Source organism: Macaca nemestrina, chromosome 12 (genome assembly GCF_043159975.1).
Source record: "Macaca nemestrina isolate mMacNem1 chromosome 12, mMacNem.hap1, whole genome shotgun sequence".
In the NCBI taxonomy this organism is placed as follows: Eukaryota; Metazoa; Chordata; class Mammalia; order Primates; family Cercopithecidae; genus Macaca; species Macaca nemestrina.
In genome coordinates, this window is record NC_092136.1 from 22,095,656 (window position 1) to 22,373,178 (window position 277,523).

General features: G+C 40.5%; 2 protein-coding genes, 1 long non-coding RNA gene and 2 pseudogenes across 8 annotated transcripts; all 5 read right to left on the bottom strand.

The window, feature by feature from the left end:
* Window positions 1-21,925: 21,925 nt before the first annotated feature.
* LOC105471606 (C-terminal-binding protein 2 pseudogene) lies at window positions 21,926-23,878 on the bottom strand (annotated as a pseudogene).
* Window positions 23,879-49,705: 25,827 nt separating this feature from the next.
* Window positions 49,706-189,106, bottom strand: LOC105471604 (tetratricopeptide repeat domain 17). Of its 5 annotated transcripts, XM_011724148.2 has the most exons (25): window positions 188,948-189,106; window positions 163,073-163,162; window positions 152,566-152,735; window positions 151,142-151,253; window positions 150,762-150,893; window positions 146,185-146,294; window positions 145,525-145,669; window positions 144,942-145,081; window positions 143,019-143,179; window positions 141,510-141,622; window positions 138,661-138,807; window positions 137,161-137,276; window positions 136,839-137,004; window positions 135,547-135,624; window positions 135,185-135,409; window positions 128,106-128,292; window positions 106,300-106,470; window positions 98,361-98,620; window positions 97,743-97,896; window positions 93,873-93,993; window positions 91,790-91,949; window positions 90,775-90,858; window positions 54,270-54,389; window positions 52,454-52,597; window positions 49,706-50,866 (listed from the first exon to the last, which is right to left on the bottom strand). In XM_011724148.2, the coding sequence occupies exons 1-25, from the start codon at window positions 189,104-189,106 to the stop codon at window positions 50,735-50,737; spliced, it is 3,597 nt and encodes a 1,198-aa protein (XP_011722450.1). In that variant the 3' UTR covers window positions 49,706-50,734. The 5 variants fall into 5 exon arrangements, with proteins under 5 accessions (XP_011722450.1, XP_011722451.1, XP_011722452.1 ...); XM_011724149.3 differs by lacking the exon at window positions 163,073-163,162; XM_011724150.3 differs by lacking the exon at window positions 106,300-106,470.
* Window positions 76,531-90,768, bottom strand: LOC139357468 (peptidyl-prolyl cis-trans isomerase A pseudogene; annotated as a pseudogene).
* An 8,179-nt stretch (window positions 189,107-197,285) lies between the features above and the next one.
* LOC105471605 (apoptosis inhibitor 5) lies at window positions 197,286-229,381 on the bottom strand. 2 transcript variants are annotated; one of them, XM_011724152.2, is made up of 14 exons: window positions 229,152-229,381; window positions 222,638-222,799; window positions 220,959-221,052; window positions 220,401-220,466; window positions 219,741-219,892; window positions 217,959-218,165; window positions 214,994-215,098; window positions 213,734-213,823; window positions 212,739-212,920; window positions 211,573-211,666; window positions 211,064-211,120; window positions 206,427-206,503; window positions 205,830-205,966; window positions 197,286-199,397 (listed from the first exon to the last, which is right to left on the bottom strand). In XM_011724152.2, the coding sequence occupies exons 1-14, from the start codon at window positions 229,218-229,220 to the stop codon at window positions 199,315-199,317; spliced, it is 1,575 nt and encodes a 524-aa protein (XP_011722454.1). In that variant the 5' UTR covers window positions 229,221-229,381; the 3' UTR covers window positions 197,286-199,314. The 2 variants fall into 2 exon arrangements, with proteins under 2 accessions (XP_011722454.1, XP_011722455.1); XM_011724153.2 differs by having other exon boundaries at window positions 197,286-199,392; window positions 229,152-229,380.
* A 32,250-nt stretch (window positions 229,382-261,631) lies between these two features.
* On the bottom strand, window positions 261,632-262,468 carry LOC139357320 (uncharacterized). Its single transcript, XR_011610291.1, has 3 exons — window positions 262,317-262,468; window positions 262,150-262,212; window positions 261,632-261,770 (listed from the first exon to the last, which is right to left on the bottom strand). It is a non-coding gene; the product is annotated as an uncharacterized lncRNA (long non-coding RNA).
* Between the last annotated feature and the right edge of the window lie 15,055 nt (window positions 262,469-277,523).

The window sequence follows — 277,523 nt, forward strand, 5'->3', positions numbered from 1 at the left end:
CTCCTCTGACAGAGGGACTGTGTGAGAGGCGCTTCGTCCCTCCTCCAGCCTGGGGTTGGGAGACAGACCTGTGGCCCTCTTCCAGGCAGCAGTCGCCTGGGCTGAGGTCTCACCAGGAGAGAGGCTGCAGGGCTGGACTTCTAAGCTCTGTGCTGAGAACTCTAGGCTCCGGCAGTACACGCTATGTAGGTGCATGACCTGGGGAGTCTTCAAAACTGCCTTGCAGACAAGATCCATCCGCCTCCAAGGAGAAGTCTGGGCAGATAGCTCAGTTCCCCAGGTCCTTCCTAATGGATATGTTGAATCTGGTTGCCTGCAACATTAGAAATTTCAGGACATCCTTCAGAAAGCCATGTAGTACCCTCCATGCCACACTGTCATCTCAGAATTCGTGTTAGGATAGCTGTTTCATACAGGTTAGCAACTTGTTTTTTGACTTGAGTTGATTTTGTCACCTAATGTCACCTTGAAGACAGGGATTTATGTGCAAAGAGCCTCAGGAGAGGGCTACACTCCTTGGGGAGGAAAGGACAGGGCAGAGTGTTAGGATTCTCTGGCCATTTATTCATTCCCGTTTTTGAGGGCCTCCTGTGTTCCATGCCTTGTGCAAAGCACTGGTGGAACGTAGCAGAGGTGACATGGACTCTGATGTGGGGGAGAAAACAGTAAATGATTATATCACAGTGAGGTAATTGGTATAACTGGATTGCACATGAGGTGCAATGAGAACGTAAGGGAAGAAGCTGCTGAAATCCACCCAGGTTAGTCTGTCAGTCAGCGTGGGCTACAGGGTGCTGCAGTAACAAACGACTCTAACATCTCAGTGGCTAAAAACCAATAAAACTTTGATCTTTCTCACATTCATGTCCACCAGAGGTCTCCTGAGGTTCCGCCTTAAACTCTCTTCATTCTGGAACTGAGGGGAAAGGTGTAGTTCCTCCATGGTCTCTCCACAGAGGGAAAATGAAAATGGCAGAGCCAAGCAATGGCTTCTGCTACAAAGTGGCATATGTCACTCCTCTCAGGTTTCATTGGCCAAGCAAGTCATGTGATTAGGTCTGCTGTAAATGGAGCAGGAAGTATAATCCTTCCACAGGGTCAGGCCAGTGGGGAGGGGTGGCTAATATCTTGGCCCATAATACAGCCCGCCACAGCATCCCAGAGGAAGTGATGCTTGGACTGTTTGCAAAAGCGGATTAGAACTGGAGCAGAAAAGCAGACGAAGCAGGGAGGATATTCCTGCAGAGGGAACCTTTACATTCAAGACAAGCCAGTCATCCCCCGTAAGTCCATATAGTGTAGGGAAACGTTCTTTATCCACCCTCCCCTGCCATGTTTGAATCCCTTTTTAAGAACTTGCCCTTGGTCCTGTTTCGAGGGTTGTCACAGGGAGAGGATGCTGGTGGTTGTACTTCTTCCCAGAGAAAATGGACCCAAGTTACCCCAAAAGGCTTGTCCTCCATGAATACTGGAATATCTGTGGTGAAGATAATTTTTTAAAGGACAAAATAATTAACAGGTTTCCTTGATATTCTAATCCTTGAGGCCTTAGAGACTTGCCAGTGTTGGGTTTGGAGGGCTACGTATGGGGACTGGGGAATATGGGAGTGACTGCAGCAGGTGTCAAGTGTTCTAAGATGTCAACCCATCTTCATGGAGATCTTTGAGGGGATATCTCCAGACGGTTCTGATGGCTGCCTGGGTCTGAGCAACCCAACCTGTCTTTCCCGGTGAGCCTTGTCAAGAAAGACCTAATTCCTACCCTTTTCCTTCACTTTTTGTCCTGCTTTAGGTATCAAAAGAGGGGCACCTCTTGGCCAAGATGTAGTATTAGTCCATTCTCACGCTGCTATGAAGAAATACCCAAGACTGGGTAATTTATAAAGAAAAGAGGTTAATTTGACTCACAGTTCTGCAGGGCCAGGGAGGATTCAAGAAGTTTACAACCATGGCTGAAGGGGAAGTAAGCATGTCCTTCTTCACATGGCAGCAACAAGAAGCTCAGAGCAAAGGCGGTGAAAGCCCCTTATAAAGCCATCAGATCTCGTGAGAACTCACTCACAATCATGAGAACAGCCTGGAGGTAATCACCCCCTTGATTCAATTACCTCTCACTGAGTCCCTCCCAAGACCATGGGGATTATGGGAACTACAATTCAAGATGAGATTTGGGTGGGGACGCAGCCAAACCATATCAGAAACCATGGTGGCAGACCATCCCCTCAAGTGCTGCTAAGTGAGAACAAATACGTGTTATTGATTCCTGGACTGTTAGTTAAGCCTTTTTATAGTTGTTAGGCTTTTCCTTTATTATATTTTAAGGGCCAGGCTCTGTATACCCTGGTTCTCTGAGTACCATAGTTGCCCCAGAAAGATTTCTTAATGGGTTGGTTAGTTGAAAGGCAAGCATTTTAAGAAAGTCGGGGATCTTTCAGCCTCAGGTGACTAAAAGTCCAGTCTAACTGGCTTAAGTTAAGGTAAATTTTTTTTTCTTCAGGTCACACAACTGTGAAATTCATCGGGCAGAGTTAGCTTCAGGCATGGCTTCATATAGGGACTTAAAATAGGCACCTGGTTTTTCTCTTTCTCTCTATATCTAGGTTCTGCTTTCTTCTTGGCAGGCTCCCTTCCCAGGTAGATGCTTTCTGTCTGGTTGTAAGATAGTTGCAGAACTTCCAATCTTACACCCTCCTGGATTCAAGTCCACTAGGAGAGTCTATGCCTCTTCCAGCATCCCTGGCAACAATTTTGTGGGACATGGGTCTCTCCTGAACCAGCTGTGTTGGTCAGGGGACTGTGGTGCTCCATAAACTTAGTTCTAAGGCCCTGAGCCTGGGGTGAAGCCCTACCCAAAGTAAGGGACTGAGGGATTGAGAGGAGGTTGTTTCCAGAGGGCATCCAGGGGTGGCGAAGAGAGGAAAGGTGCATGGAAGATGAGGGACAAAAACAGCAGATGTCCAATTCATGGACAAGTCTGTGCTAGTCAGCTGTTGCTACAGTAACGCTACATAACAAATTGCCCCAAGGCTCCGTGGCTTACAATAATAAGCATCAATTATTTTCTCACTCATGTGTTTGTGGGGGTGGTTTGGGCATCTCTGCTTCAGGAGGCATGTTAGCTAAACTTGGTCCCAGGATGTGGGCTGGGTTCAGGTCTAGTCCATTTTCTCTCATCCTCTTTAAAAATGAGGCCACCTGGGGATGGCATGAATGGCAAGAGAACACAGGAGGGAGCAGAAACACACCAGATGTCTGAAAGCGTAGACTCAGAACTGTTACAGGGTTAGCTCTGGCCACATTCCTTTGGCCCAAACAAGTTACATGGGCAAGCCCAACACCCGTGGGGCTGAGAAGTATACTGAAAAATAATCCAGTTTATCACAGGGTCACTAAAAGTGAGATCAGCAAATGATTGGAATGGGCTGATACGAATTTCTCAAACTCCATCTGCCTTTGGCTTTATTCACAATTGTCCATGTAGACATGCATAAAAAGGCTCTGCTGAGTAAATCGCATATCAAGTTCTTTTGTCCGCCCTAATTTCCCCCTACACTGACCCCAGCCTTCAGGCTTCCTCCCTGCACCAGCTCTCTGTGATTCACTTCTCTTTGAAGCTGTGCAGGCTGGTTCAAGAGCTATGGTTGGTGGGTGTTGATAAGAAGTGAACATCTACCTGTCTAGAAAGTATTGGAAGGCATTCTTCCTGTATATGGGAGACTGGATAAGATGAGATTACTTCTTGAGCTCCTTCCCACTCTAAGATACTCTATGTCAAATTCTGACCATATGTAGGGTTTTTTTGTTGTTGTTTGTTTGTTTGTTTTTGATATGGAGTATTTCTTTGTCACCCAGACTGCAGTGCAATGGCATGATCACAGCTCACTGCAGCCTTCAACTCCTGGCCTCAAGCAATCCTCCCGCCTTGGTCTCCCAAAGTGCTGGGATTACAGACATGAGCCGGCATGCCCAGCCAATATGTAGTTATGTTTTAGAATACAGGGTTTTACCTGTGAATCTGGTCTCTTTGCCCCCAATTACCTTGATCTGCGATACAACACATCATGAGACTAACAAGTCATATGCTCAGAAGACCACTGTTCTAGGCTCCCTGGGGGAATCCATGAGGAGTAGGAATTAGAAGGCCAGCTTCTCAGCAGTCGCATTGCTTTCTTTTTCTTTTTTTCTTGGAGACAGGGTCTTGCTCTGTCACCGAGGCTGGAATGCAGTGATGTGATCATAGCTTATTGTAGCCGTGAACTCCTGGGCTAAAGCCATCCTCCCACCTCAGCCTTCTGAGTAGCTAGGCCTACAGGCATGTGCCACCACAGTTGGCTAATTTTTAATTTCTTTTTTTTGTAGAGACAGGGGTCTTGCTATGTTGCTTAGGCTGTTTTTGAACTTCTGGCCTCAAGTGATTTTCCTGTTTCCGCCATCCTAAGCTCTGGGATTACAAGTGGGAGCCACCATGCCTGGCCCCACATTTCTTTGTAATGCGTGCCTCTGGACAGCTTCAGGTAAATGGATCTCCAAAGCAAGAAAGAACAACTTTATGTTCTCCATTCCAGTGGCTCAAAGCCGTCAACATCAGAACGCTCTCCTTAGTGTCTAACTTGATGCTTCATGACTACTGTTAAAAGCCATCCTTTCTCCTTTCTCATTTTTACATGTTTTCATATGGTGGAATCCATCTCTAATGTTGGTGTTGTGAAAACCTGTTCGTTTTGTGGTTCCAGAAGAAAGAACTGGTATTGTTTCCCTTAATTTTACATCAACAGACAATGATTGAATGAGTGTGACAGTCCCCATAAGTACCACAGTGTTATGAGCATCACCTTTGAGCCAGAGTGTCTGTGTTCCAATTCTGGCTCTGCTGCTTACTAGGTGTGTGACCTTGAACAACCTATTTAGCATCTCTTGTCCATTGTCCTCTTGTCGATGAAATAGGTTGTAATAGGACCTCTCTCATAGGGCTCTCATAAGGGGTAAATGAGTTAATGCTTGTAAAGTGCTTAGAATAGTGTCTGGCACATAGGTGCTCAATAAATGTTGGCTATTATTATCCTTACTTTGAGATGAAAGACTAACCACTGTCCTCAAATAACTCAGACTCCAGGGAGGAAAATGGCACTTACCACACAGAGATGTAACTGCTGTCTTGTTTAGGATGACAGGAGGATGTTGGGGGGGGGGTATAGGAACACAGCGAGAGGAAGTTGCAAGAAGGTAGTTTTTTATTTATGACAAGATCTTCCTAAAAATTAATGTTTATTGGCCAGGTGTGGTGGCTAATGCCTGTAATCTCAGCCCTTTGGGAAGCCGAAGCTGGCAGATCGTTTGAGCTCAGGAGTTTGAGACCAGCGTGGGCAACATGGTGAAACCTTGTCTCTACACAAAAATTAGCTGGGTGTGGTGTCACCTGCCTGTGGTCCCAGCTGTTTGGGAGGCTGAGGTGAGAGGATCGCTTGAGCCCAGCAGGAGGTCAAGGCTGCAGTGAGCTGTGATCACACCCCTGCACTCCAGCCTGGGTGACAGAGTAAGACCCTATAAGACCCTGTCTCAAAAAAGAAAAAAAAGAAGAATTAGCATTTATCAAAATATTAGTAATGAGCTCCTCTGTCATCAGAAGCATTTAGGCAAACCCTGGACATTCATACTATCTAGAAGAACAGAGTTTATAAAGAGGTAGTCTATAGGTTGGTTCTCACCTGCAAAGGTGTTTGGTTTGGACTACTATATATATATATATATTTTTTTTTTTTTTTTTTTTGAGACGGAGTCTTGCTCTGTTGCCCAGGCTGGAGTGCAGTGGCCCGATCTTGACTCACTGCAACCTCCACCTCCAGGTTCACATGATTCTCCTGCTTCAGCCTCCTGAGTAGCTGGGACTACAGGCACGTGCAACCACGCCCGGCTATTTTTTTTTTTTTTTTTGTATTTTTAGTAGAGATGGGGTTTCACCATGTTAGCCAGAATGGTCTCGATCTCCTGACCTCGTGATCTGCTCGCCTCGGCGTCCCAAAGTGCTGGGATTACAGGAGTGAGCCGCTGCACCCGGCTGGTTGGACTGCAATGTATTTTTAAAAAGATTTTAATGATTCGCCAACAGATTAGATTTTTTGCTTTAAAATTCTAGATTTTGGACTTGTTTGTTTTTGCAGAATTTGAAGAGCTGGCCACACTGAACCTACATTATATCAATAATGGAGCTGAGCTGTGGCCACTCTTTGAAGATAGAACTCATTTTTCATGTAGCTGTGTCTTATGCCCTCTTCTAGGGTCTCTTCCCTCTCTTATAGGACTCTCCTGGCACCTCCGTGTTTTTAAATTTGTAGCACTGCCTAAGATTTGAACAGTGGCTGGGAGGCTTGATCAAATGACATCATTTCTAGGGTAATCTGATCCAATCTGATCCTTCCTTATTCTGAGAGCCTGGACTTGTGTTCTGGGATAGAGATCTGACCTCTGGCACAGAGCCATTCACTAAACAGTCCCTGTACACCTACTCCTTGCTAAGCCTTGTTATTCATACTAGAAACTCTAGAATACTAAGCTGGGCTTTAAGTGGTTATATATATGTATAGATGCATGCACATAAATACAATGCATGTGTAAAATATACATAACAATATCATTTTAAAATGTACAATCCAGTGGTATTAAGCACATTCACAATATTGTACAGCTATCACCACTATCATTTCCAGAGTCTTCATCCCAAACAAACTCTACCCATTAAACAATAACTCTCCGTTTCCCCTTCCCCTCTGCTCCTGGTAACGCCCATTCTGTTTTTTGTTTCTATGAATTTGCCTGTTCTAGGAACCTCATCTAAGAAGAATCATACAATATTTGTCCTTTCATGTCTGACTTATTTTATTTAGCATGATTTCTTCAAGATTCATCCATGTCCTAGTATATGTCAGAATTTCCTTCCTGTTTAATGCTGACTAATATTTCATTGAATGGATATACCATATTTTAGCTTCTCCATCCATTTCTCCATGAACACTTGAGTTGTTTCCACCGTTTAGCTATTGTGAAAAATGCTGCTATGAACATGAGTGTACAAGTATTTATTTGAGTCCTGCCTTCAATTATTTGGGGGTGTATATCTCTTGTTATATTTTAATTCAAATTAAACAATAAATTTCCATCTTTTTTTTCTTCTCAAAGCTCTAAAAGGCAATAAAGAGCACCTGTCACTTCCATTTTATAGATGTAGAAACTGAGTAGCAGCTCTGTGAAGGAAACCAGAGCTGGAAGCTAGGTCCTTGGTGCCTGGTCTTTCATACCGGGCTGTAACATCCCTAAGGACAAGGGTTGTGTCTGTTGCTGTCATTGATGCATCTCCAAGAACAAGTGACTAGAATGCAGTTGATATGTTTTGAAAGCATAATGAATGTTTTTTGTGCTTTATGTTCTAACAGAGCCTTCTGAAGAAACTACTGGTGTCTGTATTCCTCTCCTTTTCCACATCTCCTTTCTCTATTTATGAGACACCCCCACCCATGGGACTTGGGCAGACAAGCTGATCCTGAACCATGTCTTCAGTGATAACAACTTCAGGCCTGAGAAAAGTCTCCTTTCAAAGTGCTTCTGTTCACAGTCCCAGGAGTAACGTCTTATTCCCCATCTAGTGTACTGTTTCATTCAGGCTTCACTCCAGAATTCACAGCAATTCAGGGATCACCTGGCTCCTGGCTGGTGTAAGAGATCTATTGGGGGTGCCTCTGGCATGGAGGAGATTGGAGTGTCTTTAGCCAGATTTTGTCCAGAAATGTCTAGTGTACTGCTTGATTGCTGCCCCCCTTATCCCACAGTGCCGTGGTGTAGGGGATTGGGAGCCTCAACCCAAATTCCCTTTTGTTTCAAAATGGAGACAAATGAAATTTTAATGGAGTGGTGAAAAAAATGCTGCCCTTGGTAAGCTGCACTCCTACCTTAGCATCTGGTTTAGAAAATGGGGGCTCTAAAAGGAGTCCCTGTCCTCTTTCCCTTGGAGGAGCCTCGCTTCGGCTCTCAGAGGAGGTAAGGGGTGTGGCTTACATCATCTGGGGTCCTTTATCCACTGCTTTGTGTCTACATAACAACAAAAGCTGTCAATAATGGCACAAAGATGGAACGCAGAAGACACTGCGACTGTCTCATGGGGAGAGTCTGTGTAAGAAAGAAGGCAAGTGGTGGTGAGAAACACACCCAAGGCATCCATCTCATTCTGCCCCCAGAGCAGTCTGGCTTGTGGTTCAGCTTCACCAGGAAAATGTCTTTGACTCTGGTTTAGGAAGGAAGCGCTGAGACAAAAGGTTTGAGGGTGGTGAGGTGGGGTGGAGGTGAGTGTATGCAGGTCTGGCAAAAATAGAGAACTAAATCCATCTATCTATAGCCCGATTGAAGGCAAACAACCACCCCTCTCTCCTCTGAAAGTGAGCAGGGGAAGAGGACGAGAGAGAGGCAGAGCGCAGGAGGTGGCTTCCCGCGGGCAGCAGAGGGTTAACCCCTCAGGCACCCAAGGACGTCAGAGCTGGTTCTTGTCTGTGGCTTGGATTGAGAGCTTTTATCCCTTGTTATTTTTCCTGATGTCTTTGCTTTTTATTGTGTTTGGATTTCAGGATTTGGCTTGTTCTTTTTAATGTTTAATATATTTAGAGGGGAGAAAAAAAATCCATCCTAGTGAAAGCACAGGAAACCAAGCAGGCCTGAAGGTGGGGTGTTGGGAAGGGGCCCTGAGCATCCCTTGTTCAGCTGAAGAGCAGGGCAGCCACCCTTACCTGGCCCCCTCCCATCCTACATTCTCCTGAGCCCTGAACACTGCAGCCTGGGCAATGGGACTTCCTGCTTTGGAGACCTGTTCTCACCCACTAGTCTGTGATGGGGACCATCACCCATGGGTGCTCCTCTAAGATACACAGTTCTCCTGTACAGTAGTCTGAGCATCTGCTGGGCAGGGAGGCAAGGAGATCCCAGTCCCTGCACCCCTCCCTCCACTGCTGACCCACTGGGGAAGGGTATGAAGGAGGAGGACACAGTCTCTCTGAAAGTGAGAAAAAGGACGTGGAGCTGCTGCTGAGGAAGGCAGAGGAGATCGAGTTTGAGAAATGAGGGAAGAAATAATATGGGGTATTCAGCAACAATTTAGAACTTCTTAGCTGTGTATAAGATATTTATAACAGGAAATTATATATATTAGAACTTGGAGAGAGAGGGCACATTCAATCTATGGCCATATGGGTCAGAATGTTCCATAGCCAGTAGGCTCTGCATCAGAGTGGTTGGTTTGAAGCAAAAAGCACTGAGCACTAAGGTCATGTGAGAGAAAGGTGAGGCGGTGCCTGCATATGGTATCAGGGGGCCAGGTAAATGAGATGGAGATGAGGAGACAGAGCTAGTTGAACCCCAGAATTCCAGAGATGGAGAAATGCATGAGGGTATCTATTCCTGCATGAGGGGGCCTGCTCCTCAGAGCAAGAGCAAGAATTGTGTGGGCCTACTTCCCTGAGAGGCAGGATCCCGTGGGATTGCATAGTTTGGGCCCTAGGGAGATGCCTGGGGAATGGAGAGTATTTACCTCCCAATGGAACCTTGTAACTAGGAAGCCCTGGGAAACTGCAGGAATTGCAGGGGGTGAGTTGGGGCTCAAAGGCAAGACCAAATAGCATTCACTTCCTACTCTTGTATGGAGTAACTATGACAGAGAAAGCAAACCACTGGGAATGGTCAGCTAGTGTTAAAGGTCAGAGCCAGTACACTTAGAAAAACCTGAAGACTCACCAAAAAATTGTTAGAACAAATAAATTCAGTAAAGTTACAAGATACAAATCAACCTACAAAAATCAGTGGCATTTCTATATGCCAACAGTGAACAATCTGAAAAAGATATAAGGTAATTCCATTTACAACAGCTACAAATAAAATAAAATATCTAGGAATAAACTTAACCAGAGAAGTGAAAGATCTCTACAATGAAAACTATAAAACATTGATGAAATAAATTGAATAGGACACACAAAAAACAAAAGATATTCCATATTCATGAACTGGAAGAATCAATATTGTTAAAATATCTATATTACCCAAAGCAACCTAAAGATTCATTGCAATCCTATCAAAATATCAATGACATTCTTAAAATAAATAGAAAAAATAATCCTAAAATGTGTATGGAACAACAAAAGACCTGGAATAGCCAAAGCCATCTTGAGCAAAAAGAACAAAACTGGAGGAATCATGTTACCTGACTTCAAATTATACTACAAAGCTAAAGTAATCAAAACAGCATGGTACTGGCATTAAAACAGGCACATAGGGCTGGATGTGGTAGCGCACACCTGTAATCCCAGCACTTTGGGAGGCCAATGCAGGCAGATCACTGGCAGCCAGAATTTCAAGACCAGCCTGGCCAACATGGTGGAACTCTGTCTGTACTAAAAATCCAAAAAAAATTACCTGGATGTGGTGGTGCATGCCTGTAATCCCAGTTACTTGGGAGGTTGAGGCAGGAGAATGGCTTGAACCTGGGAGGGGGAGGCTGCAGTGATCCGAGATTGTGCCACTGCACTCCAGCCTGAGCAACAGAGCAAGACTCTGTCTCAACAAAACAAAACAAAAACAACCATACACATGGAACAATGGAACAGAATAGATAACCCAAAAATAATTCTATACATTTACTATCAACTCATTTTTGACAAAGGTACCAAGAACATACATTGAGGGAAAGACAATCTCTTTAATAAATAGTGCTGGGAAAACTGGAGATCCACATTCAGAAGAAAGAAACTAGACCCCTAGCTTCCACTATAACATTCACATCAAAATGGATTAAAGACTTAAATATAAGACCTGAAACTGTGAAAGTACTAGAAGAAAACATTGGGGAAACACTCCAGAACATTGGTCTTGGCAAAGATTTCTTGAGTAAGAAAGCACAGGTAAGTGAAACAAAGATGGACAAATGAGATCACATCAAGCTAAAAAGCTTCTACACAGCAATGGAAACAATCAACGGCAACAATCAACAATCAGCAAAGGAGACAAACCACAGAATGGGAGAAAATATTTGCAAAATACCCATCTGACAAGGGATTAGTAACCAGAATATATAAGGAGCTCAAACAACTCAGTAGGAAAAAAACAAATAATCCAATTTTAAAAATAGACAAAAGTTTTGAATCGATATTTCTCAAAAAAAGACATACAGATGGCCAACAGATATATGAAAACAATGCTCAAAATCACTAATCATTAGGGAATTACAAACCAAAACTACAATGAGATATATATCATTTCACCCCAGTTAAAATGGCTTTTAACCAAAAGACAGGCAATAATGAATGTTGGTGAGGATGTAGAGGAAGGGAAATCCTTGTACACTGTTGGTTGGAATGTAAATTAGTACAGCCACTATGGAGAACAGTATGGAGTTTCCTCAAAAAGCTAAAAATAGAGCTACCATATGAATCAGCAATTCAATTGCTGGGCACATATCCAAAAGATAGGAAATCAGTATATGGAAGAGATATCTGCATTCCTGTGTTTATTGCAGCCACTATTCACAATAGCTATTGTGACATGGAAGCAACCTAAGTGTCCATCAACAGATGAATGGATAAAGAAAATGGGGAACATATAAACATTGAAAGAGTACTCAGCCATAAAAGGAATGAAATCCTGTCATTTGCAACAACGGGGATGGAACTGGAACACGTTAAGTGAGAAGCCAGGCACAGAAAAACAAATATCACATGTTCTCACTCATATGTGGGAGATAAAAAAAAAAAAAAAATTGAACTCATGGAGATGGAGAGTGGAATGATGGCTGCCCAGAGGCTGCGAAGGGTAGTAGGGAATAGATGATAAAGTGGAGATGGCTTATGGGTACAAAAATACAGTTAGATAGAATGAATACAATCTAGTATTTGGAAGCACCATAGGATAATTAAAGTCAACAATAATTTATTATGTTTTAAAAATTATCTAACAGAGTGGAATTGGAATGTTCCTAACACAAAGAAGTAATAAGGGCTTGGGGTGATGAATACCCCATTTACCCTAATTTCATCATTAAATGTTGTATGCCTGTATCACGTGCACCCCATAAATATATACAACTATTTTGTACTCACAATAATTTTTAAAAAATCAGAGCTGGGTCTTCTGAACAAAGACTTCCATGATAACAAATGAACTTTCTACCAGGAAAAGAGTACATCCTGAGGGGGAAGTAGGGATAGTTCATGGTTACCAAAAAAACTAGAAAGAATGAATAAGACCTACTATTTGATAGCACAATAGGGTGACTGCAGTCAATAATAACTTAATTGTATATTTTTAAATAAAGAATGTAATTGGATTGTTTGTAACTCAAAGGAAAAATGTTTGAGGGGATGGATACCCCATTCTCCACGATGTGCTTATTTCACATTATATCCCTGTATCAAAACATCTCATGAACCCTATTAATAAATACACCTAGTATGTAACCAGAAAATAAAAATAAAAAGAATAATAATAATAAATATTTTTAAAAAGAGTACATCTGAAGGGGAACATGACAATGATGTTTGGAAGGAAAATCTTTCACCTGATCAATGTAACTAAAAACTGAAATTTGAGAGAAAGCGGGAAGGATGAATACTTATCTTCTGTGATAATTGGATATTGTTGAAAACAAGCCTGGCATCCCAGAAAATTAGAAACAGCAACGTTCCCAATTAATAACAATATTTCTGCGGTCTTAGTGTGGGGCTGGACACCTTTACTTTCTCCTCTGGATCTCTGGGCCATCTACTCACTGGGTCTGCCCCAGACCCTGGAGGCTGATTTTTATGGATCCATCAAAGGGCTCTCAGGCCTTCTGGCTTCAGTGAGGTTCAACCAATCAGAGTCAACCAGCAGGAGACTGGAAAGTGGGAGGAGAGTGAAGTCAGAATATTTATTTTCTGGCTCCCTCCCAGCTGGGTCTCCTTATGCTGGCTGCATCCCTCTTCTGAGACCACAGCTCCTGTCGTGCTGGGCTCTGCTGTGGCAACTCTTCTCAGTCTGGTGTCTACCCCTCTTCTTCCACCTTCGGTGTCGGCATAGTAACAGATACCACTGTTGCTAGCTCCATCCCTTGCTGGTTTCCCTTAACCCTGACCACACAACTTAACCAGTTCCTTTATTAAACTTTCTGCAATTACCCATCTGAGAGTGCTGTCTGCTTCCCCCGGACCCTGACCGATACAATAATCTAATAAATGATATAAAGTTGAAATTGTAACATGAGGCTGGTAGGAGTGCAAAGTCTTCACCAAGACTTGGTTGGATGAGACTTTTGACAAGAATTCTATGGTGGTAGGAATTCCCTTCATGCAAATAAATTGGTGTCATTGCAGTGGGCCAAAAAGTAAAACTCAGTTCATTCATTTATTTAAATAAATATTTATTGAGTCTCTGCTATATGCCACGCACACTACAGTAGGGGCTGGGGAATCACTGGGGGGCAAAACGGAAAAGGCTTCAACCCTTATGGTATTTTCAGTCTGGTGAGAGAGAAAAGCATTAATCACATGATCATGAATATAAATATATATGTAGAAACTATGACAAATCCTTGGTGAGATAACAAGTTTCTCTGAGAGCATCTAATAAGAGGCTAACAAAGGGTCAGAGAAAGCTGCTTTGACAAACTGTCAGTTGAGCTTAGCCAGGCAGAGGGCAGGGGAGGCAGAGCAAAGATCTTGTAAGCAGAGGGATGAGCACATCCAAATTCTGAGGCTGGGAGGGTCTTACAGCATCCAGTGAATCTAAGAGAGGCTTCTACAAGTTGAAATTTGGTTTTAAGTGCAATAGGGAGGCATTGCTGAGTTTTGAGCAGGAGAATAGCATGATTTAATGTAACGAAAGTTGGTGGAGGCACCATGGGGCATACTGGTGGGGAAGAAAAGAGAAACAAGGGATGTTGCTCTGGGAGGTCCCAACTCCTGGCCTGGCTTCCAGTGTTGTGCTGCTGTCCTTTCCAGAAAATCTTGAATCTAGCTGAGGGACAAGAGGCCACCTGGGCTCATTGGCACAGCCATTGGGTGCCCTGTTCTGTCATAAACATTGTAGTGGATTTAATTATTGGCCTGATATGCTTTTTCAGAAAGACGAGAAAGCAGGAGGGGACCTGTTACTTGGGACCCAACTCTGATGAACAAGGGAGAAACTGGTGAAGTGGAAGTATCTGGAAGAAAAGGGGAAGTTCTAGGGAGAAAGGGACTTATGAGCTTGTGGTGCATTTGCGCATGCGTGTTTGTGCATGTGTGCATGTGGTGTGTGTGTGTAAGAGAGAGAGAAAGAGAAGTAGAAAGAGACAGATGCAGAGAGAGAAACAGAGAGATATGCTAGAAAAGCAAAGCTTGCAGAGTTCAGAAAGAAAATAGGAGTTACTAATTTCTGGCTAGTGATTCAAAGAAAGAAAGTGACTTCCAGGCACAGGAATCATTACTGTATGAGTTTGCTAGGGCTGTCATAACAAGGTGCCAAAAACTGGGTGTCTTAAACAATATACAGTTATTGACTCACAGTTCTGGAACCTGCAAGTCTGAAATCAAGCTGTAGGCAGGGTTGGCTCTTTCTGAGGGCTAGCAGGGCAGGGTCTGTTGAACTCATCTCTCCTTGGTGTATAGGTGGCTGCCTTCTTGCCTTCTCGCTGCCTTCTCGCTGTGTCTCCCTGTTGTCTTGCCTCTATGCATGGGCTTGTGGGCACATGCATGTCTGTCTCTGTGTCTACATTTTCCTTTTTTTTTGAAAACTAAGGACACTAATCATATTGGATTAGGGCCCATCCTAATGGTTTCACTTTAACTTGATTACCTCTGCAAAAATCCTAGGTCCAAATAAGATCACATTCTGAGTGAGGTCCTGGGGGCTAGGACTTGAACTTATCTGTTTTTAGGAGGTACAATCTCACCCATAACAGCTAGCAAATGAAATCCAAGTAGAACTTAACCTATTCCTCCATCAAACACGCACCAAGTGCCTATTCTGTACCAGGCACACTGTAAGTGTGGTTTTGGCCCTGAAGGAACACTGGACTTGTGGTAGAATACTGATATGCAAAAGCACGTAATGCAGGTTAACAAGTGCTATGATAAGTCTTTCTACCTCTATGACACAGTAATATATGAAAGCTTAATGTAAAATTAGAGCTAAGTTCAAGTATACAAAACAGTGGTGGCACAAAGAAAGGGTGGTCAGCTCTACTCAAGGGAGTCATGTACTGAATCTCCAAGATGACAAAGGAGCAACCCAGGCAAAGAAATGGAAGAGAGTTCCATCAGGAGGAAAATCCATGGAGTGGGCGAATGTGTCATGTTCTTGTGGGTAAAGGTAGAACTTCAGGGTCAGTGCAGAGAGATGAGGTAAGAGAAGCCAGATCACGAAGCACCTTGTGTTTGGGACTAGGAATGTGAACTTTATCCTGGAAGCCTTGCCAGATGTGTATGGGGGTGGGTAGTGTAGATCATCTAGGTAGCAGGATTGAAGGAAGGGAGTGATGTGATCAGATTTGACTTCTGTGTGGAGAATGGATTGAGGGGGTTGCGAAGGGACTTAGAGAAGCTAGTGAGTGGGCAGAAGCAGAGTACAGAGAGAGAACAGAGGGTTGGACCAGGACAGTAGGGACAGAGAATAGAGAAACTATTGGAGAGTATTAGTGATATAACTGAAATCTGTTAGTGACAATGTAGTTATGAAGGACAAGGAAACGGGAAACTTAGGATGACTCCTGGCTATCTGGTTTGAGGGCCTGTGTGGACAGTGGTGCCATTCACAAGAAAAGTGCTTACGGAGGAAGAGTAGATATTGGCGGAAGAGGAATTCTGATGTGGACATGTTGAGATTGAGATGTCTGTGGGAGATCTAGGTAGAAACACATGTCAAAAGTTATTAGGCTTAGAGAGTTGTTAGATATACAGTCTGGAAGTCAGGGCAGAGATGTGTACCTGGGAGTTGTCAGTAGTTGAAGTCATGGAGTTGGATGAGGTTGCCTAGGGTGAACCATTAGAGTGGAAAAACCATGTAGGGCTCAGGAAGAAAGCCTTGAGGAAAAGTGCATTCCTTGAGGAAAAGTTCAAGTGGGATAAGGAGCCTCCAAAGGATATAGAGTAGGGTGTCCCATCTTTTGACTTTGTGGGCCATATTGGAAGAAGAATAATCGTCTCAGTTCACACATAAAATACACTAACACTAGTGACAGCTGATGACCTAAAAAAAAAAAAAAACCCAAAATCTCATAATGTTTTAAGAAATGTTCTGGGACGCATTCAAAGCCGTCCTGGGCTGCATGCAGCCCATAGGCTATGGCTTGGACAGAGACCAACCAGATGATTCTGGAGAATGGCTTGGGGAATGTGTTGTCATGATGGTTTTGGAGGAGAGAGGCAATGCTGTCCAGCGATCCAGAGAGATCAGGTAAGGAAAGAGATGAAAAGAATCTTTTGGATTTGGCCATAAGGTGGTCATTGGTTACTTCACTGAGGTCAATTTCAGTGGAAGGAGGGCAACAAAGATTAAATTGCAAGGACAGAGGAGTGAATGGACAGGGAGGAAGTGGAGATGGATAGTATAGATGATTCTCGTAGAAAGGTTGGCAGTGACCCTAGCTAGAGGGAAGCAAAAGATTTAGGGTTTTTTTTGCTTTCGTTTTTGTTTTTCATGAGAAAGGCTTGGTGGTGTTCTATAAATGGATGAACAGAATAACTAGAGTGAGAAGTTCAAGAAACGGGAAAAGGGGAAGATTTGTGGAGATGGAAAAAGATGGGATCCACAGCAGAGATGGATGAGTTACTCTTGTAAGAAACAGTTGAATGGGTTACTCTTGTAGGAAAGATATAGAAGAGGAGGTGGGGGTGAGTCCAGAGACCTTACATGGATAGGCAGAAAGTTGAGAAGTTTCTAAATAATCTTGTCTATGTTTTGCCCATAAAATGCAAGTAGTGAGTTCATCTCTGGGAAGTAAGATGAGAAATGGTTGGATAGTAGAGAAGAAAATTGATGGGGAGGAAAAAAACTTGAAAGGGAGATATATTAGAGTTCAGTTGCAAATAAGAGTCCATTCTAGCTATTATATGCAGAAGAGGACTTAATACAGTGAATTGGGTGCTTACAAAATCATTAGAAGAGCTAGAGGGCCAAACTCTAAACTGAGACTCTAGGAATGAATCCAGAACATCTCATCCCTGATCCCCCAGAGGAGTTGCTGCCTCTACGACAGTCAAGACACTGAAGAGTCTGGAAGTCACTACTGCAACTGTTGAATCTGGGAACATTCTCATGAGCTGTGTTATGGGAATCAGGAAGCTGTGACTGCAACTTTTGGATACAGAGGGAGGGTTTCAAATTCAAGTCTCTCCAGGTGTTTCTCATTGGCAGACCTAAGTAACAATTTAAACTCTATCTGCAAAGAACTCTGGGAAGTTTTTAGATTTTTTGAATCTCTGCAGTATAAGAATACACAGTTTTATTTCCATACTTAAATTCTAATAAAGCAACAACACCAGTAGCAACATGCTCCTACTTAATGTAACTATCCTTTGTTACAAACATCCTCCCTTCCATGCAAGCATGTGTTCATCCATTCATTAATAGTAGGTGCCAGAAGGGGTGTTTATATGGATAGTAAATAGACAAGATCTGGAATAGCAGCAACCATTGAAATTACCATCGAATTATTCTTACATAATCTTCCATCATTCTCCAAGTTCAAGATACATCTGCACAAGCCAAAGAGGTAAGTTAAATAAGAATATGATAGGTATCACTAGGGATTTTCTGGTAAACTGGCTCTTAGAAAAGGAAAAAAAATATACCCTGACGTGTAGTACTGTTTGCCAATTGCCATGGTATAAATACTCCCACCATGGCTGATGCCGCACTACCAACATGACATCACTGAAAATGAAGTTGTGAGGCAGTGTTAAAAATCTCGTGGTAACTATTCTCATGAATAAGCGATAACAACGACAAAAATTCTCATGAGCCTGTACTAGCTGATTCCAGCCTACTGATGGGTCACCAACCTTGCATTTTTCAAGTCTTCTGTAGTGGCACTAATCTCTGTTATTCTCCTAGAAATGTGACATTGGTTTTGATTTACTGCTTTGTTGGGAAGAAGATTCACTAGGAGTTTTCGCTTGGTCCTTCCTATCTTGACAGTCTTTAATCAATAGGTCAGGAAGTCAGTATGGAGAACCTGCCTATTGCTGAGTATATATATTCCAACTCTACATTCAGGACCTGGAGAGATAACTACAGATGGGTATGAATCTATTTGGCCCACTGTGAAATGGTTTGGGCCAAAATGCCATTTGTTTCCTGACTCCCATTAATTCCCACTCATCCCATGAGCAGGGACTAGCATCAGCTCAAAGCCAGTAATAAGCCCTGAAAAGTGTGGTATTTCTCTTTTCTCAGTGCAAAGTCACTCTCCTAAATGACCACAGTTCCCTTGGGGGAAAATTGGGAGGAAGATTTACAATATAAATTTGCACTGTCATATGCTACAGAGTACACAGTATTTCTAGTCACCTGATTTTAGTGTGGGAATTTAGTGAAAAGTTATGACCCCCTGATTCTACAATCAAATAGGACCTTAATGCCTACCCTGTATATTTTAGTCCTTGGTCTCCACGGTCAATTAGCCACCAGCACAGTTCTCTGTGTGTCAGTCTATTCTGACTACTGCTCTGGCCCTGCTGCCTTGAATGTCCACTTCACTTGTGGTCTCTGCATGTTACTACGCAGTCAATGCCGGGATCTCATTATCCCCACTAAGCTTCAGGAACACATGCAATGGCAGTATTTCCATCATCCCCAGCATATATGCTATTTTGCAACTTAGCACCTTTGAAGGAGGCTGGTACTCTCCTCATCAAAGTATTTGTCTCTGTCTAGATAAAGGGGGAGTCCTCTGGTCTCTCCCAGGAAATATACAGATGTAACTTGTTTTGTTGTGCTTTGCTTTATTTCACTTTGCAGACACTGTGCTTCTACAAATGGAATGTTTGTGTCAACCCTGTGTCGAGTAAGTCTGTCAGCAACATTTTTCCAACAGCGTGTGCTCACTTCATGTCTCTGTGAGACATTTTGGTAATTCTCCCAATATTTCAAACTTTTCATTATTATTATGTCTGTTATGGTGATCTGTGATCAGTGAGCTTTCATAGTACTGTTGTAATTGTTTTGGGGCACCATGAACTGTGCCCATATAAGATGAAGAACTTATTCAATAAGTGTTGTGTGTGTTCTGATTGCTTCATCAATTGGCCATATCTCTCCCTCTCTTCTGGTCTCCCTATTCCCTATTCCCTGAGACACAACACAATTGAAATTTGGCCAGGTAATAAACCTACAATGGCCTCTAAGTATTCAAGTGAAGAACACTTGCATATCTCTTCCTTTAAATCAAAAGCTAGAAATAATTAAGCTTAGTGAGGAAGGCATGTTGAAGCCAAGATAGGCCAAAAGCCAGGCTTCTTGTACCAGTTAGCTGAGTTGTGAATGTAAAGGAAAAGCTTTTGAAGGAAATTTAAAGTTCTACTCCAGTTAACACACAAACGATGGGAAAGTGAAACAGCCTTATTGCTGACATGGAGAAAGTTCTAGTGGCCTGCATAGACAATCAACCCAGCCACACAATTCCCTTAAGGCAAAACCTAATCCAGAGCAAGGCTCTCACTCTCTTCAACTGTCTGAAGGCAGAGAGAGGTGAGGAAGTTGCAGAAGAAATGTTGGAAGCTAGCAGTGGTTGGTTCATGAGGTTTAAGGAAAAAAGCTGTCTTCATAACATAAAAGTGAAGGGTTCGACAGCGAGTGATGATGCCAAACTGCAGAAGCTCTGAAGCTCTGAAGCCAGGCATTGACTCCTTCTCTCTAGCTGTGAAACCCTGACATGGTTTGGATTTGTGTCCCTGCCCAAATCTCATGTCAAATTTTAATCCCCATTGTTGGAGGAGGGACCTGGTGGAAGGTGATTGGATCATGGGGATGGTTTAGAAACTGCAGCAGGCTATCCAGAAGATCTAGCTAAGATCATGCATGAAAGTGGCTACATTAAAAAACAGATTTTCAATGGGGATGAAGCAGCCTTCTAATAGAAGAAGATGCTATCTAGAGGCTTGTGTTAATCCATTCTGGCACTGCTATAAAGACATATCTAAAACTGGATAATTTGTGAAGAAAATAAATTTGACTCATCGTCCCACAGACTGTGCAGGAAGCATGACTGAGGAAGCTTCAGGAAACTTAAAATCATGGCGGAAGGCAAAGAGGAAGCAGGCAAAACTTAAATGGTGGGAGCAAGACGAAGAGAGAAAAGGGGGAGGTGCTACACACTCTAGACAAGCAGATCTCTGGAGAATTCTGTCATGAGACAGCACTAGGGGGACAGTGCTAAACCATCAGAAACCATCCTGGACTATTATGGAGTCCAGGTTTCAGTTTATCTACTAAAGTAACAATAGAACTTGTATTACATTATTGAGTGTGTACGTCAGCTCCAGCATCTCTGGTAAGCAAACCATACTGATAAATTTAGCCAGAATTAAAATTATGCTCTTCTCTCCCTACCCAAGCATGGTTAGGACATATTCCTATGCCTATTCTCCAGGTTTTTAATTGGGATATAAATTTGCATGTTTTGTCATGTAAGCATTGCCTGGGTACAACTTTACAATTGGCTCCCTGTGCACAGAGATTGTTTCTAGTCATGGGTCTGGAGGATGTGTGAAGCAGTGGGGGTGGAGAATAGTCATAGAGTCTTCCACCAGGAAGCAGGACCATCCTCATCAGGTAAGATAAGAGGAATTGTTTCTACTGGTAAGAGAGCTTGGTAGAGTTAAGGGTTAAGGGTCTTCAAAATTAACTGAGTTCCCCTAAATGTCACCATTCTAATCTTTTGGAATGGTCTTTCCTAATCATTGCCCTAATTTTCACATATGAAATCTGGTGAGACTATGAATTCAATCTATGTTGTAAATCGGCAACCTATAAGATAAGAATCTGTGTCTAATTTTCAGCTACATCAATTTAATAGCTCTAAGAGATATTTTTTGGGGACAACCATAAAATGTTCTTTTAGGACAATTATAGGAAACTCCTGCATCTCTGGCTGTATTTTGAGCCATGAATTTAGAACCCTGAGCTTTTTATTATATTACTTTAGACTCTCCTGGATGGTTAGAAGCAGCTACGCTACCTCATAGACCTCATATTCTTCATGACTATTGAACTCTGCTATGGCCTTTGCCATTTGATCTGCCAAAGCCATTTCTCTCTTTTTTAAAATTTAATTACTTTTTATTGAAAACTGCACTGAACACTAAATGTCTGCCTTTACAATAAAGAAATACAGTAATGGTAACTCACACTAAAACAAAACATACTCCTGTTAGCCATTATTTTTCTGTTTGGGACAATTTTAAAGTTTTTCTTTTGTCACAAAAACAGAATTGTACCTGCAGAAAGGCTCCAAATAGGCCATCTTTTTAAACAGGCAATGATTCACAAAAGATTATGAATAGAACATGTAACTAGTTGAAACAAATCTCATAGGATTTGTTAAAATAAGTCACATCTAATACATCTGAAGTGTTCTCGTATAACATATCACATGAAGAAAAGAATACTTTATCAAAGTTGAAAAAAGTGGGTTTGTTCATTATTCTTCTTGAACTCTTTTAGTTCAAGACTTTCCACTCAATAAAATAGCAGAGGATCTGAAACTGAGAAAACACATTTGAGTACAAATAGCTTGTGAAACTTAATATTTGTTTTTCATCATCAGAGGGTTTTACTAAACTTACGACCAACTTGCCTGCTCAGTATGCAGTTCAGATGTGAGAGCTTTTTCTCTCTACAGGAGCCTGTACTGTCTTCAGTCCTACGCATGCAGGAGCGTACCACAGGCAAAGAGCTTTCTCCCCACTTTGTAGTAATGTGATCTTCCTATTAGCAAGAAGAGGTAACCAGCCCCTGTAGAATGAAAGAACTAGAGTCACAGGATGAGGATTTCCTCTTAATATTTTTATTTTGATGTTTGAACTCCTGATGCAACATTCTAGAGCAGGGTGTTCAGGACCTGCTCTACCCAAGGGACTGATAAAGGAAAACGCTCTACTTATTCTTTGTGATTTGATGCATAGATGAAAAATTTAACACACAATAACAGAAGTTGATCGTTAATAAATCACATCCTCATCTTTCAGCGCTTCTGTAATCAGAAGACATCTTCAGCTTTCCAGCTCTTGCAGTTTTAACACTGCAACATCAACGATGCATATGTCCAGAATCAGTTAAAAAGACCATCAGATTCTTTTTCTCTTAGTTCATCTATGTTTCACTGTCTCTTGGTCCCATATGCATCTGAATGATTACTTTTCAGCATTGTCTGCTATTCCTCCTTGGGGTGCTCTCGATTGTCCCCGTGTTTTGTGGGCTGGTTGGGAGAGGGCGCTTGGGAAGGATGTGCCACTGTTGGGAGGTTGTGAATCACTGGGATGCCTCCAGGGATGATCCCTTCCATGGCTGCAGGAAGTCCGCCTAGAGCCACACTCAGGATGCCTGGCGGATATCTGTATGTGGCACCATTTAGCTCAGGATGAATTGTTTGCCGGTCTACTGACCAAGGAGCTGATGTGACAAAGAATTCCTTGTTGACACAGTTTCTTAAGCTTTCTGGGATGCGAACTTTGATGGCTTGGTGGATCTCAGTGGCAGCCGCCTCCCTCATCTCCAGCGACGCCTGCTCGTTATACCAGGCAGTGTGAGGAACGCAGATGAGATTTGGGGCACCTTTCAATGGACCCTGAACAAAGTTGTCCCTCCTATCCTGCCCTCCTTGAGGGTCTGTGCTAAGGCTTTCTCGCCCACCAGGCCACCACGGGCTGCGTTCACAAGGAATGCTCCCTGCCTCATCTGCTTTATAGTAAAGTCGTTGATGAGGTGGTGGTTCTGTTCATTGAGATTGTAGTGCAAGGAGACGCAGTCACTCTGACACAGCAATTCCTGCAGGGTGTAGACCCTCTGAATGCCCAGGGACCATTCTATCTCATCCTGCAAGTGGGGGTCATACAATATGACTCTGAATCCAAAGGCCTTGGCTTGAACTGCTACCGCCTGCCCCGTGCAACCAAAGCTCATGAGACCCACAGCGTCTAACCACGGATGCGGACTGCTCCTGAGGCCACGTCGTGGATCTGCTCCATGCTTTGAACTCACGTGCCTTCCCGCAGTGCCTGGCACACCCACGTGTTCCTCCGGTACAGATTGAGGATGTGGCAGACGGTGGAGTCGGCCTTCTCTTCCACGGCTCTGGACGAGATGTTGCACACAGCAATTCCAAGCTCGGCGCAGTCTTGATGTCCACATTGTCTTTGCCACTGCCTATCTGCACAATGACTCTCAGGGCCTTGAACTTTTCCAGTCCTCCCTGGTGAGGGTGATGGTGTGGTACATCATGGTGCCCACAGCTTCATTTAAATCTGTCTCGTGGATTTCCTGTGAGGGCTGCGCGTCACAGAAGGCCATGGTGGCCAGGTTCTTAGGCCGCGGTGCAATCTCCGCCGCGCAGCAGCACCACCAGGGGTGGGAGTGCCGGGGTCCATTCATGATACCTTCACAAATTCTGTCCAATCGCTGTCTCTTGACTTTGTGCTTATCCACAAGTGCCATTCTTTATGGAACTTTGCAATTATTAGATCAAAAGGCAAAGCAGTCCTCTGAGAACTTATGGGAACTCGCAGGAGTCTGAGTGCATGATACCACTATGAATCCATTCGCTTGCAACGCAGTCTGCATCGCGCAGTCAGTCAACGAACCTCACCACTACCCCAGGTCTGGAGTGCCGTAGTCCACAATACCAGGGGGTAGAGGCAGCTCCGGCCCGGGGGAGCCAGGTTCCTGCCCCTGCTCTGAGCCTGGGAAGCAAGCTGGGGGCCCACCCAGGGGGTCCGTGTGGTCTTGAGGCTCCTCCCCTGCTGGGGGCCCCACGGACCGGAGAGGTGCTGGGCACCCGCTGGCGTGAAGCGGCATCTGGCTGGACCTGCCACTCCAGTCCGAGCTGGCCCGCTCAGCCCATTTCTTTAAAAATACTACTCTATTCTATGTGACCACAGATGATACATTAGGACAAAAACTGCTCTATGAAGAGAGAATAAGAAAAGAACTCTAAGAAGAAGTATGGTAGCAAAGGAAATCAGATAACTAGATGGCATAATTAACAAAGGACTTTGATATGGTTTGGCTGTGTCCCCACCTAAATCTCAACTTGAACTGTAGTTCCCATAATCCCCACGTGTGGTAGGAGGGACCCAGTGGGAGGTAATTTAATCATGGGGGTGGTTACCCTCCATGCTGTTCCCCCTGATAGGAGTCCTCATGAGATCGGAGGGTTTTACTGTGGGGCTTTGACGCGTTTTGCTCAGCACTTCTCCCTCCTGCTGCCATGTGAAGAAGAACATGTTTGCTACCCCTTCCACCATGATTGTAAGTTTCCTGAGGCCTCTCCAGCCATGCTGAACTGTGAGTCAACTAAATCTCTTTTCTTTATGAGTTACCTAGTCTTGCATATTTCCTCATAGCAGTGTGAGAATGGACTAATACAGATTTTTATAATAGAGATCTTTGTATGCTAAGAAGGCAGTCTAGTGGAATGGAAGAGCTAGGAGTTGCGAAGATGACTACTAATGAGACAGGAGGAGCAAATTCTTAGAGGGGCTCTAACTTCAAACAGGAAGAAGGGTTCAAATGCAGTAATGATGCTGGGGAATGATCTGGGGACTGGATGGAAAAATATCATGAAATCAGAGAATGAGCTCCAATGACTGGATAGATGGGGAAATGAAAGCTGGGTCACTGTATAGGATATTGGAATATCAGGAGTCTGAGATCTCAGGGTCAGAGCAGCCCTGAAGGATGACAAGGTCCAGGTGTGGCCTCACCTCTGGCTGGCTGAAGTGCTGAGGTGATCTGAGAACTGTAAGCTGATAAGATATCAGCCTGGATGTGGAAAGGTGAGAGCAAGGCAAAGTGTGGGGATGGACCTCATGAGTGATCTGATGTGCACAGTCTGGAGGAAGGTTGGGGTTGGAAGGAATCCTGTGGGCTGACAGACAACACAGAGGAATGAGGGTGGGTGGATGGGACATCAGAGGATGAACTGGTTTTATGAGGAGGACATGCTGGTAGAGGGACCTGGAAGTAGCTATAGGAAGCCAAGTAGTACCCCAATCTTTCTAACCTTCTGCAATGGGGCAAAGGGTGACCTCTGTTAGTGAGCTTTGTGTGCAAATGAACTCAATGAGGAGCTAAACGAAAAACACTTAGTGCAGTGCCAGTCACATAGTTGGCACTCAGTGAATGTCAGCTCGGATGGTTGTTAAAGAAAGGGATCAGTGGATGGACTAAAAGATGGACTGATGGGGTGACAGAGAGAGGGGCAGGGCTGCAGGTGATGAGGGGACAGGAAGGAGCAGCACCAGAAGTAGCGTCTTCCATCACAGGACTGATGAAGGCCTCTCTCCTCCCTTCCCTCCCCTCCCCTTCCTTCCCCTTCCCTTCCTACGAGCTTTATCAAGACATAACGCACATACCATATAATTCACCCATTGAAACTGTACAACTCAATGGTTTTTAGTGTATTAACACAATTGTGCAACCATCACTACAATTGATTATAAAACATCATCACCTCAAAAAAACCCCATCCCAACAATCCTCCTGTATCCTTCAGCCATCCCCCCTAATCCTGGGAAACCACAAACCTACTTTCTGTCTCTTTATTTTGGACATTTCACATAAATGGAATCCAAATGCACGATAAGCAAAATCTTTCTCCCTTTCTTTCTTTCTTTCTTTCTTTCTTTCTTTCTTTCTTTCTTTCTTTCTTTCTTTCTTTCTCTTTCTTTCTTTCTTTCTTTCTCTTTCTTTCTTTCTTTCTTTCTTTCTTTCTTTCTTTCTTTCTTTCTTTCTTTCTTTCTCTCTCTCTCTCTCTCTCTCTCTTTCTTTCTTTCTTTCTTTCTTTCTTTCTCTCTCTCTTTCTCTCTCTCTCTCTCTTTCTTTCTTTCTTCTTTTTTTTTGAGTCTCGCTTTGTCACCCAAGCTGGAGTGCAGTGGCGCCATCTCAGCTCACTGCAAACTCCACCTCCCAGGTTCACGCCATTCTCCTGCCTTAGTCTCCCAAGTAGCTGGAAGTACAGGCGCCTGCCACTAGGTCTGGCTAATTTTTTGTATTTTTAGTAGAGATGGAGTTTCACCATGTTAGCCAGGATTGTCTTGATCTCCTGACCTCGTGATCTGCCCGCCTCGGCTTCCCAAAGTGCTGGGATTACAGGCGTGAGCCACGGCGCCTGGCCTCTTCTTCTTTTTTTTTTTTTTTTTTTCTGAGACAGAGTTCACTCTTGTTGCCCAGGCTGGAGTGCAATGGTGCAATCTCGGCTCACCGCAACTTCCACCTCCTGGGTTCAAGCGATTCTCCTGCCTCAGCCTCCCAAGAAGCTGGGATTACAGACATGCACCACCATGCCTGGCTAATTTTGTATTTTTAGTAGACACAGGGCTTCTCCATGTTGGTCAGGCTGGTCTCGAACTCCCGACCTCAGGTGATCCGCCTGTCTCAGCCTCCCAAAGTGCTGGGATTACAGGCGTGAGCAACCACGCCTGGCGCAAATTTTCTCTTAAATCACTTTTTAACTGGAAAACTACTTCAATGCAAAGGAATGAAGCACTAATGGTGCACTCTCAGGCACTAGCAACAGGGATGTACATTGGGAATGGCAAGAAGGGGACAGGATTTGGAGACTCAAATGTTGCTTCCTCTCTGCATAAGCTATCCTGCTTGTTTTTCCTCTTGAAATGTGCTTAGAAGGGAAAATGTCAAAAGTCAACCAGCCACAGAATCCAGGAGAAGGCCAGTGAGTCACTGCAGTGGCTGAGGCCTTGCTGAGCATTGCACAAAGGCAAGGCTGGGGAATCTCTGCCCTTGGGGCTTCCCTCTTGAGGGGGAGACCACTATGTGAAGGCATGTGGGTGGGGGAAGAGACCCAACAGTGCTGATGGGAAGCTGGCAGCTGGGGTGGAGAGATCGTGATGGTGGAGCCACAGCACCTTATTATTATTAAGGGAAAGGATCAGTGGGAGGGACAGAAAACTATGCAAGGGACTGCACAGAGGTCATCCCGAGGCCCTGACCTGTCCTTTAGTCTCCCCAGCCCCTCCATGGGACAAAGTAACCTGTCCAGGGAGGGCTCAGGGCCCACCTGTGTTTCTCAAAGAGTGGGCGTAGAACGAGCAGCTCCTGAGATGACGTTGGGTGACTCACCCCATGACAGCCCCTAAATAACATTAAATCACCCACTAAAAATAGTTCCTTTCTTTTAAATTCTCTTTCAGACTTTTCAAATAAAAGAGAAATGATCAACTCGGTGCCTGTTTCTAATATCTCACTAACATTTGCTCATTTATTTTTTATTTTTGTTTCTGGAACAGGGTCTCACTTGTCATCCAGGCTGGAGTGCAGTGGCGTAGTCTTGGCTCGCTGCAGTCACAACCTCCTGGGCTCAAGCCATCCTCCCACCTCAGCCTCCCAAGTAGACGGGACCACAGGACTGCACCACCATGCCTAGCTAATGTTTTGTAGAGATGGGATTTCACCATGTTGCCCTGGTTGATCTCGAACTCATGGGTTCAAGCAACTGGCCCGCCTTTGCCTCCCAAAGTGCTAGGACTACAGGTGTGAGCTACCATGACTGGATCATTTCTTTTTTAAATGAAGAGAGTGGGTCTTGGAATCAAGGTCAGCCGCAGCAATGCTATTGCCCTAGAATTTAATAACACTGTTTTGTGAGTGTATTTTATGTGTGAAGTGAGTGTATTTTATACATAAGTTGGTCTTCCATCACTGGTAGTGATATAAAGTTTCCATCTTACGTACATTTTTTTACACCTTAATCAGTGAGTCAGTGTAAAGGGAAATATGAGTTACATAACAGTGGATAGGATGTATATATGGCAAAAATAGGGATGGTGGTCCATAAAAATGACCAAGGCAGGTGCAAACTGAACTAGAAGAATGGTCTGGTCTATGTCAGCTCAGCTGGTCTGTGACCCAGTGCTTCAGAATATGAGAAACGCCATTGCGGTCAGCCTGAGAGTCTTCTGACTTTGAGTCAGCCATGGACCCCAGGTTGAGGGATGGCTTCCCCAGCGTCTGGACTTCCCTCCTTGTTGCTGTCACCTCACTGCACTGTAATGGGCAATTTACTTGTCTGTCTCTCTCACCAGACATGGAACCAGATAGCTGCCTTGTTTTTTGTTTTCTTATGTCCCCAGCACCCAGCATGGTGCCTGGCACAGAGAATCCTCGGTAATTATTTACAGAGAGTAACAAATGAATGAACGAGTGTCTTCCAGGTTATTGCCCCTAATACACTGCATAGTTACCCTGAATATGCTTATTCATTCACTGCAATGCTTACTAAGCAGCTACTTTGTGCAAGATGACCTGCCCTTAATGGCTTTATTTTCAGTCAACAATCCAATTATTTTGCACAGGGATAGTCAAGATAATGTCAGTGGTGGGGAGACCTGAGGTTGGATCCTGCCTCTGACACTCAATATCTGGGGTGCCTTGGACCATTCACCTTCTTGAGTAAGAGTGTCCTCATGTGTAAAATGATTTTATAATATTAACTTGTAGGATGGGTCCTGAGTCACTTCGGTGAATGCTGTTGCATGAATCAGAGAGTCAAAGTGAGTGAATGAATGAAAGAATGAATGACAGACAATGGCCCAGATCAGGTGGGGCACAGCGTTGCTCCTCTCTCATGGCCAGGAAATCCAGGACAGGTACAAGAAATCCTAAGCCTTGAGCTTTGTTTAACCAGGCAAAAATGGAGCAAACTGGTGAAAAAAGAGAAAGCTAGGAAAATTCTCTCCTACAGTGGACCCTGAGGCTGTGGCTGGACCCGAGCAGGGGCTTTTGAGCAGGTGAGCCACGAAACAGACTAGCTGCTCCCTAGACTACTGAACGTCCCACTGCTGTGAGTACCCCTCCTCCTCAGAGATGTGGACTATGTGATGTTGGCATGGTGACCAGTTAGCCAGTCCCCCCACCCCCGTCCTCTACATCCTGAGGTGACAAAGAGGCCCTGAGGAGTAGAATGAGCCCCTGACGGTTCCCCAGGCTCACGAATGGTAGGGAGAGCCGGGTCCAAGAATGGAGGGGCCCTGGCATTAGTCATGTGAACAATGGAGCCGTTGCCCTGGCAACCAAGCAGGCCTCTCCCTGGGCCTCAAGGCTGAGTCTGGGAAGAGGTGTCCTAAGAAAGGGAGGTGGGAACGGAGGGGGTGTGCCAGTTCTCAGGACTGTCTGCCCAGCATGCAAGGGCTGCAGGAGGCCCCTTTCTTGGGGAAGACGACCAGAGTCTCTGTTGGCCCATTCTCCAGAGCCACTGGGGGAGACCCGGGTGTGGACACCTCACTGCATCATCTGATGAGGACTTCCCCTCATGCCTACCCTTCCTCCCTGGCCTCCTGAGGGCTGGTTCAGGGGCGGGGGCTGTGACATGAGGACATGGGGACTGACGGCAGGCATGACAGGTCTAACCTTGGGATTGTCCCGGAAACTCTGCAATGTGTGTGGATCCTGTAGATGCAGGTGGGACGTGTAGAGCTGGGGGTGGCCAGAGTAGGGCTGCATTCTCCGAGCCTGAGAGCAGAGCCTTGCCCTGAGAGGCCCCAGGGGTTTTGTTAAAGTGCCAGCTTCTGGAGCAAGACAGTCCCGGCCTCAGCTCTTGACTCCATCACTCTGGCTGCATGACCCGGGGGAAGTCATTTCATTCCTCAAGGTCTCAGTTTCCTTGGCTGTAAAGGAGGAATAATACCAGTCATAGTATGGTGGCTTTGAATGAAGAGGACAGCCCCTGTCAACACAGTGTTGGGTAGGGTAGCTCAGTGTGCATTCACTTCCTCTCCTCACCCTCCCCAGATCTCTCGTTTCTCCCTCTAGGCACCTGTGGCTCATAACCCTGGAGGGATCGCCCTGGCCCCAGTTTGCATACAAACTGCCCAGATGCCCCATCAACGCAAATTCCCTTCATTCTCCCTGACAGTCTCCCCTGTTGCTTGTTAGCCTCCTGAGGAAGATGGCCTGTGAGGGCACCGGGCGGGACGTGAAGGCACCGGGCGGGACATCCCCAGATGGTGGTGCTGGGGTTTGTCTTTGAGAAGTGGTGGTTCCAGGTGTCCTTTGTCTGTCAGAATTTTCTCATTTTCCCCTTTGAACTTGGGTTGCTTTTGCCATAAACAAAAACAAACAAACAAAAAACCCCCCCCCAAAAAAAAAAAAGAAAGAAAGAAAGGCAAAGAAACAGTTAAGAGGGGTTGCAGTACACCTTGAAAAAGGCCTGGGCGCTCAGAGGCATTGGGGTTGACCGTTCAGGGCCTCAAGGGTGTCCTGGTCTTATGCCTGGATAGAAGCAGGTGGCTAGAGTAGAACCTGACTCAGCTGGTGGCCACCTGAGCCCTGCACCCCCATGCCTTGCCTCCTCCACAGTCAGCGCTCAACACCCTGGTCAGGGAGCCTGCGTGGGCATTAGGGGTATGAAGGCAGGGGACACCATCACAGCCAGACTCCTGGTCCTTTAGAACAAATGGGTCCCTCTTGTGGCTGCTCTCAGAGCAGACAGGCTGGCGGGGAGGGGTACATGGTGCCTGAAGGGAGAGGCACCAAGGACTCTGAAGCTGCTCTGGCCTGGCCCTTGTATGCCGAAAGGAAAGATCATTCCTGGTCTGACCCCCCGAGTCAAATTGGAACCGCAAGACTCTTTCCTGCTTCTTCCCAACTGCAAGAACCTTGTTGAGGTTGAAATGCAGCCATTCTGAGAAGCCACGCTACGTGCAGGCTGCACTGCTGAGCTGAGAAGGGGCCCCTGGGGAGAAGCTGGCCGCAGGGATCTCGCCCACAAAGTAATAATCTCAGAGAGAAGAAGATCATACACGTAGTTCACATACTATTTCTGGAGAATCTGTCAGGTCACAGCCCTGGACTGGGCTCATTGTAGGGGTGTGTGGGCAGGAACTAAGAAAACCACACTTGTTGTTCTCGAGTGCCTTAAATCTAGTTTGTGTGCTCATTCCAAACAGAGATTCTTACCTTGGATCCTTGGATTGGCTTCACGGGGTTCACGGGCTTCCTCAAATTATATGCAAAATGTGAGCTCATAAGCATTTTTCTGGGAAGCGGGACAGTGCTTTCATCAGATTATTAAAGGATTCAAAAGAATAAGAACCATAGCTAAAGTAAATGAGATCAGAATGTTCTCATCCAATGGCACATGGGCCCTTACAAAACAGTCACCTTGGGAGGGGGTAGACGTGCTCACCAAACATCATCTTTCCTTCCATCAGGGGCTCCTGTAGGCTGTCCTTGGGGAAAGCTTTAAAACTATGAAAGAATTTCAGGCTTACTTCTTCCCGATCACATTTCATTTTGTCCCCAGAATGACCGAGCTTGATCACCCACCTTAGTTACCAGCTTTGGATCCAAATGACTGTTAGCTGTTTCCAAAAATTCCATCTACCTTAACAAGGCAAAGATTTGTCACCCTCAAGAGTATTCAAACAAACATGATGGCATTACTGCAGGATTTCCCGAAACTGCCTTCGGAACACAGAGTGGGAAGAGAGTATATCCAAGCATGTGTACTCTATGTAGTCTTTTGAGAATGACTAGAGTCTGATAGGTCAGTAAAAAGATGGCCAGGCGCAGTGGCTCACGCCTGTAATCCCAGCGCTTTGGGAGACCAAGGCAGGTGGATCGCACGATCAGGAGTTCGAGACCAGCCTGACCTACATGGTGAAACTCCATCTCTACTGAAAATACAAAAAATTAGTCAGGCATGGTGGCAGGTGCCTGTAATCTTGGCAACTCGGGAGGCTGAGGCAGGAGAATCGCTTGAACCCTGGGGTCGGAAGTTACAGTGAGCTGAGACCACACCACAGCACTCCAGTCTGGCCAACAGAGCGAGACTATGCCTCAAAAAAAAAAAAAAAAAAAAGGCCACCAGGTAGCTTTATAAGTGATGAATTGTAAACATAGCAAATTAACTAGCATACCCAGAAAATGAGATGAAGGGTCAAAAGAATGTATAGAGGAAGACAGAGAACAGACAGGGCATGGAGGCCAGGAATGTGCTGTCGTTTATGCAGCATTCAAGAGATGTTTATTGATATCCACTTAGGACTGAAACAGGAGCTTCCAGTAGAATAGAGGAGACAGACACACAAATAACCAGCTATAGAACCATGCAGAATATGTTATAACGGAGGGAGGTGCAAGGCGCTAAGTTCACTGAGGAAGTGACACCCCAAAAGTTTACTCATTTGGCACAAAATTCACCCCAAAGTGACAAATCCTTGAAGAGTTGTAGAGTGAACGGAGAGCACAAAACAAATGTTCTCTTTATCTGGCCCACTGAAGGCAAAACTTGGAAGAAGTCTGTGGTAGGTTGTGTGAATGGTCCCAGTTCTTTTCTCCTCCATGTAGCCTTGTCCATTGCCAGGTAACTTTGCAATGCTCTCTCACCCTGGGCAGGTTGGAATTCCCTGCTCCCGGGAAATGGGATATTAGCAGACATGTGAGACAAGCAGGATCTTTAAAAGGAGCTCACGTGATTCAGCCTGTTCTCTAGTACCCCTGCCATTGCCGTAAGAAGAATATTCTGGCGACTCAGGAGGCCAAGGCTTGAATCAGGAGTTTGAGAATGGTCTGGACAACATAGCAATACCTTTTTCTAAAAAAAAAAAAATTAACTAAAAACGAATATTGAGGGCTACTTCATTGATCATAGGAAGAGAATGAGAGATACGCAGAGCAGAGCTGTCCCAACCGAGGTGTCCTAGCCAAGCCCAGCCTAGAGAAGAACCTCCAAACAACCTCGAGATGCAGGAGTGACCCCAATAAAATCAGCAGAACCCCTTACCCTCATTCAAGTCCAGCCTTGATCGGCATACTCCTTGTCAACCCAAAGAAAGGCAAAACATAATAATAAAAAACTGTTGTTTTAAGTCACTGAGTTTTGGGGGTAGTTTGTTACACAGTGAAAGCTAACTGATACAAAGATCCCTTTAACAGAGTTTTCAGTAAATTTCCCACTGTTGAGTTATCTAAAAGACAAGGCACTTTGTGAATTTCATAAAACAGATTCTTTCATTATTCAGTGATTATTCCTGAGAATCTGCATCTATCATGCTGAAGGTGCTATGGCAATTAAAATGGCCACAGAACCTTGAAGTCCAATTAGGGAGATGATATAGGATATAAATACGGAGAAGGTAGAATGTGATTCAGGTGTTACAAAAGAGATAAGAGGAGGGACTAAGAGAGTTGAAACGATTTCTTTCAAGAGAGGAGGTGATCAGGAAAGCCAGGATTTTAATAGACAGTGGAGAAAAGAATGGCTATTTCCCATTCTTTGAAAAGCCAGGACACAGGGATTGGGTCTTATTTCTTAGGCAGGTCACTCTCACTTGGCTGGCTAGACAGCTTCTTCCAGAAGCAGTATACTCCCAGGCAGAAGAGTCTCCTTCCAAAAGGACGTGAAATATAGATTACATCACAAGCCTCAGAGAAAATGATCCATCAGTTATTCACTCACGCCACAAACCTTTACTGAACACCGTGCCAGGCACCGTGGACTCAATGATGTCTAGAAGCCAGCCCTGGCCTTGGAGGTACTGGGAGCTGAGGGAGAGGGATAGAAACACACAAGCACATAGTTATAGCCATGTGACAGGTGCTACAGCCTAAGTGAAAGCAAGGCATTGTGGGAACCCACAGAAGAGAGTGCTCCACCCTGCTCCATGAAGGCAAAAAGGGCTTCCTAGAGAAGGTGATAGAAAAGCTGAGGCTGTGAGTCTTGGTGAATGAGGAAACATTTCCCAGGCAGACACAGGGAGAGGGATCGGGGGAGAAGATACTGGTATTTTCTAGGGTTCCATCCTTGGCCATGTTTCTTTTCACCCTATGCAATCTTGTTCCACTATCTTCTTAGTCCCGCGGTCTCAAATGTCTTCTAGATGTGGATGACTCCTCAAGCTATGTCTCCTCAGAGGTTCAGAGCTACATCATCCCAGACATCGCTGCATGGGAGTCCCACAGCACCCCAAATTCAGCCGTCTGGAACGGAGGTCCTCATAGTTCACCCCCAAACATGAATCTTCCTTTGAAATGATTTTCTCGGTGAATGACTCCATCTCCCGCCCGGTCACTCAAGCCAGTGGGTCAAAAGTTCTCTTAGTTCTTTCTCTCTTTCCCTCTCTCTCTTTCTTTGATAGCAGTAAAATACAGATAACATAAAATGTACTATCTTGACCATTTATCAGTGGACAATTCAGTGGCATTAAGTGCGTTTACACTGTTGAGCAACCAACCCCACCATCTGTCTTCAGAACTTTTTCATCATCCCATACTGAAGCTAAGCACCAATTAAACAATAACTCCCCATTTCCCTCTTTCCCCAGCCCCTGGTCATCTCTATTCTACCTTCTGTCTCCATGATTTAGAATATTCTAGGTACCTCGTATAAGAGGAATCATACAAATCTGTTCTTTTGTGTCTGGCTTATTTTACTCAGCATAATATCTTCAAGACTCATCCATGTTGTAGCACGTCTCAGAATTTCATTCCCTTTCAAGGTTAAATAATATTTGATTGTATGAATATACTGCATCTGTTCAACCATTTATCTGTCAGTGGACACTTAGCTTGTTTCTACTTTTTGGCTATGGTGAATAATGGTGTCATGTACATGGTGTACAAATAGCTATTCAAGCCCCTGCTTTTAATTCTTTTGGAAACATAATTCTAGAAGTGGAATTGCTTTGGATGGTAATTTTATGTTTAATTTTTTGAGGACTTGCTAAATTGTTTTCCATAATGGCTCCACCATTTTTTATTCCGCCAGCCATGTATGGGGGCTCCAATTTCTCCATGTGCTTACCCAACACTTACTGTTTTCTGTTAGGATTCTGTTGTTGTTGTTTTTATTTTATTTATTTATTTTTGAGATGGAGTCTTACTCTGTCGCCCAGGCTGGAGTGCAGTGGTGCAATCTTGGCTCACTGCAACCTCTGCCTCCTGAATTCAAGCAATTCTCCTGCCTCAGCCTCCCAAGTAGCTGGGATTACAGTAGACAGCCACTACGCCTGGCTAATTTTTGTATTTTTAGTAGAGGCGGGGTTTCATCGTGTTGGCCAGGCTGGTCTCAAACTCCTGATGTCAGGTGATCTGCCGGCCTCAGTCTCCCAAAGCACTGGGATTATAGGCATGAGCCCCCTTGCCTGGCCTGTTGTTTTTATAATAGCCATCCTAATGGGTGTGAAGTGGTATCTCGTTGTGGTTTCGGTTACCATTCCTCTGGTAGTTAGTTGATATGGAGCAATATTTTCATGTGTTTATGGGCCATTTGTATGTTTTCTTGGAGAAATATCTATTTATGCTCTTTGACAATTTATTAATCGGCCTGGTTTTTTGTTGTTGTTGAGTTTCAGGAGTTCCTTATATATTCTGGGTATTAATCTCTTATGAGATGCGTGATTTGCAAATATTTTCTCCCATTTTGTGTATTGTCTTTTTACTCTCCTGGTAGTGTCCTTTGATGTATGAAAGTTTTAAATTTTGATGAAGTCTGATTGTGTCCATTTTTTTTCTTTTTATTTATTTATTTTGCTGTCTATACCTCAGTTCTTCTTAATAAACCTCCATCTCATTGTCATTACCACCTTAGTTTACAACCTTAGTCCAGGCTCTTACCTCCACATCTCCAAGCTCAACGTTTTTTAAAAAAAAGAAAAAGAAAAAGCATCAGTTAGCCACTCTCAAAGACAAATGTAATGATTTCACATCTTCACTTATTTATCTGGCTACATTTACAGAGCACCAGGCACTCTACTAGGTGAGGAAGATGGGATTGTAAATAAGATAGGCCCCAGCCCTCAGGAAGTTTCTGTTCTAGTGATGCAGACAGACAATTAGCAGATAAATGCGAGCCAAGAAAATGATTTTGAAGTATTTCTAATGGGCCAGGCGCAGTGGCTCACACCTGTAATCCCAGCACTTTGGGAGGCCGTGGTGGGCAGATCACCTGAGGTCAGGAGTTTGAGACCAGCCTGGCCAACATGGTGAAACCCCATCTCTACTAGAAATACAAAAATTTGCCAGGCACAGTGGCATGTGCCTGTAATCCCAGCTACTTGGGAAGCTGAGGCTGGAGAATCACTTGAACCCAGGAGGCAGAGGTTGCAGTGAGTCGAGATCTCGCCACTGCACTCCAGCCTGGGCGACAGAGTGAGACTTCGTCTCAAACAAAACAGAACAAAACAAAATTCTGATGTGTCTTCCTTCTCAATTATTTGCCTCTCCCCACCCTCTTTCCTTCTGCAGTATTCCACCATTAAGGCTGAACCATGAAGACGACATCGCAGGGGAGGAGAGAGAGACACTGCCCAGAACCAAGAAGTTCATTGCGAAAGGAAGATGTGCTATTTGGGGGATCCATCCAGACAGGAGGAGGAAAGAGAAAGCACTTCAGGGAGAAGGAAGAGGCCAGGAGTCTGGACAAAGGCCTCTTTGCCAAAGGCAGTGGCAAAGTGCACTGTTGTCAGCAGCAGCAGCAGCAGTGATCTTCCTGGCGCAGCCAGACCCTCCTCGCTGTAGATGAGGCCAGCGAAGACTGAAGGGTGGCATTGAGAAACTCCCCTCCGGCCCCTTCTTCCTCTCCAGTTCCACTCCCAATCACTCAAATGTGTGTGCTTTGCCCTTGGGTCCAGATGCCAGTTGAAAAGAAAGTCAAGAACAGCAGCATGGAGAAGAAAATCCTGAAAAACTGACTATTTTTCTTAAAGCGACCACAGTCTGAAATGAACAGTGAATGAGATAATATTTAACTTGAGCTGAAAAGACTCCTATTAAATTGAACCCAGTATCCTGGCCTAGGAAAGAGTCAGAATAGGGCCTGGAGAACAAAGTTGAATTCAGTTACAGTTCAGTTATGGGAACTGAAACATAATGACTTTTTACCTTCGCCACAGAAACAATTAAGATCATTATCGCTAGGGGCTAGTGCTGTCTATAGCAAGGAGATGGACGGGCTGCTGTGACAGGCAGGACCGAGGAAGCCTATTTCAATTCAGGTCATGGCCAGGGAGGGCCCCTTGGAGGAGGTGACCTTTGGCTGAGCCTCAAAGGATAAGAAGTAACCCAGAGGAGAGCCAAGGCGAGAGAGTTCCAGGAAGGGGAATTGTGGAATTGTGGACCTAACAGCAGGGGTTGGGAGATTGCACCACACGTGTGAGAAACAGGAAATGACAGTGCCAATAAGATGCAATGATCCAGGAGAGGGCATTAGAACCTTTAGAATCTTCCAACATGATTATAACCCTCCACTGCTCCACATTTTTAAATGATTCCTCATATGTTCTAAAATAAAGTTCAGATTCATCAGCTCCGAACCGAGGACCCTTCTCTCCTGGCTTCCTGGGCCTCACTTGCACCACTGGGCCTCATTCTCCATCCATCAGTTCTCCCCAACAGGCCCCTGCAGATACCTCGTTCTTCCCTCCACTCTGCCTTTCCTTTACCTGGGACGCTGGGCTCCCACTTCCCGACCTGCCTAATCCCCTCCCCTTCCTGTGTTTAAAGACCCAGCTCCTGCCATTTCCTCCAAGAAGCTTCTCTGACCTTCCCAGGTTGAGGGGACCACCCCCTCCTTTGTGCCCCCACCGTTCTTCCTGGGTACAGCCACCATTCCCTCTGCTGTGACTGTTTGCCTATCTTTCTCCCCATGTGACTGCATGCTTCTTGGGGGCAGGGACTGAGTCTTACTCATTTTGGCACACTCCGTGTTTTTCTGGTAGGTGGTTGTATATACACTGACATCTCCAAAACCTTTTCTGCCTCCCAGTTCTCTCTTGAGCTTTAGACCCATACGTCTTCCTGCCCCCCAGATACATTCGTGCAACTGGCCTAGAGCAGTGGTTCTGGCACAGGTGTGCATCGCAATCACCTGGAGGCCGTTCATGCTGCTGCTGCAGGAGACAGTGTGTGTACCTCTTCCCAATTCCCCGTTTAGTGATGCACGTTTAGTGATGTCAGAGGTAGCTTGAAATCAGTCATGATGGGATTGGCACCCCAGGAACTGGAAAACACCACCCATCAGGGCTTCTCCCTGTCCCTGGAGGGCCTGTTGCTAAGCATTTGGCAGGATGCCTCTAGCTGGAGGACTAGACAGTTTATTAAAACCCAGATTGCTGGGCCCACCCACAGAGCTCCTGATTCGGCAGGGCCTGAGAATGTGCATTTCTAACAAGTTCCCGGTGATGCTGATGCTGTTGGTCTGGGGACCACAGTTTGAGAACCGTTGGCCTACAGGCACCTCAAAACCATGTCCAGACTTAAAGCCATCATCTTTCCCTCACACCCACTCCTCCTCCTGTGTTTTATGTTGCAGGGAATGGCAGCACCATCTACCCTGCTTCTGAAGTCAGAAACCTGGGAATCCACTTGAAGCCTTGCCTCTCTCAGCCTCTGTGGCTCAGTGATCATCAGGTCCTGGCAACTGTCCTGCAGCAACCCTCCTCTCATCTTTCATCTTCTGCCCAGCCCCAGTGCCTGGGCCTTACCTAGTTGTGCTTTATCTCTCTCCTTATCAGCAGTCCTGCACCAGTCTCCTTGGTGAACACTGAGCTTTCATCCTTGCCCCCCACGGTCCCTTCTCTGCATCACTGCCAGGACGGTGTTTGTGAAGTAGCTGTCCAATCATGTTATACCCAGGCTGAACGATGTCAGCGGCTCCCTATTCATTTTCCTTAGGAGTGCTGTCCAGAGCTCCTATTCCTCCCTCAATCATCAACACTGGCTTCACTGTCCCCCTCCTAGAAACTGTTCTTTTTTTTTTTTTTTCTTTTCCGAGATGGAGTCTGGCTCTGTGGCCCAGGCTGGAGTGCAGTGGTGCGATCTTGGCTCACTGCGATGTCTGCCTCCCGAGTTCAAGTGATTCTCCTGCCTCAGTCACCTGAGTAGCTGGGACTACTTATCACCACGCCTGGCTATTTTTTGTATTATTATTATTATTGTTGTTATTATTTTTTTAGTAGAGACAGGGTTTCACCATGTTGACCAGGCTGGTCTTGAACTCCTGACCTTGTGATCCACCCGCCTCGGCCTCTCAAAATGCTAGGATTACAGGCGTGAGCCACTGCACCAGGCCCATTAGTTCTTTTTAAATCTCTTTTTTTTTTTTTTTTTGTCTATAAATTTGTTCTGACCATGAGGCACCGCTGGAGTCTCTCTGAATCTGCTGTGATTCTGGGGCCCGCCTGATTCGCGAATCGTTCATTGCTCCATTAAACTCCTTTAAATGTAATTTGGCCAAAATTTTTGCTTTAACACCACCAACACCCATCTGTTGGTGACTAAGGGGTGCTTCTGGGGGCACCAACTCTCCAGTACTGCCCACCTGTGCAAAGGCCATTTGCACAACCAGAACCAAGCCCTCAGTCCCTGTCTGCATGGCCTGCAGTCTTGGGCTCATAGAAGTGGATGCGGAGGGATGTGGGCAGGCACCGCTGGCTCTGGCACGGCTCTCCCTGTTTGATAAGTAGATCTGAAGGAAAGGGCGTGCTGGGCCGAGCTGTTAGCACATTCCAAAGCCCTGAGGCTGGAAGGAGAAGCCTCGGGGGGCAGTAATTAGTTCTCAAAACAGCGGCGATGAGAGGTCTTCTTTGTGGCCTCCTGGATGGGCATGTTCCACGGATGAGTCTGGGTGGTGGAGCTCATGGTTCAGAGTCACGCTATCCCATGGGACTTTCTGATGATGGAAATGTTTCATATCTGCACTGGCTAAAACAGGAGCCACTGTGGCTGCTAAGTGCTTGAAATGTAGCAAGTGCAAGTGAGGAAATGAATTTTACATTTTATTCAATGTTAATGAATTTAAGTGTAAATGTCCATAGGTAGATGTGGTTAGGGGCAGATACGGTTACTGTACTGGACAGGGCAGGGCTAGAGGCTCCATCCATCTCTCCTTTCGCTTCTCTGTCCTCTGCCACTAGAGCAATTATGAGCTCCCGAGACTGGGCATTACGGTGCCCAAAAACACATCACCTGGAATGCCACAGGGTCCTCCCCTTAGTGGCTGAGTTTGGTCCTCAGAGCCTTAGCCTTGTGTCCAGCTGCCACCTGCAGGATTTGGAGAGCAATGTGCACAAGGTGTATTGATCCCTCGTCCCTGAGCTAGAGATGGCTGGTGCCTGGCAGCAGCCGAGCCCCCTCATCCTCACTGCCCATGCTCTGTGGAAACCCCTCTCTACAGCATCTGGCTGTATAGAGGATGAGTGGGGAGCACAACTCGCGACACATTCTCAAAACTCTTGGAGAGGGCTCAGTGGGGAACCCCCGGGCTCCCGGTAGCCATTTGTATGAAGTTAGCTTGTGGTAAGGGCCTTCATTTCAACAGGGGTTTGTGTCTCTGATGGTTAATTTGATGTGTCAACTTGACTGGGGCATGAGGTGCCCAGATATCTGGTTTGACATTATTTCTGGGTGTGCCTATGAGGATGTTTCTGGGGGATATTGGCTTTGAGTCAGTACAGTGTGTAAAGCAAGTGGCCCTCCTCATGAGAGTAGGCATCATCTCATCCACTGAGGGCCTGCGGAGAACAGAAAGGAGGAGGAAGGTTCTCTTTAGCCCATGGCTTGATCTGGAACACTGATCGTCCTCTGCCCTCTTCACTCCTGATTCTCAAGCTTTCAGACTTGGACTTTTTTGTTTTTAGATGGAGTCTCGCTCTGTTGCCCAGGCTAGAGTGCAGTGGCCCCGTCTCGGCTCACTGCAACCTCCAACTCCTGGGTTCAAGCGATTCTCCTGCCTCAACCTCCTGAGTAGCTGGGATTACAGGCGCCCACCACCACGCCAGGCTAATTTTTATATTTTTAGCACAGACAGGGTTTCACCATGTCGGTCAGGCTGGTCTCAAACTCCTGACCACGTGATCCACCTGCCTTGGCCTCCCGAAGTGCCAGGATTACAGGCGTGAACCACCACACCCAGCCCAGACATGGAGTTTAATCTCTACTATCAGCCTCCTGGCTCTCAGGCCTTCAAAAGACACCACTATTTTTCCCAGGTCTCCAGCTTGCAGACAGCAGATCCTGGGACTTCTAAACCTCCATAATTGTATGAGCCAATTCCTTACAATAAATCATGTATGTTTATATAGACATATATGTATTATAATGATACACACACACACACACACACACACACACACACACACACACACACACACCCTATTGGTTCTGCTTCTCTGGAGAACTCTCACTAATACAGGGCCCATTTTTAAATAATAAAAGGCAATTTCCCAAAGGAGCTAGACATTTTCAGAGATGCTAGGCTTTCTGCAATAGGCCTCTACAGAAATTTTGGGATTGGAGGGCATGGCCTAACTCCAGACTCTAGGCCTAACTCATGGCCATGGAAGGACAGAAATTAAGCCTCATGGACAACTGAGAGATGGAACTAGGCTCTAGGTGTGGCCAGGCACCAAAGGCAAGTCACAGACCAGAAAGCCCCTTTCCACCAGAGGCTTTATTAGGACGCTGAGCCTCCCACCTATGGGAAAATGGAGTCCTAATTCATGTTCTCCATGCTGTGTAGAAACCCCAAGCTGAGAAACTAACATAAAAACATGTTTGGCTGGGTGCGGTGTCTCACGTCTGTAATCCTGGCACTTTGGGAGGCTGAGGCAGGAGGATCACCTGAGGTCAGGAGTTTGAGACCAGCCTGGCCAACATGGTGAAACCCTGTCTCTACTAAACAGAACAAAACAAAAATATTAGCCGGGCATGGTGGTACACGCCTGTAGTCCCAGCTACTCTACTTGGGAGGCTGAGGCAGGAGAGTTGCTTGAACCTGAGAGGCAGCGATTGCAGCGAGCTGAGATAGTGCCACTGCACTCCAGCCTGGACGAAGGAGTGAGACTTTGTCTCAAAAAAAAAAAAGTTCGACTTCGTAGGGGATGCAGCAAAGACAACCTCAGAAACTTCTCTGTGAGGAAGTGTCCTTGACCCCACATAATGTATGAAAATACTTCAAGCATTAACTGCTGCTGAATAAGGACAAAAAAATATATATATATGAGGAAGTTCAGCACTACTCATATATGGATTCATTCATTCATTCAGCAGTTTTTTTCTGGACACCTACTATGTACCCGGGGCTAGGGATATATCAGGGTACAAAACAGGTCCAAATCTTGCATTCTTATAGCTTATGTTCCAGTTGGGGGTGGCAGACAATATATAAGTCACGTACAGAGCAGACTTGATAATGATAAGAGCTACGAAGAGAAGTCAAGCACAAAAGGGGATTAGGAAATTGTGGAGGAGGATGTCACAATGTAAAATATCATGATTAGGGAAACCTCACAGAGAAGGTGGTGAGAAGGTGAGCAAAGTGGGTGTCTGGGGAAAGAGTATTTCAAGCTAAGGGAATGGCAAATGAAGATGACCTGAGGCAGAAGCATGACTAGAAGTTTCAAAACACAGTCAGGAGGTCAGTGCGACTGGAGGAGTGAACAAGAGGCAGATTAAAAGAGATGAAGCTAGAGAGGTGAGCCACATTGTGAACTTTTTTTTATTTTTTAGGGTTTTATATGTTATTGCAAGCCAATAGTTTTAAGCAGAGGAATGACATGATCTGACTCATGTTTTAATAGGAGTCAATAGTTACTCTGGGTTTTTTTTTTTTTTTTTTTTTTGAGACAGTCTCGCTCTGTCGCCCAGGCTGGAGTGCGGTCGCGTGATCTCAGCTCACTGCAACCTCTATCTCCCAGGTTCAAGAGATTCTCCTGCCTTAGCCTCCTGAGTAGGTTGGACTACAGGCATGTGCCACCATGCCTGGCTAATTTTTGTACTTTTTTTTTTTTTTTTTTTAGTAGAGATAGGGTTTCACTATGTTGGCCAGGCTATTCTCAAACTCCTGACTTCAAGTGATCTGCCTGCCTTGGTCTCCCAAAGTGCTGGGATTACAGGCGTGACCCACAGTGCCCGGCCTAGGATTTTTTTTTTCCTTTTTTTTTTTTTTTGACTTGAATAACTAGATGGAGGGAATTGCTATTAACTCATATGGGAAGACCAAAGTTAGATAATAATTTTGTGAGAAGATACGGAATTCTGTTTTGTACAGTTCATGTGAAGATACTGTGTAGAAAGTTGGATAAATGAAATGAATTTAGAGCGGATAGAGGACATCTATGCTGGACATATAATTTGGAAGGTCACAAGCATGGAGACAGTATGATAGTATGATATCACTAAGAACTTGAGAGAATATATTAGGCTGGTGCAAAAGTAATTGCGGTTTTTAGAGTAGTGATCCAAAGACTGAGAACTCAGAGGGTTACAAGGCTATAGGGTCAGACAGTCCAAATAGCCAACAAACAGGATAACTTATTCCTAATGAACAAAAAAATAGACTAATTTGAAAAGTAAGTATGCTGGAGGTGTTCAAGTAGTTAAAAGAGTAGCATCCATAACACACACAAAAAGATTATGAAACATGAGCAGATAGATATGATGAAAAAGAACCAGACAGAAATCATGCAAGTGAAAAATGTCATTACTGAAGTAAAAATCTCAATGGATGAGTTGGACAGCAGGCTAGACACAGCTGAAGAGAAAGCCAATGAATCAGAAGACAGAATGGAAGAAATCCATCAAACTGAAAAAAAGGAAGATAAAAATTTCCTCAATTTTTAGGAAATAGGTGTTCGTATTTAGTGCTGTCTTTGGGTGAAAGCCCCCCTTCTTAAAAGCTAGGGGTCACTGTCCTAACCAGTCAAGCTTTTGAGTCCGAATCCAGAAATGGAACAAAATCCATTTATTTTTGTTTTTGTTTTGAGACAAGGTCCCAATCCAAGGTTGGAGTTCTGTGGCATAATCAAAACTTAATGTAACCTTGAATTCCTGGGCTCAAGCAATTCAACCATCTCAGCCTCCCGAGCAGGTAGGATTACAAGTGTGTGCCACCACATTTGGCTTTTTCTTTTTCTTGTTCTTTTCTAACAGACAGGGTCCTGCTGTGTCACCCAGGATGATCTTGAGCTCCTGGTCTCAAGCTATCCTCCCACCTCAGCCCCCCACAGTGTTGGGATTACAGGCATGAGCCACTCTGTCTAGCCTGGAACAACATTCTTAGCAGAAAGGAAAAGGTAATTTATTTCTAGAATTAAGGAGTCACTGGCAGGATTGAAGTCCTCTGCTAATAAGAAGAGCTAACATTTATTGACTGCCTAGTGTGTGCCTGTCCCTGTTCAAAATACTTTACATGGGTCAGTAGCAGTTGGTGGCTCGGGGATGGGCTGAGGGAACAGGCAGTAGCTCTGTAGATTAAGTGGAGCAGCTTTTCTCCATATCTGCTGGAGTTCTCCCTGATTTCGTCTTCCCTCTCGGTTTCAATAGCTCCTATTTCCAATCTCTTGTCTTCAATGTTGCTGTAGTTTCTCTAGGGTATTGTTGGGTCAGTTAACCGTCAATTCGATAGTCAAATAACTGTTTTTTTTTTAATTAAGCAATTTCATTGTGCCAGGTTTTTATATTGTAAAAGTAAGGGACATAGACATTGATTAGACATGGAGCTAAGTATCTGATGGGGAACCAGATACATAGCTCATTTCAATACCATGTGATGAGTGTCACCATGGGGATTATGGCAGGTGCCTTAGAAGCATGGCATCTTGAGAACAATGCCTCAGAAAACCAGTAGACCTAAATAAATGGAAAAAAAAAAAGGCGGGGGGGGGGAAGATTGCAAGGATTTGGCATTCCAGGTAATGGGAATAGCGTGATCACAGGGATGGGAATGTAGTAGAATTTTGATGCATGTGGGAAATCCTAAATTGTAGCCTGAAGTGCAATCTGGGGAATGGCTCTCCATTTCACTGAGGACAAAGTCCAAACTCCTCAGCCATGTGTATGATGTCTTTTGTGATCTGGCCCTAGCTTCATTTCTTAGCACCTGTCCCACCCACCCTCTATTCTTGCACCATATTGAACTACCTGCAGTGACCAACTCAGTGCCTGGCACATAGTAGTTTCTTCAATACATGTTCATTGAATGAATAAATGAGTGGCAGAAGACAAGCATGGAAAGGCAGGCAGTGGCCGAGCCATGGAGGACTCGCTTGGAGTGTCGAAACCGAGATGGTTTATGCACCTAGGCAAGGTTGACTGTCTCAGAGGACCCTGTGTATTCATCAGAGAATTCAGTTTCTGGGTCTTCAATATTCAGGCTTCTGCTGGAGTGGACTTTGTGTCCTCGAATTCTCTATCTTGTCTCTCCAACTAGATTGTGACTCTTTGAGGGCAGAGACCATGTCCAATGTCTCATCCAGTGTTGGACATCAGTACATGTTGAACTAAATCTGTTTGTAGAAAGAGCTGGAATTGCCTGTTTACATCTCCACAGAAAGGGGAAACATGAGATTTGATCTAGGGATGCCTGTCTGAGCATTAGAATAATCACAAAAGCTGAATTTAGAAGCCAGTCCCCCCTGCTGCTGGCTCAACCATGACAGCAGGGTGGATCCCCTGAAGCTGGCCACACCACAGTGGTCGCGTCTTCTCCCAGCAAGTGGTGCAAAGCTGTTGGGCAGTGAAGGGCAGAATAGGCCTTGTGAGGTTCATGGGCAGCGAGGCACTTTCCTCTACTAGCCAGACTGAGAGCAGTGAGCCTGAGGCAGAAGGATGGAGAGAGCTTTTTTCTTCTTCAAGTTCCATGGCAGAGAAAGCAAGATACTTCACTTCCCTAAGATTGGTTCCCTAAAAGATTGTGAGATGTGGGTGGAAAGCCCTTAGAATGCCAAAAGCAGGAAGCAGAGGAACATATCAGTTGCATTGCTTGTTAACCACTAGCATTGACTATTTACACCTGAAAGCAAATAGGAAACAGCTCAGAATGAAGAACTTCCTGGAAATAAGCACTACATAGAGGCAGAATAGTAGAGGAGTAAGAACACCAAGTTGGTGTTAGGCAAATCCAAGCTTGGTTTGAATCTGAACTCTACCACATACTGTGGGATTATGAGCTGGTTACTTTACCTTTGAGCCTTGGTTTTCTCATCTGTAAAACAGAGATAATGTTGCCAACCTATTTTGTAGTTGTGAAGACTCCATGAGATAATGGGTGTATAGCATGGTGGTTAGGAGCGTGGCCTCTAGAATTAGACTCCCTGGGTCCAGACCTTGACTCCCATCACTTCCTAGCTGTGGTCTTGGACAAGTTACTTAAATCTCAGGCTCCAGTTTCCCATTCTCACAGTCAGGATAACAACAGTATCTACACCATTGGTTTGACGTGAGGCTTAAATGAATTTTATTTCATGTAAAGCTCTTAAAATAATCTTGGAACATAGTAAGAGCTCAACAAATCTTAGATGTTTCTGACTACACACAGCTTCCTGTCTGGCTCAATGAATTGAAGCCGTTATAAGAATCAGAGAAGATGTAGATCAATCAGTGTCATCACGAAAGCTTGGGTAAAAGAGGCCTAGAAGGGGGACAGAAACCAGAGAGAAGAGGGGACATTTGTTGGGGAATGGATTAAGCAAAAGCTTTGGAAATCAGAACAGCGAGGCTGGCCTGACCAGAAGATGTGCCAGGGTGGAGTTGAACGGCTGGGTCTTGTTTAAAATTAACTTAAGTAAATTTCTTTAAAATATCCAGTTTCTATAACGTGGTGTAAATAACAACAGCTACCCCTTCCTGGGTGTTTGCATCGTGCTGAATGCTTCATATTTTAAAAATCTCCTTTACTTCTCACAGCTATCCCCTGCGAAGAATAGTAGCTCTTATCATTCTCAGATTATTTTATTTCAGTGAGAAATTCAGCTCAGAGCTAAACACTTGTTCAAGATCTCCTTGCTAGTGAGAGGCGGGACTGAGATTTGAACCCAGATTTGTTGAACCCATTCTGAGGTTCTCTGAGGCAGGAACAGTCCTACCACAGAGGAGTTGCTACAGAGCCAAAGTTCTCATGACGCCAAAGTTCTGGGGGAATCTGCCTTGGAAGCTCTCAGACCCTCGCTGTATGTGGAACAGAAAGGCCACTAACAGCCACCCCTTGTGCTGGGGAGTTGGGCTCCAAGTTTCATTCCCAGCTAGTTGGTGCCAGTGTCTAAGTCTAGTGCGAGTCAGAGCTTTGACCTATCTAGTGAATAAGCCCCATAGAGTTCCAGGATGGCAGCCACAGGGCAGGGCAGCTCCCTGCCAGTGCATGATCACTAGGCCCTCGCGTCGCCAGCCCTGCAGGAGATACACATTCATGGTCTGTCAGCCGTCCCGCAGTACAGCTTCCCACCACACTTGATTTGAAGCAGCATCTGAAATGAGGCTGGGAACAATGCTGTGGAGGCAATTCCAAGTCATTTCAAAGAAAGGTCAAGCTCTTTCCTCTTCCTTTCAGATAAGCAGATTTGTAGCTGTCCCTACCCCGTACTCCTTCTGTATAAAACCGACTTGAAGCTGCCTCCATTCAGTGTTGGCTGACCATTCCTGCTTTTAAGAGATCGAGGCCATCCTGGCCAACATGGTGAAACCCCATCCCTACTAAAAATACAAAACTTAGCTGGGCGTGGTGGCGTGCACCTGTAGTCCCACTGCTTGGGAGGCTGAGGCAGAAGAATTGTTTGAAACCAGGAGGCGGAGTTTGCAGTGGGCGGAGATTGCACCACTGCACTCCAGCCTGGCAACAGAGCGAGACTCCGTCTCAAAAAAAAAAAGAGAAAAAAAACAGTCCAGAGTAGAAAAATACTTGCTGAATTATCAATGCAATAGAAACGAAAACCTATGTGCACACAAAAACCTATATGCTTTTTTTTTTTTTTTTTTTTTTTTTTTTAAGACAGAGTCTCTCAGGCTGGAGTGCAGTGGTGCGATCTCAGCTCACTGCAACCTCTGCCTCCCGGGGTCAAGTGATTGTCGTGCCTCAGCCTCCTGAGTAGCTGGGATTACAGGCGCCCACCACCACGCCTGTTAATTTTTTTTGTATTTTTAGAAGAGACAGGGTTTCACTATGTTGGTCAGGCTGGTTTCGAACTCCTGACCTCAAGTGGTCCGCCCGCCTCGGCCTCCCAAAGTGCTGGGATTACAGGCGTAAGCCACGGTGCCCAGCCAAACCTACATGCAAATGCTTATTGCAGCTTTATTCACAATCTCCAGAAGCTGGAAGCATCCCAGTGTCCTCCAACAGGCCAACAATGGAACACTACTCAGCAACAAAGTATCGAATCACTGATCCACACAACATGGGCAAACCCCAAGTGCATTCATTATGTTGAGGGAAAGAAGCCGGACTCAAAAGGCCATACCCGAATTCCATTTATATGACATTATGGAAAAGGAAAAGCGATGGGGTGGGAGAGCAGACTCGTGGTTGCCCAGGGTTAAGGGTTGGGGAGGTTCAACTACAAAGGGACAGCACGAGGGGAGTCTTTTGGGGATGATGAAAGTTTTGTATCTCAATTGTTGTGGTGGTTGCATGATAGAACTGTATACCAGAGTGAATTTCATAGTATGTTAATTTTAAAAAGTCAAGCAACTGGGCTGGGCGTGGTAGCTCAAGCCTGTAATCCCAGCACTTTGGGAGGCCGAGGTGGGTGGATCACCTGAAACCAGCCTGGCCAACATGGTGAAACCCTGTCTCTACTAAAAATACAAAAAATTAGCCAGGCGTGGTGGCACATGCCTGTAATCCCAGCTACTTGGGAGGCTGAGGCAGGAGAACTGCTTGAACCTGGGACGCAGAGGTTGCAGTGAGCTGAGATCGTGCCATTGCACTCCAGCCTGGGCAACAAGAGTGAAACTCTGTCTTAAAAAAAAAAAAAAAAGAGTCAAGCAACTGTTGAAAGTTTCAGGAAAAAACTGTAGTGAGGTGGGGAAGCAGGGAACTACATTTAGATACAAGTTAATTTTGATGGATCCCCGAGAGAATAAAGGCTCACTGTATTCAGTAACAAACAAGCTTGCTGTTCTCAAAATATATCTGATAAAACTGGGGTTTGTTGGACTTCAGCTGCGTAAACAACAGAGAAGTCACAGGTATGTCTGGTGTAAGAAATCAGACTTTGCTTCTAAGAAATTACACAGTCTGTGCTAGAACTAAACCCTTCAAGTTCCACGAGCCATTATCTGAGATGATCAGTGTCTGATTGCATCCTAGGAAAGTCCACAGAAATGCTGTCTTCAGTGGAATCCTGTCCCAAGGGGCATGCCCAACCTACACGATGCACCCCAACGCTGTCTGTGAAACTTACTTGGATGAATGTTAAGATCAGTGCTTACCTGAGGACCATGACTTTGTGGCTTAGATGGTTCTTCCTTTGCCAGGAAGGTCAATTATATACTAAACTCTGAACATGTGCTGACTGTATGTCTTTCCTCATTAAATGCATTGTTCTAATAAGTTCATCAAGTATAAAACCTAGTGATGATGGATTGTTTTTTTCTCCCCTCACCTTGCTGCTGGAAGAAAGATAAAGCCAATGTAGGACTTGGGACGATCAGATCGAGTTAAAGTCAGGCTTCACAGCTGCCCAAATTAGCCAGGTTCTAAAGAAAAATCACATGACCGACCTATTTTGATCATAAACAATTTTATTTTATTTTCTCAGTATGTGCCCTTGAAGATTTCAAAATGTTGGAGTTTCTGATTCTCCTGGGACCAAAGGTAAAAGCATTGTATGGAAACACTCAACCTTGGCTCATTACTCTCCTGAGGAGCGAAGTCGGGAGGCCTCAGAGAGAGGGAGCTGACACTCACACCTTATTCCAAGATGGGTAACACAGTGAACAAAGAATTAGTAAAACATAGACTCAGTCTGTAGAGGGCTTCAAATATACATATTCTATATATATAAACCTGTTATATAGGATTTCAACTTATTGGTTTCCTTGTGATTGGTAATTAAAGTACAAATGAGAAAGATGTTGCACACTGCTGATTTCCCCTTCTCAGCCCCCCTCCCTCCCCAACATAAATAACATTACAAAGGTCAGCTGATCCTAAGAATTTTTGTTGTTGCAAATATTTTGTTTTAAAATTCATATTCCCCTTCCTCCCCTGCAAACTACCTCTGAGAGTTTGTAACATAGCAGCACGGAACGTACAAGACTGGGGACAGCATGGAGGTCTAACGGAGAGAGCGCAGAACGTGGCTTCTCACCGACGGGCACCAGATGAGCTTCTGCATTTCCACTGACAACAGAGGCTACGACAGGAAGCAGAGAATGAGCAATGCGGCTTCATCCTCCTCCAAAGAGGAGGCTAGCTGGACCACTGAGAAAAGCCCTAAAGGCAGTGAGGTTTTTGGAGACAGAGCACAGCTCCAGAAATGTCTTGGCTCAGTATTTACACAATATCTTGAAGCTGCACTTTCCTTTTAAGAAATGTGTGTTTCTGAAGGTGCCTCTTCTGAGGCTGGTTGGGGGAAAGGAGAAACTTAAAAACAAACCAATTCCCGCATATGTAAAAGTCCTGTTATAAGTCTTAGTTATTTTCACACACATCATTAATAGTAGATACTGACAATGATTGGTTTCTTTTTTCTTTTCTTTTTTTTTTTTGAGAGCATGAGTAAAGAGAAAGAGAGAAAGAAGAAGTGCACTAAGGAGAGCGCCGTCCCTTCTTCAGCATTAAGTGACACTGGATGGTCTGGATTCGGTTCTTGGCCGGGACAAACTCGGGCTGAAGCTTCAGTGTGGATTCATACCACACCAGTGCTTTTTCAAATTCTTCCTGTGAGGGCCAAGGAGACAAACGTGAGGGGATGGCATCACCAGGCTAAATATATACTGTGCCCTCTTTTTTTCTCAAGAAGCACCTCTGTGCTAGGGACAACCCTGCAGCGTTTGCTCAATGGATCTAAGTCTCTGTGGAAAAGTCTGAGGTTCCTCTGGGAGGAAACAGCTGCCTTCATCCCCGAGGTGTAACATCACAAAGGAAACTATGGCAGAGCCCAAGAACAAAAGGAAAAGGGGTAGAGCAGCTTTTACAAACCCAACAACAGTCGTAATTGTGGTAATAATAAGACCTAACAGTCCTGAGTGCCTGAAATGTGTCAGACACTGTGCTAGGTGCTTCATGAAATCCTTCCATTTAATCCTCACAGAAACCTCTAGAACCATGCCTGACAAACGCCCATTATGCATCTGCCTAAATTTTCTAATGTAGCTAGAAAGACGGAAACTAAGTCAGGTATCTCAATTGGACTCGAACATTTTGAAGAGTTTTGAAATTCACTTTAACATTTAAAAACTCCAACAAAGATTGGGAAATGATCCCTGCCATACTGAAGGTTAATCTTTTACTTAGAGTTACACTCTTAAAGAAGAGCCCAAATCAACTGGTTCAATGACTTCTAGCCAAATGAGAGACACAAGCCCTCGCTCATAGTAGCAAACTTCACGTTTACTGGGGGCAACAACAGATTCTTCAATTTAAGAAGCAGAGGGAAATCTGCATATTCGGCAATACCTCCCTGGCAAAATACTTCTCACCTCTGAAGTCAAGGAAGCTGGCAGCCCAGGGCTGCTCACTCCATAAGTCATTACTGAGAGCATCTTGGGAACAGCCCTATGTGTGATGCCACATTTTAGATGAAAGTGAACGGCATGATTCTCATGCTAAACTGGGTTATGACAGCTTTTAGGGGGTCCCCCTGGGATTTTCAGTTCTGAAATCAGTTCTTGTTTCTGATCAGAATGAGGGATCTGGATGACTTTGCCATTTTCTCTCTAAATGGTATTCCATGAAACTAGTGGAATTTCATCATTCATTAACTACTTGGTGAGCACCTACCACGTGCCAAAAACACTGTGAGGCACCGGAACAGGGAGGTGAAGAGGAGTCTTGTCCCCAACGAGCCCATAGGCTAGAGGGAAAGACAAATCCTTAAACAAAAAATTATAAAACAAGGTGAAAATCCAGCAAGAAAAATATGCACAGGGTGTCATGAGTGCGATGACAGGTACCTTAGCCCAACCTGGAAGCAACAGAGCATGTTCTACATGGCATGTCAGGAGAGGTTCTCTGGAACAGGTAGTGTCTCCAGGAAATTGTAGGTAAATCTGACTCTGCTGTTGGTGTTCAACTCATGCTGAGGAACTACGTAGTTGCAAATACTTAGAAGAATTTCATGTATTTTTTTTTTTAAACACCTCTCAAACCCTTATCCACAAAATATAACATTTTTTTTTGGAGCTAGCAATTTTAGACAAGTTTACAGGAGACTGATGGGCAATGACATATTCAAAGAGGTTTTGAAATCAAAGAGGTGCTGCTGTTTGGCAGAGTTGGTACATTCTGCTCACACCCCCATCTCACCATTGCCACGTAGACATTGCCCAGAGTGAAGTGGTTCACAGCAAAGTGTGGTGCGATCTCTACTGCCATGGTGGCCACTATGACGGCGTCATTCCAGAGCTTGGCATTGTGCAAGATGTTGGCCAGGCTAATCAGGGGCACATCCTGGGAGAAGAAGGAGAATGGTGAGAAGGGAAAACTGGGTTTTGAGCTTTCATTCTTGTTTTTGGTGATCATAAAGAATATAGTCGGTGCTTCCTGGTGAATGATGAGAATAGTGCCACTCAAAGCGCTTTTCTGCTGTTTGCTACTAGTCTGTGATAGATAAGGTGCTTGTACCAGAATATCAATCAATTCCTTCTTTCATTGGCAGAGTCTTGCTTCAAAAACCAAACACAACAAAATGTCAGCTGAAGTCAACAATCCGCTGAATGATGTAGTTGGTTTCTTCTGGTGAAGCTCCTCGTCTCATTGCAGACTGCTAATAAAAAGTCTGCACTGTCCACAGACCACGCTTGGAGTCATGCTGCCAGAAAGTCAAAATAATTTCTGCAAGAACCATCATCTCATTAGGGCTTGGCAAACTGAGGTCTAACCTAGTCTGCTGCCTATTTTTTAAAAAGTTTTATTGGGACACAATCATTCCCAGTCCTGTACGTATTTCTGTGGCACTTTTCATACTACAATGCTAGAATTAAGTAGGTGCACCAGAGGCTGGCTGGCCTCGAGAGTCTAAGTGTTTTATTCTCTTGCCCTTTTCAGGAAGTTTGCTGACTCTTAGAGGTGGAGCCTCAGCCCTTCCCTATTGCCTAACAGTAGAGAGTACAAAATGATGGATGGAACAAGTAGCAATATTGTTGCAATACTGTTATCATCACAAATATCATTCCCTTTAAGTGCCTTACCTGAGCAATGCTACCTGTATCACGCCATATTGGGTTCTATAGCAGACACAGAAGAAACAGAAAAAAAGGACCCATCTTTGTGACAGCCATAGAATGCATGACCCTAGATGAGCTCATTGAAGTTCAATAAGGTACCCAAATTCACAAAGCTAGTAAGAGGTAGAGCTGTGTTTAAAACTCAGCAATGCCTGGCAGTGAATCCTGTGTTCCTTCCATCATTCCATACACTGCCTTGATGAGCAAAGAAGACACCAGCCACGTCTTTAAAAAGTATAAGATCTGGATTAATGCAGAACTCAGAACACATGGGTACAAATGTGCTGATAAAAACCGTACTTTCTCACCCATCATAACAACAACTGGTCTTCCAGAAAAGTTTGGTGTCACACAGGGTTAGCTGGTTTGGTTTTTGTTTTGTTTTGTTTTGTTTTTGTGGAAACAGTACAAGTCAGACAACGATCAGGGACTGATCAACGCATGTGAAGAAATGGAAATTCGCTTCTATCTCTGTGCTTGGAAGCAAGCTCAAGCCAAGAGGATAAGCAAAACAAGTCTAAGAGGTCACCAGGCCCCCGAGGACAAGCTAAACTCAGATTGACTTCTATGTGTCAGCCCACTTTGGCCAGTGCATTTGCTGTATGTTGGGTGGCTCTGAACACAACAGAAAGGGGACTCAATGCAGTAACGTCTTACAGTGATCTGGAAGGCCTTCCCCACGTTCCAAGCTGCTGAGGCTGGGGAGGCACGCAGCAGGGATAGTTCACAGGCTTGCTGGGGCACATGCCCAGTCAGAAGGTCTCCTGCCCCATTCTCTCCTTGTAACATGTCCTCACTGGCTGAGCATGAGGGAGGCTGGTTGAAAGGGCAGAATAAACCATGGGGAATGGAAAGGACCAAGGGGCAGAAATTCCCACCTTCTGAGTCCCACTCACCTTCATCTGGTGTGGTGCATAGTGCAGAGCCTGGCGGAGGCAGTCGATTGCCTTCTTTCCTTGGCCTTTCACCCTCCAGTAGAGGGCTGCCATGCTGGAGAGGACCCAGGATGTCTGGTTCTGCAAAGGAATGTTAGCTAAGGCTGGTGTCCTTTCAAGAACATACTCATTTATTACCAAGATTAAGTTCAGTTACACAAGTCACGACCATTCAACTGAGTATTTACTAAGTGCTGGCACTCTGCTTAGCACTTTCTGTTCCTCCTGTCCTTCATTAACCCTTAGAACAATCCTGTGAGCTTGATACTACTATTACAGCCCTTCTATAAATGAGAAAACTATGACTCAGAGAGGTTAAGTGTCTTGCCCAAGTTCACTCAACTACTGAATAGCAGAACTATATCTCATATCTATGTTCTATTTTATTTAACTTTCTGAATAGGTAACATATTCACATGTTTTAAAAACCACAAAGTATACAAAGTTATACCGTGAAGTCTACCTCCCATCCTTGTCTCTACGGTAGACAAGGAAACGCTATTTTTAGTTTCTTACGTTTCCTTCTAGAATGTCCTCCCCTCCCCTCCCCCCCTTCCCCCCTCCTTCTTCCCCTTGCCCCCTCCTCTCCTTTCCTTTCTCTCTCTCTCTCTCTCTCTTTTTTTTTTTTTTTTCCCTGAGACTGAGTCTCTCTGTCGCCCAGGCTGGAGTGCAGTGGCATGATCTCAGCTCACTGCAACCTTCATGTCCCGGGTTCAAGCGATTCTTCTGTCTCAGCCTCCCGAGTAGCTGGGGTTACAGGTGTGCACCATCACGCCTAATTTTTGTATTTTTAGTAGAGACAGGGTTTTGCCATGTTGGCCAGGCTGGTCTTGAACTCACGACCTCAGGTGATCCACATGCTTCGGCCTCCCAAAGTGCTGGGATTACATGAGCCACAACGCCTGGCTGGATTATAACAATTTAATCTCCGGCCAGAAATATGTAAGTATCACCACTTCCTTATAGCCCCATCACAGAGTTTGTTACTATACTCTTAGGCCTCTGCCAATCTGATGGGTGAGAAATGTGGTTTTAATCTGCATTTCCCTTCTTATGGGTGGAGCTGACCATTCTTTCATATTTGTTAGCCTTTTGTACGTCTTTTCTGTAAACTATCTGCTTTTATATTTTAATTCTTCTGTGAGGCTTTTGTCTTGTCTGTTGGTAAAAAGTTCTCTATATTTTAGGGAGATCATCCTTGCCTATGATTTACAGATAGGTTTCCTGAGTTTGAAGTCTGTCTTTCGACTTATGGTACTTTGTGTGATGCAGATTTTGATTGCTACAGAATTTGTTTTTTTCATGATCTTCAATGACTTCTGGATTTTCCAGTTGTAGTTAGGAAGCCCTATCTCATTCCAAGGATATCAAGAAATTTTACTGGGCCAGGCTTGATGGTTCACAGCTGTAATCTTAGTGCCTTGGGAGGCCAAGGCAAGAGGAGATCAGCCTGGGCACCACAGCAAGATCCTGTCTCTACAAAAAATAAAAACTTTAGCTGGGCATGATGCTGTGCATCTGTAGTCTCAACTACTCAGGAGGCTGAGGCAGGAGGATCACTTGAGCCCAGGAGTTTGAGGTTACAGTGAGCTATGATCACAGCACTCAATGCACTTTAGCCTGGGGGAGACAGACTGAGACTCTGTCTCTTAAAAAAGCAAAATAAATAAATATTTTACCATTTCCCCTATAGAATTTTTATAATTTCATTTTTTACATTTAAATATTTGATCCATTTGAAATTTAATCTGCTATAAGGTAAAAGATATGGCTCCAACTTAATTTTTCTCCAGATAGCTACTAATTTGTCTCAAAATTTAATTAATAATTCACCTCTCTCCCCAGTGAGATACTACCTTTACTATAGATAAAACTACAGTATTTAATTTAGGCTGAATTTTGAATTTAGGTCTAACTTTGGATTTTTAAAATCTATTTCATTTGCAACTTTTGGTTGATCTCTGACTCCCAGCCATTACAGAAGAGGCACTCAGAAGACATAACTGCTTGTCTGATTTCGGTTTTCAATAACATTTTTGTTAATTTTAGAATTCTACATTGTCAGGGAGTATAGTATTTACCTTCTGATCTATCACCCTATGCCTCACCTTTGTTTTAGTATTGGTTTTACAGCTGAATATAATCAGTGATCACTGACATTACCTTTGTTTGTTTTTCCCAATCATCTCCTGGTTGGCTAAAGCTCATCTTCTAATAGTTTCCTCAAGAAGGGCTCATGGGAACAATATTCTTTGAGATCACTGCTATGGGTTGAACTATGTTCCCCCAAATTTCATATTTTTAAGTCCCAATCCCCTGTACCTCAGAATGTAACTGTATTTGGAGGCCTTCAATGCAGTGATTAAGTTACAATAAGGCTATTAGAGTGGGGTCCTAACTCTAAATGACTGGATTTGTATGAAGGAGTTAGAAGAGGAGAGACACACCAGGGTCCTATGTGCACAGAGGGACAACCATGTGAAGAGGCAGCATGAGGCCAACTGCAAGCCAAAGAGAGAGGTCTCAGGGGAAACCAACCCTGCCAGCACTTTGATCTCAGGCTTCCAGCCTCCAGACCCGTGAAATAAATTTCTGCTGTTGAAGCCACCCTGTCTGTGGTATTTTATTCTAGTGGCCCTAGCAAACCAATACACTCATATATGTTGAAAACTTTCTGTCTGGTGCTTTCAGAGCTAAAAGACAGCTTGGTTGGATTTAAAACCACAGCTTAGTCTTTCCTCAAATAATGTATTGGCATTTCTGTATTGCCTCTTGGTGTGGAATGCTGCTGAGAGAAATCTGAAGCTAGCCCGACTTGTTTCTCTTTGTTAAGTGACTTGTTCCTCCTTGTTAAGTGACTTGCTCTTTTTGACTGGTATTCTAAAAGGATTTTAAATAAAATGATCTTAGGCCGGGTGTGGTGGCTCACACCTGTAATCTCAGCACTTCGGGAGGCTGAGGCAGGTGGATCACTTGAGGTCAGGAGCTCGAAACCAGCCTGGCCAATGTGGTGAAAACCCATCTCTACTCAAAACACAAAAATTAGCCAGGCGTGGTGGCAGCTGCCTATAATCCCAGCTACTCAGGAAGCTGAGGCAGGAGAATCACTTGAACCTGGGAGGAGGAGGTTGCAGTGAACCAAGATTGCACCACCATACTCCAGCCTGGGTGACAAAGTGAGATTCTATCTCAAAAAAAAAAAAAAAAAAAATTTATTTAATGCTAATATTTGACACACAAAAGAATATAAATCATTAAATACATGTATAATATATAATTTCTTCTTTTTTCTGAGGCAGCTCTTGCTCTGTCCCCCAGGCTGGAGTGCAGTGGTGTGATCATAGCTCACTGCAGCCTTGAACTCCTGGGTTCAAATGATCTTCCTGTTTCAGCCTCCCACCTCAGCCTCCTGAGCAGCTGGGACTACAGGCATGCACCACCATGCTTGGCTAATTTTTAAATTTTTTGTAGAGATGTGATCTTGCCATGTTGTCCAGGCTGGTCTTGAACTCCTGGGCTAAAGTGATCCTCCTGCCTCAGTCTCCCAAAGTGTTAGGATTATCAGAATGCGCCACCATGCCAAGTAAATATAAAATTATATAACATAGTTAAATAGTAAGTATATAACTATGCAAAACATATTCACGTTGTAAAACATACAATAATGAATATTCCAGAAATGACCACCTTACTGAAAAATGAACTTGTATTTACCGATGTGTTCTTACACCATTCCATCCTCACCCACTATTCTAAATGTTATCTTTAGTATTCCATTTCACCTTTTAAACATAGTTCTATCTCTGACATACATGTATACTTGATTCAACAATATAGTTTACTTCTTCCTGCACTTTATGAAAATGGTACAGTGGTTCCTCCTACTTGAAGGGGATACATTCCAAGACTCACAGTGGATGCCTGAAACCATGGATAGCATCCAGTTTTATATCTACTATGTTTTTTTCAATCTGATAACTGAGAGGCAGGGAGCATCTACAGTGTGGATACACTAGGTAAAGGGATGATTCACATCCCGTGTGGACCGAGCCCAAGAGCAGGTGGTTTCATCATGCTACTCAGAATGGTGGGCAACTTAAAAACTTATAAATTATTTTTTTTTGAATTTTCCATTTAATATTTTTGGACCATGATCGACTGTGGATAACTGAAACCATGGAAAACGAAGCTGCAAATAAGGGGGGGGGGGGACTATGGCATACTATATGTAGACCTGTCGAACTTGGGGCTTTTTATTCAACATTATATTTCTAAGATTCATTCATGTTGTATTTATTCAATTCCCTGCTACACAATTAAATGCTCATTAAGTTGAATACACTACATGGTATTTATCCATTTTCTGTAGATGGGCATTTAGATTGCTTCCTGTTTGTCTCCTGTTATAGTCTAGACTAGATACTGAAGAGTAGAATTTCTGGGCCACAGGATATGCATATGTTCCAAAAAAAAAAAAACTCCAGAGATTGCCAAATTGTTTCCCAAAGGCCATATGCCAACTTACAGCCCCATTAGCATTGTTTAAAAGGACCTCTTGATCCATATCCTTCTTAACCCTAGGTATTATTGGTGAGGGGAAAATGGCATCTTCCTGTGGTATTACTTTGCATTTCCTGATTACTAGTGAGATTGAGAATTGTTTCTCATGTTTATTCATCACACAGATCACTTCTGTGAAATGCCTGTTAATATCTTTAATGCATTTTTCTATTTTATTATGTTTCATCAATTTATATGTTTCATGTATTAATCTTTTGTAGATTAAATGTGTTACACATGTTTTCTCTCTGGCCTGCCTCTCTTTAATTAAACAAATTAAACTTTAATATACTTGAAGTCATTAACATTTTCTTTTATAGTTATTTTGTGTCTTCTTCAAGAAGAAAACTTTCCTTACTCCATAGCCAGAAAGGTCATCTCCTATATTTTACTCTAATTTTTAACATTTTGTTTTTGACACTTGAGTCCTTAATTCATATGGAATTGAATTTTTGTGTCAGATATGAAGATTGAAATTAACTTAAGCAATTGCCCCAGTACTATTTCTTGAACAGTCCCTTCTCTTCCCACCAATTTTCAATATTACTTTTTAAATATATCACAGTTCTGATGTCAGAGCAGAGGTCCCTAACTTTTTTGGCACCAGGGACTGGTTTCATGGAAGACAAATTTTCCGTGGATGGGGCAGGGGGTGGTTTCTGGATGATTTGAGTACATTACATTGATCGTGCCCTTTATTTCTATTATTATTACATTGTGAAATAATTATACAACTCACCATAATGTAGAATCAGTGGGAGCCCTGAGCTTGTTTTCCTTCAACTAGATGGTCCCATCTGGGAGTGATGGGAGACAGTGACAGATCATCAGGCATTAGATTTTCATAAGGAACTTGTGTGCAACCTAGATCCCTCGCATGTGCAGTTCACAATAGGGTTTGCATTCCTATGAGAATCTAATGTAGAGGAGGCGGAGCTCAGGCAGTAATGCGAACAATGGGGAGTGGCTGTAAATACAGACGAAGTTCACCTGCCACACACCTCCTGCTGTGTAGCCCTATTGCTAAGAGGCCACAGACCAGTACCCATCTGTGGGGAGCTGGACCCCTGTATTAGAGTCTATCTCTGGGCTTTCTATTTAGTCTTCCTAGCCATTTTTATTTATGCTTGAGCAAATAGCATAATGTCTTGTTTTATTAAAAAAGTAAGGCAACTCTCACTTTATTTTTCTTTTCAAGAGTGTCAGGTCTATTCTTCATGCTTTACCTTTCCATATAAAGACCTGCTTTTCAAGTGCCATAAAAAAACCCTGCTGAGGCCGGGCGCGGTGGCTCAAGCCTGTAATCCCAGCACTTTGGGAGGCCGAGACGGGCGGATCACGAGGTCAGGAGATCGAGACCATCCTGGCTAACACGGTGAAACCCCGTCTCTACTAAAAAATACAAAAAACTAGCCAGGCGCGGTGGCGGGCGCCTGTAGTCCCAACTACTCGGGAGGCTGAGGCAGGAGAATGGCGTGAACCCGGGAGGCGGAGCTTGCAGTGAGCTGAGATCCGGCCACTGCACTCCAGCCTGGGCGGCAGAGCGAGACACCGTCTCAAAAAAAAAAAAAAAAAAAAAAAAAAAAACCCTGCTGATACTTTGATTATAATAGCATTGACTCTATAAATCAAATTGGGGAAAACTGACATGTTTACAACATGTGTCTTCTTATCCATGAACATTATATATGTTTATTTTGGTTGTTTAAAATGCTTTTTGATAAAGTTATATCTCTTGCTGCATACAAGTCTTGATAATTTTTGTAAGATTTATTGACAACTTTATATTTTTATAATGAAGTATATTTTTAAAAATTACACTTTTAAGTTTTGTGCTGCTGTACAGAAATGCAACTTTTTATTTATTGAGTTTACAGGAAGCCACTTTGAGAAATATATTATTTCTAAAAACTATCTGTGGAGTCTTTGGGGTTTACTATACAGATAATCATATCATCTCCGAATGATATTTTGTTTCGTCTTCTTTATACTTATGCCATTTCTTTCTTTCTTTTTTTGAGATGGAATCTTGCTCTGTTGACCAGGCCGGGGTACAATGACGCAATCTCGGCTCACTGCAACCTCTGCCTCCCGGGTTCAAGTGATTCTTCCGCCTCAGCCTCCTGAATAGCTGGGATTACAGGCCTGCGCCACCACGCTGGCTAATTTTTGCACTTTTAGTAGGGAGGGGGTTTCACCATGTTGACCAGGCTGGTCTCGAACTCAAGTGATCTGCCCACTTCGGCCTCCCAAAATGCTGGGATTACAGGCGTGAGCCACTGCGCCCAGCCTAATTTATTTTTATTGATTTACTATACTTGCTAGGAGTTTCAGTACAAGGTTGAAAAGAAATGGTGATTCTTTTTCCTGATTTCACGGAATTATTTTTCATATTTCCTCATTAAGAATCATCTTTGAAGTAGATGTATTGTTGATTATTTTCACCACATTAAGGAAGTTACTAAGTTTTACACCATAAATAGGTATTAATTATATCAAATGCAATCTACTGAAATGATTTCACGGTTTTTTTCCTTTAATGTGGTGACTCATATTTTGTTTTCCTGGAGTTAGACCATTTTCAGTATTTCTGGGATAAACCCAACTTGGTCAAGGTATATCTTTTTTTAAAGAAATGTGCTGCTGGATTCAGTCTGTGAACATTTTGCTTATGATTTTGATACCTAAGTTCACGAGTAAGATTAGTGCTAACTTAGAAATTATATATGACAACATATATAAATATATATAATTTTTCTTTCTCATAATGTCTGATTTTGTTGTAAAGGTTACACCTGCCTCAAGGAATTAACTGGTACTTCATCCCTTATTCTAATGTCTGGAAATCTGTTTATATTAGGATGAGGTATTTCTCAAAAGTTTGTAGAATTCACACTTGCAAAATCAACAGATCTTGTTGTATTCTTTGTGAGATTTTTAAAAAACTTACTACTTAAATTTATTTGAAAATTATAAGATCCTTCAGGTTTTCTTTTTGTTCTCGAATCAGTTTAAGTCCATTACATTTTTCTAAGAAACCATCTACTTTTTTTCAAATTTATTGCCATAAAGTTGCAATTATATGCTTTTCTTATCTCTTAATTTGATATAAACGTATTTTTTTTTTTTTTTTTTTTTTTTTTTTTTTTGAGACGGAGTCTCGCTCTGTCGCCCAGGCTGGAGTGCAGTGGCCGGATCTCAGCTCACTGCAAGCTCCGCCTCCCGGGTTTACGCCATTCTCCTGCCTCAGCCTCCGGAGTAGCTGGGGCTACAGGCGCCCGCCACCTCACCCGGCTAGTTTTTTGTATTTTTTAGTAGAGACGAGGTTTCACCGGATTAGCCAAGATGGTCTCGATCTCCTGACCTCGTGATCCGCCCGTCTCGGCCTTCCAAAGTGCTGGGATTACAGGCTTGAGCCACCGCGCCCGGCCATAAACATAGTTTTGTTTCACCCTTTTCCTTGACATTGAGTATTTGTACTTTCCTTTTATCTTAATTTTGCCAAAAGTTTATTTTACTACTTGTTTCAAAGAAACAACGTTTGGATTGTTCATCTTCTCTATTGTATCTTTGTTTTCTATTTCATTGATTTCTACATCTAGTAACAGAACTTAGGAATACACAAATCGAAAGCTTACAGCACTAAAATAAGATATAAGCAAATTCATAATTATTAATATAGTTGAATATTTTAGCCTCTCAATAACTTATAGAAGACCAAAAAAATCATTGAAACATAAACAATACTATCATGAACTTAACCTAATTGATACTTCTAAAATGCTCTACCTAACAAAAGCAGAAGACAATATTCCTTTCTAGTGCACATGAAACATTAACCAAGATAGGCCATATTCTGGCCCATAAAACAAGCTTGAATTAAGCTGAAAAGAATTCAAATCATACGAAGTATGTTCATTTACTACAATAGAATTAAATTAGCTATCAATTAAAGAAAGATATCTAGCAAACACCCAAACAGTTGGAAACGAAATATCATACTCCTAAATAACTCATGGGTCAAAAAAATCACAAGGAAAATTATAAAGTACTTTGAATTGAATGAAAATGAAAATATGACAATTAAATTTGTCATAAGCTTACAGGAAACTTTTAGCACTGAACATCTACATTAGAAAAGAAGACAGGGATTGACTTAATAATACAAGCTTACATTAAAACCCTAAAAAAAAAAAAACTGTTAAAAACCTAAAAAATGCAAAGCAAATTAAGTCGTAAGCAAGCAGAAGACAAGGAAATTACAAAGATAAGAGCAGACATAAATGAAAGAGAAAACAAAAAGATAGTGAAAAGTCAGTGGATCCTCAAACTGATTATTTAAGATCAGTAAAACTGGCCAAGCATGGTGGCTGTAATCCCAGCACTTTGGGAGGTCACAGTGGGCGGATTGCTGGAGCTCAGGAGTTTTGAGACCAGCCTGGGCAACATCGTGAAATCTCGTCTCTACTAAAACTACAATAAATTAGCCAGGCGTGGGGGTACATGCCTGTAATCCCAGCTACTCAGAAGGCCGAGGCATGAGAATCGCTTGAATCCAGGAGGCAGAGGCTGCACTGAGCTGAGATCACACCACTGCACTCCAGCCTGGGCGACAGAGTGAGACTCTGTCCCCCCATCCCCCAACAAAAAAAAGTCAATAAAATTCATAAACTTCTAGTGAGTCTGATCAGAAAAAAAAGAGAAAAGATACAAAGTACCAACATCAGGATTAAGAGAGGGTCTATTACCACAGATCCTACAGATAGTAAAAGGATAAGAAAATAATATGAAGAACTTTATGTCAATAAACAATTTAAATGAAATGAACAAGTCCCTTGAAAGACACAATTGCCAAAGATCACCAGAGAAGAAAGAGGTAATTTGAATAGCCCTATATCTATTAAATATATTACAGCTATAATTAAAAACCTCCCACAAAGAGAACTCTAGGACCAGATGGCTTCACTGGCAAATTCTACCAAATATTTAAGGAATTCTCTACAGACTTTTTCAGAAAACTAAAGTGAAGGAAACACCTCCAACTCATTAAACAAGGTCATTATTATCCTGATACCAAAACTTCACAAAAACATTGTAATAAAAAAAACCACAGACCAATATCCCTCATGAACATAAACACAGGTACAAACTGACTGACTTATCCATAATGGAGGGTGTTTATATCGACAGATTTGTAATTTCTAACTGTAGATCTATCTTTCGTTTGCTTTACATATTTTGAGGGTATTTTATTGAATATGTATAAGTTTAGAATTGGTATATCTTTCTGGTGAATTAAACATTTTATCATTATGTAGTCATTCTCTCTACTCCTAATAATTTTTGTTTTGAAATATATCTCGTTCAGGTAATTAATATAACTATGCCTACCTCCTTTTTATTAGTTTGTACCTGGTATTTCTTTTCCAACTTGTTAACATTTCTATTATGTTTTAGGTGTAGTCATAAAAATATGTAGTTCCTTTAAAAGTTTTCCAATTTGACATTATTGTCAATGCTATATTATAGATCATTTTTTATTTGTCCAGATTCTTGAATTTTTTTTTTTTGCATTTTCTTGTATTGATTTTTTTTTGGCTCATCCTCTTCTTACTTCATTATTTTATCCTCATAGGTTTTACATTTGTGCATTCTTTTAATGATACCCTTACATTTTACTGTAAAAATTCAACAAAGTCTAAACAAACTATTTGCTATTTTGTAGTTCTACTATAATGTATGTAGGTATGGATTTCTTTTTATTTTTCCAGCTTGGAATACATGGTACTTCCTAAGTCTGTTGATTCATTTGTCTGCTTGTCTCTATAATATTCCATGTAAATTTTTTATGAAGCTTGCAATTCACTATTTAATTATGTCTAATTCATGTAACCCATCAACTGAATATCTGACTTACACAATTTATTTTAGTTTAAGATGTGCTAATTTGCCTTTTAAATTTACCTACTCATTTCTGATGCTATTTGTTTTCTCATCTTTGTAATCACATCATTTAAATGTTTTATAATGAAACATTTCAAGTATATACAAAAATAAAGGAACTTTTTTTTTTTTTTTTTTTTTTTGAGGTGGAGTCTCGCTCTGTCACCTAGGCTAGAGTGTAGTGGTACAATCTTGGCTCATTGTAACCTCTGCCTCCTGGGTTCAAGCTATTCTCCTGCCTCAGCCTCCAGAGTAGCTGGGATCACAGGCCTGAGCCATCACACCTTGCTAATTTTTTGTATTCTTAGTAGAGACGGGGCTTCACAATGTTGACCAGGCTAGTCTCCAACTCCTGACCTTGTGATCCGCCCACTTCAGCCTCCCAAAGCCCTGGTATTACAGGCATGAGCCACCACGCCAGGCCACCGCGCCAGGCCTGGAACTACTCTTTTTAAAGTTGCACTTCTGGCTGGGTGCAGTGGCTCACACCTGTAATCTCAGTAATTTGGGAAGCCAAGGTGGGAGGACTGCTTGAGGCCAGGACTTTGAGACCAGTCTGGGCAACATAGCGAAACTACATGTTTACGAAAAAAGTTTAAAAATTGGCTTGGTATGGTCCATGCTTGTCATCCTAACTACTTGGGGGGTTGGAGGATGGGGCGGGGAGGATGTGGCAGGAGAATCACTTGAGCACAGGAGTTTGAGGCTGCAGGGAGCTATGACTGTGTCACTGTACTCTCGCCTGGGTGACAGATGGAGACCCTGTCTCTTTAAATTACATACATAAATAAACAAAACAATATAATGAACCCTCACGTGCTCATCATTCAGCTTCAACACTTATCAACTCATGGCCAGTGTTGTTTCATCTATACCCTCGTCCATGTTAATGTGAAGCAAATTCTAGATTTCATATAATTTCACCAGTAAATTCTTTAGTGTGTGCCTCTAAAAGATAAAAACTCACGTTTAGAACATAAGCTTATCTACATTATCTACAAGTGAGAATGATTCTTTAATATCATCAAGTATTCAGTTGGTGTTCCTATGTCCCCCAAGTGTCTTACAAAAGCTTCGTTTTGCTTTTACAATTTGAATCACAATCTAAATGAGCTCCGTACATTGTAATTGGCTGCTTTCTCCTTAAATCTGTTGTGATCTCTGGAGTCCATCTCCATTAGTGTTTTTCTTTTTTTTTTTTTTTTTTTTTTTTGAGACGGAGTCTCGCTCTGTCGCCCAGCCCAGGCTGGAGTGCAGTGGCGCGATCTCGGCTCACTGCAAGCTCCGCCTCCCGGGTTCACGCCATTCTCCTGCCTCAGCCTCCCGAGTAGCTGGGACTACAGGCGCCCACAACCGCGCCCGGCTAATTTTTTGTAATTTTTAGTAGAGACGGGGTTTCACCGTGGTCTCGATCTCCTGACCTTGTGATCCGCCCGCCTCGGCCTCCCAAAGTGCTGGGATTACAGGCGTGAGCCACCGCGCCCGGCCAGTGTTTTTCTTTACAAATTTATTTTTGTAGAAGAAATAGGGTTATCTGTCCTGTAGGTTTCCAGCATTAGACTCTGCTACTGCATCCTTATGGTACCATTTAATGTGCTCCTTTGTTCCCTGTTATTTCTTGTAAATTGTAATTAGAGAAGTGACTGGTTTAGATTTAACTTTTGGGGGAAGAGTAGGGACAAAACTACTTTATAGGTAGGGATGTGTACTTCTAATGATACGTACTTACTATCTGGGTGTCTCTATTTGAGATGTTAGCAGCCAGTGATGATCACTGCCGAAATTCATTAAGGGTTACAAAACTGTAATATTCTAATGTTACCACTTTCAGTTTATTAATTGGAATATTCCTAGAGAGACTTTTCCTCATCAGTTACTTACCCCCTCAAAAAAGTTAATTTAGAAAAGGAAGGATACATGCTTTTTACTTTTAATTATATCTACATTGAAAAAAAAAAAACTATTCCCATTTGTTATGGTTTGGCTGTGTCCCCACCCACATCTCAACTTGAATTGTATTTCCCAGAATTCCCATGTGTCGTAGGAAGGATCCAGAAGGAAGCAACTGAATCATAGGGGCTGGTCTTTCCCATGCTATTCTCGTGATAGTGAATAAGTCTCATGAGATCTGATGGGTTTTTCAGGGGTTTCCGCTTTTGCTTCTTCCTCATTTTTCTCTTGCCACCGCCTTGTAAGAAGTGTCTTTTGCCTCCTGCATGATTCTGAGGCCTCCCCAGCCATGTGGAACTGTAAGACCAATTAAACCTCTTTTTGTCCCCGGTTTCGGGTCTGTCTTTATCAGTAGCATGAAAACAAGATAATACAGTAAATTGGTACCAGCAGAGTGGGGCACTGCTGAAAAGATATCTGAAAATGTGGAAGCGACTTTCAAACTGGGTAACAGGCAGAGATTAGAACAGTTTGAAGGGCTCAGAAGAAGACAGGAAAATGTGGGAAAGTTTGGAACTTCCTAGAGACTTGTGGTGTAGCTTTGCCAAAAATGCTGATAGCAATAAGGACAATAAAATTCAGGCTGAGGTGGTCTCAGATGCAGATGAGGAACTTGTTGGGAACTGGAGCAAAGGTGACTCTTATGTTTTAGAAAAGAGACTAGTGGCATTTAACCCTGCCTAGAGATTTGTGGAACTTTGAACTTGAGAGAGGTGATTTAGGATATCCGGTGGAAGAAATTTCTAAGCAGCAAAGCATTCAAGAGGTGACTTGGGTGCTGTTAAACACATTCAGTTTTATAAGGGAAACAGAACATAAAAGTTTAGAAAATTTGCAGCCTGACTATGTGATAGAAAAGAAAAACCCATTTTCTGGGGAGAAATTCAAGCCAGCTGCAGAAATCTGCATAAGTAGCAAGTAGCCTAATGTTAATCCCTGAGACCATGGGGAAGATGTCTCCAGGCCATGTCAGGGAACTTCACGGCAGCCCCTCCCATCACAGGCCCAGAGGCCCAGGAGGAAAAAGTGGTTTTGTGGTCTGGGTCCAGGGTCCCCGTGCTGTGTGCAGCCTAGGGACTTGGTGCCTTCTGTCCCAGCCACACCAGCCGTGGCTGAAAGGGGGCTGACATATAGCTTGGGCTGTGGCTTCAGAGGGTGGAAGCCCCAAGCCTTGGCAGCTTCCATGTGGTGTTGAGCCTGCAGGTGCACAGAAGTCAAGAATTGAAGTTTGGGAACCCCCACCTAGATTTCAGAAGATGTATGGAAAGTCCAATTAAACCTCTTTTTGCTCCCAGTTTCAGGTATGTCTTTATCAGCAGCAAGAAAATGAATTAATACACCATGCATTCTCCAAGGTACAATTATCACTGCAAATTCAGTAGTTTAATTGTACGTGATGCATTTCATTCACTGCAGTTATTATCCTCCTGTTGCTCAAACTGTCTAATGTCTGGCCAACGGGAGCCTATTCAAGTTCACTCCAAATTCTTTTGATACAACCTTTGTTGTCATTGCCAGCTTCCTTGCTTTCCCAGACTTGGTAGAAGCTTTTTCTCCAAAGAATACTGGCTCAAATACATGGTAGAAGCTATTTCTCCAAGGAATACTGGTTCACCTAGATTGTGACCTTTAGGTACCATTTTCCACTAAAATGGAAGCTCAAGTCCACAATCTAGAGACTAAAGGTGCTTATTAATACTGGACCTGTCACTACCTCTAGTTTTTTCAGCAAATAAAGCTAGGACGTTTGTATTTTAAAAATGATAAAACACATCAGAATTTGTACCAATATTCCCAATTCAGGACCACAGGTGTTAACATCATCATTCTCACATCTGTATCTCCTTTCATCTCTACCGAAAATTCCAGTTCTCAACACCAAAAAAGAACTCATTCATTTCACAATACATACACTTAGAATCTCAGAAGAATACCATCAATATCATTAACAACATTATTGAAAATAGTACAGGTTGAGTATACATAATCTGAAAATCCCAAATTTGATATGCTCCAAAATCTGAAACTTTTTGAGCACCAATGTGATAACCGAAATGCTCATTGAACATTTTGGACTTTCACATTTGGAATGCTCAAGCAGAATAATGCAAATATTCAAACATCCAAAAATATCTGAAATTGAGGCCGGGTGTGATGGCTCACACCTGTAATCCCAGCACTTTTGGAAGCAGAGGTAGGTGGACTGCTTGAGTCCAGGAGCCTGGGCAACATAGGAAAGACCCTGTCTCTATTAAAAAAAATTTAAAAATTAGCCGGGCATAGTGGCGCATACCTATAGTCCCAGCTGCTTGGGAGGCTGAGGAGGAAGAACTGCTTGAACCTGGGAGATCGTGGCTGTAGTGAGTGGTGATCACTCACACCTTTAGCCTGGGTGACTGCTTTCCTTATAAAACGGAATGCCTTTAACAGCACCCATGACACCTCTTGAATGCTTTGCTGCTTAGAAATTTCTTCCACCAGATACCCTAAATCATCTCTCTTAAGTTAAAAAAAAAATCTGAAATTCAAAACACTTCTGGTCCCAAGCATCTTGGATAAAGGATAATCAATCTGTAGAAGGTTTTCTTTGGTTCTTAGGGTAAATCTCATTAGGGATGTATTGTCAAATACAGTTGACCCTTGAACAACACAGGTTTGAACTGTGCAAGTTCACTTATACGTGGATTTTTTTCAAAAAAAGTTAGACCAAGCGTGCTTGCCTCTCTTGCCTCCCCTTCCGTCTTCTTCACATCTTGTGCCTCTAATACCCCAGAAATAGCAAGACCAACCCCATCTCTTCCCTTCCTACTCCTCAGCCTACTTAACATGAAGATGGTGAGAATGAAGACCTTCAAGATGATCCACTTCCACTTAATGAATAGTAAATATATTTTCTCTTCCTTATGATTTTCTTAATTTTATTTTCTATAGATTATAACACAAAATACATATATAAAATATGTATTAAACGACTGTTTATGTTATCATAAGGCTGTCAGTCAATAGTGGGCTATTAAGTTTTTGAGGAGTCAAAAGTTATATGTGGATTTTAAACTGTGTAGGGAGTTGGCACCCATAACTTCCATGTTGTTCAAGGGTCAACTGTTATTGTGTTTTAAAGTCACTTGGAATAATTTCTCTTGAAAATTCCCCCTTGGTATGGTTATACTACCAGCTGAATACATGGGCTCATTTAATTTTAAGTAGAAACTGCCTTATTAAAAATTTTGTGTAATTGTGCAAAATATTTACTTAGTTTCAAAGTCAAATTGAAAAAAATAATGTAGATTCAAGGAACCTAGCTTCATTCCTTGTCCTCTCTACCCTATTTTCTTTCCTCTATGGAAAACCATTTGAAAATATTTTTAAGATTTAGTCTTCCATTTTAAAATATATTTTTCTCTACATATATTCACTCTTCCCTTGCCATTTTTTAAAAAAGCTAAATAGTATCCTAAGATATTATTTTTTCCCACGTTTTCTCCTCCACTTGATATCCTGGAGATTTTATTTCATTGAAATGGTCCTTGTTCTTTCTGACAGCTGCAGAAGCCTCCACTGTGTGGAAGCTTCCACTGTGTGGATGTTCACACGTAATGTATATCCACGGGGAACTTTTCATTTAATCACTCCACTACTGCTGGGCATTTGGGTTGTTCCAATTTGCTACAGTTCAGGTTACAATAAACAGCCTCATTCATAAGTAGTTTTGTTTTAATGTTTTTGCCAATGTATTTTTGGGAACAGTTACTAAAAGCAGAATTGCTGGCTAAAATGGTAAATGAATGTATAATTTTGCTAGATATAATCAATTTCTTCCCTGTAAGATCATCTATTTCACTTTTTTTTTTTTCTTTTTTGAGACAAGAGTCTCACTCTGTTGCCCAGGCTGTGCAGTGGTGCAATATTGGCTCACTGAAACCTCCGCCTCCTGGTTCAAGTGATTCTCCTGCCTCAGCCTCTCAAGTAGCTGGGATTACAGGTGCCCACCACTACATCCGGCTAATTTTTTTTTTTTTTTGATTTTTAGTGAAGACAGGGTTTCACCATATTAGCCAGGCTGGTTTTGAACTCCTGACCTCAAGTAATCAGCCTGCCTCAGCCTCCCAAAGTGCTAAGATTATAGGCGTGAGCCACCGCCCCTGGCCCATTTCACATTTTTATTAGCAATGTATGGCAGTGTTTCCCCATAGTCTAAGAGGTTTTGTCTTATCAAACTTCTGATTTTTTTCCAGTGTAATGGGTGAAAAATATCTCAATGTAGTGTGGTTTTGATTTGTTCTTTTTCCAGCTTTTTGAGATAGAAGCATAGATCACTGACTTTCATCTCTTCTCCTCTTTCTGTTTTAAACTAATGTATCAATTTAGGATATAAACTTCCCTCAAGTATTGCTCTAACTGCATCCCACATGTGCTGATATACCATATCTTTTATACTGTATCATACATTTCAAAATATTTTCTAATTCCCTTTGTGTTTTTACTGACCCATGGATTATTTAGAGGTGTACTGCTTAATGTTACCAAAATAGCTAAAGATTTTTTTTTTCTTTTGTTTTTTTTTTAGATGGAGTCTCACTCTGTCACTCAGGCTGGAGTGCAGCGGAGCGATCACAGCGCACTGCAACCTCTGCTTCCCAGGTTCAAGCGATTCTCCTGCCTCAGCCTCTCAAATAGCTGCGATTACAGGCAAACACCACTACGCCTAGCTAATTTTTGTAATTTTAGTAGAGAAGGGGTTTCACCATGTTGGTCAGGCTGGTCTTGATCTCCTGACCTCAGGTGATCCACAGGCCTTGGCCTCCCAAAGTGCTGGGATTACAGGCTTGAGCCACTGCGCCCAGCCTGGAGATTTTCTATCTATTCTTTTGTTTCTGATCTTTTTTTTTTTTTTAGCTTAATTCCACTATGGTCAGAAAACATACTGCAAATGTTTTAAATGTGTTAAAATTTAACTGAGGCTTAATTTATGACTCAGGTTATGATCAAGATGGCAAATGTTCCATACGCCTTTTTAAAAATGAGTAGTTTGTCATAGTTGAAATCAACTTATAGAAATGTCAGGTCAAGTTTGTTTTTTAGTAAGATGATTTATATTTTTACTGATTTTTTTGTCTGCTTAATTCTATTACCTATTGAGAGGTATGTTAAATTCACTAAGACTGCAGATTCATGTTTAATACTTGTTATATAACTTAAAATTATGCTATTAGTTACATATAAATTTATAATTTTCTATATCCCTAGTGGACTAATCATTTTATCATTATGAAATGTCTGTCTTTAACCGTAGTAATGCTTCTTACCTTAAATTCCATATTGTCTGATATTAGTATAGCTACACCAACTTTGTTTTTACTAGTATTTGCATGATATATCTTTTTTCTTTTCTGAGGTCACCCAGGCTGGAGGGAAATGGTACAATCATAGCTCACTGCAGCCTCAAACTCCTAGGCTCAGGATTCTCCTGCCTCAGCCTCTGGAGTAGTTGATACTATGCTTGGCTAGGTTGGTTGGTTTGCTTTTTTAAGTAGAGATGGTCTCACTATGTTGTTCAGGCCGGTCCCAAACTCCTGGTCTCAAGCAAGCCTCCTGTCTTGGCTTCCCAAAATGCTGGGATTATAGGCATGATCCACTGTGCCTGGCTGATATATCTTTTTAAAATTTGTTTAATTTCAACTGTTGCATATTTATATTAAAAGCACATAATTTGGTTCATATCTGAAAGCCCAGTTGATAATGTCAGTACTCTACCTGGAGTACTTAGTCCTTTTATATTTATTCTAATCACTGATATATTAGGTTTATCTGTCATTTTACTATTTGCCTTCTATTTCACACATTCCTTTTGTCCTCCTTTGTCTCTTTTTAAAAATTAATCAAATGTTTATTCCTTTTCCTTTAATTATACACGTTTTGCTATTCTTTAAATGGTTAGCCTAGAGATTGCAACTTGCATCTTCAACCTATTACACGCTAAAAATATGTATTATTACTTTAATTTCATTACTTCCTTGATAATGCTAAAACCTAGCACTTTATCCATGAATACTCATGGGAAGTTGATCTCATGTTAACCTTTTGGCTGTGTTCCCTGGGAAATCTTCCCCTTGTGGAAAGGGATGAAAGCTGGAGAGAAACTTATGCTGAGAAGTGGTCCACTCCTCTCCACTGTCCATAAAATAGACTTGACCAGAAACCAAGCTGCAGCTGGGCTGGTTGGCAAAAATAATTTTGCCTTGGTGCAGCTGATGCATTAGGCCAAACTAAGCATTGATGACTGGCTGGGGGAGGGAAGGAGACAAGCACAGGACTTGAGAGTTTATGTCTGTGACTGAGTCTGTGATAGGACAAAGGGGGTGGAGCAGCCGGCTGGCTCTGACCAAGCTGAGTTGCCTGCTCATCCAATGAGCACGGAGTAATGTCTATGAGCCTCTACCTGAGGCAGCGGGGGACAAAAGTAAAGGAATTACTCTGCAGCAGCCCACATAATTACATAGGACTATGTGGTAACCTGGCATACAAGCTGGCGCAGTGGCAATGGCAGCAGCTTGGTGCAAGTCTAGGGCCACTGGTGGAGCCCTCTGAGCTGCAGCCTGAGTCACGTCCTGAAGGTTCTGATAGCGTAGGTGGATCAGATGGATTTAACCCTAAAATAGAGTCTGGTCAATGCCATCTGCTGACAGTTAGTGACAATTAATGTCAATGTGAACTCAAAAACTCCCTAAAGAGACAATTAAGAGATGGGCTTTTGAAGCAATAATAAATAATGACTAGTATTTTAAAGGTTGAAGCTAAGAGAACATACCTTTTGCAAACAGTAAACAGGAAAGGGGCACTTTTACTGTGTTATCACTGCCATTGAATAAGGCATTGGTTTCAACTGTGGTCCATGGGTCAGCAGTATCACCTGGGAATTTATCAGATATGTAAATTCTCAAGCCTCGCCCTAGAGCTACTGAGCTAGGAAGTAAGTCATAGGGCACCAACAATCTGTGTTTTAACAAGGCCTCCAGGTAATTCTTATCTACCTTAAAGTTTTAACTCAAGGTCCTGGAAGTTAGTCCATGAGCCTAAAATGGAAAACAATGTTGGATTAAACTTCTAGCTTTATTTCACTAAATATCTAATATCTGTTACAGGTAACATATGGTAAAAAATAACACTGGCTGGTAAACCTATCTGGACTGAGACGATTGTGAATAAACTACAAATACCTGAAGAAAAGCCACAGCTTTGAGCTTCTGAGTGTCAGGGTTCTTGTAGCCAAGCCATGTCCCTCTCCAGGACTCTCTGCTCAAGGGGCTATTATAAAAGATGTTGATTCTTTTTTTGGAACTTAGGGTATCTAAGCTAGGGTAGTTCTCACAATTAATACTTTGATTTGTTCCCTTCTACCTGAACTGACGCTTGGCAGAAAATGTGGGTGGGCAGAGAATGGCCCCTGGACTAAGGTGCGAGCTATGTGAGGGCTCACTCGGGGGTGTACCTGAGGCTGCTGCAGCGGCATGAATGTGAAATGTCTAACTGGTCCTAGGACTATCTAATGTGGTCTGTACGGTTCCCTTCTGCCTTTTATTGTTTTATTATTATTGTTATTTCATTTTTATTTCAGTTCCCATCTGCCTTTTATTGTTTTATTATTGTTGTTACACATTTTTACTTTAGAAGATGTTACTGTCCTCATTTTGTAAAGCCATTCTCATTTCTGTCTCCTCGAACATTTACCCATTCTGTGGCTTTGTGCTCTTTCCTATACTTCTGAGCCTCCATGTGGGATAGTTTTCCTTCTGCCTGAAAAAACCCTTTAGTGATTTTTTAGTACAATCTGTTGGTAACACACATCTTCCAGCTTTTAGTGGTCTAAAATCTTTATTTAACTTTCATTTTTTAAAAGTGAGGTCTAACTTACATAAACAAATGCTCAGATCCTAAGTGTAACATTCCCCTTTGACAATTAAGAAACAGTCAAAGACATAGAAATATCCGACACTCCAGAAAGTTCTTTCATGCTGTATCCCAGTCAACACCTTCCCCCATTAAGTAATTACTGATCTGATGTCTATCCCTATGTTATTTTCCCCTATTCTAGAATTTCATGTAGTTAGAATCATTATGCATTTTTTTGTGACCAACTTCTTTTGTGAGAATAATATGAGATTCATCAATGTTGTGGATGTTGGTTCTTTTTTGCTGAATAGCATCCACTGTCTCAATAGAGCACTCTTTACCTATTCTTCTATTGATGGGCACCTCACTGTTACCAGTTTTCTTGGCTGCTGTAAATATTTTTTTCCAAGTATTTTGTGGACACACGTTTTATACGTTTTCATGCCTCTTTGATAAATTTCTAGCAACAAAATTACTGGGTCATGTATATATAACTCTTTAATAAACCGACAAACTGTTTTCCAAAATAATCATATTATGTTCTATTCCCACTAGCAATATATGAAGGTTCCAGTTGCTCCACATCCTCTACAACATTTGTCATTGTCTGTCTTTTTCACTGTAGCCCTTCTAGAAGGTATGAAGTGGTATTTCACTGGGATTTTACTTTTCATTTCTAGATGACTAATACATTGGGTACTTTAAAAATATAATTACTACACATATATCGTGTTTTGTGAAATGCCTATTCACAAAACTCACCTTTAAAAAACTGCATTGTCTTTTTAAAAATTACTAAATTGTAGTTCTTTATATATTTTGAACTCAAGTCCATCAGATATATGTATTGTGAATTTTTTAAGTCTGTGTCTATTTTCTTAAGTGTCTGTTGAAGATAAATTTTATTTAAAAAATTTTTTTTTAAGCTGGAGTGCAGTGACACAATCATGGCTCATTATATCCTCAAAGTCCTGGGCTCAAGCAATCCTCCCACCTCAGCCTCCTCTGTAGCTAGGACTACAGGCATTGCTGGCTAATTTTTAAATTTTTTGTAGAGACGGGGTCTTGCTATGTTGCTCTGGTTGGTCTTGAACTCCTGGCTTCAAGTAATCCTTCTGTCTTGGCCTCCCAAAGTGCTGGGATTGGAGGTGTGAGCCACCATGCCCAGCTGAGAAACTGTAATGAAGTCCAACTTATCAATTTTTTTTTTCTTGTATAGTTCATGCTTTCTAAGCGGTCTCTGCCTACACCAAGAACTTAAAGAGAATATCTTATGTTTTGCTCTGGTAGCTTTATTGCTTTAGCTTTACTTTTATGTCTATAATTTATCTCAAGTTGATTTTTGTGGATGATGTGAGGTATGGGTTAGGTTTTTTCTTCTATATGCATATCCATGAGTTCCAGACATATTTATTAAAGAGATTTTATTTCCTTCATTCAAATGCTCTAGTGCCCTTTGAGGAAATCATTTGACCACATTTGAGAAAATCATTTGACCTTGTATGTAAGGGTGTATTCTTGGCCTCTCTCTTCTGTTCCACTGTTCTGTTGGTCTATCATTTTGCCAATAACACACATAATGATTACTTTATTTGCTTCATTTTTAAAGGATATTTGCAGGTCTAGGTTGGTGCTGTTTTCTTCCAGCAATTGAAATGTCACTCTGTTGTCTTCTGGTTCCACTGCTCCTGCTGAGAAGTCAGCTGTCGGTCTTGGACATTTCAAAGTGAGTTCTTTTCTCTATCTTTTAAGATTCTATTCTGTCTTTTGTTTTCGGCAATTTGTTATGATGTTGTAGTAAGGCTTCTTTGTATTTATATCTGTGGATCACACACTTTCTTGATTCTGTGAAATAATGTCTTTCTAGGAAAGAAATTTTTAGGAAATTCTGAGCCATTACCTCTTCAAACATTGCTCCTGCCTTGTTCTCTCTCCTCTTCTCCTGGGATTCTGTATGTTGGATTTTTTTTTGGATGTGACCCACATGTCCTTTATTCCCTTATCTCCCCTCTGCCTCCACAAATTCCTTTATGTCTTTATAAATCAGTCTGGATATTTTCTAATAACCTGTTTTGACCTATCTTTCATCTTTTCTGCTGTGACTAATCATCTGGTTTACTGTTCTACTTGTTATTGTAGTGAAAACTCATAAAATTTATCTTAACCATTCTAAGTATATGGTTCAGTAGTGTTTAGTATGTTCACATCAGGTAACCAACCTTCAGAACTTCTCCATCTGGGAAAACTGAAGCTCAATATCCTTAAACAACTTTTCACAGCCCCTTCCTCCCAGTTGCTGGCAACAATCATTCTACTTTCTGTCTCTATGAATATGACTACTCTAGATACCTCACATAAGTGGAATCATTCAGTATTTGCCTTTTTGTGACTGGCTTATTTCACTTACCGTAATTCCTCAAGATTCCTCCATGTTGTAGCATCCGTTGGAATTTCCTTCCTTTTTAAGGCTGTATTCATAGTATGTATATCCCATATTTTGTTTATCCATTCATCTGTGGATGGGCACACAGATGGCTTCCACCCCTTGGCTACTGTGAATAGTATGGCTATGAACATGGATGTGCAAATATTTCTTTGGAATCCTGCTTTCAGTTCTTTCGGATATATATCCAGGAGTGGAACTGCTGAATCATATGGTAATTCAATGTTTAATTGAGAAACTGTGATACTGTTTTCCATAGTGGCTGCATCATTTTTTTTTGTTAGTTTTTATTTCATAATCATAAACTTAACTCTGCAATCCAGCTATATGTGGAGGGATATAATGAAAATGTAGAACTCAAAGAACTGCAGTGAGAATACAAATACTATAGGATACTGTGAGCAAATGGGGTGGAATGGTGCTCTCCTGAGCTACAAAAGGAAAGGTCTGGTGGTTAAGATAAAACAGAAGTGAAATTTATTAGAGTTGTCTGCAGTTGGCAATGGTGATCTTCTTGCTTGTCTTGCCATTCCTGGACCCAAAGCATTCCATGGCTTCCACAATATGCATGCCCTCTTTCACCTTGCCAAAGATCACATGCTTGCCATCCAACCACTTGGCCATGGCAGTGCAGATGAAAAACTGGGAACCATTTGTTTTGGGTCCAGCATTTGCCATGGACAAGATGCCAAGACCTGTATGCTTCACAATAAAGTTCTTATCAAATTTATCCCCATAGATGGACTTGCCCTCAATGCCATTATGGTGTGTGAAGTCATCACCCTGGCATATAAACTCTGGAATAATTCTGTGAAAGCAGGAATCTTAATAACCAAATCCTTTGTCTTTATTGTTCAGAGTGTGAAAGTTTTCTCCTGTCTTCGGAAATGTGTCTGCAAATAGCTGAAAGGAGATGTCTCCCAAGGGCTTGCTGTTGATGATGTTGAAGGGCATAGTGGGGATGACCATGGCCTAGTGACAGGGGCTGTTGGGGGGCAGCAGTGTCTGCAAAGCCAGCTGCATCATTTTATATTCCCACCAACAATGCATAGGCGTTCCAATTTCTACATCCTTGCCAATGCTTATTAATTTTATTTTTTTTAATAGTGGCCATCCTAATTGGTGTGATGTGGTATCTCGTTGTGGTTTGATTTGCATTTTCCTGATGATTTGTGGTATTGAGCATATTTGCATATGCTTGTTGGCTGTTTGCATATCATCTTTGGAGAAATGAGTATTCAAGTCCTTTGTATATTTTTTAATTGGGTTATTTTGTTTTTAAGTTGTACAAGTTGTTTATATAATTTGGATATTAACCCTTTATTAGATGTGTGACTTGCAAATATTTTCTCATAGTCTGTAGGCTGTCTTTTCACTCTAATAATTGTGTCCTCTGATGCCCAGAAGTTTTAAATTTTAATATAGTCCAATTTGTCTATTTTTACATTTGTTGCCTATGCTTTTGTTGTCATATCCAAGAAATACATACAATGTCTTAATGCTTTTTTCCTATGTTTTCTTCCAAGAGTTGTACAGTTTTAGGTCCTACACTTAGGTCTTTGGACCATTTTGACTTAACTTTTGCATATGATATAAAGTAAGGGTCCAACTTCATTCTTTTGCATATGAATATACAGTTTTCCTAACACCACTTGTTGAAGAGACCATCTTTTCCCCATTGAATGGTCTTGGCATCCTTGTGGAGAATCATTTGACTATATATATGAGGGTTTATTTTTGGGCTCGCCATTGTCTAATTTGATTTTATACCCATTGATTGAGTTCTTAATTTCAGTTATTGCAATTCTCAGCTCTAGAATATCCATTTGATTCTTTTTATCTCCCACAAGTTCCAATTATCTGGGGGGAAATTTCCCTTTTACTTATTTTCTCCTTGTCTTCTATTTTCTTGAACACATTATCATTGTTATTTCAAGTCCTGGTCTTAACTCCACAGCCTGAATCATCTGTGGGCATATTTCTATTGTGTGCTCTTTCTCTTGGTTTTCAGTCTCATTTCTTGAATGTCTAGTATAATTTTACTAAAGGCTTGACATTGTGTCTAAGAAGGTGTCGAGGCTCCATATGATGTTATCTTCTAAAGAGAGCATTCATACATTCTTTAGCTTGGCAAGTAGACAATAAACTTAATTCAATAGCTGACTGAATTTGGGCTGCTATGCCATTGTGTAAAGGCTACAGTTGGCAATGGTGATCTTCTTGCTGGTCTTGCCATTCCTAGACCCAAATTTCACTTACCCTTAGTTTTGTCCCTTCATAAAAGGCACAAATCTCCAGACTTTCCAAATGAAATCCCGGGATAGTCATCAAAAGCCTCTTGTCCTCAATGCTGGGTCTTGAACTCTAGTACTAGCCTCCTAAAAACGGTTTTTCACAGCTTTCTACTTGGCTTTCTGGTCTCCTGTGTTTTGTAGCTTCAGAATTTGCCAATGTATTGTGAAGAGTACTAGGCTCACATCTGTCTTTCCCTTCTCAGCAGGATCTTAGCCCTTCTAGTATTCAATCTTATTTCTCTAGCCCTGCATGACTTCTAAAGGCTGTTTTTTTTCTCTGCCTACATCAGCCTCCTGTATTGTAGCAGATCATTCTCTCTTTTTTAAAAAAGCTTGCATTTCCATCTTTTTCCTCTTTATAATTCCGTTTGGCTATTTTCCATAATTTTCTGCTTTCATTTTCTCTTCTGCTGCACCTAGTCCATTTTTCTAAGATTGTTGACCTTCTTCCTTCCTTGTAAAAAACTCCTTAGAAATTAGGTTTAAAATCCCTTTATCTGTAATATAATTTGAAAATACTGTTCCCGGCTTTTCATTTTGTCCATTGTGTTTATTTGAAATGCAAGTTTTTTTAAAAAAATTAAGTTATTCATCTTTTTCCTTAGTGTATATGAATTTTGAGTCAACTAGGAATTTTTCCCTACATCCAAGTTACAGAGAAATTCCCATGCATTCTATTTGTCCTTGTATGAAGTCATTTTGTTACACTTATTTTAATCTCTGATCCATTTAAAATTTATCTTGGTGTGTAGTGAAGGAATGGATGTAATTTTTTTTTTTTTTTTGAGATGGAGTCTCACTCTATTGCCCAGGCTGGAGTGCAGCAGCACGATCTCGGCTCACTGCAACCTCCGCCTCCCGGGTTCAAGTGATTCGTCTGCCCCACCCTCCTGAGTAACTGGGATTACAGGTGTGCACCAGCTAATTTTTTTGTATTTTTAGTACAGACAGAGTTTCAACATGTTGGCCAGGCTGGTCTCGAACTCCTGACCTCAGGTGATCCACCTGCCTCCGCCTCCCAAAGTGCTGGGATTATAGGCATGAGCCACCACACCTGGTGGAATGGATACAATTTTATCTTTTCCTCTATTTAGCATTAAAACACACATTTCCTTTCACTGATGAGATGCTGCCTTTACAGTATTCAAAATTGCCATATGCAATTAGTTTTCTATTCTTTCCTATTGGTTTGTGCATTCATGCAGCAATATCAAACTACATTAATTAAAGGCTTCATGTACATTTAATGTCTTCTAGGTTAAATCCTCCTCTTCTCCCACTGTTCTTTTTTTCAGTTTCTCTAATTATTCTTGATTGTTTCTTCTTTGAGATGAACTTAAACAATTATTAATAGCTTGCCTGGCACCAGAAAAAAACATGGCATTTTTGTTATTGCATTAAAATGACAAATTAACTTAAGAGAACTGACATTATATGATGCTGAGACTTCACATGCAAGAACATGGTTAAGTCTTTCCATTTGTTCAAGCCTAGTTTGCATTTTTCAGAAGAGTTTTAAATTTTGGAGATTTTAGAAAAACTTGCCCGAGGTATTATCTTTTAAAATTCTCTTACAACTTCTGTTTTTTTTTTTTTTTAATTGTATATATGAAAAGTATTTATTTTTGTATGATAACTGTACTGATTTCTGGCTTAATCTGTTTTGGTCAATATCCATTTCCATGCTAAGTACTTTAAATCTTTGGAAATTTGTTGAGTCCTTTTTTATGGCTAAGTCATATGTTAAGTGTTCACATATGATAAACGTTCCTTCCTTGTGCATGTAAAAGATAAATTTTGGGCTGAGCATGGTGGCTCACACCTGTAATCCCAGCACTTTGGGAGGCCGAGGTGGGAGGATCATGAGGTCAGGAGTTCGAGATCAGCCTGGCCAATATGGTGAAATCCCGTCTCTACTAAAACATACAAAAATTAGCTGGGCATGGTGGTGCACACCTGTAGTTCCAGCTACTCGGGAGGCTGAGGCAGGAGAATCACTTGAACCAGGGAGGTGGAGGTTGCAGTGAGCCAAGATAGCACCACTGCACTCCAGCCTGGGCAATAGAGCGAGACTCTGCCTCAAAAAAAAAAAAAAAAAAAGAAGAAGAATTTTGTCACTGCTGAATGCAGTGCTTATATGTCAACTAGGTCCAGTTTGTAATTGTGGTTTTTTTCGTCTGCTATAATAATAACTGCTATCAGTTATTATAATTTTATTCAAAACTACTTCAATTAGGAATATGTCTATTTCTTCTGCCAGTTATGTCACCAATGCTTACCGTATATATTTTAGACTATATTCTTAGGTTCATACTGTTTACAGAACATACCTACCTGTGAATTAAATCTATATTACTTTCCTATAGCTACTGTGACAAATTAACACATACTTCGTGGTTTAAAACAACAAAAATGTATTCTTTCACAGCTGTTAAGGCAGGAGGTCCAAAATCAGTATCATTGGGTCAAAGTCAATGTGTCAGCAGGGTTGTGCTCCCTTCAGAGGATGAAGAGAATCTGTTACTTCCCTCTTCTGGTTTCTTGTAGCTGCTGGCATTCCTTTGCTTGTGGCTGCGTAACTCTGCCTCTATTGTCACACAACCTTCTCTTCTGGATTAAGTCTCTCTCTGTCTCCCTCTTTATAAGAATACATGTGATTGGCTTTAGGACCTGGATAATCCAGGATAAACTGGATAATCCAGGATAATTGGTCCATCTCCAGATCCTCAATTTTATCTGCAAAGTCCTCTTCTTTCCATACTGTGTATGTACATAGTTTTCACAGGTTCCAGGGATTAGAACATGGATACCTTTGTGGGGGACACTATTCAGCCTGCCACAGATCCCTTTATTGTTATAAAATATTCCACTTTAACTCTAGTAATGATTCTTATTATAAAGTTTACTTTCTCTGACAAGGGTATAGTTATATAGCTGTTATTTTTTTATTTTATTTTATTTTATTTTAAATCTAGCCCACATTTAATTCTTAAGTTACACAGTCTTTCTCCATTTAACTACTGATGTACTTGGGTCTATATTTGCCATTGTACTATTTGTGCTCTACTTTTATGTACCTTTATCTTCCTTGACTTCCTTTGGATTAATCAAATGTTCTACATGATTCCATTTTCCTTCTATTAAGTTACATTTTAAAATAATTTTTAGTTGTTAGCCTAGAGCTTAAAACATGCTTTTTTACTTATTAAAGCCAATGCAAATTATTACTTTTACTACTTGGCTGATACCAATTAAGCCTTAGGACTTTTAAACTCCATTTGCTTCCCTCTCATCATTAATGTTATTGTTACCATGAATTTCAGATATACAGTACATAAAATTGAAACTCCTCAGGGTGTACAATTATTATTTTGTACAGTTACTATTCATTTACATATGTTTCCCAGTGTTCTTCATTCTTTCTTCCAAGTCCATATTTCTATCTGGGATTATTTTCCTGATGAACTTCCTTTAATTTTTCAATGCAGGCCTACTGGTACCAAATTCTCTCTGTTTTTGTTTGTTTGAACACATATTTATCTTGCCTTAATCTTTTAAGATGATTTTGGCTGGTTTAGAATTCTAAGCTTGCAGTTTTCTTATTCTTGCACTTTAAACATGTTGTTACAACGGCTTCTAGTTTCTATCATTTCTGTTCAGAAGCTAACAGTCTCATTGTTGCAACTGTGAAGGCAACTGGCGAATTAAAGATGGGCTACATATTCTTTGTCACTACCATCAGGTAGAGGATATTTTCCCTGTCTGTAATTTTGAGCAGGCCCCAGGACTTGCTTTGAAAGGCAGCATGGATGAAGTAGTGCTGCTTCAGTTTTATGCACAAGCTCTGAGAGGCCTGGCCCGGATGCTTCTGCTTTCACCCTCTTGGAGCCCTCAGCCATCATGTGAAATGGCCCAGGACCCTGCTGGAGAGGGAACTGCAGCTGTGCCCCAGCTAATGCAGCCACCCCAGTTGAGGCACCAGACATTTGAGTAAAGCCATCTTTGGTGGCCAGCCCCAGGGGAGTCCCCACATGTCTGCAGTTGTGTAAATGACTCCAGGTGAGACCAGAAGAAATGCCCAGCTGAGTCCAGTTCAGACTGTAGAATCTTAAGCAAAGAATAGTTTTGTTTTAAGGTAGTAAATTTTGGGGTGATTTGTTAGGCAGAAAAAGATAACTGAAATAGTATTTCGTATTTAAATAGAGCATTGCCATGGTAGAAACTTAAGACATGTAGCACTAGTTTGGGGACTGGGTTATAGACACTTGGTGGAAAAGCAGCAAAGAGACTACTAATGGAAGCCGGAAAACCACTGAGGAAATAGGTATTTCAGGCTGGACAGAAGCCATGTAATCTACTGACAAAATAAGTGAGACTGTATCTTGGAAGATACAAAAAGTACCTAGTGAAGTTATATATCTGGCTAAGGTTTCCAGGAAGAATGCTGAAAGTGATAAGCAATTTTTCAAAAAACACCTGTAAAAGGTATTAAAAGAGAGAAGAACTAAACAAGGAACTGCTCAGTTTCAAGCAGAATTTAGAGGAACATACTTTCAACCTGGGACTTGCAGGGTTACAAAATAAAACTTTCTCGTTACCAGTTTCTCCAGCAAAAGGTTCTGAAGTTAAAAAAAAAAAAAAAAAAAAAAAATTCCAGAGCGTTAACAGTAGGACTATGGTCTCAGGGTCAAGATAAAATAAAGGACATGCAATACAACCTTGTTACTACTACAGATGCTCCCTGACTTACAGTGGGGTTATGTCTTAATAAACCCATCGTAAGCTGAAAATATTAAGTTGAAATGCATTCAGTACACCTAACCTACCATACATCATAGCTTAACCTGTCATTGCTTAAATGTGCTCAGAACACTTACATTATGCTATAGTTGAACAAAATCATCTAACACAAAGCCTATTTTATAATGAAGTGATGAATATCTCATGATTTACTGAATAGTGTACTGAATATAAAAAATAGAATGGTTGTATGGGTAGTTGAAGTATGGTTGCTACTGAATGCATATTGCTTTCATACCATCCTAAAGTAAAAGAATTCTAAGTTGAACCATCATAAGTTGACGACCACCTGTACTTCAGAAAGATTTATGCCAGTGCCTAGCGGATGCTCTTAGTTAGACAAAAGGCATCTAAGACTCTAAAGGGTATCATCCCTGATTCACATTCAAAGTATATAGAGGACTTCTTGAAGAAATTTGTGGGTGTGGCTTCTCTCTGGTGGGGTGAGTGATTTATAATTTGAAAGTCCACAAAGTTTTTTAAAGAAGTTGTGCCAGTGTGGATAACTGTGCCAGTTGGGACAGAGCCTAGAAGCAGGCTGAGAAAGCTATTCAGCTACAAAAACAGGACATTTCTCATGGACAAGGAAAGACAGCTCAAAGAAAAAGTCAAGAACTGAGAAACAGAAAAGGGAAAAACTTCAGAGAACCAAAATAGACTAATCAAACGTTCCCTACCCCTGGAATTGGGGGAATTGGTGACATACAGCCAGACGGAGTTCACAACTGCCACGGGATTGCTATATGCCTTCAATTTCCTCTCTTGTAAATTTAGTCAATTGATGTGACATCATATCCTTGCCATAACGATGTAGGTTGTATGTGCAGGGGTGGATTACGATCAGTAACTTTTTGTTTAAATTCATAGGTTTACAGGTGAAGAGAAGCTGTATCTGAGGAGTCTCTTCCATACACAGGAATCCTCTCTTACCTGGGGGGAATATGTTCCAAGACCCCCAGTGTATGCCTGAAACTGTGGATAGTACCGAACCTTATACACACTATTATTTTTTCCTATATACATACCTATGATAAAGTTTAATTTATAAAGTAGATATAGTACGAGATTAATAACAATAAAACAGTAATTAAAATAATATACTGTAATAGAAGTTGTGTGGATGTGGTCTGCATCTTTCTCTACCTCAAAATGTCTTATTTTACTGTACTCATCTATTTTTGAGCCTCAGTTGACTGTGGGTAACTGAAAACCATGTAAAGCGAAACCACAGTTGAGGAGGAACTACTGTACACAAGTAGACTCTGAGCCTGATGCCATACTTGGATGGGACTGTGGGGTTCTTGGGGTGGGTGTCATTTTGCACGTAGGAGGAATTTAAACAATTTGAGCCAGTAGGAAGACTCGGGCAAATGAGAGATGCCCTAAAATTCTATTTGCCCTCCTCTTCACCCATGTCTTATCAAGAAGTGAAGTCCTATCTGTTTCCTTGAATCTCAGCTGGTTTTGTGATGACTGGCTCTGACCAACAAGAATGCAGTTGAAATGATGCTGTATCAGTTTCTAGGCTTTGGGAAGCTGGGCAGATTCTGTTTTTTACCCTTCTGAAGCCCTGACCCATCACGTGATTATTACTGTGCCAGAGAGACCATGTGGAGCTGGAGAGACCAGATGGACTTGGAGGGATCACATGGTACTTAAGAGACCATGTAGAGATGGAGCCTGGACAGCTCCCACTCTTCCAGGCTTCCCCAGAGGCACCAAACATGAGAGTCAAGAGCTCTTGGGTGTGCAGCCCCAGCAACGTAAGTGACTTCAGGTGAGATCAGCAGAAATGCCAGGCTGAGCCCAGCCCAGACAGCAGAATTACAAAGAAATAAATGGCTGCTAAGTTCTGTAATTGTAAACAGCCATTTGTTTGTTTGTAATGGTAGGTAACTGATACAGAAATAGTATTTTTCCTCCTGCCTCTTAAGCTTTTAATTTTCCTAGGTGTGCTTTTCATTGTACCTATTCTGCTTGGGGTCTGCTGAGCTTCTAGAATCTGTAGGCTACCTTTCATCCATTTTGGAACATTTCTAGCCCATTTCTTCAAATATCACTTCTGCCCGATTCTGTTACTTCTCTATCTCCCAGACCCTAATTATATGTATGTTAGATCTTTGGAGTTTTTCCATCGTTTCTTATGCTCTTATCAATCCCCACACTCCCTTATTTTCTCTGTGGTTCTGTCTGCATATTTTTCTAGTTTACCAATTCTGGGCTGTGCTCTGTTCAATCTGTTATTAAACCCATTCAATGAGTTTTCATTACTCTATTTTTAAATTCTAGAATGCTTTCTGATTTTTAAAATAGTTTCTAGTTCTCTGGTGAAAAGTTACTTCTTTTCATCTACTTTCTTCATCTTTTCCCTTATTTTTGTGAATATATTAATTGTAGTTATCTTAAAGTCCTTGTCTACTGAGTACAATATCTCTATTATCTGTAAATCTGCTCCTGTTGTCTACACTTTGCCTTGTTATCAACCATACCTTCTTGCTTCTTTGCATATCTAGTATTTCTTTCTAAAAATTGTATTCTGGTCTTTCTGTATAAAAGAACCACAGCAGCTCCAGATACTAAAATATTTCATCAGGGCAGTTTTTCCCTTCATTCTATTAGGCAAAGAAGTTGTAAGACTCATCAACTCATTCCTGCCCGATAATGAGTTAGGTTGGGGCATACAGTTTGGCAAGACTCAGTCTGTCTGGGTCATTCCTGTTCCTTAGTTGTGGCACACCAGGGATTCTGATTATTAACTAAGCTAGACCTAATTAGACCTAATGCTAGATTAGAAACTAATTTAGACCTAATCAGAATCCCCAGAGTGCCACAACTGAGGAACAGGAATGACCTCAGGTGTCTGAGTAGGTAGGTTAGGTGTCTGTCTCCTCAGCCCTAAAGACTTCTTCCTGTTAGAGGTCCCCAGCTCACTTCAGTCTCGCATCCAAGTAGTATCTAGATGAAAATCCTGAGGGGAAAAAGCCATATGATTATGGCTGGCTCTGTCATTCGGCATCTCCTTATTTCCTAAGCAGTGAGAGATGGAGATATTTCACTCCACCTTTCCTAAGTTTTGGGCCTAATCCCCCAGACTCCTGTGTGGCCTTAGCTCTAATCAAAATGCTCCTTGGAAAACAACTGGTCATGTGTTTGATTTCCAATCTGTTAATTCCACCTTGAACAACTGCTAAAAGCTTTACTACTTTGTCTTTTTTCTCAGTAATGGCTTTCTCCCTACGCTAAGGCCAGTTCTTAGCTCATACCCTGAATCAACAAGCGCTGGCGGCATAGGCAGGAAGACACAGCTGGCAATCACCACTCACTTTGGAAAGGTTCTTCTGTCACTAGTAATTTAGTTCTTTCATATCTTGTTGCTTGCCTAGTTCTATGATAGCTTTAAAAACATGATTTTAGAAGTTTATCTGGTTCATTCAAGTTATTGTAAGGCAGTGACCTGCCCTGACCTACTACATCCTAACTGGAATATTACTTTTACATGTGTATTAACTTTTAATGTTATTTGACTAAATTCTTATATTCTTTGTAGTTAGTTTTCCATGGATTCTTTTGGGTTTTCCAGACATATGATTTTAGCAGATACAGTAGGCAGTCTGAATGCCTTTGTCTATATTAATACATTCAAACTCATGTTGAGTAGTAGTAGATAGAGGGGACATTCTTGTCTGGTTCTTGACTTCAGTGGAAAAGCATTTAGAAGGCACCTAGTAAGGTCCTGGCTTTTCTGCTAAGAGTGTGTGTGTGTGTGTGTGTGTGTGTGTGTGATTGTGCTAAGAAAAGTATCAGTTCTTAGAGTTCTTAACCTAAGTTGGTATTGAATATATCCAATGTTTGCACAAGTCTGGATATGATTATATGATTTTCCCCCTCTATCAATATGAAGGATGATATTAATGGTTTCCAAATAGTAAATCAATTCTGTATTCCTAGAGCAGCCTTTTAGTCATGAAGTGTTTTTCAAAATATGCTGTTAGATTGTTTGCTACTATTTTATCACTTTTGAATTGATAACAAGTGAAATAGGTTAGTCGTTTTTTTTTTAATGCCAATTTTTTCAGATTCGGGGAACAATGATACGTTTTCTTTGTAAAATACATTTTCTTTTTTTGATACTCTGAAATATAGCAGCACTGGAAATTTTTGGTCTTTAAAGGTTTGTAAAAGTCCTCTGTGAAGTCATCTGGGCCTAGTGTGCTTTTTGGTTGGAGTTAATGATTTTTTTCCATTTCTTCTATGGCAGTCTTTCTGATTTAGATGCTGTTTCTACTGAGGTCATTTTTTCTGCATTGTAGGTTTCTAAAAAATATTATTTCACCTAGGTTTTCAAACATATTTGAATAAATTATATGTTTTGGTCAAACTAGTGTGATTCTCTAAACGTCCTATTTTTATGGTCATGTCCCCCTATCTTTTGAATTTTACTTTGGCAATCTCATTTTCCTTTATTAGGTTAGCTAATGATGTATCTATTTTATTGATACATACCTCAAACTCAACTTTTGGATTCATTATTTCTTCTGATTTTCTGTATAACTAATGCATCTTTTTTCTTTCTTAATTCTTTTGCTTTTAGTTTGGTTTATCTTTTCATCCCAGTTTTGGGTGTTTAATTCATATCTTATTTTTCATTTTTACTGCTACAGGTACTTAACGCTATGAAAATTTCTCTGAAAACTGTTTTAGTCTGTTCTATAGACTGTTATTTTGTTTTCATTTATCTTCAAGAAATTCTAAATTTTTTAGTTTCCCTTTGACTCAGGGGCTGTTTAATGACATGTTTTAGAATTTCCAAGTAGGAGGGCTTTTATATTGTTATTTATTATTATTATTATTATTTTGCATTGTGGCCAGAAAATGCTACTTTTATTTTTTTCCTTGGAATTTGTTCACTGCTCTGATACAATTTTCACGAATGAATATTCTATGTTTAAATGAGACAGGGTCTCACTCTGTTACCCAGGCTGGAGTACAGTGGCATGATCATGGCTTACTGCAACCTCAACTTCCTGGGCTTAAGCAATCCTCCCATCTCAATCTGTCAAGTAGCTGAGACTACAGGTGTGTGCAAACATTTTAATTTTTTTGTAGAGACAGGGTCTCGCCATGTTGCCCAGGCTGGCCCAAACTCCTGGGCTCCAATGATCCTCCTGCTTTGTCCACCAAAGTGCTGGGATTACAGGCATGAGCCACTCTGCCTGGCCTAATATTTTAATTCATGGAGAAAAGTTTAGTCTGAATTATAATGTGTTCCATGACAATAGTTTCCTGCTGTGTGTTCTTTGGTAAGTTTTGCTGCTTTTTCCTATGGTATTCATTCATTCATTCATTCATTCATTCATTCTTCATTGAGACGGAGTCTCACTCTGTCACCCAGGCTGGAGTGTAGTGGCGTGATCTCGGCTCACTGCAACCTCCGCCTCCTGGGCTAGCACTGATTCTCCTGCCTCAGCCTCCCAAGTAGCTGGGATTACAGGCACGTGCCACCACACCCGGCTGATTTTTGTATTTTTAGTAGAGATGAGGTTTCACCATGTTGGCCAGGCTGGTCTTGAACTCCTGACCTCAAGTGATCTACCTGCCTCGGCCTTCCAAAGTGCTGGGATTACAGGTGTGAGCCACTGGGCCCAGCCGGTTTTCTTTTATTTTTGTATCAGTGCTGTGTCTGCTCTGTTTTTATTACTCAGGATTTTCCTGGTTGGGCTACTTGTAGAAAGTTCCTTCAGGTAGTAGAATTTTGCTGATGTTTTCTGAAATTGCTAACCCTGCCTGACTTCTGCTACAATTCATCTTGTATGGTTTTGTGGATCATAACCACTTTTGGCAATCCTTACATTTTTTTGAAGTCTGGGGATCATGTGCTTGCCCTAGTTTCATTATAATTGGGGTCTGCTGATGATTTTTCCATGTGCGATATCCGGAAGATGAAGGAAGTTGCTATCTCACTATCTCACAATGTCACATTCATATTTTAAGTTGGGTTAATTCTTTAAATGACTACGCTAAATTAGCTATTTAATATTATACAGTAGTAGAGAGATTCTTAGTCATAAAGTAATAAAATTAAATTTAAAAACCCCTCCTCTTTACACAAATATCACACAGAAGAAGTGGTGTCTTAGAATCTCTCAATGATATTTTCTGTAGGCTCTATGAAAATGCAATTTGGTAAATATTTTGTTTCATGATTTCAAGAGAAAAGACATTTCAAAGTGTGTTTCCCATCCATCATCCAAAATGCCAAATATTCTTCACCATCAGAAGAATATCTGACTTATTTCATATACCTAGATTCCATGGTTTCCAATACTAACACCTCTATACACACATACTGGGGTAAAGAAGAGAAAACTGACTAGGTAAGTTTCACCACAGAAGGTAGGCAAAGAGACAGAAAAGAATATTAAAAAAGTGACTGAAACATTCTGAGGGGAGTTATTTCACATTATCCTTTGAGCCACCAAGTGCTAAGTAACTAACAGAAGAGGTTAGAGACACTTAGGAGCAAATAACCTAGAAAAGAAGTTAGAAGGAGGGCAATTGTTTCCAGCTTTTCTGTGGGGAGACTTACCTTTTCCAAAACTTTGGCAATTCGGGTGCCAATTTGTTCAAGCGACTGTTGTGGATATTGGTCTTTGCCGAGATTTTGTAATACCTGGAAGGAAGGAAGATGGCAGATTAGTAGAATGAAAACGACGCAGGATCTAGATGATACTGCTAATGCTGAGTTGGGCACCATACCACAGAGGCAAACTGTTTTTCTGGGATACATGCTGTGGTCCTATTGGTAAGGTAATCTATGGAAGATACATTTAAGGCTGTTTTAGCATCCCCTCAGCTCTCCCACATTTAACAAAAATTACAGAATATAAAACACATTCATTATAGCGACATTAGACCACAGAGTAAATGAAATAAACTATGTGTAATCTTGTCATTCAGACATGTAAAGACATATAGAGAGGTATCAACCACTTTTAACACCTTTATATGTCTTTCAGATATTTTTCTATGTATGTTTTCTCACAAAATATTGAATTATACTATATACTGTTACCTATGTTTTCACATTATATACTGTGAAAATTTATTCACGTCAATAAGAATATTTCTATATATTTTCTAATGGTGCCACTGTATACTATCTTACTTCTATACCAAAATTTATTTAACCAATGCTCTACTGTTGGATACTTGTGACATGTTTTTCCAATTCTTCTAGGTAGATGCTTTGCTAGGTATATATTGGGTCTGCCTTCCTTACCTTCCTTCTTAAAAATGTCAACAGGAGAATTAACTGCCCCAAACATTTTTCTCAAGAGTCTGTATTTGATGGCAAGGCAGAACTACTCCCCTTGAGGGGTAAATCAGGATTAAAATTCCATGGTCATAAATAAAAAAAGACTAATAAGCTCAGTCCAAGGGCCTGAAAGAAATCAGGCTTGGCCCAAATCCACCTAGGTGATGCCTAACTGAAAAAAAGCCCCTATTTTTTTTTTAAAGGCCTGGTCACCTGTGCTTTCCACTATCAATGTGCATCCTAATTGTGAGGCTAAAAACCAGCCTGAACAAAATTGAGCACTCACCTCTGTTAGCTGACTCTCCCCTGTGTAGTGCAGGCTGGCTCGGTTGGAAACCCCATGCAAGTGGTCCAGGGTATGCATACTCGTAGGGAGATTGCCATTGCAAAGAGGCTCCATTGCTGGCTGCTGTATAGGGGTGGCAAAGTCTATGTGTTCTGTGATGCTGAGAAATGGAGATGACCACATTAGGAAATTTTTGAGTGGGTGCGAAGAGAAGAGAGACAGCGTTAACAATCAGCTCATCATAGCTTCAATATGCTATCCCCTGATTTTAAACGAGGTAAGTTTTCTTCTAGGATTTCTTCTTCCAAGATATAAGTGGTGATAAATACCCACAACTGGTTATTATCTTTTAGTTTTCTTTTATGCACGGCAGCACATTCCTCCACACAGAAAAAGTTACCTAAAGCTTAGACAGTAAATTTTATAGAGATAAACAGCCATACATTGTATTTAGGTGTAAGACTAAGTACTTCCTTTCATTTTCCCACCATATACAAACTATTATAGACTGTCATATGCACTAATATGACAAATTGGCACTGCCATGTTTTACTTGCAGCTATTTAAAAAGTCTAACAATTATTAGGCAAACATTCACTCATTATTTATTTACAGCCTATTACATGTAAGATACAAGGACTATAATAATGAGTAAAACATAGTCAGTCCCTGCTGTTATCATGTTCATTCTCCTGTGAGTGATTCATTTATTACATGTGATAAGTTATAAAAGATAAAATATGGTGCAATGACAGTACACTCCAGGAGGGTATACGTTGCCTCTGCACTGGTGGAGCAGGGAGGTAGCTAGTAAAGGATTCTGTGGAGATAAGATTAAGTTGAGGCCAGAAGGTTTAGTATGAATTAACCAGCTGAGAACCCACAGTGAGAACAATGCCACAGACAAAAGAAACACCATGTGTGACAGTCCTGGCAGGAGAGAGGGCAAAAGAGAGGATGAAAAAACAGGCAGGGAGCAGATCAAGAAAAGCAGATCAAGTCCACTTTAAATAGCAGTAAGAATTTCCTAGAGTGCTTTAAGAATGATTTGACTTATATTTGAAGAATTCTGAGTACTGTGGAGAGAATAGGTTGAACAGAGGCAAGAGTGAACAGAGCAAGAGGACCAGCTAGGAGGTACTGGATGAACTGATGTAGGGATGGTTATGCTCTGGTTTGAGGAGGCACCAATGGAGATGGAGAAAAGTAGGTGGTTTTGAAAAATACTCAGGGAGTAAAAGTGCTAAGAATTGGTAACAGGCTGAATTTGAAGAGCAAGGGAGGAAAATTGTTAAGGATAACTCCCAGGTTTTTGGCCTAAGCATTGCTGGAGCTATTTACTAAAAATAGGAAAAGAAAAAACAAACGAAACAATTAATTTTTTAATATGGAGAGTGGGCAAGAAAATTATAACTTTAGTTTTCCTGAGCATGGGATGCCTGAGTGCAGTCTAGACAAGACAGGTCAGGGAGACAGACAAATGAGTTGAAGGCATTGTAGAAGGTCTGGTATGGAGATTCAAGTTTGGGAGCTGTTAGTACATCTGTGTTGATTGGAATTTGGGGAGTAGATCAGTCTGACTAGACGTGATTACAAAATAAGAAGGTTTAGTGGTAAATCCTGGGAAACTCCAACACTTAAAGGGTAGAAAAGGGGTCAGCAAAAGAGAGTGAGTGTCCAGTGAGGAGAAAGCAGTTATCAGAGGCACCTAGTATGTCTCGGTAGGTGTTTGCAAATCTGGATTTGCTCTGGCTCCCTTACAACTGCATGATATTCATGAGAAACTATGGGTTTTGTGCTTCTATAAAGAGGATCTAGTCTTCAATGCAAACTAAGCAGGTTATACATGGCTGCTAGATAGCTTACGAAGGACAGGTGAAGGCACCGGGAAGGGAGGCACACTCAAGGCTTTGCTACAATGGGTTGGGTCCACCTGGGGGCCATGGTCAGCATGGTCATCCTTTGAAAATTCAGCTCTAGAAAGGATAACTTTTCTACTCTCTGCTAAGAGGGCATCCTTAAAGTCAGCTGGGTTCAGTGGAACTCAAATGCCATAAAGGAGGGAAAGGCTTAACATACTTACTCAATGTTTTTTGAAGAAACTGCAAGCCAGGTACTCACGATGGCAGTTAGCTCTACCCAGCGGAGTTTGACGCATTCGTCTGGGCTGGGCCATCCCAGACGCTGGTAGTCACGTTTTTTTCCTGGAAGGAAAGTATGCCATGAATCCACGCGATTGCAAAGGAACAGAACCCAAAGGGCCTTGTGCCCTGATGATTACTTCACCCAGATTGGTGTATTTGGAGGTGCTAGTCATTCTTGTAGTCTTTAGCATTTCCCCCATCTATGGTTTAATTAAAATCTTGTCATTATGAAATGGGACTAAAGATCATCTCTGAGTAAAGACAGGTGGAGAAGAAAGAATAAATGAGTCCTTTGGTGGATTTAAGACTGAGCAACATGAAATAAGGGTTAAGGTATTCTTCAATGTTAACAGTCTTACCAAACTTAATTTTTGCCCCCTCTGTATTTTGATTTTATAAAGACAACTCCAACTTAGTAGAAACATATATTCCTAAAGCAGGGTTTCTCAACCTGGTATTATTGACATTTTGGGCTGGATAATTTTTTGAGGACCTGTCCTGTGCATTGGAGGGTGTTTAGCATCATCTTTGGCCTCTACCCACTGGATGTTGGTAGCACCGTTCCCCAGATAAAACAACAAAAATGTCTCCAGATATTGCCAAATGTCCCCTGGGGGGGCAACATCACACCCAGTAGAGAGAACCACTGCTATAAAGAAGAGCAGCAGGGAATAATGATGTTAATGAAAGATGATCATCTCCCCGCAGCCCCCGCCACAACACCACAGTCCAAGAACCAGCCTGGTTATCATCAATTTGAAGAGCACTTCCTGTGTATTCAGATCCCGTGCTAAGTGCTTTACATCCTTAACCTCGTAAGTTTTTTCCATTTTTCTTTTTTTAATTAGAGACAGCACCTTGCTTTCTTGCCCAGGCTGGAGTGCCATGGCATGATACTAGCTTTCTGTAGCCTTAACCTCCTGGGTTCAAGTGATCCTCCCACCCTGGCCTCCCAAAGTGCTGGGCTTATAGATGTGAGCCACTGCATCTGGCCTGAAGTAGGTTTTAACCCTCATTTCTCAGATGAGAAAACAGAGACTCAGGGAGACTAGATGACTTGCCCAGGTCACCTGGCTAGGAAATGGCAGAGCTGGGATCCTGATCCAAGTCTGTTTGACTCTAACGTGTATGTTCCCAATCAACAAGCTATTTAAAGCTACAAAAAATTTTAAAGCTCTGTTTATTAATATCCTTCGTAGGTACTACTTTTTGGGTCTGGGCGCTTTACTTACATCAAATCCCCAAGAAAAGAGCAGAACTGTCTTGTCTGGGAGGGGTTTTCTGAAGGAGTTATAATGGAATAGGCAGGAAGGAGAACTTTAGTTCTGTATAGCACTTTTTATATTATAGGAATTTACCAACAGTAGAAAACTGTTTGAGGTACAGGCAGGGGTTTAGATTGAGATTTTAACAAAACAGAAAGGAACAGTTTTGAAAGAGTTTCAAATTAACTCTCTTTAAATTAATAACTTAAATAAGCCATAATTTTCACAAAAAATCTTATTTTTCTTTTACATTTAATAATTTCATTTGAAAAATATTTATTGAGCACCTGTTATAAGGGGCTGAGAACCATAAAAGACACTAGGGGTACAGACAGGAATCATAAGACGGCCTGCTCTTGAGCTCACAGTCTAGTAAGGAAGGTAAACATAAACAAATCATTACAATACAATAGGAAAAGAGCTAGAGCAAAGATATAGAACAATTGCACAGAGGAAAGAGTAACTAATTCTGCCTGAAGGTAACAAGGAAGAGATGGCACTTGATTTTGAAGTTTAAGGATGAGGGATATTTTAGCACGGCAGAGGGCAGAGGGGGCATAGGGCATTCCAGGCATAGGGAACAGCATGTGCAAAGGCACTGAGGTAAAAACATGAGCATGGTTGGTTCAGAGAATGGTGTTGAAGGGTACACAGAGGCGGGTTGTAAAGGGTCTTGTACACCACACTAGGAAGTTTGAATTTTATCCTGTAGGCAATGGGAAGGCTTCAAGCCCACATCTCTCCATCTGGTTCACAAGGATATCATAAGAGGCTCTGTTAAATGCCTTGCTGAAATCCAGTTACATTATGTCTATGGCACTTTCCTGGTCTTCCAGTCTAGTAGCCCTAACCAAAAAAGGAAATGAAATTAGTTAAGCATTATTATTAGTTCTTAGAAAATCTACAATGGCTCTTAATGATCTCCATTTTTCCCCCATGGGCTCACAAACTATTTAATACTTTGCTTTATAACTTGGTCAGGATTTATCATGAAGCTGATTAGTTAGCAGTGAATAGAATCCATACTTAACTGAAAATTGGGATTTTGAATCTCTCTAGTATTTCTGTCCTCTATGCTTTAGAGCTTTTCACTTTAATGCCAATAAGTGGTTCCATGATCCCATTTGCAAGTACATTCAATGCCCTACTTGGGCCCACCAATTTGAATACATTTAAAACTGCTTAAGTGCTCTCATATCATCTCAACCATATTCAGCTTTAGTTTTCACTTTTATAATACATTTTTAGTTTTTTTGTTTATAAAATACAGGCTTATTGTAAAATATTTTAAAAATGGAAAAGTCATACAGAAGAAAATAAAAATCATCTATAGCTCTGTTAGCACCCAGAGATGACCATTTATAACATTTTGATGTATTTCCTCCTACTTTTGTTTCTATGTGCTTGTTTATTATACCATATTTCATCAAATCTAAGATGCTGCCAACTGTAAATATACATTATTTTAAAGGATTTAAGAAAGAAAAACAGCGCCAATTATTATATAAGATACTATCAACTCTAAGATGTATTCCAATTTCAGAGATACTGAAATGTGAAAAAAATGTAGTTGATGAAATACAGCATAATGATTAAGGTATTCTCTACATTTACTACTTTATAAATGGCTTTTCTTAGTATATTACCAATATTTTGGCTGCATATTATGCAGCATGGACGTGTTATGATTTACTTAGGCAATTACAACATTCAGGTTGTTTACAAATTTTTATTATAAGCAACCCCATGATCAATATCTTTCTACTTACATCTATGGCACTTGTAAGATGATTTACTTAGGGTAAATTACTATAAGTAGAATAACTGGTATATATTTAAATTTTCTGATGTGTCTAGTCAGACTACCCCAAAATTCACTTCATTTAAATAAAATGTGTGTTACACATTTAAAAACAATTTGATAATCAAAACTGGTATCTTACTATTTATGCCTGCACTCCTTTGATTGCTGATGAGGTTGAACATCTTCTCAAGTTTAGTGGCCATCTCTGTGTGTGTGTGTGTGTGTGTGTCTGTGTTTGGTGAACTGCCTATGTACGCTGCATATATTTTATTGAAATACTGTATGTTTCATATTGATTTGTAAGTGCTCTTTAAATGATATTGATACCCTCTGCTTATCATATATTCTGTAAATATATACAAAAATAATCTACAAAAAATACTTTGCTTCAGTCCTTTGTCTTATTTTGTGGTGCTTTCCAGTGTCAGAATTATTATTTTCTTTCTCTCTCTCTGCCTTAGAAAGTTCTTTCTACATGGAAAGAACATGTAAATATTCACCTAGTTTTTCTTCATTTATGATTTATTACACACAATGTTAAATCCACTGGAATTTCATTTCCATAATGTTTTAGTGTTTGAACACTTTTTTCATTGATACAGAAGACAGACTGGTTTCTTGATCACTTTGCCCCTTTATCATCTCATCTGAACTATTTCAAGTTACAAATACAGCCTCTGTGAGAAATGAGACAGTGGTATCTAAAACAAGAAATTGGCATATTAAACATTCGAATTTACCTTGTGGCCCAGGAGATGCCACCTTGGGGCCAGTGATCTCCAGGTTTGCTTGGTAACGATGTCCATTTTCTATCTGACTTGTTTCTACTTTTTTCCCAGGAGTTTTCTTATGATCTCCTTTGGGTTTCTTTACACGTTTGACCTGGAATGTAATCTGGGAAACAGAAACATGTTAGGGACAAATGAGACCAGTGATCAAATCTGTCAATGACTTGTGAATACTAGTTAAGAATAACCAAGTCCTGTGCTCAGGTTCTCTCCTTGAATTTAACTCTTAAAGACCTAACTAAAAAATAGTTAGTGAAATGAACAAAATAACCTAGTCTTGAAGAATGTATAGGAGAAACTGAAAAGAAAGATGTCTGAACTGGACAGTTCCAAGTCTGCAGGCTCTGACTGTGGCTTCACACCCATCCCATTTCCTCCTGCCTCCCAGAAGAGCCAGCAATACATAAGTAACATGAAATGCTTCCTCCCGGTAAAATTCCAATGTGAAGGCTGTCCTGGAGTGTGCAGCCAAGTAGTGCCACACATCCAACAGAAACTTCCACTTTGCATACTAGGATCCCCTGAAGGACATGGGCTACAATTTTGTAAGAATTAAGCTGGCAAACTTACCCATTCTGTTGCTTCATCATCTTCACTTCTGCAGTCTCCGTAGCAAGAGCTTCTGGCCACTCCATCCTGGGGACCTTTCTTCAGCACCCGTATTCCTTGTAAGTCTAGACGCCGCCCTTTCATCTCCAGTGCACCCCCAAAGCCTTCCAAAGGCCATGCCTGCTGAAATTCATCCACCAAAGCCAGTATTTCTTCTGACATTTTGGTTTCATCTGAGTTCTCCATCTCGTCAGAGCCATTGCTCTCCTCAACCACCGTACCTGAAATTCAAGGGCCAGCATGTTAGTAAAAGGTACATAGTACTCATTCAAGTCCTTGAGTGACTCCAACCCTGCTTCTGGAGAAACGTTTTGGCTCTGCTTAGAGGCACTTCTATAGCCCAATGTGATAAAAATACCATTCAGCATCTTCAAAATACATAATAAAATACCAAGTTTGTCATCTAGCGTTTGCCAAAAGCCTGGCTGAGAACAGTGGCAGCTAGACAGCAGGCAGGCAGAGATTCTCTTATTAGTGAGCATGAGGACAGGTATGTGATATACTATTTTTTAAAAAAGATCCACTTGCTCTACATTCAAAACATAGATGGCAAGGATGAAGCTTATTATGTTATTTAATATATGGGATTCTTCAAGGTTTATTCAAATATCTGGACATAGCTGTGTGTCCAGACCATATAGCTGGCTTAACTGACTTAACTGAAAAATGATTTGTTTAATAGAAAACTATCCTAATTCTACATGAAGGCTCCCATTTTTCACTAATGGCTGATATAAGAAATAGCAATATACTACAATAATTTCTTTCTAAAATGATTACCAAGATATTATTTAGGTGGCTCAAGTCTCTAAAAGACCCCGATGGAAGACTCTCAGCATAATGGCCTAGCAAAAATTCTCTCTCTTGAGAACTCAGTATGTTTCCTTTATTATCCAATGAAGGCTACACAACCCTCTTGAGTTTTCCTCTACGCTTGAATAACAAGGAAGTTCAGAGAAAATCAGCCCGAGTTTCTTAATAGAAGGCTTTCTTTTAAAAAATTCTGCACTACTTAACTTTTCCTGTTTATTTTGTATTAATGGCTGGATGTTACATTGTGCATTCCATGAAAGTTATCCCTAGTCCCTTTAGGAAGTAGATAGGGTACAAGAACAAATAACAAAACATCTCCTTTTGTAACATATACCCACAGGAAAACCTGAGAGCTCTGGGTTGATACCTCACAAAACGCCAGTTTCATTATTCTAGTGCAGTAATCTTCAGTTGGTAATTCTGGCTTGTTCAGGGATTTAGAACATGGTATCACAGCCATGCACCACATAATGAAGTTCTGGTCAATGATGAACTGCATATACCACAGTGGTGCCATAAAATTATAATACTGTATTTCCCCTGTACCTTTTCTGCATTTAAATACGTTTAGAGACGCAAATATTTACCATTGTGTTATGCTTGCCTACAGTGTTTCAGCAGATAAACGTGCTGTAGAAGTTTGTAGCCTAGGAGCAAGAGGCTACACAATATAACACGGGAGCACAGTAGGCTATACCACCTAGCTTTGTGTAAGTAAGTACAGTACACTCTATGATGTTCCCACGATGGTAAAATCACCCAAGGACGCATTTCCTAGAACATATCCCTGTCGTTAAGCAACATACTGGAAAAAAATCATGCTGTTTAGCTACAAAGAGTTCTGCAAACCCAGTAATCCAAGGCTACTGCTTCCCTGTGCTCCTAACATATGGTAATATTTATCATTTTTTAAAACTTCTGAGAGAGAGGGGCTTTCATCAATGGAAACTGATATTCAAATGAAGAGAGAATACGGAGCTTGCTGCAGGCTTCTGTTGCTGGTAGCCATTAGGCTTTTCTAAAGGCTGCTGGGGTAGGCTTCTGTTGCTGGTAGCCATTAGGCTTTTCTAAAGGCTGCTGGGGCAGGCTTCTGTTGCTGGTAGCCATTAGGCTTTTCTAAAGGCTGCTGGGGTTGGGGCAAAAGCAATTGCTAAAAAACAACACTAAATATGTACATATTTTTATATTTTCTCCTCACAGGTGAGGAATAAGTAGATTATAAGTGTGCTCTGAGTTAGCAAAAAATAAACCAAACTTTATTGATAGCCTACTATGTGTCTATCTCTGTAAGCTGTAGGTGGGAACAAAAAAAAAATGGAAAGTTTCTAACCTTAAGAAATTAAATATAATGAATTTATAATCAAGTTGGAGACAGAAAACTACATACATGAAATAATAAAGAGAACAATTAACTTTTTTTTTAAGAGGAAAAAATACTTGCATGTAATCACAAAATGCTTCTTAGAGAAAGGCGGACTACCTGAGGCAGGATTTAGACAGACAGAGTAGAGGGCCAGGGAGGTCACTCCCCAGAGTGACTTTTTTTTTTTTTTTTTTTTTTTTTTTTTTTTTGAGACAGAGTCTTGTTCTGTCACCCAGGCTGGAGTGCAGTGCAGTGGCGCGATCTCAGCTCACTGAAACCTCTGCCTCCTGGGCTCAAGTGATCCTCCTGCCACAGCCTCCAAAATAGCTGGGATTATAGGTGCAGGCCACCACACCCAGCTAATTTTTTTTGTATTTTTGTAGAGATGGGGTTTCGCTATGTTGGCCAAGCTGGTCTTGAACTCCTGACCTCAGGTGATCCGCCTGCCTTAGCCTCTCAAAGTGCTTGGATTCCGGTGTGAGCTACTGCACCCAGCCTTCCAGAGTGACATTTTTTTAAAAAAAAGCATGTATGCATAGACTCATTTGTCCACACACATACATACAGGGATAGTAAAGGCACATGGAAGGCATGACCAATTTCAAATTAATTACAACCAAGAATGTATACAGGGGATAGCAACAAATAAGACACTTAGGAAAGGTAGGTGATGTTACAAATGTGTGAGAAAGTCATGAAGAGGATTCGTTGTAAAGGGAGCCTCTTGTTTCTTAAGCAGAAGAATAACAGGATGAGGGCCATAATAATTACGAAGGTTAAAGTCTTAGAGTAGTAAATCAGTTTGTGTATTGGAACAGGGGTGTTGGACAAGGAAAGAGAAGACAGAAGACAAAGAGACCAATTAGAAAGGTATTTAAGAATCTTTATAAGAGTTATAGAAGTGTCCCAAAGGATTATAAATCATGCTGCTATAAAGACACATGCACACGTATGTTTATTGCAGCACTATTCACAATAGCAAAGACTTGGAATCAACCCAAATGTCCATCAGTGACAGACTGGATTAAGAAAATGTGGCACATATACACCATGGAATACTATATAGCCATAAAAAAGGATGAGTTCGTGTCCTTTGTAGGGACATGGATGCAGCTGGAAACCATCATTCTCAGCAAACTATCACAAGAACAGAAAACCAAACACCGCATATTCTCACTCATAGGTGCGAAATGAACAATGAGATCACTTGGACACAGGAAGGGGAACATCACACACCGGGGCCTATTGTGGGGAGTGGGGAGAGGGGAGGGGGAGGGATAGCATTAGGAGATATACCTAATGTAAATGACGAGTTAATGGGTGCAGCACACCAACATGGCACATGTATACATATGTAACAAACCTGCACGTTGTGCACATGTACCCTAGAACTTAAAGTATTAAAAAAAAAAAAAAAAAAGAGTTATAGAAGTGGGTTGTCTTAAGGTAAAGGGAAAAGGAATTTTTTAAAAAGGGAGGGTAAAGAGGTATACAAGGAAATGTTAATGGAGAAAAATTAGTAATAGGATAGGCTCAAAGATGATTTCAAGATTTTTAAGTCTGATGTGAAAAACTGGGATTTTTAATATATGACTATAGGTTTAGAATCTGTGAATATGTAAACAGAATGATATTTATAAAGACAATGGAGTTAGGAAAGGTCAACAGGATAAAGACTTGGAATTGTAGACACTAGTCATTAATTCATGAAAATATTTGTTGCTGTATCTAGCAATGTGCTGAGGGCTGGGTGGTAACAACCCATGGAACTTACAGTCTAGACAAGAATGGATGGAGGAATGTATCTTCAGATATTGTCCTATATAGAACACTGCCCTACACAACTGTCCTGTACAGCTGAAAATACAGAATTCTGGTTTGGTGAAAGGTCTGGATTGTAGAGAGATCTCAGAAGGTTTCGAATTATGCTTGAAGCAAGAGGAATAACTAAATCTTGCTGCTTGTAGGACAGATGGTATGATATAAACTGAAAACGATTTTCGTTACCATGCACCATTTTCACACTGGGAAAAAGAAGAATAAATATTGTGAAGTTGGAGAGAATGTGAGCATCCACAGTGAGGTTTATGTGAGATGTGAGTTCACATCCTTTACGGAGATGAAGCCTATTCCAGGGTAGTGGGAAGGTTTATGGTTGTATCTGAGCCATATTAGGTACTATCAAGAATCACAGGGACTAGGAGAAGTGTTAACAGATGAAGCTATGGGCCAGGCATGGTGACTCACGTCTGTAATCCCAGCACTTTGGGAGGTTGAGGTGGGCGGATCACCTGAGGTCAGGAGTTTGAGAACAGCCTGGCCAACATGGTAAAATCTTGCTTCATAAAAACACAAAAATTAGCCATGTGTGGTGGTGGGCGCCTATAGTCCCAGCTACCTCTAGAGGCTGAGGCAGGAGAATGGCATGAACCCGGGAGGCGGAGCTTGCAGTGAGCCAAGATTGTGCCACTGCACTCCAGCCTGGGCAACAGAGCAAGACGCCATCTCAAAAAAAAAAAAAAAAAAAAAAGAAAGAAAGAAAGAAACGTAGCTATGCATATGTAGTTCTGTTGAAAACAAAAAGAAGCTTGAAATGTTCCACACACACCTGGAGATTCATGTTTAAGTCTGGGCACCTCACTTTAGGAGATGTGTAAAGCAGAGCACATTCACAGAAAATATACTTGGCAAAAAGTACTCAAAACTTCAGAAGAGGGACTGAAGAAATCTAGGGGGATCCAGTGGCAGGAAGAGTAGCTGATATATTACACCAAAAATTCGGGCTTGAAAAGATTTTGAAAAATTCCAAGGAGATTACTTCAAAGACAGTGAAGAGACTAGATGCCATAACATTAAGTTATTCAAGGAAGTGGGGACATTTAACTGAAGAGAAGCAAAGACACAGGAAAGGAAGGTAGGCAGGAACAATAACCATTTTCAATACCTACAGGAATGTGCTATTAATGAGAAACAAGACTGACGTTGCTGGCCTCATAAGACAAAACTAGAAATGAGAGGTCATGTTTTAGCTCAATATTAGGAAAGACTTTTGGATCAGATGACAATGGTTATCCAGGAAGAAACTGGGATCACCACACCTGGAATAGAAATAGAAGCCAGTTAATGGCTACAGAGAACACTACTGAGAGGGAGTGGAATATCAGAAGCCGATTAACAGAAGGTGACTATATTTGATAAGAAACAGCATTAACAATCTTGGAAGAGAAGTTTCAAGGAGTTTTAGGGAGCAGAGGATGGAAAGATGAGTGCTACATTCAAAACAAGACAGAAGTAAACATAGCCATAGAAAGAGGTAAAGAACACAAATTCAAAGAGATGACCAGCAAAATCTGACCGAAAACATCTTCCTCCAGAAATCTTGCATGAGTAATATCAATGGGTGCTAGAGTACTTAAGATTGTGGCTTCTAAAGGCAAGTAAGGCACATACTATCTTTAATAACAATACTGTAGAGGGAATATGTCCCTTTGTCTCACAAAAAAGAAAGAGTATTCTAAGGAATTAGACAAACTTGGTTCCAAATTAAGATTACCACCATAGGGCCGGGTGCTGTGGCTCATGATTGTAATCCCAGCACTTTGGGAGGCTGAGGCAGGTGGATTGCCTGAGCTCAGGAGTTTGAGACCAGCCTGGGCAACACAGTGAAAACCCATCTGTACTAAAATACAAAAAAATTAGCTGGGTGTGGTGGCATGTGCCTGTAATCGCAGTTACTTGGGAGGCTGAGGCAGGAGAACTGCTTGAACCCAGGAGGTGGAGGTTGCAGTGAGCCGAGACCGCGCCATTGCACTCCAGCCTGGGTGACAGAGCAAGACTCCTTCTCAAAAATATAAAAAAAGATTACCACCATAGGGCCTTGGGCAATTCTGTTTTGAGTCCTAGGGTTCTCTTGAAAAAGCAGTCATCTGGTTTGAAGTCGATTGGAAAGCTGCAGATATGCTTATGATTTAACATATAAGCAATGACATAAAATTTCAAGCCAGTAATCAGAAAGCACAAAAGACTTAGATTAAATCACTCGGATTAAGGTAGGTAGGGAAATCATTCTCTTCTGAGCAGAAAACAATAATCATAAGTATTCGTTGCCACCAGTGGTGTTCTTCCTTTTTCTAGCTGGGTCAGTATAGCAAGAGAAAACTGGGAACTCTGAGTAGATAACCTAGAAAAGCAAACAGGGAACCTTTCCTGTAACAATTCTTGTGCAAATATATTATGGCTCCCTTGAACTGAACAGATGTTTACTGATCATGTACTATGTGTATGTGCTTGTAAAGACTTTGACTCCTGAAGTTGCAGTTATACCTATGTTTGTAGAACATTTACTGGGTTCTGAGTACCAGGCACTAAAATAAATGCTTCACCAAGTTATTTCATTTAAATACTCAAAACCACTCTATGAAGCATTTTTGTTGGTTTGTTTTTAAATAAATGAGGTAAGAAAGGCTCAGGAAGATTAAGTAACTTGCAAATCTGATCAGATCTACATTTTAGAAACAACTCTTTGGACGTACAAAAAATTAGTAACATTGGTTGTTTCCACTTTTAAAATTCTGTATTGATTACATGTATTATCTTTCTTCACATACAGATTAAAATAAAAGACTAGATTTAGAGAGCCAAATTGAGACGCTACTGCAATAGTGCAGGCAGAAATGAAGAAAGTCTGAATTCAAGCAGTGGCAGAGGGAATGAATGAAGAGATATAGATGCAACAGGTCTGAGAGATTGACTGGATACAGTGGTGTCTGGGTGAGTTGTGCTGTTGTTAACAGAGATCAGGAATGTAGAAATTAGAAGTATTTCAGAAAATAGGGCCCATATGAGGAGAAGTTCAATTCTGGATATGTTACATTTAAGTGCCTATGGCACATCCAGATGAAGAGTACACTAAAAAAAAAAAAAAAAAAAAAAAAAAGTAGAAATAAGATCTGGAGTTGTAGAGAATGTCTTAGCTGAAATATAGGTCTGGAGTCATTGGTGTAGTCAAGGGTATTTGAATCACCAAGAGATAATACATAGAAGGACGAGAATAGAAGGTCAAAGTCAGGATCCTGGATAACCCAACAAATAAAGGGCAGAATAAAGAGTAAGTGAAATAAATTTTAAAAGATGGTGTGTGGATAGAAGAAAGCCAAGAGAAAGTGATATTCCAGAAGCCAAGAGGAAAGAAGAGAGTTTCAAGAAGTGGGGAGGAGTTATGCATAGTTCCAGGTACAGTAAAGTGGTCAAGTGGGTGAATACTAAAAAGAAGTCATGCATTTTGGCAATTCTGATAATCTAAGCAAGAACCATTTAGTACAATATAGCTCAAAATGTGGTCATAAAATGGAATCTTGGGAGAGGGCATAATAGGTAAGCCCATTATTCCAAATCTTCATATTTTATTGGGTTAGTGTAAAAGCAACTTATGTTCCTTTTACAATGATTTACTCAATATACTAGTAACATTAAGAAGACTGATACATAAACAAATCAGATTTGTTCTAGCAACAGAAGACACTGAAGTAGAGAACAAAGAAAGTGTGAAGAACACTTTCACACTATAGTTTGTCTTCTGCCTCACCACCTAGGGGTCACCCTCATGATGCTACAATATGATTGTTAAAAGAAGAAAACAAATTCTTAAAAGTAGAGAAAAGCCTAAGCTTAAAGCTTGAGAGTTGATTTTTCCCCAGAAGCACAGCTTAGGTCAAATCAACTTACTTTCAAGTCTAAGGGCATCTGAGTCCCTCCCTGAATTCTCAACAGAGAACACAGGGTCCTCCTCTGTTCCTCTCTCAGAGGGCTCTTCTTCAGCAGCATCCAGTGACTGTGAGTTGTCAAAATATTTCTGTTTGTCATGGCTGTTGTCCAGGGTTTTTTCATGACAATTACCTCAATGACAAGAGACACAGATATAGCACATTAGAAATATCTCTCTTGTGCAGTACTATAGTACAAGGTCCTAAAATATCAAGAAGAGCAAAAATGTGACAATGCTGGTTTTTCTTCAGAACACACAAAAATCAGTGAGCTGCAGCACCCAAAGCCAGATCATTACTGTGATTCAAGCTTTTGCAATGAAGTTCAAGTTTCAGTTGTAGGCTATTGTCAAGTATTTGGGAGGATAAAAACAACTGTAACAACAAAGATTAAGCCCCAAGACCTTGTTCCATTCATAACGGCCATGAAATATTTTCTTGAAGTTAGAAGTATCATCAAAAAGTTTTCCTTCTATTTGTGAGAAATGACAGGTTAATACCTGGATAAGTCTGAGATAAATTATAGCAGAGAAAAATACTATTTTTGCATCATGGCTTAAAATGAGATATATCAAAAGATGACAAATTATTAAAAATTAAAAGCCAAAGAATTAAAGGGAGATGATGGCAGAAAGTCAACAATTAAGACTGCAATGTAACATCTGGAAATGTTTTGCAACGTTTCTTTTGGAAAACAAGTTCTGGTCATGTCAATAAAAATAACTTTTGGCACATATAGTGGGAATGACCTCTACAGCGACTTTTACCTATGAGTTAAAGGATTTTGATCCTATTAAGAGTTTTGTGTTAGTATGAACCAAAACCCCCACTATTCAGCTCTACCTGATGGTCATTCTCTGGGTAGGAGAGTATGTTACCAGATAGTTGTATCTAATATGGCAGCAATCTGGCTGACATCTGTCCCTCCTTTGACTACCCTTGGTTAGTTCTAGCTGATCTGGCAAGCTGAATAGCTATCCTCTTTGCCCGCTGTGTTCCATGGACATTGTCAATGAAAATGCATTTCCAATGGAGAATCACAGCTTTCCTGTTAGAGGAAAATTCTTTGGTTAAGAGTGTAGAAGTAGCTGCTCTCCTTTACCAGAACATTCAAACACACTCTAAGTTTATTCTTTAGAGAATGTTGTCTCAAAGATAGACCGATCTATCTATCCATCTATCTATCTATCCTTCTATCAATCAATCAATCAATCATCTTATCTATATGTACAGATTCACCAAATCAAGCTCTCTCTACATGAATGGAAACACAAGATGTCCCTTTCTTGACTGATGGCTCTCTTAGATTTCACAATTTACGGAAGTACTTCTAATGCCAGCTCCCTTACTGTGCCAAGAAACTGTAATGGACTCAAAGCCTTTTCCAACTTAATGACTTTAGAGTAAGGGGACCACATGTTTAGAGAGTCACTTTCCATTTTCCACTTTTACACTATTATACATTGGAGGCTACCATATTTAACAAGACTATGTCAGAAATTGAGGATTCTTTTAAGAGTTTCAGCTCTCAAGAAATTGACAAACAACTTGGGGAGACAGTAAATACAAGACAACAAAGAACACTTGTTCCAAATAAGTGCTTCAGAGAATAAGCTTAGAACTCGAATTTTAAAGAATAGGCAGGACTTATAGAAGGGGAACTACAGGAAATAGAAGAAATATTTTTTGAATGCTTTATATTTTTTCATCCACTTTACCCTCATAAAAACCGTGTGCATCTTCATTTCACGAATGAGGAAACTGATTCTCAGTGAAATAAAGTAACTTGCCTAAAGTCAAAAGTAGTAGATCTGAGATCTGGATCAGGTTTATCTTATTACAAGGCTTCTAGGCTTCCCCCTGGTCAGTAGGGAAGGCAGCATTCTAGGCAAGGAAGAATAAAGTGTTGGGCAAAGCAACAGGGACAGAAATTCTCATTTGTGTTTGGGAGCAGTGAAAAGTACAGCTTGATAAAGACTGAGTGTGGTGTATGTGTGTGTGTGCGCGCCTGCCCATGGAGGGCTAATGGGAAAGAAGCCACGAGCAAGGGGTGTGTGTGTGTGTGTGTGTGTGTGCATGTCCGCCCATGGAGGGCTAATGGGAAAGAAGTCATGAGCAATGGTAGCTGCTTTCTTTCTCCAGATTCTCCTATGACAGGACAGAGGTTGTTAATTTGCCCTCACTTCTGTTTTCACCATCTGGTATGTGTAGTTAAGTCAGGGGAGCTAAACATAAGAGCATTAAAATAAAACAGAATCATGACATCAACCAACTCTGCACACCCAATTGAGTATAATTTATTATGAAGAACATCACACTTCTCAGAGACAATTCTTAATTGGGATATAAATAAGCATGACTATTAAAAGCAAAGAGGAAATAATTATGACAATGATGCTGATTAAAGCATTCTTCACATTGACTGACACAGGTTGTATAAAACATTATAAAAGCAAAGGACAAACCTTTAGCACTAGAACCCAGTGAAATTCTGTGTTTTCTGAAGTTGATTTCCTCCTTCAACATTTGATTCTCTTCTGTTTCTCTCCCACCCTCTGCCCACAGTAAAAATTTAATTGGTCTCATCTTTTTAAACTTATGCAATACGAAAAAATACCTTGTAGGTAATTTATAAAATATTGTGTGCACAAGGGACCCTGAAGCTAAATTACTCCTTCTGCATGACCTCAAACTCAGACATCTTGTGCAAGCCATGTGCATTCTAAGAATGTCTTGTCCTCAAATTCAGGAAATTGGGGCCAGCATCTCTCAGAGGGAGACGAGAAGAATCAGGGAGGAGAACGGGAGGAATAAAAAAAGAATAAGAGGTTTGTGTTAGGGTATTTCTCGGAAGTAGGCATCAAAATGATCACATAAAAGCTACATGCTTTAAGATTAGAATTGTGAATACTAACTTTCTTACAATAAACTATTAAAAACAGACCAGTTTGGCCAGGTGCGGTGGCTCACGCCTGTAATTCCAGCACTTTGGGAGGCCGAGGCAGGAGGATCATGAGATCAAGAGATCGAGACCATCCTGGCCAACATGGTGAAACCCCGTCTCTACTAAAAATATAAAAATTAGCTGGGCATGGTGGCGCATGCCTGTAGTCCCAGCTACTCAGGAGGCTGAGGCAGGAGAATCACTTGAACCTGGGAGGCGGAGGTTGTGATGAGCCGAGACTGCGCCACTGCACTCCAACCTGGTGACAGAGTGAGATTCCTTCTCAAAACAAAACAAAACACCCAAAAAACCAACAACAACAACAAAAAAACCAGACCAGTTTAGGATTCTGATATGATTTGCATACATAGTTTGGCGATAGTTGCATTGCCTAATTTTTAAAATTACTCCTTCCAGTTTCTAAGGGTAAATGAAGTATTTCAGAAGAACTTAAAATTTCTCTTCTTTAGACTACAGTATAGGTCTGCTCCAGCTCAAAGGGGAACTAAAAAAAGTGGCCTTTGTGGAAAAATATTGCCTGTTTTCCTGGCAGAGGTAGGAATGATGTTCTCATTAAAGAAACACAGGAAAATATTGGAGAAGGAAAAATGGAAAGATACCTGGAAAGTAGCAAGTCATCTTCTATGCATAAGACTTATTTTTTGCTGACACAAAATGGGGAGATTCTATGACTTACACTAACCTTGAGAGGTATGATTTTTCTTTAAAGGAACAACACTATTTAAATCAAATGCTTTAGGTAACAAGGTCCCAGGTGACAACGGAAAACACTTTTCTGTGTAATGCTGTTACTTGCTTGCAAAGCATTTAGCATCTAATTCAAATCCTGGCAGTTTGGTTTTTCTTAGAAGTAAGAGACTACAAGACTATCAACTAAGTGTAAAACTCCAAAAAGGGTATTTCTGATTCTGGAACTACTATGAGATCCTAGTATATTAACATTATTTTCTACACTTAGAGTATCTCCTGCATAAATAGGGTTATTAATACTAACCTATCCTGCAAGGGTGTTTGGAAAAACAACTACATATTTAATATACCTTGTCAAAGTCAAGTCTCCTGAGGGGTAAAGGCACAACTTACCATGTCGCCAAACTGTTTTTCAAAGTATACTAAGGTCTCAGGATCTCCTATCTTCTCATCTTAATTGTTTACAAATTGCTAGAAGATTATTTTCTACTTTCCAATTAGAGTTGGGTAAACACATATTTGTTAAAAAGAATTCTTACCTTCTAAATCTCATATATTGGTAGAGATTCCTGGTTGGGTAACTTAGGATGCTTTTTGGTTAGTTATAATAAAGAAATGCCACAAATGAATTGAGAGGCATCAAAACTTGGTAAGAGCCAAGTAACTAAAGCCAGCACCAATGATAAGATCATGTGGTTCTTTTAGCATTAGAGCAGTGGTTATGGGTACAGACTGGGGCAAGACAAGTTACTTTTACCTTTTTGTGAATCAGTTTCCTCATCTACAAACTGAGTTTTTTGTTTTTGTTTTTTTAAGAGGTGGGGGTCTCACTATGTTGCCCAGGCTAGACTTGAACTCCTGGGCTCAAGTGATCCTCTTACCAGCCTCCCGGTGTGTGCCACTGCACCCGGCTGCAAATTGAGCTTAATAATAATATCCATTTCGTTAGGTTGTTGAGAATTATATGCAAAGAGCCAGACCACTGCCCAGCACATGGTAAGATGCTAACATTATTAGCCCCTGACTCCCTGAAAAGCTGCACTGGAATAGTAAGTTATCCCAATGTAATCTTTTTAAAGTAAGGCCTTTTAGTTATAGCCAACTCAGAATCTCTAGTATGATCAATTAACCGGCTATTAGAAATTATCAGGGTATCCATCTCACGCCAGTTAGAATGGTGATCATTAAAAAGTCAGGAAACAACAGATGTTGGAGAGGATGTGGAGAAATAGGAACACTTTTACACTGTTGGTGGGAGTGTAAATTAGTTCAACTGAAGACAGTGTGGCAATTCCTCAACGATCTAGAACTAGAAATACCATTTGACCCAGCAATCCCATTACTGGGTATATACCCCCAAGGATTATAAATCATGCTACTATAAAGACACATGCACACGTATGTTTACTGCAGCACTATTCACAACAGCAAAGACTTGGAACCAACCCAAATGCCCATCAATGATAGACTGGATAAAGAAAATATGGCACATATACACCATAGAATACTATGCAGCCATAAAAAGGATGAGTTCATAATCTTTGCACAGACATGGAGGAAGCTGCAAGTCATCATTCTCCACAAACTAACACAGAAAGAGAAAACCAAACACTGCAGGTTCTCACTCATAAGTGGGAGCTGAACAATGAGAACATATGGAAACAGGGAGAGGACCATCACATGTCAGGGGGTGGGGGGCTAGGGGAGGGGTAGCCATTAAGAGAAATACCTAATGTTGATGACAGGTTGATGAGTGCAGCAAACCACCATGGCACATGTATATGTATGTAACAAACCTGCATGTTCTGCACATGTATCCCAGAACTTAAAGTATAATAATAATAATAATTAAAAAAAGAAGTTATCAAGGTATCTGTGTAATTTCAACTTTCTGTGTGTGTATGTTTGTGTGCATGTATGTAGGGGATACTGGAGGCAGCACAGAGTCCATTTCTACCAATCTTTTAGAAGAAAGCAGCAATTAATTCAGATCAAACTCCTTAGCATATCTAAGCCCCAAATTATTTAGTACACTTAGCAATTAGTCTCACAGTCGGCTCTGTGCTCTCTAAAGGACATTTTAATAGACAGACTGCGTTACAATATGAAAAAAGGCTACAGGTACCATGTTACCTATACTCTTTGCTGTTCAATAACTCCCTCCTTCTAGGTTTTTTGTTTTTTGTTTTGAGACAGAATTGCTCTGTCACCCAGCTGGAGTGCAGTGGCATGATCTGGGCTCACTGCAACCTCTGCCTTCCAGGCTCAAGCCATCCTCCCACCTCAGCCTCTAGAGTAGAGACAGGGTTTCAGCATGCTGCCCAGGCTGGTCTCAAACTGCAGAGCTCAAGTAATCTGCCCTTTTTGGCCTCTCAAAGTGCTGGGATTACAGGCACGAGCCACTGTGCCCAGCCCCCTCTAGTCTGTTAATCTTATTTCACTCCTTCCCCAAACATACTTTTTGCTTTCATACAATAAATATGTTATATTCCTATGCAACTTATTACATAACTAATTTCTAAGACATAAATAATAAACTGATTTGTAATACGAGCCATAATTCAAAATTTAAGGCAAAGATGTTATAAAAGTGGTCTTTGTGAAACAGTGGAATATTCTGTTTTCCTACCATCCCTGCTTGAACAGGCTTATATTATACTCTACGGTCTCCTTTCTTCTGCCTTTCAGAAAAGTTACCCTACAGGAAGCATTCTGATAGATTCAATTAAAGTACCTAGGTGGAAAATACAGACATCATCATCCTTTTAACAGGTATGAGTGACTTTTTATATAGTATTTTCTCCTTACCTTTCTACCCAACTGCACTCAAAATTATGCAGTTAAAAATGATTTCTTTTGGAAATAGGTAGCTTAGAAACACATGGTGACTGTTTCCTTTTATAATTTAAGCTACCTAATAACACTATTTCGTATTTATCTTTAGTAAAATATAATCTGTCTTTTAGAAGAGATAGCAAAATGCCATGAACAAAAATATATCTTTCAGTTGTTCACCACTGTCATACAAAATTACTTAAAAATATTACCAGGAAGCTTTTACTACAGGTGACATGTGGGACTTTGGTACCACACAGAGTAACAGGTGTAGCTGAGGAAGAAGACCTTACTGGGAATAGATACCTTTATGATTTTCACCTCCAGCGGTTATAACAGAGTCTAACAGACCTTTTACCAAGAGGAACACTTCCATGGTATAAATTCAAATCCTGCCTCAGTTGCAGCCTTACTGTACAAACTTGGGCAAATCAATTTACATCTCTGTGTCTAGGATGTTTTACTCTGAAAGGGAGAGACAAACTACTGTCCTACTGTCAGAGGATTCTTGGGAAACATCGTTAATGAAACCACTGCTAATATAAGCATACAGAACCTGAATCTGGGTGAAACCTAGGTTGCCGATGACTGCATCTGAGAGACAAATGAAGATGCCTCACCTCCTCTACCCTGTTTTATCCTCTATTTGGAAAAGAAAAAATAAATTATTTGAAAAGAAATAATGGCTCCTTAGACCTGTTCTCATTCAGTAATTACTGCTGAATGAAATTCTTTGCAGAATGTTTTAAAATAATGGTTATGTACTGACTGACCTCAAAAGTACAATGGCAGAGAGAAACAGACCATATTAAAGACTTGAAATCAGCACTCTCTCCTGGTGAGGTGACTAAGTCAGAAGAGTTTACAGGAAAAAAAAAAAAAGGAAAGAAAGAAAAGTATGTGATTCCCAAATATGAATGTGTGTGTGTGTGTGTGTGTGTGTGTGTGTGTGTGTGTTTCCCTTTTACTACATATCCTGGAGTTGAATTCTATCCTGGGAAATACTCTGTTCACACATGGTCACACCTGGAACTTGCTTTGCCCAAGAACTTAGAGCTGAATTGATTTCTGCAGACCTATATGCCCCTGCATCCCACATGCCCTGCCTCCTTTTAGAGTAGAGAAAGGAGAACTGGCTATAAATCTGGCCTCTTGGTCTTGCCATGTAGCCTTCTCTTAAATGACTAAAGCACAGGAAGCAAAGTCAGCACCAGTTGAGACACAGATACCATGACATGTAGGCTGTGTTAGAAACTATTTTAATGAAGAATCCAGGCTTTCAGCAGTTATAAGTGCTTCTAGAAAGGTAAATGATCAGATTACATGTCTAAAGCAAATTTAAAATTCATTGTAAGTTTACTATGAGACTTTTCCATGCAGAAATTATATTGAAAAATAAAATTAACAGACATAGCTATTTTTTTTTTTTTTAATTTAAATCTCTGGCTTACTTCAGCCTAGGGAACTTTTCTTTAAGCAAGATTACTGGGGAAACAAATTCAACAGACTTCCTGAGACTGACCCATAGTGTTAGTTTTCAATGAGGGTCAGGAGAGCCATTAGTTTATAACTTTCATTAAAAACAGGAGGGACTGAGGGTGGGACAATACAGGCCACTTGTTAGATGTGTTAGCTCCTAGTGGACCAGCAAGACAATACAATTCCATTTTTCTTCTCCCTCTTACAGCGGGAACTTAGACTTTAAAGGAGATTTGTATCTACTTATGTACATTGAGGGGGGTTTCCTAGGAAAGCACTCTGGGCAAACTTTGGGTAGGTACAAGTTAATTACTCTTTATTACATTTAATACTTAGTTACCTGAGTAGTTCAGACTTGAAATATCATCAGCTACTTTGCCATTAAAGAATATTCTATGTGCTAAATGTTGGGGGGAAGAGCATGGAATGCTTGGTGAGCTGGGGTATGCAGGTGGAAAAAGGATAGGTTTCTGTACTCAAGGAGCTAGGAGAGTCTTATTAGAGAGTTGTGTGATGTACACAGATAACTAACATGGCAAGTCAAAGGAGCCAAAGGAGAGGCACAATTAAATTGTCTGATTACACATTACTTGTAATTAGGAGATCAAGTAAGGCATATGGTGGAAGTGGGTCTTGAAAGATGGGTAAAAATGGTACTTTTGTGTGTGTGTGCTGTGGGAAAGAGCTGGAGAGTTATGGGATAGGGCTGCAGAAAAAAATGTGTGCTAACTCATCAAACTAGCAAAGCAGGATGTATGTAGTCAAGAAAACTACCCGCAATAGCATCATCATTTGGTACCAAGATTTGGTACAATTTCCATGGATTCTGCAAAAGGCAGATGTCATAAAGTTCTTCTAGTCAATGACTTTAAAATACAACCTATCTTTCTGATTCCATCACACACTCTTACAGTGAGTCTGCTTCACTCAATTCTTAAACTTAGAACAAGCCTACAAACAGTTGGAGGGGGCTTAGATTTCCTAGCTACCCACAACCATTAGTGTTTACCATCTGCCTCTCCTTTTTCCTGCTATGAGTGGTCACCTGCTGACGCAGAGGAAAGTGATCTAGTAGGAAAGTGATCAACAGACTTCGTTTACGTAACAAGTATGATATTTAGGCCAACCAAATGTCCTTTGCATTGGTATAGGTAATAAGTATATTTAAACCAAAGTTTTAAATATGGTATCGATGTTTAAAACTTACTAGCAAACTAGACTTGGTTTAGGTAGTAAGTATGATATTTAAACTTACCATTGGTATAGGTAATAAATTTGATATTTAAACCAACAGACCTTGTACATCGAACAACTCTCTAACAAGACTCTCCTAGCTCCCTGAGAGCAGAAACCAATCCTTAATTATGCCCAGCACTTTTTGGGCTTATTAGGCTTGCCTTTTTCCCCTAGAGCAAGGACACAGAGCAAGGCTGAGGCTAATGAAGTTACAAAGGCTATTTTGTCTTTTTTCCTCCTCAAATTAAATGAATTACAAGGACAGTATCTTCAAATGAGAACTCAAGATCCTAGTTATTCCATAATTGATCAAAATTTGAGTCTAGTAATACCTCATAGGTCCTACATAGAAGGAAAAAGATCAAGCACTAGGAAATGTCCTTTGCATTGGTAGAGGTAGCAAGTATGATATTCAAATCAAAGTTTTAAAAATCCCACTGAAGTCCCTCTATCAAACAATGTTATGAGCAGAGACTTGTGGATGGATCTCGGTAATAAAGCTTTCTAATTCCCTGATTGCAGATCCTGCCTCAAGGGTATGGAATTAAGACAGGCACTTTAATTTGAACACATCTACTTACACCTAAGTAAATATGGCCAAAGCATGATCAAGGGGAAAGTTTGATATCATGTATTTTTGCTACATATTGTTTCCTCTTGCTTTATGCCACCAAATGAAAGTCACCTGGCGGCACTCACCTCAGTGGCCACTTTGCAGGTAATAACATGGTTTCCAGGATCTTACTCAGTCTCTCCCAACTTTCAACATTTATGGCTTTTAGCCAGTGTACTGTGAGAGGGGTGGTGAATTGATTATTAATTTGTTCATATTAGGTTTTTCTCTAGCTGTATTTCTCATCGTCAAGCAAAATAGGGCTTTATTATTAGAGAGGTGCAGCAGGAATCAGAAAACTTGCTTGACAGCAGTACCCCCTCAGCTGCCATGGACCTCTAGCTCTTTTTCCTGAAATGTACTTAGGCAAATTGTGCTTATTACTTTCTATAATCATCTCACTGTATATCTGTGACCTGACTGGGTTATTAACAAAGCCTGACAGCTAAAGAGGATTAAAGGATGGCAAAATTTGAATGACAAATTTAGGTTTGTTCCTATAAAAGGCAACTAAACGGGAAGACAAATCCAAAGCTATGGTCTTTTCAATATCTGTGAAACGTGATTTAAATTTCTCCTGCATCTTTGAAATAATTATTATTATAAACTTTGCTGGTTAGGGAAAAGTAACAGATTACTGAAATTTTCCTGGCCAACGAGTGGCTCAGTATGAAATAAATTCAACCACTAGTAATAAATACTAGCGATGCAAGAAAACAGGGGGAGAAAAACTCAAACAGCATACACATGTACACTTACATATGGCAGGCATCCTCAGTCTTACGTGTTTTAAAATCTCACGAATGCTCTTTTCTAATGATTATCAGACTCACGGCTTTATATACATCAGGTCATGGAACTGAGTAGAGATCACCCAATGATTAAATTTGAAAAGGGGTTTACATAGTTGGTGCTGTTTTAAAAAAATAGTCTAAAACTAGGAACTCATTTCAACTGTCTCAAAGCAAACATAATCTTCTGAGGCACAAATCACTTAGAAATTTTAAAAAGAACCCGCTCTACCAACGTAGAGTAAGTTGTCTGTGTATTTTGCCAATTAGAATAATTTTTTCTTTTTTTTTTTAGGAGACAGGTGTCCCATCATGTTTCCCAGGTTGGGGGCAGTAGTGTGATCAGTGCTTCATAGTCCTGGTCTCCAGTGATTCTCCCACCTCAGCTTTCTAAGTAGCTGGGACTACTGTGCACACCCCACAAGCCCAGCTAGAATCATCTTTCTGAATGGAGAAGAGTTGTATAAATGCTTGCTACCTAAGATGGCAAAGCTTAACATTACGTAAACTGAAATGTCTCCAAAACATCTACAATGATGAAGGAAACTCAAGATTTAGACAACGTCCAATGAACTTGCCTAACTCACTACACACAAGTGTACATAACAAGAAGTCGGTCCCCTTCACTTCCTGTCAGGAGAATGAAATACAACTGCAGCAACAAACCATATTAAAAAATACCTTGTTCAATGAGTAGTGGGAACTATAAAAAACAGATCCCCTGTTGCTTATAGAGCTTAGACTATCTTTCTGAGAAACGTCCTATTTCTTCAATCACCCATCAAGGTTTTCTACTATTTTATTAAAAATACACAATTAACTTTTCATGTTTCTTTTTTTTTTAGATGGAGTCTCTTGCCCAGGCTGGAGTACAGTGATGCAATCTCAGTTCATTGCAACCTCCACCTCCCGGGTTCAAGCAATTTTCCTGCCTCAGCCTCCCCAGTAGCTGGGATTACAGGCATGCACCACCACGCCTGGCTGATTTTTGTATTTTTAGTAGAGAGGGGGTTTTGCTATGTTGGCCAGGCTGGTCTCGAACTCCTGACCTCAGGTGATCTGCCCGTCTCGGCCTCCCAAAGTGCTGGGGTTAGTGAAGCCATCATGCCCAGCCACCTTTTCATGTTTCTAACAAATAAAGTTTTTTCAGAAAGCTTTCCTCATTTGTGTTCTATTATTATATGTTTTTTAAAGAATGATTGTTGGCCAGGCGCAGTGGCTCACACCTATAATCCCAGCAGGCCGAGGCAGGTGGATCACCTGAGGTCAGGAGTTCAAGAGCAGTCTGGCCAGCATGGCAAAACCCTGTCTCTACTAAAAATACAAAAAATTAGCCAGGCATGGTGGTGGGCGCCTGTATTCCCAGCTACTGGGGTGGCTAAGGCAAGATAATTGCTTGAACCGGGGAGGCGGAGGTTGCAGTGAGCTGATATCTAGCCACTGCACTCTAGACTGGGCGACAAAAGTGAGACTCCGCCTCAGAAGAAAAAAAAAAAAAAAGAAAAAAGAATGATTCTTGGTATCATCTCCTATTTGCTTTAAAGTTATTTTAGTCACTAAGTAATAGGATAAAATATGAGCTATATTTTAGAAACTATGCTAATAGCTCTAAAAGTAATTCAATTACATATAGAGAGCTCACTTCAATACTTCCATTATTCTAAAATTTATTAATGTTGTTTTAGTGTAGATATTTCCCCATTTTAAAAAATGCTTTTGATAAAATGAAGGCACCAATAATTTCTAAACTGTTAAACCCAGAGCTTCCCACAGTATATTCATTTACCAATGACTATCATGACTTTTCCATAGCTTAGCAGTATCATTACTTATATAATTTTTTAAATGAATCTAGGGTTTAATCTTACACTTATTTAGGTTAAAAGGGAAAATCATTACCATTTTTTCATAAATCACAGGTTTTATGCACCAGTTAAACATTTTTCTAATGCCCATCAAAACAAACCATAAATATTAAAAGTAAAATACCAACTAAAAGCTTGCAAATGAACCAATACAAGACACACTACTATTGTCCTCTTTGTCCTTCTCAAACTCTCTGTTCTTCTAAACCTCATGACCCTGCTCTTCCAGTGCCTCTATTTAGTCACTCTTTCACTGACTCTGTTCCTTAAATGTTAGTATTTTCTAAGATTCCATTCTTGGCATTTTCTTCACATCCTGCACATTCTGAGGGAATCAGAGGCATCTCCAAATGAACATGTCTATCACTGAACTTGCTATTCCCAGCACAACATCAATGCATAGATGATTTCTCCTCTGTATTCTCATTCTTAACAACATTGACATCTATCCAGTTACCAAAGTTAGAAACCTCTCTAGTTAATTTGCATTCTGAGACAACTGTTTTCAGCCTTTCCTCTCTCATCAAATCTCCAACATTCTCAGTACCTCTTCTCATCTGACAAGTCACCTCATATTCTGCTGAGAAGCAATCAGAAGTCCCACCATGAAATCTTTCAACATACCTATAGCTTTACTTATATATCATCCTTGTTCCTAAGGACCACTCTTACATTTGTGCCTTAGATTTCATCCCCTCCTGTCTACTCAAGAATTCTGCTTCTACAGTTAGCCCTTTGCTGCATCTTCAATTTTTCCCACTTTGCTGGATCATTCCTACTGAAACATGCTGCAGTGCTTTCTACTGTTAGAATAACAAAAACAAATACCTTCAATCCCACAGGCCCCTCCAGCTATATCCCATTTTCCTGCTCTTCACTATAGCAAAACTTAAGAGTTGCTTGCCATCCTCACTTCCTCACTTCCTTCAAAACCGATTTCACACAAGCTTTTACAAGATTACCAACAATCTCCATGTTACCAAATCCAGTGGTTCATTCTCTGCCCACATCCAGCTCAATCTCTCAGGATATAGCATGCTGGTACAATAATAATGATATGCTTGATAACCCCTTAAAACATTTTCTTCACTTGGCTTGTTGGATAAAATACTTGAATGGTTTTTCTACTAGCTTACTGGCTAATCCTTTATTGCTCTTTTTCTTCCTGACCTTTAAATGTTGGCTAGAATACCCTAGTAACTGATTTTTGACCCATTTTCCTTTTTATAGTAATTACTGCTGTAATTTAATCCAAGCTAATGACTTAAAAAATGCATATGTCCATGACCCATAAATTACGATCCTGGTCTCTTCCCTATCATAAAACTCATATATCCAACTACCTATTCAACATCTCTACATGAACACTTAATAGGCAACTCAAATTTCACATGTCCAAAACCAGACTTGTTTTTCTCCCCAAATCTGCTCCTTTCTCAGACGTGACTATCTCATTAAATAGCACCACTATTTACCTGATTGGTCAGGTTCCAAATTTAAGACTCACCCTTGACCTCTGTTTCTTTCATTTCCCATATCCCTTTCTAGTAGTGTCGTGTTGGTTCTACCTTCAAAATATATCCCAAATATGATCATTTCTCACTTTCTCCCTGTCCACCCCAGTGGTACAGGCTGATATCATCTCTCACTGATATTTTTGCAATAGCATCCTAACAGATCTTCATGCTTCTGCTCTTATCCCACTAGTCTATTCTCAACAGAGTAACCAGAGGAATTATGTTAAGATGTAAATCGGTTCATTTCACTCTTGCGTTCAAAATCTGCCAAGTCAGCAGTCCCCAACCTTTTTGGCACCAGGGGCTGCTTTCGTGGAAGACAATTTTTCCAAAGACTGGGGGCTGGGTGGCGATGGGGTTTGGGGATAATTCAAGCACATTACATGTTTTGTGCACTCTGTTATTACATTATAATATATAATGAAATAATTATACAACTCACCATAATGTAGAATCAGTGGGAGCCCTGAGCTTGTTTTCCTGCAATTAAATGGTCCCATCTGGGTGTGATGGGAGACAGACAGATAATCAGGCTTTAGATTCTCATAAGGATCGTGTAATCTAGATCCCACGCATGCATAGCTTACAATAGGTTCATGCTCCTATGAGAATCCAATGCCACCACTGAGAAGGCGGAGCTCAGGCAGTAATGCGAATGATGGGGACTGGCTGTAAATGCAGGTGAAGCTTTGTTTGCTGGCCCACCACTCATCTCCTTCTGTGTTGTCCAGTTCCTAGTCATACATCTTTCTCTTAGAAGAAAAGCCCAAATTATTAAAATGTTCTGCAAGGCAGTAAAAAAGTGGCTCTATCCTCCACCATATTTATCTCCGCTTTCATCTCCTACACCTCCACCACAGCTGGAGAGCCCTCCTTGCTATTTCTTGCATGAACCTTTGCAATGCTATTCTCTCTGCCTCCACAATGCTATTCTTTCTGCCTGAAATGCTTTTATGCTGTATGTCTGCATGGCTTAGAACCTCTATCCTCCCTCAAGTCTATGTTCAAATGTCACTTTCTCAGTGGGGTCTTCCTTAATGACCCCAACCCCCTGAGCACTCACTTTCTAGTTAAATGATTGTGTTTATTATCCACTGTCTGTTTCCCTCTACTAGAATGTAGCTCTGTAAGAGCTGGAGGTATTTTCTGTTTGGTTTCCAATTCCTAGAATAGTGACTGGCATATAGTAGATAAGTAAGTGTTCATTGAATGAATGAATGAATGAATGAACCACACCCAGTTTCCTTTCATTGAAAGAAAACAAATTGTTGCTTTAGAAGATTATATCCTCTATCAAATTTCATATTTCTTAAATATTATTTGGCCAGGCTAACAACCTATAATGACTGGATGAATAGCTGTGAAAAGATCTCAGGCAAGGGCTAACAGGCTCATTCTTTAAAATAAAACAGATTTTTTTTTTTTGGTATGCAGGACAAAAAATTCACATTAAAAACCAACAAATATTTATATATAATGTCTTTCAGGGGCTGAAGTATAAAACCATTGGTCATCAGAATCTGATAATACTGTCTCCAAGTTATTATAAAAACCAAAATATCCCTTTTGTTCATAAAAGCTAAATGCTGGAAATCCCAAAAGAAAAATACTGTCTACTAAGCTAATACTACAAAAGTACAGCCATAAGATCTTCCATGTAAAATAGAAGGCTATGTGGCAATTTAATGATGCAAGATTCAGAAAAGATCAGGGTGATATGTTAAATTGAGAGACCATTTTAGGTATGCTCTTGGGGTTCATTATGACTGCCCCCCATAATCTAGTTTACATCCATGTTTTATGTAGGAATGTATCTCTTTTGAGAGATGACATAAAAAGTGTAGTGATTATACCGCTTTCATAAAATGTCCCAGGAATCTACAAATATGAATTATTTCAATCTTTCAATCATGGCAGTGGAATAATTTATGATTGGCTAAAGGCAGAAGAATTATGCATAGGAACCACACTGGCCCTGGAAGACAGAGGACTCACATTTTAGTTTCAGCTCCACCAATGATTGACTGTAATTTGAGTAAATCATAACCTTTGCTTGTAGGTTCATAAATACAAAAATTATTTTTCCTATTCTCTCCTCTATCACAGGTTAAATACATGTTAAAGATATAAGTTAAAAAACTGTTTGTTAATCAAATAATTACAGCCCTTTTAAGTAAAGAAATAACACATTTAGACACATTACATACACAGAAGTACATTTGGTTTTGTTGCAGCATATACCTGCATCTCAGGATTTTAAAATCTGCAATACATTAACCAAAGTTTTAATTCTTTTTACAGAAATAGAGGTGACCTAACTAGTAGCATATTTAAAATGCTGTAAGAGTCAGATGCAGTGGTACACATTTGTAGTCCCAACTGTCTGGGAGGCTGAGACGGGAGGACTGCCTGAGCCAGGAGTTAGAAGCTATGGTGTACTATGATAGAGCCTGTGAATAGCCACTGCACTCTAGCTTGGGCAACACAGTGAGACCCTGCCTCTAAAAGAACTGCTATTAAAACTGGGTCTATAAGAATATCTTTTTTAAAAAAGCAGATACCTTCACTAATTCTTATAAAAGAATGTAAAAAAAAAAGTGATAAAGCAAAGATCCTTAATTGCAGGCAGTATATATGCTGGATAATCCACTAGAGGGCAGCAAAATGCAGGATTTCTTTTTCTTTGACATCTGAACTCTGTAAAATTGCTTTAAGCTGCAAGTTATAAAACTATAAAAATTTAGGTTGAAGAACACAGACTAAAACTACAGACAATGAACCAAGTTATAAAAGGAGATATGATTTACATAAATAGATGCTATAAATATAGAAACACTGTGAAGAGAAGACAAGATAATCCATCTGCACATTGGAATAGATATTAAATCTCATGAACATGATTTGAAAATTCGACTTTTTTCTCCAGAGACAAAAGCTATCAAATATATATTAGAGAGAGAAACTTGCAGACAATTATAGGAACACCTAAACATTAAAGTCTGAGTTCTTCTGCATAACATTTATTCATACTTTCTTAGGATCTGGGCCAATTTTTTTAAGCGGGCATGTGCCTCAATTAATTAAGAAATGACCAGAGCTCAGAAATCTTGGGTTTAATGCTTAATTATATGCTGTAAAGATCAATGTTGCTGTTTGTGGCATAAAAGTCTAATAAATAGAACTTACCATTGGTTTTATGCCAATATAAGAAAAATAATAAATATAGGTCATTAAAAACAAAGTAAAATCACATGTAGCAAAGATATAGTAAGACACTCTAGATTACTTTAGTAGTAGAAAATATCTTTGCTAGATGTAACTTTTTAATTTGCAGATTAGTATTTCAAAAATATTTTACAGTAATAAATGCTTGGAAAATCCACTATCATGTTGTAATGCCACAGCAATGTATTTCTGGACTTTTCTACAGATTCAATATTTAATCATTTTGCTCATGTTATTATTAAAAGTTATTTTCCATTTTTTAGAGAAGATAACCTTTACTGTTTCATAAAGTTTCATTCTCTGTGACACTTTTATTTTTTCCAATTAAAAAAAGGCTGTTTTTTTTAGTGTTGAGCACTTCACAGACTTTGCTTATATTCAAAAGCATTATAAGCTTATTTAACAGATTCTATTTTACTTTTAAAAGGACGAAGTTGTTATTGAAAAATGAGTTTGCTACAGTAACCAATTCAGTTCTGCGTAAGTTAAATAAAATTGTAAAATGACAAGCCTGGCCGGGCGCGGTGGCTCAAGCCTGTAATCCCAGCACTTTGGGAGGCCGAGACGGGCGGATCACGAGGTCAGGAGATCGAGACCATCCTGGCTAACACGGTGAAACCCCGTCTCTGCTAAAAAAATACAAAAAACTAGCCGGGCGCGGTGGCGGGCGCCTGTAGTCCCAACTACTCGGGAGGCTGAGGCAGGAGAATGGCGTGAACCCGGGAGGCGGAGCTTGCAGTGAGCTGAGATCCGGCCACTGCACTCCAGCCTGGGCGGCAGAGCCAGACTCTGTCTCAAAAAAAAAAAAAAAAAAAAAAAAAAAAAAAAAATGACAAGCCTATAAATGTGGAAAACAGTAGGTATTTTAAAACTGCCCAAACAAGATGTTTAATTGAAACTGAAAGCACTAACTTTTACAGTCAATTCAAGAGTGGGCAAGTAAAAAAAAAATCAATCTATTAAGTTCTCCTTCATAGCATCCTTGAAATGGTAGTGATATAAAACTACCTATAAAAGACCAGGATTTATGAAATTGTATTCAAAAGAGGGAGAGATGAAGATGATAAACAGTTGCTATAAGAACACATACATCTAACAAATGGCAGCCAATACACTGATTTCTAGGTTAATAAAAGTTTGAAAACACTGTCAGATAAATAATGCTTCACTGATCAATAGTTTTAGCTATAAAGTCTTTATAAGTACAAAAAAAATTTTTTAGCATAGTGATTGTGTATTTTTAAGTTGAACAAAACAGTATTTAAAAGTAATAGAATAAATTACCTGCATAGGCATTCCAAGAAACACAAACTAAAAATCTGCATAAAAAAATTCCATGATTATATATGAAATAACAAAATTCTTGCTAATGTTAAACTGCCCATCCCTTTACCACTAGGTCATACTATTTAAGACATTATACTATAGTTGCTGTAAAAATAATTATTTATTCATTTTTCTTTTTTGAGATGGAGTCTCACTCTGTTACTCAAGCTGGATCGTGCAGTGACACGATCTCGGCTCACTGCAACCTCCGCTTCCTGGGTTCAAGCCTGTACTTCAAGGTTGATTCTCCTGTCTCAGCCTCCTGAGTAGCTGGGATTACAGGCGCCTGCTACCACGCCCGGCTAACTTTTATATTTTTAGTAGGGACGGGGTTTTACCATGTTGGCCAGGCTGGTCTTGAACTCCCGACCTCAGGTGATCTGCCCACCTTGGCCCCCCAAAGTGCTGGGATTACAGGCGTGAGCCACCATGCCCGGCCAAAAATTATGAATTCTGTGACCTGGCCAACAATTATCATGAATTCTGTGACTATTACATGGAAAAAGAATCATAAGCCTTGTCACTCTCTTGAAACCTCTGTATTGTCATAATAAAAACTTAAAACAGATTATGTCAGACAAGATAACTTACAAAACTTACTTTAATATTGCAAAAATTAAAAAGGAAATGGCAAACAGAATCATCTGATTTCACAAAAGGTAAAGAAATCCTAATCATCCATCAGAGGGTTTTTCCTGGTTTTTTTTTTTTTTTTCTTTGTTTTAATCAATTATTTAGCAAAGCTCAGAGATAACTAGAATAGATGCAACTGTTTAGATTTCAAACATAAGTTCCTGGTTTCTATAAAGGTGTTTGGCTTCTTTCAAATTTTAGCTTTTCAAAGCTGCAACTCAGGAAAGTAACTATGAATGAATGGGATTACTTTGGAAATAAGCAACTCAAAATCATTGTCAAAGAAAAACAACATTGAAATTGTTTCACTACTACTAATGAATTTTTAAACCTAGAAAATGCTATAGCATACATATCCATTAGGAGGTAACAGTATTTATTTAGGTGTTAGCAAATGTTGGATTCTTTTCAAATTCATATCAGAAGGATTTTAAGTCTACCAGCAGTAATAGACTATTAGCTGTTCTTAGGTAACCTACGACATTTGAAAGATCACAGCATTCTGAGAAGATGCAGAAGAATTTAAAAAAAAGAAGACTGCAGAATATTTCCCAGGATTAAGTAACTTCTTCTGTTGGCCTTAGTAAGTTTGAGCAAACTTTCTAACTAAATTTCATAAATTCATTAATTACAATGTAAAAGGCGCTAAATATTTTTTATGGATGAGCTCCCTCTGAAAGAACTATTATAAAAAATTGTTTCCATGTCAAATTATTTTCTTTTATTGTTATTATATTGGACCCAATAATATTCTTTGAATACTCTGGACTATCAGATACCACAACTCTGAGAAAGATCTGCTCCAAGTTATTAGTTTCCTGGACCAGCTGAGGTTACATTCTGGGGAAAAAGTTCAAGACAATTGTATTCCCTCTCTTGATATGAGTGACATGAACTAAGAATACATTTCAATAAACTGAAATACTAAAAAACATGTGAAATTAATGCCAAGGAGGAGACTTTTTAGAAAACGGTCACTACATGTATATAGTGACAAAACCCTTCTCAAAAACAGAAATAAATTCCAACAGAGTTGAGGGAGATGATAGTAAATAAAGAAAATAAGAGATTCTATTAATATAAAAAGCTCATTGAAAAAGTAAAATCCTTTTTATAAGGTTGTTCTTAGGTAACCCACAACATTTAAAAAACCAGTGTTGCAAGAAGATGCAGTAGAATTAAAAACAAACAAACAAAAAGACCACAGCATATCTTCCAGGATTAAAAAGATAAAAATTCACAATTTACACCTTTAAAGTTCTGAGCACCTTGTATTCACTATGAATTTCTAATGGCTTACTTTTAGCCAGTATCTACCATACGGTAAGAACAATGTAACTATTATGTATCCATAAATATAAAAAATTTAAAAATAAAAAAGAAAGTAATGGCAGAGCTACAGCTCAAACATGAATCTGTAAGATTCTACTGCTAGCCACTCCACTCTACCACCTTGCTGTACTGTTTTCTGACTCCGGCATTCATAAAATAACTTTAATTCAGATTGTGCTCAACACTGATTCACAACTGAGCTACAGAGTTATATTGCTGGGAGATTCTTGGTTTCTTCAGTAAATAACTGGGCTTTGATATTTAAAAGGCAAGCACTACTTACTGTCTGTCATTCTATTAAAATTGTAAGGCAGTCTGGTATAGTGAATCAACAAAACCACTTCTGGTCCCAAATCTACTAATAATTATTGATGTCTTTTAGACAAGTCACATAAATAAGTGGATGTCAGGTTGTTCTTTGTTTTTAAATATCAAAAGTGAAGGAGTTGAACTAATATCCATGTGATTAAATATTATAATCTAATTTGAATATTAACAAAGCACCCACTGTGCACTCTACAATGGCTAGATACTGAGGATCCACACATACGTAAACTGCACCCATCCCAATCGAAGGCAGAGAGTTAAAATTCACGAGTTTAGTTTTTCTTACAGTGAAGGTTAAACAAATAGAGAACCAAATATCATGTGATTCTTAGAAAGAAGGTTCTAATAATGAAAGTGCAACAGCTTTAGACATTAGCTTTACCCAGGTGGATACACTTATACACAGGCATATATGCCCATATATACGCTGTGGGAGAGAGTGGAAGAAGGGAAAAATATGCCACTGAATGTTGGGTCACTATTTTAAAGGTAGAGTAAAGGTCTGAATCATCTTCAATGAAAGACAAGGAACTGTATTTCAGTGACTGAGTATATAGAACTGCTTCGATTCAAATTGTATACTTTGACTTCACGGACAGGAAAAATGTACTTTACCAGGAATGTCAGTTATTATAAAACACTAGAGATTTTAGAGGGAGGGAAAAAAATCTCAAAGCCTATCCATCCCAGTTGAATATACCACGTATTTTAGTCAGCCTTTCTTAACCAGAGTTCTAAGAGAGAATTAAGCCTTAATACCCTAAGGCATCTATATAGTAAGTAAGGAATTAACATCTTTTCCTATGCGTCTGGAATTATACTAGTTATCTAAAATCCTTGGGTAAAATACAAAAAATCACTTTCTGTGTTCTTTTGATCAGAACAGGAACTCTGGCTGAGCTCATTAGTTTGTCAGCATTTAACAGCTGCTTACCACTGCAAACAGAAGAAGTGATGTTGTACAGAAAAGGATAAAACTGCATACAGCGGATCAACTTCAGGCTGTTTTCACACTCTGGGCATTTGGTGGTTAATTTCAAGGCCTGTCTAAAGGCCTCAAGTGCTCCACTGATATTCTTCAGAGCAAGGTAAGCATTTCCCAGGCTCAAAAAGGTCAGAGGCTGAAAAGAAAAAAAAAAAAATGACAAAATGTTAATGAACTACTATTTTCTGGGAGTTACAAAACGTTTACAGTATATGGCTTTTGGCTCTTTTTAGGTTACCCCATAAACGTTATTGCTAACTGCCCATTTTATTCATACCAGCCGATTCTAAACTGTACAATACATGTAAATGTGTTTTCTACTTTTTGCTAAGATAAAAAAATATATAAAGTATGTAATATAAACTATATATGTATATATCCCTGTAACCACCACACTGCTCAAGATACAAAAATATTTTCAGTACTCCAGGAGGTTGCCTTGGGCAATCCAACCCCAGAAGTAACCATTGCTGTGATGTTGTGACTTCTGTCATCATAGTTCTTGAACTTCAGATAAATGAAATCAAACTGCATGTTCTCCTATGATTACAAGTAATATGTGTCCTTTTGTAGCTTCTTTCACTCAACCTAAAATTCATTCAAGCTTTTGTGTACATCAGTAGCTCATTGTTTTTTAAGCTGATGTGTAATGTTCCAACATAACAAAGCTTGTTCATCTGATTGGCAGTTGGGCTATTTCCACTTTCTGTCTATTATGAATAAAGTTACTATGAATATTCTTGTAAATGTCTTTTGATAGGCATATTGTCCTCATTTTTTTTGAGTATATACTTAGTATGAGTTGTAAGGTAGATGTATATTTAGTTTTAGTAGATACAACCAAATAGTTTTCCAAAATGGATGCACAAATTTACACTCCTACCAGCAAGTGTGAGAATTCAGAGACTCTGTATTGTCAGTCTTTTTAATTTTAGCTATTTCAGTGAGCTGCAGTGGTGTCTAACTGGTTTTAATTTGCATTTCCATGATGAGTAATAATGCTGAGGGTTTTTTTTGGGAGCCCATTGGCCATTTGGATATCCTCATTTCTGAAGTGCCTGCTCTTTTCTCTATCTAAAAGAATTAGATTGCCCTTAATGCCTTGAAGGAATTTTCTGTCTATATATTAGTCCTTTGTTGAAAATATTTATTGCAAAAATCTTCTCTATGGTTTGTTTTTTTACTCTTTGAATAAGTATCTTTAGATAAACAGAATTTCTTAATTTCAATGAAGTTCAGCTTATCATTTTTTTCTTTCATAGTGCTTTTTGACATCTTTGTCATAAAGTCTTTCTCCTATGTCTTCATAAAGAAACCTTGTTTTATCATTCATATTTTGGTACATGATCCACTTCAAATTAATTCTGTGTATGGTGTGAGGTAGAAGTCAAAGTTCTTATCTTTCTCCATAGGGATATCATCCAATTACTCCAGCACTAATTTGCTGAAAAACCAAAATGTTTTTTCTTCATTGAACTACAGGTACACCTTTGTCATAAATCAGTGGCCATATTCACGGTGGTCTACTTCTAAATTCCCTATTATGTTTCATTGATATGTTTTGAGTATCTTTTTATCAATACCATACTCATTTAATTATAGTAAATCTCAAAATTTGGTAATAAAAGCCTTCCAACTCTGTTCCTCCCCATTACCCTGCCCCCATTTGTGTGTACGTGTGTGTGTGTGTAGCTATTCTAGGTCCCGTTCTATGTAGATTTTAGAATCAACTTATTAACACACAAACACATATATGCAATTACTAGGTATATGAGATTGAATTGAATCTATAAATTGATTTGCAGAGATCTTACATCTGAGCAATATTGACTCTCTCAATGTGTGAACACGATGTGTATCTCCATTTACAGGTTGAGTATCCCTTATCCAAAATGCCTGGAACCAGAAATGTTTTGGATTTCAGATTTTTAAACATCTTGGAATATTTTATTATATTTATTGGTTGTACATCCCACATCTGAAAATCCAAAATCCAAAATGCTCCAATGAGCATTTCTTTGAGTGTCAGGTTGGTGCTCAAAAAGTTTTGGATTTTGGAACGTCTGGGATTTCAGAGTTTTGAATTTAGGATGCTCAACCTGTATTTATGTCTTCTTTCTCTTAGGGATATCTTGTAATCAGTATATAAATCTTGCACATCCTCTTTTAGGTTTATTCTTAGAAATCTGATGTTTTCTTTCTTTCCTTTTTTTTGGACAAGGCCTCATTCTGTTGCTCAGGCTGGTCTGGAACTCCTGGGCTCAAGATATCCTCCCACCTCAACCTCCCAAGTAGCTAGGACGACAGGTGCACACTACCATACTTGGCTAATTTTTTTTCCTTCTTTGTAGAGATTGGATCTCATTGTGTTGCCCAGGCTGGTACTGAGTTCCTAGGCTCAAGTGATCCTCCCCACTTGGCCTCTCAAAGTGCTGAGATCACAGGTGTGAGCCACTATACCAGATCTGATGTTTTCTTGATGCTATTGTAAATAGCATACTTTGTATGCTGTTTTCCAATTGTTTGCTGAGACTGTTTTTATAAGCAGCCCAAAGTATTCAGTTTAGGCCATTTTAACTGAAATATATCTACAGTGTTTTTACATTTGCTTGTGTGCAAACCATATGTTTTATATTTATTTTATCATTAAAAATAGTTAAAAAGATCTAAGAATGTTTTATTTTCAAAATGTACAATATATCCCTATGAAAAACAATGCTTATGATTTATCCAATTACCTGTTTTTGATTCGGGCTGTTAGATCATCAGAAATGTCTCACTGTAACCAAGGCAGTGGATAAAAAATATTCTAGATTAAGGAATTCTAACCTAAGTAGCTCAGATTACATTCAAACTATTACTTAGTAGTTCACACCCAGATACAAAATTAAATCTCATACTTAAGACTTCAAATGTATCTTTATATTTTGCATTAGGAAACAAAGTGTTATAATTATCTCTATGACAAAATGATGGCTGTTAAAATATCTTGCACTGAGATAAACTGGTTAGCATTTTGGAAAAAAAGTTGAACTTTCATCCCTTGATCCAAAAAATAAGTACTGAGTATTTACTATGTTGCAGGCATAGTTTTGAGCATTGAGGTTACAGCAGAAAATAAGAAAGATAACTGCTCCTTCATAGACCTTAGTCTTGTGTGGGGGTGTCAGCGAGTAAAATGGGACAGAGAAAAATATAGAAGGAAGAAATAGAGGTAGTACTAGGTGGCGGGGTGCATCATTTAAAATAGAGTAGTATGAGAGGGACTTACTGAGAAGCTGGTATTCATAAGACTTTGAGGAGGTGGAGCAAGCAATGAAGAATCTTGGTGGGATGAAGTACTGCAAGCAGAGAGGACAGAAAATGCAAAAGCCCTGAGGTAGGGGCATGCTTAGTATGTTCAAGGAACTACAAGGAGGCAAGTGAGGCTAGGATAGAATGTGCTAAGGAATGACTCGACAGAGACAAGGTCAGAAAAGTAACAAGGTCATGTAGGACCTTCTACACCATTACAAACTCATATTTTCCTGTGAGTTCTATGGAGAGCCACCACAGGGATCTGAGCCAACAAATAACAACATCTGACTTTTTATAAGGATTTTACTACTTGCTGTATGAGAACAGACTGGGGAACAATGGCAGAAGCAGAGAGACCAGTTTAGAAGCTACTAAAATAATCCAGACAAAAATAATTATGGTTTGGATGGGATAGCAGTGGAAGCAATGATAAGTAGTAAAATCTGAGGTATATTTTGAAAATAGAATCAACAAGGTTAGCTAGTGCATTGAATTTTCCCTGAGAGTAGGAGAAAGGTATGAAGGAAGTCCCTAAGTGTTTGGTCTGAGCTACTGGACAGATAGCTTTGTTATTTCCTGAAATGAAGAAGACTGGGAAAAAGAAATTTGGAAAGGTGTTAAGGAGCTTGGTTTTGGCCTTTAGTTCTAGAGTGCCCTTTAGACATCTAAGTGGAAGTGTCAAGTAAGCTGCTGAATAAAGGAGCCTGGAGTTCAGGGCAAAAGTGACAGGTAATTCAACAGGAAATGGGCAGTCTGCTCAAGATATGAAGCTGAACAACTGGATATCCAGGTAAATATGAACTCTGATCCCTACCTCACACTACAAAGAAAATTTAACTTGAAATGAATCATAGACCTAACTGTAAAGCCTAAAACTATAAAATATCCAGGAGATAACACAGGAAAAGATCTTTATATAATCTGAGAATCAACTGTTCAACGATTAAGCCACAGAAAACAAAAACAAACAGTTTTGTGAGAACACTTGAAATCTAACAATAGAAATCAACACTGAAAAGACTGGCAAACTTAAGGTCAATTTTTAAATGCTAAGATAAAAAGGTAAAGAGGGAAAATATTTTTAACACATAAGAGATGGAGTTAAAGAGTTTATCATACAAAGGGTTTGCATAAAATTTAAAAAATAACATTCCAAAATGAACAAAATATATACACAAACTTTTACTTTAAAAATACAATTACAAGGCTGGGCGCAAGGGCTCAAGCCTGTAATCCCAGCACTTTGGGAAGTCAAGGTGGGCGGGTCACTTGAGGTCAGGAGTTTGAGACCAGTCTGGCCAACATGTTTCTACTAAAATACAACCTTGTTTCGACTAAAAATACAAAAATTAGCCGGGTATAGTGGTGTACACCTGAAATCCCAGCTACTCCAGAGTCTGAGGCACGAGAATAGCTTGAACCTGGGTGGCGAAGGTTGCAGTGAGCTGAGATGTCACTGCACTCCAGCCTGGGTGACAGAGCGAGACTTTGTCTCAAAAACAAAAAACAAGCACAAGATAAAACTTTATGTTACAACAGAGAAGTGATATTTTTAAGCAAGCAAACTTGCTTTATAAATGTTAATTCAGAGGTAGCATAACACGACTAGAGTATTTGCTCTGTGGCCAATCTCCCTGAGTTCAAAACCAAGCTCCGTGACTTTCCACAAATCCCTTATTCTATACATTTAACTCTTAAGAATTTCCTCATCTATTAAAGGGGAAATTCAATCTCACAGGGTTGTTGTGAGGATTAAATTAGTTATTACATGTAAGATGCTTAGCATTGTGCCCGGCTCTAGTAAATAATCAAAAAAACTAGCAGTTATTTCAGTTGTTCAATTCTAATAAAGACACAGGTGGAATTAATATTTTTAGACCTTGTTCATGGCAATATATATTGGCCCAAACATTTTAGTGGGTTGTTTCGTATTTTGTTCCAGAGCCATCAAAATATTCATTCTCTTATTGATTTAGTAATTCCACTGTTAACAATCTTTTAAGGCCTTTGCAGAAAACCATCAATGATAACAGCTAAGTACTGTTAGCAACCTAAATATGCAACAACAGAAAAGTAGGTTGTGGTGTATCAATTCATTGGTCCTTTACACAACCATTTAAATTGATGGCTTTAAAATTAGGTAGGAATAAATTTTTTTAGAGATCACCTGTACAGTAGAATTGAAACATTATGAAATATTTGTATAGAAGACATGCTTATAAGGAAGAATTTCCAAACATTGATAGTTGGGAAGAGGGTGTTGATTAAGGTACATTTTTGGGGCGGGGTGTGGTGGCGCATGCCTGTAATCCCATCACTTTTGAAGGCCGAGATGGGAGGATTGCTTGAGCTTGGGTGTTCAAGACCAGCCTTGCCAACATGGTGAAACCCCATCTCTACAAAAAAATACAAAAATCAGCCATACATGGTGGCACATGCCTGTAGTCCCAGCTACTAGGGAGGCTGAGGTGGGTGCACTACTTGAGCCTAGGAGGTGGAGGCTGCAGTGAGTCATGATCACGCCACTGCACTCCAGCCTGGGCAACAGAGCAAGACCCTGTCTCAAAGCAAAAAAAAGGTGTATTTTTGGGGTACTCACCCTGAGCCATTAATTTATCTTTTTATTCTTATTGTAGCACCATGGTATTTAACAACTAAAATTTTAGTATTTTAAAATATCAAAAGGTAACCAATCACTAAAGGAGGTCTTTTTTCTTCAGAAGAATACTACCTATGTCCCTTGGCTGAAAACAGTAAAAAGGGAACCATGAAAAGTTTCAAGGGAATACCGCTGCACTGCACTTTCCACTCCCACTTTGTCACATCTGTTCCCACAGTACCAGCACCTGGTACACAGTAAGCATTAGATAAATATTTGATGTACTTCTCTGGCAATGTGACCTGTTACATAATATTGAGATTGTAAACTTTTGCTTAAAATCCAGTTGTGAATTTGTGTATTTCAAAGGAAAACAGGCAATATTTTCTTCTCATCCTTAAAAAATCAGTTTTCAGATACCGTAAATACACCTAAACCATTCATGCACATCCCTTCTGAAGGTTTCTTTGGATATAAATCTATAAACATTTGGACATTAGGTATAAAATCAATTTAATTGTATATTTATTGTAACTGAATTTCATGAAACCTAAAATGACAGGAATTATAACATCCATCCTGATTTCAGAGATGTTAAAATATGAAAAACAAAAGTTGTATCTTCAAAACCATGAACTACAAAGCACCGATGTAACTCCATAAGCTGCATGTGAGAGGTTTGGGGCACAAAAATCAATGTACCTATTTACTCTTATCAAAACCACCTTTGAATTGTCCTCTGGCTTGAATGGCATAAATATTTCTATAAATTAAAGTTGTAAAACAGTGTAATATTAAGCAGTGTGCATGCTGTGATGAGTAGGATAAAATACAAACCAGATGTTTCAAACTGACATAAAAAAGTGGCAGTGTATTTTTACAGCTGTTATTGTTATTTAAATGTAAGTTTCCAAAAAAACTTAACTGTATAATTATAAATTTCACTCAAAATTTAAAGAACACATCAAAATAAAACAAAAGCTTTTTCACACTCTCTTGAAATAATGCAAATTCTACTGTGAAAGACAGAATATGACATTTTTTATGCTTTCCCTAGAAAAATAAAAATTGTAATCTAAATTTGAGTTATCCTTCATAGTATACAGAGCTATGAGAACCCCTAACACCTCACCTCAGAGCTATTGATGGCCAAAGCTTGAAGTAGCAGCTTAGTGGCATCAAGATGAAGGCCGTAATGAATCAAAAGGTTGGCCAAGTTGACAAGAGGAACATCTTGGTATTGAAGTGGAGCTAAATTCAAAGCCCTCTGAAGACAGGCAATAGCAAAAGTGCTATTTCCTACTGCTCTCCAGTATAGTCCAGCTTCATTGAGTATGAGCCAGACAGGAGCATTTGGCTGCAAAATCCAAAAATACTTCAGTTAGTACAAGAATACAGTACTTGTTCTAAATAAGATTTTTAATAAGTGCATTTTAACTTTCAGTTATAATTCAGAAGCATTTAAGTTTTAGATGTCTAAAGTAAATGACTCACCTTATTAATAGCATGAAATAAGAAAGACCCAATTTCTTCTTCTGGGATAGTATAGTTATTAATACGGGAAAGCAAAATCTGAAACATCAAAAGGAAGACTGACTCAATTGAAAATAACAGGGAAGACATTTGAAAGAATTTCTATAGATGGTAGTCTTTTCTTGAGCTCCTCAGGAACAGCTAATATGAACAAATATTTATAATCATATATATGACATAAATTCATTGACATACCAACAGGTGTTGACTTGCTCACATGTATGTAATAGTTTGTTTAACTAAAAAGTTAAAAAGACATATATACCCACACACATTAAAGTAACCTACCATACCCCATTAAAGTCAACCTAAGTGTTCAGAACCCAAGAAGAAATTATTCAACAGACAACAGCATGCAATATCTGATGTAATAAAAATCTACTATCTTTCCTTCCTGGAAAATACCAGATCCTCATTATTCTACTTCATTGTTCCTGCAGCATTTATGTAACCGTAAGCAACTCTAAGGCACAGATCATGGTCTGTTTATCTTTGTATTCCTAGCATCCACAACAATGTCTGGCACATAATGTTCTTGCCTAAGGAAATGTCTGTCGAATGTAAGCAGTAATAAGTGCCTATAGTTTTGAAATTAACTTAAAAAAAAAAAAGAAAAGGTGGTTGTGATGGTCTGTGATTGCTAACAAGGTAATTTTTTTCATTTTTGTCTATGGAATGATATCTAATATGGTAATCTATAGGAATTTAGGAAAAGAGCATAACCGAACTTCTAATGTTTGCCGAGTCATAATCTATAGGAATTTAGGAAAAGAGCATAACCGAACTTCTAATGTTTGCAGAGTCATTATCAAATTAATATAAATTCCTAGGGACCTCATATAAGGTCACAGCAGGGTTGATAAGGCCAGAGAAAGAGATTCTTCAAGCTTTCAATTTATATAAACTTCTGGGGGCCTGGAGGATGCAAAGCTAACTTTTAGTGGTTGCAATGGCCTGTATTACACCGACTCCATTAGATAATTGAGAGTTCTGTGCTACTCATCTTTGAAGTGCTCTGAGTTAGAGGAATACTGTTTAGGTGATCTATGTATAGCAGCCCCGAGGAACTCTCTGGCACTCTTTTAAGAGCATGACTGACTTCGCCATCATTTCACCAAGTCTATAACTCTATCTTTCCATTTTATATACTTAAAGCTCAACAGCTACCTTCTATCAATTTTTTGTTCCATTTAAGAGGCTTCTGAAGTCACCCAGAATGGACGGCAATAAATACCAGCCTAAGTGAGCCTTACTTTTCGTGCATGGTCATCTGGCATTTTGGCTTTCAGATCCATGCGAACCTCTAATTCTTTGACTAAGTAGGACAGAGTGTGGCTTTTTCTGAAGTCAGTTATGGAACAGTCAGGGGTTTGGGCCTCTTCTTCTGTAGAATAATCATCACTGCTGAGTTCGTGGATCCTGGCACAAGAAAAAGGAACAAGATTCATATTTTCAAAGTTTGGGTGACTTCAAGATAAAGACTTAACCTTTCAAGTCCAAGGCTGGTGCTCTCAAAGAACCGCCAGATGACAATCATGCAGAATCAGGTGCTTTGCCAAATCCATCAGCACTTGCCTGAGTCCTTTGTTTTCCGGAGGCAGAAAATACGTTGGCAATTCCCCACCAACAGGGACTCTAGGGTAGCTTTCTGTACAATCTGCTCTTTTAGGCCACAGAATATGTTGTTTGTCCTGATAAAGAAATAACATTTCTCATAAATTTCTTAGGATTCAGTATTTCAATATGCTAAAGAAGCTTTTAAAATGATATAAATATACTATAATAACTGAACAAAACTATAATACCTTAAGATTATGGTAGACTCTATAATATTCCTGCTACTGCAGATATTAATCTAAGTCAGTAATTCTACCTGCTTTATCACAGACTGGTTCAGGGTTGGGCTAGGGTATAAGCCAGTTGAGCCACTGAGACACAAGAAGAGGTTTGCTTGGGGTTTTTGGGAAACAGAAGCAAGTCTTAGGCTCTTATGTTACTTATGAACAAAAAATCATGTTGTTCCAGTTGCTGCTGGCTGTCATCTTATGACCATGAAAAAAACCAAGCTTTTGGATGAAACCAATACTGTGGATGGTAGAGTGAAGAAAAAAAAAAAAAAGAAAGAAAAAGAAGAAATGGGTCACTGATGACATCACTGGGCCACTGAATCAACCAAACCTGAAGTTTATCCTATTTCTGGACTTCCTGTAATAATAGGCACGTTTTCTTTGTGTTTAAGTTAATTTCAGGTAGAGCTTATTACTTGTACCTGAAAGCATACATAAGCCTATAAAACCTGGCATTGAACACTATTTTTCCCTAAACTAAGGTCTTTTTTTTGCCAATGCCAAAGTTTAACAATTGTTTTATGATTTGTAAAATGTTCACTTTCTCTAAATATAAACAAGATGTACCAGAGGCTTACTAAACTTAAATCTTGAAGCCATCAAACTTTGGGGGATTTATATTACATACAATTAAATCTAAGTGGCTGTTTAATTCTGTTAAACCCTTGATTAAATTCTGAAAATTTAATGGTGAATAAAAATCACAGTCTCTGTCCTCATACCTTGGTATCTGCCTCAGCTAACCTACAATTCTTTCTTAGCTAGTCTAGAAATGCACATGTACTAACTTGTTTATTGTCTATGTCGTCTACTAGAGTGTAGGCTCCAGAAGAGCAAGCGGGCTTATCTATTACACCGCTAGCATTAGCCTAGCACACAGATGGGAGCTCAATAAAAGAATGCTGATCAAGCGAAGTATATAAAAACATACTCTTGGGTCAAGTTTAGAAACTTGTTAAGGTTGGTAATAATATTCAGAGGATAAAGCTTTAAATTGAAATCAGGGTGTCTCTCTGCTCTACTTGACTGGGAAAAACTCAAGGCAGAAATTGCATCTTACTCATTCACTACCTAGCAAAATGGCTTCCATTTAATAGAAATGTAATACACATTTGCTGAACTAATCTGAACAGTCATAGAGGCCATATTAATCAGTGAGGTTGAGGGCACTGCTTTAATGGATCTTGTCAGTTTGAGAAAACTGCTTCATCATCCTCTATTAACTTACCCTATATGCATCAGAGTCCCTGCCCCAAATCCAGAGAATAGAATGGGCTACGGGAGAAGACTTGACCGAATCACTGATATCACTCTGATTTGATTGAACATCAAAGTTCACAGACATCATACTGGAGGTTGATGAATCCTCACCAAACTAGAAAATGAAACAAAAAGTTCAATCAAATTGAAAGTGGAAAAGGAGTTGTGACTATAATTTAACTCACACCAAAAAAGCGAGTGAATACTCAAAATTAGTAGAAAATCAGAAAGTAGCTCAGTAATAAAGCAATTGGATCTTTTAATTTTAAGAGCTATGCCCCAATGATATTCTTTCATGGATAATACATAGTTAGCAACTTTCAATAACTTTGCCATTGGAGTATGAGAAAAATGGCATAGGTCATTTTCCTGTCCCTCTGCTTCATTTTTATCATTTAGTCTCTTTAGGTTAATAATTAGCTAATTTAGAAATCTGGTTCATTATTCCCCTTTTCTTCCTACACTAAAATGTTCACCACTCTAAAATTAGTGTGCTGTGTGTGGGTAGAAGCGAGGGAACTTAAGAAAGTGTTCTTAAGGGTTCTATCACTATCACTTAAGGATTACAGACTGCATTCAATCAATTACAAATGAAAGTTTTAGGGGGTGAAAGGGTAACTTAGAAGATGGGAGAACACAAACATATACAGCCTTCTTTCAAAGCAAGGTGGAACAATGTTGGATATACTTACAAGATGCCTGTGTATTTCTGAAACCTTGCTAGATAATGAGAATGGGACTGGGGATGGGATGGGGTAGGAAAGACATAAGAAAAAGGAATGAATATGATGAATTTGTAGCTCTAGGTCTTTATGAATAGGAATGGATTATTTCACTGTATAGTGGTGATACAATTTTATGAGTATAGTCTATTGGAAGCTACACTCCTTCAAATGGTCTTGAGACCATCAAAAAGTCCAAAAGGTACACCTGGGTTTCAATCTATTTCATTTTTAAACATCCCCGTTTTTCCCTTTAAAATGCTTGGTTTTAAGACAGGGAGCTATAATGCCAGAGGGTGTGAATCTGGTCTTCCTTTATTCTTTCCCTTGGAAACCAAACACGAGATATTGCTGGGAGCTGGTTTACAATACTCATAGGAAGCTTTTGGTCCCTATCACTATTTCCCCTTTCAAATGGCTTCTTACTTTTTGTCTCTTAATTTTTCCCAATGCAGTCTGGATTTTTCCAGATTAAAGAGTTCTAAGTTTTTGTGGTTTGTCCTGCTATAGATGGTCTCCTAATCTCTTAGTTATCTTAATTAGTTATTGCTGAAAATTTCTATATCTACAATTAGAGACATGATGAGTTTTCTCTAAGATAGAATAAATGTTGTTTTATTTCTAATACAGGTTGAGTATCAGTTTTCTGAAATGCTTGACCAGGAGTATTTTAGATTTGAGATTTTTTTGGATTTTGGAATATTTTATTACACTTACCTGTTAAGCATCCCAACAAAAATGTGAAATCCAAAATGTTCCAATGAACCTTTCTTTTGAGCATCATGTCAGTGCTCAAAAAGTTTCAGTGTTTGAATCCTTTTTTTTGATACTCAGAATTCTGGCTGTACTTGCTGTCTGTATCACTTACTCAACATCAATTATATACTATTTGGTATCATTATATTTTCGTGTTAGTTCTTCCCAACTAGATAGATTAGGATTGTACACGTGTGTATGTGTGTGTACACATATGTGTGTATATAGAGACAAAGTGAGAGAAAGTGCACACCTAGCAGTGTGCTTAATAAAGATTTTCTGGGCCAGGCGCGGTGGTGCACGCTTGTAATCCCAGCACTTTGGGAGGCCGAGGCGGGCAGATGACCTGAGGTCGGGAGTTCAAGACCAGCCTGGCCAACATGGAGAAACCTTGTCTCTACTAAAAAGTACAAAATTAGCTAGGCGTAGTGGCACATGCCTGTAATCCCAGCTACTTGGGAGGCTGAGGCAGGAGACTCGCTTAAACTGGGAGGTGGAGGTTGTGGTGAGCCGAGATCAGGCAACTGCACTACGAACTGGGCAAAAAGAGCAAAATTCCATCTCAAAAAAAAAAAAAAAAGATTTTCTGTTGATAATGAGTATTTTGTTGGTGGTATTGGTTGAGGCAATATAACTGGACTGATTATTTCAGGAAACAAATGGCATGGTTGCTCTCAAATTTTAAATAGGTCTTACTCTAACAGGTAAAGTGGGGAGATGAAAGCTTTGAGTTCAATAGTAATAATAGCCCAATTCTAGCTCCCATGGTAAACAAGAAAAGAATCAAATGCATGTGCATATAAATATGTAGATGGTACTTTGAGAAAGAGAAAGCATCCATGGAGTTACTGAGTACTCCCTATAAAATCTGACTTCGTAAACAAAACAGATCATCAAAATCTCTCTCCCTCTCTTTTTTTGAGACAGTCTTGCTCTGTTGCCCAGGCTGGAGTGCAATGGCATGATCTGGGCTCACTACAGCCTTGACCTCCAGAGCTCAGGTGATTCTCCCGCCTCAGCCTCCTGAGTATCTGGGACTACAGGCGTAAGCCACCATGCCTGGCCAATTTATATATGTTTTTGTAGAGATGGGGTTTCACCATGTTACCCAGGCTGGTCTTGAACTCCTAGGCTCAAGTGATCCTTTTGCCTCTGCCTCCCTAAGGGTTGGGATTACAGGCATAAGCCACTGTGCCCAGCCTCAAAATCTTAAAGATCTAAATGATAACCACAAATTTTAGAGATCAAACATATAAAGAATCATGGGAAAAAACAAAAGTTTTTAAAAATCTTTATAAAGCAAAAGTTTATAAGAACTAGATTGGACCAAGAAAAAGACCTGAACATAGTCCACATTTTCAAAGATATCTCCACGATGATAGCGTACAGGCTGGTCCCACTGGCAATGTAAACTATGCTGCTGGTTTACCAGTCGGCATATCTGATGATTTCCTGGAATAAGAAAGAAAATTACACAAATGATGAGCAAGGTCAACAATGCCAATGTGATTTTCTTAGACTAAGTCATTTAGTATCAACCCTGTATCCCTCAAGAGCCCAGCAGGCTACTTATATAGGATGTACTTATATAGAGAAGTATTCATTAATGGCTAATCAAATTAAATCATTTTAAGAAGTCCCAGTTTTTCCACCTATAAAAACAAAGGGACTCCACTAGATGATTACTGAGGTATCTTTCAGCAATTATAGTCTATGATTGTAAAATCTATTGATTACATTGTTTTAAGAGACTTTGGCTATCTTTCTGGAGAGAATTTGCTTTATATACTTCATAATTTTGTTTCAAATGCATATGTAAGAGCTCTGGTTGCGTTTCAGTAGACTGGGCAGTAATTCCAAAGATAAGCATACTCCTTACTCTCATAATAGCAAAGAAAATGTGTTAAGGGAATTGTAAAATAAACTATAAATGGTCACAGCTAAGCGTCAAAGGTTAAGAAGCTTTCTTGACGAACATACTTATCAAGGGAGAAAGGTATAATTAAGAGATTCTATTAATTTATTCTCTGGTGTTCAGTTGTCAGATCTGCTCCCTCGTAATTAGAAACAAAACATTCTAGATATAACCAAATCATTGCTCTCATGCCAATCCAAGTTCCTATAAACCAGTGGTTCTATTTTTACGGATCACAGATGCTTAAGAGATTTTAATAAAAGCTATATACCCTCTTCCCAGAAAAATACAATTGGACACATACACAATTCTACATATAATTTTCGAGAGGATTTCAGAACCCCCTGAAACTAATCCATCGATCCAGGTTTAAAATTCCAGTCTAAAATTTCACTTCTAAAATGCTGCTTTTAAGAGAGCAAGAAAAAAAGGAGTATGGATGGGTTGTTTCTAGGTGGGTCTGGCTTATATTCCCTTAGTGTAAGGCCTTGTTACACCACAGTGCAGAGTTTTTAGACCCGCGGCAACAGGCATCACCTGGGAGCTTATTAGGAAGGCAGGCTCTCAGACCTCAACTCAGACCTACTGAATCATAATCTGCATTTCAACAAGATCTCCAGGAAACTGATATGCATATTAAAGTCGGAAAAAAAACAAACTGATGTTGAGCACAGAAGGCAAATAACTTAAGATTTCTAGGATCTACAAGACTTGTTTTTTATTTCAAAATGTAAATTTGAAAAAAGCAAGGCGGACCACACCAGCTCCCCAAGCCTCCTGGTATACCCACCGTGATGAATCATGCTTTCAAGATGTAGGGAAGTCATAAACACAACTTCACACTGCTTTAAGGCTACAAGAAAGCTATGATAGTAAAGCACGCTAGAAGCGAATTTCCTAACCTGTCTTCAATTACTTGGAGTCACTACTTACCTAACTGTGCCTCTTTTGCCATCTGAGTCTCATGAATGATATTTCTTAAGATTTGCTCCTCCTGAATCAGTTTATGTTTTTCTAGGATTTCCTGCTGTCTCAGGTAGTGGTCATGCTGCTTTTGATACTCTTTTAACTCATTCAGTGTTCGCTGGAGAGATCTTAACATTTTTTAATACCAGGAAAAAGTTAGAGCTATAAAATCATAAAATTTTAAACCCACTTAAATGCATAGATTTTTCTGGTTCTCAGCAACAATTACTGCATGTTTTCCTTTTATTTAACATACAACCCTGTACCACCAGTTCAATAATAACAGGGCAAAAAGATAAACGTGAAATTCTTCCTTTAAATACCACTTTTTAAAAAAAGAAATGGGGTCTTGCTCTGTTGCCGAGGCTGGATGCGGAGGCCTGATGGTAGCTCACTGCAGCCTTGTACTCCTGGGCTCAACTCCTGGGCTTAAGGGGTCCTCTTGCCTCAGCCTCCTGAGGAGTAGCTGGGACTACAGGGACATGCCACCATGCCTGGCTAATTTAGTTTTAGAAACTGGGTCTTGCTATGTTACCCAGGATAGATTTGAACTCCTGGCCTCAAGTGATTCCTCCCCTCCACCCTGCCTCCGTCTCCAGAATAACAGGGATTACAGGCATCAGCCATGACACCTGGCAATACAATTATCATGACATCAAATGGTATGTTGCATTTTTCAGGTGCCATAAAAAAATACATGACAATATACAAGTTTACGTATTTAACAACTCTATTACTCTCTACAAAATCTGCATTAGTGCCATCAACATTCAAAGTCTTTCTAGAATCCTTTCCTCCTTTTCACTTTTTCCCTTGATTCTGCTTAAAGACAAAGTTAAGAGTTAGGGGCCACAGTACTTTGCTTTCATATTCTAACTTATTGGTTACAGGCCAGGAAAAACTACAGAAACTATACTTAGAAAGGAATATGCTTCACCACCTGATTTCAGTAAATCAGCTGCCTGATTACATTTAATCACAAAACCCATACTGCCTATTACACACTGTAACATATAGAGATTTTAGGAGCTACACAGATTGTGTAAAGATAGAGCCAGCTCAGTTAAGAGCATGATACTGGAAAAGCTCAGCCAGGTATAACAGAAACCAGTTATGAATAAGCAAGCTGTCATCCTTTTTACTTCCTACCATGTTATGCCTTAAACAGATTGGAAAATAAGCAAATACAAAAGCTTAATGAATTCTAAATCTCTATTTAATTCTCTACTAACCAAAGTAAACTCAACTATTACAGTTAATTCTGAGATATGAAAAATTCACTTCTGAGTTAACATAAAGTTTCTTAACTAGCCCTATTGACTGAAGGAAATGTTTTTTAATTTATTATACCTCAAGGATCAAATACAATAGAATTCCATTACTGTAGAACCTAACACACAATCATGATTAAAATGTGGGCCAAATAATGTCTCTTGATCCCATTTAACTACCTTAACAAGAGCCCAACCCTAGAAGCCACCACCTCTCTCCAAGAGGAGAAATATCAACTATTGCACATGTAAGTGATTTTACTGAAACTTAGTATATTCTATGGAAATAAAAATGTAGTCAACAAAGTTACTAAGTATCCCAGTCTCCCCATCCCAACTGACTTCATAAAAGTAATCAATGGTCAATAAAGATTTAAATGACAGCTTTTACTACAAATAGTCTCTAGTTGCAGGAATCCATACAATTAAAGATATTCCTCTACACAACCAATGAATCGTGCTAAACCACCAGGACTAACAGAAACAGCATAGGACCTGCAGTACTGAAGAGGTTTCTTTCTTAATTCCAATTACCAAATTAACACTGATATCCCCTACACAGATTTAACCTAAGGTTCTATAGTGCTAGTGCTTCAGTGAAATTTTTCCTCTCAATTACCTATGTTGAGCCTCCAATTTCTGCTCCAGTTTTTGCTGACATAGGACAGCATGCTTCCTCTTTATAGCTTGCTCAAACCCAGGTTTGGCCTGCAAAGCGTGGTCATAACAGAGCACTGAGTGGTTATATTCCCCAAGCATCTGAAGAGACAAAAACACACACACACGCACAAGGGGAAAAAATGTGAGCCATGGCCTGGTTGCATCTGTCCGAATCCTCTAATGATTTATGAGATCACACCTACATCTTACTCTACAGTGACCATTATTTTGATCAGTGACCAGATCCCTACAATATTAAGGCATACTATAGGATGGTTTAGTTGGAAGGTATTGCTAACCTTAAAAGGTGTACCCTGTAGAAGTTTAAAATCCCAATTTAATTATTATTATTTTTTTTCGGCAAGAGGCTAGAACAATTACATTATTGTGTTGAGGATTTTTCTTCCTCCCAATTTCATTTCCATTGTTCAGACCAAAAAATAAATGGAAAAAAGTAACATTCTACCGAGCGGGGAGGAAAAAAAAAAAAAAAGAAAGTGGCGACTACTAGCATGACTCATGAAACAAACAGTTGTACTTACTGCATATATATTCCCCAAAGTGTAATAGCTGGTGAAGAAGTCACTGTCATCCAGAGCTGCATGGACCACGACAGCAGCATCAGCAGAGAAGTGTGCTCTGTGTAGAACGTTTGCCAGGTTGACCAGGGCAATGTCTTTATTGTGCCTAAGGAAAGCAGCACATATTCCACGATTATGTAGAACCACTTGACAAGGAAAAATGACATTCAAAGTTACTTGTGCTTAGGAAACTAAGATATAGGTGGAGCAAATAAGATAATCATAGTGTTTCATTTTTAAATTATTGATGGTTCTTAACCTGATAGCTACAAATTTTGTCTTGCAGACACTATGATTTTACAATTTATTTAGGACTTATATTTGCTTTAAGAAAAGTTAAACTTAGTTTACGATAATTCCATTCAAGTCCTATGTGAATCATAGGGCATCTACATAACATATTTTTTCCTTAATGGAAATGGAAAGTATACTACACAATTATCACTTTGAACTTTTTGACATCTGTGATTTTTGTTGTTGTTGTTGTGGGACTTATTTCTTTGAAGAGGGATGGAGAAAAGTAGATAATGCAATGCTGCTTCTTATTGCTTTCTTATGTATTGTTTCTATAACAGTCCTGAGGAATGTGGAAAATCAAGTCCAGAAGAGGAGGAATCTTACCTGGAAGAGAAGTGAAGTGCTCGCATGGCACATTCTACTACCTGATATGGCTCATTCTTAATTCTCCAGTAAAATGAAGCCATGTTATACAGTACCCATGAGGAAGAGTTCTAGAGATTAAAAAAGTGAAATTACAAACAGGACTCAAGACAGTTTAATTTAGAATAGTCAAAAGGAGCACTTTTAATATTCTGGCTCTTCTGAAATTCAAGATGAAGAGCCAGACTAATGATAAGCAATGATAAAGAAGAGGACACAGTGCAAAGAAACTATACCTGTCAAAAGGGTATTCTAATCATCAACTGAGCACGTGCATTAGTGTGTGGTCTTCATATAGAGACCATCCGACTCCAGCTTATTCCAAGAGGGAAATAAAGCTGAAAATCCCACCAATTGACCACAACTTGTTGAGCTCTATTTCACGACTTCCGAAGTTAAGTCAGAAGACCTCATCTACTTAGAAATAGCTCTAACGTGAAATTCCTGAAATAAACATTGTACAAATTTTTCTATTTATGTAATATCTGAGTGAAGGCACAAACCTAAACAGGCTTACTCTAAACATAAAGACAAAAAAAAAAAAAAAAAGAGGAAAAGGGGCCAAAAACATGAACAAACAGCTAAGAAGTATGTAAAATGTGTAACTTCACAAACAAATAGAAATTTAAAAGATACAGGTTTTCCTTTTACGAAGTGGCAAAGACTAAAAAGAATGCCAATACTTACTGAATATTATTAACTTTAGATATTAAACTATAGAAATGCTAAGTTACTACAGCATTTCTGGAGGACAACTTGACATGCATGTAAAAAGCTTTAAAAATGTAATGTATATTACATTAACATACATATTAATGTATATTACATTTGCCCTTTGACTCCCACAATTCTATTATTAAAAATGTATACTATGGGGAATAATTACGTTTTAACTATAAAGCTGTGTAAAAATCAAACTCCAAAAGAATATATTACAAGAATATATTACAAACCAGTTTTGAAATTATTCACTTTACTTTCTTTTATAGATTTTTATAGTATGAATCTTTCGCAAGGGCCCAATTATTTTTAAAAGAGCTATTTTAATGTAGTTAAAAAGTTTAAATTTAGTTAAATGTAGTTTTTGAAGACTACAATAAGTACAATCCTGCATTATTCATCCTTAAGCATTCTATCAAGAAAAGTATGTGATTTTTGAGTGATGCAATTTCAGATTTTTGCACTATTAGCAGATCGACTACGAACTTCTACTACTTGAAGTTGGTTAAAGGACAATACATTCTTCACAACTGACTTGTGGCCGAGGTTTCAGTTTTCTTTTTCATGGCCTTTTGAGAAAGTTGTTTTTCAAATCAACCAATGCTTTGATTTTGATTTTCTTCTTTTATTTTCATGTCAGAGTGTAAACTGGGACAAAAGTTCAATTAAAAGTTCTACATGAACTACTGAAAAGAGTATAAGTTAAATATATATCATAGCATACTGGCGGTAAGATAAAAATACATATTTAAAGAAATATCTTTCTGTAATTCTCATAAAATCTCCCCCAAATCTATAAATGTTCTAATGTTACTGTGAATTACTCCCTCCTTCCTTTGACCACTTTCTGCCATTGGCTCTTAGGACATCGCATTCTGCAGGATACCCTTTCTGGTCTTTTTTGCTGGCTTTCCCCCTCTGCTTGATAAATACATGTGGGACGCACCCAGGAGTCAACTGGCTTCTTCTCAAACTTTACTCTTCCCCAGATGACTTCATCCAGTTCCCTGGCTTCAGATATTCATTATTTAATAATTACTCTCTATGTGCCCAACTCTTAACTTTCCCTGAAATTCCAAACTCATATAGGTGTTTCAAATTTAACATGGCCCAAATAGAACTCTTATTTTCTCTTCTCCCACCCCAACACTCTCCTCCTTCAAGTTGTTCAAGTCAAAAATTTAAGAGTTTTCCTTGATTCCTCTTTTGCCCTCAATCCCCATATCTAACTCATCAGCTTCTAAACTCCTAAATATCTCCTAAATAGTTCAAGTCCTCTCATTTCCACTACTAACAACTGCTAGTCCAAACCACCTTCATCTCTCTCTTGAATTACTGCAACAGCTTTCTAACAGGTCTATTTCCAGTTGTGGCCCTTTCAATAACTTCTTCATATAGCAATCAAAGTGATCTTTTAAACCATTAATTGCAATACATTGCTTCTCTGCTCTGACTTCTCAGCACACTTAGAATAAGATCCAAAATCCTTACCCTGGATTTCAGACCCTTACATAATCTGGCACTGGCCTAATTCTCTGGCTTCATTCCTTATCATCCTTCCTCTTGCTCACCAGGCTCCAGCAATATTGGCCTGAATTTGGCTGCACGCCACCTGTTATGGACTGAATGTCTATCTATGTCTCCTCAAAGTTCATATGTTCAAGTGTTATCAGACCTGTGAGGAGTGGATAAAGGCTAAATGAGGTCATAAGGGCTGGGGCCCAAATTTGGTTTCTTCCTATAAGAGTCCTTATAAGAAATGGAAGACAGATCTCTCTCTCTCGGTCTTCAAGCATGCACACAGATGAGGCCATGTGAGGACACAAAGAGAAGGTGGCCATATGCAAGGCAAGAAGAGAGCCCTCACCAGGAACCAAATCACTGGCACCTTGATCTTAGACTTCCCAGCCTCCAGACTATGAGAAATAATAAATTTGTTAGGCCACCTAGTATGTGGTGTGAACAAATATATTTGGTCTTTGTCCCCAGTTCCTGACACACAAACCTAAAACTTGAAGAATCACAGCAGTAATGTGTGTCTTTCATATGCTAATGGATGACTGGAGGCAGGTGGCCCCCAGATAGCTTCAGGACAGATGCTGGTCCCAGAAAAACCAAGGCATGATTAGAGGGTTACATCTTTCAGAATCCCATTCTCCCCTTGTCCTTCGGGGATGGGAGAGAAAGTAGAGATTGAGTTCATCGCTCATGGCCAATACTTTAGTCAATCATGCTTACATAGTGAAACCTCCATAGAAACTCTTAAACAACAGAGTTTTGAGAGCTTCTGGGTTGGTGAACACATTGAGATTCTAGGAGGATGGTGTTCTGGAGAGGACATGGAAGCTCTGTGCATTCCTTCTCCCTATTCCCTGGCTTATGGCTTTGGCTGTTCCTGAATTGCATCCTTTACAATAAACCAATAATAGTTGGTAAAGCACTTTCCTGACTTCTGTGAGCTGTTCTAACTTGGGGAGGCAGTTGTGGGAACACTCTTGACTTTATAGCTGATTTGTCTGGTGGCCTTGACATGCGACTGGCATCTGAAGTGCAAGTAGCCTTGTGGGACTGAGTCCTTGACCTGTGGGGTCGTGCTAACTCCAGGTAGTTAGTGTCAGAATTGTACTGAGTTGGAGAACACCTAGTTGGTGTCAGGAGAACTGGAGAATTAGTAGTGTGAGAAAAAACTCCATACGTTTGGTGTCAGAAGTGTTTTGAGCAGAAACGGTCCAAAGTGGTACTTTGTTATGGAAGCCAGAGCAGACAAATACAACCACCTAACCTCAATCAGGATTCAGAGCCTTTGCTGTGGCCTAGCATGCTCTTCCAAGGTCTTTGAATTTTGGTTTCTTCTTGTGATTCAGGTGTCAGCTTAAATTTCACCTTTCCGGAGAGATAACCCCAACTGCTAGATCTAAAGTAGCCGCCCAGTTACTTTCTGTTTTAATTTTCTATAGAACACTTACCACTATGGTCTACTCTCAACTAACCATTCTCTGAAGGATACTGTAAAATCCTGGGCCAGTTTTCTCTTATTACTCATCAAGTTCTGGGAACGTAAAAGTTTTATATTACCTTCAGAAAAATAAGATGAAGATGGTAACACAGCTACAAAAATAACCATATAAAGCATTTGAAAGTCGTTATTATTGTACTTTTATCTGAAAATTCCTCTCAATATACAGAGTTATGTATTTGAATAAACTGTATACAAAGGTGGCAATTATACATCTTATTTTATACCACTACAATACTGCTTAGAAACTAAACTGCATTTTATGATACTCCTTAGGCACAAAGAAGAACAAAAACATTTTCTAAATGCCCACGTTAATCCTGAATGACACATTTAAATTCTTGGGTCCTGTTACATAAATCCCTATTTCATTTTTTTTTAAAGTAGATGTTCCCTTAAAAGAAAGTTACAGAAGATTTTATTGCTGGTGGTGATTCTTTTTCTGTCTCAGAAAACAGTAGTAATATATGTATTGTGTGTAGATAATATTAAAGACCCTAAAACATTAACTTTCTTACACACACAATGTATATAATCCAGCCTATAAACCCTGTTGCTAATGTCAGTTTGTATTTCGTTTTTCATCAATTAGTATAGATAAAACTTTCCAGCATCTCTTCCTGGGAAAGGAGACTAGTCTATCCATATTTCTCCCCAGCACTGAACTATGCAATTTGCATCAATGTAAGTGTAATTTCAAATTGTCTTCTAGACTAAAACAAGTTACTCAGGTATTTTCCAAGAGAAAAATACCTTCTGTTTACACAGAGCCTGCTGGCTCTTAAAGTGACTGCTGACTTACCTTCTGTAGGCCTTCATGAATGAGGTGGCCTATGTCATCTACACTCCTTCCTAATCGTTTAGATAAATATGTGAAGATTGGGTCTTCTTTAGGTAGTAGAGGTGCAGAAAGATTAACTCTCTCTTGTACACCCTGAAGAGAAGAAAATGATTCAAAAGACATATCAAAGGATACAAAAGATGACAAATAATTCGGTATCTTACAGTATTTATTTTGAAATACTAATATTTTGGAGTTTTAAGAAATAAGAGATGCCTGTAAAATTATAAAGCTGTTCGGAAGAAGAGAAGAAAGAGAAATAGTCTTTATAAGTGAGAGATCAACAGAAAGAAGAATGCAAAAAAAAAAAAAAAAAAAAAATCCTAAAGTTCTCTACTTACTCTCAAGTGCTGAAAAGCATGTATACTATATGGAAGTTCTAGAATTTTAGTACAATCAGGTTGCTGAGGGTCTGGAGGGACAGGAGATTCTGTATCTATATAATCTTCAGGACTAAAATCAAAAAGAAGCAATGAGTGAATAAAAGGTGAGATAAACAATATTTTATTTATTTATTTAGAGAAAGGGTCTCATTCTGTTGCCCAGGCTGGAGTGCAGTGGCATGATCACAGCTCGCTGCAGCCTTGATCTCCTAGTCTCACGCGATCCTCTCACCTCAGCCTTCCAAATAGCTGGGACAACAGGCATGCACCAACACAACCAGCTATATATTTTTTTATTTTTTGTAGACAGGTCTCACTATGTTGCCCAGGGTGGTCCTGAACTCCTGGCCTCAAGTGATCCTCCCATCTTGGCCTCCCAAAGTGCTGGGATTACAGGTGTAAACCACTGCGCTCAGTCAATAGTACTTTAAGAAATGTCAACTTTTTCTCATATTCTCATAGCATCTCAACTTTACAACCAATTATTAGTCAATAGTCATACCTTTTCATATACCTGCCATGAAAAGTCAAACATTTTGGGAGTTCAAATTAAAGTCAACAATCACATAGAAAATAGTAGATAGATCACAGAATAAGATCACAGACTTTTTAATAACTAACATAACTGCTCAATTGTTTCTAGAAACGTTAAACCAATTTATACTTCCACTGACAGTCTCTCTACATTTTTACAAGTTACTATTTTTTTGATATGCTTTCCATTTTGGTAGATGAAAACTATCTAAATATTGCAACTTATACTTATTTGATCATTTCTGAGAAATTTTTTTCCATGTTTATTGGCCATAAGTAATGTTTTGTTAATTTTTTTTTAACTACAAATTGTTCAATTTTCTTTCTTTTTCTTTTTTTTTTTTTTTTAAGAGACAGGGTCTCACTCTGTCACCCAGCCTAGAGTCTGGGCTTTGGTAGAGTGGCACCATCATAGCTCACTGTAACCTTGAATTCTTGGGTCAAGTGATCCTCTCAGTTTAGCCTCTTGAGTAGCTACAACTACAAGTGCACACCACCATGCCTGGCTAATTTTTACATTTTTTTTGGTAGAGACAGGGTCTCGCTATATTGCCCAGCCTGGTCTCAAACTCCTGGCTGTTGGCAATCCTCCCGCCTTGGCCTCACAAAGTACTGGGATTACAGGTGTGAGGTACCACGCCCAGCCAAGTTGTTCCATTTTCTACTGTGGTGTTAAATATTTTAAATTAATTTATAAGAATTCTACATGTAGTATGTATTTTGAACTTTCAAATTCTAAAACTCATCTGTGATTGAAGCTTACTCTATTTACAGAAATAATTTCTTACTAATTTGAGAAAAGAATGTTTGAAAAAGCAATTTTATTTTTGGAAAGAGAACTTCTTTACCTGATGTCTTTGCTCTCCAAAGTTATGTATGTACCATCATACAGATCCAGGTCCCCTAAGGGCACCTTGGCTTTGATGCAGTCTGGGTCTTCTTTATTATGTCTCTGTTCCAGTCCTGTGTCTCTGTCCTCATTCTCTTCTATGTGAATTTTTTGAGCAACCAATTGTTTCTGTTGGGAAGAAAGTAAGAACAGAATGGATTCTTCTAATATTTTAGTCTAACTACCATTGAAGAGAAAGGGGAATTTGAGCTGAAGAAGTCAGAATCCTCTATGCAGGAAGACAAGAATTCTGAAAATGCCCTTAGTTAACTTAGTCAACACACACAAGATTCTCAAAAAAGATGTCCACATACAGAAAGTAACAGAACATGACATTTATCATAGTGGCACACATGTACCTTCATAATATGATTTCTGACTACCCATGAAGCACATCTACTAACTTAACTTTCCTGGCACAGAATGGCTCTGCAATGAAAACAAACCTGTCAAGCTGTTTCAATCCTTCAAGATATAGAGCATGCTGCTATTGGTACCTGGGTATTCCAGTTAATTCCTGTCACTCATAAAATATCTCTTTTTTCAAATGTACAAATAACACAAATATCCATTTTTCAACACCCATATCTATCATATGCCAATATTTTATCTTCCCCCACCCCACTTTTTTTTTTTTTGAGACAGTGTCTTGCTGTCACCCAGGTTGGAGTGCTGCAGTGGTGCGATCACAGCTCACTGCAGCCTTGACCTCCTGGGCTCAAGCGATTCTCTCACCTCAGCCTCCCAAGTAGCTGGGACTACAGGCATGTGCCAAAATGCCAATTTTTTTTCTTTTTTTTTTTGAGACAGGGTCTCTCTTTGTCACTCAGGCTGAGTGCAGTAGTGCGATCACAGCTCACTGCAACCTCAAACTCCAGGGCTCAGGGGATCCTCCTGCCTTAGACCCCCAGGTAGCTGGGACTACAGATGCACACCACCATGCCTGGCTAATTTGTTGTTGTTTTTTTTTTGTACAGATGGGGTTTTGCCATGTTTCCCAGGCTGGTCTCAAACTCCTGAGTGCAAGCAATCCACTTGCCTTGGCCTCACAAAGTACTGGGATTACAGGCATGAGCCACCATGACTGGCCAACTTTTCTGTTTTTTATAGAAATAGGGTCTCACTATGTTGCCCAGGCTGGTCTCAAACTCCTGGGCTCAAGCAATCTTCCTACCCTGGCCTCCCAAAGTGTTGGGACTACTAGCATGAGACACCATGCCTAGCTGAGATTTTTTTTTTCGAAGAAAAAAAAAAGGGAGGGAGTTCAAGGTATTCTTTAATGTTGTCTAAATCTCTAACTTCTTATAATTAATCTGAGTTTATGTGTCATTTCCACGTATATTTTTATAAAATACTATATTACCCATACTCTCCTAAAATATTACTTTCATTATATATGTATCCCAAATCAACATACAGCATTGCTTTGTAAGTTTTAAAATTTTACATAAATGGTATCATACTTAATGTATCTACAACTTTAAAAAAAAAAAGTATGTATGTTTTTTATACTTATCTACATTAGTCAGAATAGCTCTAAATTTTTCATTTAGATGGATGTATAAATATGTATTTATCCATTTTCCTGTAAACATTTATGTTGCTTCTTTTAAAAAAACTTTCTTTGCAATTAAAAATGCTACAATATTCTTATGTCTCCTTGTACACATGTGAAAAATTCTAGCAAGGGCAGAAATATGGGGTCATATGGATGCGCACATTTTCAGTTTTATGCAGACGTGTCAATCTGCTTTTCATAGTGGTTATAACTATTAGAATTCTCCCAGTAGATCATAACACCTATATCCCCAGAATCTTACCAATGTTTGGTTTTGTCATACTTTTAAACTTATGCCAATCTAATAGGTATGAAACATTATTTTGTTATATTTATTATGGTAGTAGACTATGTTATTGTGATAGACTGTATTACTATTCACTAAAATCCTGCCCCTCCTTACAAGGTGATACATCACTGTTTTGCCAGACTCAGGCTTGGGCAATATGACTTGCTTTGGCCAATGTAACATAAGTCCCATGTGACCCTTTTACAGGAAAGCTTTTATAGAGTTAGTGTATGCTTCACCATGTTCTTTCTTTCTCCCTCAGCTACTGAGAATGCCAATATTACAGGCAGTGGCTGCTCTGTCGGCCTAGGTCCTGGCTTATGGATCACAGTGACATGGTACAGATCCCCAACAGAGCCCCAAATGATCATTTAGCATGGCCTTATTGTTTTATGCCATTAAGATTTTGGGGTTATTAATGGGGACAGAGCCTATGATCTGTTTCCAATTATTCCCTCTACACTTTTCATGGAGATATGCTATCCTGCCCTACTGACTTCAAGGCATGACCACATGACTTGCTTTGGCCAATGGAATGTGAGTAGAGATGGTGTATATCACTTCTCAGTAGAAACTTTAACCAGGTTTATATTATTTGGTTGTTCTTCCTTGAGCCTTCACTTTCCTTCATAAGAACAGCACTGAGGTTCTGTGGCTATTTGTTGCCAATGCACAAGTTGACTAATACACTATAAAATATGGACTATATCAACTAATAGAATAATATTTAATAAGATTCAACATATTTTCATATGTTTATGAGATATTTTGTGAATTGGCTGTTCAAGTTTGCTCATTTTTTTTCCCCAATAGGTTTTCTTTTTTAAAAAACTGATGTGTAGGAATGGCGTGGTGGCTTGTGCCTATAATCTTAACATTTTGGGAGTCCGAGGCTAGAGGATCACTTGAGTTCAGGAGTTTGAAACCAGCCAGGCAATACTGCGAGACCCCATCTCTACGAAACAAATAAAAAGTTAGCCAAGCGTAGTGGTGGTGCTCGCCTGTAGTCCTAGCTACTGGAGAAGCTGAGGTAGGAGGACTGCTTGAGCCCAGGCAATGAGGTTACAGTGAGCAATAATCATCCTACCTGCATTCCAGCTGGGGCAAGAATGAGACCCTGTCTCACAATAAATAAATAAATAAGAAATTAATCTGTAGAAATTTATGGAAAAAGTAATTCTATAAACTCATCCTCTACGAGTTATATGCATGGCAAGTATCGGCTTTTAGTCTGTAGCTTATCTTTTATCATTTGAAGAAAAACTTTTAATTATAAGGTGGGCAACTTTATCAACTGTTTTCTTAATGGTTTGTACTCTGTTTTATTTAAGAAATCCTTCCCAAACCTGAGATCGTAATTACATCAATCAATTACAGTCAAGTACCACATAAAGATGTTTTTGGTTAACAACAGACCCCAGTGGTGGTCTCATTAGATTACAATACCACATTTTTACTGTACCTTTTTTATGCTTAGATATACAAATACTTACCATTATGTTACAACTGTCTACAGTATTCAGTACAGTAACATGTTATACAGTTCTGTACACATGTTAACACAGTTCTGTAGACTAGGAGTCTAGACAATATAGCATAGGTGACTGTATAGTAGGCTATATCACCTAGGTTTGTGTAAGTACACTCTATGATGTTCCCACAATGGTGAAATCCCCTAACAACACATTTCTCAGAGCATATTCCTGTCATTAAGCAATGTATGACTGTCTATCAATTTTTTTTTTTAGTAAAAAGTTTCACTTTTCATACTTAGATTTTTAAACCGTATAGGAAATTTTTTTTTTTGTACATTGAAAGGTATTTTTTTCCCACATGGACAATCAGTTTCCTAATATCATTTATAAAGAGTCTATCCTGTACCCATTTATTCAATGTTTTTAAATTTCATCGTTTTCTAAAATCTTACATTATACCTAAGCTTTCAAATTTATTGGTCTAGAGTTTTTATAGTATTAATAATTATGTCTTTAGTTTTAAAAATCTTTATCTTATATCTGCTTTTTCATCACTAACATTTCTTTTCTTCTGTCATTTCTCTTTTTTTCTGATAAGTCTTGCTGCTAGAGTTTGGTCTTTTATTTTTTAAGTAAATACTGTTTTCTTGAGACTGTTTAATTTCTTATGTTATTATTTCCATATTTATATTATTTTAGTTAATTGGTTTATTATGTTTTCTAACTCATGTTGAATATTTAACTCATTTCTTTTTAGTCTTTTTTTTTTTTTTTTTTAAAGACAAGCTCTCGCTATGGCTGTCCTGTCTAGACTCAAACTCCTGGGCTCAAGCAATCTTCCAGCTTCAGCCTCCCAAGTAGCTGGGATTACAAATGTGAGTCACTGTGCCATTTATTTTAATAAATGCATTTTTCTATAAATTCATCTCTAAATATATCTAAGCTTCATTTCAGGATTTTTGAAATGAAGTGTTCTCACCATAGTCTAAAGTTTTGTGATTTTTCTCTTTAAACCATGGGTGATTTAAGAATGCCTTCAAGATTTTCAAAATTTGTGTTTTCTCTCCTTTTTCCTGGGCATGTGTATTTTATTTCTTTTAACTTAATTGCACTGTGATCAGAGAACATATTACGCATGATAACAAAACTTTGTAAATCACTTCCCTTATATCCTGGTAGTGGTCAATTCTGGTAAATATTCTACATTGAAAACACTGTATGTTCTCTTTGTTCAATTTAGGGCATACTCGCTCCCTCTATATCTTTTTCTATGTCTCGCTGTATACATCTATGTATAGATTTATACAGAGATCCAAAGGTGTTACTTCCTGTATCTTATTTTTGTTGGACTTACCAGTTTCTGACAAAAATCTGCTAAAGTTGCTTCCTCTGGCTGACTTTTCATGTAATTCTGTCAGTTTCTGCTGTCTTGATATAAACATACTCACATCCATGAGGCTGAGTTGTTAGGTACACACAAGTATATGATATTATATTTTGTGGTAGGTTGTTAATATGTAGTATCTGTCTATTCATTATTTTAGGCTCTTACTTTGTCTGAGACAGGCCCACTGTTCTTTATCATTGTAAATCTAAAATTCTGAAAACCTAAAGCTTTAAAAAAATTTTTTGCATTAAAATTCACATGGCAACAAAACCTGATGGAAAGCCATTTTACAGTCTTTATACTCTTAACACGCATGGTCATACATGTCACTAAAGAAATATTAATGTATCTGATTATAGACTTTGAAACAGCCCTGAGAGAAGTAGAATGTAATATAAAATATTTGTGCCTGTCACATTTCTTTTCTTTTTTTTTTTTTTTTGAGGCCTGGTTTTGGTATGTGACCCAGGCTGCTGGAGTACAGTGGTGTGGTGCAATCTCAGCTCACTCCAACCTCCATGTCCTGGGCTCAGGTGATCCTCCCACCTCAGCCTCCCAAGTAGCTGGGACTACAGGCGCACACCACCACACTGGCTAATTTTTCTATTTTTGGTAGAAACAGCATTTCTCCATGCTGCCCAGGTTGGTCTCGAACTCCAGGGCTCAAGCAATCTGCCCGCCTCGGCCTCCTAGAGTGCTGGGATTACAGGCGTGTGCCATTGTGCCTGGCCTAACATTTCTAAAATTAAACAACCAAAACAAAAAACCATATTCTTAAACACATAGAGCCTCAATGATTTCAAATAAGGAACTGTGAACTTGTATAAATACATCCATATCAGCTTTCTTTTGCTTAGCATTTGTATAGCAGATACTTTTTCTACATTCTCTCCTCTCCTCCTATATCCTCTTTTTTATTTGTAAGTTTGGTAACTATAGATTTACCTTTTTTTTTTTTTTGAGACAGGGTCTCATTCTGTCCCTCATGCTGGAGTGCAGTGGTACTATCATAGCTCACTGTAAGCTCAAACTTCTGGACTCATGCAATTCTCCTGCCTCAGCCTCCCCAGTAGCTAGGACTCCAGGTGCCTGCCACCATGCCTGGCTAATTTCAAAATTATTTTGTAGAGACAGCGTCTTAAATTCCTAGTCTCAAGTGATCCTCCTGCCTTAGCCTCCCAAAGTGCTAGGATTACAGGTGTGGCCCACCACACCTGACCTGCATGTCTATTATTTTAGTGCTTGTCCCCTACGTTTTTTGTTTTTGGTTTTCATCAGTAAATATTTCAGTATGTTTTGAAAAGAAAAGCCTCTTTTGTAAAAAAATAAAACCACCACACCACGATCACATGTAAAAAACAGTAATTCCTTAATATCAAATATCCAGTCTGCATTCAAATTCCCAATTGTTTCTTCTCTTTTAAAAATATAGTTTGAGGCCAGGCACGATCGCTCCCACCTGTAATCCCAGCACTTTGGGAGGCCGAGGCAGGCAGATCACCTCAGCTCAGGAGTTCAAGACCATCCTGGTCAACACAGTGAAACCCCGTCTCTACTAAAAATATAAAAAAATTAGCTGGGCGTGAAGGTGGGTGCCTGTAGTCCCAGCTACTCGGGAGGCTGAGGCAGGAGAATGGTGTGAACCCGGGAGGTGGAGTTTGCAGTGAGCCGAGATCGTGCCACTGTACTTTAGCCTGGGCGACAAGAGCGAGACTCCGTCTCAAAAATAAAAAATAAAAAAAATAAAAATAAAAATACAGTTTGTTTGAATCAGAATTCAATATAGTCCATACACACTGCAATTGGGTGATTTGTCTCTTACATCTCTTTTAATCTACTGGATACTTTCTCTCCCCACTCCCTTGTAATTTATGTGTTAAGGAAACTGGGGCCAGACATGGTGGCTCATGCCTATAATCCCAGCACTTTGGGAGCCTAAGTTGGGAGGACTGCTTGAGCCCAGGAGTTTGAAACCAGCCTAGGCAACAAAGTGAGACCCTGTCTCTACAAAAAATAAAAAAAATAGCTGGGCATTGTGCACGCCTGTGGTCCCAGCTACACAGGAGGCTGAGGTAGGAAGACAGCATGAGGAAGACAACCAGGAAGTTGAGGCTGCAGTGAGCCGTGTTCATGCCACTGCGCTCCAGCCTACGTGACAGAGCAAGACCCTGTCTCAAAAAAAAAAAAAAAAAAAAAAAAAAGGAAAAAAAAAAAGGAAATTGGATTGTTTGTTCTGTAGAGTTTGCCATTCTAGGGGAATTTGCTGACTAGGTCCTCAAGGTTCACTGAATATGTTCCTCTATTTTCTGTATTTCCTGAATATTGACAGCAGGATCTAGAGTAATAATCTTTTTGTGTCATGGACTTCTTTGGCAGTCTGATGAAGCCTATAGATCTGTTCTCAGAATAATCTTTTAAATATATAAAATGTAAGAGATAGAACGACAAAGGAAACCAATTACACTGAATAACAAATTATATTGTGGTTTATTTTTTGGTAAGACTACTTACAAAGTAGCAAGCCAACATTCTTAAGTTTTTAATATATTTGCCAATAAATTTTCCCATAGCATATTAATTTATTCAGTTATTTTTATCTTTTGAACATGACAAAACAATCTAACATGCTTTAATCACTGAACATGCTCCAACCCAATTGCATATTATTAATTTTATCTAGTTTGACCTCAGAGAGCATAATAAGTAAATTTAGCAATTTTTTCATCAATGTTTTTAACTTATTATCATACATTATATGAACTTCCAATAGGTTTACTTTTCTTCTTGCAGAAAACATCCTTAATAATTTTTCAACTGAAGTGAGAGTCTGTGGTTAGTACTGCCTTTGTACGTCAGAAATTATCTTTACTTTGCCCGCATTTTTAAGTGATAGTTTAAAAGAATATAAAATTTCAGTAGAATTGATTTTCCCTTATCCTTCACTGTCTTCTGTTATCTAAGATGTTCATATAGTTGTCACTACTTGGTAGATAAACTGTTTTATCTAGTCTCATGGCTTTAAGTCTATCTGTCAATGACTAACAATTTTCTATCTTCAGCCTGAATCTTTCCCCTTGAGTTTGCACTAGAAGAACCAACTGCCCACGTGATGTCCATTCTTGAATGCCTGACAGGCAATTCAAACGTCAACATTTCAAAGCCAAACTCCTCCCCAATCTTGTACCTCTTTCAGTCTTCTTTATCTCAGCTAACATCAACTTCAATCTTGCAATCACTCAAGTCAGAAACCCTGGAGTATTTCTTCACACCCTCTGTCTCATCCCCTTCTTTCCAATCACTCCATGACCATCATCTAGGTCTCACAGTCTTGTGGCTGTTTCCAGGTTCTATCCAGTTACCAAGTTCAGAATCAGACCTTTCAATTTTGGTTTCAAGTTCCTATCGCAAATATTCTACCCTAAAATGATATTCAGGAAATTGAAGATGTAATTATTGAACTATTGGATGATTCAGTTCCTTTTTTTGGTCATCAGCATTAGTCTTTCTGTTTTTGATATGTTTTCTTTTGTTGTTGTTGTTGTTTTTTTGGCCAGGCTCTTTCTATGAGCAGAATGGCTTCATCCCAGTCTTCAAGCAGTAAGCCTCGTTCTGTTCCTACATCTTGCATGGAATATTGTCAGCTCCCTTAACCCCACAGTGCTGAATATCAGATACTATAGCCTGCTCCTGGCCTTGGAGCCCAACAGGTTGGTAGCTTTGGTCACATTCCCAATTTAGTGCTTCTCCTCATTTCTGGTTTATGGAGATGCTTATACTACTTTCAAGCCTGCCCACATTTTATTTTGGTTTCTATTTTTATATTTTACCTGTCATTGCTATGCATATGAAGCAGAAGCTTCATAGTATAAGTATAAACAAAAATAGAAGTTTATACTTAGTATCAGTATAAACAAAAATAGAAGTTTACTAAGTACAAACTTCTACATTACCTTAACCAAAAATTGTTGGAGTCAGTATTTTTCATTTCATTTTCACTGACTTAAGAAATGGCACTTTCTTCCTATATATCCTCTAATTTAATCTCTTTCTCTTTATATAATACAGCCTCCCAAAATAGCAATAAACATATATAATGTGCCTATATACCTAAAAAAAAACAACAACAACACAGATTTTCTGCACCACTGCATCTTTCTGAACACTGGGTTTAAATAAAAATAGATCATGCTTCCAAGCATGAAGCACTATAAGGATACCTACTGTCTAATTCCTAGTATTGACAAAAATCAACATTTCCAAATTTACAAGTGATAAAACCAGTGTGTACAAGGTGAGAAACTATTTTTACAATGTTGAGGTATTCAAGTTCTAGAAATACTCTAAATATACTTCTACCTAGGCAGAGCTGGTTAACGTGTGCTACTTTTCTCTCTTAATTCACAGATTTTTTAAAAGTACATATTTATAACAATTTGTAGACATACGTATATTGATAAATACACTAGTCTAAATATAAGTAAATGAAATTCAGGACTTTTACATAACAAGAAAATACAAGCCAACTTAGTTTACCAGGTATGCCAGCTTTTGGCTGGGTGCGGTGACTCACGCCTGTAATCTCAGCACTTTGGGAGGCCGAGGCAGGTGAATCACCTGAGGTCAGGGGTTTGAGACCAGCCTGGCCAACATGGCGAAACTCGTCTCTACTAAAAGTACAAATATGAGCTGGGTGTGGTGGCAGGTGCCTGTAATTCCAGCTACTCAGGAGGCTGAGGCAGGAGAATCGCTTGAACCTGGGAGGTGGAGGTTGCAGCGAGCCAAGATTGTGCCACTGCACTCCAGCCTGGGTGACAAGAGTGAAACTTCGTCTCAAAAAACAACAACAACAAAAAACCAGATATGCCAGCTTTTAAAGTCAAGAGATACAGTTTTTGTTTCTGGTTCTGCCATATCTTGCTTTATGAAGTCAGACAATTGAGTGTCTTCAGGTCTACTTGTTTCCTTGCCTCTAAAATTAGGATCTTATGATTCCTTGTAGTTGTGAAATACTCTGATTCTACTCTTACTACTTTTATTATTCTCAAGTTTTTTTTCTCATTTTGCAATTTGATTTAATGTTTCTACAACTTATAGTTTCTTTACAATTTAGATTCAATTTACACTGTAACTTTTAAGCAAAGATTTCACGAGGAAAAAACCCTAGATTTTCAAATAACAAATACTCTTTGCTATTAAGCAAAAATCAATTTATGGAAACATGTTAGAGAAAAAGAAAACTGATGTTTATTTTTAAAAAGAGGTCAGATTTTATTAGCACTAGTAAGGTTCGAGCTTTCAAGGTACAAGGTGATTAATGTTTTTCACGTCAACCATAAGAAGACATAATAGGAAGACATTAGTTTTCACTACCTGGGAATAAACAATAATTACATTTTTAGGCTATTAAAATGTTTCTTTCTTTCTTTCAGATTTTACCCAAATTATTCTAGGAATATCTTCAGAGATTATATCATTTTCATATTTGATGAAAAAACTTAAAAACATGGAAACTCTGTTCAAAGATAAATGAGTTTTAAGAGTCAGGCACATACCCAGGCTAGAGTAGTCTGTTTTTCTCACTATTGCTCAAATATCACTTTGATAAAATGATTTTTAAAAAATTGCAGGTAGTATATTCCTGCAAAAGTTAGAAGAATCAGACTTAAAAAATAATATGCTTTAGCTTTTCTTTGAACACAATGGCTCCTGTGAAATGCAGCAAGCTTCAGCTGCATCGCATGTGCCCAGTTGCCTCACCTCTAATTCTTTGAGGTAGTTAACTGTTGTTTCTTGTCTCATTAATATGACTAGGTCATGAGGATGCTTCAAGTTCATTGGTGAATCCACCTGCAAGCAAGCAATAAATAAACAAAGCTCAGATTCATTAATGCTTGTTTGGATTAACAAAGTCTCCTTTAATATGCTTTAAATTACTGTTCATTCACCATTGTAATCAGTGTTATTGCTCAGCAAAACTCAAGGAGTATTTCAAAGTGATCACATGTAAATGTTAGCAAAGGAAATGACAAGTTCAACAGTTGTCCTGTAAACTCCAACTTGGAAGAAAAAGCATTCAAAGTACATATCCTGACTTCACAGGTGATGTAATAGTAAAGAAGTATTTGGCAATGATTGATAAAAGTAACTTCCTTAAATGATGTTTCATGCCTGTAATAATAAAAAATGAATTGTCTTGTTTTGATAGCACATTTCATATCTGAATAGGCTTGGAAGTGATAAAAGGAAAATATTAAATGCACCTCTTTTTGAAAGCTATTTGTAGAAGTCATAAATCAAAGATAATAGAAAATAACCTTGAGATTTATTACTTATTGCTCATGTTCTCTGGATCAACAAATCAAACAATTATGTTGAAGCTGTAGAAAAAATGAACACTCATATACTGGTAGCTGGCTTATAAATGTGTTCTCATTGTTTGGAGTGTCATTTGACAAAATATATCAAAATGTTACAAGTGCATAACCTTTGAGCAAAACAAAGTCTAGGAAACTATCCTACAGACATTGTTCAATAAGTAGGCAAGGATATACATAAGGATGCTCACTACAATATTTGTAGCTGCAAAAGTAAAATTAGAAACAACCTAAGTCAATCAATAAAGTGACAGAGAGACCCACTGTCCAAAGGAATGGGATACAGAAAAAATGTTAAAGCTACTGCCAGTGACCAGAGTATAAGAGCTTCACATAAGGAAGCAGGAGAAGGTGCTTAATTTACAACTCTGTCCAGACATCAAGAGATAGCTATTTAGTACATGACTCTACAGGTATTTTTAAATGAGATTTTTAGAAAAAATAAAATTGGGGGAGGGAAGGACCTGTGGAAGTGTGACAGTCCCATTCCAAAATGCCTAACCCAGGCTGAGCGTGGTGGCTCATGCCTGTAATCCCAACACTTTGCGAGGCCAAGGCAGGTGGATCACCTGAGGTCGAAAGTTTGAGACTCAAAAGTTGGAGACCAGCCTGGCCAACACGGCGAAACCTCATCTCTATTAAAAATATAAAAATTAGCTGGCATGGTGGCGCAGGACTGTAGTCCCAGCTATTCGGGAGGCTGAGGTAGGAGAATCGCTTGAACCTGGGAGGTGGAGGCTGCAGTAAGCTGAGATTGTGCCAATGCACTTCAGCCTGGACAACAGAGCGAGACTGTCTCAAAAGAACAAAAAACAAAATAAAACAAAACCAAAAAACAAAATGCCTAACTAGTCTGTTTACCTGATATGTGAAGAATTGCAAGAAAGAAAAAATGAGATAAATGAAGATTGAAAGAACTATTTAAAGCATAACTTAGCTTTAGATTAAAAAGTTACTAGATAACAAAGTTTTATAATATTTGAATAGCATGGGTCTGGTCAACATTCAATTGTGAGGAAGTACTTATCATTTCCTTGAAGCTTTTAGTTTAGCAAAGATACAGAGGAGGCATAAAGATAAAAGTATTAGCAGAAGGAAGGGAGTTCACTGACAGCTGTGTTTCTCTTTTTGAGGTGACAGAAAATGGCAAAGATCTTTGCCAGATAAAGGTTGACTGCAGAAGACTTACAGCCTGACATACATGTTTTCCGAGGTACTTTCAAGTTCTTAAATTTTAAGATGTATGATAACTGTCTTTGGAAAATGTTAATGTGAATTTCTCACCTCTCAAATACTTCTCCTCCTTAGAAGATTATCAGAGTATGTTTGACAACTTTGTAAATAAGGTTACATGCCAAATAACATTTCAGTCAATGGCAAACTGCGTATGTGATGGTGGTCCCATGAGATCATGAGATTATAATACTGGGATTTTTTTTTTTTTTTTGAGATGGAGTCTCACTCTGTCTCCTGGGCTGGAGTGCAGTGGTGTGATCTCGACTCACTGCAAGCCTCCCTGGTTCAAGCGATTCTCCTGCCTTAGCCTCCCGAGTAGCTGGGATTACAGGCATCCGCCACTACGCCCAGCTAAGTTTTTGTATTTTTAGTAGAGATGGAGTTTCACCATGTTGGCCAGCCTGGTCTCGAACTCCTGATCTTGCGATTCGCCTGCCTCGGCCCCCAAAGTCCTGGGATTATAGGCATGAGCCATGGCGCCCAACCTAATACTGTATTTTTACTGTGCTTTTCTATGTTTAGATACACAAATACTTACCATTGTGTTACAACTGCCTACAGTACCATAACATGCTGTATAAGTTTGTAGCCTAGGTGTGTAGTAGGCTGTACCATCTAGGTGTGTGTAAGTATACTCTATGATGTTTGCACAAGGCTGAAATCACCTGATACATTTCTCAGAACACATCCCCATTTTTAAGCAATGCCATGGCCATGTTACAACATCCATTCAACCAATAAATGTTTATAAGCCAGGCCCACTATGAGTCTATGTTTAGAGTCTATGTACTCCTGTGTTATATACAACCTGTAAAAGAATGGTAATATGCCATTCAAAGTCTTTAGCATTGAAAAGAGGCGCTATAAGCCCAGAAGCAAAAAAGAGACAGGAATTAGAGAGAGGCAGGTTAAAAAGGACATAATGAACACACAAGATCTCAAAGCACTTTATGGCTTTTTCACAAAGGATAAACAACCCTACAAACTTCCACTGCTGCACAGCACAATAAATGATGCAAACAATAACCTAATTGTAAAGAAAAATTAGAATAATTTTCACTTAACTTTAAGGAGGTGAAGAAATCATGAAAAGTATTTTAGAGAAAAATTTAAACTACAGGGAAAACCTGATCAAGTACCTGGAAATCAGACTCCATGGAATTCCATTATTCAGAATGATTCATTCTCTAAGAGTTCCAAGTAAACAAAATCTGACTGTTACTGTAGCAATTTATTATAATAAGGAAAATGACAAGCCATATAAGGCAATTCAATTTCATTTTCCTTTTAATACATTATATAAGTACAAGTTGAATATTCCTTATCTGAAAATCCAAAATCCGAAATGCTCCAAAATCCGATACTTTTTGAGTTCACTGGAGCATTTTGGATTCTGCATTTTCAGATTAGGAATACTCAACCTGTACATGTATCCAATTACATATAACATGAGTAAATATTTTACTCCTATCAAATTATTTTCATGTTTTGTATTAATTAACCAAGATATGGTTAATATCTATACCTCCAATCTGGAGCCCTATCTCAACAAATTCAGTAAGTTCACATGGTAACATGGAAATATCACTCACTATATGAGGGTAATTATTTCACTGCCAAATCAGATTATGGGTGAACATTTTAACCAATTTAAGAGTATAAACATTTTTGATGCCCTACAAAAACAAATTTGAGTCAATCACTTTTTAATTATTCTTTATGGCAGAAAACTGAACATTTCTGTTGTAACATTAATTCAAGCTCTCATGTGCAACTTATTCTTCATATATACTGCACACTTTTACTGTTTTTTAAATGGTATTCATCTGAGTACACGAAAGCAACATGGGAAACTCACTCTTCTCCAAATAGCAGTTGGAAACTGATGAATATAATCTTATTCTCCAAATAGCGGTTGGAAACTGATGAATATAATCTTAAATTATGCCATTCTTATTTAAAAGTTTTCCCCTTAAGTTAGAAACTAGGGACAAAATAATTTAAAAATTTTAATTCAGAATTAAAGTTATTTAAATATTAAGATAATATGAAGCAAAACAGAAATCAAAATCTCCAAAGCCGCCAACATTTTGCCTCTATGTAAAATCTGAAATGGTTCTGTTGAGTATTTGTAGTGTCTGCTATGCAATATCCGTAAGTCCCTCCTTGTGGCAAAAGCAGCCCACTTGCTTCCTTCCCCACATGGGAAGCCCTTGTCAGAGAATTCCTTTCCCTTGGTCATGGTGATTATTTCTAAGATACTACTCCAGTAAGGTCAGTTGGTCCTAAAGAGACTCTAATCCAGAACTTTGAGCTATTGGTAACTAGCCATCTGGTATCTACATGGGGCCTGAGAATGGGGATGAAGAAGCAAAGAAACAGAAACAGAAAAAGCGATCCTTGTTATACTATTTGAGTCCTGAATCAAACTGTATCTGCAGCCCTTAGAATCTGCCTAAACGGTCCAATGAAAACTTTACAATACAGAAAGTATTGGTGTGTTATTTCTAAACTTCCACCTAATTTTCACTGATGTCCCTCTGCCTAGGTCATCTTATTACTACTGTGGCTCTTTTAAGAGCCTCTGTGCCTTTGCACATACTGCTTCCTCTACCTGGAATGCAGTTCTATCCTTGTGCTGTACATGAAGGCCAAATGACATTTCTTTTGTGAAGACATCCTTCTCTTGAGTTCCCATAGCACTTTATACACACTTCTGTAATAGCGTTTATATTTAATTACTATATGTCTGTCTCTCCAAAACATTTTTGACCATAATCACAGCTGGTTTAAATTTAAATACACATAAATCATTCAAAATCCAGGTACCAATTTTTGCTACATATAGGTATCTATTTTTTTCAACTTTTATTTTAGGTTTGGGGGGTACATGTACACGTATGTTAAATGGGTAAATTGTGTCACTGACATTTGGTGTATAAATGATCCCACTACCCAGGTAGTGAGCATAATACCTTACAGTTTTTCAACCCTTCACCTTCTAGTAGTCCCCAGCATCTACTGTTCCCATCTTTATGACTATGAGTACTCAATGTTTAGCTCCGACTTATAAGAACATGCAGTATGTGCTTTTCTGTTTATGCATTAATTTGCTTAGGACAATGGCCTCTAGTTACAGCCGTGTTATTGCAAAGGACGTAATTTCATTCTTTTTCCCCACTGCATAGTACTCCTTGATGTATATGTACCACATTTTCTTTATTCAGTCCACGGTTAATGGGCACCTAGGTTGATTCCACACCTTTGTTATTGTGAACAGCACTGTGATGAACATAGGAGTACACATGTCTTTATGGTAGACAGATTTATTTTTCTTTGGGTATATAATCAGTACAGGAACTGCTGGATCAAATGGTAGTTCTGTTTTAAGTTCTTTGAGAAATCTCCACAGGGGCTGAACTAATTTACATTCCCATCAACTGTGTATAAGCCTTCCATTTTCTCTATAGCCTTGCCAACATCTTTTTTTTTTTTTTGGTCTTTTTAATAATAGTCATTCTGACTGGTGTGAGATGGTATCTTATTGTGGTTCTGATTTGCACTTCTCTAATGATTAGTGATGTTGAACATTTTTTCGTATTTGTTGGCTGCATGTATGTCTTCTTTTGAGAAATGCCTGTTCAAGTCATCTGCTCATTTTTTAATGGAGTTGTTTTTTGCTTGTTGAATTAAGTTCCTTACAGATTCTGGATATCAGATCTTTGTTGGGTGCACAGTTTGAGAATATTTTCTCCCATTCTATAGTTTTACTCTGTTGATGTTTTGCTGTGCAGAAGCTTTTTAGTTTCATTAGGTCTCACTGTCCATTTCTGGTTTGTTGCAATTGCTTTTGGGGTCTTAGTCATAAATTCTTTGCCCAGGCCTATGTCCAGAATGACATTTCCTGGGTTTTCTGCTAGGATTTTTGTAGTTTTATTTCTTATATTTAAGTCTTTAATCCATCTTGAGTTAATTTCTGTATATGGTGAAAGGTAGGGATATAGTTTCATACTTCTGCATACGGCTAGCCAGTCATCCCAGCACCATTTATTGAATAGGGAGTCCTTTCCCACAAACATTTTTTATATATTTCTTTTTCTGCCCTCAGTATGTAACTTGCTTTCAGGTATATGTTAGGCATTTAATATACTGTTGATTGATTGAGGACAGGGTCTGTTAGATACTCTGCCACATTTATTAGACACACCAACTCCATCTGCTAAAGCATTATCATTCACTGATGACTATTTGGAAAAAAAGGTAAAGTGGCTAAGCTACCAGAGATCAGAAACAAAATATGCATCTGACCAGTCTATGACTAGCTGTGTGGATTTAAACAGATCATCTTCCCTGCCTGGGCTTCTGTTTCTTCATCTATAAACTGAAGGGACACAAGCAAATAATTTCTAAAATTCCTTTTAATTTTAAAATCCTACTTCTATAAAAGATTTAACGTTACCATAAAAGTATCACATTTTTACTAGCCAGACCTATACCCCCGAAATAGTCTGATATTCAAATGAATGAAATTATCATTCTTTCAATTTGCCCATATAAATTCATACTTACTATGGGCAGGAATATTTTTCAAAGCTGTAGTTAAAAGCTTCTTTCAGGGCCGGGCACGGTGGCTCATGCCTGTAATCCCAGCACTTTGGGAGGCCGAGGCGGGCAGATCATGAGGTCAGGAGATTGAGACCATCCTGGCTAACACAGTGAAACCCCAACTCTACTAAAAATACAAAAAATTAGCCAGGCGTGCTGGCAGGCGCCTGTAGTTCCAGCTACTTGGGAGGCTGAGGCAGGAGAATGGCGTGAACCTGGGAGGCGGAGCATGCAGTGAGCAGAGATTGCGCCACTGCACTCCAGCCTGGGCAACAGAGTGAGACTCTGCCTCAAAAAAAAAAAAAAAAAAAAAGCTGCTTTTAAACTGTCAATTTGTCAAATTAAACCAAGGCTCCAATTAGCAGTGGCTATTTCTGAGCAGTTAGGTTGTTCATTTTATTACAGGCAAAATCAGCCCTCTTTATCCCTAAGCTACTTAATACTAACAAAATCTTTTCTAGAATTATAAACTAAATATATTTTACTGTAAAAACAAACACAGTACCATATAGACAATATGAAGGAGAAAATAAAAATTACTTGAAATTTCACTTTCAGAGGTATCTGCTGTGAGATATATATCATATCAGGATAACTTCTACATACATACACAAACACACAGAGCTTTGTAGATAAATATTTTCACAAAAATAGGATAATCATATATCTACTATATTATTTCCTTCCTCTCTCTATTCCTCTCTACACTTTGTCAGACTTCCCAGTAAATACAGACCTATGTCAATATTTGTAGTGGTTAATATTATTTTCCCAGGTTCCTAACTAAAATTCAGGTTTTTGGTTATTCTCCCTTTTTAACAATACTACAATGAACATCCTATACTAAAACATTTGGCTGGACACAGTGGCTCACACCTGTAATCTCAGCACTTTGGCAGGCTGAGGTGGGTGGATTACCTAAGGTCAGGAGTTCAAGACTAGCCTGACCAACATGGTGAAACCCCATCTCTACTAAAAATATAAAAATTAGCCGGGCGTAGTGGCACATGCTTGTAATCTCAGCTACTTGGGAGGCTGAGGCAGGAAAATCACTAGAATACAGGAGGTGGAGGTTGCAGTGAGCTAAGATCGTGCCATTGCACTTCGGCCCGGTCAACAGAGTGAAACTCTGTCTCATAAATAAATAAATAAATATAAAAATAGATTAGCTGGGCGTGGTGGCAGGTCCCTGTAATCCCAGCTACTTGGGAGGCTGAGGCAGGAGAATCACTTGAACCCAGGAAGTGGAAGTTGCAGTGAAAGGAGATCATGCCACTACACTCCAGCCTGGGCAACAAGAGTGGCTCCTTCTCAAAAAAAAAAAAAAAAACAAAACAAACCCACAAACCTTTTTAGACAGCTATCAGATTATTTCTTTCCTGTAATAGAAAGAAAGCTGTTAGGTTAAAGGAATTGTACTTTTTTTTTTTTGACATTTTTAAATTTACAGTTTTTGCTAGATTTTCTCCAGAACAGTTGAATCAACTTAAATCCCTAACAACAATGACCGAGTTCCTACACATCCTTAGGAATGCAGAAATAAGGGTGAATATATATATATATACACACACACACACACACACTTTTTTTTTTCTTTTTTGTTTAAAGAGATAGGGTCTTGCTCTGTCACCAAGGCTAAAGTGGAGTGGTGTGATCATAGTTCACCATAACCTTGAATGCCTGTGATAAAGCAATCCTCCCACCTCAGCCTCCGGAGTAGCTGGGACTGCAGGTGAGCTGCTGCGTCAGGCCATGAATACATTTTAGTTTCTTCCTTGGCCATATGTATTTCTTTTGTGTATGTGATATCGTAAAATATATATTTGGTCTTCCACCCCACCCACTTTTTCTTGGCATACAACTCCTAAAATCCTTAGAATCTCCAAAGTGCTGTCTTTTTGTACAGTAGTGAGTTGACTTATGGCTGGTAGCCCCCAGGTAGTTTCAGGATGGGGGAAGGTCCTTGGAAAGACTAAGGCATGATAAGGACTTTCAGCCCCACCCCTCAACCTCTGGTGAGAGAAGAGGGGCTGAAGGTTAAGTTGATCACCAGTGGCCAAAGGTTTACGCAATCATGCCCATATAATAAAGCCTCCATAAAACCCCAAAAGGACTGAGTTCAGGAGATTCCAGAGAGCCGAACACGTGGAAGTTCCTGGAGAAGGCATGGAAGTTCTACACCCTTTGCCCCATACGTCGCTCTGTACATCTCTTCATCTGTATCTTTTCTAATAAAATAAACCAGTAAATATAAATAAGTTTCCTTGAGTTCTGTGAGCCACTCTGGCAAATTAACTGAACTCAAAGAGGCAGCTGTGGGAGCCCCAACTTGAAGCTGGTTGGTCAGAAGAGGCTGGGACTAAATGGGGTGGGTGGAGTCTTGTGGGACTGAACTCTCAACCTGTAGGATCTGAAGCCACTGCCAGGTAGACGTGTCAGAACTGAACTGGAAGCCACCTAGCCGGTGTCAGCTGCAGAACTGATTGGTTGCTTGGTGGTGGTGTCAGAAACGTGTTGTAAGAGAACAGTGGGAGAAACTGAGATGTTTTTTCCATTCACAGTGTACTTATAAAAAAATCTCACCTGACTGTGATGGTTCACACCTGTAATCTTAGCACTCTGGGAGGCCAAAGAAGGAAGATCACCTGAGATCAGGAGTTCAAGACCTCCCCTCCTCCCCGAATAATACAGCAAAACCCCAACTCTACAAAACAATTTTTAAAAGTAGCTGGGTGTGGTGGCATGTGCCTGTCTTAGCTACTTAGGGGACTGATGTGGGAGAACTACTTGAGGAGTTTGAGGCTGCAGTGAGTCATGATTGTGCCACTGCACTCCAGCCTGGACAACAGAGACCCCATCTCAAACAAAACAAAACAAAACAAAACCTTGCTGCCTCTCTTTAACTATCTGACAGTTTATATATCATATTTTAAAAATGTGGTTTCTGGTTGATATGACTCTAGGTGATTATTCTCTTCTTGTCTGTGCTTTCTGACTTTTTCTACAGTGAGCATGTATTATTTAAATTTGTAAAGTGCTTATTTTTCTAATGTGCTATCCATAGGTCATCTTGTTAACACTGAAACTTTAGAACACTATGTAACATGTTTTATCGTTTTTTTTTTTTTCTTCTTAAACTGTAATGACAACTATAAGGTCAAGTCTGAGGAAAAATCTCGTATTTTTCCCTCATATATTCATTTACAGAAAAAAAAATTTCTCTCACAGATAAAGGGCTAGGTAGAACACCTCAAAAATGCAACACCTTTTGTATTTTCTTGCTCCTTACCTTTCTTCCCTCAGATTTTTACCCTTATCACAAATCTAGGTCAAAGCTATTTTCAAATGATTGCCTAAGGGACCCTTCTGTATGCGATCCCTGCCAGGCTACTATGGTGGCAAGCAAGATGAGTTTCACAGGGACAGAATGATGCAGGCAGAAAGTCTGTTGCTCCACTTCTCATGGAATTATCTCTTCAGGATTCAAGTCTAACCACCATCGGCTTGCATCTTCTTTGAGGTTTAGAGAAGTACAAGTTCACAAAATAGTTACCCAGCTTCCACTCTTCAAAGAGATACACATGAGCTCCTGGCTATAACTGTCAAAACAAATGTGTAATATAAACAGATCTTTTACTAGAAACAGTTCATTGTATGAGATTGAGAAAACTATTATAATGAACTGCAAAGATTTGGAAATATATTTGTTAATTAGGACTTTTTGAAGCTAGAGCACTTATACAGTATTTTTGAAAAATCAGAGGCCAGGTACGGTGGCTCAGGCCTGTAATCCCAGCACTTTGGGAGGCCAAGGCGGGAGAACTCCTGTGGTCAGGAGTTTGAGACCAGCCTGGCCAACATGGTGAAACCCCGTCTCCACTAAAAATACAACAATTAGCCGGGCATGGTGGCGTGCGCTTGTAGTCCCAGCTACTCAGGAGGCTGAGGCAGGAGAATCGCTTGAACCTGGGAGGCAGAGGTTGCAGTGAACTGAGATTGCACCGCTGTACTCCAGCCTGGGTGACAAAGCGAGACTCTGTCTCAAAAAAACCAAAAAAAACCCCACAAAAAACAAAAGCAATTAGAAACCAATTTTAATCTTACAGGATATCAAGTCATCAAAGTAAAAAACAAATGTTAAATAAATGAAAATGCTAAATCTTGACTATCATCTGAATTTCCATGGCCTTATATCCCTGTTTTCTAAAGTTTTACCCTCAACTGGATTTTACCTTCTCATTTTCAGTTCCTGAAATATACAAATGGATTTTACAGGTGCAAATTTACATAAAATAACCTAGGTATGGGACACATGTATTGCAGTTATCTATATTTGAACATCTACAGTGTTGCAGTCCATTTTATGAGAATATTCATGTCTGTAAACAATCACCATTCTCCTAATTGGTAAGCAAGTTAGTAACCATTTTCAACATGAACCAAAAATGAATAACTTCTTACAGTAGTGCTACCAGTCCACATTTTCTAATTTATGTCACCAGGACACATACAAATAACATAATTAATAAAGTAGAACATTTGTAACTATAAAAGGAAGGTAAGTGAAAAGCTGGATCAAGACACAACAGTCATGGGTTTTCTCCTTTGCATACTTGACTATATTCTTATAAACACAGACATAATGTAGCTTTGCTGTTAGAGCTGTTTTATATGTAACTCAGAAGAGACTCAAATTCCAGCAGCAAATATTTATCGGGCACAGTGGTAGGCAGAATGATGGCCCATGTCTTAATCCCTACAACCTTTGAATATATTACGTTATGTGGCAAAAGGGAATTAAGGTGTTAATCAGACTAAGGTTGCTAATCAGATTACTTTAATTAAAATAGTATCACCTGGATTATAAGGAGGCTTTAATCTAATCATAACGAACTTAAAAGTGGAATGGGGCAGTCAAAGAGAGGGATGCAACTAAGGCAAAATTGGCAAAGGACTGCAACACAGCTATCTCTGAAGATGCAGCAAAAGGGGGCCAAGAGCCAAAAAATGTGAGCAGCCTCTGGCAGCCGTAAAAAGCAAGGCAATGGACTCGCCCCTACAGCCTCCAGAAACGTATGCAGCACTGCTGTCTCCTTGATTTTAGCCCAGCGAGACGTGGGTTGGACTTCTAACCTACGTAACTGTAAGATTATAAATTAGTGTTGTTTTAAACCAGAAAGTTTGTGGTAATTTTTAATAGCAGCAATAGGATGCACCCACCAATATATGCACCCACTAAGTACCAGACATAATACTAGACATGAAGAAAGTGAGCATGAGCCTAAAAATTATTAGTCAGATAGGTTAGTCAAATATTTGAAAGGGGACACTAAAACCAGTGCCAGAAATTGAACCTTATTAGCTAGATCATTACTCAGGTGATGGCAAACTCAACAGCCAGGGAATGACTTTGATATTTCGTGCTGGAAATGACTGCTCTACAAAAAAGAGACAATCAAAATATAGTTAAACTTGATTATGCATCAAAATAGTAGTATCAAATGTTGGGGGAAGATATCAGCATAACTAATTTATTTTACTGCAATCCCATCCCAACAAGTGTGAAACACGCATTAATAACAAAGGTTTAATTTGTCTATGAAGGCAACAAAACCAAACCGAAGGTTCCTTTTTGTTCATATGTCTACCGATAGCCACAACACTGCTAAGCTATGGGCAATGGAAGGAATAAGTAGTCTTTCATTAGAATCAAATTATAAACAAAGGTTTTACATATCCCAAATACTGTTGGGCATTTTCAAACACTACTGATGCAGTCTTTTAGGACAATTTTGGCATTATCTAAGAATATAAAATATAATGCATTATTTGAACCAGATAATTCCATTTCTTTCTTTTTTTTTTTTTTTTTGAGATGGAGTCTCGCTGTGTCACCTAGGCTGGAGTGCAGTGGTGCCATCTCGGCTCAATGCAAGCTCCGCCTCCCGAGTTCATGCCATTCTCCTGCCTCAGCCTCCCGAGTAGCTGGGACTACAGGCACCTGCCACTACGTCCGGTAATTTTTTACATTTTTAGTAGAGATGGGGTTTCACCATGTTAGCCAGGATGATCTCGATCTCCTGACGTCGTGATCCGCCCACCTCGGCCTCCCAAAGTGCTGGGACTACAGGCATGAGCCACCACACGCCACCCCAGATAATTCCATTTCTAAGAATTCATCTTACAGATACATGCATAGAAACATGCAAAGATATACAAATGAGCACCTTCACTTACTACAGTATTGTATATGATAGAAAAAAACCTAGAAAAAATCTAAATGTCTGTCACTAGGGGACTGATTAAATACATTACAGAATATCCATTCAACAGAACACTAAACAGTCTTAAGGAAAGAGGAGGTAGCTTTTTATTTTTGACATTGACAGATGTCTAAGTCTTGTTATTAAGTAACTAAAAGTTAGTCATGAGGGCCAGGCACAGTGGCTCACGCCTGTAATCCCAGCACTTTGGGAGGCTGAGGCGGGTGGATCACCTGAGGTCAGGAGTTCAAGACCAGCCTGGCCAATATGGTGAAACCCCATCTCTACAAAAATACAAAAATTAGCCGGGCATGATGGCGGGTGCCTGGAATCCCAGCTACCTGGAGGCTGACGTGGGAGAATCACTTGGACCTGGGAGGCGGAGGTTGCAGTGATTCCAGATCATGCCATTGCACTCTAGTCTGGGTGACAGAGCGAGACTCCATCTCAAAAAAATAATAAAACAAGAATACACAAGAAAAAGTTCATTATGACTGCTTCCAGGAAAAGGGACTGCAGTAGTTTTGAAACTTTCACCTTCATTTTGTAACATGCTGAGTAGTTTGGGAAAAAATACTTTTCAATAATAATTATGTATCTTATAGTTTTAAATTCAATTTAAAATTGAAAAAAGTTTTTTTTTTTTTTTTTTTAGAAACTTGATGTTTTACAAATAAAACTACAGAAATTTTTCTTATGTTGGTAACAATGTTCAGAACTGCAGAAAAGAAAACGGTGTGAAACGAACACATCTGAGCCTGAGTTCACACTTTGAGACTTCCCAGCTACATGGCATTGGCTAACAAGTTTAATCACGTTCAGCATAAATTTCTTTATTCAGTAGAAAGAAGATCAACACTCACACCTTACTGGGTCTGTAAGAAGATAAAATGAGATAATGGGCGCAGTGGCTCACGCCTGTAATCCCAGCACTTTGAGAGGCTGAGGCAGGAGGACTGCTTAAGGTCAGGAGTTCGAGACCAGCCTGGCCAACATGGTGAAACCTTGTCTCTACTGAAAATACAAAAAATTAGCCAGGCATGGTGGTGCACGCCTGTAATCCCAGCTATTCGGGAGGCTGAGGCAGGAGAATTGCTTGAATCTGGGAGGTGGAGACTGCAGTGAGCCCAGATCATGCCATTGCACTCCAGCCTGGGCGACAGAGTGAAACTCCATCTCGAAAAATAAATAAATAAACAAACAAAATAAAATAAAATAAAATAAGTGCTGCCAGGCATAGTGGTTCACTCCTGTAATCTCAGCACTTTAGAAAGCCAAAGTAGGAGGATCACTTGTGCCCGGGGGTTCCAGACCAGCCTGGGCAACATAGTGAAACCCCATCTCCACACACACAAAAAATAAATTAGCCAGGCCTGGGAGTGAATACCTGTAGTCTCAACTACTTGGGAGGCTGAGGCGGGAGGATTGTTTGAGTCCAAGAGTTCAAGGCTGTAGTGAGCTATGACTGTACCACCGCACTCCAGCCTAGGAGACAGAGCAAAACTGTCTGAAAAAAAGAAAGCAAACAAAAAACCTGAAGTGGGCAGGGCACGGTGGCTCATGCCTGTAATCACAGCACTTTGGGAGGCTGAGGAGGGCTGATTGTTTGAGCCTATAAGTTCAAGACCAGCCTGGGCAATATTACAAAACCCCATCTCTACAAAAAAATATAAAAATTAGCCAGACGTGGTAGCAAGTACGTGTAGTCTCAGCTACTTGGGAGGCTGAGGTGGGAGAATCGCTTAAGCCTGGGAGGCTGAAGTTGCAGTGAGCGCGGTGGCTCATGCTTATAATCCCAGCACTTTGGGAGGCCAAGGCGGGCAGGAGTTCAAGACCACCCTGGCCATCCTGGTGAAACCCCATCTCTACTAAAAATGCAAAAATTAGCTGGGCGTGGTGGCAGGCACCTGTAATCCCAGTTACTTGGGAGACTGAGGCAGGAGAATTACTTGAACCCGGGAGATGGAGGTTGCAGTTAGCCGAGATCGCACCACTGCACTCCAACATGGGCGACAGCGCGAGACTCTGTTAAAAAACAAACAAACAAAAAACCCAATAAAATAAACAATAAAATACCTGAAGTGAATATGGAAAATGTAAGCATAAGAGAGACAGATAAAAGACATGTTGGAGAGAGAATATCTCCAAATAACCAACAAGAAAGTAGATGATCTTGCACCACTGCACTCCAGCCATGATCTAAGGCACCATTTTACATCTCTGGTTCAGAGATTACCATGTTCTTAGAGAAGACTTAGATTGCCTAGGACTTGTATTTGTAAGAGAGAGAAGGAATAAACTGGCTTGTCACCTTTAAAGCAAATGCACTGTCCCTGCTCCAGACTACTAAAATAATGGTGGCCCTTCTGTATTTACATTAGCTATTACAGGTGTAAATAACTCCTTGCTTGTACACATTCTTTCTCAGTATTTCCTGAATGTAAACCATATATCAGCCACAGTTTTAGGCACTGGGGTTGCTTCACTGAACGAAGTTTTTGCCTTCACAGAGCTTATGTTCTTGTTGAAAGACAGGCAATACATATAATACAGTGCCAGGAATAAGAGCTATGAAGAAAAATAAGGCACAATGGGCTGGGCATGGTGGCTCACGCCTGTAATCTCAGCACTTTGGGAGGCCAAGGAGGGTGGATCACCTGCAGTAAGGAGTTCAAGACCAGCCTGGCCAACATGGTGAAACCCCATCCCTACTAAATACAAAAAATTAGCCAAGCATGGTGGTGGGCGCCTGTAATCCCAGCTACTTGGGAGGCTGGGGCAGGAGCATCATCTGAACCCAGGGGGTGGTGGCTGGAGAGAGCCGAAACTGCACCATTGCACTCCAGCCTGGGCAACAGAGTGAAACTCCATCTCAAAAAAAAAAAACAAAACAACAACAACAACAACAACAAAAAAAAGGAAAATAAGGCACAGTAAGACTATAGAATAGTAGAAATAGATGCTGTTTTATTTTTCATTTTATTTTATTTTTGAGACAGAGTCTTGCTCTGTCACCCAGGTTGGAGTGCAGTGGCACAATCTAAGCTCACTGCAAGCTCTGCCTCCTGGGTTCACGCATTCTCCTGCCTCAGCCTCCCGAGTAGCTGGAACTACAGGCGCCCATCACCACACCCTGCTAATTTTCAGTATTTTTAGTAGAGACGGGGTTTCATGGTGTTAGCCAGATGGTCTCCATCTCCTGACCTCGTGATCCGCCCACCTTGGTCTCCCAAAGTGCTGGGATTACAGGCGTGAGCCACCGCGCCCAGCTCAAATAGATGCTGTTTTAGATAAAAGTAGTCAGAAGAGATGACATGTGAAGAGAGACCTGAAAGGAGAGAGAGGCTGAGCCATGATGCCATCTGCAGAGGAAGAAGCAAGGACAAAGGTCCAAAGGCAGAATCAAGCTTGGTGGTTTGAAGAACATCCCGAGGGCTAGTATGGCTGAGGCAGAGCACACCACACCATACGAGGAGGAGAGTGGTGTCCGAGGCTGGAGGAGTAGACAGGGGCCAGGTTCTAGACCTTACAGGACCTAGTAGGCCATAAGGAAAACTCCAGATCTTAATCTAAGTATGATGGGAAACTACTGAAGATTTTCTGATGTTCTTTGTTTCCCTTCTATCCCAAAGGGAGTGACATGATCAGCTGTGCTTTTTAAGAGATTACTTTGGCTGCTCTGGAGATAACAGATCTAGGGGACAAAAGTAGAAGCAAGGAGACCAGGTAGGAAGCCACTGCATAGGTTCTGTAAAGAGATGAAGACAGTATTGACTGGAGTTACAGAAATGCAGGTGGAAAGACATGGCTGGATTCAGGAAACATTCTGGAAGTAGGGCTGACAAGTTATTGCTAGGTTGGGGATGAGATATGAGAGAAAGAGTCAAGAAGATACCAAAATTTTGGACCTGGGCAATTTTGTGAATGGGGGAAGATCAGGTGTGGTGGGGTAGAAAATCAAGAGTTTAGTTTAGGACATGATGTATTTGTGCTGACAGCTAAATGGTGATGTTCAGTAGGCAGTTGGATATGAGAGTCTGAAGTTCAGGGAGAAGTTGAAACTGCACATAAGATTTGAGAGTCTTTAGAATATAAAAGGTATTTTAGGCCCCGAGACTTCATAAGATCATCCGATGAACATACGTACAGAGGGAAGAAAAGGGGCACACCAACATCTAAGACTCATCAAGAAAAGGCAAATTCAGAAGAAGAGAATCAGAAGTCAGGGCAAGGGATTGAGAAGAAAAACCAGGAATGTGTGGTGGCTCTTCTGTATGCTAATGTATATAAGAGCTATTACAGGTGTAAAAAGTTGCTGGTTGCACACATTATCTCCCCCTTATTCAGTATTTCCTCAGTGTATACTATGTGTCAGCCACTCCTTTAGGTAAGCATGTAAGAAAATAGCTGAGTAAGATATGAAGACAAATGCTGGGCTGCTAAGAACTCAAGATTAGCGAGAAATGAGCATAGACTCCGGGTATCTTGACAAGAGTTGTAGGGATGAAGGATGAATTGGAGGGGGCTTAAAAGAAAAGGATGAGAGAGGAGACTCCATGAGCACAAATAACTCTTTTGGGGTGTCTGTCTGTAAAAGAGCCACACATACACACACAGACATGCCCCTTATTTTCACTTCTGCTATCAAGGAGTACAGCTGAGATGCAGGTTTTACCTTACACCCTGCTCCTTAACATTTTGGAATGCAAAGTTGTTCTAATTTGTGATGAGAGCAACTCGCGAGCCCTCTGATTTATTCTTCACTATCAGAGCGCCTTCTGTTTACTTTCACCAGTGTGGCTTCTAAACTGCAACAACTGCTGAACCCCACAGCTGGTTCTAATCCCTCCTCAACAGTGCAGCTGCCATTTCTCATCTACCTCGCCTCTGTTTTTTCTGATTCTTTTCTTCTGCTTATCTTTTTTCTTGTCTCTTGTTGCCCCGTACTTTTTGCTTTTTGATGCCTGCCCATTAAAGCTGACCTTTTAGATATATCTAAACTGGTACAAAGACAGCGAGGATGATTTCCCCTTGCATAACGCAGCATGACTACAGTAGATAAGCAGGAATGATCTCTGAAATTATGGCTCTTCTCATCCACTGTGCACCTTTTCTGAGGGCCTAAGGGCTGATTCACTAATGCGTTAGTCAAAGCTTTAAAGACATGGAAGTCTGAGGCTTCCTTTAGGCTTAGTCCCCAGATGACTAACATATTACTGAATACTATAAGGATTCATTGAGAAATGTCTAGTGTGGCATTTACCTAAGTAGGCAAGCCCAACATAGTATGGTAGATGCTTTCATAAAGGAATTCAGGAATGCTATGGAAGCACATAGAACAGCTTATTCAAATTTGGGCATCCCAGAAGCTTCACTGAGAAAATGATGTTTATATTATGATGAGTATGACTCAGCTAGACTCGAGTGTTGGGGGAAGAACAGCATGTGCAAAGGCCCAGAAGAAGTGAGAACACAGCATATTTGGGGAAGCTCACAAAAGCTAAGTCAGTATGGCTGTGTGTGTTATTCTAGGGTGAGGGTGGGGTATTCAAGGATGACCAGAGATAAGGCTAGAGAGGAAGGGCCAGGTCACGTAAGATATATTCAAGAATCTGTCTCCCTTCCCCAACTAAAACCTTGTCAATATAAAGAGGTTGGACCATATCCTGGGATATGCACCAAACTACTAAAGGTAGCTTTCTCTGGGGAGTGAGAGTGCACAGAGGTGGGGGGATTTCACTTTATTACTTTAAATACTCCCATGCTGCCATGGTGCATGTTTATTTTTACAATGCCATGCATCATTTCTGAATTCAATTTTTTTTTTTTTTTTTTTTTTTTTTTTTTTTTTTTTGAGGCAGAGTCTCACTCTGTCACACAAGCTGGAGTGCAGTGGCATGATCTTGGGTCACCAGAACCTCCACCTCCCGGTCTCAAGCGATTCTCCCGCCTCAGACTCCCAAGTAGCTTGGATTACAGGTGCGTACCACCATGCCTGGCTAATTTTTTAGTATTTTAGTAGAGATGGGGTTTTACCATGTTGCCCAGGATGGTTTCAAAATTTTTAATTACATAAAACAAAGGACGAGAACAGGAAGCTGTGGCAATAATAAGGTGGCCTGAATTAGAGTAATGATAGTAACTATGGGAAAAAGTAAAATATAATTAGTAAAACAAAGATCTTGGTAAGGGCTAAGGGAGACAAAGGAATTAAAGACAACTAGATTTCTGACATGAACAAATAGGTAGTTAGTTGTATTAGTTTGTTTTCACGCTGCTGATAAAGACATGCCCGAGACTGGGCAATTTATAAAGGAAAGAGGTTTAATGGAGGACTCACAGGTCCACGTGGCTGGGGAAGCCTCACAATTATGGTGGAGGAGATTTGAGTGGGGACACAGTCAAACCATATCAACAGTGGTTGGTAGTATCTTTCATTACATTAGCAATAATACGGCTTGATGCAATTTAGGGGTAAAAATGAGTTTCAACTTGGTCATTTTAGCTTGAAGTACTCAGGAGACATTCACACTGAATTAAAAGTTATAGGCTGGGTGTGGTGGCTCATGCCTGTAATCCCAACACTTTGGGAGGTCGAGGCTGGTGGATCACCAGGTCAGGAGTTTGAGACCATCCTGGCCAATACAGTGAAACCCCATCTCTACTAAAAATACAAAAATTAGCCAGGCAAGGTGGCATGTGATTGTAGTCCCAGCTACTCGGGAGGCTGAGGCAGAAGAATTGTTTGAACCCGGGAGGCGGAGGTTGCAGTGAGCCGAGATTGCGCCACTGCACCACAGCCTGGCGACAGAGCGAGACTCCAACTCAAAAAAAAAAAAAAAAAAAGGTCTTAAATCTACAACTCTGGAGAAAAAAAAAACTTACAAAAGGAATGCAGATCCTCTCAGCATATATATGGTAACTGATGTCCTGAGACAAGATGAGGGTGCTCAGGTGTATGTAGAGAGTTGAAAAAAACTGGAACAGAAGGTGGAATTCTAAAACTGAATTTCTTAGACTGATGTATGGTCTACCTGCATTATACTCTCCTAAGGAGTCTGATAAAAACGCAGAATCCCTGGCTTTACCACCAACCTACTGAATCAGATACACTGGATGTCCTGGAAATCCGCATTTTAAGCAAACAACTCCCAACTCCCCAATTATTTCTGTGCAAGGTAAAGTCTGAGAACTACTGATTTAGAGGGTGAGTATGAAAAAGAGCAAGGGCAAAAAAACAAAAACAACAAAGTTGAGAAGGAGATGAGCTGGCCAGGCGTGGTGGCTTACGCCCGTAATCCCAGTACTTTGGGAGGCCAAGGCAGGTGATTGCTTCAGCTCAGGAGATCAAGATCAGCCTAGGTGACACGGTGAAACCTCGTCTCTTCAAAAAAATACAAAAATTATCTGGGTGTGGTGGCACATGCCCGTAGTCCCAGCTACATGGGAGCCTGAGGCGGGAGGATCACTTGAGCCCAAGAGTTCAAGGTTACAATGAGCCATAATCATGCCACTGAACTCTAGCCTGAGCAACATGATATAACCCCATCTCTACAAAAAATAAAAAATAAAAAAACTAGCCAGGTGTGGTGGCGTGCACTTGTAGTTCCAGGTACTAGGGAGGCTGTGGTGGGAAGATCACTTGAGCCCAGGAGTTCAAGGTCACGGTGAGCTATGATGGTGCCACTGTACTCTAGCCGGGGTGACAGAGTGACCTTTAAAAAATAAAAAACATTATGGCGGGGTGCAGTGGCTCATGCCTGTAATCCCAGCACTTTGGGAGGCTGAGGCAGGCGGATCACCTGAGGTCAGGAGTTTGAGACCAGCCTGACCAGGAGAAACCCCATCTCTACTAAAAATACAAAATTAGCCAGGCGTGGGGGCGCATGCCTATAATCCCAGTTATTCATGAGGCTGAGGCAGGAGAATCACTTGAACCCAGGAGGCAGAAGTTGAGGGGAGCCGAGATCATGCCATTGTATTCCAGCCTGGGCAACAAGAGCAAAACTCTGTCTCAAAAAATAAATAAATAAATAAATAAAACATAAAAAATAAAATTGAAAAATTGAAAAAGTAACTGGGAAAATTATTTAACGTTCTAATTTATCTCTGTATATTTCCAAGCTCCTTTCACTGCCCTATAGTATAAACAAAGTCCGAATCTGGGTAATTTATAAGAAGAAAAATAATAGTGGATGATATCTGAAAAAATGGACTGAATGAGAATCACTTTGAAGTGAAGGTCTTGGACAAACTGCAAAGGTTTGGCAGATGCCTGGCAAATTAGTGAATAACCGCCATGACCTGTCCAGGTGTAACTAAATTCCGGAAGTGTATAAACATAGAAATAGTCTTCTATGACAAAAAAAGATGAGTTACTTTTGAAAAGCGCAGAAATAAAGCTGTCAGCTTCACAGTGCCATATGGATGCTCTCTCCCAGATTAACCAAATTACTTAACATCAGACCAAAATTAAACCAGGCCTTCGCTTACAAGCTATTAATGGCTGGGCACAATGGCTCGCACCTATAATCCCAGCACTTTGGGAGGCCAAGGTAGGAGGATTGCTTGAAGCCTGAAGTTTGAGACCAGCCTGGCCGACAAGAAACCCTGTCCCTACTAAAAATACAAAAATTAGCTGGGTGTGGTGGTGCTAATACCTGTATTAGCACTCAAATACCTGTAGTCCCAGATATTTGAGAGGCTGAGGCAGGAGAATCGCTTAAACCCAGGACGCCGAAGTTGCAGTGAGCCGGAATCACACCATTGCACTCCAGCCTGCGTGATAAAGTCAGACTCCGTCTCTCTTAAAAAAAAAGAGGATCTGTACTCTGAAGATATTGGCCTGACTGAAAGGCAAAATGATTAAGTAAATGCCAAATGAACTCACACTTATTTAGGATCCTTTCACACCCACTTACCCTGAATCTTACATTATCACAAAACATTCTATGGAGATAAAGCAAACTGGAAAAGAAGATATCTTTACTTCATTATTACCATTTTTGCTTTTATGTTTCTTTGTAGTCCTTCATTTATAGGTATTATGAGAGGAAAAAAATGTACTTGAAACTTACTGAGTACAAAGTGCTCACCTGCATGCTACTGCAGACTAATCCATTTTTACTTACTATTGCTACCAAATGCCACACATTAGTTACATGACTTTGAGTGACTTTCTCTCTTAGGAGTTGTACTATATAATCTTTAAGAATGTTTTCCAAATCTGAAAGTCTACAGTTCTAAGTAAGATTGGAGAAGAGGGAAATGGTGACAAAGAATACAAATATTCAAATGTACAAGACAGCTGATACAGATGATACTCTTTATTTACTTAAATTTTTAGCCCTCCACTTCTGAAGAAAAAGAATATCCAGAGGCAGAGAACTCAGTGCTAGCAATACAACTTCTTGATTCAATAAGACCACAGCTAACAAACTGGTAACATTTCAAGAGTTTCTCTTGTTAGCTGCTACCTAGAACATGGGACATACATTTTTTTCAACGAAATGATGTGCTATAGAGTGGTTAGGCTCTTAGGCAAATTCACAAAAGTTTAACCTTTGATGCAAGTAAATTGCCAGACACTTGATAAAAAACAGAAAATAGAAAGTAGATATTGCTAAACTAGTGATTAAGCAAAAACAACCTCAAAATGAAACAACACAAAATTTATCCTGAAACCTATTTTTCACAAAGTCAACCAAAAGATCCACTGGCCTGATGATGCTAGTGATCCTTTTAGTGACTAGGTTATAATAGCTCACTTCTTAAGTCCATGGGGTCCAAGTTAAGGACCCTTGCTTAAATAAAGTGAGACGGCCTTACTAGGTTCCAGGTACCAGCGACAGAGACTAGGGCATCAGAGGTATGTCAAAGCCCAAAGCTAGGAAAACAGCACAGAGCCAAAGAGGAGAAGAGGGGGTTTCTCTTTCCCCTGACACCAGTGGAAAAGGAGCTTAGTGACTAGAATGTTCTCTCCACATTCCAGCTCCAGGATTCCCTGGACTATATTTGGGAATTCAGTGGCAGCTCAGTAAACATAACCTAAAAATTGGGGAAGGTATGCTTCCTAGCTGAGGCAAGGATTGTGAAATGCAACAACTTGCTGGGCATGGTGGCACAAGCCTGTAGTCCCCACTACTCAGGAGGCTGAGGTGGGAAGATCAATTGAAGCTGCAATGCATGGGAATAACCATGCACTTCAGCCTGGGCAATAAAGACCCCCATCTCTAAAAGAGAAAGAAATAATTCCTTTAACTGCCATGCCACGTGATGGACACCAGCTGCTGCCTGCAGCAGCCCAGCTCTGATTGTGAAGAGGTTGCCTGCAGGAATGTATGCTCCTTGCTCTTACTTAAGCCCCCCTTTAAACCCACCAAAGGATGTACCATTTCCAATACATATGCATGTTGACAAGTCTGCAGTATGTAACTGGTGGGTGCCTATCTTTATTGTCTGCTAAACCTTGAAATATAAAAAATCAAATGAATTTTCATCTCTCCTGGTAAAGACTCCTTGCTGTGCTTAAAAAGTTATAATGGCCGAGCACAGTGGCTCACACCTGTAATCCCAGCACTTTGGGAGGCAGAGGCGGGCGGATCACAAGGTTAGGAGTTCAAGACCAGCCTGTCCAGTATGGTGAAACTCCGTCTCTACTAAAAATACACACACACACAAATTAGCCGGGCGTGGTGGCGCGTGCCTGTAATCCCAGCTACTCCGGAGGCTGACGCAGGAGAACTGCTTGAAACTGCGAGGCAGAGGTTGCAGTGAGCCGAGATAGCGCCATTGCACTCCAGCCTGGGCAACAAGAGTGAAACTCCGTCTCAAAAAAAAAAAAGAAAGTTATAATGATCGAAAATGTCCGCTTAAATCTGTATTTTGGGCAATTCAGATTTTTAAGTCATAAGTACTTCTTTACGATCACTGTGGAAAACAATGACCCATGTATCTAATTTGGATAGGTTTAATATCAAAGGTTCTCAAAAGGTATGTATATACCAATCTAATTTTCTAAAAGCTGTCAATCCAGTTAGCCCTTAGCCCTTTCCCTGGTAGTAGGTCACTTTAAAACTGAAATCACACTTTTGCTTTCAAATATTGTAACCAAGAATAAGTAGCAAGAATTTGGTATGTCAGTTAGGACAAAGTAGACAGATGGTCCCCACCTTTCCATGGTTCAACTTAGATTTCTTGACTTTACAATGTTGCAAAAGTGATACTCATTTGGTAGCAACTGTACTGTGTCCCTACAACCATTCTGTTTTTCACTTTCAGTGAAGTATTCATGAATTACATGAGGTATTTTGACACTTTATTGTAAAAGAGGCTGTTAGATGATTTTGCCCAAATTTTGGCTAATGTAAGTGTTGTGAGCAGTTTAAGGTAGGTTAGGCTAAGCTACAATGCTTGCTAGATGCATTAAACGCATTTTTGACTTACAGTATTTTTGACTTACAATGGGTTTATCAGCACATAACGCCTTCATAAGCTGAGAAGCATCTGTATTTACTAAGCTTTTAATTAGTTATGTTTCTGAATGTACAAATAAATCTGCAATATATATGGATTTCATATACTAAAATGATATTTCAAGTCCTTAAGTACAGTATACCCAAATGTGATAATTAATCACGACCTAAATTGAGAGTTTGGATTCTACCTATATACAAATTACTGCCAGGAAGGGAAGCATGGGTCATGCACAATCAGCTATCAGAGTGGAACTCAGCAGCTCACCACAGCACCCAACTCCTTTACTTTATTCAGATGTGGCACCTTTTCTTCAGATTAAATCCAACTTTCGTCCCCTGGTCTCTTATTGTTACACTGTAGACACCAACCTTATTTCTTCTGGCATAAAATATTGCGGCTGCCTGAACATAACACTAAAACTCTCAGCTAGTATGGCAATGAAAACGAAACTGTTCTTTATGTATGTCACATAGAAAATGTTACCCAATAGGAAGACGGTCTTTTCTCAGATATGCTGAAAAACACTCATGAACACCTAGGCGGATTTTTAATTATATTTAATTTACTTATTATATTTGAGATAGAATTTGCCATTACATTACACAGCAAATCTAAAGGTAAACCTCACCTTAAACGTTGCAATGTGCTCCTATCATGATTCATTACACACAACCCAAAGGACCAGTAATTTCCCACCACACTAGTTAAAACGTTTTAGATCAGTGGGCTACACTGCATGGGGCACACACTTCACTTTCTGTATGTTTGCTAGACACTTCAAGATTGTTCTCCAGTGTTCGAAGTCAGTAAGTTTACCAAGATTCTGTAGCGGAACACACACGTACACACTCCTTAGGCATCAGCAGCATTTACAAAATGCAGGCAATCACAAAGTTATATAAGAAAAGCAGTCTCGCCTCTGAGGAATTAGTTCAGGCATACAAGAATCCAGGAAATCGCATATCCTCTATGCGAGGCTGGGTCACAGGAACTAGGTAAAGAAACAAAGCAAAGTACACTGGGAAACGAGGGCAGTAACAGCTGAAAAGATGCAGGCAACGCCACCAGCGGCATCTTCAAGCATTCTTTGGGAAGGGGAGTGTTTCTATACTGTTTCTAATGAGCCACTGCTGACCTAAGTAACGGTACAAGCTGAAACCAACACAGCCAGAAACGAAATCCACCATGTGGTAGACGAGACTAGGGGAGCAGCATGAATGGTCCACAGGCTAGGGGTGCAGAAGCTGTCACACACCCTGGGACTCGCGCACACCCTGGCGCTGCCACCTGCTTTCTATTTCCTCGGGGAGGGCCGGTGACGCGTGAGCCCGAGAAGCACCAAAGGCAGGAATCCTGAAATCTGTGATTTCTAAACCCCGAGCCAAAAAACGGTCCGTAGGGCCCGTCCCCCGCAGCTGGGCGACTCTTCCCCACGCGGCGCGCGACCCGCGAGGTGGAAGGGTGAGAACTTCCAGGCGGCCAAACGAGGACCAGGAGACAAGTGGGGAGCGGGAAGTGCCTAGTCCGAATGCAGGGAGGCCGGGGTCGCGGTGCCACCACAGTGTGAAGGTAGGCTGGGGGCGGGGCCGCGCGGAGCCCAACAGCCAGGGGCCAAGCAGGGGAATCTCCCCGGGGCGAGGGCGGGCACGGGCGAAGAGGGACGCCCCGGCCGCTACCTGCTGCTGGATCTTCCCGTCCTCCGTGACGACCCAGTGCGTGGTGGCGAAGGCCCCTCGTGCCGCCACACTCAGCAAGGTTGAAAGGCTGAGGAGCCAGCCTGGGCCGGAGCAAGGCGGCAGCTCGTACCGGCCACGGACCCCTACTGCCACCGCCATCTTGCCCCCCCGGCCGGGCCACTCACACCGGAAGCGGAAGCTAGTCTCCGGCGCCTGCCATCTTGGAAAGGTCGGCGCTGGAGGAGGAGCAGGAGGAGGAGTCGAGAGGCGTCGCTCGCTGATTATCAGGTTTCCTCCTCCTGGGTTTGGGCGGCCAGGAAGCGCGACATTCGGCTCTTCTCCCAGCTTGGCTTCAGGGATGGAGATCACTTTTTAGTTATTGTTTTTCTGTGGGTGGTTCGATCTCGGAGCGTGGGAACCGGAAGGAGAGAAAAGCAGTGGCTTAGGTGGAGCTTAAGCAGAAGTGAGAGGAGTCAGTTTTGTTGTTTTTTAAATCTTTGATTTTTCATTTTATTTCTGGTAAATAGTTGGGGAACAAAAGGTGTGCTTTCGAACCACCTATGGGAAGAGAGGTGTTGCTTTTCTTCTTAAAGTCTCACAATACTGGAAGCTTCAGAATGGAGACGGTTGTTAGTCTAGCGCACCGCCGTCCGGTAATGCGAGCCACGTGTGCAATGTAAAATATAGAGGGAAGTAATCCTACTAGTACATTTTATTTAGCTCAAAATACACAAAATATAAATTCAATGTGGTCGGTACACATCATTGAGGTAGTTTCCTTTTTTTTTTTTTTTTTTCCACTAAGTCTTGGAAATCGGTATTTTACACTGACAGCTTATCTAGTCATAGATAGCCGCATGTGCCTACAGTACTGGTCAGCACACGTCTAAGCTAGAGGTCTAGGTCTGGAGACCAGAAGCATTGGCATCACCTGGGAGCTTTTAGACATGCACATTCTCGGCTCTTCTCCCTCTCCCCTGCGACCTGCCGAATCAGACTACATTTTAGCAACAGCCTCAGGTGACTGGTATACATATTAAAGTTTGAGACCCACTTCCCTCTAGTGAACCAGCAGGCAGGCAGATGACAAGCTTGGCTGCCAGTTTCTTGCTAGATAGGTCATTTTAGGTCTTTCAAGATTGTCCTCTGTGTTTGTTATTTAAGATTGGTATGCTTTTGGTTTTCTCCTTGGGAAAAGAAGGATGAAAATATTGTTTAACCGCTTCCCTACACAAGTGTATGCGGGAGAGCAATTGCTAAGTGTTTAAATACCACACTATAGAAATATAGAAACAACCACAGCATTGGTTTTTTCATGTTGTTGTTTTTTCTTCATTCCAGGAACAGCTTTACTTAAAGACCTGAAGACTGAACATTCATTTCATTAAAAATATATGGCTTATTTGCTTTTTGCCTGGTACTCTGATAGTCTCTGGGTTTGGAAATGTCACCATTGAGCAGTGTGCAATATAGTGAGATATTATTGGCAGGCTAACAATTAAAATACAGGATAATGGGGGTGTATGAAGGCATATGTACAGGAGAGAGCAACCAACCAGGTGAAAAAAGGCTTGGAGCTCAGGTACTGGTTCAGGCAGAATAATAAGTGAAAAGGTGAAGTCAGCCGGGCTCGGTGGCTCACGCCTGTAATCCCAGCAGTTTGGGAGGCCGAGGTGGGTGGATCACAAGGTCAGGAGTTCGACCTGGCCAAGATGGTGAAACCCCGTCTCTACTAAAAATACAAAAATTAGCCGGGCGTGGTGGTGGGCGCCTGTAATCCCAGCTACTCAGGAGGCTGAGGCAGAGAATTGCTTGAACACTAGGAGGAGGGGATTGCAGTGAGCCGAGATCACACCACTGCACTCCAGCCTGGGAAACAGAGCGAGAATCCGTCTCAAGAAAAGAAAAGGTGAAGTCAGTGGCATGTTGTAAGAGTTTCTTTCTTAGAGTTTAGACATAGGCAACAGGGAGTGTTTCAGAATTTTATTTTATTGTTTGTTTATTTTTTTGAGACGGAGTCTCGCTCTGTCGCCCAGGCTGGAGTGCTGGAGTGCAGTGGCACGATCTTGGTTCACTGCAAGCTCCGCCTCCCGGGTTCACGCCATTCTCCTGCCTCAGCCTCCCGAGTAGCTGGGACTACAGGCGCCCGCCGCTACGCCCGGCTAATTGTTTGTATTTTTTAGTAGAGACGGGGTTTCACTGTGTTAGCCAGGATGGTCTCGATCTCCTGACCTCGTGATCCGCCGCCCTCCTTGGCCTCCCAGAGTGCTGGGATTACAGGCGTGAGCCACCGCGCCCAGCCTCAGAATTTTAAAATAGAGAAGTGGCAAATGATGGAATCCCTTTGGTCTCAGCATCTTACTTTGGGGGCATAGAGGTCAACCCTCTTTCTTGTGTATAAAGCTGACATCATCATCATCATCTAACATTTCTTGAGTGTTTAATACATGCTGGGTCCTGTACATGCATAGTTCCTATTAATCATCACAACTTACCGAGCTCTGGCTAGTTAAGTAAGTTGGCCAAGATCGTATTGCTAAGTGGTAGAGCTCAGGTTTGGACTCAGAGCCACCTGACTCTAGATCTGAGAACCTGAAAATGAATGAAGGATAGTGAGGAATTTGAGAAAGTCCCCAGCATCACATATTTTGCTATCAGTAATTTCGTCGACCTTCACAAGTTAACCTCTAAAGGGGTGGAATTACAGCTTCTATAGCTTTATTATACCACCTACCTATTTTCTGTAGATAACTCTTATCTTTTGAGATCCTGTATTAGTTTTCTAATGCTGTGTAACAATTGCCACAAACTTAGCTTAACACATTATCTGACAGTTTCCTTGGGGCAAGAGTCTTCTGGTGTGGTGTGACTGAGTTCTCTGCTCAGTGTCACAAGGCTCATATTAAGGCTTCAATCTCATCTAAGGCTTGGGGGTCCTCAGTCAAGCTCATTCTTCAAGTCCATGGCAGAATTCAATGTATTGCGAATGTAGGACTGAGGGCTCCATTTTGTTACTGGCTGCTGATTGTGGCCATTAACAAACACTGAGGCTACCTACAATTTTCTGCCATGTGGCTCTCACAATGGCAGTTATTCCTTGAAGGCAAGCAGGAGAATATTTCCACTGCTGAAATCTCTTGAATTCCTCTATCTCTAAGCCCAGACTTAAAGGGCTCATATGAGTTGATAAGGTCTATCTGAATAATATCCCTTTTTATTAACCTCAGATCAACTGGTTAGTAACTTTAATGCCGTCTGCAAAAATTTTGTTTGCCATATAACATTATCTTAGTCCATTTTGCGTTGTTATAACAGAATACCTAAAGCTGGGCAATTTATAAAGAAAAGAGGTTTAATTGGCTTATGATTCTGGTGGCTGAAAAGTCCAAGATTGGGCAGCTGCATCTGGTAAGGGCCTCACACTGCTTCCACTTAGGGAGGAAAGCAGAAGGGGAGTGGGTGTGCATAGAGATCACATGTTAAGAGAAGCAGCAAGAGAGAGAAATCAAGAAAGCCAAACTCTTTAACAACCCACGCTCATGAGAACTAATTCATTCCTGAGACAGCAAGAACTCACCCCTGCACCCTGCCCCACCGTGAGGGCATTAATCTGTTCATGACAGATCCACCCCCAGAAACCTCCCCATCTCCCAACAGTGCCACATTGGGTACCAAATTTCAACATGAGTTTTGGCAGGCCCTAAGCACATCCAAACCTATAATCACAGGAGTGATATCGTATTCATGTTTTCCCCACACAGTCAAGTTAGGAAATTTCCCCCTTTTCTACTCTATTAAGGTGAAATAGACAAAAACTGTATATATTTAGTGTACAACATGATGTTTTAATATATGTAGGGGAGATTTTATGAGGTTAAGGACCAGTGGGGATCATCTTAGAATTTTGCCTACCACAGATCCTGACTGCCAAGTACCATTCTTCTAGTCTTTCACTGAACTGTTTTAAGTATCACAGACTAATTTAGACATACTTTTGCTCCTGTTCCCTGCCTAAAATCCTTTCCTCATGCTGCTTTCTCAAATCTATTTAAGATACAGTTGAAATCCTAGCCTGCAAAAATGTCTGTCAACTTGTTTGCTGCCTCTGAATTCTGTAGCAGTAACATGACAATACTATGCTGCTGTGTGATATTATTTTATAAACTTTGAACACCCAAACTTCAGTGGTTCTTGCAAAAGTTCTTAGTTCTAATATGGTGAGACAGAACACTCAAACAGTAAGTCAGGCAAAGCAAATTTTTTACGAATAGGCAGCAAAGATACACAGAAATGGAGGATCCATGGTTAGCTGATCCCATGGCTCAGGAAAGCTGCCCTGGGCAGATAGATAGAGCCTCATCTGCATATACCCCATGTTGCAGCACAGATGAGGGACTCCAAAAACACTTTGGGTTTTATACCCTGGATATGACTGAGATTGCTGAGTACAAGTGTTGCAGAACATCCTGTTTTAGGAAAAATGAGGACACGGCCCAGGTTGTTCTGGAAGCTTCCTCCTTATCTCAGAATGTTGCATTCTCAGTACATTCTGCCTGAAAATTGCAACAAGTGGGGGAAGAGTTGGCATGGCCAAGGCCATCCAGGGACGTGTCATCTTGCAATTCTTTACCTACACTAGCAACTGAGGGCAGGAAGCATTTCCTATACTAACATTTTTATCTTCCTTGGAGCTTCTGTACAAAATAGTTACAGGTTTTTAGCTCCCCCAAATGTAGCATTCCCATTTTGTGTGAATAAAACAGTTAAACATCTTAACCTAAATAAAATTGTTCCTACTAATTTTCTACATCCAGATCACTTGTCCCCGTTCTTTTATTCTGTTGTTCTGATGTTTCTTTTTTCATTATACTTTTCCTTAGATGAAACTTACAGAAATACAGGATGGCAGTTGACAAAATTGCTGATATCCCAAATTGTGATTCAATTCTTAGTTCAACAAATGATAGGCAAGCCCCTAACTGCATGTAATTTAGTCTTTGAACATATTTTAGCAAATAGGTCTTTTATTTACTATCACTATAAATCATAGAATTCTTGAAGTTATTAATTAGAATTCATTCTGTTGATAGAATGAATGATCTTTCTGGATTAACTTCTTCCCTTGGGCCACCTTACCTGAAAATTGCAAAGGATTTACATACTGCCTATTCCTTAGAGAAAATATTTAAGATATAAATACTCCTAGGGAGGAGGGTAACACTCTGGCTTACATTCTGTTATCTTTTGCTTTATAATAAAACCAACATAAGTCTTAGAGGTTTAAATTTTAATTCTTAAAACATGATTTATTATTTTTCAGTTTGTTGGTCTCAGCTGGGTGGTTCTTCTGCCAACTCCTGGTGTTAGCTGGGGTCACTCTTAAGGCTGCATTCAACTAGGAGCTCAGCTGAGGCTGAAATGTTCCAAACTGGCTCCAACACGTCTGGTGCTTTAGTTGGAGTGATTGAAATGGCTGGGGGTAGCTGGGCCTCTCTCAGACAAGGTAGTTACACAGGCTTCTTACAGGGTAGCTCAGGGTGCTGAAAGAATAAAAGGAAGCTGCCAGGCTGTCAGAGGGTCAAGGCCCCAGAAGTGGCAAAGCATCACTTATGCATTCTTCTGGTTAAGGAAAGTAACAAGCTTAGCCCAAATTCAAGTGTGGATGGAAACAGACTCATCTTGATAGAAGCAGCAGCATGTTTGAGTAGGAATGGAATTATTGGCATCCTACTACATATAATTAAGTCTTTAAGAGCAATTTTGAATTGATGGGAAGCAGGGTCGGGGGGAACAGGTTGGAAAGGAGCCTGGTTATAGCAAGAGGGCTTTACTTGTGTAACTCCTCAACATCAATATGCACAGTGAGTGAAGAGGATTTTTTAAAGGGAGGTAGAGGCTACCTAATATAGTAATTTCATTTAGAAATCATTTGTCAAATAGATCAGGGAGTCTGAAGTATGAGGGCTACCACGGATGAGACCAAGGATTCAAACTCACAGTGACACTAGGGCTGCTCTGAGGATAGCAAGATAGTCATCTTAGGTTTTTATTGATACGTTAGATTTTATATTAGCTTTAGTTTCCATCACACTGATTACAATGATCTCTCTCCTGCTGTCTTTTACCCACCTACTGAGGAAGCACATAATAGGTGGTCCTGTAACCAACTTGAGAGGAAAGGCATCCCAAGGAGGGTCAAATTTATTCAGACCTGAATCAGCCAGATAAATGGGCAGAATCAAGGAACCATGATTTTCCAGAGGGAAAATGCCCTAATGTTAGAAAGAGCATGGTGTTAACTGTCAGTTACTGAAAGCAGTTCACTATTGTAGTAGTGGATGAATTTAGGACTTCTGAGGTCAAGGTTAGGAATCTTAGAACTTGGAGATAGCCCATTCTCTAGCACAGCTTGGCACATTCTTAAAAGCCAGGAGTCCTGCAGATTTTGTTGCCTTGATCTCAAATGCTTTTCCTTGAGGTCTTCACGAGGCTGGCTTGGTATCATTATCCAGGTCTCAGCTCAAATCAATCACTCAGAGGCTTTTTTCTGACCATTCTTTCTATACTAGCTGAAGCACAATAGAATGCTTCAGTATCCTTATAGCACTTACTACTCTGGTACAGGCTTAAGTTTGTCAGGATCTGCATAAGAGTATGTAAATTCCATGAGTTTGCCTGTTTTGTTCACTACTATATCCTCTAGGCTTAAAACAGTGCCTTCAACTTACTAAGAGCTGAAAGCTTACTATGTACAAAACACTGTTCTGGATGTTTGGGATTATGAATCAACAACATGCAAAAATCTTTACTTTTGTTGCATTTTAGCCACATTATATTCTAGCAGTAGGGGACAGATAGGATTGAGGTTAGCTTCGAGGACGTGAAAAAGGAGTTAGATGTGTGGATATAAGGAACAGTGACTAGAGGGGACAGCTAGCTAATGCAAGGGCTGTAAGGCAGGAGGATGTCTTTGGCCTGCATGAAGCTAACTGGCTGAGGCAGAGTGAACAAGGGTAAGAATAGCAGCTGAGGTCAGAATTAAAAGCCATGGTAATGTTTTTGATTATTATTTTGAAATGGGGAGCCAGTGAACAATTTCTGGCAGAAAATTAGATGTCTCTTTGCTGCTGTGTTTCGAGCAGATTGTAGAGAGTTAAGCATAACAGCAGGGAGATCAATTAGGAGGTTATTATGAAACTCCAGGCAAGAAATAATGGGGATACAAATTTGGCATTCCTTAGCTATAGGCCTGGAAGACCAGGCATGGTGGCTCATGCCTGTAATCCCAGCACTTTGGGAGGCCGAGGCTGGTGGATCACCTGATGTCGGGAGTTCGAGACCAGCCGCACCAACACGGTGAAACCCCATCTCTGCTAAAAATACAAAAAACTAGCTGGGCTTGGTGGCAGACACCAATAATCCCAGCTACTTGGGAGGCTGAGGCAGGAGAATCGCTTGAACCTGGGAGGCGGTGGTTGCTGTGAGCCGAGATCACACCACTGCACTCCAGCCTGGGCGACAAGAGCGAAACTCTGTCTCAAAAAAAAAAAAAAAGCTGTAGGCCTGGATGTGATCACCTTATCCTGATCCACTTAAAATCTGACTTTCCCACACTCACAACCATCCTTGTTGCTACTTCAGGAACACTTTCATAAAGCCTGGCAGTTAAATTACTAAGTTCCAACTTGCTTTGCACATTATCTGAAGATAGAAATGATTTATTTAATGATGATTCGGCAATTATCTAATGTTTTGCTTTGGTTAAAAAAAAAACACACACACAAATTCTTTTTTTCAGGTTATATTAGCTCCTAAAAGTAAATTCAAATCAGAACTTTGAAGGATCAAAATTAAAGATAATTTACCAAATTGATGACTGAACTCCTTATAGGCCGAGCATGGTGGCTCACGCCTATAATCGCAGCACTTTGGGAGGCCAAGGCGGGCGGATCACGTGGTCAGGAGATCGAGACCATCCTGGCTAACACAGTGAAATCCCGTCTCTACTAAAAATACAAAAAATTAGCCAGGCGTGGTGGTGGGCACCTGTAGTCCCAGCTACTTGGGAGGCTGAGGCAGGAGAATGGCATGAACCCAGGAGGTGGAGCTTGCAGTGAGCCAAGATCGTGCCACTGTACTCCAGCCTGGGCGACAAAGCAAGGCTCTGTCTCCAAAAAAAAAAAAAAAAAAAATAAAGACTGAACTCCTTGAAGGTAGAGAGCAGTTCTTGTCCATCTTTATATTTTCAGCCTATTGGCACAGTAGAAGCAATCAATAAGTGTTAATGAATATCCAAGAATCTGAAGTTACCATAATTATAACACATCAAGACACAAAACAAAATTACAAAAGGAAATTTATTTCAAAAGCATAAGGGGACATTTACATTTAAACAAGGTGATAAACAGGTGTCTTGCAAAAGAAAAAAAAATCCATGGCATTAAGTTTTTCATTCAAATTCAGAAGCAAAAATAACCTAACTTGTGCACTATTGCCTTAGGAAAGGGAAGGGGAAGGGTGAGGGATAAGTGAACAGTCAACTCAGTATCAAACTTGAGAAAGTAAAGTCACTTCTGTGCAGTTTTGAGTTTACAAATATGCTTATAAAGAGGAAAAGTGGTAAAATTATACTTAATGTTCAAATTTATTTAGTTGTAGTCTCAATACAATTTCTGTACTTGAAATGGCTTTGGGCCACTGGCTGATCTATCTCTGAGGTCCAGATTAGCTGGTCGTTTTCAAATGGCAATTTTATATTCCTTTGTTCAGATTCCAAGGGAGTTTAGGTTCAGCTCATGGTCTTTAGGAATGTTTAGAGATTATTGCCACCACTCCATAGCCAAGCTGACCAACTTTTGCTCACTTGTATCATTCTAGTCTTTCAAAACTATTTTCCCCATACACATGTGCAGTAATTCTAATAAAGGAGTTTTGCCTCCTCTGCAGTGTAGAGGTAATGGTAATGAAGACACCTGCATTGGAATCACAAACTATTCCTCAAAAAAATACATCAGACTACTAGAAATGTCATTCAGGCAGCTGATTTGAATAGCAAACTTGGGGAGGGAAGATTAACTGTGAAACAAAAATATACAAAACATTCAAATGCAGAACAAAGGGTCTATGCTACTAAAAATGCCCATGACATTAAACACTCCACAAACCCCCCATCTGTCTGTTGTTTTAACCTAAAAATTCTATTGGCTAACTTATACAATAATTTTGATTAATAACCTGAGAAGTTAAAATCTTGAAAGTGGCAAAAGCAAACCGAGAGAGCATCCCTTACTTATTGGTACCATGTTATCAAGTCACTTTTTCTGGGTAGCCCTGGTTATTAAATCTCCAAATTCTAAATTATACTATCTCTTCCTGTAGAAACCTGTATGTACATCAAATTCAGTATTTTGGTTGTATTTCACCAATAGCAACTCCAATTTATCTTTGAAAATGCAGTCTTTATTTTTAGTTTTAAATAACAATAATCATGTAAGTGCAACTGACTTAGAATCCCTTGCTAGTGGGAGTAAAAACCTAAATAACAAGTTAACGGATTCAGCCTCAAAAGGATAATCACCGTGTCAGACTACCCGTTCCTGGAATTTAAAAAGTGATTTATGTTGTGTAGTCAAGTTTCACAGCATGCATATATATATATACACACACACACACACACATATATGCTTATGTATGTATGTATATTATACATACACATTTCTATTCAAATAGTAAGATTCCATATTCAAAAGTTTGTATCACAATATATGGAAAAGAATTAAGTAAGCAGTGCAAAGCAACTTACTTTCTCCTAAAAATGTAATGTCATTCCTATATTTTAAGAAAGCTATGTAAGTATTTTGCTTTTATGACACTAGGTAGGAATGCTGCACCACTGCCCAGCAGCTTTATTAAACAATTAAAACAAAATGTTAAGATTGACCATTACTCTTCTCCATATATTGGGCAAAAAACTAAGAGGGAAGAGGAAAATCAGTAACCTTTCAAAACTGATGATCTTTATCAGCAGAACTAGACTGAATTTCATTACATTTTAGAATGAACAGCTCTCAACAACAAATTATCAAGATGTTTAAAAGTAAAAGATTCACAAGTTGAAGTCTGAATAATGATACTGCAAAAACAAGTCAAGATTGCAGACAAAGCATCCAAAAATATCACTGTGGTTTTACCTTGGACACAACCATGGTCTGTTACAAAAGTAGATCATACATACAAAGGTATAAAGAACATTAAGTTTTTAGCTGAAGGCAGCAGTCTGTTTAAAGGGACATCCCCGGCAATCCAATGAGTAGTAGAATTTAAGTATATTAAGCTCATGACAATGCTGAAGAATGCTGATGTCTTATTCAGTAGAGTCTTCCCCGACTACGATTTCCTCGTGTGCCCCAACCTCGGCCACCTCTACTTCCCCTGAAGGCTCCTCTCTGCTCTACGAAAAAGCGAACAAGGGTTTAGGTCTTGCTTAGGATTTCATGGTACAGCAAACGCAGAAGAAATGTAGCTCATAACTCTGAATACAGCAGTAGGCCCTATAAGAACAGAACTAATATTCTGCTGTTCCATCTACAAATTTAGCCTGCCTATAAAACAAGAGCAACATATATACTGAAGTACATAAGGCAAGGTACCAACTACATTTGTGATAGTTGCTTAATTAAATGTATCCCAGTAACAAAGTCGTTTCAAGGCGATGTTATGATAACTACACTTTTTTTTGGAGGGTCTTGCTGTGTTGTTCAGGCTTGAGTGCAGTGGTGCGTTCACAGTTCAGTTCACCATAACACTGAACTGGACTAGTGATCTTTCTGCCTCAGACTCCCCAGTAGCTAGGTCTACAGATGCACACCACGTTTTTTTTTTTTTCTTTCTTTCTTTCTTTTTGTAGCGACGGGGTCTCATTATGTTGCCAGGTGGATCTCAAATTGCGGGCTTCAAGGGATCGATCGTCCTGCCTCAATGCTGGGACTACAGGTGTGAGCCACTATGCCCTGCCTGTACACTTTTTAAAAAACTTAATTCTTCAAATTCACAAATAATAATTCTACATATTCATGGGGTAGCATATTTTGGTACAAAGAATGTATAGTTATCAGCTCAGGGTAACAAGCATATCCATTATCTCAAACACCTATAATTTCTTTGTGTTGGGAACATTCATTATCCTATTTGAAAGTATATATAGTCATGCTATAGTGGTACAGAACACTAAGACTTATTCCTATGTTATTTTGCATTCTCCCTCAAATCTCTCCCTATCCCTTCCTTCCCCCTATCTTCTCAGCCTATAGTATGTGCTATCTTACTTTTTACTTCCATAGGATTAACTTTTTAAAACTTCCACAAGTGAGAACATGCATTAATTTTCCATTGCTGGCTTATTTCACCTACTATAAAGTCCTCCAGTTCCTTCCATGTTGCTGCAAATGAAAGGACTTTTTTTTTTTTTTTTATGGCTGGATAGTATCCCATTGTGTATAATACCACATCTTGTTTATCCATTCATCTGCGGATGCACCTGTTGATTCTGGGTTGATTCCACATCTTGGCCAATGAATAGTGCTACAATGAACATGGGGGTGCAAATGTCTGACTTTTAATCACATTTACATGATTTACATATGATTAAATATGTAAATGAGAAATCTCTTCACTGAACTTCCAAACTTCCTCATTGTGGTTTTGATATGCATTACCCTGATGCTTAGTAATGTTTAGAATTTTTTCATACACTGGCCATTTGTATGTCTTCTTTTGAGAAATGTCTGTTCAGATCATTTGCCCATTTTAAATCTACATTTGCTTTGCTATTACGATGTTTGAATATCTTCTATATTCTGAATATTAATCCTCTGTTGGATGAGGAGGTTACAAATATTTTCTCCCATTCTGTAAGTTGTCTTTTCACTGCTGATGGTTTCCTTTGCTGCACAGAAGCTTTTTAATTTGATATGATCCCACTGGTTTATGTTTTTGTTGCCTGTGCCTTTAGGTCTTAGTCTTAAAATCTTTTCCCAAACCAATGTCCTGAAGTGCTTCTCCTGTTTTCTCTTATGGTAGTTTTATTGTTTTAGGTCTTACATTTAGGTCTTTGATCCATTTTGAGTTGATTTTTGTACAGGGTGGGAGGTGGGGATCTAGTTTCATTCTTCTGCATAGGGATACCCAGTTTTCTCAGCACGATTTATTGAAGAGACTATCCCTTTTTTTTGTCCTTCCAATGAGTGTTCTTGCTACCTTTGTAAAAAATCAGTTGGCTTTCTGGTTCTCTGTTCTGTTCCATTGGTCTGTATCTACTTTTATGCCAGTATCATGCCGTTTTGGTTACTACATCTTTGATTTATATTTTGAGATCTGGTAGTGTGATAAATCCAGCTCTGTTCTTTTTGCTCAGGATTGCTTTGGCTATTTGGGGTCTTGTGGGTCTATATAAATTTTCAGTATTTTTTTTGGTGGCAATTTCCCTGAAGAATGTCATTGTTATTTTGATAGAAGTTGTATTGAATCTGGAGATCACTTTGGGTAGCATGGTCATTTAAAATATATTGATTCCTCTAGTTGATGAGTATGGAGTGTCTTTCAATTTGTTTGTATCCCCTTCCATTTCTCTCATCAGTGTTTTATAGTTTTCCTTGTATAGAAACCTCTTCCAGGCCGAGCGCAGTGGCTCACGCCTGTAATCCCAGCACTTTGGGAGGCCAAGGCGGGTGGATCATGAGATCAGGAGATCGAGACTATTCTGGCTAACACGGTGAAACCCTGTCTCTACTAAAAATACAAAAAATTAGCCGGGCGTGGTGGCGGGCACCTGTAATCCCAGCTACTCAGGAGGCTGAAGCAGGCGAATGGCCTGAACCCGGGAGGCGGAGCTTGCAGTGCGCCGAGATGGCGCCACCGCACTCCAGCCTGGGCGACAGAGTGAGACTCTGTCTCAAAAAAAAAAAAAAAAAAAAAAAGGAAGAAGAAACCTTTTCCATTCTTGGTTAATTTATTCCTAGATTTTTTTTCATAGCTATTATAAATGGGATTACCTTGATTTCTTTTTCGGCTAGTTCATTGTTCATGCATAGAAATGCTACTGATTTTTGTATACTAATTTTGTATCTTCTAACTTTTCTAAATTTATCAGTTCTATGAGTTTTTTGGTAGAATTTTTTTTTTTTTTTCCCCAAATATATATATAACATCATGTCGTCTGCAAAGAGAAACAATTTGACTTCTTTCCAGTTTGGATGGCCTTTATTTCTTTCTCTTGTCTACCTCCTCTGGCTATGACTTCGGTAACAACTTCTTAGTTCTTTATTTTATTGTCTATCATTACTAAAGGTAACTTATATAACTATGAAAAATAAATTATCATTTTCGAAAATCAGGTTAGACTAAAAAATGTCCCTCTGAATGCAATAAATATGCAATTTTTGTTTTGATCACAGTATTTCACGCAACTGGACTCACACAAATGTAGATCTAAATGCTGAGTTTTTTTCACTGCTTTACCAGCTACATAAGCTTCTCAAAGTACTGCCAAAAAGGTGCTATGTGTGTATGTGCATCTGAGTGTGTTTCAGCTACTGATATAAACTAAGCATATCTTTTGCTGAAAAATCAAGTCACTTGTGTTATACAGTAGAACAAGTCTCTCTGATCCATTGGTCAGTCACTTTTAGAGCCACAAAGGTGTCGTCCCCGTGAAGAAAACTGATTGAAGTTATCAGCAAGGCTGGACTTTTAATCATATGTAAATGAGATCAAATCTTTTCATTAACTTCTAAACTTCCTCATTATAGCAATCTTGTTAGCAGCAAGAGAGAGAGCTTGGTTTTGCTATTTTTGATCCACAATCTTGGAGGCTTGAAAAATACCTTTTCAGTCAATATTGCAATAAATTATTTTGCCATTATGTCTTATTAGGGCGATGTCTTGATGTCTTTTTTTACCCCCCTTTCTGCAGAAAGAAAAGTAATTCAATTCTAAGACAGGAAACTCACTGGACCTTTCCCCGATTTGGCTAATATTTATCTGCATAATAGAATGGGTCTGATTCAAAGTCACCTTCTTATGCCATGACACATTTTTACAAGTTGATTAGTATGCAAACCATTTGAAAATGAAATCATTATGTTTATTATTCTAGTGAACACATTCAGAAAATCAGAGGTGGTTTCTCCAAGGGCAAGAAGCTCCCAGAGACAGACGCAGTAACTATGGGGGCATTAAAGTAGTGCAGTAGCCTTTTGTGGGCCATGACTTCTACATTTTTGACTGTTCAGACTTACAGCCACCTGTGCAGATGCCTGCATATTTCACCCTACCATACTCATTATTCACACCAACACACTTAACACTGTCATAGATACCATTATTAGCTTTAAGCTAAAAGACTACTACAATCCACTCTTTCAATTTTAGTATGAATTTGGATTACACTCTATTCAGCTGTACCTAATGAGGAAATTAAATACACTGTATGAAGGTACTATTTGACGTAGTTATCTTTTCTATATTGGCTAATGCTTTTTTACCTCCAATTGATACAGCCATTTCTATAGTACAGAGATTCACCAAATTTTCTTCTTTTTGAAGAGCTTCATCCTAAAAATACTTCTGCATTTTCATGATCTTTTCAATGGTTTCAAGCTTACATTTTTTTTTAACTCACTGCTCAGTTTAATTTAACTCGGTTTAAATTAAACTTTAAGGATTATTTTTATATTCCAAAAAGTAAAGAACACAAGTCACAAAATGTAGAACATTTAGTACTTTTAGGTTACTGGGGAACTTTGTGCACTGGAAGGAAAACTAAACGTGGGTATATGTTTATGAATGCACTGGGAAGTTGAACTAATTTGTGTGAACCAATACCATGTTTGTAAAGCAAAAAACAGATACTGGTTAGTAAAGCAATAAACTTGGATACTGAGAACTACTTTCATTTCAAAAGGTGAAATAAAGTCAAGCAAATGCTTCAAATTTTGTTGTGAGAATACCGATGACCTGATCACATTAAATTCTCAAATGTAAAATAATTGCAGAAATTCATTGTTCTTTCCAATAAGAAGAGTCAGATTTTAGTTTGCTTTTGCATGTTTACTTTGCTTTGCCCTTCTGTTATTTTGAAGACTGGGAGTAACTGAAGTAGTGACTCCTGGATTTTTGTCTTGAGTAAAACTTTGCTTATGTTTTTCACATTGACAGTTTTTTTTTGTTTCTTTTTAAAAAACATTGTATACAATCTAAAGTGTCAGATTTTTCACATTCTTTTTCCACAAGCATTATATCACCTGATTCTCACTATTGAGCAGGCAATGAATTTCACACAATAGAATCCTCATGTAAAATCAAATTGACTTGCCCAATAAAAAGGAGTACAATTCTTATATTGCCACAGCTCTTGATTACTCTCATTAAAGCCACATTCTCCCAGTATGTGAGATAACTGTTGATTTTAAGAATGGTACTGTTAGACACATTAAATCATACAAGTGACAGAGAACAATGTGATTCAACCAAGTAACAGAGAATCCTTTCCCCTTACAAAATACTTTCACAAATATTGTTATTAGAAGGCTGTAAAAGCTGTTACCTCATTTTCAGATAAGAGGCAAGGAGATGCACATTTACATACTGTTATGTAAGTAAAAGATTTCAGTGATCATCCTTAAAGATGTCTCAGAGTCTGGAGGGGAGGGTTCATATTTCAGTCTAAAATTGGCTTTCTATAATCTGTTTACTCAAACACTAGAAGAATTCAACTGTTACAGAAGTAATTTACTGTTACAATTATCTCACCTTGGAAACAAAATTACAGGTATGGTTCAGAATCTACTTTTTTTTTTTTAAATTTTAAGAGACAGGGTCTTGCTTGGTCACGCAGGCTGGAGTGCAGTGGCACCATCATAGCTTACAGCAGCTTTGGCTCCTGGGCTTCAGCGATCCTCCTGCCTCTTGCCTCCTGAGTAGCTGGGACTACAAGTGCGTGCCACCATACCCAGCTAATTTTTAAATTTTTTGTAGAAATGAGGTCTTGCTTTGTTTCCCCAGGCTGGCCTCAAACTCTTGGGCTCAAGTGATCCTCCCACCTTGGCCTCCCCAAAGCGTTGGGTTTACAGTTGTGAGCTACCACGCCTGCCTAAACTTTGTCTTCTTAAGCAAGGTAAGGAACTGACCTGATATTTCTCTCCATTCTTTTAAAAAAAAGATCCATGAGGAAATAAGCTAATGAGAGATAAACTTTACTTTTGATTCAATAGCCATGGGAGAGGATGGACTGGTATGAAGCTCTCCTGGCTCTAATGGCTAAAGGAGAATAGGAAGCACTTATAGGAGGATTGCATTCTGGGTAGAGGGAGAGACTGCAATAGAACACATCTTCCTTGCTAGATGATGCCTGAACATCTGACTCCACTTCTGTGACTTCTTTTCAACTAGCTACAGGAGATGGGAGTATAGGCAGCAAGCTGACAACGTCCAAGAAAGAGCATTCATACTATTATCTCTCAGAAGCTATACCCATCCCTGAGGCAGAATGCACAGAATGCCTTGCCTTGAAGCTGCAACTGGGAAAGCATGGAAAGAATGGTTCGGTCAACTTCTTTTGTTTCTGTTGGTTCCTCTGAATACAAGGGGCGTATTTTTCTTTAAGTGCTTACTGTTTAATGTTGCATGCTCAATACAGTGAGCCCACAAGGGTGAATGAGAGAGGAATGGGATAAATCGTTTCCTCAACAGCCCTAGTTCTCCAAGCTAATTCAGAAAAGTCATCGGATAGAACCATGACACTGTAAATAATTACTAATTAAAATAAAGTACAACACAATTTCTGCCTAATCTCCCATATTGCTTGTACCCAAACGGAAACGCTCACCATAATTAAAGTTGCCCAAATTGCTGCTATATTTCCCACTGGGAGGGTTATAAATCTGCCTGGCATCTCTTTTTGGTCCTGCTGAAGATTTCTTGGGTGGTGAACCTGAAGTTGTATCTTCACTGGCTCTCTTTTGCCTGTAACAATAGGAAGAACAGCAATTAAAAAACATTCTATTATGCCAAAATCTATCAATACATTTATAATTTAGCATATCAGTTATGAAAGACATCCTAAAGAGGATAATCTCATCAGAAAAAAGGAATTAACATTTGATGTCATCAAATTAACCATAGTTTGGTTATGCAGACAATGTCAGAAGGCATTTACAAGGCTTTAAAATAATCTGAAATATGTAGCTTCATAGACTTACATGCAAGTGACTCACTTTACAAAACGTGTCAGAAAAAAATCGTTTTGTTACAGGAATACAAGTAAGGCCGAAAGTTCCAGGGTTGCCTCCCACCAGTTTATTTTACAAATATTGAAAACAGCTTTTTATATGAATCATTTAACACTGCACCCTTTTGAACAGTAAATGTAACTACTGAATTAAGTTTTGATAATACTCAAATCTCTTTTAAATATATTTCTTACCCAATCTCAACCTTTTGTACAGGTTTCCAGGATAGTGTTACTGTGCTCTTATAAGAAGGAGGAATGTGGAAGAGATCCTGGAGAGACAAAAATCAGACAAGAATTCTAATGTATTTGTTGGTGGCAGGGAGTGGTGGTGAGGGTTGGAAACCAAGACAGATCTTAAAGATTAAATTTAGGAGACAGAGCTTACTGCAACAGAAAATTAAACAGAAACAATTTTGTTTACAAATCACGTCTATTACCTCATTAACATAACTTTGTGCACATAACAAACTGTAGTGTAGCTAATTTTTTTCTAAATGTCAGTATACATTTCAGGATAAAATATATCAATATTTATCCAGTTTAATAAACAAAGTCAGCAAATAAATTTTGTTTTGGTTTGTTTTTGCACAGATGCAGTCACCATGGTGCTTTAAGGAAAATACAATGGTGCAATCTGCATGTGCTTTTGCAAATTTTTAAGTCGTTCAAAATTAGAAAAAAATCTAAAGCTTTACTGCCAGCACCATAGGTAAAGTAAAAACAAACAAAAAACCACTAAAGCTCTGGCTAATCATGTTTCCCCCTGCCCTAGGAAATATCTGTGAATTATTAATAAGGCAAAAAAAACCCTGTAAGATTTAAATACCGAATGATCAATGTGCTAGGAATGCAAATGTTTGCTGAATGTGTTAAAATAACCTGGAATTCAAATAATCTAACCTCATAATATCCTCACAACTGAATAAACCGCTAAACACATTTATTCTTAGTAATACTTCTTACCAGCTTTACCTTGATTTTTGTACATAGGTAAAATTAAATAAAAGTAAACTTTTCTCCCAGTTAAAATGAGTATACTAATAAAAAAACATCCCTGGTATATAAACTTAAGTCCAGTGTACTATATAAATGTAGGGAATTGGCCAATGCAACATGCTTTGAATAAAAAATGCTTGAGATTTCTAACTGGAGTGATTTTGCATATTATAATATTAACTGAAAAAGGGACCACATGAAGAGGAAAGGGCAAATCTTCACTTATAAACATGTTAAATCTCAGATGACGACAGGAAAATGGTGTATAGTTTAGGGATTCATTAAAATAAAAATGAAGTTATGAAATTAGATGAGTCTGCCTGGTAGGTAAAGATTGCAAAAAATGTCAAGGATGGATTAAAACATACCTATGTTCTCCCTAAAACAAAAAATTTATGATGTCACATACTTCTACCCTACCTAAAAACATTTCAAGATTTTCAGGTAAGGCACCTGTGATATTATGTGATATATACAGTTTGCCCACTGTGTCCATGGTTCCTGCATCTGTGGATTCAAGCAACTGTGGATGGAAAATACTCATTAAAAAATTGCATAAAATTATAAAAAAGCAAAACTTGAATTTACTATGCTGAATCTTTGAGAATGAAGTGATGTGTAGGTACTGTATTAGGTATGTAAAAATAAAATTTAAGGTTCTCCCAAATGTATTACACCAAGGGGAGAAGTTAACTCTTGGAAACTGACTCATAACATGGCTGTTTTCTTCTCTGATGCATGACCGTTGCCTTCCTGACCTGTGTTGAGATTGCATGAACCAGAGTCTACTCTTTACTTAAACCTAGACTAAATGAGGGAGATAGAGACCACTGTGACTATTACCTCTTTACAATAAAATGTTAATCCCTTTAGAGTGTAATCAATAGTAGCCAATCATATATCTATCTGTTAGCCTTTGTATGGAAAATGTCATTCTTTTTAGCACCTCAGTTTATGCCTGTATCAGTTTTTGCCCATATAAACAATCCTCATTTTTCTCCATGCCAGGAGCACTGACCAGCATTCTTTGATGTAATTCTGCTCGCAGATGGCCAATCTCATACTTCGTACCTGAATAAACTCTTTTGATTGGACCCTGGGACTTTTAATTATTTTAGGTTGCTAAGTATGATAAGTAATCTAGAGATGCTTTAAAGTATAGGGGACGGTTTGTGTAGGTTATATGCAAATACTATGCCATTTAATAAGGGTTAATCTGAGGGTTTTGGTATCCAGGGGGGCCTGCAACCAATCCCCCTTGGATACAGAAGGACTGTATTGACTGCATTTTGGTTTCTGTCCATGATTCCTGGCTTATAGCTCCAATAATTCTTGAAATTTCCTAAGTGACTAGAGCAATATGATTATCTTTTGCTAAAACATTTGGCCCTTTGTTACTGTTTCCTGAAAAGCTCCAGAGCAATAAAGGTGAAAGACAATCTTTTATTTTTAACAAGCATCTTTCAATCACACCTGAGTTTATATTAATAAGGTGATTTTTGAAAAGTCCCTAGATAACCACAGGATGGGGGAGGTGACTGCCTGGGGAACCTACCACATACTTTCAGGGTTGGAACTCAGTCCAGCTCCACCTCCAGGGAGGAGAGAGGGGCTGATTTAACACCAATAAAGGTCTATCTATCACTGATGGCCAATGATTTAATCAATCATGCCTATGTAATGGAGCTTCCATAAAAACAGAAAAGGACTGTGTGTGTGTGTGTATGTGTGTGTGTGTATGAGAGTGAGGGGGGTTGGGTGTTCCAGGACGGAATATGAACAAGAACACATCCATGTGCTGGGACAGCAGTACGCCCCAACTCCATGGGGATGGAAACTCCTGCACTCAGGACCCTTCAAGACCTCTCCCTATGTGTATCTTCATCTGGCTGTTCATATGTATCCTTTATAATAAACCAGTAAATGTAAGTAAGTGTTCCCCTGAGTTCTGTAAGCTGCTCTAGCAGCTTAAGTTTGGTTAAATTGTGGGAACCCCCATTTATAGCCAGCCAATCAGAAGCATGGGTAAAACAACTTGTAGCTTGCAACTGTCATCAGAAGTGGTCTTGTGGGACTGGGCCCTCAACATGTGGAATCTGATGCTACCTCTAGGTAGATAGTGTCAGGACTGAATTGGAGGACACACAGCTAGTATCCACTGCAGAACTATTTACTTACTTGATGTATGGGGAATAACCTCCACCCATCTGGTGTTAGAAGTGCATTGTGAGTACAGCAGGAGAAAATGACTTTATTCCTATATTCACAGAGCACTCTACACACAGGTTGCGGACCCTATTCATCTCTCTTCCCCATACCTTCCTTTAGATAACTTACAGATTCCTGAAAAGAACATTTTCTCATCTGCATGCAGGTAATAAGCATTTGCTAAGTTTAAAATGTTCTTAACACATTGTATCTTCAACATAGACTTTTATCAGCGGTTCAAATACAGTCAAATCTCACATTTTTATATATGAATTTACTATGCAAAATAATTCCTTATATTTAAGATTTGTAATAAATGGCAGCTACTGGAAACATTTCCTTAGGAGATTAGTATAATATTCTTACCTCTTCTGTGTTTAATGCCTTTTCACTTTTCTACTTGGCACTATGATACTCCTTCCTCAACATCTAATCAGAGCTGCTTTTTCTCAAATGCTTCCCTCTCTCTCCTGACACAAACTGCAATTGACCCTTGCACAACTTGAATTTGAACTACATGGTCTCATTCATACGCAGATTCTTTCCAATAAAAGTTACACCTAGTGTGCCTGCCTCTCCTTCTACCTCTTTTGCCTGGTACCCCGAGACAAGACCAACCCCTCCTCTTTCTCCACCTACTAAATGTGAAGATAACAAGGATGAAGACCTTTGTGATAATACACTTCCACTTATCTTCTCTTCTTTATAATACAACTTTTTTTCCTGCAGCTTTATTGTAATACAGTATATACTACATATACAAAATGTGTTAATTAACTATGTTATTGGTAAGGCTTCTTGTCCACAGAAAGCTATTAGTTTTTTTAAATGATTTTTTATAAAGCCAGTCAAATTTAGCAGTGGGGTGGGGGTTGTAAACCAATTTTGGTGATGATAATGTTAGTAAGTTCTGATAACCCACTACCATTGTACCAGCCAGTGGTTAAGTTTTGGGGAGTCAAAAGGTATGCATGGGGTCGGTATCCCTCAGCCCTTCATTATTCAAGGGTCAACTATAATTATTCCATATCATTTTTACATTAGCTTTAAGGCATACTAGTCCCAATTTTTGTTACTGGCAGGTTACGTGCTGTAGGTGTTACAAATACTGTTTCTTTTTCCCATCTGGCACAATACAATTAAGCTGTAATTGTATTGTATGATATAAGTGATGGCTACCTTATGATTTTTTCTGGTTCTCTCAGGTTATTATTTTATTTAGGCTAGCAGATACTTGGGAAGGGTAAAGAGAATCGAAAAGTAATTATGGCTTAATGGAAAGGTATACCCTAGCCTACAGTACAGAAAGCTCTCAATTTATTACGTAGTCAAGTTTATAAAAAAACAAACACAGGAAAACATTTCATTGTGCTACACACTACATGTCCATTCTTAAGAGTAAGCAAAACAGGGATTTACTGGCCACTCAAAAGAACCCAATAGCATTAAGACCACTAGAACTTAAGTCACTGAAATTTCTTAGACTGTATCTATCTGTTTCAATGCTTTGAGATAGAAGTTTGCAAGCCTCCCTTTGTTGGAAGTATCTTATATAAAACTTTAAAATAAATAAATGTATGATTTTGTGGTAACTGCAGAAATGTCACTTGGTATTACAGACTTACCTTGATTAAAACATTGATATTGTTTGTTATTTTCAATGCAACGACTTTAATCTTGTTCTGCAAAGGGAAAGGAAAATTAAGACAAACTGCCAATAATTTCTATGAGGCGTAATCCATTCTGACACAGAACTAGAGTAATTACACTTCTCTATCAGAATCACTTGTACGGTCTTTACATAATTCCTTGGTTTAAATCTATAGATAATGTGTATTCCTATTGCTTGACTCTAAACAAATCTAGATGTGGCAAAGAAAGTAAATAATCTGTGTTCCCTTGACAGGTTAGAATGTACCTAAAAAATGAGTAAGGTCACATACAAATAGAAGTTGTTTTAAAATAAATCAGGTTAAGTTATAGGAACACAATGAAAATCTAAAAATATTTCATTAGGACTGGGATGAAGACTGTTAAATTACGTGAGATAAGGGAAAATGAAAAACTCCCAACACAAGTCTATATAGTTTGGTATGGAGCTAGGAGTTTATGAAATGTGAGCCAGTATTCTTACCTCTTCTGTTTTTAAGGCCTCACCCGTTTTACCCTGGAGAGCTAAGCGAAGTTGTCTGATATAAACTTGCAGGCCCCGTGCAAAGTACTGCAGCCTAAATGAAAACGTATTTGTTAATTAGCAATTCATCACTTCAATTTTGTTTTTAAACTCAATCTTATACTATAGCAAAATGATCCTAAGTGCAGAAATGGCTACATGACCAATAAATTAAAGAACAAAATTTTAAGTTGCTTCTGATCAAGAGCTTCATCAAGTATCAAACTTCCGCCTTACCACATGGTAGAGGATAGTAACAGGTAACACAATGGCTCAAGCATTTCAAAATTTAAGATGTGAATTTGTTAATGGAACAATTCAATAAGCGGTGTCTTTGTGAAAACTACTTATATTGACTTCTCCAGGGCTGCTTCTCCAGTAACACTAACATATTATTAATAACCGTAGCTACAGTTTACTAATACCTACTACTTGCCAGGCACTGTGCTAAAAGCTGTACATTCACTGTCTTATTAAATTCCCACAACTCTATGAGGTAGGTACTATTATCATTTAACAACTGAGAAAAATTTGGGGAGAATAAGAGATGTTAGGATACCTGCTCAAGATCATAAAACAAGTAGGAAGAGCTAGAGTCCTTTATTCCCCCATGGATTTGTTAAGTCATTTCTGTCTTTTTTTTTTTTTTTTTTCAAGTTTGCTTTTACTGTTCCTTTTTTTAGAGACATGATTTCATCGCCCAGACAGGAGTGCAGAGGCATGACTGCAGCTCACCGTAACCTCGAGCTCCTGGGCTCAAGTGAGCCTCCCATCTCAGTGTTGCAAGTAGCTGGGACTACTGGTGTGTCACCATGCTCTGCTAATTTTTTAAAGTTATTTTTTATAGAGATAGGATCTTACTATGTTGCCCAGCTGGTCTCAAACTCCTGGCGTCAAGCAACCCTCCTGACTTGGCCTCCCAAAATGCTGAGACTACAGACGTGAGCCACCGTGCCTGGCTCACTTCTGTCACATGTTGACAAACATGTAATCTGAACCCTCCATTCTGTACCACTGGGGTAAGGCAGGATACGGAGAAAGCTCTCATAGAACAAAAGCAAAACCCAAGGAACTTCAAGATAGCTACCACCTTTGCCAAGGATTGAGCCACCTCAATCATATATCACCTGATTTTGAAATCTTTGAGCTTTTCTGCATTCAGTTTGGCTGTTAAGAAATCTGGAAGTTTTCGGCCCAACTGGTGAAAACTGTACAACAAACATTCCACATAACTGAACTGTAGCTTGGGTTCTTCATTACCAGCATTCTCTCCATTTTCTGCTTCTTCTGGAGGGAGGGGCATGTATTCCTAAGAGAGAAAAATATACAGATGTTTGCAATCTGCTCTACATATTCGAATTATAAACAGATATTCAGGGAATTATAGTGCATGTTTTTAAGACATGGAGCATTAAAAACTACCAAAACCAGACACTTGGATTTCTTTTTTACTTACTGGATCAATGCTCTAGCCTGTCAATGCTCCATATTAACCTGTTACAGCTGCTATTATTAATAATGAAAATTAATGTAGCTAATATTTATTAGGCACTTACAGACAAAGGCACCGATGCCCTGAGAGAGTAACCTTCCTATGGTAACAAAGTTAATAAACTAAAGAGCCAGAATTCAATCTAAGTTTAACATCAAATGTTGATGCTCTTAACGACTATACTATGCTTACTACAAATATCTTTTCTGAACATTAGTCCATATTAAGTACTGACTCATTACAAGCAAAGTGCTGCCAATGGCATTCAGTATCAGTGCTGTAACAACCCAGTAAGTTACATCTGGATGAGCACCAGATGTTGATGACTCAATTCATGCTAAGGACCTAATGCTTATCACTGTGTTAATTATACAAATACATCAAATAAGAAAATCACTCAGTGATGCTGCTAATGATTTTATCAGACAGCCTATTTTCTCCCTAATTATAAGAAACACCAAGATTAAAACAAAGTAGACAACAACATGTGGCCTAAGAAGCTAACAATACTTGTTAGGATTACTGTTTAACTGAAATTTCAAAAACTGGTTCTTGTAATCTAGAAATTATACTAAATTAGACTTTGAGCTATATACTAACTATCCCATAAGGAAAGGAAAAAGTTCTTACCAATAACTTATCAAATAGTTTCCTTAAATTTGTTTCTAGTTTTTCCATGTCACCACAAAATGAACTCATCTCCGCCAACAATTTCAATACCTAAAACACACAATTCACTATTACTATTTTTATGAATAAGCAAGGGTTGTAAAGTAAGAGTAATTCTAGATAACGATTTAAGACTTATTTTCAATTATGCTTTTACAGAATCGTTATAACGTTTGAAATGGAAGAAAACCTTAGAGATGCAGCCCAAGATTTTACTGTGAAGGAAAGTAAAGGTCAGAGATTATGTGGCTCGACAAAGTCACAGGGAGTAAGTGGCTGGGCAGACCCTAAAACCCAGATCTCATGATTTCCAATATATCTGTGAGAAGAAGTATGGAAAATAATCCATATGACACTTTCTGCTACAGGTTAATGATAGTGCTAATTGCAAGGCAAAAATGATAAATATATTAACTAAAAAAACACACTAGTAAGAACTCTCAACAGCTAAGAACTAATTACTCCTGGTTAAGGTGGGCCTCATTTCCTATTAAATTTAGTCTCTGGATACTTAAAATATTGGTAATGACCACTATTCTTAAGGTTCTTTCCTGCATTTCCCAATCCCAGTCTGATAGGCCTAGCCCAGCACATTTGAAGCAAACTACCTTGCCAGTGCACAGTGATATTCTTCTCTATCCCAAAGACCTACGAGGGAAATGGCACACGCATTTCCATATTTCAGTCCAATTCAATAATCACTAATGGGTGCTTGATTCAAAATCAAGTTTTGTGCCAGATTCTGGGGATACAGAGGTGAATCAGGTTAAACGTAGAGAGAGATTATAAACAAATGTAAAGTATTACAGATGCTGTGAAAAAATGTTTATATACATTACAGTTGAGATACAAAGGTGGGAGGGGTAGTGAATTCTATTGGAGAAGAAGGAATAAAGGATATTTTGTGTTAATCCAGTTTAAAATTGGCTCTATCAGTTATGGATAGAAATGGATGAATTAAACACCTTATTTAAAAATATTATGGCTACAAAGGTAGAGACCGACTATAAAAACTACAGGCAGTGCTTTCCCACTCAGCGAACCTTAATTGAATCCATGAAGCAGTCCTAATGCAATTAATTCTGGTCTAGGGAGATTGCTGGCTGGCCATTACCAGACATTTAAATTGCTCCCTTAGAAATCAGATATAAGTTAGTGGTTTACATTTTTGTTAAAATATAAGAATGCCTTATCAGTGCTAAAGCTGACATTTTTGCTTACCTCCAACTGTATATCAAGACCTTCCACTGGGGTAGTCAAGGTACCGAGGTTAGGGAGAACCTGCTCACAGAAATATGTCACAAACCTTGTGGAATGGACATTTTTCTGTAAGAAATCAAAGAAAATGCATTGTCAAAAAACAAATATTTGCTCAAATATTATAGGAGAATTTCATTCAATAAATGCTGAGTGCTACAGCATCAAGTATTCTGACTATAAATACAATATAGTGCACACCCCAGCATGTCCTGGATATAACCTCAATAGGTGATCTACGAAGGGGCTTCAGTAAGTTCATGGAAAAATGTAATTAAAAGACAAAGAATAAAAAATATAAACTTTATTTATCAACATAAGCTCCATCAAGGTCAAGACACTTTTGGAGGCAATGATAGCAGTCATCCCAGAGAACTGAGGGTCCTGGGAACTTAACCATGTCAATGCAGTCTTTTTATACTATTAACCAAAGAAATGTGGGTGCCCTTTAACGATGTTTTTAAGATTAGGCAACAAAAAGAAATCAGAAGGGCCCAAATAAGGACTTTAAGGTGGATGCCTAATGATTCCTCATCAAAACTCTTAAAAAATTGTCCCTGTTTGATAAAGAGGAATGAACAGGAGCACTATGGTGGTGGAGGACTCTGGTGAAGCTTTCCCAGGCGTTCTCCTGTTCAATCTTTGGCCAACTTTCTCCAAACAAGCTCATAAAAAGCAGACATTATTCTTTAGCCCTCCAGAATGTCAACTACCAAAATGTCTTCCGCATCCCAAAAAACTGCTGCCATAACCCTTCCTCTTAACTGGTCTCTTTTTGCTTGGACTGGGCCATTTTCACCTCCTGGTAGCCATTGCTTTGACTGTGCTTTATCTTCAGAATTGCACTGCGAAAGCCATGTTTCAACTCCTGTTCCCATTCTTCAAAGACATGCTTCAGGATCTTGATCCCACTTGTTTACAATTTCCATTGAAAGCTCTGTTCTTGTCTGCAGCTAATCTGAGCGCGGTGGTTTTGACACTCATCGAGTAGGAAGTTTATTAAACTTTAATTTTTCAGTCAGAATTGTGTAAGCTGAACCAACTGAGATGTCTATGATGTTGCCTGTTGTTTCTGCTATTAATCGTCAGTCCTTTTCATTTAGGGCATAAACAAGTTAAATTTTTCCTTGCAAATTGATCTGCTGCGATGGGCTTCGACGTTGTCTTGTCCTTTCTAAAAATGAGTGATCCATTTGTAAACTGTTGATTTCTTTGGGGACATTGTCTCCATAAACTTTTCATAAAGCATCAATGATTTCACCATTCTTCCACCACGCTTCACCATAAAATTGACATTTGTTCTTGCTTCAACTTTAGCAGAATTCATGTTGCTCTGACAGGTGCTCGTTTTTCAAACTGATGTCTTACCCTTCTTAGTTCCCCAAACTATATCCTGTTCAGACATGTTATAAATACAAGTTTATTTTGGTGAAAAATGTTTTGAAATCCATGCATAGGTTTTTTTTCATAATATGCATTTTCCAGGAACTTTCTGAAGATCCCTTATATACTTTACTGCAAAGTCATCTGGAGCATTGGGACATTTATACATTTTGATCTCTTCCTTGATTCTCAGGTCAAATTTGGGACATGGCCAGGCATGGTGGCTCACAATCCTAGCACTTTGGGAGGCTGAGGCGGACGGACTGCCTGAGCTCAGGAGTTCGAGACCAGCCTGGACAACATGGCGAAACCCCATCCCTACTAAAAATACAAAAAAATCAGCTGGGCATGGTGGTGTGTGCCTGTAATCCCAGCTACCTGGGAAGCTGAGGCATGAAAATTGCTTGAACCTGGGAGGTGGAGGTTGCAGTGAGCCAAGATCACGCCACTGTACTCCAGCCTGGGGGACAAAGTGAGCCTCTGTCTCAAATAAATAAATAAATAAATAAATAAATTCATTGTGAGAACCTTTGTGTTGGATTTTCAGACTGCACATTTCTGAAAAGGGATAGTTCTATTATTTAATTTTCTTTGTAGAGACAAGGTCTTGCTATGTTGCCCAGGCTGGTCTTGAACTCAGCCTCAAGCGTTCTCCCACCTTGGCTCACAAAGTGCTGGGACTGGGATTATAGGCACAGGCCACCACGCCTGATCTAGGATAGTTCCTTTAAATTGTGTTTTTCAAATGAATGTATACACATCCCAGAAGATGCATGGCCAGAGGAAACACAAAGCCTGAGACAGAATACAAAATTCTCATGACTTTTAAAAAAAGTCTTTAGGAAGACTAAAAATTTTTATTGGCCAGTCGTGGTGGCTCACACCTGTAATCCCAGCACTTTGGGAGGCCAAGGTGGGCAGATTGGTTAAGCTCAAGAGTTCAAGACCAGCCTGGGCAATACGGGGAAGCCCTGGCTCTACAAAAAATACAAAAATTAGCCAAGCGTGATAGTCCATGCTTGTGGAAGCCACTGCTTGGGAAGCTGAGATGGAAGGCTTGAGCCTGGCAGGTGGAAGCTGCAGTAAGCCAAGATCATGCCACTGCACTTCAGCATAGGTGACAGGGCAAGACTGTCTCAAAGAAAAAAAAAAATTCTTTCAAAAAAGTTTCTTGCTGCTTTGGGTTCTCACCAATTCCACTGTGGCCTTTATAAACACAGACCAAGCATCCCTCATCTGAAAATCCCAAATCTGAAATGCTTCAAAATCCAAAACTTTTTGAGCACCAATATGATGCTCAAACGTCATGCTCAAAGGAAATGCTCATTGAAACATTTCAGGTTTTTGGATTTTTGAATTAGGGATGCTCAACCAGGCACAATGCAAATATTCAAAAATCTGAAAACACTTCTGGTTCCAAGCAAGCATTTCAGATAAGGGACACTACTGGAAAGGTTTAAGGGGAATGTTAAAGTGAGTATTTATGGAAATATATACAGCTAATACAGTAATCCAAATACCAGGTGTGTAAAAATAAAGAGCTCACAGAGAAGAGGGGTACTGCCTGCCGAGTGCACTGTAAGAGCCTGTCCACACAGTCAGGATCCGAGGGATTGAAGGTCTGTTCTAGGTCGGCCTGTTCAGCCACCAACTCTACAAGTTGCTGTCTTCCACTCACTGTCTGTAAGCTTTTTAACCCAGACAGTATCTTCATAAATAGAACAAATTCTTCACCAGTCACATCTTCTAGGACCTGGAAAAGAGACAATTCAGAATAACAGTATACTCATCATTTGAATGGGACAGATCAACATTGAAAGAAAATAGCTAATTTATTTCAGTTACTAAAGTCAGTTTGATATTAATGCTTCCGAAATACTGAGGAAAAGGCAACTTCTAGCTTCAGTCAATTGAACTTCAGAGTAAACCAGGCATTCTCCAAAGGGGCAAAAATTGGTTCTTAGAAAATGTTACATTTTTATGTACAAAGCACAGATATACATATAGAACCGTAAACAGATATACAGTATATATGTGGCATTAAAATTTCATGGAAGAGCAGTTAAGAAGAAAAAAATTTTTTTAATTCTTAAATTGGCTATTCAGGGGAGTGACTTTAAAAAATGGCTGGAAAAATTCTGTAGTAAACTGTTGAATCAGATTGTTTCCTATATTTAAAAGCAGTCTAATTCATATTAATATGGTAATTGTTGTACACAAAATAGGACACCTTGCAAGTCTCATGTTAAATCTTCCATATCAGTGGGTCTAAATTTTTCTATTCATGGACCAAAGGAGCTCACAATCACGACATGCTCTACCAGATTACTAGCTGGGGCATAGGTAAAATAGTCTGATACTCCCAGCTAAAGATCTATCTCTTTCTCACTGAAAAATAATCTTATCAATAAGGAAGTGGGTAGTAGTAGTCTGAAATTTCTATAGCCTGAACCATAAGAGTGATCACATTCTTTAGAGAAAACACTGAATCTTCTTGAACATATTGCTCAAGCCTGTAATCCCAGCACTCTGGAAGGCCGAGGCGGGAGGATCATGAGGTCAGGAGATCGAGACCATTCTGGCTAACATGGTGAAACCCCGTCTCTACTAAAAATACAAAAAATTAACCAGGCGTGGTGGCAGGCGCCTATAGTTCCAGATGCTCGGGAGGCTGAGGCAGGAGAATGGCGTGAACCTGGGAGGTGGAGCTTGTAGTGAGCCAAGATCGCACCACTGCACTCCAGCCTGGGTGACAGAGCGAGACTCCGTCTCAAAAAAAGAAGGAAACTATTTCCAAACTTTGGCACATTAAGATGAGTGAAAAGTTAGTTGTGACACACCTTGCCAATCCTAGCGTCTACAACTATGCTAGATGCTGGGAGCAAAGACAAGCATGGTTTCACCCTTGAAGAGCGGATAGTGTCAAGGGCTAAGGTGAAAAGAGGTCATTTTGATGTGATAATATGTTTCATTTTGAAATAATTCAGTATACTATGAGAGAGTATCCTAAAATGGAAGGGAGGGGTAGGACTTAGAGAAAGTTTCCTGAAGGAGGTGATTTGCAGAGGTTGCACACATTTTAAGGACACTACCACAAAAAGTTTAAATGTAATCAGATTCCTTTAAATTACCAAATTGATTCATCATTACCACTGACAAAAGTGCTAAATACAATCTAAGAAAAACTCGGAAGTTCTATGGTGGTTCTAATGGGATATATGATATACCATTTTATACACAAGCCACACATAACATTGAGGAATACTGCCAAAGTCAAGTATGTTCTTTTGCTTTAGAGAATTTCCACCAAATGAAGACCAAAGTTCACCTTTTTGGATTCAGTTAGTATAAGCTCTTCCACTTCCTTTGTTAAGACTTCATCTGGTAAAGTCTTAAGTTTCGTAGAAAGGAATTTAATTGCTCGTTCTCTAACAATGTCCTCTCCTTGAAGTATTTGGCTGAACAACCCACCTAAAGTCCCTGCAAAACAAAATAGTTGCCTGTAGCAAGTCAATTCTATAGTGTAATGGTGTTTTCCCATTTAACTCAATTTATAGTATTTCTTATCAAATAAGTTAATGAACTTCCCAAATATCATCCTCATTACTAGTTAAAAGTAGTCTGAAATTTCTACAGCCTGAATCATAAGAGCACTTTCTTCATGAAGACATAGTCAGCTTGAGCATAACTTTCCTTTTTTATCATTACTAATAATAAAAACCAAATATTTTGGAAGAATTTCTTTAAAGTGTCAAAGGGAGTTCTTCCAACAGATTTCTAATGGAAAAATTTGATCTGTTTTTGCAGTTATTTCTGCTGGTTTTTCTAGTCATAAACATCTTGACCTAAGGAGACTTTTTTCACAATACTTAAAATTTTTATGAAATAGAACTCTGGGTAAACCCTAGAGTTTATTCTTAATGAGTAACACCTAACTTTGTGATTCTGTAAGACATCAAACACAATTCAGAATAAGAACTGGCCTTACCTTTTGCATCCATTTTAAATATACTTAACAGGGCATTGTTCACTAGGTTAAATTCTGCAGAGTCATCTGGATAAAGAAAAAGTGGCATAATGAATATAAAACAAATTTAAAATATCATCTGCTTCAGTTTCAAACTTGATTCAACATAGTTTCTCAAGGTTACATTGACAGGAAACTTGTAACTTAAGCCATTTCCTCAAGTACCAAAAAGATAACATGTTCCTTATAAGGGTAGAGAACCCCATCTGGCATGCCTGAAAAACTTTTATTAAGATGCTACAATTATGAAATGACAGGAAATTGGGGGGAAAATTATGATACATCAAAATGCTCAAAAGAATCTAGTCATTACACCTTAATAACAGAATTAAAAACAAAACAATACTAGGAATTAGATAACCAGAAATCATTACACTTTACTGAATGAAAGTGGGAAATTTAATCTCTATCAGATGTAGGACCTCCAGCTCTCCTGCACCCCATTCAAAACCTAAAAACAGAGTCAATATTTCAGAAAGAAGATATATATTTAGAGAAAACGGTAATAAAATCCCTTACCTGTCTGCAAAAGTTGCGTTAATATATCTGCCACTCGAGGAAGATTTTCTCCAGTGGCAAACTGAGGCAGTTCTTTAATTGCTTGACGTCGAATCTGGGCATGATTTCAAACAAAAATTAACCAAATACTATCACCTTTAAAATAACACACACAGCTTTTTTTTTTTTTTTTTTTTAAAGACAAGGTCTTGCTCTGTTGCCCAGGGTGGAGTGCAGTGGTGCAATCATGGCTCACTGTAGCTTTGACCTAGGCTCAAAAGATCCTCTTGCCTCAGCCTCCTTAGTAGCTGGAAGTAGAGACGCAAGCCTCCACGCCTGGCTAATTTTAGAGGCGAGTCTCCCTATGTTGCCCAGGCTGTTCTCATACTTTGGGAGGCCGAGGCGGGCGGATCACAAGATCAGGAGTTTGAGACCAGCCTGGCCAACAGAGCGAGAGACTGTCTCAAAAAAAAAAAAAGAATTTGCTCCAATTTAATATTCAAGTTACACAGAAAAAAATGTAAAAAGTGATGTTAACAATGTCTGGCTGAAGGAGAGACTTCAGATTATAAACAACTGTTTACAGGCTAATTATATGCAACTGTTAGGTTTTTACTACCGATGGGCTTATAATACAGTATTCCTTAAAAAAATGGCTACTGTGGCAATGTTATACCTAGTTAACTGTTTACTTTAGAATTTTCAGTATTGACTACTAAATACAACATTTGTGGCTATACCCTGCATGTTTAATTCCAAATACTGATCTTGGCTTATTCGATTTTTACATAAAAAATGTACAGCAGGCCAGGTGAGGTGGCTCACGCCTGTAATCCCAATGCTTCAGAAGGCCAAGGTGGGAGGACAGCTTGAGGCCAGGAGTTTGAGACCAGCCTGGACAACATAGCAAGACCCTACAAAAAAATTAAAAATCACCCGGGAACGGTAGCCTGTGCTACTTGGGAGGCTAAGGTGGAAAAAATGCATGAACCCAGGAGTTCAAGGCTGCAGTAAGCTATGGATGTGCAACTGCACTCCAGTCTAGGCAACAGAGTGAGACCCTGTCTCTATTAAAAACACACAAAAAAATCCAGCAAATTCTGCATGAAATGTTGGCAATTCGCTGTTTCATCTGAAAAGACAAGAGCTAACAATTGAATATTCTTAGGAACCTGTGTCAGCAGCCAGAAATATTACCAGTTAATTCTATTCAAAAAAAAAAAAAAAAAAAAACCCAAAAAACAAAAACTATTTCTTTTAATCTAGTAATCCTATTCACTTATTACACAGACCATTCAGACCATTTTTCTGCCATGCAAAATATATAAGGGTAGTGAAAGTACATTTTATTTTATAACACATATCTAAGTAAGCACAAATTGATTAAAAACAGTCTAATTTCATATGCACAATGAATAACAATCTATGAAACAAGATGTGAGCCACAATCCATTTTTAACAGTGGACAAATAAGCAAAACTAAGTATTTTGAGATTCTATGCATTTTTCATAATTTAAAGGTGGTGAAAAAGGGTAATACATTTTATCATATGTAAATTTAAGCCTGGGTATGATGCCATGCCAGACCATACTGTAGTATTTTATTGTGTACTCTGATATATCAGATGGCTACTCCAATTGTATTAGCCACACACAGAAACATCTGAAAGACTGCTATAAAGTGTCACTCATATACTTACAGATACATCTTCATCCTCACAGAGGTCTAACTGTGCATTGATAGCAGAATCAGCCAATTCTGGAAAATGCTTAAAGAATTTTGGAATAAATTGAGCTGCTAATCGTTTTTCCTTAGTACCACCTTTCACACCATCCAGTATCACTTGATAGGCATCTTTATGCTGAAATAAAGAAAGACACATGATTTTGAAAGTTGGGAAGCTAAGTAAAAGACCATAAAACATGTTAGCGTGTGCTTTAAATTTTTACACAGGCTAAGAAATAAGGTTGATTTTCGGAGGTTTACTACTTAAATGGGACACTTATCTTCCCAATTCTGTTCTTCCTCCACCTTTGGTTAACTTTTGAGTTGGGGGAGATGGACGAGTCTAATTTAAAGTGGAAAAAGCATACGTGTGTTTGTTAATATACCAACGCTTCTTCATTCTAGTGATTACTGACTCTAGCCTTGTGACTGTGTCATGCTTAAAAAATTTGTAATGGGCCAGGCATGGTGGCTCACGCCTGTAATCCCAGCACTTTGGGAGGCCAAGGCGGGTGGATCACCTGAGGTCAGGAGTTCAAGACCAGCGTGGTCAACATGGTTAAACCCCGTCTCTATGAAACACAAAAATTAGCCAGGCATGGTGGCACGTGCCTGTAATCCCAGCTACTTGGGAGGCTGAGGCAGAAGAATTACTTGAGTCTGGGAAATGGAGGTTGCAGTGAGCCGAGATCGCACTACTGCACTCCATCCTGGACGACAGAGTGAGACTCTGTCTCCAAAAAAAAAAAAAATTGTAATGATGGTCAGGTGTGGTGGCTCACGCCTGTAATCTCAGCACTTTGGGAGGCCGAGGTGGGCAATCACTTGAGGTCAGGAGTTCCAGACCAGCCTGCTAAATATGGTGAAACCCCACTCTCTAAAAATACAAAAATTAGCTGGGCGTGGTGGCAGACATCTCTAATCCCAGCTACTCAGGAGGCTGAGGCAGGAGAATTTCTTGAACCCAGGAGGCAGAGGTTGCAGTGAGCTGAGATCGCACCATGGCATTCCAGATTGGGTGACAGAGCGAGACTCCATCTTAAACAAGGAAATAAATCATAATGAATACCACAGACTTCACAAATAACTGCACCATATTTACTTAAAAAAAAAATTTGCCTGTTTCCAATTAGCACCACGAAGAGGATGAAGGGAATACATTCCAGAAATTTAGCAATTCCAGCAATGTTAGGAAGTGCAGCTTAATTTTACCTCATAGCAGTATATGAAAGCCGTGACCATTCCATAGAGCCAGACAATTTTGGATTAAGACAGACTCTAATGTCACATGTTTAAACATTTTATTGGAACTATACACTCAAAGCTCATTTGTTTCCTTAAAAAAAATCACAAGTGCTCTCCCTCAAATACTCATAATGGGAGGAATCAATAAGTTCCCAATCCTCCTCAAGTGCTTGCCTCTAAACCAGTTGTTTTATGAAATGACGCTGATAAAGATGGTCAATAACAGTAACAAATACAGAAAGACTACACATATATCTTCTGTTTGGACATATTAATAAAAGTAACTGCAAAAAAAAACTTAAAAATTATAATCTTGACCAAACGTATACACAGTATAGTGTTTATTATGTATAAGGAGTGTTCTAAGTGCTTCAGACACATGAGCTTACTTCACGCCATCTAGTGGGGAATGACCAATAAATATCCAATGAACTATAGAATTCCCAGATTTATTTTACATGATTCTTTTTGTGGATAATGCTGAGTGAAAAAATAAAGCAGGATGCAAAGTTACAGAACAACTCCCAAGTAACAGAAATTTCTGTGAATAAGGTTAGCTTCTTCATGAAATGCAGATGTATCAGTCTTCAGGAGTCATCACTGAAAAATGTATTATAAACACATCAAGACCCCGTCTCTCCAAAAAATATAAAATTAGCCAGGCATGGTGGTGTGTGCTTGCAGTCCTAGCTCCTCGAGAGGCTGAGGCAGGAGAATCACTCGAGCCCAGGAGATAGAGGCTGTGGTACGCCGTGGCTGCGCCACTGCACTCTAGCCTGACAGAGCAAGACCCTGTCTCAAATAAAGAAAGGTGTATGACATACTTTTCACCGCAAACATTAAAAAAAGAAATCATGCTGACTTCTCTACCACTTTACATTCCTGTGGTTTGCCTCAGACTTCTAGGCAGGCTTCATAAAATCAAAGTTTGTTCTGACATCCTTACTTTTTGCAGGGTATCACAAATCTAATTCCCTTTAACTCAAACTTACTTATAAAACCATTTGAAGAAACTCCTTACGCTGTCCAAAATTAAATGAAAAAGAAAAAAAAAACCTGCTTAAAACAAAACTTCCTTTTGCCAAGAAAAAAATATTAAATCTGGAATCAAATAAAAAGGAATCATTAGCAATACTTATTGAAAGTCTACCAGGGACTGAGTGACTCCTTGTCTATATCACAACAGGTGTTACTACTATTCCTATCTTCTAGATGAGGAAACTAGGGCTCAGAGAAGCGAAATAAATACTTCCGTGTATTTCCGAGGGATTATGAACTTGGTTAGTCAGTGGTTTTAGCTTAATCATACAAAAAATGCTACTACAAGAGTGGTATTTCAAGAAATAAAAGTCCAAGAAGCCTACATGCCAACCCTGCAAAGCTAGTGTACTCAATGATTGGCAGAACAGGAGGAATCGGGGTTTCAGCATTACAGACATCTAATCAGCCAGACTGCTGTGGTCCTTTAACAGGTGTCTGATACATTTTTTAACTTTTAAGATTTTGAATACATCATATAAAATTAAGTATATTTTAAGTAAATTCATAATAATTTGAAACAGAATTTAAAATAATAGTGGGCCCACAACTTGCTCTGTTATGGCTAGTTAGGAGCCCTGGGTAGACAGCAGCGGAAAAGGAGATTAGAAAGGTAAAGGAGCACACAAGAGTGAGACCTGAAGGAGTGGCAGAGGCAGAGTGGAGGAAAGGCAGGATGAATGCATAGGCAGAACATGGGGGTTACATGAGAAGATAATAAGACTGGAAGATTTGAGGTATTAAATAATTCTGCACTTAGAATTTGTCATCTGCAGTTTGCTTATTAGAATATACATGCCCAAAGATGTACGTATGTGTGTATGATAAAGTTCCCTTTATCCATTAGAGATAATCTGTGTAAATGGTTTTTCTTGTATTTTGTAAATGGTTTCTCTGTTCCTTCTTTGAACACATTTCTTCAACTATGAAAAAGAAATGCTTACTGAAGGGCAAGGTACAGTGCAAGAAGAGAATCAATCAATCAATCAATGGATTTAACCCTTAAGACGTTATAATGTAAGTACAGGAATAAGAAATAAAATAAAATACAAGTCTGAAGTATTGTTAATAAGTACATCGTGCCAAGGGGTTCAAAAAGAGAAGGATTTGATCTGCTTTTGGGGAAATTAGCTGATAAAACCTCGGAGGGCTTGTGTTTAACCCTTACATATTTAGAAGGGACTACTCTGAAAGAAGTATTGACAATAACGGGGAGGGACTAGTCTGTAGTGGCAGCAATCAGAAAAACTGTTGTGCTTACCTCTCTAGTAAAGGTTGATAATCAAAATAAAAGTTAGAAGGAAGTCAAGACTGACAAACTCGAATGCAGTCTCAGAAGTATCCAGACACGTTGTTTGCCAGGAAACTTAGTACTGATCATAAATCTCGTAAGTTGACCTGAAAATCAGGCTTTGCTACATCAGGAACATGAACACGGTTTTCTCTCCTTAAAAACAAGTGAAATGGTATCCTCTCTACTAAGTTGGCTTTTGCCTTTGTTAGTTAAAATTACAAGCAATATCCTAAAACCTACTGTCTTTTAGTAAGTGATTTTAGGCATTTTATCTAAAAGGGGAGAAGTATAACCCAACAGAGCAGAATTAGTAGGCATTATCTTTGGTTCTCCTAAAATTCACAATGTTTGAGCAGCCTGAGCTAATCACTACATCTCATTATGCAGAGAGAGTTTAGATAGTCGCTTGACAGCTGTCAATACAGAACGCATTGATGACCCATAATCTACAGGGAACTGTGTTAAATTCCAGCGTCCAGCCGGGTGTGTGGTACATGGTAGGTGAAACCTACCGAATAAAGCATGAATTCTCATTAAAGTGTAGACAAAGTTATCCTTTTCCATTTTTTCACAAACTTGTCTCAAGTACCCTTACTAAATAAAGAATACATTTTTGCTGCAAATACATTTTTGCTGCAAGAAAGACATTTTGACTCCTTGGGGGAGAACTCTCAATTCAATCTGGTTTTTATAAAGATGACATGAGAAGGAAATGTAAGCAAATCTCAAAATTAAAGTAGGGGAATGGGACAGCATTATCTATACGGTTTCAAAGGCTTCTTAGAAAGATTCCTGACAGAACCACAGTTCTAGCTTTCACCCTATCCCCTCTACTGATGTGCAACAAAATCAAACACAGGTAGAACAATTTGTTACAAAGTTACCCAACTAAGTCCCAGAAAAATTATACGATTGAGAATATCTTCACTACTAGTTCTTTTTAGGAATAACAAATTCAAACTGATCCTACATAGTTTTTATCTTTTTTTTTTTTTTTTTAATTTTTTGTTCGAGATGGAGTCTCATTCTGCTGCCCAGGCTGAACTGGAGTGGCCTGGTATCAGCTCACAGGAACCTCTGCCCCCTGGGTTCAAGTGATTCTCCTGCCTCAGCCACCCCAAATAGCTGGGACTTCGGGCGCACGCCACCACGCCTGGCTATTTTTTGTATTTTTAGTAGAGATAGGAGTTCACCATGTTTGCCAGGCTGGTCTCGAACTCCTGACCTCAAGTGATCTGCCCACCCAGGCCTCTTAAAGAACTGGGATTACAGGAGTGAGCCACCATGCCCGGCAGTTTTTATCTTCTTAATGAAGAGAATATTCCTCCTTCACAACCGACCTACACACTCTATCCACATGTACAACAGAATATCCGTATACATTTCTCACTGATAATAGTGAAATTCCCTACTGACAGGGAATGAAGGGAAAAAAAAAATCATCTGCTATTTCAAACTGGTACATTCACAATTCTAGATTAAGCTACAATAAAGCTCCAACATGAATTTTTTTTTTTTCTTTCAGCTCAGAAAGGTCTTATTTGAATTATGTTCAGAAAAGGGGACGGGAAAGGTACTCCCACGACTGTTAATAGACTAGAATCTTCCACTTTCTCCAAGAAGGGATGCGTAAGCAGAAAAATCACAAAGTTCTAACTAAGCACTGAAAAGCTATGGTGTGGGATTTCTAAAACAATTATCAAAGTTGCCTCTAGGACTTCCTGGTTCTTTTCCCAGCCACTTATCAAGTTCAATGTACTCCGCTACTTGAAAACTCATACAGGGAACAAATGGCTCGTACGGATAATTCACTGCTGAGAAACTGTGTATCCGCGGCAAGCATGGCAAGAGCGCTCTTCCAGAGAACTCCATTCAGAGCTGCACTCTCACACACTCCTTCGCCCAGCCCTGTTTTATTTTCTTCAAACACGTTTCATTAAAAACAATAAATAATAATTTTTTAAAAACCCTTTTTTTTTTTGACGGGGTCTCGCTCGGTTGCCCAGGCTGGAGAGCAGTGAAGCGATCTCGGCTCACTGCAACCTCCGCCTTCCAGGTTCAAGCAATCCTCCCACCTCCGCCTCCTGAGTAGCTGGGATTACAGGCGCGCACCACCACGCCCGCCTAATTTTTGTATTGTTAGCAGAGACGGGGTTTCACCATGTTGCTCAGGCTGGTCTCGAACTCCTGACCTCGTGATCCACCCGCCTGGGCCTCCCAAAGTGCTGGGATTACAGGCGTGAGCCACCGCGCCGGGCCTCACAATGCCTTTCTTATTCATCACTCACTACACTCCCTCCTAACTGTACATTCTGAGAGCGCGCGGACCTTTCCATCTGTATCTCCAGCGCTCGGCGCTCAAAAAATGTACTGAATAAATGAAACCGTGAGCCCTCATCAAAGTCTGGACCAAACAGTCCCTCTTCTGTTTCTTACAAACTTCTGTCTCCTAAACACTCTTCTTCAACTAGTAGCAGAATTTTGCCTCCAAAAAAACAAAAACAAAAACAAAAAAACAACACATCTTGACCTCTTGAAGAAAACTCCCGATCTAATCTTGTTCAGAAAAGGGGACGGGAAAGGAGAAAGGCTTAAGAGAATACTGTAGAGGAAAGCCCGGGAGGAGAATTAACGTGAGCCTGAACAGGCTGAGTTAGGTTACGCCAAGGTGGGAAAAGGCTGGGCGAGGGAGGCAGGGAAGCCTGGAACCCTGGGGACCGCGGTCTCCCTGGTGAAGCCAGAGTCTACACTCCCAGAGAGGCCCACCCCGACGAGACGGCCTGGGGAGGTTAGGAGCTCCCCCGGGAGGATGAAGCCGCAGCCCCCGCCCGGCCCGGGAGAGCGCGGCGGGCTGCGCTTTGGAAAGGCCGCGGAGCGCCGGGCCCTGCAGGCCGCCCGGGGACTCACTCACCTGGCCCACTTGCTCCGTGGCATCGGCCAGGATGCCATAATTGCGGTAAAGCTCCTCTACCGTCGGCATGGTGAGCGACAAGCCCAGGGCCCGCTTCCGCTATCCTAGTCCTCACCGGCGCCACCGCCGCCTCGGAACTTCTCCAACCCCACTACCTGCACTATTACACCTCCAGCTGCCGCCAGTGCCGCCGCCAGTCACCGCTCACAGCGCGGCTCCGCCCCCGACGTCTACGTAAAGACGCGCACGTCGGGAGCGGCCTTCAGTAGACTCCAATGCGCCTCCGCGATTTTTGTCGCCCTCTAGAGCTTGGAGGAGCAAAAAGCGGCAAGGATGATTGGATTATCTCACGCCTTTTTGAAAGCTTGAACCTGGCTGGAGGCTCTCGATGGGAGGGGTGGGGGTGGGCGGGGAGATTAATACAAAGATAATCGCGTTTCTGCCCTTAGAGGATCTTACATATAAGAAGTCACAAACGGTTTCCTCCTGATTCAAGGAAGGTAATATTAATCAGTGGCAATAGAGGGTAGTGGGTCTGGTGGGAAGCAAAAAGCATTCCTATGCCATTTAAAAACCCTCTGTGTCCACCACGCTAATCAAGTGTGGGGTCAAATTCGGCCTGCTGGAAGAATTTGCATATATCTTTGCTGCCAGTGTAAAGAATTGGGGCCACCTGATTATGTATAGTATCCAAGAGAGTAATAAATAAATGAAATCACGTACGCTTACTGATAAGAATTTCTAAGATACAAGTTTAGATGAAATTTTATATATATATTATATAATTATCATGTCTATATATAGCTGGGCGCTGTGGTTCGCACCTGTAATCCCAGCACTTTGGAAGGCTGAGGTGGGTGGATCACTTGAGGTCAAGAGTTCAAGATCAGCCTGGCCAACATGGTGAAACCTGGTGTCTACTAAAAATACAAAAATTAGCCAGGCATGGTGGCACGCACCTGTAGTCCCAGCTACTTGGGAGACTGAGGCAGGAGAATTATTTGAACCTAGGAGGCAGAGGTTGCAGTGAGCCCAGATCATGCCACTGCACTCCAGCCTGGGCCACAGAGCAAAACTCTATCTCAGAAAAAGAAAAAAAAGTTAAAAAGCAGGTATAAGATGATCCCATTAGGTAAAACATACAAAGCATACAAAACAAAGTTATGTGTGTATGTGTAAAAGGATGTTAAAGGATGTTAAAATTTCAAGATTGAAACATCAAACTCTAATACACTGTAAATTTCAAAGCCAGATCCACTTGTACAGAATATACACAGGAAATGATTACAAAAGAACTCACTGGCTCTTGTACTTCTCAGTTAGATTGAGGATAAATTTCCAACCCTAAAAAGGATTAGAGCTGAGTGTGATAGCCAACAGTCCCAGCTATGTGGGAAGCTAAGTGAGGAGAATCACTTGGGCCCAGGAGTTCAAGTCCAGCCTGGGCAACATAACAAGACCCCTGTCTAAAAATAAGAAATCAAGTGTAAAATTCAATGTTAAAAAAATTACAATTTGGACTTTCATGGAGAAACAGAAAAAGAATTAGGGAATGAAATGAGAGCAATTGGTGATAAGATTTTTTTATTTTTATGTTTTAGAGAAAGATGTTCTTGTGAGTACATTGAGGGCAATTTCTATCCCCTTCCCTCAAGCGTGGGGCCATTTTGAGGAGCCTGAAATATGGTCCCAGGTGGTTGAGAGACACAAAGGACTGGACATGCCTGATAAGCTCAGGTTACCCGTGGCTGCAGAGTGGAGGTGGCCATGTTGGGATCTACTGTGTTCCCAGATTTTGCTGGAGCGAGGGGATGGGAGTGATTCCCTTATAGCAGAGATGAGCCCTATAAAAGAGAAAGAGATTCTGGATTCATTTTGAGTCCTTCTGCCTGAGAGTAAGAACGCCCACACGGCAAGAGTCAATGGCGGCAGAAAGAGAGTGGTGACTGCGAGCAGCACATCAACACCTCATGGGGTCACCGTTGGGAGTGGCCTCTAAAGGCCCTTGGAGTGGCCACAGGACAGACCTGGTCTCTATCAGACCAGAGAGAGCCTGTGGTACTGCACCGTCCAGACCTTTGCGAGGTTCTACTCTTCCTTTCTTCTCATGTTCCCCTCTCGGTGCATTTGCGCAGGAGGGGTCAGAAGCTGCCCACCAAACTGAGTGGAGGATATAGAGAAGAAAGGCAAGATGGGGAGCAACCTCAGCTGGAGAAGAGAACAAGATCTGGTTGGAAATTAAGTTTGGATTCACATGTTGAAATGGATGTTTTAATTTCTGAAGCAGAAAAGGCTGGTTCTGCCAGAATTTCTCTCTAGGGCTGGAATGAGATGACCCTACCTGCTATGTCTGAATGATTGTGTCCCCTCAAATTCATATGTTGAAACCCACCCCCCAAAATGATACTATTAAAAGGTGGGGCCTTTGACAGATGATTATGTCCTGAAGGCTCTGCTCCCACTAATGAGATTAGTGCGCTTATACAAGAGGCTTGAGAGAGCATGTTTGCCCCTTCTATCACCCTGTGAGGACACACAGAAGGCACAATCCATAAAGAACAGGCCTTCATCAGACACCAGATCCTGCTGGTGCCTTGATCTTGGACTTCCCAACTTCCACAACTGAGGCAATAAATTTCTGTTGTTTATAGATTATCCTTTCTAAGGTATTTTGTTATAGTAGCGTGAATGGACTAAGACACCACCTGAATAAATTTTAAAGAGGTGGTGGAAGACAATAAGAAAGCTATATATATATATGTGTGTGTGTGTGTGTATTTATATATATATATAGCTATATATAGCTTTATTATTCTCATATGTTTTTATATATTATAGTTTAATATATAATATATGTATGTATATTTTTAGACATAGTCTGGCTCTGTGGCCCACGCAGGAATGCAGTGGTATGATCTCAGCTCACTTCAACCTCAACCTCCTGAGCTCAAACCATCCTCCCACCTCAGCCTCCCAAGTAGCTGAGACTGCAGGCGCATGCCACCACACCTGGCTAACATTTGTAGTTTTAGTAGAGACAGGGTTTTGCCATGTTGCCCAGGCTGGTCTCAAACTCCCGAACTCAAGCGATCCACCTGCCTCGGCCTCCCAAAGTGCTAGGATTACAGGCATGAGCCACTGTGCCCAGCCAATAAAGCTGTATTTTGATCACATCCTTCAAGTTAAGTATTTGATGTAGTGATACATACATGTTTAAACATAGGAAAAGCAATCTGGGGCAGGAAATAAAGCGGTGTTTGCTTGGGGGACCTTTGCTTTGGCTTAATGTTTTAATTCATTACAATAAGTATGCCAATATATACACATAATATATTTTATGTATCCATTTTTAAAAACAAATTTAAGAAGAGGAAAAAAACTCAACTTGTGTTTCTATGTTCTAAAATATAGCTATTCATACAAACTCCTTTAAAACTGACCCTTGACGGCCAGGTGCGGTGGCTCACACCTGTAATCCCAGCACTTTGGGAGGCCAAGGTGGGAGGATCATTTGAGGTCAGGAGTTTGAAACCAGCCTGGTCAACATGGCAAAACCCTGTCTCTACTAAAAATACAAAAATTAACTGGGCGTGGTGGCAGACGCCTGTAATCCCAGCCACTCGGGAGGCTGAAGCAGGAGAATCGCTTGAACCTGGGAGACAGAGATTGCAGTGAGCCGAGGTGGTGCCACTGCACTCCAGTCTGGGTGACAGAGTGAGACTCTGTCTCAAAAAACAAAAACAACCACCAAACAAACAGAAAAAAATCCTCACCCTTGTCTAAGTTGCCAGGCAGTTTCATTCAACACCGCTCTTCCTGATGCAGTCTATTACTTAGCCACGTTCGTCAGGCTTGTGAATGCGTCTTGGTCTTCTTTTTCCTCTGTAACAGTCCTGGGGTTTGCTTTAAATTGTTTCCTATTTTTCTCTATTTCTAGCTGGTCACTTAAGCTAATGGGTTTTGATTGGTCCTAATGATGATAATGATGACAACATCGATGACGATGCTAATGGTAATGATATTGGGAGTCATCCCAATAATAACCAGCATATATTAAGTGATGGCAGAGTTCTGAGCACTTCATGTGAATCAATTCTCAAAAACTCTATGGGCTAGGACATACTATTCTCATCTTCACTTTACAAATGAGAAAATAGACAGACGTCAACTAACTAGTACCATGTTCCTTAACTCAGATGAGTTTTGAGTCCTGGTGTGTTCAGAATTGGTTCCTTCTGTTGGGTTCTTGGTCTCGCTGACTCCAAGAATGAAGCCACAGACCCTCACAGTGAGTGTTACAGTTCTTAAAGATGGTGTGTCTGGAGTTTGTTCCTTCACATTCCTTTTTCCTTTTGGTGGGTTCATGGTCTCACTGACTTCAGGAGTGAAGCCACAGAGCTTTGCAGTGAGTGTTACAGCTCATAAAGGTAGTGTGGACCCATAAGTGAGCAGCAGCAAGATTTATTATCAAGAGCAAAAGAACAAAGCTTCCACAGCATGGAAGGGGACCCAAGTGGTTTGCTGCCACTGGCTCAGGTGGCCAGCTTTTATTCCCCTATTTTGGCCCCACCCACATCCTGCTGATTGGTCCATTTTACAGAGTGCTGATTGGTCCATTTTACAGAGTGCTGATTGGTCCGTTTTTACAGAGTACTGATTGGTGCATTTACAAACCTTTAGCTAGATGCAGAGTGCTGATTGGTGTGTTTTTGCTGATTGGTGCATTTACAAACCCTTAGCTAGAGACAGAGCACTGATTGGTGCATTTTCACAGAGTGCTGATTGGTGTATTTACAATCCTTTAGCTAGACACAGAGTGCTGATTGGTGCATTTACAAACCTTTAGCTAGACACAGAGCGCTGATTGGTGCATTTTTACAGAGTGCTGATTGGTGCATTTACAAACCTTTAGCTAGACTCAGAGTGCTGATTGGTGAGTTTACAATCCTTTAGCTAGGCAGAAAAGTTCTCCAAGTCCCCACCCAACACAGAAGCCCAGCCAGCTTCACCTCTCAATCTCCCCTCTAAACAACACACCCCAACTGCTGTTGGGAATTGGGCAATGACCACTCTAGCTTCTTCCTGCTGGCTAGGGGCAAAGAAGGGGCCCTGCAGTTGTAGTGTCCTCCAGAGGGGAACTCTTTAGGCCAGTGAAAGGGCCAGCAGGTTGGTCCAGGTGTCCTCCGTAGAAGTTGTTAGTTGAGTTCATTTGGGGTTCTGTTTGTAAGACCATCTGTAGCTTGATGGCCTTGATTCTAGAGGAAACAAATTTGTCAAGGAGGTTAAAAATACAGGGCCCTAAGGCGAGTAATAGCAAGATGGCTGTCACAGGACCTAGAAAGGGGAGAAGCCATGTTGCCCAACTCCAGAGGTTGGTATGAGTTTGAAAGGCATTGTCTGATTTCGGAAGCCTTTTCCTGTAAATGCTGGGTGGCATCTCGTACTATCCCTGACTGGTTAGTGTGAAAACAACACTCTTCCCCTAAGAGGTGCAGAGTCCTTCTTTCTCAGCAGTGAGGAGGTCTAGGCCTCAGAGGTTTTGGAGATTCACTGCTGCCAAAGAGTCTATTTGGGATTATAGAGTAAGGATAGATTTCGTTATTTCTTGCAAACTATCTGAGAAATCCTTTGAGAGTATGTGGCAGTAGGATAATGAATAGATAAACTGGCTATTCTGGTTCCTGTAGCAGTAGCCATTCCTAACCCTATAAGTAGGGGTATTACTTGTGTGGCTCTGCACTGATGGACTTGAGCTTTGAGGGGTACTGATAGGGTCTGATTTCTTGGGGCAATGTTAATGTTGGGACTTAGAAAGACTAAGGTGCAGGTGCCTGTCCAGTTAGTGGGGAGGCAGATACAGGTTGACATTCCACATAAGAAGAATATACCTTGGCTGGGTAGACAGAACTGGTTGTGTATGTCAAAAAGGTGAGTGAGTTTGTTGTTTTCATTTTCCCATACTCCTAGAGTACTTGCCAAGGTAGCTCTGGTGAGCAGCTGGAAAGGGGTGTTGGGAGCAAACTGAGTGGCTCCCTGTGTTCTATTTTCCCATTGGAAGATAAAACCATTTTGTATCTACTAGGAACCATTTGAGAGAGTGATTAAAAGAGGGGATGAGAAGGCTTTCACTAGTGATGGGGACGCTGCTGCAGGGAGTCCAGGGGTGGATGGTCATGCAGGGAGTATGTTTGCCATTATAAAACCTGGACTGTTTGTTAAGCAGGGAGGAGGTGATGATTTTTTGGGGCCCTGAGAAGTGTACAAGACATCTGAATGGAGCTGTTTGGGTGACTTGGCAGTTACCATGATCAGTTGGGGCTTGAAGTTGTAGGGTGTAATTACACTGATGGGTAGTAGGTGCCCCAGGGGCAGGCCTGATAACAGATTGTGTTGGATGCATAAAGGGGCTTGAAAAGTTAAGATGGTATTCATAGTTACAGGGCTGTGTGTGGGCTTTTCATTGCTTATGTATTAGGTGAGGTTGGAAATGTAAGAATGCAAAAGTTGGATTGCACGTCCTGTTACGGTATTCTTGGTCCTATCAGAGATGGGGAAGTCAGCTAATGATTGCAGATTTAGAAGTCGGAAAGGGTCTTTTCCTTCATAACGAGGGTGGTAGGTTAAGTTGGTAAGGACCCAGTATTTTTTGCAGGAATGGGAGTGGCAACGTAAGCAGAAGTTGATAGAGAGATACAAAGCCAACAGTCATTTGTCAGGGAAGGATTGGACTGCTTGAACAGAGAGTGGGTTAAGTTGAGAGTCTTGTAGAGGTCATTAGGAGCTAGTGGAAGGAGAGGGATGATTGTATGAGGTATCCAAGGAAGCAGGAGGAATAGATAGGCAAAGAGTAAAGAGGAAGGTAAAGAGTGTGCTCTGGAAGACGAGATCATCTTATCCAGTCTGAGTTAAAGGTAGGAGTAAATTGCTGTCAGAAGGAAGGGAGATAGAAAGAAGGTTGATGTGACTAGGATTTTTGTCCCGACAGGAGCTACAGTATATAGTCCTATCGCAAAGAGTATGGTTAGTATGCTGCTTAATAATAAGATGAAATAGTAAAAGGATTCCATTGAAGGGGCAAGGAGAGGTGTTAAAGATAAAGATTATGTAGGTTTTCACTGATCTTTTTTAAGGAGGATGGGTTTTTCTTCAGGATCAGTGGTAGGAGCCTTTTTAGTCTGGAATGTTTTCTTCTGAAATAGGAGATGCAAGTCCTCCAATGGTTCGCAGGTGTATCGAGGCTGGTCTGCCTGATCTTGGGACTCCTGAGCTGACGGTCCTGCAGGTTCCTCAGGGGGTGTCCAAAATTTAACTTGGGTGTGGTGAATCCAAGATTCCACTCCTGCCACCTTAACTGCAGTGGGGATAGAGGATTACCGAGTACAGTACTTCCCACAAAGAGTCCATACATGGGGAGGTAGAGGGGAGAGATTTGACCAACACTAGATCTTCTGGTTGAAACAACTCTTTCCCTTTTCTCTGTGACAGCCTTCAGGTAGGCTTTTAAGGTTTTGTTGATATTTTGCCAAAGAAGTTATATGTTTGACCAAGTTGGCCATTTCCTGATCAAGTAGGCGGTCATTTGTGAGAAAAGGTTGTCCATACAGCATTTCATATGGACTGAGCCCCATTTTGTGAGGAGAATTTTGGGTTCTCAACAAGGCCATGGGCAAAAGAGTAGGCCAGGGGAGATGAGTTTCTTGTGTTAGTTTCCTTAAGTGCCTCTTGAGTGTTTCATTTGCCTTCTCGACCTTCCCTGAGGATTGTGGCCTTTGGGCACAGTGAAGATAATATTGTATTCCTAGCGCCCTGGAAATTCCCTGAGTTATTGTGGCTTTAAAAGCCAGACAATTGTCACTCTGTAAGCTCTGGGGAAGCCAAAATCTAGTAATTATTTCATGAATTAGGACTTTAATCACTTCCTGAGCCTTCTCTTGCAGGGGAAAACTTCTATCCAATCTGTAAAGGTATCAACACAGACCAACAAGTATTGAAATCCCTTTGACTTAGGCATATGGGTGAAGTCTAACTGCCAGTCCTCTCCAGGATAGTGACCTATTCTTTGTTTCCCCAAAGGGGCCTTATGATGGACCAAGGGATTATTCCTTTGGCACACCTCACAGACTTTGACTACCTGTCGGATGGTCCAGAGGAGATTTGGCCCTGTAGATAGGGACTTGACCATTTAATGAGTGTTTTCAATACCCATATGAAAAGTTTGATGCAGGGTTTTAAGTATTTTCCACTGGCTTGCTTCAGGTGTAAGTACCTTTCCTTCTTCTGTCATTAACACCCTGAGGCAAGAAAACTATGCCCCCATAAAAGTTCCCATTCTGTTTCAGCTGCGGAATACTGGGGCTTAATCTCTTGGAGTGGTTTGTTGCATACCAAGGGTCTTTCCGTAGGCATTTCTAATGGAAGGTTCTGCCTGGCAGCAATTTTGGCCTCGCATCTGCCTGAGAGTTTCCTTCAGCCTTTTCTCCTTCACCTTTCTGATGGCTTTGGCAGTGTAAGACTGGCACCTCCTTGAGTTTTTGCGTGCAATAACTCCATAATTTCCTTGTGGTATTTAATGGGGGTTCCCCCAGAGATTAGGGACTCACTTTCTTTCCATATTGCAGCATGGGCATATAGGATTAGGTAAGCATACTTGCTATCTGTATACACATTTATTCTTTTTCCCTTTCCAAATTCTAAGGCTTGGGTAAGTGCCACTAGTTCTGTCAAGATCTTGCACTAGTCTCCACTGAGCGTTTGGTTTTTGTACTCCTAGAATTGGGGTGTTGCAGGGACTGCTGCATTTCCTTACTAAGCCTTGAGTTTTTAAATGTTTAACACTATCCTGTAATCCTTTATGAGCTTCAGGCCTTAAGGGATATTGCCTTTGATAAGGAAAAGTGGTGGGATCTTTTAGCCTGATTTGGACTGGGCAGGCATTTTTTGCCCTTCCAAATTGTCCTCCCAATGTCCAGACTTCAGGGTTGATTCCCTCCTCAAGTAGGGGACAACAAATGGGTAACTTGTTCCCCATATTCATGTAGCTAATAGCTCCAGCTTTGGCTAATATATCCCTCCCTAATAAGGGTGTGGGACTTTCAGGCATAACAAGAAAGGCATGTGAAAAGAGCAAAGTCTCCCAATTACAACTGAGGAAGTGGGAGAAATACCTGGTTACAGGCTGTCCCAGGATTCCTTGGATGGTAGCAGACCTTGAGGACAGTCATCCGGAACAGGAGATTAACACTGAGAAGGCCGCGCCAGTGTCCAGGGGGAAGTCAATTTCCTGGCCCCCAATGGTTAAACGTACCTGGGGCTCAGTGAGGGTGATGACATGAGCTGGTGCTTGCCCCAGGCACCCTCAGTCCTGTTGTTGGATTATCTGGTTGGGGTCTTCTGGCCAACTGAACCGTTGCACTCTGGGGCAGCGCGCCTTCCAGCAATTGCCTCAGCATAGCAGACATGGACAAGGGGGTGGCTTGTTTCTCGTTGGACAATCTTTTCTAAATTGTCCTTGTAAACCACACTGATAACAAGCCTACCAGGTGATTGGCCTGCTCCATTTTCTGTCCTGTCTGAACCACCAAGGTTTGTTTGTCTGAGGGCCATGACTAAGGCTGCGGCCTTTCTCTGATCTTGTTTTTCCTTTTGGGCCTGTTCCTCTTGGTCCCTATTATAGAACAACGAGGTTGCCAGGTTTAATAACGCCTCCAGATCTTGTTCAGGGCCCAGGGCTTGCTTTTGGAGCTTTCTCCTGATATCTGTGGCTGATTGGGTAATAAACATATCTTTTAGGATGAATTTACCCTCTAGTGTGTCACGTGACAGGGGAATATATTTTCTTAAGGCCTCCTGTAGCCACTTGAGGAAGGCAGAAGAATTTTTTTTCCTTTCCCTGAGTTATGGTAGACATAATTGAATCATTCATGGGCTTTTTCCTAATTCTCCTTAGTCCTTCTAGAACACAGGTCGACAAATGTTTATGACTCCAGTCCCCATGATCTGAATCGAGGTCCCAGTAGGGATCCATACTGGGGATGGCTTGCTGACCGATGGGGAATTTGTCCCTTTCCTTAGCTGTCATTCTATCATTTACTTGACTAAGATACCAGGTATCTCCAAACTCTTGGGCTGCAGCTAAAGCCTTATTCTTTTCATTAAAGGCCAGGGTTTGATCTAAGGATAGCATGGCATCTCTCCAAGTGAGATCAAAGGTTTGCCCTAGACCCTGTAGGACATCTATGTACCTATCAGGATCATCTGAAAATTTCCCCAGGTCTGCCTTGATCTGCTTTAAATCAGAGAAGGAGAAGGGGACATGTAGCTGGGTTGGGCCAAATTCCTCTCCCCCTACAGCTTGAAGGGGACATAACCAATAGCCCAGGGGGTTTTGTGGTCCTTTGGAGATCTCTTTGCTTATTTCCTTCTGGGCCGAGGAGATTAGAGGAGGATTACCATTAATAGGAAGGGGAGATATAGGGAGGCTAGGATATGGGGGTAAGCTGAGAGGTCCTCCTGTGGGATGTAAATTGCAAGCTTTGTATAGTTGTGGATTCTCCTTCAATGAAAAGAAAGCTTGGACATAAGGTATTTCACTCCATTTGCCTTCCCTCTTACAGAAAAGGTCAAGCTGCAGGCTAGTATTGTAATTTACCCTTCCCTCAGGTGGCCATTTTTCCCCATCAGAGAGAGAATATTAGGGCAAAGCTGTAGTGCAGAAAAAAACAAGCTGCCTCTTCTTCAGGGTTTGTCAAATTGGTACCAATGGCTTAGGATGCATTTCAAGGGTGAGCCTCTTGATGCCTGAGGGTTTCCCATCTGAAACACAAAACCACTCACGGTTTTGGTTTGTTTCTCTGCCTGCCCAAGAACCCGCAATGGTCCCTGGACCCTGCTGATTGGAATAGTTGCGCTCACTGATGCAGCAGCAGAAACACCTCTTGTCCAAGAACCTGCAAGAGTCCCTGGACCCTGCTGATTGGAATAGTTGCGCTCACTGACACAGCAGCAGAAACACTAATTTTTCTCCTAGACCACAAGGAGGACTGAGGAAGGTCAGATTTAGTGGCCCTTACCGATGCATTCTCAAAAACCTGCACCCTTGCCTGTCCTCCTAGACCACAAAAAGGACTTAGAAAAATCGGATCTAGTGGCCCTTATCGGCACATTCTTGAAAACCTGTTAGAGTCCTACACATTCTCTTGTTAGTATTGGGACTTCACTTGTGTCCTATAAAGATGTTATGCCCCAAAAATGAAGTGGAGGGCTATGCCCTGAGGGAGGGGAGGGATCTCCAGAGTTGGAAGAGTGATGCCTTTCGTCCTCACTTGAATAGGAAGGATATCATTTCTGAGGCTTCCCATATCCTAGCTTCAGGAACAGCTTTTATTAGGCCTGCTAGTCTGAGGAGGGATCCTAAAATTCTGGATAGTCCCCTGCTGCCAATGGGGCTTTGGGCAAAAATTATGTCTTTCTGATTGGTGAACCTGGGTGCCTAAAGAAGGGAAAAGGGTCCTGAAGTTTATACTAGAAATCATTCTTATAGGAGAAACTAGAAAAGCACCAGAGACAGGGAGTGGTTTTTAGAGGTGGGACTAGCCTCTGAGAAGAGAGACGGGATGGTTTGTCTGACAGGCATTAGGACCCAGGAGGCAAGGGGTCAGGATAGATAGGATAGATGGGTGAGTCTCGCTTGGGCAACATGACTTTGAGAGTTCTGCTCATGGCCTCAGGGTCAACCAACTTGTTGTCAGGACCCCAGAGCTGAATGGCTTTCCTCTCTGTTGACCCTCGGCTCCGCCCTGAAGTACAGGAAAAGCAGAAGCTGCTTCCAGGCAAACCAATGCTCCCAACTCTGAAGAGTCGGGGGTTGTTAGAGAACCCTTTCCCAGAAAGTCTGACACCCATGCCTTTAGTTCAGTGGTCACCACTAGTCGCTTTTAACTGGCCGACAGGTGCCTAGTATTTAGTCCCCGAATTCTAAGGAAAAACAGGACAGAATAGCAAACGAAAGGGGTCTGATGGAACTCACTGCTTGGCAATAGGTGATAGGCTCTTCATGGTCACCAAAATGTGTCCAGAATTGGTTCCTTCCGGTGGGTTCTTGGTCCTGCTGACTTCAAGAATGAAGCCACAGACCCTCGCGGTGAGTGTTACAGTTCTTAAAGATGGTGGGGTCCGGAGTTTTTTCCTTCCAATGTTCAGATGTATCTGGAGTTTCTTCCTTCTGATGGGTTTGTGGTCTCACTGACTTCCGGAGTGAAGCCACAGAGCTTCGCAGTGAGTGTTACAGCTCATAAAGGTAGTGTGGACCCAAAGAGTGAGCAGCAGCAAGATTTATTGTCAAGAGTGAAAGAACAAAGCTTCCACAACGTGGAAGGGGACCCAAGTGGTTTGCTGCTGCTGGCTTAGGTGGCCAGCTTTTATTCTCTTATTTGGCCCCACCCACGTCCTGCTGATTGGTCCATTTTACAGAGCGCTGATTGGTCCATTTTATAGAGTGCTGATTGGTGCATTTACCAACCTTTAGCTAGACACAGAGTGCTGACTGGTGTGTTTCTACAGAGTGCTGATAGGTGCGTTTACAATCCCTTAGCTAGACACAGAGTGCTGATTGGTGCAGTTACCAATCTTTAGCTAGACACAGAGTGCTGATTGGTGCGTTTTTACAGAGTGCTGATGGGTGTGTTTACAAACCTTTAGCTAGACACAGCACGCTGATTGGTGCGTTTACAATCCTTTAACTAGACAGAAAAGTTTTCCAAGTCCCCACCCTACCCAGAAGCCCAGCCGGCTTCACCTCTCACTGGCAGCCTAATTCCAAAGCCCACGGGTTTTTTTTTGTTTTTTTTTTTTGTTTGTTTGTTTGTTTTTGTTGAGACAGGGTCTCCCTCTGTGACCCAGGCTAGAATGCAGCGGTGCGATCATGGCTCACTACAACCTCAATCTTCCAGGCGCAAGCCATCTTCCCAACTTGGCCTTTCTTTCTTTCTTTCTCTCTTTCTTTCTTTCTGTCTGTCTGTCTTTCTGTCTGTCTCTCTCTCTCTCTCCCTCCTTCCCTCTCTCTCTCTCTCTCCTTCCTACCTCCTACCTCCCTTCCTTCTTTCTTTCTTTCCTTTTTTTGATGGAGTTTTGCTGTATCACCAGGCTGGAGTGCAGTGGCACAATCTCAGTTCATTGCAACTTCCATCTCCCAGGTTCAAGCGATTCTCCTGCCTTAGCTTCCTGAGTAGCTGGGACTACAGGTGCACGCCATCATGCCCAGCTAGTTTTTTTTGGTTGTTGTTGTTGTTGTTTGTTTGTTTGAGATGGAGTCTTGCTCTGTCACCCAGGCTGGAGTTCAGTGGCATCATCTCGGCTCACTGCAGGCTCCACCTCCCGGGTTCATGCCATCCTCCTGCCTCAGCCACCACCACGTCCGGCTAATTTTTTGTATTTTTTAGTAGAGACGGGGTTTCACCATGTTAGCCAGGATGGTCTGATCTCCTGACCTTATGATCAGCCCGCCTCAGCCTCCCAAAGTGCTGGGACTACAGGCGTGAGCCACCGTGCCCGGGCCCTGCTAGTTTTTGTATTTTTAGTAGAGATGGGGTTTCACCATGTTGGCCAGGATGATTTCGATCTCTTGACCTCGTGAACCAGCCGCCTCGAGCTCCCAAAGTGCTGGGATTACAGGCATGCACCACCATGCCCAGCTAATTCTGTATTTTTAGTAGAGATGGGGTTTCTCCGTGTTGGTAGGCTGGTCTCAAACTCCTGACCTCAGGTGATCTGCCAGCCTCAGCCTCCTAAAGTGCTGAGATTACAGGTGTGAGCCACCGCTCCCAGCTGGCTCTTCCCTCTTAAATGGGATTAAGGCCTTTATAAAAGGGGCTTCACACACCATTTGGCCCTAGTTTCCCTTCTGTCACTGCAGCCTTAGCCTCCTGGGCTCAAGCAATCCTCCTGCCTCAGCCTCCCAAGTAGCTGGGACTATAGGAGTGTGTCACCATGCCCAGCTAATTTTTAAATTTTTTTTTGTACAGACAGGGTCTCACTATGTTGCCGAGGCTGGTCTTGAACTCCTGGTCTCAAGCATTCCTCCTGCCTGGCCTCCCCAAATGTTGGGATTGCAGGTGCGAGTCACTGTGCCCAGCCCATCTCTTCCTTTTTTTCGCTTCTCTGTGACACTCGAATCTTCCTACTTGGTATTGCAGTTGTTTGTATACAGCTCCACTGGATAATAAAACTTGATCAGGAACTACTTAGTAGATGTTTAATAAGTGTTAAATAAATGAAAGAATAAACTAAAAAATAATAAAAATAATTTGAAGTTTTCCAACAACAGTTTATTATAGTATGACAAAAGCTTCTACCAGCTTCTTGGCAGTAAGATCGTTTTAAACTTTGTTTTCTTTTTATTATTTTATTTTTAGGAAAACTATTCTCCCCTTTTCCTAACTTCCCCTTATCCCACCTACCTAACATCAGTGACTTTTGCCCCAGTATATTGTGGCATTTAGAGTGCTGTGAAATAGATCTTTATCTTTTATTTATCTTTACATTTATTTATTTTGTAACTTTAAAATTGGGTTTGTCTGTTAAATATTAGCTGAAAAGCTTAAAGGACCACCTCCTCCCCTGCCAGTACTTCCAGTATTTTTTTTTTTTTTTTTTTGAGACACATCTCACTCGGTTGCCCAGGCTGGAATGCAGTGGTGCTATCTTGGCTTAATGCAACCTCTGCCTCCCAAGTTCAAGCCATTCCCATTTCTCAGCCTCCCGAGTAGCTGGGATTACAGGTGTGTGCCACCATGCCCAGCTAATTTTTGTATTTTTAGTAGAGGTGGGGTTTTGTCATGTTGGTCAGGCTGGTCTCAAACTCCTGACCTTTTATTTGGGGAAACATTGGCTGCTATATAGAGGTGTGACATTTCTGATGGATTTATACCTTTTTTTTTTTTTTTTTGAGATGGAATCTCACTCTGTCCCCCAGGCTGGAGTGCAGTGGCATCATCTCAGCTCACTGCAACCTCCACCTCCCATGTTCAAGCAATTCTTCTGCCTCAGCCTCCTGAGTAGCTGGGATTACAGGCGCATGCCACCATGCCCAACTAATTTTTGTATTTTTAGTAGAGGTGAGGTTTCTCCATGTTGGCCATGCTGGTCTCGAACTCCTGACCTCAGGTGATATGCCCGCCTTGACCTCCCAAAGTTCTGGGATTATAGGTATGAGCCACTGTGCCTGGCCCCTGCCAGTACTTTTATGCCTTATATTTTGGATCCATCTTTTGCCTACATTCTGAGAGCTTTTATTTTAAATTTCCATCTTCCAAGGAGGTCTTTTTAATTCTAACAGAAAAGAGATCATGGCTCTCTGGAAGAAACCAAGAAAGATTTCCAAATTAAGGTCTAACTAGGTCTTAATTCAACTAATGATGATGATCATAGCAGATACACATTAAGTGTTGACCGTGTGCATAATAGCATATGTGTTACAGTAATAGCTAAACCTTGTGGAGTGACTGCTATCTGTCAGGCTTTGTGCTAACTGCTTTCGATGTTTCAGCTCAAATGATATTCACAATAACTTAATGTAAGGTTACGTAACTTTATGTGACCCTGTCTCCGGGGCCACAGAGCTGGTGACTAGAAGTTCTTGGGTTAATATCCAGGTAGTCTGGCTCTGATGGCTGCACCTCTATCTACTAAACTACCTCTTATTTAAATACGTTTATTTCTAAGTCAGGTGTGGAGCCTCCCAGTTCCTTACCAAGACACTTCCATCCTCTAATCCAATTTGGGTCTGGCCAGGGAAGCTTCACGTGATTATGAATAGTATCTACCTCTAGGGTTGTTGTGGGGATTAAATGAAATAATACAGGCTAGTGCTTAGGACAATGCCTCCCTCATGGTAAGTGCTCAATGTTCGCTTCCTTCCCTCATACCATTTTAGGTCTTATTAATTTATATTTCAAGAATGAATGATCTTTGGTCACTGTCAGTTACTCTTTGGAGATAAATTTGCTCCCTCTGATTGCATCTCAAATATGGGAAACTAGGGTGTATTAGTTTTCTGTGGCTGCCATAACAAATGATCATACATGTGGTGTCTTTAAACCATTTCGTGTTCTCATGGTGCTGTCACAGTTCTGGGGGCCAGAAGTCTGAAATGCAGGTGTTGCTGGCAAGACCATGTTGCTTCCAGAGGCTCTCGGGGAGATTCCGTTTCTTGCCTCTTCCAGGTTCTGGTGGCTGTCAGCATTCCTTGGCTTGTGGTAGTATCACTGTAATCTCTGCATCTGTCTTTACACAGCCTTCTCCTGTGTCTACTGACTGAGGGGCTCCTTGGTCACAACACCTGGGAACCCGACCTGGGTCCCTAAGCACTAACTAGTAGTAGGGTAAACAACTCACTGGAAAAGTTGAATTGTTTGCCTGAAAACAAGCTCTAGACGAACCACCTACTGAAGAACAGCTCACCTCCTGCTGGTCTGCTGCCCATTGCAATGCAGGAGCCCCAGATGTTGCCATTATTGTTCTAGCTACAGAAGAACAGGGGCGAGAGAGAGAGAGAGAGAGAGAGAGAGAGAGAGACAGAGACCACTAGCAGTTAAGAGCACTGGATTAGAAGGGTGACAGAGGGGACCAATGAAATATTATCCTTGGGACTTTGAGCAGGTTAATAAAGTACTCCAAACCTCAGTGTTCTCATTTTAAAATGGGAATAATAACAGTGCCATGTCATAGGGCTGTTGTGAGGTTAAAATGAGAGCTCACTGTGCAGAGCCTGTCACATAGAGTCTGCCTAATAATAATGATAGTAAGTATCATGTTTTGAATGTTTTCTCTGATGCGCCCCTGGGTATCCCCACTTTACAGACGAAACAGGTAAGGCTAAGTAAGACCGACAGAGACGACCAGGTGTGGTGGCTCATGCCTGTAGTCTCAACACATTGGAAGGCCAAGGCGGGCAGATTGCTGGAGCCCAGGAGTTTGAGACCAGCCTGGGTAACGTGGTGAAACCCCCGTATGCACCTGTAGTCCCAGCTACTCTGGAGGCTGAGGTGAGAGAATCACCTGAGCCAGGAAGGTTGAGGCTGCAGTGAGCCATGATCACGTCACTGCACTACAGCCTGGGTGACAGGAGTAAGGCCCTGCCCCCTGCCTCAAAAAAGAAAAAAAAAAATCAAGAGAAGAGAGATTATTAGTGGCAGAAATAATAGTAATTATTATTTGAGACAGAGTTTCACTCTGCTGCCCAGGTAGGAGTGCAGTGGCACGATCTCGGCTCACTGAAACCTCCACCTCCTGGGTTCGAGCAATTCTCCTGCCCCAGCCTCCCGAGTAGCTGGGACTACAGACACGCACCACCACGCCCTGCTAATTTTTGTATTTTTAGTAGAGACGGGGTTTCACTCTGTTGGGCAGACTGGTCTCAAACTCTTGGCCTCAAGTGATCCACCTACCTTGGCCTCTTGAAGTGCTGGGATTATAGGCATGAACGATCATGACCTGCCAAATTATATTATTTTAAATTTTTAATTTTTGTGGGTACATAGTAGGTGTATATATTTATGGGGTACATGAGACGTTCTGATGCCCGCATGTGATGCATAATAGTCATATCAGGAAGAATGGAGTATATCCATCCCCTCAAGCATTTATCCTTTGTGTTACAAACAATCCCAAGTATACTCTTTTAGTTATTTTAAAATGTATAATTGAATTATGATTGACTATAGTCACCCTGTTGTACCATCAAATAACAGGACTTATTCATTCTTTCTTACTATTTTTTTGGTATGCATTAACCACCCCCATCTTCTCTCCCCCTCCCCGCTACCCTTCCCAACCTCTGCTAACCATCCTTCTACCCCATATCTTTGTGAGTTCAATTGTTTTGATTTTTAGATCCCACAAATAAGTGAGAACAGTGGCAGAAATTATCATTATTAATGCTTTTTGGGCCACTCAGTTAAATTTACTCTTTTAGCCTTTCTCTATCTGCAGAGAAGAGTAATTCCTACATTAGTGTACTATGAAGATTTTAAAGGACAAAAGTACTTCGAGGGTGATCAGCTTGTTTTATTTTTAACAATGTTGGCTCACATTTACTTAAACGTATTAACAGCTGGCATCACTCATTTCATGCTTTTGAAAAAGGCTTACATGTGTAGGGCCACTTTGTTTTGCAAAATGCTTAAAGCTCAGGAAATTTGCTCTGGATATCTTAAATAGCTAGGGAGTTTGGAAGGCAGGAAGGAAATAATTGAGAATTTCTCCTTGAGCTGAAGAAAGTCCACTTTGTCTGAGTTATGGCATCTTCTTCAAAAGGCATTTCATATAGTGCAAAGTGTTTCATATAGTCCACTATTGATCATCGGGACATTTAGCTGTTTGGGAATTACCAGTAAAAAAAAAGTGCAGTGGAGGCTGGGGCTGGTCTCACCTTCCTAGCATGGATTGATTACCAATCTTTAGGGTCTCAGGGATGGAGAGAACCTGAAGGAGGAAGGGAGAGCAGTTGAGATGATGCAGCAGCTACTACTGATAACAATGGTAACAATTATCGAGTGCTTTTCGTATGCTGTGCAGCTCCATGCTAAGTGCTTTCCTTGTGGGATCTGCCCCTCTCTCCAGGTTTGGGAAATACAGATTTAATTCTGCACTATAGCAGAGAGATCCTTAGGTCATATAAGTTGCCCGAGTTTATTTAGGTTTATTAATTGGTGATAGAAGCAAGATTTGAACTCAGATCCTTTTGACTTCAAAGCCTAAGCTCTTAGATTCTTCTTCTTTTTTTCTTTTTCTTTTTCTTTTCTTTTTTCTTTTTTTTTTTGAGACGGAGTCTTTCTCTGTTGCCCAGGCTGCAGTGCAGAGGCCTGATCTCGGCTCACTGCAACCTCTGCCTCCCGGGTTCAAGTGATTCTCCAGCCTCAGCCTCCCAAGTAGCTGGGATTACAGGCACCTGCCACCACGCCTGGCTAATTTTTGTATTTTTAGTAGAGATGGGGTTTCACCATGTTGGCCAGGCTGGTCTCAAACTCCTGACCTCAGGTGATCCACCCTCCTCGACCTCCCAGGTTGCTGGGATTGCAGGCATGAGCCACCGTGCCTGGGCTTCTTTTTTGTTTTTTGTTTTTAGAGACAGAGTCTTGCTCACCCAGGCTGGAGTGCATGGCACGATCTTGGCTCACTGCAGCCTCGACCTCCTGGGTTCAAGCGATTCTCTTGCCTTAGCCTCCCATGTAGCTAGGACCACAGGCACGCACCACCACTCCCGACTAATTTTTTAAAAAGTTTTCTCTAGAGGTAAGGTCTTTCTTTGTTGCCCAGGCTAGTCTCAAACTCTTGAGCTCAAGGGATCCTCTCCCCTCGGCCTCCCAAAGTGCTTGTATTATAGGTGTGAGCCACCTTGCCCAGTCTAGCTCTTAGATTCCACAGCTTTACATCTTTTCCCACTATCCTGCACTATAGCAACTAACTGGAGCTGGAGAAAATTCTTTCCTCTCTTTGTTTTCCCTTCCTGGAGAATGAGCAGATTCTGTACATCTTTATTCCTTCCATGTTCCTCGTTCATTAATCAATACAGATAGCAAATACCTGCTGCATGCAAAGGGACATCAGTTGGTATCAATTTTGTTCAGCAAGGCAGAATGGTCCCAGAATCAATTCCCAAATATGAAATGGAAGAGACATTGTGGCTGGCTGCGGTGGTTCGTTCCTATAATCCCAGCACTTTGGGAGGCCTAGGCAGGCAGATCACCTGAGGTCAGGAGTTCGAGACAAGCATGGCCAACATGGTAAAACCCTGTCTCTACTAATAATACAAAAATTAGCCAGGCATGGTGGTGGGCACCTGTTGTCCCAGCTACTTGGGAGGCTGAGGCTGGAAAATCACTTGAACCTGGGAGGCAGAGGTTGCAGTGAGTTGAGATTGGGCCACTGCCCTCCAGCCTGGGCTATAGAGTGACTCTGTCTCAAAAAAAAAAAAAAAAAAAAAAGATATTTTTAAAAGTATGGGTCATTTTTACATTTTAAAATTAAAAATGTAGTTCTTATTCACTGAAGAAAATTTGAACCCCAAAGAAAAGCACAAAGAAAGAAATAAAAATTACCTACTATCCTATGTTCAGAGACCACAACTTCTGTTAACACTCCAGTATGTTTGCTGAAGAAATGAAAATGCTCTTCCTATTTCTTTTTTTTTTTTCTTTGAGACAGGGTCTTATTCTGTTACCCAGGTTGGAGTAGTTTTTCCTATTTACATATAAAAATATAAATTCTAACTTACAGAAAACATTTACAATTTTTATTAGGGGTATATCATGTTGTAACATGTTTTTCACTTAAATCAGAAACCTTTTCCTATATTGTTAAATTTTTTTAAATGTTTTTTCCTTTTATTGATATATTATAATTTACGTATTGATGGTGTACATTAATTTACATATTGATGGTGTACATGTGTTTGTTACATGCAAAGAATGTGTAATGATCAAGTTAGAGTAATTGAGGTATCCGTCACTTTGAGTGTTTATCATTTTTATATGTTGGTATCATTTCAAGACCTCTCTTCTAGTTACTTTGAAATATACATAATATGGTTGCTAAGTATAGTCACCCTAGTCTGTTATTAAATATTAGAACTTATTTTCTCTATCCAACTGTATGTTTGCTCCCATAACCAACTACTCTTCTCTCCCTGCCCCCACCCCCACACCATTCCCAGTCTCTGGCATTTTTCCTTCTATTCTTTATCTCTATAAGACCTCTATTAGATCAAGTTTTTTAACTCCCACATATGAGTGAGAACATGTGGTATTTGTCTTTTGGTGCCTGCTTTATTTCACTTAACATAATGACCTCCAGTTCCATCCGTATTGCTGAAAATTACATGATTTCATTCTATTTTTAATGCCTGAATAGTATTCGCTTGTGTATATGTGCCACATTTTTAAAAATCCATTCATTTGTTGATGGGCACTTAGGTCGATCCCATATCTTTGCTATTGTAATAGTGCTGCAATAAATATGCAAGTGCTGGTGTTTCTTTGATATACTGATTTCTTTTCTTTTGGGTAGATACCCAGTAGTGGGATTGCTGGGTCATATGGTAGTTCTAATTTTAGTTTTCTGAGAACTCATACCGTTTTCCATAGGGGTTATAATAATTTACATTCCCAGCAACAGTGCATAAGGAATCCCTTTTCTTCACATCCTTACGAGCATCTGTTTTTTTGCCTTTTTAATAGTAACCAATTATAACTGAGGTGAGATGATAGGTTATTGTGGTTTTGATTTTCATTTCTCAAATGATGTTGAACTTTTTCATAGACCTGTTGTCCATTTGTATGTCTTCTTTTGGGAAATGTCTATTCATGCCCTTTGCCTACTTCTTTATGGGATTGTGTGTTTTTTTAACTGTTGAGATGGTTGAATTCCTTGTATATTCTGGATATTAGTCTCCTGTTGGATGAGTAATTTGTAAATACTTTCTCCCATTCAAAAGGTTGTCTCTTCACTCTGATGATTGTCTGTTTTGCTGTGCAGAAGCTTTTTAGTGTAATATAGTCCAATTTGTCTATTTTTGTTGCCTTTTAAGGTCTTAGCCATAAAATCTCTACCTAGACCATGTCTTGAGGAGTTTTTAAAATATTTTCTTCCATTTGTTTTATAGGTTTGGGTTTCAGGTTTAAGTCCTTAATCCATCTTGAGTGACTTTTGTGTATGGTGAAAGATAGGGATCAAGTTTCATTCTCCTGCCTATGGTTAGCCAACTTTTTCAGCACCATTTATGGAAAAGGGTGTCCTTTCCCCAGTGACTGTTATTGGCAGCTTTGTTGAACATGAGTTCGCTGCAAATATGTGGATTCATTTTTGGCTTCTGTATTCTGTTCTGTCGGTCTATGTGTCTATTTGTATACCAATATCATACTGTTTTGGTTACTGGAGCTTTGTAATACATTCTGAGGTCAGGTAGTGTGACGCCTCCAGCTTCATTCTTTTTGCTGAGGATTGCTTTGGCTATTCAGGCTCTTTTTTGGTTCCATACGAATTTTAGGATTTGTAAAATATTTCTGTGAAAAATGATGTTGCCATTTTGATAGGGATTGCATTGAATCTGTAGGTTGCTTTGGTCAATATGGTCATTTTAACAATATTAATCCTCCCCTTCCATGAGCATGGGATGTTTCCCCACTTGTTTGTATTGTTTTCAGTTCCCTTCGTCAGAGTCTTGTGGTTTTTCTAGTAGAGATCTTTCATCTCCTTGGTTAAATATATTCCTAGGTATTTTTTTTTTTTGTTAGCTATTGTAAACGGGATTGCCTTCTTGATTTTTTTGTCTTTTCATTACTGGTGTATAAAATGCTTATGATTTTTGTATGTTCATTTTGTATACTGCAAATTTATTGAATTTATCACTTCTAAAAGTTTTCTGGTGAAGTCTTTTATATTTTTCTAGATAGAAGATCATGTCATCCACAAAAAGAAACAATTTTTTGTTTGTTTGTTTGAGACAGAGTCTTGCTCTGTCACCCAGGCTGGAGTGCAGTGGCGCCATCTCAGCTCACTGCAAGCTCTGCCTCCCGGGTTTACACCATTCTCCTGCCTCAGCCTCCTGAGTAGCTGGGACTACAGGCACCCACCACCATGCCTGGCTAATTTTTTGTATTTTTAGTGGAGACGGGGTTTCACCATGTTAGCCAGGATGGTCTCTATCCCCTGACCTTGTGATCCACCAGCGTTAGCCTCCCAAAGTGCTGGGATTACAGGCGAGAGCCACTGTGCCCGGCCAAAAGGGAACAATTTGACTCCCTCTATTCCAATTTGGATGCCTTTTATTTCTTTTTCTTGCCTGATTGCTCTGGCTAGGATTTCCAGTACTATGTGAAATATGAGTGGTCAAAGTAGGTATCCTTGTCTTGTTCCAGTTCTTATGGAAAAGGCTTTCAACAAATTCCCATTAAGTACGTTAGCTGTGGGTTTGTCATATATGTCCTTTACTATTTTAAGGTATGGTCCTTCTATGCCTAGTTTGCTTAGAGTTTTTATCATGAAGAGGTGTTGAATTTTGCCAAAAGCTTTTCTGCATTTATTGAGATTATCATGTGTTTTTTGTCCTTTATTTTGTTGATGCAGTGGATTATGTTTATTGATTTGTGTATTTTGAACCATCCTGGCAACCATTATATAAATCCCTCTTGATCATGGGATATGATCTTTTTGACATGTTGGATTTCATTTCTTAGTATTTTGCTGAGGATTTTTGCATTTATATTTGTCAGGGATATTGGGGCTGGTAGTGTTTTGTGTGTGCGTGTGTGTGTGTGTGTGTGTGTGTGTGTGTGTTCTTGTCTGGTTTTGATATCAGGTTAATGCTGGCTTTATAGAATGAGTTAGGGAGCATTCCATCTTTTTGGAATAGTTAAAAAAGAATTGGTACCAGTTCTTTATTGTACATTTGTTAGTATTATACAGTGAACCCATCCACTCCTGGTATTTTCTTTGTGGGGAGACGTTTTATTACTTATTCCATCTTGCTGCTGGTTATTGATCTGTTCAGGTTTTCTCTTTATTCCTGAGTAAATCTTGGTAGGTTGTATGTTTTTAGGAATTTATCCATTTCCCTTAGATTTTCCACTTTGTTAGTGTACAGTTGTTCATAAGACTGATTTTTTTTCTTTCTTTCTTTTTTTACTTCTGTAGTATCAGTTGTAATGTCTCCTTTTTCATTTCATTTTTTTTTTCTTGGTTAGTCTAGTTAGTGGGGTTTATCAATTTTATGATCTTTTAGAAGAAACAGCTTTAAATTTTATTGTTCCTTTGTACTGTTTTTTAGTCTCTATTTACTTCTGCTCTGATTCTTGTTATTTCTTTCCTTCTACTAATTTTGGGTTTGGTTTCTTCTTGCTTTTCTAGTTCTTTGTGGTGCATTATCATTTTCTGGTTTATTTGAAATCTTTCTTTTTTATATATATAGGTGTTTATTGCTATAAACTTCTTGCTTAGCATGGCTTTTGCTATGTCCCACAGATTTGGTATGTTGTATTCCCATTTTAATTTGTTTCAAGAAATTTTTTGATTTTCATCTTAATTTCTTCATTGACCCAATGATCATTCAGGAGCATATTGTTTAATTTCTATGTATATGTATAGTTTCCAAAGTTCCTCTTGGTATCCATTTCTGGTTTTACTCTATTGTAATCTGAGAATATACTTGATATCATTTTGATTTTTAAAAATTTGTTGAGGCTTGTTTTGTGGCATAGTATACAGTCACTCTTAGAGAAAGTTCTATGTGCTCATGAGAAGAATGTATATTCCGCAGTTGTTGGATAAAATGTTCTGCACATGTCTGCCTGTTAGGTTCATTTGGTCTAAAGTCCAGTTTAAGTCCAATATTTTTCCCTGTCTAAATGATCTATGTAATGCTGAGAATGAGGCGTTGAGGTCCCTCACTATTATTGTGTTGCTATCTCTTTCTTTATTTTCTTTATGAATCTGAGCACTCCAGTGTTGGGTGCATATATATTTATAATTGTTATAGCCTCTTGCTAGATTCATCCCTTTATCATTGAATAATGACCTTCTTTATTTCTTTCTATGCTGTTTTTGACTTAAAGTTTTTTTTAAAATCTGATATAAGTATAGCTACCGCTGCTCATTTTTGGTTTCCATTTGCATGGAATATCTTTTTTCATCCCTCTACTTTCAGTCTATATGTGTCTTTATAGGTAATGTGTATTTCTTACAGGCAGCATATGGTTGGATTATGTTTTATCCATGTAGCCAGTCTATGTTGATCTCAGCTGAGCTGGTTGCTCACTTCTTTCTCCTTCTGTGCCTCAGGTATTTCCTGTAACTTCTCTGTTGGACTTTGGTGTTCTCTCCTGGATGTCCTATTAGAGGTGTGTTATCTATTCATAATTTTGGTTCTTCATTCTGGAGAGGGTGAGTGTCCAATGTCTCTGGTCAGCCATCTTGAACCAGAATCCTCTAAATATAGTTTTCACATAGCTACAGTGAATGCCATTTCATTATAACTTATTTAATCATTCAACTGTTATTAAGCATTTAGGTTGTTCTGTTTTTCACTATTATCAACAATGCTTGATGGGCATCTTTGCACATACTTCTTGGATTACATCTCTGATTGTTTCTTTATGATATATCACTATAGGTGGAATTACTTAAGAGAAGAGATAAGCTCATTCTTCAAGGCTTTTGGATCATGGTGCCAAATTGCTCTTTAGAAAGATTTACTACTTTCCTGTCCCATCAAAGGGTTGTTCCAAGAAGACTTTTTATTTTATTTTATAAATGTTAAGTAAAGGCTTTCTTTCTCTTTGAGTTTTGATTTACAGACTTAATATTTCTGGGCAACTTCTCTATGCATGTCTATTTACTGTTTCCAGAGACGATGCCAAGATGGCGGCCAAAACACTACCATCTCTCTCTGAGTAGCCTCCTGTGACTAGCACTTTTGACTGCATGTGATGGCCACTTTCCTATGTGGCAGAACCTGCCTCTTACTGCATATGCCAGTTCTTCATTTTTCTAGCCTCTCTTATCAAGGCTTGGGCATATGATTTACCCTGGCCAATGAAACCAGAAGATAATTCAGGACTATTAAGAGAAAATATTTTTAATCCTGATCAAGGGGTAACCTCCTATTTCTCCCAACCTTTGAATGTGGTTGTATGGGGATACAATTTTAGGAGCTGTGGAAGCCATATTGTGACTGTAGAGGGAAGACCAAGAGTCAAGACTAATGATGGGAAGACAAATTGTTGGGGCACAGAATGATTCCCCCAAATGTGGCACTTTGATGTACTGAGTGCTTTGAGAATTGAAAGGCCTCAGAAATAAGCCGTAGAACTAAGGCCTCTCTCCTATCTTCTACTCCCTCCCTATCTCTCTGATTCTCTTTCCCAAAGGAGCACTGGGAGGGACTCTTTCTAGAATTTTCTTATCTAAGAAAGCGTCTTTCCAAATGGACACAATTGTTCTTACTTCCTCCATAGGAATGTCATCAAAGAACCAAGAAAGGTCAATCACTGGAGGAGAGAAGAGATTAGGAGTTGTCACTGCATCCAGACAGACTTTTCATCTGTTCTGAGGGTAGCTCTGAGAGACGACCAAAAAGAGCCAGTCACTGGGAGAGTGTTTGGAAGGAGGAGCTATTTGTTTGGCCTAGTCGTTTAACTTCCTTATGCCTCAGTCTCCTTATTTGTAAAATCAGGATAATAATAGTACCTGATTTAAAGGTAGTATTATGAGGATTAAATGAATTCATAATGTAAAGTGCTTAGACAATTGCCCGGAACATGGTAAACCTTTTCTAAGTGTCAGCTATTGCTGTTGTGGTGGTAGTGACGCAGGATTTTTCTCTGCCACTTTTTCAACTGGGGACCTGTGGCTGGTGATGCCCCTGTCTGAGCCTCACTCAGGCATGCTACCTGCTGCAGGAAGTGGCCTGACCATTCAGCCTGCCTGGGCTACACCTGGCTTGTCCACTGGCTCAGCCCCAGTCTGCCTGTATTACAGTTCATACCTGCATTCAGCAGTTCTCAAGTTCTTGTCCTGCATCCAAGGAGAATAAGGATATGCTGGTGATTGAAGGGTGAGGAGGGCGGAGAAGAATTTTACTGAGTGACGGAACAGCCCTCAGCAGAGAAGGGATGTGGGGATGGCCACCCAGCTGAAGTCTGGTGGTTTCTTCCTCCAGTGTGGCTGCGTCCTGGGATTTTATGGGCACAGGATGGGTGAGGGGTAGGCCATAGGTACTATTGGAAAAGGCAACATTCGATTGGTTAAAAAGCATTATTCAGAAAGAACCAACTGGGAAAGGGTGGGCAAACAGGAATAGAAGTTCTCACTCCAGACTGCATTTTTCATCCAGAACCAGCAGCCTAGTCTTTCAGGCTTCAGGCTGTTTTTGGCTTGAAGGTGGAGTTTCACTGGGGATCCGCTCCTATCTGCCTAGGCATTTGTCTGCCCCCTCCTGCTATCAGTAGTGGTGGTGGTAGGGAGTTCTGTGATTCCCAAGGACTTGTACTTTCACTTTATGATGACCTCTGCCTCCAGCTCCTGTGTGTGGTGGCACGAGCTGTCTCTAGTTCTTCCTGTGTCAACCTGTGTCTTGACACACAGCCCCTTCTCTAGTTTCTACTGAAACAAATTTTTTTTTAAAACCACAAGCAAACAAACAAATGAACAACAAACAAAAGCATATTAATAAATAATATAAACAGTCCCATTCTTGCTAAACATTCATAAATGCTTAAGCTCTACTGGAGACTTGAAAAGATCACAAGAAAGGGATATATTAGCATGCACACATCCATCATCTTGTTTTCCCCTTCTCTTTCTTTCCTCTATCTCCTTCTCTGGAGCAGAATAGTTTCTTTCCTCATCTTATGCCTAGAAACTTAGTTTCTTTCTTGTCACTTGAATATGTCATAAAAACTTGCTCTTTGCACCACGAGCCTGTCAGTGATGCTGCCCTGTTACTAAGAAATAAAGTCTTGTTACGTTAGTTTGTGTTATGTTGCAGTAATGAACATCTAAATCTAGGTAGCTCAGAACAAGATTTATTTCTTGCCCATTCAAAGTCTCTTGTGGGATTGGGTGACGTTTCAGGGCAGACTTCCTGCATGTGGTGGCTCAGGGTTGCACGCTATCTGTGTGTGCTGTCAAAATCACCGCAGTGGGGGTAAGAGTGAGGTGGAGAATTGGGCACTGGCAATTTGATACTTCCACTTGGAAGTGACAGGTTACTTCCTCTCATATTTCATTGGCCAGAGAAAGCTACACAACTACTTCTAACTTCAAGTGGCAGGAAAGTACATGCCTTCCTTGTGTCCCAAAGGAGAGGGAAACAAGATATTGGCAAGCAGTGTTAATGTCTGGTGAAAAAATGATCTCGACTTCATTCCATTGACACACAATGAGGTGCTAACAGAACCAGGATGAGAATCTAGAACTCTGGCTCTGTAATCTGGGAGCCTTCCCACTGGAGGTGGTGGTGATCAGGAAAACTAGACACCTATCAAGAGCTTGAGGTCTGAAGCAAGGCTAAAGTCAACACTGTCCAGACTACACCTCAAGTTAGCAAGTGCAGAAACTTCCGCTTCATTTGCACAAATGTGATTTTATTTCAAAACCCGGCATAATAATTTTGGGCTCCTTTTTTGGGGGGACATTTCATCTGCATTGAATTGAATATTCTTAGAGTGCATCAAAATATACCATGTAAAACCAAAAGCTCATTAAGTCTTCACTGCAAGAGAATCAACACAACAACTGAAGCTCTTGTGAAAACTATTATCACCAAAGGACTTTTAGACAAATAGTTGAGTAAATGCAATCAGTCAAATTGGGTCTGGCATGTGGTTGGGGTTCAATAAATATCTGCTGAATGAGTGAAAGAATGAACCCTATTTTCCAGGCCTTTTACACTTATTCAACCAAAAAATACCAAATGCCAACGTGGTATATGGTTACCTTGATGGCTCCCAAGGAATCACACCTCCCAGTCTATGCACCCTGCGTAATGACCCTCCACGTGAACCCTGGGCTTGCTCAGGTGACTTGCTTTGGTTGATGGAACATCAACAAGCATGAAGCAATTAGAAACTTGATGAGCATTTGTGTACTGGGATTTGTCCTCTTGTAAAGCTGCACGGGGAAACCCAGATGAAAGACCACTGGGAGAGAGAGGCTCAGCTGCCCCAGCTTCCTTGGCAAAGCCCACCCCCTGGCTCACCCTACAGTTGAATTCAGTTGCCTGAGAGCCCAGGGGAAACCAGCAGCAAGACAGCCCAGCCAAACCAAAGAACTGTGAGATATAACAAATCGTTGTTGTAGGCTGGAGGTCAGCAAACTTTTTCCATAAAGGGCCAGGCGGTAAATATTTTGGGCTCAATTTTTGTTGCAACTGAAATGGGAGAGTTCCCTGATTCCCCTAGCAGGATGTACGACAGGGGTGTGACCCGCCTGTTTGGTTGCCCCACAGCTCAGATCCCTAAGGGAAGCCTGCAGGTGGGCAGGTGCAGACGCCAGGGCTAGTGCTTTGAGCTCTCGGTCCCCTGGTAGTGTCTAGGGGTGGGTGCCTGCAGCCCAACCCTGTGTTACAACGCTCTTTTAGCTTTGCTGTCTGCGGACAGCTTTGATTGTTAATCAGCTCAATGGACCCTCTCTGCCTTACCACAAAGGCAGAGGGTCAGTGTGACAGCCTTTTGTATCCTGAGCTCTTGCCCAGTGTCCTGAAAGAAGCGGATCACATGCGGGCTTGAAGCATGAGTGCAAGGCTTTTTTGAGTGGTAGAGGTGGCTCTCAGTAAGATAGATGGGTTCGGAAGATGGAGAGGCAGGGTGGAGAATTTTCCCCTGGAGTTCAGCCACCCAGTGGCCAGACTCTTCTCCGACTTCCCTGGCCAACTCCCCTTAGCATCCAGGCATCCTATTCTCTCTTCCTCTGCCGTGTGGCTCTGCTGTTGCTTCTCTGCTGGTCTCTGCTGCTTCTGTCAACATTCAGCCGCTGTGTGTGTGCCCGCTAAGGTCTCAGGTTTCTATGGGCACATGATGGGGGTGTGGCGGGTCAGGGTGGTCTTGGAAAATGCAACATTCAGGTGAGAAAACAGGAGTGCCTGTTCTTACTTAGGCCCATGGGCACAGGCCGAGGTGGATCCCTCATCAGGGACCTCGCCCTTCTCTACCCAGCACTTCCTTGCCCCTTTGTGTCGCAACTACTGAACTCTGCCATTATTTTGCCATTATAGCATGAATACAGTCATAGATGACACATAAACAAGGGGGCATGGCTGCTTTGTTTTCAAAAACAGTGGCGAGCTGAATTTGGTCCACAGGCTGTAGTTATTGACCCTATTTTAGGCCTCTAAGTTTTGGGAAACTTTATTTTGCTGCAATAGACAATGGAAATAACCGCTATATTCTTCTAATTATTCAAGGTATCCTCATTTCTGAGAACATTCCACAGCTATGACTTCATCCATGATGACTCGCTGGTGTGAAATGCCCTCGTTTCTTAGGCCTGGCCCTAGGAAAATTGGAAAGTCAGCAGCCTGTGTTTTTAGCCTCCCTGTTGAAAGATTCTAAGAGAACCAAAAAGAAGTGGTTGTTTAAGTGCTTCTTTCACTAGGAGGAGAAGGTGCCAGTTCTTAAGTTCCAAATGAGTGATGGGGACTTTTTCCCGCCCCAGAACCCTACGGCTCCATGAAGTCTGAACAGGACGACTTAAAATTGCATAAGAGGCAGTTGGAGGGAAGTCTCTTAGCCTGATCATCTTGTTATATCATTAGAAAAATTCAATTGTCACGGTAAAATGATGGCTTCTGACCTATCCATTCACATGCTGCTCAGAAGTCTCAGATTTCCTGGAATTTCTACTAGAATTCCAAGAACTCTAAGTAATGGTCTTTAAAAATCAGAGTTATTGTATAATGAAGGGTTAATCGTCAAGGAAATAGATCCCCACCTCCTTGTTACTTCAAATTGGCCTCATATCTGGTGGATAAGAGTACTGATTCCGGAGTCCAGCTGCCTAGAAGAAAATCCTGCCTCCCATCCATTTAATGACTACATGACCTTGGGCAAATAATTCAATACTCTAATTCCAAATTTTCATGTATAAAGTGGTGATAGTAATAGTATTTATCTTTAGGATTTTTTGTAACAATGGAATGATATAATTTTCATGTATTTATCACCGTGCCTGGCACATACTAAGTACTCAATACATTGTGGCTATTACAATTATTAACTCGCTGTCAGTCAACTCAATAGAGTTTCCCAATTCCTTAGATTTTATCATTTTAATCATTTCCTGAAGTGTTCTCACCTCTATAGCACATTGATTTGTGTGAAACATTTTGGGAATAAGTAGCACAGTAGCACTCCTATTCCCCCAGTTGTATTTATTCTTGCTCAATGAAGCTGGCAGGAGACAAGCATTATTGTTCCATATCCTTGGTTTACAGGGGGGAAGAAAGAGGCAGGGACTTAGGAGAGTGTAACGAAGAACTAATATTTAACTGTTGCAGGGCAATTCCTTAAGAGGCAAACTCTGAGAAGATCTGAATGAAGGAAGTTGATTGGAGAGAGTTCTCTGGACCAACATCAGTTGGGAGGTAAAGGAAGCAGGAATAGGCAGAGGGAGAAGCTGGGTGTCATTTAGTTGAAACAAAGGCCTCAATCATCCCTTTGCAGCCCTGAGGCTGGAAAGATCCTGTGGAGTTGACCTAAATGAGGCAATCGAATTGGGCCTTTAAACCCACCAACTGATGAGTCTTTGGTTGTTGGCCACAACTGGTAAGGACAAGGCTACTGTCTTCAGCTGGGAACAATGTCCAGAGGGGGACTTAGCTGTCAAAACTCTGCCGAAAGTTTTAGGGGGATCTGGGTGACCTCCCACAGCATTAACAACATACAACTTCTACTAAGTGCCACAAATTGTGGTAAGAACTTTCACAGACATCATTTCATTGACACCTCACATTTCACAACAAAATTGTGAAATAGCCAATGAAGAGAGCTATAATATTTTTAGTGCCTTCTGTATGTCAGGTGGTTTACAACCCTTAGTTCATATAATTTTCCTAACAACTTGTCAAGGTTGGAATTATTTACTGCCTTTTATATGGTAAAGATAAACTTAGACACGTTAAAATTTTCACAACTTTATTTAAACAAACATTGATTCGTGAATTAGGCAGCACCAAACTGCAAGTGGCTCAGGACTCCGCTGAAGGGATGCAAGGGGAAAACTTCTGTTCTGCATATGCAGAAGCCAGGCGAAGAAAATATTGGGTTGAAATGAAACAGTAGTTTTAAGATCCCTAGTTAGAGGTCAGTTGTTGGTTTCTGAGTGGCAGAGCCCCTAGTTAGGAGTTAGTTGTCAGTTTCTGATTGGTAAAGCTTAAGTTTTGTTTTCCTAGGATCTGACCAATTCAGGCTGAGTTGGGCTTTGGCTTGTTTACAGAAAAACTCAGAGTACTGGGGCCGGGCATGGTGGCTCATGCCTGTAATCCCAGCACTTTGGGAGGCCCAGGCGGGTGGATCACGAGGTCAGGAGATCGAGACCATCCTGGCTAACACAGTGAAACCCCGTCTCTACCAAAAATACAAAAAATTAGCCGGTGTGGCGGCGGGCGCCTGTAGTCCCAGCTACTCGGGAGGCTGAGGCAGGAGAATGGCGGAAACCCGAGGCGGAGCTTGCAGTGAGCCGAGATTGTGCCACTGCACTCCAGCTTGGGCGACGGAGCGAGACTCCGTCTCAAAACACAAACAAACAAACAAAACTCAGAGTTCTAGAGTTGCCTTCGTGTCATTGCTTCCCAATTAATTATTTTGACAGAGAGAAGAGAAACTGGCAGTTCAGAAAAGCCAAGTTGTCACTCAGGATCCGATCCCAGCTCTGTCTGACATCAAAGTTAGTGCCGTTCCCACTGGGCAGTACAGACTCATGTTCTAGATGAGGAACTTGAGGTTTAGGGAGGTTAAATGAATTTCCCCAAAATCAGAGCTGGCGGAGAGCTGAGTTGGGGCTTGAACTCAGGTCTGTTATGGGATGCTGTTTCCCAGGCACCATGCTGCTTTGCAGGATTGAGAAAGTTGTGCCCTGGCAAAGATGAAAAAGACCATGATACAGTGGGAAAACAAAAGGCAGCTAAGATGAAGCTTAACTTCTCTGAACTCTGTGAACTGTCCCTAACACTACGAGGGCATCAGGACATTTCCCGGCAGCTGCAGTGTATCAGCTTTGTGCATTTCACTAGGGATGGCCGAGAAAGATTTCAAAATCTGCTTCTCAGTTTAGCCTCCCCCACTCCCCCGCACCGCCCCCGGCCCCTTCTACTCCTGTATCAGAGGAGTAGGACTAGACACGACTTTGAGTTGGGGGCTAGAAAATCTTACTTGGGAAGATTAAGTGAAAAATTAAGTCAGGTTCGTTTGGCTGTGCTAGTTGCTGCGCGTAGGGGCCACTAGATGGCGCTCACCGCCTATTCCTGAAACTCCAGTTCCTCAGTGGGGGCTTGGTTGCCTTGCTCCCTCCCTCTGCGCTGTAATAACAGTATTAATAGCTAATAGTTATTAAGAAGTTACTATGCGCCTAGTAGATTACTATGCTAAGCGCTTTACATAAATTATCTCATCTAATCCTTACCATAACCCTTGAAAATAGGCAGTTATCCTTAATTTACAAATGAGGGTAAGTAACTTGCCCGAGGTAACAAAGCTGATAGTCTCTGAGTCAAACCAGGGTTCAGCCTGGTCCTCTGACGTTAGAGCTTTGACCTTCACATTCGATCGTCTCTCTAGTCCTTATGTAACAGATGATGATGAGTGCTTGCTCTGTGCCGGATGCCACGTTACAGCAATAAGTAGTGGGATCCAGGCTGTGAATCTCAAACTTAACAACATTCTCTTTCTGTCTCTCTCTGAGTTACCTTCTGAAGGTGACAAAAAATGAGACTGTTGGACCGCTCAGACTCAGTGGGGCTCCAGGCTGATTCTGGGGCCACCCTAAGATTCTCCCCGCGAGCACCTTCTGCTTCACAGAAGAGAACTCTCCAGGGGCTTACCCTGCTGCCAGGCAGCCCAGACTCAAATTCAGGTTCAGATCTCAGCTCCATCCTTTACTGGCTCAGTGTAACTTTGGCTAAACTTCTCCCCAAAGTAACTGCATTCAGCTCTGCTCCCTTGGCTGTAAAAACACAGAGTCACAGTTCCCAATCTTGTAGTGTTGCTGTGGGTCCACAGTCTAGGTTGGGAAGCGGCATTTGAGAAATGGGGGTCCCCTTACCCTCCCTTTCTGAGTTAGTTCCATGGCGTAAGGCAGCCCAGGAGGGGCGTTGGGCATGACTTTTCCAAAGTGGGTCAGAGATCCTTTAAGATTGATGACATCCTTTCTGGAGATGCTGAGAGAAGCAGTTACTTTCTTTGTGTATCTGCTCGGTGTCTCTTTCCCTCTCTAGACTGGTGCCCTCCAATAGGACTTTCTGTATTTATGGAAACGTTCTATAGCTGCATTGTCCAACATGGTTGTCAAGTCACACATAGTGTTTGGGTACTTGGTGCTAGCGAAACTGAAGAACTAAATTTAACCTTTATTCAATTTTTAAATCTTTTAAATTTAAAATTAAATTTGTAGCTAGTGGCTATTTTATTGGACAGCAAAGCGCTAGATAGCTCAGTGTTCACTATCGTATCCCCAGAGCCTGGCACAGTATCTGCCCTTCGTCAGTGCTGGATATATATGTTTTAAATGAATGAATGCAAATTATCCACATGAGTCTTCCTAAACTACAAAAGTAGGCATTTGCGTGTAGGAAGGCTTGGGGTCCGAGATAGCCAGAGGTTTAGTGAGCACCATTTTCAGGAAAGAAAGAGAGGAGGAAACTATCAAATGTGTAGGTATCACCTAAGAGAGGGAATCTGAAACAGACTACGGACTATGCCAGGTATAAATACTAAGTTAAGGAACATTTTTCACCTCCCTGTTTTGTTGTTATTTCATTTTTCCTGCCATGATTAGGAATCAAATCCTTAAAGCAAGACGGGAACTGTGGGTTTGATGGCAAAGTCCTGAAGAAGGGGAGGAGCTGTGAGACTGTATCTCTGCACAGTGAACCCTGACAGGGAGAGAACCCGAGGGATAGAGCAGGAGGCAGGAAGATGGCGGGGATCTTGGGCTTGTGTGGGAGGGAAGGGAATAGAGATATTGCTCTGGGATTTAACAGTCTGGAGGCTCAGTTGGGTCACTTAGTATAAACTCAGTTACCTTTATAGTTCCTACTTTGGAGAATTGAGAATACTGGCTCTTTCCATTTTCCTGCCTGTGGAGTCTCTCTGGCCTTAGCCTCAAGCCATTTCTCTTTCTCTCTCTCTCCTCTCCTTCCTGTGAGCCTGTGTAAATTAATAATAATAATAATCAGCATTTATCAAGCACATAGAAAGACTCAGAGTCTAAATGGATTGTATCTTTTTTTTTTTTTTTTTTAATTTTTCTTTCTTGACATGGAGTTTCACTCTGTTGCCCAGGCTGGAGTGCAGTGGCATGATCTTGGCTCACTGCAACCTCTGCCTCCCAGGTTCAGGTGATCCTCCCACCTCAGCCTCCTGAGTAGCTAGGATTACGGGCATGTGCCACTATCCCTGGCTAATTCTTTTTGTATTGTTAGTAGAGATGAGGTTTCACCATGTTGGCTAGGCTGGTCTCGAACTCCTAACCTCAAGTGATCTGCCCACCTGGGTCTCCCAAAATGCTAGGATTACAGGTGTGAGCCACTGCGCCTGGCCTGGACTATGTCATTTAACCCTTCTATCAAGCTCTGAGGTAGATGATGTTAGGCAACATTTATCAATTACTTATTATTACCAAGCACTGCTCTAACTCTTTAAATTTTCACAACCACCCCACTTTCCATGAGTAGGTGCAATTGTCATCATCATCAACATCCTTCAATTTACAAAGGAGTGCTCTGTGACCTAGACAGGCTGAGTAACTTACCCAAGACTACACGGTCAGTGAGCAGCAAAGCCAAGATTTGAAACCTGGGCAACTGGGCTCTAGAGAATAGCCCTACTGCCAGGTTCTGGGAGTTACTTCATAGGTATCAACTCTTTTAATCTTCATAGTAACCCTATAAGGTGGAGATAATTATTGTCATACCCATTTCATGGGTGGCGAAGCTGAGGTTTAAGGAGGTTAGGTAACTCGTCCCAAATAATACAACTAATTAGATCTGGGGCCGAGATTTGAACCTAGGCAGCTGGACTTCTGAGGTTACTCTTTAAACCACTGGGGTGGATGTTCTGGGTTGAATAATATCCTCTCCCAATTTATGTCCTTCCTAGAACCTCAGAATATGAACTTGTTTGGAACAGGGGTTATTGCAGATGTAACCGGCTAAATTGGGATTACACTTTAATCCAACATGACTGGTACCCTTAAAAGAGGAGAAGCGATACCCAGACACACGGGGAAGATGTCCATGTGGAGATGGTGGCAGACATTGGAGGGAAGTATCTACAAGCCAAGGAATGCCAAAAATTGGCTGCAAACACCAGGAGTTAGGACAAGATGAGGAAGGATCCTTTCCAGAGCCTGCAGAGAGAGCCTGGCCTTTCCGACCTGCTTTCAGACTTCCAGCCTGCAGAACTGCGATAAGTCTCTGTTGTTTTAAGCTACCCAGTTTGTGGTACTTTGTGGCAGCAGCCCAAGAAAACTAAGACAGTGGGATACACATTCTAAGATGGAGAAGGAAGTGACAATTCTTTTTTTTCTTTTTTTTTTTTTGTTGAGACGGAGTTTTGCTCTTGTCACCTACGCTGGAGTGCAATGGTGCAATCTTGGCTCGTTGCAGCCTCCACTTCCCAGGTTCAAGCAATTCTCCTGCCTCAGCCTCTTGAGTAGCTGGAATTATAGGCACACACCACTATGCCGCATAATTTTTTTTTTTTGGTATGTTTAGTAGAGATGGGGTTTCACCATGTTGTCCAGGCTGGTCTTGAACTCCTGACCTCAGGTGATTTGCCTACCTTGGCCTCCCAAAGTACTGGGTTTACAGGTGTGAACCACTGCTCCTGACCAGAATCGACAATTCTTTAACTTGCTGGTCAGCATGGAGTAGCATAGACTTTGGAGTTGCTCTGAAAACTCAGGTTAAGTTTATGTTTTAGGGATGATGAGGGAACGTGCAAGGGAATAGAAGAGGGAGCTCGACTCTGCACTCGAGGGATTGACGCAGTCTCACACAACCAGATGGCGGAGGGCTGATCAGGTCTGTGCCTCCTCTTAGGTTTATGGTTTAGGCTTTGGAGGCAAATGTTAATAGACCCAGGTTTATATTCAGGCTCCTACCTACTACCTGGGTGAGCTTAAACAAATTCCTTAAATTCCTAAGCCTCAGTTTCTTCCTCTGAAAAAGTGGTGATAATAATAGTTTTTCACTTGAGAATGGTTGCAACGTTTAAATGAGGCAATACAAATAATGCCCCTGGATGCACACATGAAGCCCTCAATGAATTATAACTGTTATTTTTCTCTCGGGAAGTGGCAAAGTGACTGAAGGAAGGAATGGCATCAGGCCTGGATGGTTTATGCTCCTGGGTTGAACTCCATAAGGTTGAATGTATGACCTCCAGGGTCCTGCGCAGTTCTACCACCTCCCCCCATCTCTGGTGCTTCTCATAGAGGTGGACTCAATGAAATCTTTTACTATAGCCTTTTCTTTCCTAATCCAGTAGGTGGCAATAAGCCTCCGTCATTTTTCTTTTTGAAGCTTTTACTCTTCAGCCCTGGTTTTGGCTGTGTTGTGGGACGAGGCCATTGGGAGTGATTGCAACAATTCAGACCAAGGAGACTCTTTTGGGAAGCATTAAGCACCTCCCAGGGCACAAACAGGCGTTCATCCTCACCCCAGAGGGACTTCCCAAGAGGTCTTCTGACGATGTTTATCCCCGCGGTGGCCAACTGAGACACAAAATTTATGCTTATGATAAAAGGCCTCTGATTTTGTTCCCAGAACAAGGATACATCATGTTGCTAAATCCCAGAGGGAGCACAGGAGGTGAACCCCATCTCCGTGGTAAATCTCATGCTGTTTTCGGAGGCAGCTACCTGCCCCTGTAAATTTTGAGCCCACAGCGTGGACATCATCTGGGACTTCTTAGAAATGTGAAATGTCAGGCTCCACCCCAGACCTGTTGAATCAGATGGTGCATTTCAACGATCTCCCCAGGTGAACGGTGTAGCCAGGAAAGTTTGAGAAGTCCTGGCCTCCAGAATCTCAGAGGAAATATTTCTTCTTACCAGCCTATAATTAGTTCTCTTTAGTCCAGTGGAGAATAAATAATAAGCTAACATTGTCAACATGTGTCATATTTACAAAGAACACTATTACTGTATGCCTAAAGGAGATATATAAATAATATCTATTTATCTATTCACACACATATAGTCTTTTTTTGTTTTTCAGACAGGGTCTTGTCCTGTCTCGCAGGCTGGAGTGTAGTGCTGCAATCTCTGCTCATGGCAACCTCTGCCTTTCGGGCTCAAGCAATCCTCCTGCCTCAGCCTCCCGAGTAGCTGGGACTACAGGTGTGAGCCACTGCACCCAGCCTACACATACAGTTTTGATGGTTTACCTTTCTAATATCCCCTTAGCTCAATCCCACTTATAGCTGAGAAAACTAGACTTGGAGGTACGCAAGTATCCAAGAGGAGGGCTGAGATGTGAGCACAGGTTTTTGGAGTCCACAGTGACTGGATTTCAAAGTAGCAATAGAAAGAATAGCCAGCATTTATCCAGTGCTTGCTGTATACTAGGCCCTATGCCAAATGTCAAATGTATTATTTAACATCATCTTCTTGACGGTTCTAAGGAGAGGATACCATTATCCCCGCTTCACAAATGAGAACACTGAGGAGCAGTCAATGGACTTGCTTAAGGTCACATAGCTGCTAAAAAAAAAAAAAAGACCAATCTAGAATGATCACCCAAGTCAGTATGACCCTGAGCCTGAGAGCTTAAACACCGCAGCTTAAAGTCTTCCTGAGAGTTGTTTGAATTCCTCATGCATATGTCCTTTTGAAACACTTGCTCACGATTATAATGTACTTTTTAGTACATCATTAGTTTGATCTTTAAATTAGTAGTTACAGCAGGCTTGTTTCTTCCCCAGTGTTTATTCCCTTCTCCTACTACCTATATTAGTTTTCTAGGGCAGCTATCACCAAGTGCCACAAGAAGGGTGACTGAAAACAATAGAAATTTATTGTCTCTAGTTCTGGTGGAACTGGAGAAGTCTGAAATCAAAGCATCAGCAGGGCCATTCTTCTTCTGAAACCTGTAGGGGAGAAATCCTTCCTTGTCTCTTCCTGGCTTCCAGTGGTTTTCTGGTAGTCTTTGGCGTTCCTTAGCTTGCAGCTGCCTTAACTCCAGTCTTTGCTTCCATCTTCATGTGGTGTTTGTCCCTTATGTGTCTGTGTTTTCTCTCTCTCTCTTTTTTCTTTCTACCTCAACCCAAATGGTACAAAAATAGGTTGTAATTAGGTAAGTTAAGATGAGGTCATACTAGAATAGGGTGGACCTTGTTTTCAATATACTTTTCATTTTTTATCCAGGTAACAGAATTACAGAATTTGGAGCCATCATAAGGAATGAAATATTAACATTTGTGGCAACCTGGATGGAGTTAGAGACAATTGTTGTAAGTCAAGTAACTCAGGAATGGAAACCAAGTATCATATGTTCTCACTTACAAGTGGGAGTTAAGCTATGAGTATGCAAAGGTGTAAGAATGATATAATGGACTTTGGGGACTCAGGGGAAAGGAGGGAGAGGGGTGAAGAATAAGACTGACTACACAGTGGGTACAGTGTACACTGCTCTGGTGATAGGTGCACCGAAATCTCAGAAGTCACCACCAAAGAACTTATCCATGTAACCCAAAAGCACCTGTTCCCCCAAAACTACTGAAATAAAATAAAATTGAAAACAAACAAAAAGAAGTACAGAGTTTCAACAGTCAAATGTCACTCCAAGAACTAGGACCAGAGCGTTTCCAGCTCTTCCCAAGGCCTGTTCTGGGAGCCACTTTGTGTCAGCGCTGTCTGCACGTCTCTGGTTATAACCTCATTTTCCTAAGTGGCATGATGCTCACTTTCGGTGGTTGTTCATTTTAGGTAAATGGCAAGCCCGTGGGACAAATAGGGGCGATTTCTCCCCTCAGGTAGTGCAGACCCGATGCAGGTTAGGTGCCTGAGGAGGCTGTGATGAGCAGGTGGTCCTGACGTGGGAGAGTCCCACAAGGCCCAGAGGTGGGTCATTCTTGGCACACTGATGGCACAACAAAGATCCTCACGTGAGGACCCATCACTAGGCTTTGCACTGTCACCATGGCAAGGGAAACGGCTGTGACTCTTCCGTTTTATTCTTATATATATGCTCCTCAACTTACAATGGACTATGTCCTAATAAATCCATCATCAGTCAAAACTATCATGTGTCAAAAATGCACCTAACGCTGCTAACACAGCAGATGGTCCCTGACTTTCAACCGTTCCATTTGTGCTTTTGCCATGTTGAGACAGTGCTGGAGCAAGGTGCTCTCAGTAGAAATCGTAACCCTATCATGTTTTATAAGGAGCTCCTCTACCTACAGTGGGGTTACCTCCCAAAAGACCCATCTCAGAGTTGAGAATTCTTAAGTTGAAGCATCATAAGTCAAGGACTGTGTGTGTGCATTTTACTTACATAGAAAGGTTACATAATCCATGTGTACCTTATAATACATACTGGGGTCATAGCTACAGGAGAGTTCTGAAGTCTGTGATAGCCCCACTTCCTTCACTTAGTTAATTACAACCTATTTCTAAATACAATTGGTCACATTCTGAGGTACTTGGCATTAAGACTTCAACATTTATTTGTGGGAGATACCATTCAACTCATAACAATATCTCTGAACTCCTGGCCTCAAGCAATTCTTCTGCCTTGTGCCTCCCAAAGTGCTGGGATTACAGGCAAGAGCCACCATGCTTTGCTCCATAACAATATCTCAAAAGGCAGTACAGTGGCCTGGTGTGTGGGTTCTGGAGCCAGAGTGTTGCAGTACAAATCCTGGCTCTGTCACTGAATGACTTAGAGCAAGTTACTTGGAGTATCTGGGCTTCAGCTTCTTCCTCTGTAAATCAAAGGAGAACCTCAGAGGAGCATCATGAATTAATATAGATAAAGCATCTAAAACAGTGTTAGATTAGAAATTGCTTATGCCCCTTCCAAATCCCTTTATCAGCTGGTGCACCCATTCCTAGACATGGCTGATAACTCACACCAGTGATCTTCTTTGGAAAAGGTGGCCCATGGGAGCCACCCTGTTGGAGATGCCTGGGAGGTTGATCTCTCCTCCCTGGTGTACTGGCCAAGGCTGGACTTTATCTGGGACCACATCCTTGCTTAGCTCTTTCTCCTTGCTTGAGCTCTCCTGAGAGCACAGCCTTAATAAGTCAAGTGCATCTGAATTCCTGCCTCAGGTTCTGCTTCCAGGGAATCCGACCTGAGCCAAGTGCCCTGGATGAAAGTATTAGATTGCTGTTACCATGAACATGTTCAGGGAGTATATTAGTCTGTTCTCACTTTGCTAATAAAGACATACCTGAGACTGGGTCATTTATAAAGGAAAGAGGTTTGACTCACAGTTCAACATGGCTGGGAGGCCTCAGGAAACTTACAGTCATGGCAGAAGGGGAAGCAGACGTCCTTCTTCACATGGTGGCAGCAAGGAGAAGAATGAGCAAAAGGGGGCAAAGCCCCTTATAAAACCATCAGATCTCATGAGAACTCACTCACTATCACGAGAACAGCATGGAGGTAACTGCCCCCATGATTAAATTACCTCCCACTGGGTCACTCCCATGACATGTGAGGATTATGGGAACTACAATTCAAGATGAAATTTGAGTAGGGACACAGCCAAACCATATCAGGGAGCCAGGAATTTACCTCCCAGTCTCCCTGCCTTCCCCATGATTTGGTACTGCAATTATATATACATATTTTCTGCCATTTATCTTACAATGCCAAGAATGAAAAGTTTTCCCCGTACACGTTGACTGGTTCCTGGGCTGAGACGGTCCAGGCACATCCAGGGGAAGCTGTCCCTTCATCACCACTGGCCACCCTTGAGAGTGTGTGCAGGCCTGAAGCATTTCTCTTCGCTTTCCCTTAGCTTCTGACTGCTACAGGTTCCTCTGCACTTCACTTCGGCAGCCCACTTCTTAGTGCTTGCTCCTCAGTCATTTGTATGGAGGACAATGTCTACTTTATGACAGCATCTGGGATTAGTAAATGTTGTTGGCTCAGCCTAACACAGTTCCACCCTATCTGAACTCAGGTTGGCTTGCTACACCTTAGCCCTGTCCCTGTCATCATCATCATCATCAATCATCATCTTCATCATCATCATCATAACTGCATCTTAGCAAATGACTAGTATGTGCCAAATTGTCCATAGTATATGTAATAATAACAAAGACATCAGTTTTAACTTTCAACAATACCTGAAATAAAGAGTGACATTCCTGTTTTATTAGTGAGGAGCAGAAGCTTAGAGAAGTTAGGTTACTTCCTGTGGCCACACAGCTGAGCCAGACTTTGAATCACAGTCATGTGGGGGAGAATCAAGTGTAACTACTCAAGTTGTTTGTTGAAACTACGTTCTCTAAAAGCCCCGAAACCATAAGCCGTTGATTTTGTCTAGCAAATAGCACTTCTGATAGCTGGTGTTCAAGGCCCTTCCCAGAAATAAGAATTGACATTTTAACTCCTTGAATCTGTCCTTCCTTTTTCTTCTCCATCTTGGGCTTAAAGTTTCCTCAAATTGTTTTACTTCTATTTGCCATCCGACACTTCCTTACTTTAACCTACCGCACTCCTTCTCCTCCATTCCCAAAGCCCCGGGCAAATTCATGCATATTATTTGCCCATTTCTTTCTGTTCCTGAGATTCATTTCTCTAACGTTCACTCAAGTTTATGCCACCCAAATTCCAATCCATACTAAGATTTACCTTTTCAGACCTACATTTAAATCAAAGCATATGAGATTCTTGTTCATCACAAATATTAAGAAGGGGGTAGTGGTCATGTCATTTGTCATAATTTATCATGATGTTTGGAAATCCTTCATTAATTAAATTCCCAAACAAAGTGTCCTTCTTTCCCCTTCCCAGGAACCCATTAATTAGAATTAGATTATTTCAAAATCATGACTTGGTAGCAACCTGTGACAGATATCTGAGTTACTCAACAAATCACAGGGGTTCTATGAAGTTGCATAGGAAAAGCTTTGCAAATGACAATACCCACTAATGAACTCACCATTTCCAACAATTCTCTGGCACACATCCTTCCCTGATCAGCCCTAGCCTCTATCCCCTTCCATGACCCAGGGTCTTTGTGAGTGGGTGTCAGGCTCTTGATGATTGATGAAAGGTGAATATCTAACAAATGCAATGCAAATTCAATTGCAATCAATTGCAAAGTGAAATTGAAAATATTGCAAAAGATGTAGGATTTCATGAAGTTAAGGGAATTGATATTGGAGGATGGTCTGAACTATTGGCAAAACAGGAATCAGAAGAACCCTTATAAATGGAAGCAGATAAGGATGAGGATGCCTGAACTTCTTTGAGAGAAAATAATTAGAATATCAAAAGCTTAAGGGAGTCTCTTGGGCAAAATGAGGAAGCTTTTAAATATTTTTCAAAAATGACTCTTTTATTTGCTCTCACTGAGAATGTTAAATATGAAATAAAGAATGCCCTATTGTGCAATCATACAATTTTGTGAAAAATTATGCCAAAGGAATCAATGCATGATTTATTCTTTATTCTGGAATAGTAATGACCTACAACTTGTTATTTATAAGTTTAAAATAAATCAATTTTTATAACTTTTCACTTCTGGTTTTATTTTTTTATTTTATGTTTTATTACTATTTTTTGAGACAAGGTCTTGCTGTCACCCAGGCTGGAGTGCAGTGGCACAATCACGGCTCTCTCCAGCCTTGACCTCCCATGTTCGGGCCTCCCAAGTAGCTGGGAGCACCATGCTTGGATTGATCCTTCCTTCCTCCCTCCCTCCCTCCTTTCCCTCCTCCCTCCCTCCCTTCCTCCTTTCTTCCTTCCTTTTTCCTTCTCTCTCTCTTTGTTTTCTTGTTTTCTTTTCTTTTTTCTAGATGGGGGTCTTACTTTGATGCCCAGGCTGGTCTCGAACTCCTGGCCTCAAGGAATCCACCCACTTTGGCCTCCCAAAGTGCTAGAGTTACAGGCGTGAGCCACCATGCCCAGCCCACTTCAGGTTTTAATATAGAGCCCCAGTAAACCTGGTTTTCTCTATTTTCTATGACATTTTCCTTTCAAGTAAGTTCATTCACTGTAGTCACCCCTGGAAATCAAAGCCTGTTTGTAGAAGACAGAGTGCCTGCCCACAAGGAGCTTCTGGTGTCATTGGTGAGGCTTTCCAAATGCACTGGGCACAGGACAGTGACGAGTGAGAGGATTCCCTCCTCACCAGGCTGTAACTACGGTTCAACTGGGGAAAGAGGAGATGGGAGAAGGAAGGAGGAAATAAATGTCTTCTACATTCATTCAAGATCTGCAGGATCTTTAGCCTGGTCTGGCCTTGCTTTCTTTGACTCCCAAGATGACCCTCTCCTTCTACACAAACCTTTTTTTCCTGCTGCTGTCAGGAACATGTTGACAAGACTCTTTTGTTGGCTTTCTGAGGGAGCTCATGAAAAGCACGTTGGGAATTCAGCAAAACACCGGGACTCTAACTGCTCCTGAATGAGACAGAATTAGAAAATGGCTTCAAATTGAAAACTTAATTTTCAATTAGTGTACATTCAGGCAGGAGTGGGAGGGATTAAGGGATGGCAGCTTGTTTGGTTAACACGCTTTTTTAGAAGACACGTTTGCAAGCTATTAGTTAGCTTCCTCCTTTCCTCCCCCTCCCACCACCCTAAGTGCTCCTTGCTCTGTAATTTGGCAGCCTCTCGCTCGCCGGCCTGCTGTGCTCTCAGTCCCCGACTGACTCAGATGCAGATGGCAACAGCGGCAGCCACAGGAAGTGGGACGCAGCCTGTGGTCTCCGAGATTGGCTTCTGTGTGTCCTCCTTGCTGTGGACCCCGTGAGGTCACAGGTGAGCTTGTCACCTTAAAAGATGTATGCCCTTCTGATGGCTTTAAAAAACACATTTGGAAAAGAAAAAAATTTTTTTTTCTTTCTTTCTCCAGCATATTTGGCCATATTATGAGGCTCACCATTGGGCAAAAATATTCAGTGCAACGTCTAAATTTGGGATTTGAGATGAGTAGGCTTGAAGGTGGGAAGAATGAGTGCTGTAGGAGTGGGGTATGAAGTTGGATATAGGGGATAGCAGAGGCAAAGGTCAGGGATACGGATGGCTTTATCTGTTCTCTGGTGCCCTCTTTCTCATCTTTAGATAGGTGTCATCCTCTTCTCTCCCTTTCCCCTTTCCCTAATTCACAAATACTCATCAGGCCCTGAGTGTTCCAAGCAACCACAGCCCGTTCCCCTTGGTTAGCCCTGCTTTCTCTGGTACTTTGCTATCTGTGATGAGTTATCTGTGGAGTCAGTGTCTCTAAAGTGCAGCCTCAATTAACACGTGCATGCGTAACACGGCGTGTTTACAAGCCCTGTAACTGGAAATCATTAATTCAGTCAGCAGAGCAATAACTTCATTAGGAACTTCCTTCTGTCATTAGTAGGCAACAGAAAGTGTGCCACTGTGATTAAACATGCCATTTCAGACGTGGCAGGCAAGACTTCTATCTGCTTGGCAGGCGTGTTTCATCTTTTCGTCTTCCTTCCAACTCTTCTCAGATACAGCAAAGCTGGCTGCAAACGTTGGAAGCCAGCATTTCATTCTATCACAGGCATGGCCCCTGGCTCCGCTGATCTGTCACTAGGGTTTTCCTGACTCCTTCTTCGACCTTGGCTCACATCCCAGCCCCAAGCTCCTGGCGACATCTGCTCCCTACAGATTGGCCTGAACAAATTCCAAGTGCCTTTACTTAAGGCTCTCTCTCTCTTGGTGAGTGCAACCCTAGGCTAATTTCTGCAACCCCTTCTCAAAGGCATCAGTGTCCTCAGCTGCCACTAGTGAAATCCTTCCCAAGGTTAAACTCCTCTCCAGAGAAGCGATCACCACACACTGTTTCTTCATTAGCCGTATCGTGCTAATGAGGGACTCTTGTTAATCCCTTCTCTGCCATCCAGGCTGTAGCCTTCCAGCCAATTTCCAAGAAGTGTTGGATTTAATTGAAGAAACGATGAGACTGGCTCAAATGCTAACACAAGCTTCCAGACTGAAAAAAAAGGAGAATGGGAAGGAGTTTTGAAAACAAACTCCTACTAGACAAATACCAATGAATCTTGACAGCTCAGATGCAATTAATTGACTTTGAGAAATGAAATCGAAAGCTAGGATTTTCAGGCTTGAAGGGGTCCTAGAAGTCTTGTAATCCAATCCTTTTATTTAAAAAAAATGCGGAAATTCTGATTTCAAGCAGCTAAAGGACCTGCTCAAGTGTCTAACAAGGGAGTGGTAGAGAAAGGTGTCTAGCTCAAAGCCTGGGAGGACTGTTCCTGTTCCCTGCGATATTCACTATACACACAGCCCTTCTCTTTTCTCCTGTTGTAAAAGCAGTTGAGAAGGTTTTTGGTGAAGATGTCAATGCTCATCTACTAACATTTTTCTTTTGTTTTGGGATGGCGTTTCACTCTTGTTTCCCAGACTGGAGTACAATGGTGCAATCTGGGCTCACTGCAACCTCCGACTCCCAGGTTCAAGCGATTCTCTCACCTCAGCCTCCCAAGTAGCTGGGATTACAGGCACCTGCCACCACGCCCAGCTAATTTTTGTATTTTTAGTAGAGACGGGGTTTCACCATGTTAGCCAGGCTGGTCTCCAACTCCTGACCTCAGGTGATCCACCTGCCTTGGCCTCCCAAAGTGCTGGGATTACAGGCATGAGCCACCACGCTCGGCCTACTTACAGTTTTCAAGGATGTCAGTATGTTGCTCCCCAAAATTTAGGGGCATATCAGTCAGAACTCTTTTGGTTGCAAGATATGAAATTACAATTTGTCAGAAAGGAGAATTTATCCGCTCATAGACTCTAAGGGATGTTGGATAACTAAATTATAGAAATCTGGGGTGCAGGACAAACTAGAACAAGCTCTGGAATATCACCAGCTCTTTCTTTATTTTCCACTGTGTCTCCTGCATTCTTTCTCACTGAAGACTGCTGTTTTTCTCTTTTTCCTTTTGTTCTATTTTTCATATGGAGGGGAATAATTACTATCAACAGTGCTAAGTTTTACGCCTTACAGCTCCTACCATTGAAGAGGACTTAATGACACATACATAGTCTCCATCCTTAGAAAGTGTTTGGTTGGCTGGGGGTGGTAGGAGGAGCTGGCTTTACATATTTCAACTTACTTGATCCTCATAACAACTCTGGGAGTTTAGTACAATTAACAACATTTTGCTTTTGTAGATGGAGATGATAACACAGATAGGTAAATTTGCTGGCCCAATGCCACATAGATCAAAAGTGGCAGACTGGGATCTAGACCTGGGCCATCTGGATTTTGGGTATTGCATTAAATCATCATGCTATTCTGTGTCTTAAGTGGCCAGACATTATTATGTATGACAATGAGTTTTGGAAGAACCTCTTCTACTTCCTTAAATACTTTACCTACCTGTTGAATAATGATGTTGGTTGATTTAATTCAAACTATCCATATTCCCCTTAAAAATAGAAGTAACCCTGGGGACAATATCCTATAATTTTTATTAGTAAGATCCTCTCAAATTCAACGAACATTACTTAAATCCCTATTTTATTTACTTATAGAGACAGGGCCTTGCTGTCACCCAGGCTGGAGCACAGTGGCACGATCATAGCTCACTGCAACCTTGAATTCCCATGCCTAAGAGCTCTTTCGGTCTCAGCCTCTTGAGTAGCTGAGACTGCAGGTGTGTGCCACCGTGCATGGATAATTTAAAAATATATATTTTGTAGAGATGGGGTTTCACCATGTTACCCAGGTTGATCTCGAACTCCTGGGCTCAAGTGATCCTCCCACCGTGGCCTCTCTAAGTGGTGGGGTTGCAGGCGTGGGCCACTGCGTCTGGCCTTAAGTGCTTATTTTACATGCTACATTAGCACCATGAAGTGGATAGTATAATCTTCACTTTACAAATAAGGAAACTAAGACTTGGCAAGGTTAAGCAACTTGCCAAGGTCACACAGAAATAAAGCAGGCAAGCCAGGATGTGCACAGACCTGCCTTTCTCTGAGCCTAGCACTCACTAGAATACTGTACTTGTCAATGAAATGAATCTGTCCCATGCTTTCCGGTTGGCAGAGCTCGTTTTACCAGGGAAGGAAGGTGGAAAGTAAGAGGAGAAAAAGAAATTGTGTCCTTGAGGGATAAAAGTGGGATTCCTTAAAAGATCTAAGGGGATCGATGTATGAACAAAAGAGGATGAATGTGAGGGGCTATACCAGAAAATTCCAATTCTCTCACTTTACGGCCCAGAGAGAATGGAAACATTCATTGACATGAATGGAAGGCTCCAGCAATTAGGGTGTTAATATTCTGTGTAGACACAATTATGTTGTAACTACCAATTATGGGAAAACTCATCATTTTACTGTAATGTAATTACATTAAATAGCACCAGTCATGTCGGTGCAAAGACTGGGGCAGCCTCTAATTATCCACTGTACCCAGACACCTCAGCCTGGATCAGGAATAATTGGTGTAAT

Bases quoted from the DNA above. Each gene is read 5' to 3' on its own strand.
- LOC105471604 (XM_011724148.2), bottom strand. From the start codon at position 189,106: ATGGCGGTGGCAGTAGGGGTCCGTGGCCGGTACGAGCTGCCGCCTTGC. The intron at 106,471-128,105 runs GTAAGCAGCTGT...CTTGTCATTGAG, and splicing joins CACTTCTTCTGTTTGCAGTG to GTAATTGTCATGAAAAAACC. The intron at 54,390-90,774 runs GTAAGTCTCCCC...ATTCCTTTGCAG, and splicing joins TTGCCAAAGTTTTGGAAAAG to AACCAGACATCCTGGGTCCT.
- LOC105471605 (XM_011724152.2), bottom strand. From the start codon at position 229,220: ATGCCGACGGTAGAGGAGCTTTACCGCAATTATGGCATCCTGGCCGAT. The intron at 211,121-211,572 runs GTAAGAATACTG...TTCCCTTTGCAG, and splicing joins AGGCCTTAAAAACAGAAGAG to AACAAGATTAAAGTCGTTGC. The intron at 199,398-205,829 runs GTGAGCGTTTCC...GCTTTTTCGTAG, and splicing joins TTTGGGCAACTTTAATTATG to AGCAGAGAGGAGCCTTCAGG.